Source organism: Aythya marila (assembly GCF_965140915.1).
Source record: "Aythya marila genome assembly, chromosome: 10".
Lineage (NCBI taxonomy): Eukaryota > Metazoa > Chordata > Aves > Anseriformes > Anatidae > Aythya > Aythya marila.
Window position 1 is genome coordinate 5,790,581 of NC_139051.1, and position 288,358 is coordinate 6,078,938.

Genomic DNA, 288,358 nt, shown 5'->3' on the forward strand with positions numbered 1-288,358 from the left:
ACATTCAAAACCATCACTTTCTCTGCGTATCTATCAGTGTTAATTTGTCAGTTTGTACCCCATGTCATTTTCATAAAGACTTTAGGGACATAGATTTGTTAAATAGATTGAAGAGTTAAACGTAATCCAGGAGTAAACAGAAGGAGGAGGAATGGTTATCTCAATATTACAACTATATTTTTGTTCATATCCAATATAAAATCCAAAGAGAAATGAATGATATCTCCAGTCAGTTCCTACTCTACTGACAGGCTGATACAAAATTGCTGCATATAACTCAGCTATTTCCTACAAGCACACAGAATTTAAAAGCCCAACAAGCAAGCTGCTGTGCTAAGGGAAGTTCATTACTGCTCAGTCACAAACAGCTCAGTCCTACTCAAACATGGACTTAGATTGTATTTTTCAGAATGAGAAACTTGACTGCCTGCAAGGCATCTAACACATCCAAGACATCTTTGGAGTGTGAGAGCAATTCAATTTTCAACTTTTTTTCTTAATTTTCCAAACCATGTAGCCTCTTAAACAATCCTCTGAAATTGGAGGACTGACATTAAATGATTATGTCTTAATGTATAAAATCCAGTTTTACACTTCGGTCAAAACTCCAGGAGAACTTGATTTCTAATAAAATTTTCCTCCATCTCCTCAGCTGTTGATAGTATTTAGCACAGAGCAGAAAAGGCTACATACTGTATAATGCATCACAAATGACTTTATTGGCTGTCATACACTTTAAAAGGCTTTGCTCCGCACTTGATTAATTTGCGAGGCAGTTTATTTCAGATATCAAAGCTGCTTGTTCTGAATGATTATTAAAACTAAACAGAAGCAAGTATCCATTATTGCCTAAAAATAATGAATGCAGAAGAGGCAGGCACTTGGGACCCAAGGAGGTGACATTAATGTTCAACATCTCGAAAACAGCAGCATATCAAATTATTGATGCAAAGCATTTGACGACTGTCTTTAAGAGGCAGGGGCATAGGCTGTCTAGACATGATCAGATATCAAGGTCTACGAGTTTTGCAATCTGATCATTTTGTTTCCCTTTTGCCAAGGTAAAGAGGCGCCTGTCAGTATTTGACAGGCTGCAGACACAATGATTACAACAACAGTAAGAATTACTGCTCTCTGTAGTACTATCATCCTTTGAATAACTTTGTTGGAGGAACTCGGTTGCAGTTTGTTTATTTGTTTGTTCAGTGGTTTGTTTATTTATTTATATTTTTTTTTTGGTCTCTGATGGAGGGTGATGTCTGTATATTCTGTGACCCTTTGTTACAGCTCCCATTAGACAGGGTTTTAGACACAGATCCCAAATTGATCTCGAACCACAGTGGAGACACTAAGTGGCAACATCTGTAGAAGCTGAATAGAAATATATTCCAGATCAGGCAAGTTGTCCTTTTTTTGATTTGGACATAGCGGATAAAATGAATTAACTCTTCACATGCCCCAGAAAATTTCTCCCAGCTTCCCATCTCATGATTGTTTAACAGGCTGCAGGCCCAATGATTATAACAATAACTGCCATTTTTAGCTGCAGCCTCTGATAATAGATTTCCAAGTGGTACACTATATATTTAACATATGCCAACAGCAATTTTAGGAAGTGCTGTGTGCTTGTTTTATAATTATAATTCAACATATCTGTCAATGTTGCTTTTTTTCCCAGACTCCATGGTTGTGTTTTTGTCAACAGAAAATGGCAATATTTTCCTCTAACAGAAAATTCAAGGTCAAATCAAAGTTGAAATATACAGAGAGCACAGGGTGCCAGAAACTAGGATTAGAGCATTTGGATTAGGTTGTGTGGACAGCCCCTGCTAAAGTATACGTAAGAACAAATTCCCAACTTGGTATTAGTGTTTGATTTGATTTAGACAATGATGCTGATGTCATTTGGGTGAATGCCTATGAGAAAAATAGGATAAGACAGCTACTTAATAGGAGATTAAGTGATTTTATGTGAAATGTCACAATTGTAGTTTAAAGAAATAGAACGTGTTCTGATTCCTGAAACTGAAACTGTCAACTCTGTACTGTGTCCATGATTTTGTTTCATATTGTCATCTCCAAGCTTTCAAAGGTCTCTTGAGTAACAACATCATATGATGCTGCGTTATGACAGTTAAGCCTCTGGGTTAGAACACCATGTCTGCATCAAGTCATCCTGTTTCATACCCTGATGTTAGATCACATGTAGAATTTTCAAAGGCATTAAAACCACACTGCACACAACTGCTATTAATCATCTCTCGGAACTGGATTTCTAACTCCTGTCTCTGTGAAGACTGATCTTCCTACTGGTGAATCAATTTCCATATTGCAGAAATGATGCTGTTGCCTGTCGTGAAAAGGCCTTTAGACAACTGGTCGGTTGCCATTGTTCATAGCAGCCAGTGCAAGCTTCCAGCAGAAACTCAGAAAATTAATATGAATGGGCTTTGCATAGCTCACTATTAAAATGTGTTCCCCATTCTCAAGGAGACTTTAGGGGTTACCAAAGGAGTTTGTGCTTTGCTTTGCAAAACCAGTACCCTGCTGTATTGAGAATTAGATACACATACAGTAAGAAAATGTTCTTGCTATTACAAAGTTACCTATATAGATAGATCAGAAAATATCTTATTGTCTCATTTCAGAGCAAGGAAATCAAGGCCATTGTCTGAAAACTGCAGCAGAAGCAGGAAGTAAATCTACTACTCCTAAACGTGCACAAGCCATTTTTCTTGTGCATCAAGTCAATGAAGAAAAGATAAGGAATAGCTGTGAAGACTGCAAATATTTAGGCACCCAGGGTAGCACCGAGGATAACCAGAGCGTGTTCTGTGAGTAACCTTCACATTTAGGTGAAAGACAGCAGCTCCAGGGGCTATATCCCCTAAAACCCACGCACTGCTCCTGAGCCCTGTTGCACAAGGGATATAGGATGAATCGAAATAGGAAGTGGCCACCCATCCTGTACCATCTGTGAACTCAAGTCCTAAACCTCTACAGCTGTCATTTCTCTCAAGGACACATCCCTTCAGACATTTAGGTGCTTAAAGGGATGTATCTGATCTGGAGCAGTGGTGAATCCACAACTCACCCTCAGTTACTGCATGATGGCCTGGTTCACACAGAGGCGTAGATGTCAGCTGTGCCCCAGACCTCGCTGGGAGTTAAGAGGTCAAAGCAACAAACCACCTGAATGAAAGGAAGGTTCAGGGACCCGAACTGGATCCAGTCCCAAGTAATGCCCTGGACACGTGGACTGAAGATGAAGGGGCTGCAGCAGGTAAGGCCCTGACGCACTGCTCTTCTCCCACTTTGCCAAATAACCCTTATAATGTTGACATGGCTATGGGCACCCACGGGGTCCATAACAGTGCCTAAACTTCTGAGAGACGAACGACAAACTTGTGAATCTTGATGCGTTTGTATGTTTTATAAAATTTTTGTCTGCACATCTGAAGTCTCAAATGATTTTGAATTCTGCCACTCAAAATGAAGTGCTTTTTAACTAGCCTTTATGTAGCTGGGATTCCTACCTAGCCAAAGGTCAACCATGTCAGTGTCTGCTCTACATCTCTCCTTCTAACTCCATAACCTTGATTCACTATGGACTTCTGATACCTCCTGAACTCTTGATCTGTATTATGAATAATGACAGATAAGCAGATAACATTGTCAGGCTGCCCTACATCCATCGCCAGAATGGGGTGAACTTTTGCTTATGTCAGTTGAAACACTTAATGGAAAAAGAGCCTTTTGTTCCTGCAGAAGACTTCATCTATTAACCCCTTTTTACTGAAAAAAAAAAGGCATGTCTAACCCCAAATGGGAGGGCTTATCATACGAAGTTTACAAGACAGAGATAAAGGAGTCATTATTTTAAAAGTTAGTTAATAGCATTGCACACAATTGACCAGAAATGTCAATTGCTAGGGAGAAAGGGCACAGGATACTTTATGAAATCGCAACCGTTGCTCAGGGGCACTTATGTTTGAGTCTTTCTGACAACATCTACAACACTCTAATTGAACTGCCTGGGCATAGAGGAATTGCTTCTTGCTACTGCAAAATAGCTAGCAGAATTACAAAAATGGCGTATCAGAAAAATGTAGTGTATTTTCAAGCTTTTGAAATGTCACACTCCTGGGCACCAATTTATCTGAGTTACATTGCAACATTACAAATAGCCAGCAAGTCCTACAGGGCCATTTTTCACAATAAAAATACTTTCCTAACTGCTATTTTAGTTCAGTAATGATTGTATAGATCTGTTTATTATGCATTTATATTTTTCCCTAAATAATACCTTACTGTTGGCAACGTACTGAAGCAGAGGAAAGTGTGTAATATAAATGGGGCCAACCACTTGCTTCAGTGTAAAAATATTTCTGAGTTTGTGCAAAAAAAAAAAAAAGAAAAAAATAAAGAAAAAAAAAATCGTAAGAAATCCATAAAGAAAACAAATAAATCCTTCAGCAATTTTTCTAATTTAATATTACTTCCACTTCTATCTGTTGTCTTCAGGATAATGGCCATTATGATCATAGTGAAAAGATTACATTGATTGCAGAGTGCCAGGGAAGCTAATATTAAAGGTCAATAAGGAAAAGTAGTACATCTCTCTGCTGGAGCTATGATTCAGCCTCTTGAGACCACTTCTTAAGATATTTCCACTGTTTTCTGTTGTATGTAGGAGCACAGATAAACTGCCACTTTTATAGAAGCACAGCCAAAATTACAGGGAATCCAGCTTCTGAATGCTTGACTGCACCTGTGTTGTACAAGTTACACAGCGTCAACGAAACCATTAGGCATGGAAGTCCTGGTTCTTGGAGCCTTCCTTCATTAGCCCTAAGATAGCTGTTCTCGCTGATGGATGTCCTGCACCTGGCTAGGTTAGCTAGCTTTAAGGGCTGGAGTTGGGATTCCTAGCTCCAAGTGCATATGCTGTACGGCTAGAGCAAAAATGCTGTGCTGTGTATCTGACTAATCCTCATCCCTCTGTGGTTTATGCATCTCCTGGAGGGCAGCAGCATGCCTCACCAAATGTACAGATCTGAATTTGACCACTGAATACATGTCCCCTCTGGCACCAGCCAAGAGTAATATTGAAACACTTACACCTATGGATCTAGTGCGTCATTTCCTCTTGCACCTCTCCTGGTGTTATTAGCAATAATTACATGTATTAATAGCAAATTAACATGAAACTGGCCACAGCTAACTAATAAGTACTCTTAACAAACGTTTGTGTGCCCCTCTTACTACTGAGAAAACTAACTCTGGAGGGCAAGGACTTGGTTTCAATGGAGCCTCCATGGTCCCAAGTGCATCCTCCAATATAACTGCACACCTCACCCAGGTACCTTCCTAATCCTGTGACTTACAAGTGGAGTTGACTGAATCTAATACATTATAGCTATCTAGAAATTGATTTAAAGTTTTATTTTCCTTGGTACTCATGGAAATTAGTTCCTAGTTCTCACTTAGAAAGTTCGAACTCAATCAAGAAATCGGATGAATTTAGCCTGTTATTTTCCTCTGAAACCCAGTGGAGCCTGTTTTCATCCCAGCTCAGCTCAGTGTAACCATCTACCTGAGGTGCCTGTGTTATAAGTAGAGTAATCCTCCAACCCAAGAAAAAATGCTCTAACTCCAGATGGTGGCTTAGTCTGTCTTGGATCTGAATCGTATCCAAAGAAGTTAGCATCTCTCCATTGTCTACAAAAGTAGCCTAAAGGGAAGAAACTTCTTAAATTCCACTTAAAATTAGAGGGTATGAATACCCACTATGTCCATGAGCCAAATATCTCTGACAAAAGGAGGTTTGGGAAATGTCCCCGTTATGGCTCTAAGTGCCAGTAACTTCCTAACAGAAGGAGTTGTTAAAGGAACAGCTCTGCCACTTGAAAAAATGGTTGTTTTTTAAAGAATTAATTGCCACCAGGTTGCTTGGCAGTGAGAGCAATTGGAAATAGTTGGTGTGTTTCATGTAACAGCAAATGGAAGTGTTTTAGGACTCCTCGGCGTCACCCTCTGATGTCACGCAGAGGTGAGCAGAGACTAAAGATAAGTATTTTTTACACTGTAATAAAAAAAGTTTAAGTACTAATAACTATTGTTCATTCCGTTGGCAGAATTTGAATACGGCACCCTTTGTCTTTGATTTTTAGAAGCATGATACGACAACCTGGAGAAAACATTTATTCTTTATATGGATATAAAGCAATTCCATGCAAATATTCTAAGCAGATGCTGCAGCACAGACTACTCTGCTGGCTGGCTGTGTCTATAAACTGGACTCTTTAAAATAAAATCTGGGAAGCTGCTAGATTAATTAGCAAATAAAAAACATAGAAAGTAGTTCAGCCCACAGTTTCGTATGTGAGTAACATCCCCATTATAGTTTACTTTTATTTGTGCTTTTAAACTGTATTTTAGGAATGGTTTGAGGAATTGCAGCTGTTGCTGTATGTTGCTGTATGGAAACAATGGGCTCAAGAGGATGCTTGGGATAATCAAAAGCAGAGTAGAAGCCACAAAGGCAGAATATGACTATTTTGAAGTGAAATATGCATGCGACTTCCACCACCTATAGAGGGGCTATCAGAGGTCATTAGTTTTCTAACATCTTTCTAAACTAACTTCTCTGTATTTGCTTTTTCTCAATGAGTTATTGTCGTGGTTTAACCCGGCTGGCAGCTAAACACCACGCAGCCGTTCGCTCACCCTCCCCCCTCCCTCTCTGGGACGGGGGAGAGAAATGGAAAGTGAAGCCCGTGAGTTGAGATAAAGACAGTTTAATAAGACAGGAAAATAATAATAATAATAATAATAATACAATGATGATAATAGTACTACTACTAATAATATGTACAAACAAGTGATGCACAATGCAATTGCTCACCACCCGCTGACCGATGCCCAGCTTAACCCCGAGCAGTCCGGCCCCCTCCCCCCGGCTAGCCACCCCTATATATCGTTTAGCATGACGTCAGATGGTATGGAATACCCCTTTGGCTAGTTCGGGTCACCTGTCCTGGGTCTGTCCCCTCCCAGCTCTTACTGCACCCCCAGCCTGCCTGTTGGCAGGACAGAGCAAAAGTCTGAGGTGTCCTTGGCTTGGTATAAGCACTGCTCTGCAACAATGAAAACATCGGGGTGTTATCAGCACTCTTCTCATCCTAAGCCAAAACACAGCATTCCACCAGCTACTAGGAAGAAAATTAATTCTGTTCTAACTGAAACCAGGACAGTTATTCTCCCCTGTTTTGCACAAAGCAGGTAAAAGTTAGGATTCAGTGAGGACATGCAGAGATGAAGAGATGCTGACCCACAGGATTGTCTCATGGCTTTGAGCTTCAGAGCAGAACACTCAGATTACTCAGAGGGATGCTGAGGCTGATAGTCAGCAGATGCCAGCTGACTCTCCCTTGGGAAGCTGACTCTTGGGACAGTTAACATGCCTTGTTTTTGGTGTCTGCTCATCTCTAGAGACAATGTCTCAACCCTCAGAGGCAGTACCATGACTTTGTTCGAGTGATCACTTGACAAACAGGAAAAACTTTGTACGACTATGTGCTACTGAAGAAGCCCCAAATGAATTGCTTACAGTTTCTTGCCAGTTTACCTACTCAAATTGAGTCTTAGTATATGTCTACCAATACCAACAAGCTAATCCACCCAGGAGAACTGATGATTAATTCCCTGTGATTTTTATCTCTTTGACTGTAGAAGACTTCTATAGAAAACCATATGCTATACCAAAACCTCAGCCTACAAAGGTAGATTCCCAAAGAAGGACATGCAACATAATGTCACCTTCATAAAAAATCTGTCTTTGAAATAAAAAGAGCAAGTTTAGACTGCTCAATGGTTTGTTTTAGTTAAATCAGTGTCAGCTAAACATCTAGCCCATCTTTTGGGAAGTAGGGGTCAAGTAGGACTATTACCGGGGATTAGAGGCTGACTGTTTCTTTTTTTCATTTTTAATATAAATTTGAATATTTGCATTTTCATGCAATTCACAAATTACAAAGGATGAGCTAAGAAAATAAGGCAAGATACAGACTGCATACTTCACCTATCATTTGATGGGAAAGACATCATAGTTTGTTTTATTAAACATAAACTTAATTAAAAACCAATATGCAAGAACTTAATAAAATCTGTGTAACCAGTCAATATTTTTGTCAATAGTAATTGTAATTTGCAGGATATCAGTAATAAAATGTTTCTTTTCAACATTGTCTGTAAAATGATTTGCATGTTATGAAAATAAATCCATATGGCTGTGGGTCAGCAGATAAACATCCATAGGCGAAGTTCATGGGAAGGTGATCCAGCTTAGGCACTGAGCTGAGAAGTGTTATTCAGGGAAGATAAATTATAGTTTACTTCTTCAGGTCTCCAGCACATTGTGCTGAAATGAGTTTAGTTCCTTTGAGAATAGCTGTCATATCCAAGCAAGGAAGAATACCTTAATAGGATGTGCCCATTTCATAATGCATACAAGCGAGATGTCTCCAGAGGAGGGCGAAGAATTGTCTTATATTTAAAAGTTTCTGAGCACAAGGTTTACTAGGAAAGTTGGCAATCAATTACTGAAACTAACCCACTCAGTGAATTACTAGTATTTGTTAGTAAAGCACCGCTGGTGTGACATAATTTCATTAGCTATTACAATATGCATGCTACACCGTGCCCTAATCTTCATTTTCTCTAGCAAGTATAGCAGACAGTTTTTTTAATGCCTGACATGAGTCAATGAGTGGCAACTAACCAAATCAAAGGAAACAAAAACACTAATCCTAAGGATTTTACTTCCAAAGGAATTTAAAGCAAAACAGTACCTATTAGTCGTAGTGCTTGACAGGAGCATGTAAGAGAATAGCAAAAGGAGCCTATAGATTGAAATGGGAGACTTTCAAGCAATTCTCCAAAATGCCTGAAAACATTTCCAAAAGGACAAGATTTGTTTATGGTAAGAAAAGCAGTGGTTGTTTTTTTTCGTTTGTTTGTTTTTGTTTTTCCAAATGTTGCTCAAGGTGGCAGGCAGGCATGGTACCAGTTCACAGGGATGGGGCACAAAGCCAGATCCAAGCAGCTCCTGTACAGACTGGAAATGAGCTAAAAAGCCCACCCTGGTTTACAGAGCTCAGGCTGAGATTGTGATCTGAACCTTCCCACTGCCTGGGTCAGCCTGAAAACAGAGTCCTTTCTCCAGACCTCTCCTGAGCTCACTTTGGCTGAATGATTTTTTTGTTATTGTTGTTCTGAGCAAGAACGAGGGGGTGATTTGACATGCAAACAGCACAGCTCTGCAGCAGCAAGCACATGAAAGACAAGAGACACAGTGCTGTAAAGTAAGCACCAGAATTTGTTTCGCATTTCGAGCAAAGACATACCACTGAGTGTGCAGCGTTACAGCACTGGTCCAATGGACCAGATCTCCTGGGAAGGTCTCCAGAGATGGAAGAAACCACAGGGATTTAATAGGCAGGTTCCCCTCTTTGATTCTTTCCCCATTCCTGTTTACCAGGCTGTGGGACTGATGGGCTGATAGAGCAGTGTTAACCTGCCATAACCACACTTAGTGCCAGAAGCACTTCCCAGACCTGCTGGGGTTGGGTTGTCCCTAGGCGACACATGAAATGCGAGTGTGCTGTGCATTCAGGACGGGCAGCGTTTAAATTCTGTGTCACAAACACCCCAAACCTACCCTAGAAAAGCAGCTTCTCTCTGTGACCGCAGGTGGGCAGAACCCACTGTGGGGACATGTTGAAACTACAGATACTGGAACTTTGAAAATCTGCTGCCTGAGACTGGGCCATAAGCAGAGTGTGTCTGACAGAGAGGGAGGTGAGGATGGAGACAAACACTCTGTGATGCCTTCTCTAATCATACAGCACCAAAAGACCAAAAGAGATGTCTGATTGCCTATGCGTAGAGCAGTGGCAAAGCACTGACCTCAACATACCTCTCGCTTTTTTAGCCTCCTGTATACCCTCTAGAAGTTTATGCCAAACTGCAGTAAATTGCTCAGATCCTCTCCCTGTAGTGCCCCCCAACACACATACACACACTCCCTGGCTGCAGTTACACCACCCGTTGCAAAGACTTTGTAATGCCTCCAGCCATACTACGAGAGGAAGCAAATTATTACTTCCCCAGCACATCAGCAGAGGAAGTACCGCTGGTTTCTCTGCGGGCGCTGCATATCTGTGCTCTCATTAAAGTTACTGTAGAAATCTCACCCCGCTGAAGTCATCAGGAGGTTGGCACTGGATTTCATCCTTTGCAAATGACTGCTACGCCCTTTGAAAACACTTGCTAATATCTCAGCATCCCCAAACTAGGAGAACCAAAATTTTCTAGTTAGATTATCTCACGGATCACAGAGGTCTTGGTTTAAAAATAAAAATAAAAAAGGCTCCCCTCAAGACTGAATTTCTGCCTGGAATGTCCCCAGTTCTGCAAGCTGACCAGTTCTTAACCCATGTGCTTTGGAGACACCAGACATTTTAAAACACTGTGAAACGGTGAATTCTTGTGGACCTGGCTTCTTATCTGCAAGCACTGAACTATTTGAAAGAGAAAATACTTTTAAAATGTGTGCAGCAGTGATTTGGCATCTTTATGTTAAAATTAACTAATTTTATGGTGCTACCTTCTGGCTGCTGCTCATGACAATTTAGAGTTTGCAGTTACAGCCCATTATAAAAGGGAAGGGCTGTAAGAGGTTGTTAACAGCCTATTTAGGATATAAAGCATCATGCAGTACACAGATTTAAATTCAGGTGCAGTATAAGGTCAGCCTTGAATTGTATGTATAATATGTTTGTCAGGCACCCCATGTGTAAAACTGACAGCTCTAACCTAGTTGCCACAGGCTGTTTTATACAGTTGGGAATATTATGTCTTTTTGACTTCGGTGATGTACACTTGAAAAGAAAATTGTTTCATTTTGAGGAAACTTGGAAAGCAAGAGCCTATTGCAGTAATGAAGTACAACACAGTTTCTAGCTAAAAAGGCTATTTGGAATTAATTAACATCAGCTCATGCCACAATTACATGCAATGTATACACATTAACAATAATAATAAAAGAAAAATGAAGCTTACATAATCCGGTTCTCTTTTTGTACAAATTTGACACATGTGAAGTCTGTCTCTGCTCTGCTACATTGTGAACGTGAGCTGAATGCTTTGAGCACTCCAGACTCCAGTCAGTGCTCCCAGAGAGCAGAGCAGGGAGCCAGCAGTGCTCACAGCTCACTGCCTCCTGCTGTATTTGAACCTCAAGTTTTCTGCAGGATCCTGAAATGCTCGCTATGCCATGATTCAGGGACTAATTTCCCACTGCTAACTTTAAGACACCAATTGTTTTTCCCACTGCTCCACCATCTTGTGGAGGTGGTAAGCTGTGGTCCTATCTATTCCCAGTTCATCTTTTAGTAAATGTTATTGTCCCAGTCAGCTATAACATGGATGGAGTAATCCTGTTGTGGAGGGAAACATGAGCAGTCCAAGGCAGGGGCAATGCTCCAGTCAAAATCATTTGAATTTAAACACCAAATCACTTCTCACCTGCAGCATTCCTGCTTCTCAAAAACAAAGTGTAGCTCAGAAGAAGTACGTTGATGAAGAAATTGAGGCACACAGTAGCACTGAAGCTTGCCAAAGTCATACCATGAATCTGGGTTAAAATTGTTTCCTAATCTATGACCTCAGCTGAAAGCCCGCTCCCTTCCATCACATGCAACCACCAGACTGAAACAGAGGAGAGAACATTGTACAACAACTGCAGAAATGACAAAAACATGGGCTCTGAAGAGATACAGATTGGCCAGTGAGTCAGTGCTATGATACCATCTCTCCATTATGCCCTACAGCTTTCTTCCAGAGAACAACAATGCTGTTCCCCATCATTTCTCCCTCACTTTCTGAGAAGAAATGGATGGCGATTTATCAGGCCATTGCACACTGATATAAAAAGTCCAGCTCTTCATAGAGAGGTTTGAAGATACTGGAGCTTTTTATTAGCACTCTTGGGAGTCAGATTCTCAACTGGTGTAAAACAACACTCAGTAAAGCCAAATGGAAACATGCTCATTTACATCACCTGTGGATTTTGCAGCTTTGTTTCTTATATAAGTGTTCTCAGTCTCTTTCAGTCACCTCCTTAAAAGGTGTGATTCAGACTGAATATTTATCATTCTTCTATATTTCTTATCTTCACTTTAAATTGGAATGGAACATAACAAGCTGCCTGCAGAGTAATCAATTGCTATAGTAAACATTACTTCAGCATACAATACAGTACTTATCTCTGCTCTCTTTAATTAAATCTGTGGTGTATGTTGTCATTTGTCTTTGCAGAATAAGTGTTCTCACCAACCAGAAAGTTAACTCCAGTAATTAACTCTTTGGTTTTAGAACAAATTAGGTAGCACAGTAAGTCAGCTTGATATGCCTTGAGTGGTTTTTCTTGCTTCCCACCTGACTGCAGAACAGTCATTTTTGCCCATCAGCACCTCAGATGTGCACTGTCTGCACTACTGATCTGAACAAGCAAAATTTAGCACTCACTTGTAATGACAGAAAAAAAAAATATTTATAATAAATAAGAAAAACCACTTTTGCAGGCCTTATTTACCTTCTAATGATGATGAACATTCCTAATCTAACATTTAACTGAATATATGAATTTTTAGGTTGGGAGGATCACATGCTACTTTGTACCATTAGTCAAGGGCAAAAGTACGAACAAGACACTCATGCAATAGAGGTGAGGCTGATAATTTCAAATATTTGGACGAACCAGCATTTGGATTTGCATTACGAACATGCACAAATATATAAAACAAATTTAAGCATTAAATTTAAGGGTCATTTGTTTAGCTGGTCCAGATCATTAAAGGTTCTGCTACATCAGAGAAAATGGTCAGATTTGTCAACAAAGTGTCTTGACCTATGATCTGAAGAGAGGGAGGCAGTACACTGTCTGGGGAACAGTTCTAAGAAAAGCGTAGCAAAAATCAGGTTTTTCCTACCATTGAGAAAGCACCTGCAAATGAATTTTAACTACAGAGTCTGGCCATTAAACCCAGGGAGTGCTTAGAAGTGAGGTGTCCAGACAGCACTACATAACGTACATAACAACTCTTCAGTTGAGTCACCCTGCTCCAGTTCAGAGAAGCAGCCCGGAGGATGCAAAGCCGCCCAGAAGCTGCACTGAAATCAATGCAAACGATGCCTTTAGCTATTATTCATACAGGTTTCGGACCTTATTATGCTCCCAAATAGATAGGCCTTGGCTCAATGTTATACTTGAAGCACAGTTTGTTTCTAAGCTCATGGCTTCAAATGCTGTGCTGGACCCTGAATGCTCCAACCTTGTTGCTGACTAGATCAGCAACAACACAGCACAGATTGTAAAACATCGCCTGAATTTTTGTCAATGCACTTTGCAGATATGATGTTTTCCTCTCGCGTAACATTTATAACAGTCCAGTCACTCTACAAAGTTAGTGCATATACTTGGTACACAGATGTGGAAAACATTCTGTTGTGTTCTGTGGTAGGGCCCACGGGCACCTATCTAATTTCCCCACATCACAACACGGCATCTGTAATATTGCAGCACAACCTACAACTGAGCTGGAGTTAGCGCAGCCACCATGCTGCTGGTACAACCCTGTCATTTCAATTCTTCACGCTTTTTTCCCCAGGAAAGTCTCATCTCCCCAGTCTAATGCTGTCAGCAAATAACCAGGAACGGTCTCAACAATGGAAAATCTAATGAAAGAAAAAGGAATTAACTGGAATGATGAAACCAAAATTCACAGTCCTGATCCAACCCCAAGTTGAGGGAGTGGGGCAAGAAAGGCATAACAGGGTCTTCTGATTTGTAGTCTAAATTCCTTTAGTCAGGAAGCCAAGCTGTTCAATCTTTACAGTGAAGTTGCTTAAAAATAATTGCAGTGTGACCCAAAATTTCAGGGTAATGAAACCAAAATGAACAAAAGAGTGAAAATGTCATAGGTTCACATAGTCACAGTTCTAATGAATTAACACTTGGTTGTGCATTTTTTGGTTTGCATTAAAATAATATTTCCTATAGAGGGCTGCCATTTTAATTAATTAAATAAATATATAAATAATAACAATAAATAAATAAATAAATAAATAAATAAAATCTATCAGAAGTTTTGATGGGAAATTTTCAATTTTTTTTTGGCATACATGGATTATGGCATGCTTGAGAATTGGCCCTAATGAATTTGCTGGAATATTACAAAAATGAATAGCAAAGTCACACAGCACATCAGGAGTCTCTGCACATCTATTTTCCATATCAAATTCTACTGGAACTTTTATTTGTGCAAACCCATTATCTGTTCCTGGAATAGTGCCCATAAGAAAGAGATACTATAATTGACTGGCACAAGGTACAATGTGGTGGAACCTCCTTGGAAAAGCTTCATATATTGTAAGATCTCTTTCATTAAGCATCCCTCTGACATGCCTTCTCTTTTTTGCTCCCCTTACTAAGAAATTTTAAAGGAGAAATAACAAGATCAACCCCATCAAAAGCACACGAATGAAGGAGCTTGCCACCTGTGCATACCAAATTGCATTTCCAAGCAATCTGGTCGGCCAGTAATGGAATGGAGAAGGGAATACAACCCCATACTATCTTCTCTTCAAGGACCTCAATGTGTTATAAAAGCATAAATTAATTAAACCTCATAACACCTGTAAGAGGAAGGTAAAAGATCTGGGACTACTTTACCTGTCTTTGATCAGGAGCCACAGCAGCTGTTCAGCAGTAGATTGCAGCATTATACATCCAAGAAGGAAAAGAAGGGAAAGAATTAATATGCCCAACAGAACATTGGTGGGAATTTAATTCAGACTGGTCCTGTGTTCTTACAAAAACTGATTCTAAAATCAATTAGGCCTTTGCGTGGAAGTGTGTGTACTGCACCTGACTATTTTTTCAGTTATCTCTGTAAGTTGCAAACCAGATTCTCATCTCAGCTACAGCAACACTTTGCAGTGCAAGACCACTAGCTTTGCACAATAGAAATGCTGATTGGTATCTGCATGTTCAGGCGATCCCCTAGATTATTGTGTAAATAACCTTCAAACAGATTTACTTCAGTTCTTAAGGTTTTACAATAGCCCAGAAAAAATTGTAAACAAAATTAGACGTGTGTATGAATATTTTGACTAACCTCAAACTATTAATGCATAAGATCAAAAATATGATCTTTCATTAAAAAAAAAAAAACATATTTAATTGTAAACTGTAATGCACACATAAAAATATCTTTTACAGCTGCCAAGAATATTCTCCAATGATGTTAAATAATATTCATTGTCATTTTCACTTAGACAGTATATTAAACTAATAAATTTGAGGATGAAATATTGCATAATGCAAAAGGAAATATGTTTATTTTTCTAATAACTTCCATGTTTTTTAATCAGTTCAATGTGAATTCAATACAGCCAGTCTTCTCTTGGTACTGCTTTCCGTATTGAAATCAATTCTTCAAAAGGGAAGGCAATAATAAAAAAAAAAAAAGAATGTAAATGTCTGGGTTGCAATCAATGGAAATAATTCTACCATCCACTCCCATTTCTGTGAAACAAAATGGCTGTGGGCTCTGCCTTCAGACTTGTGCAAAGGTAAAAGTTCTCTCTCATACAAAGCACTCAGAAGTGATGTGGTATTCCCATGAAGAATGTAATACTCTGGATCTCTCTTAAACAGGATTTTTCTGTGATTTATTTTTTGACTGGAGCAGAGTTAGCGTTTGCTGTTCTACAGAAATTGGCTTTCCATCCTTGGTGCCTATACTCAAGCAGCATTTGACAGTTGATCCTATGATGTTTCTACCAGGGAAAGGACATTAGTTCTTCCTTGCAAGAAAGAAAATGTGTCTGTTCTTTACAACACATAACAGAAATGAAAGTACCAAAAGCACTATGTGATCATCAAAGGAGTGACAGGAGTAGTAGGATCTGCATGGCTCTGAAGGTGTAAGATACTAAGTGTTAGCCAGTGTGCTGTCTGCTTATTCTGCTAACTGAGGACAGGACATCGCAGAAGAGTATTGATTCTCCTTTGATTTGTCCTGTCTCTCCTACTGTCTCAGCATGTTCCCATTCACCCAGAAAATGTAGCTCCAGCAACAGAAACCTCACAAATGTCAGATCCAAAGCAAGAGGTAACAGAATTAGCTCCATCAGCTTTACACGAATGAAGATTCCCTCTAGCACAAGGTGTATTCTCCAGGTGTCAGTCTGGCCAGTTAAATTCATTTCATACTGACTGAACTTAATGGACTGGAAAATCTGTATTCAATATAAGCAATTCTTATTCAAATTTAGAAGGCAAAAATAATTTCTTCTCCCTTTTTGAAGCCAACAACAAAATTCCCATGAGTATTCTTGCAAACTGGCAACAGCCCTGAAAGCTTCTTTCCCAGTGTGATGCCACTTTTTCCACTTGAGAGACTGTAAACAATTTCTGAAAAATAGTATAAAAGTATTATAAACAAAACCACTCTTGCTTCATCTCCAGTACGCCATTACAGCCAAAAAAGGATGTTTAGGTACTTTTTCCACCTTCCTTCATGGAGTCCTGAATTTGTTCTCTTCTTGTTCTCTTCAAATCCATTAGCAAGTCAAGAGTTAGCCATGCCAGATGTTCATCTATGATTCGCTACCTGGAAGCATCTGAAGCCCAGAGTGAAAGCCCTGGATCAAGCATTCTTGGCTGAAGTAACCTGCCTGGGGAACGAGCCATCCACTTTGGGAAAGCTTTCTTACCAATAATGGAAAAGATCGAGTGACTAAAAACCTGATCACCTAGCAGTAATTGCTACCAAAAAAAAGTGCAAAAACCACCATGATGATGGGAAGAAGCTTCCAAGCACTGAATGCACTGGCTAAGAAACATTCAGCTACTGCAAGGTTTAGGTGCTATTTTCAATACCCTTAGTCAGGGAGGATGTATGAAGCCTCACAAAACAGAAACGGTTGTAAGGCAGAGGGAAAAACACACACACACACCACAAAACAGGCAGAAACACGAGAGCTTGTGCTGTGTCAGGTTCAAGTGATTAGTACTACTTGCCTGAAATGCTGAAATATCACCTTTAATAAAGGCAGCATCCCTGAGAGAGTTTGTCTTTAGAGTCTCTGTTTACTGATTAGCGTTCAATTTCTTCCATGCATTGCAGGCATTTTTGACATTTGCAGTATCTGAAAGTTAGTTTCACTCATAGTTTTCACTTGAAGGCATCCTCACCGCTGAGAGTTTTTCAGAGAAAGAGCAACCTCTCCCCTCATCCAGAAGTGTGATTTTTGAATGGAGTGCAGTTAGATGATTTCAGCTGAACGGGTGTCTTTTAGAGGTAGACTCTTACATCTTTTACACTGAGTTCTTAATTTCTTTTTGTGATAGCAGAGGCCTGAGTCTATTTATTCAATTACCATGTGTCTGAGCCTACAGGCTTTGCATACTTCTGCCTAGCTAAAATAACTCGCTCCACTGCTGAAATCTAATTGAAAGAGTTCTGTGCAGTCCCATTATGAATTATTCTGTGTTATGCTCGGAAGGCTAGAGGTTGTGAAAGTAGTTATATCAGCAAAGCTGGCATCTGATTTCATTAGCTTACACTGTAATTGCTTTACATACGATGGGCCTGATACTACAACTCCTCTTCAGAGAAAATACCCGCTGTCTCAGAGCTGTCAGTTCTACTTTGGGAGCTTATGACTCTGTGATCCTACACTTCATTCTTCTCACTAGACACAGAGGTACTACAATGAGTATCTGGCTGCCAAGAATATCCCAAGCAGTCGCTATGGGACAAAGAACATGGAAATGCCATATATATGTCTTATGGGAAAAATGCTTCTACCAGTCAGCTCTAGACTAGTCTAGAATTGGCCAAGTCCATTTTGGACTGTTCTTAATCATTAAAGTCCTTTCATTTCTTCAGACTCCCATAAAGGGAATCTAGGTATGACACACAGGCAACGTTAGAATGAGCGGAGACCATTTTGCCCAGGAGAAACAATGTCATCCTAAAAGCTATTCACATTGAACAGCAGTGCTCCGGGTAAAGCAAGGCCACTCCATCTTCATAACACTACATGGTGTCAGATAACAATAACAGCTCTAAAAGCAGGGCATGTGGGTCAGTGCTGGTACATGAGCACTGACACGGTAAATGTGTTTCCAACACCAGGAAATGATGAGGGCAGTGTTAGTGGCTCTTTTCCCCTCCTTTCTTTGAGTTGGTATAAATCGTTTTAGTACCCAAATAGCTGATCAACAAGTTTTGTCTCTCCTGCAGTGAGAAAGCTGAGTGGAAATGGGATCTTCTGTCTCTGCCATTCACAGAACGAAGGATGTCATATACCAGTCATTAAGTTTTACCTAGATTTATGGCATGTGTTTGCCATGCAAAATAAAGACATTATCCACAAAGATTCTGTGATTTATTACCTGAAGAGCTGATGCATCACTAAAGAAAAGGAAACTATGAAGGAATAATAAAGGAGAGAGATAAGAATGGGCAGCAGCAAGGTAGCAAATGTTTCCTAGCTTTGCCTGCAGTAATCATGTTTCATAATCCATGCGCCTCTTTTAGCTCAAGGATTTCTGCAGGCAATCTCAAATTATAGCTGGAAGGCACATTATTCTACCATTTTCTTAACAACGCTTTCCATTTCAGTGTAATATTTGCAACTGTCTTTTCCTGCTTTTAAATTCAACAAGCTCCTGTAGCCAGCATATCATGAAAAAGAGTACACTGACCATTTCTGGAAAAGTTATGAACTTTAATCCTCTCTTTGTTTCCACAGTTCAGGATATCACTGTGTTACTTCTTTTGCATCTTCGAAAGATGGGCACCAGGCTATTCATATGCTGAGCTAAAGCTGGCATAGCTTCTGGGGATCTAGACCACTAGACCATAACGCCAATACTACGAATCACAGTGAGAATAACTATCAATCACCTCCCAACAAATCAAACCAAGTTCTCTCAAACTCATGGGATACAAGTAGCCTGATTTTCCAAAATATGCTGCATACAGAACGAAGCATCCAACTCCTTTTAAGAAAGTATATATGCAAGTATAAAGTTACTGACACCTTTAGTAGGTTGTCACTCAGTTTCCTCTGTCTTCTATTGAATGAGTAAATCGTGAATGTTTTTCAGAGAACAGCTATAAAACAGTTTGTGATAAAACAGCTACCTTGCTGCAGAACACAGGGTACTTACAGCACATAGTCCACAAAAAGGCTCTATTGCTGTAGCATTAGCATACCCGATTACAATATTTAACATTGCTTCTGTTGTGGGGGAGAAAGACACCAATACAGTTAGAGTACATTTTATTTGATGTTATGTACTGGTGGAATAGTTTTTAATTTATACAAAGATGCCAGCTTTCCTACAACTATTCAGCTTTTTTATCATGCTTTACTATGCAGTTTTATGATAGCAAATTCTTCTGAAACACATAAAATAATTAAGCTAGTCAAGCTCCCATCAAAAACACATTCTAATGGTGTATAAATTACTGACTGATCTTCGGGAAGAAGGCATAATTACATACACAATGCAATATTTCCAATGAAATCTTAGACTAGAATTGAGACGAGTAAATTTTCAAGGCATTTGACCATCAAATCCAGAATGTGTAAGCATGAACCTAAAAAATAACTGAGATGTAGCTCAACAGCAAAATAAACAGACAAACAAAAAATAGCATTTACATTTGCACAGATAGAATGTGTAATTTCATTACAAGAGGAAGGTTTACAAAAGTGCTTCTTTATAACAATGTGCTACATCTTTGCCACAAAGTTCCTTGCAGGGAAAATGGATCACAAAAATGTTCCCCACATTGTGTGGACAATGGAGTGAGAAATGATGTTGAGCAATCTATTATAATCAGCTCGGCGATGGAGCTCCAAATCACATCTTAAGGTGGAAGGAAACTGAAACAGCCTGTGACAAACCTAGGTAACTGGAAGCATTTGTTAGATAACTAGAAGCAAGTGACAACAGACAACAAACCAGGCTGCCTGGACAAAGACCATGTAGCACTGAACTTTCAGATGATAGGGGAAAAAAAAAAAAAAAAAAAAAAAAAAAACCCACACTGATATTGTTTAATGCTTTTTTCTTTTTTTTTTTTCAAGAACCATTGACATGTTACTAGGGAATGTCAGAAAATAATGAAATGATAAAATTATTATTGCAAAAAGATGTTATGCAAAAGAGGATTGCTATGAATATTCTCTGAAGCATTTGCAACTGACCTTTTCTATGCTGTTTTAGTTGCAGAATGCATTTCGGACACAGATCTGTGGCAAGCAGATTTTACTAAGAATATTATGAGTGCCAGAAAGACTGTTGGTCTGAGAGAATTGCATATGACTTTGCTTGACTGGTGACACTGGGATAACATGTCTAAGTTGTAGAGTATTACTCACAAATTCTTTGAATCTGAAAATGACAAAAAGCTAGTCCTTCAAAAATAGTTGCAGAAGGAAATTATGGCAGTTCACAGACATCTCCTGAGCAGAAAATAGCAATTCACTACATTGTTAATTTAGTGTTCACCAAAAGTTACTTAGCTCAGTGAAATCACATACAACCCCTGTATTAGTTGTAAGCCACGTGTAACTAAAAAGGTTCAACAAATGTAGAAAGAGTGTACTTTTCTTCGTGTTTTTGTGGACTTCATAAGTATTACACATGTCTTTTTACTTTAGCTAGGGTAGCCTGTTGCTTCTGCCATTAGACTACACTAAACCTTTCCTTCCTAAAATAGAATAAATAGATAAAAATATCTGGGAAATTCAAATTTTGATCCTAGCTCAAAACAAAACAAAACAAAACAAAACAAAAAAACAGGCCCCGTGGGGTATGTACCAGCAATATCCTATCAATTGATGGCAATAACTGGAAGCATAGCGTTCCCTGAGTAAGGACAACATGCCTTATTCCAGAAAGATACCTTGTTGTATAGCAAATCATTGATGGCAATACCATCAACTACAGTAATATCAGAATTTAGCAGAATATTGATCTGCAGGATCTGAAAGCACTCTTAAGATAGTTGGCCATCTAGATATAAAGTAATAATAAAGGACAAAATATGTTCATTGCATCTTAGTACACATTGCTATTGAATTTTTCCATATCCCAGAAGTTGGTTTTGTTGTTGTTGTTGTTTTTTGTTTGTTTTTAACAGAGCTCATGTATTTTATTGTGGAACTAATACAACCAGTGAAAAAAAGAAAAATATCTTCCGTGTCACTCAAATGCAATCAGATTTTCTCTAAGAAAGAGTACTGTTCCAGCCTCTATCCCCAGTGTTAAGATTCAGGACTGCCTCTCAGGTTTGCTTATCTGATAAAAAGCCTCTTCATCTGGAGGCCGATATTAATGCATAAATCCTAGAAATGTGTCCAGAAAAGTTCACAGTATTCAACTAAAAACATTAAACAGAACACAAAGGGAGGATAATCCTTTCAGGATAAAATATGACTTCTATGTTTCCTTTGGAAAGAGTAACAACAGACCACAATCTCAAGGGAAAGTGGGGAAATTGTAAATTCTCCAAGGAACAAATAAGAAAACTGAAAACTTTAAAGAGTAATGGTATTTGAATAAAAAGGTTTTAGCAAATTAAATATTCACAACAATTCTGCTTTTTATTTAGGCCTCAAGATTGTATGTTAGACTCTAGTACAGAGATAAACAAGCAATGAACTGGAGACCTCTGGACCTAAATATATCAGCTATTTCTGCTTGAGTTTAATGACCAACCCTGAAGCTAAAAGCGGTAACAGCATATCATCTGTGGATTGGGACCTGAGAGGATAAGGAAAAGGTACTGACTACTAGCCAATAAACACTTAATCATGTCTATCCATCTCTCTTAGGGTTTTATACTGCCGTCCATCACTGTACTATCTGAGTGCCTTCATGTAAAATCAATAGCAATAGTGAAATCCCTGGAGGATGTCACAGAAACTCTAGCACATCTTCTCTTTCTGGGTCAAACTTTGTGTTTGCATAGCCCTATAGTCATGCTCTTTGATTTTAATGAGACTATTCATGAATGCTATGTTAAGGAAACTTCCTATAATGATACAAACATTAAACTATTCCTCCAAATATTGTTGCTAACAAGAAGGAACAGGTTCAGATACTACGATTTTTTTTTCTTAAAATTTGCAAAAGCTAGCCCAAAATATAACTCATAAACTCATGAAAAACAAATAAACACTATTTCTGAATTCACCGAGAACTATTAATTCTTTCCTAAGAGCTCTGTTTGATTTTCAAATGAAGCTGAAATGGAATTCATCACTGATTTGCACCAAATGCTTAGCAATGTTTCTACAAAATGTCAATATTTAAAGTAGTTCTGTTGCACCTATGCAGAAATATATGCCGTATCTTTGGATACATTTTTAACTTGGTTTAAACATTTGATGAACAAATGATTTCATAGTTTGCCTATCAGCTGCACCCTCTTCATCATTTATTATCAAAAAAGGGAAGAGACAGATCTAAAAATACTCCCTAGAAGGGCTGCCTCATTTCATAGAGGAAGCAATTTACTGTCTCTCCCATTTACATCCTTTGTCAGTGCTAATCCTGTATCATTGTACCTAAATGATGCTACTATCATCTACTGTCATACTGATGTCTGCACTCCATTTCTCAGCACACTCAACACATCACGTCAGCTATGAACAGATGTACTTATGTATACATATAGACTCAGCCTCATTTAATACCCTATGTCAATCTGAGGTTCCGTTATGGGTAACTCATAACAGTATTATATTTAAATACAGTTCTGATTTTCTTTACCATGCAACAAGTATAATGGTATTTCATTTCTCTAAGTCTACAAATATTTCTCAAAGTCCACAAAAGGGAGGGCAAATAAATATGCCAATAATTTTGTGCATACTTCTCCCACTCTTTTCAGTTCACTGAGAGATGGCAGCAAAGAGCTCCTTTCTTAAGTTTCAGAGCTGCCACAGTTTCATACCTGCATTTTGAGAACACCAGCTAGGTATCTTTTCAGACGGATGACTGAAAGATCCATTAACAACTAGAAGTTTTCTTCATGAGACAGGGTTTTGTCTCTGGCTACTGCCACATTCAAGGATCAGATTAATATGACCACTGATATATTAAAAATCAAAACAAAACCACCCTTATGAGCTGCCTGAGCCTATATGGCCTGTTGAACTGGCATGCTGAGGGGCAGGCTAGTGTCAGTGGTAATGGTGCCCAAGGAAAAGCTGTGGTAGCATCACATGGAGTTGCCTTTGATGCCTCTAAAACAAGGGATAATGTACAGGTGTGCTGTCCAATGAGTCATCCCAGACCTTAGATGAACAGCCACAAATCCAACCTTACTCTTAATATTCTCTACGCTACCATATGCTGCATACAGGGGAACCACAGTTTCAGTGACAACAAACAGAGAGGCTTGAGACAAGAAATGGGCTAGAGTATAGGGTATCCCAGCTTCTTACTGCCCAGTTTTAAAACATATGCCAGCTCGGAAGGTTGAACAAAATTCTTTTCTCCAATGCCACCTGATTGTACAATTCAAAATTGAAATAACAGTTGCTTGAGTTCAGAAGTATTCTCTTAGTGAGCTCCTTTTTTCCCTCCCAAAGACTTGTTTTCTTGCAATTAAATGTCCAGACTAAAAATAAACTGGGCTTAATTTCCAATTACATCGGGAAGAAAAAAAGTAACTGAATTTCAGTTTATTGCCATGAACTTAGATTTTCATTAACATTAAAGTTAAAATGTAATGTGTAGATCACTGAGGCAGCAGAAAGCTCATAGCCAAAAGAAATTGAAGTGTATACTGTAAATAACTACAGTTATGTAAATTATTTTAAGAATAATTCAATAAAGTCTAAGTGGATGAATAGTATTTAATATTCAATATTATTCAAAGACTCCTCCTTTTATGCAATGGTTTCTAGCCCTCCTCCCCATTAGCTCCCAAAACAGAGCTATGTCTGCCTCTTTTTTTTTTTTTCTGCTAACAGCCAAACTTCTTCCTAGAAAATTATTGATAAACTTTTCCTTACAAAATGTTTCAAAAGTGCAGAAAGAATGTCAGAAAACAGTAAAAACATGACAGCATATCCTCTTCTCCCCCAGCCCTCACCTTATAATCTCTGTAATTAGAAAGCAATTGTATTGCTTTTTGTTTTTCTCAGACTTTCCAGAATAATTTAACTTTCAGCAAAGAACATATCTGGAAATACTTCTGTGTTCTAAACATAGAAATAAAAATGTTCTAATGAAAGTTAAGTTGCACTCTTACCTACAGCATTCCCTACTGTGAAGGTTACTGTTTAAAAAGCCTGTTTATACTGCACCATCTGTTTGGCTTCTTTAAACTCACTTTATTCTTTATTGTGTGCTGTAATTAATGAGGCTTTCTGTATTATTACCATAATAGCTGATGTTTTTCTTTATAAATGAGAAGCAATAGCTCCCTGATGAAAATTTCAGCTTACTTCAACAAATGATGGGAATTGCCTTAAGACATGACCTTTTTTGTTTAGGTGTCATGGTATCTGAGCAGAAATCTTAGCAATACTGCAGACCACTTGCCTAGAGACACCATGAGAATTAAGTTATAGATGGGCTGGATAAAGTTAGGATGGCAACCTTGTCTGTAAAGGAAGGTTGTCATATATGACTACTGCACTGTTTGGCAGATAACAAATGGAATGAGACAAAATAAGTCATCACCAAACCTCTCTGTGAGTTTTTGCTTCACCTTTGTTAAGTGGCTTTGAAATACATCACAAAGATAAGGCCATGATTCTAATGCCTTTTTGACTAGGATGACAGTTGCTGCATGCTCTTGCCCCCTCCTTTTTTATTATTTTTCTAAAGTTGCAGACCATATTATCTTCCCAGGGTACGACTGCGTGTTTTAGATATACAAAACCAGCATTCTTTGTAAGAAGGGCATGGATTGAATAGCAAACATGAGCAGTGGTTCAGTTTCACATAGGCAAGGGAGGAAAAGTGCCACACAACATAAAACAATCGCTGGCTTTCAGTTCATCAATAAGCGTGCTGCCTTAAAAGGGAGGTCTCTCCTTTTCATTGGCTTTGACTTCGTCTCTTTTCTTTAACTTTCATCTGTGATAAGCACCCTTCACTCAGCAGATCACAGCTGTACATACAAGACTTTTGAACTTGCCATTTAGTCTTGGCTAAAGCCTAAGACATAATCAGCCGAGGCTTAAATGACCTCTGATAGTTGCCTCTCAAAAACTGAACAGCCTACCTTCAAAAACACATTTTTCCATCTGCCCATCAAGAAAAATGACTTCTGATGGTCTACACTCACTGTTCATCAAGAGCTGATTTTCTCATTTGGGTGGAGTTTTATGGAGCTGATTCTCAGTCTCTCAGCCCTTAGGTTTACTACATATTACTTATCGACAGACATGTTCAGTCTGACAGCACAGATGCAAGGGCAGGGATGGGCTACATTAACAATTCTATGCAGCTTGATCGGTGTTATGTGCAATTAATCTGTACGTTTGCTAGTGATCTGTGGAAAATTAGGTGTACTGAAACTTACAGTTCTGAATAGGAGTTTCCGACTCGGGTTATTCTATGATTCTACAAATAAGCAGGAAGAAAATGGAGGAATTAGAGAGCAAAATATGGCAGACCTCCTTACGTTACAAAAAACAATAGAAGAAATATCTTTTATGCCATTTTAGCATATATTTTAATACAAATATTCTGTCAATAGAGGTCTGCATTATATGTATATGTGTACACACACACACACACACACACACATATATATCTTTGTGCTTTATATGATGCCAGAGGGCTTTGGTTTACTGCTCTCACTGGCCTGAAAAGAATGAGAGACTTCTGCAGGACACAGGGGAAAAAGGTCTATATAGCGTGCAGTGCTACTGCCTAAGTCTGTGCTTCTAATGTAAGACAGCATGAGCCCAGCTGCTTTTTATACTGAGAGATGACAGTTAACATAAAGACTCACTGCTATTCTCCAGAAAATCTGAACATGGGACAAATCCCTTCCCAAGCCTGTTCTTTGTGTATTGACTAAAGCTCATACTCATATGCTGTATCACAAAATTACACTTAGCATTAAAGCTAACTGATTAATTCATAACAATTATTGCCTGACAAATTCTTCTCTTCTTCACAGAACACTGATGTATTTTGCAAATTCCTCCGTTATTTGTTCTTCTGAAGGAATGAATTGACTGTAATCACTGTAATCATTTTCAGGTTTACCGGTTGGGAATAGCTGTGTTTAAAGCTGAAATGTGGCAGTCAGTTGCATGTGCCTTACAAGTCATATGGCTATTGTTTTTTCTTTTTTTTTTTTTTTTTTTTTTTCTCCTGACTGGCAATACGATATGGGATTATTGAAGGAAATACAAACTCTTGAATATACACAAATTCCACTAGAATTTGGGAGAGTATTCATTGGCAACTTTTTTTTTTTTTTTTTTTAGTTAAAAATAACACCTAATCATTTGGGTATTCCTACTGATAAAACTACATTATGCACTTGCACTGATTTCTGCTGGTTAACTAGTATTAGTTAGTTCAGTATTTTTTATAGAACTGAACCATAAGCCACAGAAACTGTAATAACTACTTTCCCAAAAACAATACGATCTTGGCATTTCTCTCTTCAACTTTATCATTTGTTGGGAATCCTACTCTGAATTTCGTTGCATAAACCACATGTAGCCTTGAGAAACAAACAGATTCATTTCAGTACGTAGCTTAATACTAAAAAAAGTCTAAAGAAGCTAACTCTAAAGCGAATAAAAGAGTAATTATCTCAGAACACTACACTTTAGATGCACATTACCTTAATTCTAAACATAAAATCATCACAGCCTTTAAATGAGCTGTCCATATAGATTTTCTATTGTTTCTCTAAATTTTTAGTACTGTATGCATTTTGAGCCTAAATGATCCTCAAAACAAATCACATACCTTCTATGGCAGTTGTTTTTAATGAATTGGTCTTCACTGGTTTTCTACTTAAGACAAAATTCAGCTTTTTGTGAAGTAGAGACTGAGAGTACAAAAATACCCATTGGGGTAGAATTTTGATTGTACACTCATTTTTATGCACTGAAACATTCCCAAATTTCCTAGAGAAACAAAACCATCAAAACATGCTTATTAAGGACAAACAAAACACGTTTATTAAGGATAAACAATCAACATCGCAGAAGCTATACCTGCTTTGTGTTCAGGCAGTTCAGTTTTCTCTGGAGGCATATTTAGGTTTTAAGATGTTTTTTTTTTACACAGTGCTGCACTTCTTTGTTAGGCTGCTCAGAAAGTTTATGGTTTTCATGAACTTCCGTGATCACTGAACCACTTGCTGATGTCCAACCAGCTGTAATGAAAGTGAAACCTGCATCCATGCCAAAAGATTTTATTGAAATAGGAAACCATAGCAAGCAATGAACAAAATCCAGTGAAATAGTACCCCATGACCCTAAACTAGCTAGCATAGAAAGCTACATTTAAATCAATACTTAATTCGGCAGAAAAATCAATTTCCCTCCCTGTGCAATCCATAAAATTCATCAGGAAAAAATTACCCCTCACATATTATGAGCCCCTTCAGCCAACAGGTTTAGAATTTAATCACAATAGACAATTTCAGACCTGTGACAGGTTGGGGTGACATGCTATAAGGTATTTTCCAATCTCTTAATTAAAACATGGGTTAGATGTGATGAGAACACCTGTAGCTTTCCTGATTTCCCTAGCCTCCTTTTACCAAAAGGCAAACATTGCTTATAGGAAAACTTTTAGTTACAGCTGTCTGTAGTCTCAGACAGAACCCAGGTTCCATTCCTGGAAAATGCTCAGCTTTCTACTGAGACTGTGCTGGACACAAACAATCCTACATAACAATGCTTGCTCTGTTAGAATCCAAATAATTTCTCTTTAGGCAGTGCCATCTTGCCTTTATTCTTCCACATGGGTATTCCAGCCCTACTGTGAAACAGCTAAAGAGATTAACTGCATGGCACACATGGAGCCCAAATTTCTACCAGTAAGCGTGTGCCCTTGGGTATTGCTGTTCCACACTTAACTGTCAGGACAAGCTCCACATCTGTGAACTTTCCTTTATACGCTGGATAGCTTGCTGTTAAATATGTTTATAAATATAATGGCTTGCTGATAAATATGTTTTTAATGTAATTTACAGAATAGTATCGATCTAGCCACGACTGTCCTTCATATTTGATAAATCAGTGTGGGCTTTTTTAGAATGTTTGCCTCTGTAATAAACTGAATTGCTTAGCACATACGTGACAGTGCCTGCCTTTTCATTACATCACTGTTTTGCTGCTATTCCAACCTCTGTTCCTTTTTCCTCTAGTAACTCTTTCCCTTTTTTTTTTTTTTAATTTTTTTAGTTTTTTTGACTGTTAGACATTTCTTTCCTGAATTTAGATTGTCTATACTTTTTAAAGGCTTCAAAGACTTTCTGGGGATATAGTCACATCTTATCAAAGAGGTCCAGCCTTTGAGAGGTTGTTTTCTTCCCCTGCATCCCACAGCTCAGTTCTTTACACTTTTTCTATTCACAGTCCTATATTGTCTCTGACAGAAGTTCAATAAAATTGTCTTTCTATCCACAATATCAGGGTTCTCAACATTGTTGGAACTGAGTGTTATAGACCTATAGTGTATCTCTGCTGAGAAACCCAAACTCCCCTGCCTGCCTTATTATACGGTAGGCCGCTGGCAAAAGGAAGACATCTCTTATAAACTGATGCATCACTTCTACTGTTTTCAGCCAATTAATTTGTGTCATAATTCCTGAATGTTTCTTTTTCACAGAGTCGAACGTTTAGATATCAAAAAGGGGGAACATTACTGTTACTACTGCTCCCCCTGGTATTGCCTCTCTTGCTATAAATCTTTTTTAAATGGGTTGCTTCACTACTGTTTCTCTTTATTCCTACACTTTATTATTTAAAGCCGTCCATGTTTTAAGGCGCTGCTTTCCTGTTTCTAGTTTTAACTACGCCAAAGCTATCACAGTGTTACAAGGTGGCACAGTGTTTTCCCACCCCAACAAACAGGAGGTGCAAAGAACATGTTTTGAAGCTCAGCTTTATTCTTTTGCTCCTAGCCACATACAAATTCCAGTAGGTACAGCAAAGGTGTGCATAATTTGAAGATGAACAAGGCAAACTGGTATTTACATAGATAGACCAATGATGCCGCAGTAGATAGAGCTCACATATTTGCTGAAGACACGCAAGCAGAAAATTCAATCCTACCTAGCCAAAAAAACACTCCATCTTGCTTACTTCCTGGATCCCTCACATTATATCCAAGTATTTTTTTTAACAAATGGGAATTCTGTGGCTGTATGCAATAACTGAACTCATTGACCTAGGAGGGCATTTAAAATTCTAATTTGCCATTTTTCAATCTTTAATTTCATCCTCCTTTTGTGTTGTAGAATTGCACATTGTTATTTCAAACTTCTTTTATCCTTCCTCCACTCATTGGTACATTTACCACTTACTATCGCCTTTTTGTCTTTTTTTTTTTTTTTAAATTTCATATTTGGAGGTGAACGGACATGAATTGAAAATAGGGATGAGGAACAGTGAAAGACTGAAACAACAACATAGACTGAGAGGCACTTGTGCATTGGGACTCACACTCTATAGTGACATGGAGTCTATGATCATGTTTTCTGTCCTTCAGTCACCTTCAGTGGTACTATTCTAGGGAATTTCACGCAGTTTTACTACAGTCATGCATTATTCCTAGGAATGCTGTGTGTGGCATGTATTTCACATTGCAATTAACTTACTTTTTAGGAAATGTATGTGGATATGAAGGCTGTGTTCTGCAGTTGACACAAGTATAATCAGAAGTTAATATGTGCATGATGAAATGTCTTTCAGTCTACTGTTTACAGTGTTCCAAAAAGGAGGTTGCAATCCATCAAAAACAGATTAGAACAATCATATTACCAGTGATCAAAAGTGAAACGATGAAGGTTCACCTGAGTCACAGGTACTCTACTGAAGTCGTAAGACTAATCATCTTAACAAGGAAAGATGTATTTGTCCCAATTATATTTCAGTCTAAATTAGAAGACTATGCTATCCATTAAAACGTAAATGCTCCCTGCTTCATTGCTGTAACAATGGTTTTATTCATGACAAGTATCAGCATAAGCTCAGATATGTTACATAGGAAAAAATATTGAGAAATAAAACCTCCATTCAGCTCTGCTAGTTATAATGAGTTTGTATTTGTCAAATGGTTTTATGGTTAAATGAAAAGTTAATGATAAACAACCTTTCTGAACTGCTGTTTACACCATCCATGTGCTGGGTGTGACATCCATCTTTAGCAAGTAATGTTTTGGGAGGTAATCTGTATGGATGAGAAAATGAACGTATTATTTCATCCTTAACAAGAACCACTGCAATGAAGAGGAAATGCAAAAAACACTCAAAATTATCCTTTTCTTTACTTGCAAAAAGGTTACTTTTTTTTTTTTTTTTAATGTTTTCACTTAAACACTATCATTTACTTAGGCTTATGGATATGTTTATAAGAATTATGCATTATGGCATGTTTTTTTTTTGTTTGTTTGTTTGTTTTTTAAACTCTACTTAATTGCAAAAACATTACTGATTGTTCTGCATTAAGAAGACCAAAGCATAGCTATGATTTAGCTTTTTATGCATCCTGGGGAAGCTATGAGAAAGGCAGCACCCGCAAGTGCTGCACACCCATGACAGATACAGAGAGGAATCTTTGGAAGCCTAGAAGGAATGTAATTTTGCAATTCACTCCTCTCCTTACTTGTAAGGACAATACATTGGGACCAATCCTTAGCTGATCCCAAATTCCTGCATCCCAAGTGGGTTTCCTAACAATAATCACTATTGGATTTCTCTGAAACATCCACATATATATCTTTGTATCCCATATTCAAAGAAAGCTAGCTCTTGCTTGCCTTGCTGATTGCTTGGGACCTATTCAATCTACATTGTCTTTGGTTTATATTTACAAACAGGGTGACTAAATGTGGAGACAGTGAATCTCAATACTTTTTATACTTCAAAGATCAGATATCTTCCGCCATAGAGGTACACAAAAATCATCCCTTGGTGACTAACATAGACTGAGCATTTGCATGGTGTTTTTGCATTTACCAAATCTAAACAATAAAAAATATAGTAAAGAAGCTTCTCCACAATCTATGTTATGCATTGAAAGTGCTCCTCATAGCATTAAATGATAGTGTTGCATGCAATCCACACACATTATCTGAAAGCTTATATACCTGTTATATATATAAACCTAATGCAGACAGCTATAATAGTTTGTATGAATAGGGAACACTGTGCTTATTGAGCCACAGTCATGAAACTAAAAATGAAATTATATTTCCTCCATCATAATACTGAAGTCAGTATATAACATTTTGAAAGAACAAGCACACAGTAATACCTAGGTTAATATTGGGTACCATACATTATTGCTCAATGCTATCAAAAAGCTGCATCTTCAGATTCTTTATTGAAACATATTGCATTACTTAAATTGTCATGACAAAGACAAAACTGTTCAATTTCAGATTTTCCTAGCACCTCTGTTTTTATGAAATTGCGATTTTTTTTTTCTAATAGAAGTATAATTTATTTACTGATTAAATTCCAATAAAGGAGATGTTTGGTCCTGATTTAAAAAAAAAAAAAACACATTTAGGAATATAAGTCCTAAGCACTGACAGGAGCATTCTCCTTTGTTCCCACTGATGTCCTGGACTAGGAATAATTCTTGTTTATCCTACTATTTCATTACAAAACACTGAATAAATAATGAACAGCATAATGCCTTCATATAATGTTAAACTTTGCATTCTTCCACATAGGTGAATTTAATTTGATCTGCTATAAAATTACAAGGGTATCTCATCTGCCGCTCATTTTTCACATTTTTTTTTTTCAAACTACCATTGTTAATTGCCAATGTGTGTGAATTATTTAAAGTCAACTCTGCATTATTTTGGATGGATTATCCAGAGTGTGGATTAACTAGAAGCAGACACAGACAAGGCCATTTAACTCATGAGTTTGTTTGACATGCCACACCTGTGTCCGCACCAGCCCCCATGTCTTTCCACATCAGTGGAAATGAGGCATTTTTCCAAACTTGTCTGCCGGGACTCACTTTCATGAAACCACGGCCCAGCCTGGGAGCTGTTCTGTGTTAGATTTTATAGCCAGATGATGAGATGCGAGCTACCAGGGCTCCGATTTTATGGACTGTCCTTCAGGAGGGCCAGAATTCAGCTTTGGCGTTAACGAACAGGTTTTACCCGTGGGTGAAGAAGGAACTGAGGCACCTCTTGGAGTTCTGACTAAAGTACCTACTAAGAGTCAGCTGCATCGCAGCAGGGTTTATCAGGGCTTATTAGCATAAGTTCATTTACTATTCCCCATTAATCTTTTTAAAGTGCTTTTAATCATGAAAGAAGGGGAGCAACAGTGCAGTACCTCAGCAGGTGACCACTTGCATCTGAGCAACATCAGCCCACGCTAGCTGCCCATCGCTCTCAACCACTGCATCCTCTACTTCGACTTCTTCTCCATCCTCCTCTTTCTCCTTTTTCTCTTTCTTCTTCCTTCTCCTCCGATCCCCCGCCCCAGCCCCGCACCGTTACTCCCTAGCTGCCAAGCACCAAGATGTCTCCCTCCCTCCCTTCCCTCGTCTCCTCACGGCTCCCCCCACCCCTGTCTCCCCTTGGCCCCGTGCCCCGCAAGGACCCATCCCCGCATCCAGCGCCCTGCCCGGCCCCTCTCCGCCCCTCCGGGGCCCTGAGGCACCCATGGGGCCGAGCAAGCTTCCGCCCGGGGAGCGGGACAGGGCGGAGACAGCGGCGGGCAGGCTGCGCGGCTTAAGATGGCGGCTCCCCTGGCCAAGCAGGCGGGGGCCGTGCTGCGGGACCTGGCGCTGCGATCCGCCCGCCTGCGGGGCGGCTGCCCGGTGAGTGAGGCACGGCCCCGGGGCGCCGAGGGAGGGCGACGGGCACCGCACCCGGCGTGCTGGGAGCCTCTAGGGAAAGCGCCGTGCTTCCTCCGTCCCTCCAGTCGTTGCTCGCTGGCTACAGAAGCTGCTGCTGCTTTCTCCTCGGTGCCCGGCTGGGGTTGCGCCTCGCAGCCGCCCCGTCGGAGCGGGGCTCTGCCAAGCGAGCGCCCGTTGGTGGCCGGAGGGAGGAGGAGACCTTTGCGTGCCTCCTTCGTGCTCCCCAGGCTGCTGCTAGTCAGGTTTCGGCTGCCAGATGTTCTGAGCCTGAATCCACGCAGTGTATGCAGGGCTGGAAATAAACAAATAAGCCCCCATCTCGGGAATATGCCCTACGGGGTTGGGGCAAAGCGTTGGTAGCGGCGCTACGGCCATGGCAATCCGTGGTTGGGGTGAAGTGGCACCGTGCCACCCCGCTTCTTGAGCACATGATGGTATCAGGACATGTCTGTTTTCTTCAGATGGTCTTTGGAAGGCTCTAGCATGGCGTGTTGGTCCTGGGAATTTAGGAGGTACTTTCACTTTCCATAGTGCAAGTGTAGAGTGTATCAATGCTGCTTAACGTAATCCTTTTAACCATTGTTCAGCATGGCTGCAGAATATCCCCTTCCTCAAAATTAAAAATAATTTAAGTATATTAACAGCAGGAGTAGGTGATGCCATGCCTGGAATACATCGTGTATCAAAACACGTGGTGGTGCCCCTCAGGTGGCAGCATTGCCGCGGGGTGTGCCGCTGGGCTGGCGAGGGCTTTGCCTGGGTGGCCACAGGTGGGTGCTCGGCCTCCCTTGGGGTCAGGGGTGAGCGGGCGCGAAGGAGGGAGCTCCTCTGAGCGGTGGCAGGAGTTCTTTTTTCACCTTGACTGCCAAACAGCAGAAATGCCAAAGATAAAGTGAGATACGTACATTTGAGATAGCTCCGGTGCCTTCGGCAACCAGCCTCTTTATTTGGTCTCTTTATCAGATCAGCAGCTGCACAGGAGTTTACTTGGGTCCACGCTCCTGAGTGTAAACGTTTTGCTGAAAGCAAAAGCCTCCTGAGCGAGCAGAGCTCATTCCTAGCCAGCTCTGCTCCACCGGTGCCGCTGGGGTGCTCGAGTCTTCTGGCATGGGACAGCTGTCTGATAAAGCACTGTGCAGGGCTGAGCATAACTCGTGATGCGCATCTTCTTTTGTGCGGATTGTCTTTTAACTCAAGGGAAGTTAGCCAGCTTGGTTTTAAGTCTGAAATCTTTCATGTCCAGCTCTCCTTTTCCAGCCGTGGGTGGAGTGCTTGGCAATTCATTGCAATTGACTAGCTGATGTAGTGCGGGTCCATTTTGTTTATATGTTTATAAATACAGAATGTGTGTTTGTATTCATGCACTTAAGTATGTATACAAACACATGAATGCTTGTATATATACATTTAAATCTGTTTGCACTGATTAGCAATCCTGTCAGTCCCAACAAGGTGTTTGGTGCTCCTGCTTGCTCCTGCTTTACGTGGTTGAAGATAGGTTTCTGCCATGACTACTTCAGTACCTCTGACTTAAGTCAGAACCCAATAAGGAGCCCAGAGCTAACCTGTCTGGTTTTGTATGCGTCCTTACTCTTTCTGTAGGGCTGTGATCGGAGCATCTTCGTAGGGCATGTCAGCTCAGATTCTCAAGATCAGTAGGATATGAAGGTGGCCAACCTTTTAAACTTTTTTGTGCGTTACTTTTGAAATAGAACTATTGTTCTCATATAATAAATGACACTTTATTGTTTCTGAATTTTGTCAGATAATAAGAGATAATAATAAGTTAGTAGATCTACCAAGATCTATTATAAGATCTATCTATGCTTTCCAATCGAACTGTTTTCAAAGAACCCAATTAATACTGTATGACAACAAAGTGTTTTCTTAATTTCAAAGTGAAACATTTTTCCTGTAGAAAGCTCTTCGTTTTTGCAGTACTGCGTTATAGAGTTCCCATCTAAAGTCATCTGCTAACCTCCTCCATCTCGGACTTCAAAGTACAAACCTTACTCAGTGTACAATTTGAGTCCAGATCCTATGGTGCTACAAAGTAGGATGAAGAACCTGAGAGTGAGAGAGGCCTGCCATTGAAATAACTGTTCTAATTTGGATCATTCACTAACTTTTTTCAGACCAGAAATTATACCAATACTTTTTTTTTGCTCTTTTATGGTAAATAGGCTTTGAGGATGAAAAAATTAATCTATCACAGTGTTCTTTTCATAGGTGAGGGTCCTCCATACAGCAAGGATATCAGCAAGAAAAAACAGGGTTAAAAAGTTTAACTTAAAAGTTAAGTGTTTCTTCTGTGAGCGTGTACTTTATTTCACATTTGCCAAGCTCCAATTGTGTGACAAGTTGTGCGTTTGCTTAGTCAATTGTTGGTGAGCTGGTGCCAGGAGATGGTCATGTTCTTTTTGCATACTGAGGCAAGACAGTGTTGCCTTGATTTGCAGTATTGATTTGTGGATCAGTTTTGTTTCTAATCCAGTGCCCTCTGTTTTCCTAACCCTGTGTGAGCAGATGCCTGGTGAGATTTAAAATCTTTCCTCATAAGCCTTATGACTTATTATTGGCGTGGTGTTTGTACACTTTGTTGCAAAATTACTTATTTCAAAACTGATTATGCTGTACATAGTTATAATGAAACTATAGTTTTGTAGTTTTGAGAAGTTTGGTTGTATGCTGTTGTAGTAACTGACATGAACAAACATTTTTCTGTGTAACTTTATATTAAGAGTAGAATAAATAGTACTTGATCTTATCCAATGAAATATTTTATCATCTTTCAGCTTTGCCTTTGGCATTTTACCATTTTATAACTGTTAACTTTTTTTTTTTTTTTTTTTTTACCCCTTTTTACTTTTTATATTCTTGATAGGTTCAATTCTTTGTGTTCGTGGAGTTTAAATCTGACCAAGTGTTTCAAGAAGATAAAAGATAGATTTCAGTTGTCTGCAGTGCATGTGGACAAGCGTATTTAGACCTGCTCTTACTGGAGCAATATTTGTAAAGAGCTGTGACAAACGCTCCAGGGACCACTCTGCAGCAGAATTCAATCTTGTTGGCTAGCAACAAATAGGTTCCATTGAAGGCTGTTTATTTGAATGGGAGTTGGATTGGGCCCTTTGGGAGAATGCTGTGTTTTCAAAATAGCTTCAGATGCAGTGGATTTCAGCGATGAATATAAATAAGAAACAATTAAATCAGAATCATAACAAAATGCTTAAGGTAACTCCAGTTTTCTAATATAGTGAGCAGATACAGCCAGCATTATGCAACCCTATTCTAGTCTTCAAAACCGTCCTCTGTCCTACCGTAACATTTCCAAATTTCACGGATGTTGAAAATATGAGAATAAACTAAAAAGATGGGATGGAACAATATTCCTGTTTTAAAATCTGCTGAATTCTCAATAGCTTAAAAATAGAGAAGTTAGTTCACTGCAGATGCTTTCAGTTCTTAAACTTGAAAACCCGTGAAGCCTCGTTAATGCTGAACAGAGGAAGTTCTGTCTTTGTTATGAAGGTATCAGCAGTAAGTGAAGCTAATGATCTTCCATGCAATAGAGAATATTATTGAAGTAACTTGCAATTCATGACTTTAGAAGCTACTCCAATGCCAGTATTTTTGTTCTTTTCTTGTATTTATGTTAAGTTGTTAGAAGTTGATGAAGGTTCAAGTTCAGCCTGTTTCTCAATTTGCCTTTCTTTGGTTGACAGCTTTGCTATAATTTTTAAAGTTTTACATTCAGAGGCAGCAGTACATGACCCTCAGACTTTCACAAATGGTTAGGTGTTTGGTTCAAGTATGCATAAGAAAAACATCTGCAAAGTCCTCTTCAAACTAGGCAAAACTGTAGTGCCAAAGCAGAAACAGAAGTCTGGCACACTTCTTCCTGGCTCTTCTGTTAAACATGTGGTTATCGAATACTTCTTGGGGATGGAAATAAAAAAATGTAAACATAATGTTAAGACTGGTTTAATTTATTTAAGTAGCTTTATACTGTTGGATCTTTTGTCTTAGAAACAGTATGGCTCTAGCACAATATTCACAGCATTATCTAGAAGTAGAAAACGATTGCACTTTGCAGCTTTCATTGGCCAGTCTTTGTACTTCATCTAAATATATTCAGGGGATAGGGTTAATTAGGTTGAAAAAAAAAAAAAAAGACAGGCTTCATGAATATGACATTTGTCTGAGAATTAGCTGGGACCCCCATGTTCTTAAACCTGTCTGTGGATAAGTAAATCCTTCCTCCCTACATTCCATCTGAATGCCCAATCTGTTCACCTAAAGATACTCCTTACTGTGCTTGGGTATATGTAGGATTAATTAAAGTTTTTGCCATAAAAGTGCTTTTTCATTGATTGGCCTCCTCAGGTGCTAGTTAAGTGTCAATAGACAAACTCCGTTTCCTTTGTAGGTCTGGTGTCTTCATCTGGTTTTCTTCTGTTCTTCTCTTTCCCTGGAATATTGTCTGTTTGCGTGGTGTTTTTTGTTTTTTGTTTTTTTATATGTATTTTGTCTTAAACAACAAGGCTAGTATGAGGAATGCAGGAGGGTGAAGAAGTTCTTTGGGAATATGGAAGAGTGCGAAGAGTGTTAACAAACCAAACATTCAGTGTTCCTAAAAGTAGATCACTTTTCCAATATATTTCCCTCGCTCTTGTTTTGAATGTTCGTTTTCAGCAAAAGTTGGAAATTTAGTGCCTAGAGATATGATTCCTGCACTGGTCTTGGAGACTCACTTACAGGTAGAGTTCTGGGATTACTTAACCCCTACTGATTTATTCTTTTGGTTGCAGTGGACCACAGTGAGTAATGACTAGCTTAGCTCATTATTGCCTCAGACAGTCCAATATTTTGGTGCATGTTTGAGACTATAATCTGCAGCTTTGAGGGTATACCCTAAGGATTTTCTTCAGAAAATTCCCTTCTTTAATTTCCTCTCCTGAGGAAGCCAGTTTCTAGCCATCTGTGTATCAGAACTGTATGCTCATCTTCCACCTCAGCATTTTAATAAAATACAGGGCACAGACAGAAATCATGTTATCGCTGCAACTGCTTATAACAGTAACTTGGAGAATGATAATTAAACATTGATCCATAATTAATGGTGAGCTATTGATCTTAATTTAACTAGATTACACAGTAGCTATAGGCATCAAACTATGAGGAGAAGCTGAGATGGAGTATAGTAAAGAAGTCTGTAGTAGCGGTAGTATGCTGTGCTGGTGGATAGATGCTCTTCAAGTCTCTGTTGTTTGGATGTTACTTAAAACAGATTCTAAATTGTAAGCCAAAGCCCTATGCTGATATGGTAATGGAAATAAGAAAATAAGAGCCCAATGCTTGTGTTTTTTCGTGTGTCTTTGTTTGTGACACTGAGCTGATAGTGATGTTCTTCTATGATTAATGACTAAATGTTGATTTTGAGGGAATTGGAAAATAGGAATTATTGACTGACTTGTCACTACGCTTGTTTAATCCTCAGTTAAAATATACTGATAGCACACAATACACTTAGTAAATGAGAATTTTTCAGTATCGCTTTTATCTAAAAGGAGCTGGTTTGTTGAGCAGATTTACCCATGATTTTTTTCTTTCTGGTCTCTTTCTGCCTGCTCACAGGTTTCCTAGACTACGAGAGTCTGTATTCCAAAATTGAATTACCTTTTGTTTTAGTTCTGTAATGATCTGATTAGCATAAAAGCTTAGGAGCCAAACTCATAAAGCTCAAGGCACTGTCCCTACTGGGGACAAATGTGGGTTGGGCTGTTTCACTTGAAAAGTTTCATTTAAGAAAAGTACCTTCTTAACATTTTGTAAGTGCTTCATTATTATTCATTGTAGTTTATTTACCTTGCACATTAGTGCTCGGTGACAGATCAATTTCAGTCCATCCAGTTTGTCTCTGATTTGTGCAGTGGTGCTTTATTGATTGGCCCTGGGGAGCAAAAGTAGTTTAAACTTGCCTCTATAATTTGTATCTTTGTATAATTAATGATTTAGATTTTTGTTTTCTGCTTTTTGTAATAGAAAGGTGTAGATTTGTGGTATTTACAAGGGAGACACCAAGGGTTATATGCATATCTTTATCTGTTAAATGAGTTTGTACAAGAGGCATTATGAATGTACAACTTTGCAGGGCTCTTTACGGCTTTGTAGAGTGAACATCTGACTCATTTTATAAAGCTTCTGGCCATTTTAAGTTAATAATCTGTTTGTCTTAAGGCAGAAAAGACACAATACTGACCTTCAGGATTCAGTGGGCATTAACTCAGTTTGGAGCAAGAGTTTTGTTTGTTTGATTACACTGTAAATGGAAGGGTTTTATTTGTCTGAAAATGGATAGATACTTTGAGAGCATCAGTAGCAGCAACTTTAAACACCCATTCGTACGGTGAGCATTTAGAATACTTCTGGAGCAATAAGCAAACTCATGGGAGCAATAACTGGGAAAGATGAAAAATGGCAAGGTATTATAGGAGTAGATAGACTCTGAGGACTATAAGCAATGAGCAATAGTCTCAATTTGTGTCAGGAGGAGAGAGAATCACTCTTACTGTAGTTACTTTGCTTTGGAGCTGAACTCTCATCCACCTAAATTCTTTCTGAGATGCAGAAGTTTTGTAGGAATTGCAAGGAATGAAGAGTTAAGGGAGACTTTCTGGTCGTGTTTGGTAGGATCGTCTGCTTTTTCAAGGCTTTTGACTAAAAATTCTGGAGCTGCAAATTAAAAACCAAGCAGAAATTACTAGTTGAACCCTTCACGTCTCATTTTTCTGAGATCATCCTCTGAGGGATCCATGGGCAAAAGAACAGTTTAATTTGACAGCTCCTTATTTAGTGGCAGCCAAGAAAGCAGTTACTGCCTTGCAACAACAACAAAAAGTTGCTCCTGTATAATATTGGTATGAAAGTGTCTGGGAAATTACAGTTATGGGAAAGATTACATATGCAAATTATAGATAAGTGATAGGTAAGATAAGATACAGATTTCTGTCTATGAAAATTATAGACGAAAGTGCTATTAAAAGCAACAGAATACTTACTATCAGCAGCTTACTTGCTTAGCTTTTTAAGGTCTGAAGATGGCATGAGAAATTTATTTTCACTTAAATTATTTAGCTTCTTCAACCCTGCCATTCCAAACACATTGGAAATAGTGAATGTATTTAATTGAGCTCTTTCATGCAGAGTTTCGGTCTGGATTTGTTTTTCAGTTAGATGGCTCAGACTGAAATAGTCTACAGCGATGCCATAAATTTAGAGGAACTGGTGTTTAGAGCTTGCTTTGAACATGGTGTGGAAGATGAGGTAAGAACAAATGAGATGTGTGGGAACCAGCTGAGAGCCTGTGGGTCGAGATCAGTGGGCAGACTGCTGTTAGTGGATGGGGCATTGCGAGACCATTGGTTAGCAGTGGGAGGCTTGAGGTGGATCTGGGATGTCTTGCTTAGTGTTGTGTCATGGAGGAGCCTGGGGCTGGGAGGAGCGGGTTTGAGTTGCTAATCCCACGGAATTGGTGCTTCTCTCCTTTTCCCCTCATGCAGAAGGCTCTCTGGGGGTCTCCTGGCCAGCTACAGACTGGATTTTTGAATACTATGGTTATTACTTTGCATTCTCTTATGAGCAGACACGTTGGGTCGACGTTAGCTTTGCTGGTGACCTCCGTCACTTAGTGCCTGATTAATGCTATCAGCTCGCAGGTAGGCTGTGTTTTTAAAGAGCTACTCGACGATCATGCTTCTGATGAAGGATTGCTCTCCCCTACTCCCTTGGCTCGCTGATTAGCTTTTATTGTACGCTGCGCTTCCCCATGTCTGAAAGTCTCAATCATTCCAAATGGCCAAGCGCAGGCGGTGAACGCGCCTGCATTTCCAGAAGGCAAGAAATCAGAGATGGCTTTGTTTTAAAGATGACTTAAAATAGACTTTCACTTGCCTGGATTGTTTGATCAGCGCTGTTAGAAATGTAGAAATACACTTTAAGGTCAGAGTCTTTGATGATGAAGAGATAATGCTGTTCATGGTGTCCCAAACTTGCTTTGAGGTTTGAGGATGACAGCAAGGTGAAATTCCAGTGTGAATTATGAAAAAAATATTATTAAAAAAAAATTACTTGGAAAGTAAGGAAAAATGCTCATAACCTTTGGTTTTCTATTAAAAAGCATACTTTCATTCATAATTCTGTGACAGGTTCTGGTTTCTCTGTGGCTGTGCCCCAGCAGCCAGAAAGCTGTCTTCCTCTTGCATGTTTGTTCCTTTACATTTGCTTCGTATCAATCTAAGTCAAGTAGTCTAATTAAAATCAAGTTGTTTTTAACAATAAAAGGTGAAGCATTCCGATTTAAACAAAAAATGTGTACCAGTCAGTTTTTGGGTGCTTCCAGGTTAGAAATTTTTACTGATAGTTCTGCACTAGTTTGCTAAACAAGGTATGACTTAGGCATGCAGTGAATCTGTTTGTGTAGACACTTTTATATTTCTTTTTCTACCGTTGTGGACATTTGCATGTTTATTGCTTGGGAGTGTTACGCTGCTTAGCGCTCAAAGTCATAATCTTATATGATGACATAATTAGGTAGCATGGAAATTATGATGATTTGGCTGCAAGTATTGAAGAGCTGGAACAAAAACTGTGATTATGTTTCATATTTGCTTCTCTACGAGGAGAAGTAGAGCTCAGACTGTCTAAACCTACACGTTACTGGTGTTTTCCTTAAAATATCAGCGATTCCTAACACGTGAGAAGGTATTCTTCCAGGGCACAGCAGGTGTGAAAAGCTTTTTTGATGGTTATGATTACTTGAGTCAGGAGTTCAGGAAAGTTTCTGATCAACCTATTCACCATGCTTTGAGTTTCCTAATTATTCAGGAAGCTTAATTAGGATGAGACATATAAAAAATGCATATATCCTTATAGCTCGTGGTTGATGGTAAAATATTTTGAGCTATTTTTTCTTAGTTATATTTAATATGTAAAGCAGTTCTTCATAGTTGCATTAAAATATAATTTAAAACTTGTAAAAAAAAAAAATAAATTAGGAAGTTAAACACTTCATAGGGCGAGAGCAGAAATATGAAATTTCCCCTTAAGATATTCAAAATAAATGAATATTTCTGACTTACGTAGAAAAGGTAGCACGCTTCCCTATCTGGGTAAGTAATGCGTATCACCAACAGTCTTACTTCATTTGCAAAGGTAAGTAGTATTTTCCAGTATTTTTTTGCAACTAATCACCCAGTTGTATATGGCAATAAGTTTATTTTCATCAGATACTTCAAAGCCGTTATTTTTCAGGTCCAGAAAGTATGCTTCTCTGAAAGCTTTGAAGTTTTAAATAAGCAAAATTGGAATAATTTGACTAAAATTAATTACTAACGCAAAACAATGCTGCTGATAGCTAGTACGTTGGCAAAAGGAGAAACTGAGTCTGTGAATTCATATTCTTGGTTCTTTTACCCAAGCAAAGGCTCTGCAAATTGAGCGTCTGCTTGCATCTTGGGCATACGTGGATGTACAAAGTTTGGTTAAAGAATGCAAGAGGCTTTTTTCAAATGTTTTCTGAAGTCAGCAGGGGGCATGTTCCCTACCTAGTGCGCAGCTGTTTGCCCCTTTGACTGGTCTATGGGCTTTGTGTTGTTGACATCCTACTTCTTCTGTGGCTTTAAATGTGTAATTCAAACCAGAAAGTGTTTGTGTAATCTCGTAGAATAAGGAGCCTGCCATATTTGGGCTCTGTTTTCAGAAGTTGTTAATGATTGACCACTCAGCTGAACTTTGGTGGGGTTTGAGCATACTCAGCTCTGCTCAGTCAGCCTTTATATGCTAAGCAGGATGCATTGGAGAACTTGTGTCTAAAATATGCTGTTACTTAATTTGCTGCAATTTCTGTTTTTGTGTTTGTATGTAAATTGAGGCCTTGATGCTCCTCTATGTTGTGCTGCGGGATTGTGAAGGATTTAGCAATGTCCTCCTTAATTCGGAGGTGAACCTGTGGCTGCCTCACTGGAACAACTGATGAACAGGCTGGCAAAGTATGGGAAATAGAGCACTGAGGTCAGGGTCTGACTGCTGAAGAAGACATCCTTTCTACCATCTCCTTTGGTATTTGAGGACTGCAGTCCTCAAAAAACCACGTCCCCAGACATGCAGAATGATTGTCCAGGTGGTAGCTGCTAAAATCTGCCTTGTAGTGCACAAGGATGTGGGCTCAGATTCTGGTTTTATGAGATAAGGAGAACAACTGTGACAGAAGGAGCTCAAGTCTGACCCTGTGCATGTTCCTGGTAGTTTACAATGGAGCTTAGTAGGTGGGAGAGTGTATTTACAGAATAGCTGTCAAAATCCCTGTGTGTAAGCAAGCTGCAAATAAGTCTATAAAGTATAATCATTACTGGAGGCTTTAAATCTGCAATGAGTGAAGGACTTGCTTCAAGTTCGTTCTTGTCTCTGCTTCCTTGCATGAGAAATAAACAGAGGGATAAATCAGAAAGCTGAGTTTATAAATGTGATTTAAAGGCACATTGGAGCATAATTGTGTAGTTTCTTTCTTTCTTGAGCTAATGGCCCAAATGAGCTGTGCATTGTAGGAACACCACACTGTGCCGCGGTATTTCTAAGGGAACGCGGAAGTTAAGCTTGGGATCATTCAGTTTGCAGCGGGTGATTATAAAAGGACAAAAAGGCATGCAAGGTAAAAATCAAAAGAACATAAGACAGAAGGGTAAAGAGAAAAATGTTTGGGAACCTTTGGACTGAAAAGGTTTCTTTTAGTAGAGAGCTATCAGGAACATTCAGGACAACTATTGAGGGAGACATTATGGTCTTTTTAAAACAACAACAAAAAAATTTCCAGCCCAGAATGCATTTACTTAAAGGCTGGCAGAGCTGAAATATAACTTGCCATTTTGTCTGCAATACTGTGAGATATTCGGGACATAACTGAGATGCCTCTAAAACAAGAGGACTTCCTTTTTTATGTATGTATTGTTATGACTTAGATTAAATGGAATAGTATTTACCCAGGAGCTTTTCAAAGCCAATCTATTTGGCTTTGTAAAGCCAAGTTTCAAAATGGTGAGTAATAGGTGAACTAGTTTGGTGCTGTCTTCTGGAGCTCTTCCGCTATTTGTGGCAAATTTTAGAGCACAGCAAAACAATTCAGTTCTGGGTTGGGGCTGCTGTGGAAAGATTCAGAAGGTGGGTTTTAAGGAGGGAGCTGGATGTAGCAAAGAAAGCCTTGACAGCAGGCAGCCACTTTGAAACTGATGGACATGCTCCTGATGTTCCTCCTGTGTGTGATTAAATGATTACAAATTGACAGATACTGGTTTTTCACTCAAGAAAATAGTCACTACAAGCAAATAGTATTTTGTTAATTTAGGAACTATTTACCTCATATTCTTAAGAGGTAAAAGGAGAAATTACACATGACACTCCCTCTGCCCCCCCAGGAGGAATTGATTTGAAAGCTGAATAGCTCCTTTTGTTTGCAGGGCCATGCTGCACTGCACTAAATCTGCACATGGACAATCTTCCACTACGCTGTTCCTGGAGGTAGGTTAGAAATTTATTAGTAGCAGGAAAAAAAAATGTGGCATAGGTGATTGTGTGGAAAACACAAGGCATCGTATTCTTTGGAGTGCCTAATCTGAGTCCTTCAAACTGTGCCCTGCAGAGCTCAGTAGTGCTGAGCTCAGGATATATAGTGGAGGGTTTCCCAAACAGAAAGTAGTCTGCTAGGGCAGACTTGGGTTAGAAAATGCCTCTGCAAGAGGTTGTGAAGCACGGCGGTTTGTGCTCTCTCCTGGGATCATGAGGTTCAGGATCTCAGGGCATGAGTTCCCGTGTGTATGGAGCTTTGTGCTGCAGCAGGAGATCTTTAGGTCCATGCAGTCCTGGAATTGTACCCATTTCTGAGCTGATCATGACCATTCACTCTACCAGGCTTTCATTGTTCCTTTACATAGCGTGCAGTACGTTCTGTTTTAATTTGTTTTGAAGTAAGTCAGCCATGCTTTATAATGCTTTATGGAACTTGTCAATACTGCCTGTGTACCTGTCTAATAAAACTTCAATAAATTAGCATAATTATTAAACAAACAAATTCTCATTCTATTAGTAATTGGTGACTGCCTGTTCCTCAACAGGCAGGTGAAGTCAGCTGGCATTTATTAGTTTCTAGCCTGTTTTGTTATTTACAGGCTGGTAACCTGTACTTTATATCCTTGCCTTGTTACATCGCATTAGAATAATCACTGTTGCCCGGCGATGCAAGAAAAGGTAGATTTCCTTAACTAAAACAGATAGGATGACTAAATATATCCTCTGTAGCTTTTCTGTTAAAATAGCTTCAGTTTCTCAATTTGATGTTACTCGTTCAGGAAAGCTCTTCCCTTTATTTCTTTGGTATTTGTCACCATCTTGATGTTTCATGCTGGGATGTGCTGTGATTCCTGCCTCCCTATCTCTGGTTTGCAGCGGCTCCTATTAAAAGAACCTTGCAACTTGACAAGAGAAATTGGCTTTTCCGTGAACTATGTGGAAATCTTCAGGGGAAGATTTAACTAAGTGCTTTGTTTTGATTGCATGAGCTAGGATTAAAATGATGACACGAACGCCTAATGTAAAAATAAAAAATCCTGTTTAAAACCGTCGACTTCTGAACTATAGGTTTTCTGAAGTGTTACTCTTCTCTACAATGAACTGTGCAGTGAATTTGAGTAACTGCTTCAGGAGACATGCAGCTGAGTGCCATGCATGTAGTTTCATGTTGTTCTTCCCAGATTTGGCTTGCAGGAGGTGGTGCAGGTGATGTCCCTGCTCCCTGGGGACAAGGGCAGGCTGCTGTCAGTGTCCTTCTGTCCCCAGTGCCATGCTCCTGGTGCATCCCTTCTATGGCTCTGCTTCACCTGGTGCATTGGTTCACGGAGTAAAGTGAGCAGCAAAGGAAGCCTCCTGCTGGATTTTCTCCTCTTCAGGCTCAGGTGGGAGGGCACAGGAGCTGTTGGTCCCAGGGCTGCTGAGCAGAATTGGGAAAGTGCAGCCTTGTAGCAGCAAGCACCTTGGCTTCTCTGTTTCAAGAAATACACGGCTGTTACAGGCTGCTCTAGGGGTTGTACGGCTGTGTCAGCAGTATAGGGGAGAGCAGTGGTGAAGTCTACATTGATGTCATCTTGGGTTGGAGAACTGCATGAGGCAGAAAGGTGTAAAAGGTGTAACACAGCACTGGTTTTCTTGGCTTTCAGGAGCACGCAGGGAGCAATTGTTTGATTGCTGAAGTGTGCTGTTATTTAAATGTCACTAAACTGCCTATGGATTGAGCTGATACACTTCTCCTTCAGTGTAAGCATGACTTAAGGGCGGATTAGTGATTTCAGAGACTACAGAATGCTCAGTTTTGAATAAGCTCTTTTGGGTAATTGAAAAACGATATTAAGGCAATGTTGGGCAAAGATTTTCTGAAATAGGATTTAACTTCAGGCTTTGCTATCAAGATTTATTCACTCAAGGTAGCAACTTGATTTTCACTAATACGGACATTTAAGTTGCCTGTTTCACTATTTGGAAACTTTAAATTTGCTTACTTAAATAGAACTTAAAATTTTGAAACTCTTGGCCATGCTCTCAACTGTTTGTCTCATTTTTGTAAACAATTTCCAGTTGAAGTTCTAGTAATATTAACTGCTTTAGTACAGGTTTTATAAACAAGCCACCAATTTTTCTACTTTTTTCTTGTGCATACAAAGAGAATTACCTAATTATTTAACATGAACACCTTGCTTCAATGAGTCAGAGCTGTTAGGAATAGCCAGAATTACCCAGAACAGGCTGCCTAGCTTTATTAAACAATGATGTGGTGGCGTATTTCGTGACTAAAGGTTGGACAAGATGGTCTTAAAGGTGTTTTCCTACCTGTATGATTCTGTGATTTTTTTTATTATTTTTTTTGATTGTAATTTGCATCACATAAACCTTAATTGCAGTGACAGATCTCTTTCTGAAAAGTGAGTGCACGGTTCAGTGGTAGAAAACAGTAAATTACCCTTGCAGTTTATTGATCAAAATGGCTACAGCATTTTGATTAAAGAACTTGGAAATGTGGTCTCTTTTTTTCCTCTCTTATGAGACTGAGGCCTGCTGCATTTTACTGAGCCAGGTGCCTTGTGTGGTCTATTCTGAGAGGTAAATCAGGGACCCAAAGGTCTCTAACTGTTCTTTGGAGTTAGTGTGGTGCCTTTGTTCTAACTCAGTTCAAGTGAGTTCCCATTCATATGGAAAAACAGGTTGGAGGGGAGCTTAACTCTTGAAAGGTCTTCTGCTCTACCTGTGGGAGATTTTCAACAACAGCACTTAAGATTGTTTACAGTGTTCTGATACACATTTTAACAAGAAATAAGCAATTCCTAATTGCTACGGAGAAAAGTGTGGGAAGTGTTTTTGTCAGGAAAATATTCAAGGCTTTGTCCTCAAGGATAAAATTAATTGCATGACCTAGCCTATAAATAAATTTCAGAAGCCTACATAGATGTTTTGATCAAAATGCCCAGTGTTGGATGAAGTTGCTGGTCTCTGCTCAGACCAATCTAAAGTCAGCAATCTGGGATGCAGGTGGAAGATAGGTTCCTCTCCAGCTTTTAAATAAGGTGGTCTAGGTGCCAGCTCCTGGTTTAGAAGTTTGAAATACTTGATTTATAGGAGCCAAGATGATATTCCCTAGGAAGGACATTTTTCATCTTTTCTTTTTTTTTTTTTTTGGTAATATATATTTAACTCTATGGCATTAGTTGCCTTTGGACAGAAGAGGGTATGTGGTTTGACTTGACATGGCAGACCTTAACGACAATCACTCTTACCACGAGTCTTTCCATTTTCTTTCATACTTGAAATATTCGATCTTGCACAGAACAAAGAGGAGTAATTTCTGTATGTTTGCATTTTGTGACTCAAGTTTGTGGTAAACTCTGTTCAATGTACTGCACTTTTTCTAATTTTTTTTTGTCAGACCAACTCCACTAATACTTACATTTGCTGGCAGCGCTGATGTAAAAAATAAATAAGTTCCTTTTTTATAGGAACTTCTGCTACAACTTTGTCAATTACAGCAGTTGTATGTCAATAAATACAATAAGTTTATTTCTTATATTGATGACTGGTATGGTGTTTCATTATTGTCATCTGTATATCTGTTTTCTTTCCTATAAGCTTGGAATTGTACTTTAGGTCAGAGCATAAAAATCAAATAAATTAGAATGCTGCAGAATATGTTGGGTTAGCGAATAGATTTTTGGTTAGCTGCTTTTAATTTAGGTAACGTATGTTAAACGCACTTATTTTTGTTTTTGTTACAGGATTCATCTAAAAGACTTGTCCATAAACACTCCAGTTTTGCTCCCTACTTGACCTGTCCAGTATAACAGTTACAAAATAATCCATAGTTACAGAACTTGTAAATTATATGTCAAATGTATATAGTATAACTTATCCAGAGATAATTTGCATTGATAGAGCTGTTTAATACTGGCCCAGGATCTATTAATTAGCACAGCTACATTACTTCAGTGGAGCAGCAGAGGGAGAAGAAGGTAATATGCATTTATCTGACCAGTTTCAGTGTCAGGTGCTTTTAAGAGCTCCATTTCTGTTTCATGTTGTTAATACTGGCTTTCACCATGAATGAAAATGGGGTGTTGGATGTCACTGAAGTGTGCCTTGCTTTTAATATTGGTGCAATAAAATGCATTAAGCTAGGTTAATGTAAACAGTAGAGCTGCTCAAATTATATAGTTGTGTCGAGGGATATTCAATTATACCAGAAATCTGCTGAGTGGTGATTTTGTTATTTTTTAATAGTGCTGATTGTATTCGGCATTTTCCAAAAGTACATGATTTGGCCTGAAAAGATTTGCTAAGTACTATGTCTTTGAGGTTAGTTTTTTGTTAGATAAATTGTCTAAACTTGATCACTGAACTTGATGTGGGAAGGTACTTAATCAATGTAAATGTTTAGCCAATATAATTCCACTTGGGATTAAGTATGAAACAGCAATTTTTTTAAATAAATTTAGTGGTCTCACCAGGGAGGCAAGGGAGTAAAAAAAAAAAAAAAAAAAAAAAAAAAAGCCACAACAAATAAACCCTACAAAAAAAACCATACACATTCAGATAAGGAAGAAATATCATAGTCTAGTTTGAACCTTGCATTGCTGATGATATTCTTGTTCTGTGGATATATGGGACATGTATTTCTGAGCAGAGTTTGCTTAAGTAGTTAACGTCAACTTGTACGCTTTTTGGTGAATACGAAGACAACTTCTTTTTTTTTTTTTTGTTTTGTTTTATTTTTCTTTTAAAGAAGAGAGACATCCTGTTGTCTTTTGAGTGCCATCTCCAGGGTCACCTGAAAGATGTTGCACATAGGAGTACCTACCATTGCATATGGACGAAGATACCTCTGTTGTAGTTCATCTCCAATTTAACTGTCTTATGTTATTTAGCCCATATTATTCAAATAATGCAAATTGTTTTTTCTTGCCAGCTCCAGAAATGGCAAACTGAGTAGTAGAAGAATCTAATCTGACTGCTTTCCAAATACAGTATTCATGTAGGGTCCTTAGCATTTTATATAAAACAAACCCAAACAAACAAAGTGGTGTAAAATAAGAGATTATGCAGGTTATGGGAGCGATCAATTTTTTTCTCTAGCACTAGTCAATAAACCATTACAATGTAAAACATCTTGTGTTATTAAGGTGGTCAAGAAAAGACATTTAACTTCTTTATATGCCTATGACACTGATTTTGGTAGCACTGTACATATGTGATTGGACCAAACTCACGTTATCTGTGTGTGTAAAGAAGTTAACTGAACAGAAGACTTGTTGAGAACAATACTCAATTACTAGGAACAGTGCTTTCAAAATCCTCATCTGTTTCTACACCTTTGGTCTACGCTAGTGTGATTCTGACTAGTAACCAAAATCTGGAAAGGTGGAAAGGTAAAGGGAGATTGGAGGGGAACACCAAACATGAATCCCTTGTGCTTGTAGAAAATGCCTAATAAATCTATCCATAAGGAGAGAACCCAGTGTGAAACTTGTACTTGATCAAATAATTCTGTCTTCATCTTATTTCATTTTATTGTTCAGTTGAGGCCTTTGATCCCACTTATTCTAGTTCTTGGGTTTTTGATGCTGTTGTCAGGCTCTAAGGGAAAGTTATCAGTTGTAAAAGAGCCCTATTTAAGTGTATTAGTCTCTTTGATAAACACTTATATTAGAAATTTAATCTTTAAGAATTATCCTACTAGGAAGAGTTTAATTCATCTTTAAAACTTTCTAAAATTATTTAAAATCATAAATTATATAAAAATGTGTGTATCAGTACTGACTTTTTCTTATTTTCATAAGCTCATTTATTTTTAATGCTTATTTGCCTCTGCCTGTGATTAAAACAAAAGAAGAAACACCCTTTCAACTTACCTCGCATATATGATTCTCAAACTAGTGTTTATCTCCATCTATACTGTGTATACAAACAGACAACATACAAAGAAAGGTCATATAAAAGCTATTTTTTTTCATTGTAGTAATATAAGATCTCTTGGAAGTTTTCAGTAGAGCTGTGGTTGTTACTTATTTTGTCCTTTTAATAAGAACTAACTTTTAAACAACTGAAACTCTTAGTTTGAATTTTTCTTTGTTTCAGTCTGAAAACATATTGTCTGGATTTTATTTTTTTTTCAGTTATTTAGGCTCACTGGAGTGACTTAGATTTATTTTTTTTTTTAATAGGAATTGTAGTTAACATGCAGAGAAGTAAAAATGTCAGTTAAAAAATGGCTGGGGGAAAGGGTTGGTAACAGCTGCCCATAGAAAAGTAGGTCTGGGAAACAGCTTTCTTCCTTTGTAGACTTTTGCCTAGGCTGTCTTTAAGGCTGTACCTTTGTGCAGTAGCTGTGTTACTGTCAGCTGGGTGTACACTGGGTATATATTTCTATGTTGGATGCATGGAAATTTATGATGCCCAAGAAGCTTAAAGTATTTCAAGGCCATCTCAAATTCTTGTGACTGCTTGGTGTAAATGTATTTGAGAGGGGCAAGAACTTCATTTGGCAAGGATTTTTCAAGATTCTTGTACTGATTCTTTTTATTGCTGCCCCTCTTAAATCTTTCAGACATTTATTGCAATGAAAACATCTTTGAACTCAGAATTAGTTCAGGGAATCATCTGCTTACTCACATTTCTAACATCTTACAGTCTTTTTTTTTTTGTGCGTGCCTTAAGCTTTAAACGTGTGTGTTTACAGCTGTTTTGTGTTTTCAAGATAGTCTTGAAAGAGTAGTCATCTTCAGATTCAAGGCTTTTGCTTTTTTCATCTCTTATAACTGCTTTATTTTGCTCACTCTTCGCAAGACGTATGGTTGTATGCTGCAAGGGCTTTAAAGCATTTTTTTTTTTTATATTCCTTGCTCTTCAGAGCTTCTAATACAAACTTTGTTGGTTTCTTCAATGCATTGAGCTCTGTTATGCAGTGGTAGGCTGTACTAACTCATTTTATCAAGTGCCTCTTTCACAACCAGGAGTTTGTCTTTTGTCAGAAGCCTTGATTGAAAGTCTTCAGTTGGCCTTCAGGAAGATGGTCTCTCTAAGAACCATAAACTATAGGAAGATAGGAAAAAATGTACTTGCTTACTAACCTTATGTTTGCTGGCTTCTCTGTACCAAATTTTATGGCCAGATTTTTTTTGTTACCCTTAGGACAGCTTTGCTAATTCTTTCAAATGAATTTTGCTCTTACTTCTGACAGTGTTCCTCAAACCTGTCTGGTTCGTTATTTCCAGAATAAATACATGTATTCCCATGGTTTCTTAACTTTGCCTAATTCTTGTACTTGAACAGACCTCTGTATGCATGTGTGTTTACGTGTGTATACGTAACATAATTTTTAATGTCTCAGCAGTGATTCGGAGAGAATCATTGTGGAGCACTGAGTTATACCCATTTTACACCTGGAGAATGTGTACCTGCACCATGAGCTCCTGTAACACGCCAGGAGGGTAGCAGAGACCAGAGCTGGTTGCAGGCTTCATAAAGCAAACAGAGTTTTGGCTGCTTTTCTGCTCTGTTACCTGTCACATGTTGTGAGTTATCAGCAGTGGCCTTCATTAAGCGGTGACCCTTTGCAGTCTGTAGTATAGAACGAAGTCCTTCAGAGATTTTTATCACTTAAACCTTGCTGGTTTGAGCTAACACCACAGGTGTCAGTTGATGCACAGTGCAGTATTGCAAGCTCCTAACTATTTAATCCTTATCCAAGCAGGAAATTTGAAAACAAATTGTTTCAAAATACTTTTGTCAAGTAACAGGAACACAAGTCTACCCCAAAATAAGATTAATTTCTTTTGGTTTATCTGATTTATGTCAGCTGAATAACATAACCTGTGTGAAACTAAGATTTATTTTTCTACATGGTGAATAATACCTTACTTTTGAAGACTTGTTCTTAAATTATAAACAGAGTAATCAAAATTTTTGTGGCCCCGTGGGAAATGAGATTGCATAACACAAAAATAAAGAACTGAATTTATAAGGTTTACAAATAAAACTAAAAAGTGCTATCAAGTTCCGTGTAGACTTACTCTGTTTCAAATCTTCCAGCATCCAAGTAAGGACTTCTGGTTGGAATCCCTTATCCCGTTTCTAGGTGAGGTTAGAATTGACCTTCAGGGCTGCTCTCGGCTCCTCATGTTACTCCCTTGTGGAAGTGATCATCAAGTGATACCTCTTGGAGCCTAACACAGGCAATAGGGAAATACAAACTGAAAGTGCATTTTAGCTTGTGTTTTGTACAATGTGTTTTGTATTTCCTTTATGTCTCAATCTTGTGTTATGTTTCAAACTAAGCAGAGCAGACAGAAGTTTGCTTTTGTTACAGTGCAGCATTTAAAATTCTAGCACTGTGATAAAGGGCATGCATTATTGAAAGACTTCAGCGGGGAGGTTTTTGTTTTCAGTATAAAGTTTCATTAGGATACTATTTTTTATCGTGCTGTTAGAGATGAAAGTATTAGTATAGTAAATAATCCCCTTTGTCTGACGTTTCTGAATATGCAGTGCTAACTTGCATACTGTGCTCCTTAACTTCAGGAGGAACCGAGGGCTGATTCTGGGCTCTCTGCCAGTAGGCCAACAGTTTGCCTCTCCATGTGGGATGAGCATCTTTTGCTGGCATAAGTAGTGATTTTGCCATTGCCAGGAGTCAGTGACACCTTTCAGACTGGTTTCTTTGAATTGATAGCAGAGGGGCTCACCGACCCAGAGAGATACCTAAAATGCAGATGTACTTGGATCTGTTAGGTCTATGCAAACATGGACTGTTTGTTGTGGAATTCATATTATTATCAAGAATTAGTACTTGCAGAATTGTGTTTTTAACATCTTCAGGGGGAAAAAAAAGTTTATTTTTTGGTCTCAATAAGAAACAAAGAACCTTAAAACCACATTACTTCAAATGTTATTTCAGAGCTGGGCCTAAAGTGTCTGTTGTGCTTGCTGCTGAATTTAAACCAACAATTACAGAACTGTATGTGATGTTAACAGGGTGTTAACAGCTCCTTAACAGCTCCTTAATTCTTGCTTTTATCTGTAACAAGTCATCCCCTGTGGAGAAAGTGTAGTTTCTTTAAATCGTTTAGCAATGAACCAGTGATGCCCAGAGTGTCAATGGTTTAACCTCTGAAACTAGCAAATATGATGTCTGTGTGTGTGTGTGTATAACTCTGCCGTATCTTTGTATCCATGATTAATACATATATATGCAGAAACTTCTAAGCTGGTGTGTTGAGACTCCCACCATTGAGAACGGTGTAAATTCTTTTCTAGTTGTTGGTCTTGCATGGCTTGCATGATTGTGCTGGCTTCTTCAACAAAATGTACTTGTGACCAGCCAAGCGTGGGTTACACACCACTGAAAATACATACATGTTGTTTAGTACAGGATGATGGTAATTCCATGTTGTTTTTCTTCCCAGAGATGCTGGAAAATACGCATGGAATAAGTAGAATAAAATACTGTTCAAATGAAGTTTGCCAATCTTTGTTGATATTAAACGCGAGGCGTTTTATTTCTAGCAGAGATCACCAGTGAACCTTGCGTGGTTTAAAATCTTCTGTAGCTTTCCGAATACTTCGAATGCACAAATGTTAAGAAAATGCTCTTAAGGGAATCAATGTGTATATTACCTTTTCTCTGAAACAGTGTTGTTCAACTGCTGACTTGAGATAACAGTGGGACTGAAGAGCTCAGTTGACTGTCTGATGAACTGTTGTTAATGAGCATTATGTTATTTTCCCTTCTCATTTTTCTAGGCTGTTCAATTAACCTCTAGACGATGGCTGAATCTGCAGGAGTACCAAAGCAAAAAACTAATGGCAGACCATGGGGTTACAGTTCAGAGATTCTTTGTGGCTGATTCTGCAAATGATGCCCTGGAGGCTGCTCAGAGACTAAGTAAGTTGACTGATAATGGGAGAAATCTGCTTCACCAGATAACAATCTGGAAAATAAATTGTTTTCTAATAAGTTGTACACAATCTTCAATTTGAGGTTTATTGAAAAGGTTTAATATATTATCCTGACTATAAATATTTATTTTGTATGTGAACAACAGTGTTTAACAGCAGTATTTTTTCTGAACTTTTTTTCTTAAAGGTAGGCAACGTATAGCATGCAGTTTTTAATTGATACTATTTATGTCATTTTGGCAATTCAGAATTGAGAATAACATCATGAATGGCTGATATATACTTGATAAAGCTTAAATAAAGTAAATGAACTTGCAGAAAGTTGTTTTCAAACAAAATTTTGCTCTATTAAAAAGCTAAGGAAGAAAAAGGTCATGAACTCTTGAAGATACTCAGAATCCAGTTGGACTGGAGGTAACTTGCTGTAGCAGACCCTGCACCTGATCAGGTGCATTGGACTAGATGATCACCAGAGGTCCTTTCCAACCTCAACTGTTCTTTCTATGAAGAAATAAAATATGTAATAGGGAATTATATACATGTGTTTGGCAACATGTATATTTTTCCATATGAGGGAATGAGAAAAGGTGAATTCAATTACCTACTATCACTAAAAAATTTGGTAGTGGCTGGGAGATAAAACCATGCTTCTGGAACGTCATTTATGTTCTGTGATATCCTTGTTTTAGTGCAGTAAACATAGGATGAGAATATGAGTGAGAAAGAAGATAATGTAGTATCTGTTATCTCAAAACAATGTATTCAAGTACATCTTGTCACCCGATTCATAAATGTTCTAAATGTTAAAAAGTTCTCTATTTTTCTAAAGTTAATATTAGTATTTAGCATAGTTTTCCACTTAAATTTAGCTTCTGTTAAAATTAATACACCGTACATCAAAATGCCGGAAGAAAGACATTACAGTAGTCTAATTGTCTAACAACAGGAAGATTTTGAATGTTTTACATAATGCACAGGCAGGCTACTTAGTTAACTGCTTTTCAGTTACTGGTATGAAAGATCTCATCAGACTTCAAGTAGCTGAATAGGATTAGCATAATGGCTTGCTAAATCTCTATAACATCATTAAGATGATACATTTTTCAGTAATCAAAACCTTCTTATGTCAACCAGAATATTTGAAAATGTATTTGAAACAAAGCATTAAATGCTACTGCTATGGTCATTTGGTAGGGCAAACTGTAAAAAGCTGACACAAAACAAAGCTCATAAAACTGGAGGGTTTCTTTGCATCTGGACATCTGAGAAAATCAAGAAATACTAAGTGAGACTCTGGCAGGTTTTTCACAAATCTTTCTGTGCTTAAACTCTCCTCTTCATGATTGAGCTCATAAAAGGATTAGTCTATCCAATAACTATAACTATTCTAGATCCCTATAACTATTTGCAGAAATAAATTGCTCCATTAAAGGCAGTGAACCTTTTCTGTTTTATGATGCTAGATTTATTTTAAATAACCTCTTGGTTGTTTTGCAAATCACAGGAATGCTTAGTCTATATGTTTTTAAAGTACATATAAATAAAAGAAATAAAAACTAACTTTTGGAGTTAATGAAACTATCATGTAAATTTTGTGTGCTTTAACTAGGTTGGGTTGCTAACACCTCAAAAATTACCAGTGATACATTTCTTCATCTTATAAAATTGTATTCAAACATGGTACGTTACTGGGCATTAAAGAACTGTGGTTTACAGTATGAAAGCTATTTCATGTTGACATGACTGACACACCCTATCAATCCACTAAATAATTAACAACATCCTTGTAATCATTCTGATAGTATGCTGTCTTCCTTCTAACATGCACTTTGAAAATGAAGCACTCAGAACACAAGTTTTGCTACTGTAATATTTGTTGTTTCAAGATTTTATCAGATTTAGCTCCTTTTTGATCCTCCAGACTTAGGTTTATCTGCACGATGTGATGCAGGCTGTTGTCTTTTGAATATACAACTGCCCAGTAAAAAGTTAGGAGCAAAACGAAAACCTTTAGCCTACAAGAGGCACAAAATACTCCAAAATAAAATAACAAATGGAGGCAGCTTTGGGATGTTCTCAATAGACAGGCATTCTGCAATTAAAGATGGTGAAAGGAAAGGCCAATCACCCTTGCCAAGTACTGCTCAAAAATCTGGGGGTTTGATATTATATGCCACATTGCAGCTGTCCTTATCTTTCAGTTCTGAAAACAAGGATACTTGCCAGCATACTCAACTTTATTCTATTTTTGTCTTTTATCAAAACTTGCAATACAAAATTTCCGTACTTTTCTTGTGAAAGGAGCTTCTTTCTATAGGCATGTTATCTTGCATATAGGACAAGCAGTATTTTCCCTCAATGGTCTCATAGCATTGTCGTTCACATGGATATCTGTGTTAGAGGGGTACAAATAATGGGACAGAAATTGCTGATACTGAAGTCTTTACAAAGTGTTAATTTTTATTAAAAAAAAAAAAAAATCACAATTCCGCCAAATACAGAAGACTGAGCATGTATTACTGTGCCTGTAGTCACCAGTTTTGCTATTAAAGTTCCCGTTGATGCAGTAGAAAAAGATGGGATCAGATCATTTTTACTGCTGTCTTCACTTGTCAGAAAAGTGTTAATGCATGTTTTCTTGAAAGGCTTTACCTTTATCCAGTATCAGCAGTTTTATTATAGTTTGCTCATTTCCTCTATTGCTCTGTTTTATTAATGTGTATACCGAATACACTGAATATTAATTTTCTCGGAAATATTTTCAAAACTTACCAACAGTACAAAAGGCAGTCTATAAGGAATTTTTAATGAAATTAAAGGTTTTTTCTTCTAAGATAAGAATGGCAGATGTGAAGAAAATTAAAATGACATCACTAATACTGACTTCAAAAGAAGTTTAGTACTGTAAGGAATACAGAATTAGGCTCTAAGGAATTCAGTGCCTATTACATGCTAAGCAATTTTCAGGTGTAAGTCTTGTAGAGAAGGCAATATTTATAGAATGCCAAGAAACACAGTTACAAATGACTTTGTGTTTCATGCTAAAATTCCTAAGTTTTCAAGAGTGAAATAAAAAGGTGTTGTGTTGTTTTGCTACATCAATATGGTATTGCTTGATCTGCCACCTGAAGAAACACAATCTGTAAACAAGTTCTTACATTTCAGACAAATGCTCAGCTCCCAAATATTTCACTTTGCTCTCTGTTAAATGGAGGTACTAGAACTGTAAGATAATCTGTCTGTTCCTGTATTAACTCAAGTCTTTTGATCTGATTTTTCTCTTGATGCTTTGGTACATCCAGGATTTATTTATCTGGAGAAGGCATTTCCTTTTTTTGCTGCACCTTTTTCGCATGCTGTTGTACTGATATAAGGAAAAAAAATTCTTATTTATGTATACACACACCCATGCCATTAGGATGGGAGCATTTTCATTGCTTGGATTGGGCAGATGCACTGTGCATCATTTCAGGATCCATTTTTGTCTAGCCTTCCCCACCAGAGGCAGTTAAGTCTACTTCAACTTGGGCACTCTGTTTTACGTTCTGTCTGATGGCGAAGTTATTAAGGGAACCTTCATTTTAAACTAGTAGATGGACAAAGCTGAAAGGGATTATAATTATGCTGGAGGGTGTTACTCTGTACTGTCAATTGGCTCTTAGAATCAGTAGAGAACTTATGGAGGTGGTTGAAAATGCTGAGTATCCTAAATGGATGCTAGAAGCTTGGCATGCATTTCTTTTCCTGATTTTTAACAAAAGCAATAGAGTGCTGCCCATTGCCACTTAGAGTGTTTCATTACATTTAGGAATCAGTCAGGTGCAGTGTTCACACTCTTATCGCAGAGAAGTGCAATTGAATTGAGTGCAAGGCCTTTATTCATTTTTTTTTTTATTTTTTTTTTTAGTAGAATATAAGAAAATGTAGTCTCTGCACATCCTATTTCTATTGCCTTATGCATGACAGAACTCAAAATTCAGCTTTGGACTAAAGGCAGGCTTTTTATATCAGGCCAGGGAGGTAAAACATGTTTTATAAACAACAGCAGGGATTTATTGAAGCCTCTTTCTATGTGGTCATTTACCTGTCACCTATTATTCACCATTTTCTTAGAATATTGAAAGTTTTCAGTCATGTGATCATGGCTCCTTCCTATCTCAGCACCTGGGGATTTTTTTTTTCCTTTAGATGAAACACTTGATTTTTTTTTTTTCTTTTTTAGAAGCTGTTTTAGATCCCTTGTCTCAAAGTTAATCTTCAACGCAAGTCGGGAAAACCACCTGAAAATCAGTGTGTTTAGAAGGGATCAAAAATGGGTCCTTAGCTTGGTAACTTGCTTTTTTTATATAGATTATGAAGAAATTGGTGGTGATAGTGCTATCTACAATTAATCTAAGATTTTATGTTAGGAAAAATGACCCTTGAACTTGACCTTTCTGAGGGGATTAGAAATGTGAATTTAGGTTCTCTTTTGTTATACCAAGAGGAGCTTTTCTGCGAGCATCCTGTACAGAGCAGCATTTGTACTTCAAGTTAAGTTTAAGTGATTTGCTCAATTTAGTCCTTAGTCTGTGAATTCTTTGGCTATTTAGCTGTTCTTTTTTGCTGTTATCATAGGCTTTGCATACGTGCTTTAACTTCCTTTTTTCCTTTTTCTCTGACAGGGTAGGTATGAGAGGAATTGTCTCCTGCATTTCTGTGATTTCCACATTCCTTTCCATTGTGTGGTTGGTTTACTGTGTAGCAATAATTTATCACCCGTGCATAATGTTATTTCTCTGAAAAAAGCCAATGTACTTTTTAGTTTTAACTAGTTATTTTTTAGAGTCCCTTGGGTTCTGCTTTCTGCATGTGGTGAAAAATCACGTGTTGCTGAAATACGCTGTTCTGTGGAGCTGTGTGCTACAAGCTTGCTCGCTGTGAAGAAACTGCTCTCCCATAACTCCTCTTACATTCTCTGACAGCTTTTATTTAAGTTCTTTATACTTAAATTACGGCTTTCTAAAACTGTCCTTTCAGGCAAAATGATGCTATAAGTTATTGACTAATATGATTCTATTCTCCAATGGGTAAGTATTTAGAAAACAACCTTTTAAATTTAATAGAAAGCTAGTGGTGGATGAGTTCCTTCTGGACCCTGTTCAACATTATTGAGCATGAATATTTCTCTGTTGCATTTATCAGGTTTTCAGTTAATGGATTTGGCCTATTCGAAGTGGTGAAATCCAAGACTAGATGATACCTGCATTTTGCTGCAAATTCACGATAGGAAATACCTGTTATTATTTTGTTACTTCCAATCTTGGTTTCATTGGCACCTTCTGAATGCACTTTATGTATTTCATCATCCATTGCAAAGCTCCACAAAACTTGCTGTGGTCTGTGGTTTTAATCTTCTTGCTGTTTGTCCTTTTTCCAATTTCTTATTCTTTCTTAAAGCCTTTTCCTTATAGTATCCATTTTGTCTCTTGTCTCTCCCTAATGCCATCTTCCATCTCCTGACTTCTGGTTGAGAGAAGGCTTTTACTTTTCTGTGTGGAAATCTGTTATATCTCATCCTGCAACAATTACACCAAATTAATGCAACAGCTTTATTCTGCCTAAAAGGCACTATGTATTTGTACACACTCACTTTTTTCTTGAAGCGATTTGCTTGAACTTCCACTTGACAAGTTGTGGAAATTAAGCTTTCTTTGTATAGAAAACAAATAGTGACTAGTAAACGGTTCTTAATGTTTTTCTCTATATTTGTCCACTTTTAAGTGGTTTGATTTTTTTGGACTTTCTTTCTAAATTTAGTTGTGTCAACAATATTAAAAATATCACTTGTATGAAAATGATGTAAATGATAAACTAGATTAACAGTTATGAAGGTGACATCTTGTATGTTGTTTAAATATTTATTTTTGGGGGGGGGGTTGTGGGGGAGAGGCTTAATGATTACTGTGTCAGTTATCCAGTTTATTTACCCCATCTTCTGGATGAAAAATCGGGGAGGATCAGAAGAGGTAGGTAAGGTATTAAAAGGCTGTATTCATGGAAGCCTGCATTACTAAGGATTTTGTTGGAAAGTCGTGGTGAATTTACTGTGATACAGCTATAGTGCAATGCTGGAGTATAGTAATTATTCTTTACTGGGCTCTTTTTGTGGACATTCTTCATTTACTCTAAGATTGCTTTTAGGTGCTTTAACTTAATCTGTCTTGGGAGCTAAACCACACAAAGGCACTCTCAAGGTGGAATTAGAGTTTCCATTTGAGGATTTAAAACGCAGCGGCTGTTCTGCACCACTGCGTAGCAGGACCTTTCTCCCTGGACATGAGCCCTAAAATACTACTGCTATCTCCTCTTGTTGTGTGTGTGGTTTGTTGGTTTATGAATCTTATAATTCCTGCTTATTCTCTGCCATTCTTCCGGATTTTGTGCAAAGAAACTTTCAGAGGTGGATGAGAAGGAGCAAAATATTAAGCAGAGCAGTACTTTAGCAATGTATTATGTTCGGTAAACCCTGCGGGGGGTCTCTAACTTAGCTGTACTGCATGCCTGGTTCTTCCTCTTCAGCTTAGCAGTGTTTTTCCACGGTAGCCCTTAGCACCTGTGTGGAAAAGGGAGAGCTGACAAGTAGCACGTGTGTTTGTTGATCATGTCCACGTGTTGTGTCCTGCATGCCAGAAAAACTGACAAAGAAATAAAACTTGTAGCTTGCCTGTGATTCTGAGTTTTAATTCTTTTTGAAACAAAATTAGTAAAAGATTTTGTGAAAGCTTACCACTGGGCATTGTGCTGTTGGATCTCTTGGTTTCAAGTTAAATTACAGATTTTAGCATTTTTAATATTCTAGGTATGGAAATTCTTCAAGGGACCCTATGTCTAGTGAGGACTTACCGAAATAGTTAATTTCAAATGCATGGTTATGAAAAGCAAATCTGTTTTGTGTTTCTTATCTACTCCCTTTGTTAGAAAATTACATGCTGAGAGTGAGTCAGTAAATGCAAGCTTGAGACTGCTTACAGTAGTTAGGTATTTTATAACCATTCTTTGTCACCAAATGTCTTCATATTCAATAGATTTATAGTAATATGAGTAATGGCTAGGGGGCTAACAAATCAAAATCTCATTTCAGATGTTTGACACTAATGTTGTGCTGACTTATTGTTTTCTGTGTTGGATTTTTGATCAAATTACCAAAATAGCTACTTGGAAGGAAAGGAAAAAAATACTCCATAAATGGGGCACTGAATTTCATATTTAAAGTTTGTCATAGAATGTGGTCACTTACAGATTTCGGTTGTGTTAAATACATTAGTGAAATTTTGTTTATAAAAGAAGGTGACAGAAGCCATAGTTCTTGATACAGGAACTTTAAAAGGTGGTAAAAATTCAACACATCACAAGGAAGGTACAATATGATTCCTGGTATGTATTCCAGACTTGTCACACCATATTTTATAGTTCTTCAAGGTAGCTTTGCAGCTGCAAAACAATAACCAGATGTGTAATTGAGAAGCAGCTGCATGAAATTTTCATTTTTTCACACACAAAATCAGAACCATTAGACACGTTTTATGTATAAGATATGAAAAACTAAACAACATTGTTTTCTCTGCAGCTCTAGCAGCTGTGTAAAGGAGAGAAATCACACCTTCTACACTCTCTAGATGCCCATCTGCTTTAAAATGTTTGGGGCTGATTACCGAAACTGAAGTTATTTTTTTTCCTTGTTTTTCTGGCTTGCTTTGGAAAGGGTGTGATAAAGCATTTGTTTTGTTTTTAATTTGTAAAGCAGTGTTGTAAAAATCCATCTGTGACACCAAATAGCCATTTTTTTTTAAATCACCTGTATTTATAGTGTCTGCTTTTATCCGAATACCACAGTGTATCCCCTTCTGGGAATGTCTGCTTCTGATGGAAGATAAATGAGTTGTGGTGGTTTCTGCTGTTGTTTGTTTGTTTTAGGATTCTGCCATCACTGACTGCATCACTGAATGTGTTTCAAGGTAGAACTGAATACAAATCATTTGATATAAATTGTTCTGCTGCTGAATGAAATGCCAGCTTGGCTTACCACCCATTTAGTTGTCTCTTGTATTTTAACAAAGTATAGGGGACAAAATAATGGTTATTGCCTAGAACCATACAAAACTTGCACTTCCTTGAGAATTCTTTCATTTCTGATGAAGCCTGATTTATTTTTAAAATAAATGTGTTGATATTAACTAGAGCTCAGTATATTTTTTAAAATGAATACTGCCCATACTATTGGTTAAACTTGCAATGGAAAAGTTCTAATTCTCAGCAGGCAGTTTGCAGTTTTTCCTCTCTGATCCTCATTACTATGGCCATGTTGTTGGTTTTGTGACCTTTGGGCTGACCTTGACCAGCAGAATCACACTTCTTTTGTTTACATGGTATAAACTCTCAGCAGAAGATGTGTTTTAAGTATTAATTTTGCAATAGCATTTATTGGTTAGAAACTTGAGGTGACAAATCTCAGATTGATAGGTCTTCACTGCTTAGTGCTGTATCATGTAGGTGATCAGCGTGTTGCCATATAATCCCTTGTATAAGGATGTCAAAAGTGTAGACCCTTACGTCTGTAATATGTGTTATTTTAAGCTTTTCTAATGGGAGTACTAGTAGTAAAAATTATGTTGAATTAATATGAACTCTAAGAGCAAAATGATGACCATCTAGAGACAAGAATAATTTGTAATTAATCTTTTTTTATAGTATCTGTACTGTATCCTTTTTTATAGTACTGGCAAAGCTCTTTCATAAAGTCAGCAGTTTGGTAGTAGTTGCTTGGAAGAAGTATCTTATTTATTCCCACCTCCATACTGTGGTCCTTTTAAAACTTGAAACTTTGTCCACAGTTTCATCTGCAAAGGGGACAAATATGATATTAATTCTGGTTATCATCTCATTACCTATTTTTCTAGGTATTTGGAGAGACTTTTTTTGTAATTGGGGTTCAGAAGGCTGGCACAATAAAGGGGAGGAGGAACACTACTAAATTTAGTGAGAATTAAACTGGGAAACTTCGCAAACAGAGTTTAGAGTAGTGTTAAGTTCCTTCAAATTAATAGTTAAAATAGTGCTGAAAGAACAAATCTTAACTCGGATGCTTTTCTTTATCTGAATTCTCAATTATTGTTCAATCTCTTACTATTTCTTTTGCTGAGATTTTAGTGTGGCAGTTCTGGTTATTGCCCTAGTTTGATGCCATCGTAATTTCCCGGATCTCCACCATCCCGCAGGTGACACAGTGTAGCAGGAGCAAACAATTGTTAGATAACCACTTTCAGTATATAATTCAATCAAAGAAATTGCATTTTTTTCTAGATCTGTCAATTGTTTCTGTTAAATCTGTTTTGTCTTTGGTCTTTATGGAATAGGTGGTGTTTTAGGATGAGCTCTGATTGATGTGTAAGGATATTTGCTTGTACATTTTCTATAAAAACACATGGTTTTGAACCAAGCTATAGAAATCTCTTTGAGCTTGTACAACACTCAGAGCTCACAACACGCAGCCTCCACACCATGATTTCCTTTCCCTCTTTTCTTCATCCAGTCTATGGAGTAATCTTAACTGGTATTTTGCAAAGGTTAGCATGACTTGCAAGAGCTTTGTTTTATCTTCAAAGATGGGAGCAAGTTACAAGTTGATAGTCTGAAAACATCCAGCAGCTGAGAACTATGATCATAAGAGGCTGTGATTTTTTTTTTTTTGTAGATAATCTTTACCTAAAACGATAGAACAGTTTTTGAAGCTGAGGATGATCTGACATTTTGTTAATCTGCTACTTCATATTTGAGAAAGTGCTGTGAATTTAAAATATGTTTATCTACATATCTTCAAATATTTGCAGTTTTAAAAGAGTAAAACATTTTAACACGCTCATGAATATGAAATGTGCCTTTGTAACCCTGCTGGATTCAGTGGGGAGATACTATCTAACTTTGTGCATCACTGTATATTTTAAATGAGGTGTTAACCCTCAAGAATGTCATCATGAAAAGCACTTAGTGAAAATCATGTTCAGCTCTAGTTCCAGACTTTAGATGTGCTCTTCTTTAAGTGATTTTTGGTTTCTTATGAAAAGTCCAAAGTTGACCGTGTGACCTATATGTGGTATACTCTACTCTGTCCCGCTGTGAAGGCAGCTATTGTTTCCTGTGTCACTGTGAAGGAGAACATTTTTCTTGCTCCTCCCTTGGGCTTGGTTGGACCACTCACCTGAGTAAGATAAATAGAGCCAAACGTTAGGCTATAAATCTTAAAGATATTTATTGTTCTAAATGCCTAAGAACATCCCAGGATTTTTGCAGAGAGAGGGAAGTAAGGCAGCCATGAGATATTTACAGTGTAAATAGTAAACAATAAAAAATGGAAAGGAAAGGGAAAAAAAGAGGAGGAGGTCATAGATAGTGAGGAGGAAATGCTACAGCAGTGTAACTGTGATGTATGTGCAGAATTGTTTTTCTTCAGGGAGAAGGTCTTAATTTTTGGTTTTAAAAAAAAATAAAATCCAACAATCTTGCTTCAAGTTATTGCCATGGTGCTGCTGGTGTTTTGTGTGACCGTGGCTGTCCTCATCTTCTGGCCAGACTGACTTCCAGCCCCGAGTACATCTCCAGAGTCACATCGGCCATCCTGGGGCGCAGCAGAGGGCACGTTGGGCACCGGGTGCTGCTGGAGGCAGGGCGCAGGGCAAGGACACCTGGGAGGATCACATTGCTGCAGGGACAAAACAAGTTCAAAGTAATTTGATTCTGCAGGAGGAAAAAAGAAGTTGAATGCTTGAACAGCTGAAACTTTCTGTGTAAAGTTAGTTCTTTTGTATCAGAAATGTAGTGTCATGGCTTAGTGGTTTTGACCAGTCTGTCTAGTTTCTTATTGTATAAATGATCTTATAATATTTTATTTTATGCTCTTAATGTGTTTTGGGAAGAGAAAAATATGTTGCTTTGCTTAGTCCCATTCTAAATTCATTAAAGTCACTGGGAAGATTCATCATTACTTCACTGCGCTTCCCTCTGCTCCCAGCCAAATTTTATCCCTTCATCCCTCCAGCCATTCATCTGTGTGTCTGAGCAGTAGCTGTCTTGATCTCATTGCATGTTAGGTGTATGAGTATTGTGCTCCACTGAAGAGTATCATAATAGTAATCCTGATACCGTCTGCAGGTCCAGCATCCCCTTTTGTTCTTTTTACCATGGATGATTTGTTTTATAAGATCTGCAAGTTTAACTATCTCAAAAAAATATTTTCTTATACAAATTTTCTACTATAAATACAAACTTACATCACATACCATAAAGTAATGTGCCATTTAAATATGGTAATTAACGTGCACTATAAATAGCTTGCTTATTTTTATCTTTTGAGTGACATTCCTATTTGAAGTCCATATGCAGATACAGTATTTATTTAAATAGTTGTTTCTTTGAGTCATGAGAAGTTGCTACATGCTTTAAGATACCTTCTTACTGAAAAAAGTTATTTTACAGTTTTGGGATTAAAACAATTTGATGTATTTTCATATTTCATGTTGTCCATTTTCCCAGTGAGTCTCCTGATTCTCTAATGTTCATACAGCTTTTTCTGTTTTATGAATTTGAATGTTATGGATTCTGATATATGGCTATTTTTTTACACTTTTTGACATCAACTATCCTATAAATAGTGATACATACAAACTTCCATCAAGTGCACAAAGCGTTCCTTCAGCAAACTCTAGGCTAATGAAGAAAGGAAGTAAACCACTCAGGTTAAATACTAGGGAGAGATTTTTAATGGCTGGATTCAGACGTAATTTAACAGGAGCACATCACCGAAATAGTCAGAGAAACAGAATGGTTTGGGTTGGAAGGAACCTTGAAGGTCATCTAGTTCCAGCCCCCTGCCCTGGGCAGGAACACCTCCCACTAGACCAGGTTGCTCAAAGCCCTTGCCTATATGATAGGATACATTACATTCCTTCCCACACAACTAACAAGTAATTATTGCAGTTAACAGCAGGCAAGGCAGCATTAATTGTGTGTTCTCTTGTCTCTCTATGAATTGTTTTAGCTGCTTAAAATCCCTTCTCTTGTATTATATTAGATAAATTATATCACAGGAGACATCCTGGGAGTAAGCTGTGGCCACTGTTTTATGAATATATAGTTTATACTTTCTTAAGTAGAAGGTCTAAACATGTGAGAAAGCTGCAGTGGAAGAGACGGCAGAAGCATGAACAAAGCATAATGCAAAAATTCTGACTCTTAGAGAAAAATTGCCCTATTCTATACCTGACACTTCAATAAAATCCAAAACTATTTTCTGCAGTGTAGAAGAAAGTAATAATATACTGTAAAGTTCTTTTTCAGTAGTTACCTCTTAAAATTTGTAAACCAGGCAGACATGACTGAGTGACTGCACAAGAGTTGCAGTTTTTTTGTTTTTTTCTTCTTTTCAAAGCAACTTGCTGCCCTTAAGCTAATAAAATATTAACCAGTTTTTAATAGTTGTTAGGATGTCAGGGAATTAATCTGTTTTACAGGATTCATAGTAGGGTCTGTGGGATTGGTGCTTAGGTCTCTCAGCTGGACCATGGTTGCAAGGATTGTGTATAGATACAATCCTCTGCTGCTGCTAAATTCAACACAGATTTGGTTCACAATCTTGCTCATCTAAAGCTGAGCAGTAGCTGAATGGCATCATGCATAAATGCGAACATCTGAGATGTACTTGCTCACCTGTTATGTCAGTCCCTCTGCAGGTTCAGCACAGGTTCAAAACTCATAAATCACCTGCACGTTCCTTTGTCTTTGCACACACAGTTGTTGCTTATTGCAATTTTAATTTTTTAGCCAGAAAAACTATCTTGATTTGTGAGTAATTGAGAAAGCTGCAAATTTTGGAATTTCATAGGGCTGCTCACTCTCAGAGATGCTTGGACCATGCAGTTTCATTAAAATACATAGAATTCAAGTTCCAAGCATAATACCTACTTGCAGAGTCCCTGCAGAGCTCATCTTGCACTAAGCCTAAGTGAAACTGAGCATTGCTGATTTCAACGTCATGTCGAGATGCATCTTTCCCTGTAAATGCTGACTGCCAAATGAGAAGCTAATGCCTCCCTGTTGCCCTTGCATCCCATTTTTGTAGGCTAACTTCAGGTTTTCCAGATTGCATAACGTTAAGTGTGAGTGTAACATATATAGTTATGTCTTTGCTAAGAGGTAGTGACTGGAGGTTGAGATGCGAATGCTCAGCTGCTAGAACTGGTGAGCAGGATGTGTGCCTATCCTCAAAGGGCTGGGGAAGGTCTACACAGGACAGGATAGTGCATGAGGAAGGCAAGTAAGATTCTAAATAACCAGGTCAGCACCAATAGTAATTGAGACTTCCACGTGTGCCTGGTGGACGTAAAAATTGCTTTTTTTGTGTGTATGTGTGTAACTAAATCTGGTTGTCCTATGCATTCTCCTTGTTGCAGGGTTTAAAGAGGAGGATCACATAGCTTAAGGAGACTCACAGTTTGTATTCTTTGGGTTTAAACTTCTCAGTGGTTGGCCTCACTACAGAGTTGTTTGGTCACAATTACACAGCGTTTGGTATGCTCTCCACCGGACTGTTCTGAAAAGAGTTCTGTGTGACAAATCAAACGCTGAATTGATTCGAACAAAATGCTTGGGCAAAGCTGTGTAAGCCTTCCCAAATTCACAGCAAAAGAGAGATTAAAAGGACTGGAGCAGTCAAGGGGAACAGCTGGATGGCTGCATGCTGCAGCCAGCCATGGACAGGAGCTTCTCGTGCTTCCGAGTGGGCAGTTGTGAGAGCACGTGTCCTCAGCTTTCCTGGAGCTTCAGCATCAGCTCAGTAGTCTGTGAGCTCAGCTTTCTTTAACTTTCTTTAAGCATCTAAAAGAATGCATGCAGACAACACAGCAAGTTTGCAGTCCACTAGAACTGATAATACCTATAGGTGTTAGGGGGCCTTTTAATGTTTTTTTGCCAATATCAGCACTTTATTCTGAAATGCAAGTTGTAAATGCAATTCAAAGGATTAATAATACAGTAATTTTTGTGACAGTGGGTTAAAATATATATTTAATAGCTACTCCATTAGTGTACACAGTATTTCTCATTTAATGATCAACTACTGTTGGAATACGATGATGGATGGTATTACTACCTGCTGCAAGATATCTAGGGGTCTTGCTGAATGCATGGTGAGTGTGGAGGAACTTCAGAACCTTTAATGAAGTTACAACGTTTATCTTTGAGAATTATGTGAAAGTATGAAATGGACTGTAACATTTTGTTTGCTAGAAGTCATTGCTTCCTTTGGTGACTGAAGATTGTTCTTAAAAGCAACCATAACTATATCCCGTCTTCAGTGAGACATGGACGAAGCTCACAGCATTTGAGATTAGCACAGATGTTCTGTTGGCTTTACTTATATTTTACTAGAATTGTAAACCAATGAGTAAAACCAGGAGCTTTAGTACAGTCTAATGCTGGAGATCCATGGCATTGAATAACTCAGAAAAGCTTGGTTAAAGAAATGCAAACCTAGAACTGGACAAAACTACAGTAGGATTAAGAAAGAGAGCAAAGAACTGATATCTAATGTCTGTAAAAGGCACTACATATAGCAAACTCAGATCAAGATGGACCTGTGGACCACTTTTTAAAATATGAAAAGGTAGATTTTGTGTGTATGGATATTAAAGTGAGAAAGACAAAACCATCAATGTGAACGTCATATATTTTTCCAGCAAAGGACTCCACAAGCTGAAGAATCACTTTAACACCATAGACCAGAATGAAACTGCAAGCCATAGGACCCAGGAGAGCTCTAGAGGGACAAGTTTAACACCAGGAAAAGGGGGGTAGAAATTAAGAAATACACACACACAAAAAAAAGTGTCTAACATTTTCATAGACTTTCATTTTTCTGTAATAATTCTGGAATAATCATGATGTTTTGATTAGACTAATAAGATGATGATTATACTGTCAATATGGTCTTGGCTTTATATCTGTTTATCTAAACTGTGCTTTTCTCTTTGCCCACAAACAAGCTTTTGATCATAATATTGCTAGTAACCTAGGCTGATGCAAGCACCTAACAAGCACGACTGCTGCTTTCCTGAAGCTCAGCTTCTGTAGCTCCAGACGGTTTCTGAGGTGTATGCTCTTCTGCAGGAGACCAATATTGGGAATTTAAGACCCTCCTTTTTTAAGAAACCACAGTCAGTAAACTGAGAGCATTCCCTAGTTGAAAATATTTTTTAAGAGAACAAAAAGATAGTTTCTTTTGTATATAAATAAAGAAATAGGCTTATGTGGGGGAGTGAAGGATCTTAAATAAAATATTGTCCTTTTTCTACTTCAGTTCAACAGGGAAAATCAATTTTTGTTTTTTCAACTGCAAAGAAAGATCAAAAGGAAAAACTGACAATCTAAACAAAGGGCAAGGTGATATGGGCTGCTTGCACTCCTGTTCCCTGGTGTGCTTCATGCAGGCACTTTTCCAAGCAGAATACATTTATGGAAAAATCAAGTTGTTGATTTTTTTTTTTTTTTTTCGTGGGTGGTGTGTTTTTCTTCTGTATCAACCAACTTAGGAGTAAAACTGACCTGTATATAGAAGTCAAAAAATGCTACTTCATTATTAATTTTGTGGACTTATTTTGGCTCTAATATAGGCAATAGTTCTCAGATGTGTCAGGTACTCATTAGAGAATATTGCCATCATAAAGAGTTACCATTGATTTTACTTCTCAGGATCTGGCTGAAGCTGTGCGGTTTTTGCATTTTAAATGCATTACATAATCCATTAATATTCAGTCCCATGTACAACTAGGATATTCTTATTCTTGCTTAAATGCCTTTCTGGTTGCATACTTGAATTGTCATATAAAAGCTGTGCTGGGAAACTTTATAGAGATTGGCTTTTCTGCTTTGTATTGAATCATATTTTTATCTTTAATAATAAAACACAATTTATTCTTAGAGGCACATATTTACAAGAGGAGGAGACTAAATTGTCAGCAGGAAAAACAGGTGTGTGAAAGTTATCTTTTTTTTTTTTTTTTGAAGAAAAAACAGGAAAACAACTTTGACGACCTTTTACAAAGTGTATTAATTTTCTGCATAAATTACAAATAAAGAGATGTAAAATTTTTGCTCAACCTATGAGTTTGGAAAGTGTTTTTTTTTTATATATATACTGTGAAATGCTGCAGCTAGAAGTCATTTTTCATGTATATTTTGTACAGAAATGGCTCTGGCAACATAAGAGGGCCATATGATTGTAGGACCGTAGAGACTGTAAGGTGCATGTTCAACTGTGTATGGCTGAATTGCTTTGTTGGGTAGTGAATACCAGATAGAAGTAATGGGAAGATACCAATTGATCTTACTACTTGTGTTGTTTTTTTATAATAATTTATAATAAAGCATGTTTGAGAGTGTAAGAAACACCAACTATGTTAAAAATAATAAAAACTTTTTTTTAAAAGTGACTGTTTTTTGGCTTTTTAAAATGTTTTTCCACCTTTTAGAGTGGGTTGGTGTATAGACAATGCTTTTGTAGCCAACTAATGTGCTAGTTCAATGGATGCTACAAGCATAAAAATTAAACAGGCTGATTCTGACTTCAAGTGCATCTTTGCAGGAAAATACTTTTTTTAGTGTATTTTTTTATATTTATATGTTTGTGTCTATACCCGTGCAGGCAGAACGTGTTTACATTTGAGACTCCCTCCTTTGGCATGTCTTGGCATGGTAAAGGTGCAAATATCTATCTACAGAATGCTCATTTCAAATACAGATGGTCTAAAGTTTCAAAACCAGCAATTTTAGCTGGCAGCTCTTGGGTATTTTGGGGAGTGTTTTCAGAGAAGGATACTCTGCACTGTAGCACTTGAAAAACAGAACCTTTAAAAGATGCTTCCGAATTATTGTCACAGATTACGAGTGTTTTATAAAGTTTAGTCTTTTTTTTTTTTTTGATCCAGACTTCCTCAAGCACTGAGAAGCTCCATGACAAGTCAGGTGTGTACAAGGAAAGCTTTGAAAGCAAATCCATAGACCTTAAATTTGAATGCCTGTGTAATAGCTTTGCAAGGCTGAGGTCAATATTATAAGCAATAGAAGTCTGGCTGTGTTTGATTTATGTAGATTTTGAACCACTTTTAAACTACTCATAGTTTGTTTAATGCAGAATTAAATCTTAATTTTTGATGACTGTTCTGACTTAGGTGAATGATAAGAAGCCATGTAGAAAAATGGTAATAGTAATGAAATGTGCGTGATCTTCCAACTACTCATTTGCAAGATTTTTCTTTCTTTATCTTTTTGCTTAATTGATTGTGTAACAGGATAGTTCCTTGGAGATGTCGACGGAAGGCTGCCAACTCTAACCACGAGTCTGCAGTGTCACATGAATGGTATTGCAGTGCTTCATCACTTCGCTCCTTGGACAGGAGAGCAGAAGGCTGCAGTAGCACTCTGGTGAAAGTAATCCACTCTTACTATTTAGTTTTATTTGTTGCCCTCTTTCTTTCATTAGGCTAGGAAAGTTGAGAGCTTCATGAAAAGTTTATTGCATAGAGCACACATCACTAATGTGGATGGCCAAGGTCAGAGCCTTAGATGTCTCGTTCTCTCCATCAACACCTTTTCTGCAGTTCTGGCTGAAGCGTTTCTCCAGAGCTGCACTACACAGAGCCATGAAGCATTCCACTCCTAGGGGAAATTACTTCATTTCACAAAATGGTTCAGGTTCTTCACTCTGATACTCTTCTTTTGCTTCTGTATTTCTTGTCCCTCTGCTGTTTTCCTAGGTTACAGGCATATGGACAGTGCTTTGTGCTGGGGATGGTGGACTTTTTATGCTTTGTTCTGTCATCTTCTAATTGGCTTTATAATTTTATATTTTTATCTATATATTTTTTATTTTTGTCCTAGCCTTTTGGGATACAGTACAGGCTGCCTTGAATGGTGGATCATTTCATTTTACATAAGCCATTATTCTGTGACCAACTAGGGCTTTATTTAAAATTATTTCATTTCTAAAAAATGTTTTCTATACTGAAATCAGGCAATTATTGATATTTCAACTTTGCTGCAGCCTACCAGCAAGCAGGGCCTAACCTCACTTTAGTTGCTGCTGCTTAAAAAGTTATTTTAGCAGATGTAGACGTGGTTCTGCAAGAGTCAACTGAGGTAATATCATAAAGGCAGTTTGTGTGAGTTGAAAGAGAGGATGTGATTGTAGTTGTTCAGTTTCAGAGCAATGGTGTAAGAGAAAATTATTGTGTGTTATCTGATTTCATTTCTCATGTATTCAGTATGTTCATCTTTCAAATTGTAGTCTAGAGGCTGTGTATCCGATTTGCTTTGAAGAAAAATATGTTGATATCAGAATGGCTACATTTGTGACAAATTTGAAAAAGTCTTCCCTTGAGAAACAATAGAAATTTTTGTATAAAAGGGAGGAAAAAAAAAGATTGTGTTAGAAAAGGAAGATTCAAGAAAGAAAATAATGATTTAGATTCTTATGAGTTTGTTTAGGACACATACTAGAGATAATACTTCTTGTGGGGGAAATGAGAAAATGATGAGTTTGGTTGATAATTAATTGCTTTAAATGAAATCAATTATTTATCTTTAAAATGTCACTTTGGGGTAAATGACTGTACACCAAGTATATTTTTAGTAGCAGTTTTGTCAGTAATTTAGCAAGTAAAATGCTGCTTTTCAGTATTTCTTAGTAGCTAAAACACTAATGATGTTTGTAATACATCACTGATATACAAAGAATAACTTACATACTCCATTTAATGTTTGTGGGTTTTTTTGTAATGTATCACCATTTTTTACTTTTACTATACAATTTTTAAAAGTCAACTGTTGGTGTTGTATTACTTTTCTATACTTGGGACCTTTATATGGAACTTTTAAAGGCAATTCTGAAGAGCAAAAGGGATGAATTGTTAGGATTGTAGCTAAGGTAGTATATCCTGCTAAAAAGCTGTATTTCTCCACAGATAGTTCCTTGCAAGTAGAATGCTGTTTTGCAGTAAGGTGGTAGCCAGATTTTTCATAGTATTATGTGTTGTGTGCTAACTTTGATCGAATCATGTAGACCATGTTGCAAGTTGTTGAAAATCTAAAGCAAATACTAGTATGAAATGCCCAGTAGAATACCAAGGAAAGAAAACAGAAGCAGGGGGCCATGTGAGTTGACTTGCCTCCTGGTACGGATGTTTGCTTCAAGTATATCAACTCCTAAATATATCTTTCCAGGAAAAAAGATCCCATTCCCAGGGATGGCTTTCCTGTGTCTCTAACAGTGTGCCTATAAGATCATTAAATCATTATAAGAAACCAAATTGACTAATACAGAATTTGAGATTTTCACAATACAAAGATTCACAAATTGCTCAATAACAAGCTTTGTACAAAAGAGCACCCCATTTCTTACGCTGTAACATATTATCTAGGTGTATATATGGACTTGCCACAGCGCTTTCAAACTGAGAAGAAAATATAGTATGTCTGGTGTGATGCAGGTTGGTGAGATATGGTAGACCTACTCAGGTATAATGCGTTCTGGAAGTGCAGATTTTGGGAAAGGATCATTATACTTGCAGATGATACTGTTGAGCATTCTCTTCTCTAGTAGCTAAACTTACAGGGTTTTTGTATACAAACTACTATCTGTAAGTGCGTGTATATCTATCTTCTCAAGGTAGACATTCCAAAATACTGTAGTATTTTCAGTTAGACCTGTAAATTTCTTAGGTATGTGTATTTCTTGTTGAGTACTTTTGGGTTATTTTACTATTAACTGAAGTTACAGGCTAGATGTTAATTGAATATTATTGCATTATGCAAACAGTAGTTAAATTTAGATCATTTCTAATAAAATACACAAAGGAGAATAATTTTTTTCTTCTCTTTTGTCTCTGCACTTACCATAATTTTTATATTCTGTACTTTAGAACATGAATATTCTGTTTTAAGTTTTTAGATTAATGAAATCTTTATGCTGGTAGATCTACATATATGTGTGTATATATTATATATAAAAGCAGTGCATAGACTGTTAGGGGAAAAAAAATCCTGTGAGTATGAATTTGAAAGGATGTTAAATTTCCTTCTCTTTGGCTTATCTTCAGTATAGCCTCAAAATATCTTTCCACAAAAGATGAATTTGACAAAATTGCTCTCTTGAGAATCGACAAAGATCACAGTGTACAGTACTTTTGAATGCAAGAATTCAGCAGATTTAAAAATAGGTATATTTAGAAAGGCATACAATCCTCTTGACTTTAAAATAATACGTTGATGTCTAAGTTTTTGATATATTTTCTTCCTATTGCTCTTTGTTTAGCAAAATCTCTTGTTAATATTGTCCCCAGGAGATGTGCAGATGATAAGAATCATTTATATGATGAGTGAATGTGTTTGGATCTGCCTGTGTTGGTGGTGAATGCTGCTTTCCAGCTACCCAGGGCTAGCTTGTGCTCTGCAGTCTCGCTGCTCATGAGAAAAACAACAAAATCTCTCTGCCCATCAGTTTGACTTCCAGTAGTAGAGGTAATAAAAGCAGTTATCCAAGGTGCTTCTAAGGAAACTTTCCCTTCCCATATGCAGGTCTTAGTCCAGAAGTGTCCAGTGAGTAAGGTAGCCAGCTCTGCTATCTCCATTTTACAGTAAGACACGTTAAGAGTTTATCAAACTTTGGGTACACAAGTGGGAGTCCCATATCCAGTTGCTCTACAATTAGCACATACAGAAGGTGTTACAAGGGTCAGAGAGGAGGAAGGGGGCTGCCAGGGGATCATCTGGAGCAACAGCTTAAGTTTCATTTACGTGGGAGTAGAGTAGTTCCTCAATTACAGTCACATGCCTGTGTTGGATAGTGTGAATTGCTGGAAAAATAGTGGGGTCCTGCAGTAAGCCTACAGGCTCCCAGATGCCAGCACGGATGGGACTCCTCTGACTGTCAGAGCTCTGCAAATGCTTGCGCTTGGGCAGGGACAAAGCTGTTAACAAATCCATGCAAGGGGTATAGTGGAGTATCAGAATCAGAACATGCATTGTGGTACACAGATCTTTGTACAAGCTGTTGTTATGAAGTTGCAGTTTCAAAAGAGAGCCTTAATTATGAGCTTTGAGGCATACATTGTGATTAATTGTAATATTCCGTGTTAGCACAGACTGGAAATGTGTGAATGGGGAAGAAGCTGAGGAAGTGTTTGGATCCTTCTGGACAGCTGCAGACATTCCAGAGTTTCATTTCCTTCGTGCCCTTGTGCCCATATGTATTTTTATGGTGGTGTGGGTTGGTGGTTTGGGTTTTTTTGTGCATAAAGATTAGAAAATAACTTTTAATTGTTACTTATGAAGCACCATATGGCTTTGTAATTTCGCCTTTCCATGGAATGTGGAAAAAAAAAATAATTGGAAATCACACTCAAAAATCTATTATTAAGCTAATCAAGCTAACAGCTTGTCCAGTGTCCTCATACAGTGTATGTTGTGACTGTGTATAGTAAGAAGCAGCTCTTTATAAATCCATAAAGAAAACTAAGGGGACAAACAGAAGCTAAGAAAAGAAGAGAGACTGCGTACATTGGTACAGTGCATGGTCACCAATATTGTTAGCTCAGCTAGGAATCTGCTGGGTAAAATTAAGGACATTTAGTGTTTAAACAGCTGCTTTATAGTGTGATATAAATCATTAATATTATTCTTCCATGATCAGAAACTAAAGGGTTATCCCAGGGGATAAAAGGTTTTTATACCATCTTTTACTTTTCCTCTTCCTTTGTAAAGCTAATCGAATGGAAACTTAAGTAATGGTGGTAATGTTGCAGTTGTTTTTATATTGTTTTGTTTGTTTGTTTGTTTTCCATGTGAATTCCCTTGTTTCTTGCTTAGGTTTCCTATTTTATGCTCCATATTTAAAAGTATATTCTATTGCCACTCTTTTATGCTTAAAAGTAAATTATGGAAGATTTAATATATATTCCCCAGTTTTTATGTTTTCTACATTAAGTACAAATTTTTCAATGTCTGCAGTTTAGTAATGGATAAAAGAATCAGAATCAGTCAGAATCAGAAAAGACTTTTTTTTTTCTGGCCTGTCTGCCTTATGCCTTATACATAATCACAAAGAATAAAGTTTTGAAATCCTTCCAGGAAAACAGGTGTGAGTATTGTTGCAGTTAGGGGCGAGAGCAGTGTTGGTTCTTAATGACTGCTTGACTTCAGCACTACAGATTGCATGAAACCTGTTCTCTGAATTGCATTAAAACAAATGGAGTTATGGAATTCAATCAAGAATTTAGGACTGCCTGAATCTGCTAACTTTGAAATATGTTTGTGTGTGTATATATATATATATATATATATATATATACACAATACATATATATATATAGTGTGTTTAAAAAACTAAATGTCTTCAGAATACTTTGGAAAGGGAAACTTGAAATCCCTGAAAACTTTGAAAGGTAAAGAAACTAAGAAAACTATAAGTAAACTTGTTTTGCTGTAACTCTTTTCTGTACTTAAGGCAAAAGTGAAATGTGGAGAGAAATAACTTGCTAAAAGTCAGGTAAAATGATGAGTTTTTAATTTTGAGTGTTTTAAGAAAGATGCATCGCAAGATTTATAAGTATTTTATATTTATAAGGAAAACAGATAAATTCCGTATCTGGTTATTGAACCACACAGTTTTGCATGCCCAAATTTCTAATAAATCTCAGTACATACTAATAGATTAGACTGAGATGCTTTTGTGATGATGTCAGGTAATAGGGAATCACACCTGATACACAGCAGAAATATTCGTTGCTTGCTTTTGCAGATTCTTAGTCTGAAATTGTCCAAAGAGGAGAAAATTATTTTAATGTCCATATTACAAAGAATACTATGAAGTCATAAAGAACAAAAATGGTGGATATAATGACAGAAGAAATATGCTTGCATGGATTTTTATTTTGTTCAGTATGTGCTATACAGTATGCTGCAGGAGGGCAGGCTGTTGTTGCAGGTTACAGAATGTGTCCTTCTCTGTTTTACCTGTAGGATGGATGTTGTCTGAGAGCTGGCATAAAAAGCTTTTGCTAGTTCTGTCGATAGACTTCAGTGCTCTTCCACCATGTGAAGAATTTGTTCCCCCTCTGGATTTTTCAAACCACGTCTCCTCCTGTGTTTGTAAGAGAAGATGACAGGTAGTAGTTTGTCTAAACCCTGGGTCTATTCCAGAGCAAAATTACATTAAAAATAATGAGAATTTAGGTTGAAAAGAGAAACTCGTAAAGGTTGGCAAATTATCAGAAACAAGATTTCTGATAAAATTTTAAACATGTATGTACAATGAAAGAATTTTAATGTGAAAACTTTTCTTTGGATCCCTGCCTCGAGGTGCATATTTTTGCCTGCTGCTGGATGTCGTGAGGTTCTGTTTGCTATATAAGTAATTTATCAACTTTAACTTAAATATAAGAAGTGTGATTACTTTTACTTTGAGGTTTAAGAGTGCACTATTAAGAGTGAGCTTTAGCTTAGTTGATTTTATCTAGCTTTAAAATTTTTATCACCGGTGAAGTGTGTAGTAATGGTTATGAAAGCAATTAATAACAGCACTGACAGAATCAAGAGACTGACTAATTTATCATTATAGATTTTAATGAGGCTTATAATCTAGCAATAAATATACAATATATTCAAAAGCGTGGAGTCATGAAAAGGATGATTTATTTAACTTTAAACCAGTCTGAAAACCAAAGGTTGTAGAAACTAGATGTGTAAGAACATAATTCTTTTCAGCGTTACAGAGCAGAAGGATGGAAATAACAGAGGAAGGGAGTTAAGCTTAAAATAAGGGCAGGGGGGAACACAAATCAGTTGCACAATTCATTCTGAAGATGTTGAAGCACACCAGTAGTTTTGTAGATGTGGGATGAATCTTGTTTTGGACAGCTTCCATTTCCTGTCTCGATCTGCTTCCTTGGCAGGGCGTAGGAGCACCTCAGACGTCCCTGCAGTGCTCAGGAGTTGGGGGGCAGCAGGAGCAGTAGCAAGACTTGCTCTGTGGGAAAAGCTGTCTCAGATTTCAGAGGAAGTTCATGTAAAGTGGCACAAATACGAACAGTTCTTACAGCAACTTTGGGATTCAGAGTTCAGTTTGGGAATTATGCTCAATTACTGTTTTTAAATATTATTGTTCATCCTTACAGCTTTTATTGTTCTCTCTTCATTCTTGTGCTGGTGTAAGTACACCAGAGTGTGTCTGGACAAGAGTGTTGTTAAAGAATAGTAAGCACCTGCAGGATCCTGCCTAAGCAGTGTAATGGGATGGCTGAAACTTTGGAAAATAGATTAGAGATGGTCTTTCCTGAAGAGAAGTTAGAGAAAGACAAAAGTAGCAACAACAAAAGAGGACAGATGAGATCCAGAAAAGTAGGCTTCCTTACTGAGAGGGAAAGATTTTACTGTTGAATCAGCTAGAGGTAGGAAAAAAAATAATCCAACCCACAAATTTAACCTTTGTAAGGGGAACTCTGTTGCAGAAGACAAGCTTTAAACTGCAGAGATGCAGCCTGGGGGAGGTTATCCAGAATCCTTAGCAGGCACTCCTGCACTTGAGCTTTTTCCATCACCACTGATGGGGAAACTGAAGTAGGAGCAGCATGTAGGCATTCTGGGTTTTGGTTCTTGTGCTGTCTGAAGTGAGGTGTAACTGCTGTCAGAAAAACTTCTGTAATGTCTCACTTATTTTCATCAAATGAGGGGCAGAGGAGGGAGAGACAGAAGGGAGAAGTGTATTGGGAAGAGAAGCTCTGTTCTAGAAAATCAGTAAATCAGTGAAATCAGTAAATTATTGTCATGGCTTGCTGGGAATTGGTCATCCTTTGGGCATCCCAGCCAGTCCTTATTGGAGTAATATTATAGACTGTCATGAAAAAGATGGTGATTAAAGCTTGACCAGACAAAGGGAAGCTAGAAGTTGAACGTGTCCAAAGGTAACAACGCAATTTGTGTTCCTCGGAGGGCTTCTACTGGGTATTAGGTTGGCCTCTGCCTCCTTCTGAAGGTAGAGAGTTTGGAGCTGCTGGCAAATGGAAGTACCCCATCTAGCTCTCACAGGACTTTGGGGAGGGGGAGTGCTTGAAGAGCTCTGCCCTACATACAGCACAACCCAATGATACTGGGTGAAGAAGGGTGGCTAGCAGAGTGCTTAAAACTAATACCTGCCCAACCCCACTGTGGCTGGGGTCATCTGTGGCGTATTGAAGGATGGAGGAGTCTTACTGACCCCTGCTGCCTTTGTGGATGGGCTCTCATGGGTTTGTGGGCTCTGTGTTTGTGCTTCTGTTTGGGTCAGTGAGGAGTTGCTGCATCTGTGAGATGTTAATTTGGCATGTCCTCAATTTGTCTTCATTGCGGTGTTCCCATGGCACTGGGCTGCTTCCATCTATTTCGCAACATGTCCTAACCTCATAACAAGAGGGATGTCTGGGTTTGGCCCTTCTCTTGTCATCAGCTGCCTTACACTGGGGTAAAAATACATGAATGTAATACTGAATTGGGTTCTGCATTTTTAAGAGGTGCAAACACTAATTAATTTTCCCAGAACCCCTGCAGATAGAGAAGCCAAGCTGCAGAAAGTTGCGTGGTGAGACTGAGATGTGATTAGGATTTTGTATGAGACTGCCTCCCATTCAGTCCCATGCTCTAATTCTGAAGTGTGTGAAGCCTTGCCAGTGTATTCCCTAGTGCACTGCTATAATTTTTTTGTTCCTAAACAGGCAAGAGTGAGGCCTAATACTTTGTTGTCTTGCATTGTCTATTCTATGCAGTAGTTTAATTTTGGTAAGCTACAGCACGTGTTAATGTAATTTTTAACACGCCTAATTTGCAATCACACAGTCATATCAATAATAATGGTAAGTTGTTCACAGGTAATAAATTAGTGTACCCTATAACGGGCAGAACTATGGTTCTCAGGGTATTGTTTCATGATGAAGAATTCAGTAGTTAAATATACACAGCAGTGGGCTGAGAACAAGCTGTTCATTTTTGCTGCAAGCAGTACCAGTGGACCAGAGTAATCATAGCTCCCCAAAGCAGGACAGATTTTATTGATTCTAAATAGGCTTTCATTATAGAATCAAGCTTGTTGTAATCGCAAGGACGATCTCTGCCATTGGTATTCACAATGCTGACTGAAGGGAAGGAGATATATTGTTCAGTGCAATGTAAAGGATGCTTGTGCCTTGGAGTTCTGTATTTTGTTCTGTCGAAACGACTGAATTTATTTAAAATAGAAGTACTTAAGTCTTTTTCCTATGTTGTTAGGTTAAATTTGTTAGAAACGTAGTTGGACCCAACTACAGTTGTGAAATCTTAAACTCTGAGGCCATTTCTGAGAACTGCTGGTCCCGCTTATTTAATGGCATCTGGCTTAGGAACAAGTTGTATTTTTGCTCAATTTTTTAAAGGACTCTTCTATCATTTTTTTTCTGTAAAATTAGCATGTGTGTGTATATATGATTCAGTTAATAAACTGTTAAGTCTGAGATATTAATGTGTCCAAGTTAAAATTAGTTAAGAACACATGCTGTTACCAGAAATGCGTCATTAATCTGCAAGGAGCAGTTTGCAACTATTTGCTGCTAAATTAGTGACACTTAGCAAACAGTCTTTTTTTGTATTATTTTTAATGTGAAAGAAATTTTTATATCAACAAATCTATATGCGCTCAAGAAACAAGCTGTGTGTTTTGTTTGTTTGTTTTTTAATTTTATACAAAGGTTTATCAGTCAATGGACATAAACAGAAGTTCATTGGAGCCTTAATTACCAAATGCATTGCTGTTGAAAATGTTGCACTGTACTTTATGGGGGTGTAAAGATATGTTGCTTGTGCTAGGTTCTCTTCAAATGCAGTATTTATAACCACACAATCCTTCCTTAACATTTTTCCAACCTTACTGCAGCAGTTTGGAAGGGTGCTAATTGAAATTAATTACAGCTTTTTGTTTTTAATGAGTACAATATTGACTTTATATACAGCTTTTTATTTATTTTTGTTAGAGCCTACAAATGAAGGTGAAGGTGAATTGCTTCATACATTCCAACTTAAAACATGTTTTTCTTTGGGGGTTGACTTCCATAACATAATTTGGGAATTCAGGCAGGAGATGGCATAAAAACAGCTCTGTGTGAGCGTTTCAAGAGATCGGCTCTTTAAGTAAAATGGTGATGTTAAGTAGTGAATCAGCTTGGTAAGTACTGAATGATCAAGCCTAGTTACTATAAAATAAGATCTGGCTGGTTTACTTCATTTTACAGAGCTTGGGCAAATAACTATTGAATTAAATTGCTTCCTGTTGCTTTCCCCAGGGCAAGAAGAACCTGCTGTACCGTGCTCTGCTGAGCTACTATATTGATTAGTTCTTCACGTCTAATCCTTACATGGTTATGCTTACTTTCTAGTGTGTTTATTTATGGTTTTGATAGTTGTTTTTCTGAAGTTATTGTATTGCCTTGATAGTCCTCTAGTGGATTATAAAAACGTAGACATTATTTCCTTTCTTTACCTTCATTTGTTGTAGCCAAATGAAGATAATCAGCGCTCTGCAGCGTGCCATTTATGACTAAAAAGGAGTTGCTGGCCTAGTGATGGGTGGCACAGAGGGCAATGATCATTGGCTCAGCTGACATCACATACCACTGACAACCAAAACTCATCCCAAAGCACTGTTGGGATGGTTGGCACCTAAACAGATCTAATTAAATGCTTGCAGCATCTATTAATGATACTATATTAGATTCTTTATCACAGCAGCTATTGGGATGTTAGGGTTTGCTTCTGTAGCTTGGGAAGTGATTTATACTTTTAATTCATCTTAATAATTTGTGTGCTTATAAAATACTTGATATAAAACTTTTTGTTGCATTTAAATTTCCTTGTTATCTGCCTTGGAGTGGCATGAATAATAGGGAGCTCAGAACATGAATATATTGGAATGCATGAAATATTTTCAAGGTGAATGCTTTTAAGTTTCAGAGTGATGTATGTCAGGTGTTACTGAATGGATTAACATCTGGAGGGATTTTGTCTTGAGAAGCTTGGGAATCGGGCATCTCCTGGTGCAGTACCTCCGATAGCTATGTTAAAAATACATTTCTGTCTTAATGTGGAAATTAGAATATATGTATTTTATAGTATTTTTTTTTCTGTCCTAATATACAGCTTGCTTTTTTGTTGCTGAAATGTATTATCCTCAAACTTTGAAATGATGCTGTGTTAGAAACTGAGCTTCACCAAAAATGATCTCATATCCAAAAGTGTATTCAGTCATCTGTAAAATATTTATATGTAACACAAAACTAGAAAGCCTTTGTCTGCTTGACTGTAAGTATCTATATATCCTCTATGCCACTTAAGCACTAAGTCTGTCAATTTAATAACAAATTGTTGTGTTTTCTTGGATACTTGCATCGACTGTTTTGATTCAAGGGGTGACCTCATCCAAACATCAGTAAAGTCAGAGAACCCCACAGAATTCAGAGGATATTGACTCAGTCACAAAACAACAATTTTATTCTTTAGGCCATGACTAATTTAGGACAGGATATGTTAATTTTAGGATCTCAGACTTTGCAAAATACCTAGTAATTTCATGGTAATTGTAATTGTAAGAATTGACAGTATTTGTTGTTGATGAACATCTTATAGCCACCTGGAAGATCTTTGTGGTTCAAGAAGCATCCATGGAGCTGCAGAGATGATGAAGGATGGTTTTGTTTGTTTTGTTTTTTTTTTCTTTTCCCCATTTTACTCGATAAGGATATGAAGATCTCTTCTGTTTGGAACCTGTGTTTCACTGCAATTACTTTTTTCACTTTGTCTTGCTGCACTTGTTACTGTTACGTTCACATTGCCAAAGCTTTAAATGATGCCTTCTCTCATCTGAAGGGCATGGGATAACATGTTTTCTGTTGCTGGATTTACTTGGTAATGCCAGCATCAGTTGTGAAGGTCGATGAAAATTTCTTTTATAACCACTTCCACAGCCTTACTTTCATGTATTCAGAGCAAGGACTGGAGTGTATTTTCCTTGATGAGAATTTTTGTTCTGCATTCAAGAGAAATTATGGTTTGATTCATGATTTAAAAAAAAACATGCCAGAGTGTAAGCCAACAAACCATATCAGCATACAGTTTGATATGCAGGTTGTGTAGTATTAATAGCATGATTTTTATCTAAATAATGTCGTATTTATCTAGCTGATAGTTACTATATATTTATCCTTTAATCTCCTTTTTCTTTTTTCAATGTTGCTTTATAAAATGGTGAATTGACTATGATTTTATTGCTCACCAGTTTCGAACTTCCCATTTTTTTTAAACAATCTAACCAGCAAATACGTTTTAAACTTAAGCTAACAAGCTCAATAAATGACACATGATAGAATAGCATTGTGTTTCTTTCACAGAGGCAAAGGAAATTGTTCTGAAGGCACAGATTCTGGCTGGAGGGAGAGGAAAAGGTATTTTCAACAGTGGATTGAAAGGAGGAGTCCATCTAACTAAAGAGTAAGTCTTTAAAATTGGAAAAAGTGTGAATTAATTGATTTTGTTTTCATATTTAAGCTGTTTACAATTGCTATTTGACTTTCTTTTAATATCTTTCAATAGGCTAACCTTTTTCCTTTGTTTGTAGCCCTAAGACTGTTGAACAGCTTGCTAAACAGATGATTGGGTACAATCTGTCAACAAAGCAAACTCCAAAGGATGGTGTGACAGTGAAAAAGGTAAGATATATGCCTCTTAAAAGTTGAGAACTCTGTTTAGCTACAGCATGTATTAACATGCTGTGCTATATGCCATAGATTTTTTTCCATTCCTTTTCCAACATCAGATTTCTTTCATCTGGTTGTTGAAAGAAAAAAAAATACATTACACTTCTTATCTTTGTATGCATATGCTTTGTCTATAAAATTCAGCATACCTAATTTCTCATAGCTTCATCCTTTATCAAATATATACTAAATGCTAGCAGAACTCTATATAGCATAGCTGTACATGCATATAGACTGTCTGCTAAGAGAAGTAATATATACATGATGACTTGCAGTATTATTATCTTTAATTCATTTACGAATAACTTTGGGCAACCCTCATTAAAGATAGAGACAGATGATTTTGTATGAGAATGATCTCAATTTAAAAAATAAAAAATGGTCGCGATTGAAAGTATTTTGTTTTTAACATGTTGTGGATGCATGGTAAAATGTGGGCATGGTCATGGTTGAGTTGAGCTAGTATGCTGTAATTAATTTTCACTTCTAGCTTAGTACAATTCTCAAAGTCAGGAAATCCTAGCAATTACTTACCTACTATGTATGTTTTTATCTCTTGCTTTGTTTGTCTGAACAAAGATCCTCAGACAGGTGCGTAGTCAAGACCCACACTGTATGTGATGCCAAGAGATAATTTGGCATGAGCTGAAAGGAATTGCAGTTCACTTTTTAATATATTGTGAACAGCTTGGTATTAACATAGAAGGGGAACACTTGTCTGGAAAGCATCTATCTAATGAGGGCTGGAGAAGGGTGCTCAGGTGGTTCTTCTCTTGGGGAGCAAGAACAGCAAATTACCATCACTCCTGATAGGTGTTGTTAAAAAGAAATACTAGATATTAAAAAGAAGGAACAGTATTACTATTAAGGCATGTCTGTCAGAGATTGTGATAACAGTAAGGTTATAAAAAAGGATATACATTTCCAATATTAAGGCACTCTGCTTTGAGAATTGTGTATTGTAAAAGCAGCTTGCCTTTATAAATTCTTTGGTTTTATTCTTTTCCTGTAGTTGAGCTACTTAAAATGCATCAATACAGGAAATTTTACTCTTTTGTCTGAGTGCAAGTCTATTCATTTATATGTTCGGTTCTGAAAAGGAAACTTTTAAGTTTTCTTTGAAATTGATAGAAATGAAAGAAAGGTATGACTCTTGGGAATTTTTGAGTAAGATTATTTAAAGGATTTATATTAAGATGACTTCTGTGTCACGTATAGAATAGCTACAGAAGATTTAACTTATAGTTTTCCTTCCCATCCCCATCTTTCTTGTATAAGTAACAGTCAAGAGTAAGCAGCAAGGGCATATATGAAGCATAAGGTAAAGTTTGTGCTACTGAACTTAAGAGATTTATTTTGATGAGACAGAAAAGTAGCCTTGATAGTATATTTTTTCCTTTAAGTTGCATGAAAACTTTGCAGGAAATACTTTGTAAAAATACTTTGTAAGCATTTTAACATGGATTCATGATAAATCTGTATGATACTTTTCACTGAGAGAAGCTGATCGTCTATTGTCAGACATTACATTCTGATTTTACAGTTCATTCTTAAAAGTCATAGGCTAATTCATATGTTTATCACACAGATACATAACAAGGTAACAGTATGTTCTAAATAATTTTGGTGTCAAGGTCTTGAGTCTTGGTAATTTATGGTAAGATCATATATCCTGTTTTAAAGTAATTAAATATATAACAGATTGGTTAATGATATCCTCATTGTTTGTTAGAGAGTTGAAGAAAACCTGCTTAAAGTGATGCATCTGTGTCATCAAAAAGACCATTCCCCAGGAAAAAAAAAAAAAGTGTCTTTTAAAAACACCTATATTTCTCAAGTTTAGCCCATTCTAGGATCTTGAAGATAGTTAAAGGATTTGAGGCATTCAGGTTTGCAGTATCAAGACTGCAGTGCCAAACACTGAAACTTTAATCAAGGCACAAACTACATAAATGTGAATAAAAATGGGTTTAGCTGTGTCTAGGCTCTCATTTAGTGAAGAGGGCAGATAGTAGTGCACAGAAAATGCCAGACAGACTCTTCATATTTGCTTAGAGGAGTAGGGAAGTTGAGAATAGAAGGCAATTTTGTTCAGTTTCAAGGCATTTGCTCACTCTGTGTGTATATGTAAGAATGCACGTTTATGTGTACTTAAAGAAGATTGCAGTTCACCCTGAAAAGAAGAGGCATATTTTTACATTTTTTGAACTTTTCGCTGTTTTTGTAATTTGAGGGAATTCTTATGTTTAAAAATAAGTAAATAAATAGTAAAACTTGTTTTTTCTTTTTTATTTATTTTCAGAAGGAAAATAGTTATTAAATCACTTTCTTCAAGGCAAACAATGAGTTATTGTCAAGTCAGGGAATGGAAGTCACCTTTTACATGTTTTTGTAAGGAAAGAGAAAAGATGGAATTTTCGTACAATTAGAGTAATTATGGAACAGAAAATTGAGTTTTTAGATTGCTTTCTCAGCTTGTGCAGAATTTAAAGTGTGTTTGTGCTTTTTTAGACAGTTTCTTAAATAAATAGCAGGCTCCTCAGTTACTTCATAACTTGTAAGCTATTTTGTGAGTTTACATAAAATCCTCTTATGGCAGCTTGGAATTTGGAGAGCCTGGTTATCTGAGAAGACAGTCTTCTCTAATCATGACAACCTGATAAATTGCTACCTGTGTTGTCTCTCCAAGAAATAATGATTAACATTTTGAATATTTGATTCAGTATAAAGAGCCGTTATAGTTATCCTCATGAAATTAGATGTGACTTAATTTTTTAAGTAATGATTCGTTTTTAAGAAGGAAAGCTTGAAGTTATCGTGAAATTCTGAAGAAATTTTTTTTTTTTCCCCAGGGCACTTTAAATATAAGCCTGATGTGGTAAGCTAGATAGTTTAAATATAAACCAAGTGTGCAAAACTGGATACTTCTTTGTCATAAGCAAATAGACAAAATATCAGAAAAGTTTGTAGATTTATTTGCACCCTTTTCATTTTTCAACCTTAGTTCATTATGGGTTCGCTTTAGTTACTTTAGTTTTGTCAAGTGAATGATGGGTAGCATTTAACAAATAATATTTAACGCCACTCTCCCTGTTTTTGCTCTGCAGCAGAAAGGGAGGATGGTGAAGGGAGGATGGTAACTGTTTTCACTGGGAGTAGAGAGATGTTGCACCATCTGACAACAATTTGTACGCTACAATAAGCTTGCCTATTACAGGATAGACAGACTAGTGGTAGTTTCGTGAGGTAAGACAGAACTATTTGGTGATGTTGGCATGGTTAATTAGCAATGGTAAGAAGAAACTTGGCTCTGAAGCAGCAATGGAAAAGATACCCGATTTAATAATACATGTTCCACCTGCTGTGTTTGCAAACATAGTCCTAAAGATTCACTGTGCTGATCCCCGTCATAAGCCTGGCCTGGATCCTGAGCACTCTGGAAAATGAACAACTCTGACAAGTTCCAGTAGGACCAGGTGGTTTTGTTTGACCTGAGTCTAAAGCAAATAACTCACATTTTTCAGATGCATTGATGCAGGATATGTACGAAGGTGAAACCATTCACTCAGGTAAAAGGTCTAATTGTAGCAACTCAAGGATGCTTTCCATATCTTTGCTTTTAATTTGATGAATTCTGGCAGGTAGCTGAGCTATGTTTCTGAAGTGGGCTTTTAGCATCCCTTTTATAGTAGTCTAAAATAGGCAGATGCTTTTAAGAGATATGGTAGTTTTTCTGTTTTCTTAGTTGTCTCCTTTCCCCTAGTTTCCCTTAGTTTGCTTTGTACAGTTGCTTGTTTGAACTATTTCTTTACGTTACCCCATGTTCCATGAATGAGGAAAGGTAAAAGTAGAAAGAGGCAAAATTACTATAAAGAGTATCTTTTCCAAGTCAAAACACAATAAAGAAATAGCATCTTTCCTTGCATTGAGAACAAGAGAGTTTCATTTAATTCCTTGTCTCTTACTTTTTTTTTTCTGTTCTGTTGAGATGTACAACCTGGCAGAAGGTAAGTACATTATTTCTTATGTACTCAGGAGTAGAATGTCAAAATAGTGACTTGGGTGAAAGTATAGTGCATCTTTCTTGTTTATAGTCCTTGAACTATGAAAACCCCAGAAATATTTACTTGATGGAACACATCTTGCTGGGTAGGCAGAGTTTTAAGACTGCAGGTGTGTGCATGCCTCTTGCATCTCCGGAGTTTGAACTGCTGACTGATAGAATGAATTTCACCTTATCTTTCATTCAGAGTGATGATCTTTGCCTACCATCATTTTTCAGAGCTGTCACCTGATAAACAGACCACATTAAAAAGACACTGCCGTTTACTCCTTTTTAATTATATTAATCTTAAGGAAATATTTTTTTCCTTATTTCTGCTGCTTCCATTGAAAGATATGAAACGATGCTTAAGAGATTGGTTGTCAGAGGGAGAAGCTGTAGTGCAAATTAAAGTGCAGATGTGACTGCTCAGCTTCCAGGTTGAAAAGCATAACTGTTGTCTTAGAACAGAGCTCTAGCAGTGCATAGTAGAGCTACGGTCTTTGCACCTGAGATTATGGCACCTGTTACGAGTGTAAAGAACAATTAGTAGCGATCATATGCAGACGTTTTTTAAAATGAAGAACATTTGGGAAAATTTGGTATTCTTCCATCAAACCTACAATTTTTTGAGTCCTTTTCCAACAATAAAACTACGTAGTTTCTGAAATTGCTTTCACAGTTATTGTTAAACTACTGCAAAAATCACAGTTCAGATAAAGAGGAGAGCATAGTTACTGTAATACTTAAATGGAAAGGCCTTTGACTTTTGGCATATTTTTGGGAGGAGAGAAAAAACTGTAATGAAGAATTTACATGGGCCATTCCCCCTCATGCTTAATGTGAGTACTTGTAGATTCAAAACATGTAGGACTTGAATATTTTTTTTGTTACATGCAGAAGTATCTGTCAGATATTGATACAAAATGGCTCTGTAGTTTATAGTGATACAGAAAAATGAGTAGCTTTTTGGAAAAACAAATTCCTGTGTTTTTAGATTGTGCCAATATCTGAGGGTGCACATCTGCTTGTCTCTAAAGTGAAAGTACAAAGCTGGATGGCAGAATTAGCTGTATCCTCATTTCTTTAAGAAATATTTAGGCAGGGCAGGAATACAGTGCTAAGATTGTAAGTGTAGGAGGTGGCCTTCTGTGAGAAGGAGGTAGAGAGTTTAAGAGACACTTTGCTGGTGAGGAGTGCCACTACCTATGGGATGCATCAGAAAGCCAACATAACACCCTTACATGAATGTGATTTGCAAGACCAGTCCCTTGCGACTCAGATTTTTCAGGGGGCCACATGTTAAAGTGCTTGTTGGGAATGAAAAGGTGTTGTGGAGGTTGTCTTTGCAGCAGCTATGATTCTCTTCTTGGAAAAATCAGCACTAGGTTCCTGGTTTACAGTGTTTATTGAATATGAGAATAGCAGCATCAGGGGAGTCTCTCATTTAGGGAGACAAGATTTATTGAAAAAAAAAATCACTGGGTTATATTATCTTGTAAAAGCAATGGAACGAATGTTTCTTTTCAGGAGAGTAAGTATCAAACTGGTGCTTTTTAAGGCGTAGAAGAAAACATGAGCCACAATGTTCTGTGCTTGATCACAGCAGATGGAAATACTGTCTCTTACTGGTTCTGTTAATTTGTACTTGCTATTACATTGCAAAAGATTTTAGCGCATTGACACATCAAGGAATTAAAGCTGTGTTCAGATTAGGTGTAACCAACTAGATAGATCAGTCAGAAATGTTGCTGTTTTCTTTTCCCCTGTATTGATTTTTAGGTGATGGTTGCAGAAGCACTGAATATTTCAAGGGAAACATACTTTGCAATTTTGATGGACAGAGCCTGCAATGGACCTGTTATGGTTGGCAGTCCACAGGGTGGTGTTGACATAGAAGAAGTTGCAGTTACTAGCCCAGAACTTATCTTTAAGGTATTTCAATAATGTTTAAGATTCAACATTTTCCTTATCAGTTATCGAAAATATTATATGCAATTTTTCCTTCTTTTTCCATTTACCTTAATTCTGTGTGCAGAAAGAAGATAGCAAGAACCACAGGAAATGTGTTAATCTAAATAAGAGTCCAGACCTGTCATCTAGTAAATGATAAAACTGTGTATAACACCTGATTTTGTCAGTATGTGTGTCTGCAGCTTGGTTAGAAAGAGCTTATATTTGGCTGTTAATGTGTTACGTTGAATTTAACATATGACATGTTTTTATGAGTGGTCTGGTGTGTTACTTTGCAGAAGGTACACAGTTCTTTGACAAGTGGGTCACTGCCAATGTGATTATTGTTTCTGTTTTTTTTTCTCATTGATGTAGTTATTAATTATTTTTTAGTACCTGGTTGACTTTTGCATCTGAAATACAGATGTTATAATTGCTTTCTTAATAATGACTACATTTAAGTTTTTGCTTTTTTATCTTATTGTGGCATGGTAATGAGTACTCACGCTATTCATCTGGGAAAATAATTGATACAAACAAGTGTAATTATTCAAAAAATATAAAAATATTTAATGTGCATTTTAAAATTATATAAACTTCACAGTGTTATTGGGCAGTGACACCATTGCTTTGAAAATATTCCAGGAGATGTCATAAAAATTAACAGACTAAATATTCGTCAACGCCATCTGTACAGTAATTAAAAGTGAAAACTGGTGTCACATTGTCTTGTCAGCATGCCACCCTGAAGAATTATATATTTTTTGGAAGGACTGTTTCATAGATAGTGTGGTAATTATAACATACCCTATAGGCAGCTGCTATAGCCTCAGTCTCAGAGAAACTTTGGCAAACAGCCATATTTTAATTACTAATTTGCAAATATATACTAAGTGTTTTCCTTTTGAAGTTAAAAATCTCCATTCAGATTGCATAAATATAACTAAATATTCATATTATTGTTACAGGAGGAAATAGATATTTTCGAAGGCATTCAAGATCGTCAGGCACTGCAGATGGCAAAAAATTTGGGTTTCAAAGGACCTTTACAACAGCAGGTGACTTGACTCTACTCCCTCAGTTTTTAGTGAAGACATTTTAGCTCAACTGTATGGTAATGCTTCCCAAACATACATGAGAGGCTAATTTTTTATTAGACCAAGACCATTTTGACATTTTAAATACTAAATTGCCCCAATATAAATGTCATTGGGGTTTACCAATTTGATCAAGGACCTTATTGTTCCAAACTAAACGTCCTTTGGATTTGAAGCAATTGATACCACATAGAAGTGTCCTATTTCATTGGAATTCCAGTAGAACACAGTGAATTACACAGGTACATCTCTTTTTTTTTTTTTTTTTTTTTTTTGGAAGATCTGGCCCTTAACGTGGGGAAGTGTATCTTTTTGTGTAACTGAAGCCTTTTTTATTACTTCAGCTCAAAATAAAACCAAAAGGCTACCAGCTTATCTTTTCAGTATCTCTTATATGTATTGGAATTCCACATAGAACATAAGTATGCAAGGTATTTTGCCTTTATGAATAATTCTGCTGAGAAAAAAGGGTTGTTTAATTTAACTCAGATGACTGGAAAACAGATACAATATTTAGCTACTTTTGCCTTTTTTTTCCATAGTATCAAACTGTCATTTTTGTAGAATTCCTTTATTTTTAATTCAGCAGTTTTAATTATTTTCTATCCCAACTGCGCAATTAACAAATGCATAATCATTAAGTTGATTAACACACATTTGAAGAGTTAGCTGTATATTTAATGAGGAGAAATGATTTTGTAGAACCTTTCAACCCTTGAAGAGTTCTGGTACTTAATTATTAACAACTATACATGGACTTTTCAACAATACATTTAAATAATACTGCAGTGCATGCATTTCTTTCCTTATGCTATCAGCTCCTCAAAGGAATTCACTGAATCATAGGGATGTAGTTTTTATTCAGATGAATTCTAGTATTTGCTTATGTATTCAGTACTCCATGGCTGGGATTTTATGCTTTGCCTTGAAGAGGCTTGAGAAAGGGAAATGGTGACATTAAGCTGCCTGATTCAGAGAGGTGCTGAAAGATAGAGCAGCCTGTAATAAAACTTAAGCAATTTTGGTGATCTGCTGAAATTACAACAGCATGCTGGGGCAGCAACAGTTTTTCAGGTTGCCCAGATTCTCTGTGGGATGCATGGTGGGACTTTGTCCCTAGCATAACTGTGATAGCCTTACCAATGTGGTATTAGGATAGTTTGTCAACTGGACTGTCCGTGCCAAGGAAACTGCTGCCTTGGTGGGTACAGGTTTATAAGTCTGATAAATTTTTAAAGTCAAAACCACTGAGAATGCTTGAGCTGATAATAACTTTTCAGCAGGGAAGACTTCATAAGCAATTTGTATGCTACTTCCAAAGTATAACTCTTTAAAGAGTCTTAGGCGTGTTGGTCAGAAGGGACCTCTGGAGGTCAGCTGGTGCAGTCTCCAGCTCAAACTGAGGCCATTGCAAACATAAGATCTCATCAGCTGTGACTTTGTCTAGCCAAGCCCTGAAAGCCTCCAAGACAGATGTTCCCTGACCACACTGGTCAACCTTCTCCAATGTTGCAGAACCTGCCTAGTGAAAAAGGTGTTGTTTTTTCTAATGTTCAGTTTGAACCTCCCCAACCCACAGCTTGTGGGTGTTATGTCTTTTTTGTACTGTCTGCCTCCAGTGAGAAGAGTTCAGTTCCTCATCTTTGTAACTGCTCTTCACCATAGTTATGGGCTGCTGTTGCATCTTCTTCACCAGAATATGCAAGCCCAGCTCCCTCAGCCTCTCATTATGGGTCCTGTGTTGTAGTCCCAGAGCCATTTGGGGAGCCCTCTGTATGTAGCCCTGTCCACTTTGTCCACTTCTCTTTGCCTGGGAGTGTGGGACCCAAAATTGGATGTAGGACTCCAGGTGCAGCCTTGTCATCGCTGAGTTGAAGGGAGAAGGAACATTCCTCAACCTGCCAGTCATGTCCTTCCTGATGTAGTGCTGCATTGGGGTTGAGTCTTTTCAATCATAATGTTTTCTCTTAGGCATGAAGTTGTGGGAGAAAACTGACTTGCGGTTTTTATTCTCATTCACTTTGCTAGTACGAAAAGTCACAAATACTTTTGGTTTGTATACTTCAGTTAAATGATCGGTAATGAAGGAACAAATTTGAAGGGTTCTTTATTAGGATACTTCTTCATCTGCAAACTCATTTCAGCAAATAGCTTGTCACTGTGTAATGAACCAAAGAGATTTTTTTTTAATGCAAGTTCATGTTGCTGTTGTTGAAGGCTAAACTGTTCTTTTAATGGAAGAATGTCATATGAACAAATGATTTGGATGTTTATAGTCAGTCACAATACTTTGGCCCCAAACCAGTCACTGGGAGAGAGATGGTGAGGAGCAATAAGGAACAAGCAAGAGTATACTTCAGAGAATAAACGAGCACACTTCTGACACAATTTCTTTAAGAAAACATTGGAGTGATGTAGGAAGGAGAAATGTGTATATTTTTTCTATAGTCAGTTGTGTGTACATAGAGCTTTGTAGTTTCTGGAGTTTAGACTGATTAATGTATATGCAACTTAGATCTCAGCATATTGGAGAACGTGTCATTATGAACTGTTAGGCGCTTTTAAAATTAAAGTTGTCTGTAGTAATTGTGCTGTTTATTTTGTAGAAAATCTCCAGTTCATGTAATCTTTAAATGAGTGCTTACTAAATGTTATGCAGTATCATATTGCCCTATTATAGCTATTTTAGATAGTATGTAAATATGATTAAGAAAACAGAAATAAAAGCTGTAATTATGTAGAGCTAGTGCAATTTAATACATTAAAAATAATCAATAATGGTTTACCTTTGCCTTGAAAACAAACTTTTATTTTTCTGTGTGGTAACTGTAAATCTCTTGATCAAATTTAGGCAGCAGATCAAATTAAGAAGCTGTATAATCTTTTCTTGAAAATTGATGCCACTCAGGTTGAAGTGAATCCCTTTGGTGAAACTCCAGAAGGGCAAGGTAAGAAATTAAAGAGTTATAATGCATTCATTTGTTTCCTTTATTTATGCAAACTATAAATTAAATTGCATGAAAGGCTGTAGCAGCAGCTTTGCATTAATTTCATTTTGTAATGTAATTTAAGCAATATTCATAAATATTCCCACGGCAGATTTTACATTTCAATACCTTTTATTATTTCATCCAAATACTGGAAGTATCAGCTTCTACATGTTATGCGTGGTGAGAAACAGCAACATTCTCTGCTCTATTTGTATGAAGTTGTTTTTTCTTATTATTTTTATTTTATTTTATTGTTAATGCTGCTAGAATTATTGAGATTGTGGAGAAATAAATTTGTTATTTTAGATTCGTAAACATATGCACTCATGATTTAAAGTTACCTACGACTCTACAACATACCAGAGCACAGGAGAAATTGCAACTGGAACTGACACTTGGCTACACGCTTTGGAAAGAAAATGGTTGATTGATCTGTTTCTACCATGAATACAGGTCCAAGAGTGTATAGGGTAAATAAAAGGAATTTTATTTAGCACTTACATTGTTCTGCTAGTTAGTTTTCCAAAAACTAGGCAGCACTCACTGCTCATTTGAGGCACCATATTAATGTGCACATTGAATCAATAGTTTCTGAATTGTAAACCTCACTCAGCTTAATAAATGAGAGTCAAATTCTCACCAGCTAATTCTAACTTCAGTGGTTCTTATCCAATTTGTGAAACATGTACTGGGGGACAAACAAAAAGCCCTGCTGTTGACCAGTACAGTTCTATTATAGAGGCTGCATTTTAAACAGAAATGGAAAAATTTGCCTTCAGAGCCCAATAGGTTTTTTGTTTTTTTTTTTTTTCCCTGCTGTCTATGTAGATCCATTAGCCTTGGTAGAACCAGTTGGGAATGAGATCAGAAGGACATTTCCATGTGTTGTGCAGTAAAGTTAAAGCACAACAATGACGTAATGCCGTGTAAAATTAATAGTCTGAATTTTCAAGTGCAACACGTGATACTTATGTTTGCGGATGAATGAGACCTTTAAAATAGGTTCTCCAAAATTTCTGGAATATTCCTGCAGGTGATGATGATCACTTCAAAACAAATCATTGAGGACGGGTCTGGCCAACACAGAAGGGAAATTGGTAGACTAGTAGGTAGGGCAAAAGAAGGAAGGAATGGTTAGCAATGAGAGGAAAAAAAAACTTTCGGTCCTAAAAGATGATGTACAGGACCACAGTGACAGTAAATTTGAACCCTTGCTTGAGGCAGCACTGTAGAAAAAGTAAACTGATTTGGTTAAGTTGCCAAATTAGCTTTTCTTGAATGGCTATTGATATTAAGCAGGGCATAATTTGAAGGATGATGGTGAGAGTTTTTATGCTCCTTTCATCCTTTTCTACAAGGATTCTTCCCATGTATTTTGCATCCAGGAAGCTGAGGAGCAGAAACAGAGAAGGTTTCAAGCTGTGAAAGCCATTTTACTGGCAGACATACACAGATAGCATCCTGCATGCTTTTTTTTTTTTTTTTTTGCTAGCAGTTTCTCCATTTGAAGTGTCCTAAAGCAGCATAAAGATAAAACAAATGGGAGAACATTTCAGTAGCTTAATGCAGTTATTTCTAATGATAAAATAAGACTATACAAAGACCATTATTCCTGTCAAAGTAATGGTTAAGATGGATTTATTTCTTGCTGTGCTTTCTGTTTTTCACTTGTGTGAATTTCCATTACAAAATGCATTGTCTTATGTATTTCCTTTTGTTTAATTCTGTCTCAGATTCCTTTTGTTAACACTCTCGGGTCAAAAGCCTGTAACTGCCAGTTTCTTTGTTGTTGGTTTTTTTTTTTTTTTTGGTTTGTTTGTTCTCAGTGTAAGCTATTGAATTGGCAGATGACATAAATCCTACACTGCTAACAAAACCAACAGAAATACTCCATGAATATTTGTTGGAGCTTTCTTTGATATTTGTTCAGAAGAAAAATTCATTTGTAAAATCTATCATGCATGTAACAATGTGCTTTTGATGGTGAAAATGGTTTGATAAGTATTACTAGGTGTTTTTTCTGCTGCTTTATACAGCATGGTCTTTGTTAAAGATGAATGTTCTGTAGAAATGAGATTCTATTACTGTGTCATTGAGGATGTTCATGTCTAAGGTAAACTTAGGGTTCTGAAAATGCATTTTTTCCCTAGTTTTGAGTTGTTTTCGCAATGTAAGGAACTGAAAGCTTGAAGAGAAAAAGTGGTACAGGTCTCAGTTTGTTAACAAAAACTGGATGCAAGGTATTTCTCGTTTTGGCAGTTTTCCACACAGTGAGTTGCAAGGCAAGAACTAGACTCTTTCAATAGAGATTTATTATATGTAAAAACTCATGAATAGTTTTCTAAAACTGAAGTCATGAAACTGAATTTGATTCTGTTTTAATTTAATCTGGTATTGGCTACAAGTCAAAGGTATTTAAAAAGAAAGGAAAGCAAAACAAACAACAATGATTGAGACTGTATCTGTCTTTTGCATGCTTAAAGATTGTGTGTTCAGTTATTTTAATTGATGGGTATCTGTATCAAATTTTCTTCTTTTTGTCATTGGCTTCTAATTGCAGAGGTATGTACAGTGCCTATGAGTAGGTGCACACATAACGTGTATGTATTTCAAAGCAATACGAATCAAAGTACAACAGAAAGGAAAGCTGGACTAGATTCTGGATGCAGCATTGAAAGGCATTTAGATCTGACTGGTTTGCTTTGAGAAATCAATTATGCTGCAGTAAGTAATTATCTGAATCTAGTACAACCCAAATTACTTAAATAGTAAAATGATAAGTATATAGTCTTATATTTACTTAAAACATTTTAATCTAATGAGATGTTTGCTTATGCAAGCCCATAAAAATAATGAGTTGGTAAATAGGCAAATAACCAGTTTACTCTACATGCATTTCTATTACTGTTTGGTTTTATATGATTATTATGCCTACTAGCTAGTCTTTGATATTTATTATTTAATATAGCCATATTTATTATTTAATATAGCCAGGTGTAGCTATTTTTAAACTTATTTTTGAAACCATTTTGAACATCCATTATGGATGTTGACATAAAAATCATGTTTTGATATTTTTTAATGTATATTGTTTTAAAGTTGTTTTAATTTAGATCTTTAGGGAAATAATGTGTGAATAGCGTAAAATATTAAAATTTTAAAATCTGCCTAAGGAGAAAAATTTTATACTACTCACCTATAAATATGAGTGCATGTTACCAAATATTATTAGTCTGTTATCTTTTATACTTGCTGACTTTCCAAAATATTGAGAGTAGATTGTCTTATGAAATTCCTGCAGACCACCCATCCAACTCATAAAACCTGTGTTCATAACTTAGGGGCACTTTGTTTAAAGCAAATGTAGAAGATTGTCCCATGACAAAGGCATATGGCTGTGTAGTGTGAAGACACTTGCTCTACCTTTTTTTTTTTTTTTTAGAATAGGATTTAAGAAAAGCTTGTCCTTTTTGTGCTGGAATCAGTGCAGGAGCTTCATCATCAAACCCTGAGGACCTCTTTCCCCCTCCATCCTGTAGTAGTCAGCAATAACAGTAATATTTCAGAAGCTCTGTCTAACTGTAATTTCTAAATGCCTATATGTTTTTATATTTTTTTTCCTTAGTGGTTTGCTTTGATGCCAAGATAAACTTTGATGACAATGCAGAATTTAGGCAAAAAGAAATATTTGCCATGGATGACAAGTCTGAAAATGAGCCTATAGAGAATGAAGCTGCCAAATATGACTTAAAATATATAGGACTGGATGGAAATATTGCTTGCTTTGGTAAGAACAAATAAATCCAAAAAAACATTTGAAGACAATTCATACTTGTTCAATGTATAGACTTTGTTTAAATTCTGACATTCAATCCACCTGTGATACCAGTTTATTTTTCTGAGGCTGTCTGCCCTTCCACAAGTTCTTGCAGGACTGAAACTGAAATTGTGTTGAAGACGTGGTAAAGGCTACAGCAGGCAGACAGGGCATGTGGGTTGTCAAAGAGAAGGCAGGCTGAATGGAGGGCCTTTGGGGTTTCTATGTTTTGAACTTTTAAGCTGATTCAATTGATCTTTCCAGTAAATAAAACACAAAAAGACATTAAAATTTGATTAGTTTTCAGAAATGTGTCTGTGTTACTTAGAAGGCACTTTGAAAGCTTGTGTGTAAAAACAAGATATTCCCTCTTACAAATAAATATCAAACTTCATTTCTGTTTAAGAGAAGTTTCTGAAAAAGCTGCTTGGTTATTAAAAGGAAAATAACATTTACTGTTTTATTTTTCTGTAAGATAGGAATTAATCTTCTGTTTAGAAGAGACAACAAAAACATGACTTGTTTTAGAAAATGTCCGGAGTTCACACTGCTTAAATATGTACTCCAACCACAAATCTAGAAGATCCTTTTAGACCGGAGCAAACACAAAACAGAAGGCAGGTTTAGGAGTGCCTGATACTTGTCCCTAGAATTTAGTTGTCTGTTTTACAGTAATACAAAGCTTGATCTATTGTTATCACAACAGAGGGGAACTCATGATGGGATCACTGTTTCCAGAAGTTTCTCCTTTTTTTTTTTTTTTTTTTTTTTTTTTTTTTTTTTTTTTTGAAACAGAAGTTTTTGTATTTCTCCAGCTTCCATTGCAGTGCTCAAATGTGCCTAGTGGAAGGTGCATTTATAAGTCCTAAAACTGATACAACTATAACAAATTCTGAATGCTTGGTGTGTATGCAACTGATTTTAAACTATGTATTGTGATGGATATCCTTGAATAGGCACTGAACTATTGAGAAATATTTGCATAACATTTTGGGCCTTATTATTTTGGTTGCTCTGTTATGTTTTTAATCCTTTTCACAAATCAGATGTTTCCAATTGCAGTGAATGGAGCTGGTCTTGCAATGGCAACTTGTGATATAATATCCTTGAACGGTGGAAAGCCAGCCAACTTCTTGGATCTTGGTGGTGGTGTGAAAGAAGCACAGGTGTATCAAGCGTTCAAACTGCTGACTGCTGATCCAAAGGTAAAATAATAATAATAATAAAATAAATTGGTTTAGGACAGGGAGCTTCCCTGCGCAATACAGTTGTGTTATAGATCTATGTATACAGTATGCTGAAAATACAGCTAACAGTGTAAAGGTAGAGGATGAGTTATTAAAGGAACTGTTGGAAAAGAAAATGATTTAACTGAGCCAATGGATTGACTTTTCAGTTCCTAATCCACATGTGGATTTGCTAGTCAGCCTTGAGCGGGCACTTTTTCAAGGTAGTTCAACAAAGAAATGCAAGTGTGGTATAGTTGGGCATTGCAGTGCTGAACTTTGTGCATCTGACTCCTTAAGGGGAATTTGTGAGGATACATAGATGCTTAAAATGTAATTCCTAACAGTGTAGTGCCACAGTAAGTGAGAAGGAAAATTTGAGTTAAGCAAAACATTAATTCCTTGAGGTTTCTACAATATCTGATTCTATACTACAGGATATGCAGTGTTTAATTAACATTCACAGGCTGCTATCCTATCCTGGTGCACTGTTTCTTTTGCAGATGGAGGTGCAGTTTCTCTTTTCCTGAACAGGAGAAGGCTTGAGCCTGTGTGTGATGTGCATAGTTGTTTCTAGAGATCCATGTTAGTGTGCTGAGGTCATTGGCCCATGTTTGCAGACAGAAACAGAATAGCTACTAAGAGAATATTGATCAGGCGTAGGCACTGGAGTGGTGCCAGCTGACCAGCCTTGCTGACGTGGAGTTACGCTTTTGTGTAGCTGGGACCGAAGTTGCCATAGATTTTTCTTTTACTAATAAAAATCTGTCAAAGCGCTTTGGTCATCTTATCTATCTCTTGTACCTAAGCATCTCTAGTGAAGTCCTAATTTCAACATTTTATATTTTTGTGGATCTCTGTCTTTTTTTTTTTCTTGTGCTTCTATCCCCTCTCCTTACTTTTAATGTATGTATAATATAAGTTTATCTAAGTACCACCTTTGTATGAAAACTGCATCAGTGGACTTGAGATACATTCTGGAATATATGATAGTTACATGGAATATAGGAAGGATTTATTTCTTGGAAGGAATATATAATACAATAGACACCTTCATTGTCTAATGCTAGTAGACACTTATACTTGCGTTCATTTGTGTGAGTTCTGCACTGCATGCTTGGTGTGATAATCAAGGTTTGGCTGAGATGTAATTTAGTTCTAAAACCTGTATTAGTGGTGGAGAAGCAGGTGTGGTAAAGTCTTAGATACACAACTTAGCTCATGATTATCACTATGCTAAACAAGTTTTTTGTCTGCTACAGCACAAACAGCAGGTATTAATTTTGCTGAAGAAAAACGAGTTTAAACAATCTTAAAAAGAAAAAAGGACATTTCAGTAGCTCTCAGCTATATGATGTCTACATATCCAACATTTGACTTGTGAATGCATCCTCCTTCTATTCTATATTCTCCTATTTAACACTAGCAGCTTTAACTAAAAATAGTGAAGCTGTGCTAGTTGGGACAGTGGGGGCAAAGCAAAAGGTAGAATGGAAAAGACCTGAAATAGTCACTTATGCTTGTGTCTGTGTAGCCAGCTATAGTTATGCCATTCCTGGCTTTATGACTGGCCCAAAATGTAGAAGGCTTAGCCTAAATGCATCATAACTCATTCCTCATTCATTTGTTGCCTCCTCTCTCTTCCTTTTGAATGCCTTTTCTGATTGTGGTGTGTGGTTTGTTTTTTTTTCACACCTTTTCTACACAGGAAAAAATCACAGAACAGCCCTGTTGCATTTCTTTTCTGTTTGTTCTCTCTATTGCGCTCCAGGATGAAGGGTGAGGATGATTGCTGAGAGTCCCACTGGACTCTGCTATTTGGAGTGGTACAGGGGAAGGAGGGTGCTTCTGAAAGCTTTCTGCTCTAGGAATGTAGCTCACAGAAAACTGGGATGTACGTACACAAGTGACAGCATTGTCAGCTGCAGACACTGCATTTCTGTGGAGATTTATTGCCATTGTCCATTTTTAAGTTATTAACTAGTTATTCTGAGTCTAGCTCTGGACATGTCCAGTCATACCACAGCTCTTATTGCTGAGAGGCTTGCCAGGTTTAAAAAAGTCATTTCTGAAGTGGTTGTCATCAGCCCTTTCAATTCAAGCACCTTTTCCCTTATTTTATGTCACTGTGATCATCAGCTATACTGTTTCAGTTGCACTTGACTTCAGGTGAAAAATGTCTCTTAATGGTAGTTGAAGAGTATGTACAAAATGAAATTAGGATTCGTGAAGGTATGCTGATATCCCAGTATGTAATAGGAGACTAATAACGCTGGCAGTTGTACCCGGCTAACATTAAAGCATTCATAGCTTTTCTTACTGCTCTGCAGTTGAATGTTAATGTATGTTTACAAACTATTAAAAAATAAGCATTCTATGTTTTGTTTTGTTCTGCTCAGAAAACATGATAAACATCCGTTATTTCCTCTTTCCATGTACTGTGTCCATTAGTTACATAAGATAATTGAATGAATCCTCTCTTTTCTTAACTAATGCTAGGTTTTCAGTCCCGTAAGTCAGTCTAATTGCTATGTTGTCTAATGTCGCATTCAAAATTTGTATCTGGTCAGTAATTTCCCTGTGACCTGTAACCTGATTCCCACTTTATTTGAGAATACAAAAACTTACTCTGGAGAACTCTGAAGCCAATTAATTGTTGTCAATGTCTCCAAAAACATGGAGCCTCTGAGGGGTGAGTAAACAAGCGACCAGTCTGCAGCACTGATTCTAGTTCCACTGAAATATGGCACTGGCAGAATTAAGGATGTTGCAAGAGAAGACATCTTCCAGAAGGAAATGTTCAACTGCTGCACTTTGAAATAGATTTCTCTCTCTCTCTCTCGTTCTCCTTAATACAAAATAGACTTCATAAAGTAAAATAATAATAATAAAATACAGATATGCCATGATTTCATTTAGTAAAGCTAGGAGATACCATTTGTGAGAAAACTGAAAGTGTTTGATAGTTTGCTGTTGGTTCAATCTGGCCGATGTCAGTGTCTATAATTCTTTAAAAAAAGAAAAAAAGTTTGTTGCAAAAGGTTACCCACTGGCTTTTGGATGGAAATGCTGTCTTTGGAGTCAGTGACCCTTTTATATTCTGCTGGTCTTGTTTGCAGCCTGCTATATCCAATCCTTCCTAGGTCAGACAGGCCATTGGCAATGGCTCTGAATTCCTTTCTTTTCACAGTCTAAATTCCAGGGTCTTTTTTTTTTTTCCTGTCTGTCTTCTTTCTCTGAGTTTGTGCAGTGTGTCTGCTCTGGCAAATGATGGGATGTTTTCCCTCTTTTCTGTTAGTCTTAGGAACAGGGAAGATGGCTGGATTCGGGGTGTTGGAGCTGCTGAAAGTTACCATACAACTGTTTGTAGGATTCAATGGTTTCCAAAAGGCTAAAGCTGAAAAAAGTCTTGTCAATTAATCTGCTGTCTGGTACATTGAAGCGTAGTCACCATCCAGCCCTCTGCTTTGGCCTGGAGCTTCTCCAACAAACACTGACACTCCTAAATTACCCACAAGTTGTTCTCTCAACTTTTTAATACGTGTTGTAGCAAGAGAAGTCTTCATGGGAAGTTTCAGATCTCAGCCTGGCTGAATCATGATTTTGAAGACCTTAGTGAGTATGGGAGCCCATAATGAGTAGGCTCTTGGTGGGATGTTTTTGGTGATGACAGGCAAAACCCAGAAGCATCTCAGCAACAACTTGAAGCAAGTCGCATCCTCTGCCTTTCTCCCCCATACTACTACAGTAGAATAAATGTAATACAGTATGGGTTACTGGTGTAAGAGAGTTGCCCATTAATGCTCTCAGAAATGTTATGTATACTTCAGATGTGTGGCCCAGGCATGGCTATAGACTTTTTTCAGATTTTAGACTGCACAGTATTCCTGTCCCTTGTTCCTTCTCCCTACTGAAATACAGGAGCTTAAAGGCCAAAACTGTTTGTTGTTTTTGTTCTTCTCCCTAAAGCTCCTTTGATGTTCTTTTGACACCTGTCCTTGATGATGCTACTAAATTGATTTATCAAATCAATTGCTGTTAACAAGAGTTTGTTTGTCATATAGGAAAAAAAATATTGACAGAATGAAAAACATTTCTCTGGAAAATATACTCTGTAGTGACATCTGTTAACTCATATCCAGGGAATAATTAATATCAAACACACACAACTTTTTTTCCCTGTAGCCATTCCCTAGTCCAAATTCAGATTATTGTTTACTAAATGTGGATTATGCTTTCTTATTCCTGTCACTTCACTTTGCCTATTTGCTTATGTCAGATGCATCTTTCTGTCCACTTTGGTGATGGGAAAAGTAATGGCACTGACGTGTCTTGCCATTAAGTGGCGTGTGAAGCAGAGGTCTCAGGGCTTTTATTTTCCAGACATCCGAGAGTGAAGAGAATTCTGAAAGAGGGTATCATTAAATCATAATTTTGCAATTCAGTTATTTTCCAGCTGTGCTTGGTGTGAAAGTAATACAGCTTATCCATCCTTATTATATAAGACATTTTTATGACTAGCTTATCCTTTTGGCTTGAGGGATTTTTAGTATTAGTTTTCTTAACGTTGCAGTCTGTTATGTGGCAACAGAAGGCATAACTCTCTACTAAGAGAAAAGCTTTGTGATACTCTTTTCTCAGGCTTCAGAAGCTGAAGGAGGGAAAAAAAAGGCTGCCTTTTATAACCTATTTGGTCTTAATTTTGAGTGAATGAATTCCAAACTAATTGGGTGAACTAGTTCAGTTTAGACAATTCCAAAAGTCTGCGAGCATTCAGGCAGCTTGGAGCATAGAGACTGTCCTGGGGTGTTACTGCCCTCTTTGCTCTCACTCTACAAACTTGAAACAAAGACTGGCTTGTAGTTTTAGGGGAGAAGGATCTTTTGAGTATGGTTTCCAACTATGCTTGACTATAAAGCAGGGGATTTTATTCTGGAAATGATGCAAAAATCTGTCTTATTTCATGAATCTCTGCCTAGCATTTGACTGTTGTGTTATAATCCTAGGCCAAAAAGGGGTTTTGGCAGTGAACCTTTTCTTAGGAGTTGCCAGGTGCCTGTTCTGTTCCCAACCAAGTGCTCCATGCAGCGTGCCCACTGAGGCGTCCCTTCAGACAGTCTTTGGGCAGTGCAGAGAGACTGGAAGAAGAAGAGGGGAATGTTGTCATGGGGTGTTCCTGGTATAGGATTGGGCATTGAGACACCACAATTGCATGAAGTGAAAATCAACAGTAATATCAGCAGCCAAGTTGTGAGTTCAGGCAGTCTGCACAGCTGTTTAATGCGGTCTGCAGAGTGTCTGTTGCAGTATTTGTCATGCCAGTCAGTCAGAATTGTCGAGTCTGACTCATCTGTGAAGAGTTGCAGCTTGAACATCAAAAGCAGCATCCAGAAACAAAGGATCAGCTGATTTGATTTTCTTCTAGGGTTTTCTTGGCCCGTTGCTGAGAGTGGTTAGTGGTGGTGTTACTCGTGGTACTTCTGTGTGTATGAGAGGAGTGTGCTTTGGGGACTGGGAAGGGGGGGCTATTAAGCTTTAAAAGTCACAAGTAGGAAATAGTTCATAGACTTTTAAACAATATAAAAATTAAAACGGCTACACTTGGAGCGATAGGAAGCCTTGCCGTAGAGCACAGGCTGTCTGTGAATAGTTTATCATGCACTTCCTGCATTTCACTCCTAATTGCCAGTAGTAGATTTCTCAGTGCTGTGTGAATACAAAGCCAAAAATCAGTAGGATCAGGCAACCTTCTCTCCATCACACATGCACCCTAGGTCAGTGTGTATATAGTGGTAAAGAAAAAAAATGAAATGTAAATAGCATTCAGTTATAGATGTATAATAGTGTTAGCATTGGATTTGTTTGAATTGTCAGATTGCATGTCATTTCAGATAATGCAGAGGAACCCCATTCTTACATAGTCATTAGGAATCTTCTTGCTTTCTCATTCAAATATCATACACCCTTTACACACTTCATTACCCAGCTCTTCTTTACACAGCATGAAAAGTCTTTATGCCTTGTGTGTTTTTCTGATTCACACAAGAGGGTGAAGCATTGTATGCTGTTTTGAGTACTCTAAAAACTGTAGCTGAAGAGTTATTGTAGTGAAAAATGTCTCTGTGTTATAGGCTACGTGCCAACAGTGCTAGACCTCTGTGGTAGTGGAAGCAATTCCGAAAATTGGAACTGTGACCAGAATTCTGTTGCTTTTATCCAAGCTAGAGCACCAGCTGGCGTGCCGACTTCAATTGAAACCATCACTCTCCTTCCTCTCCTCCTCTCTCCCACATTCCCGAAGAGCACTCTGTAGGTTTTCCTTTCAGTGCTCTATCTACGAGGCCCAAGTTCAGAACTCAAAGGACCCAGTAGTTCTGCAGGTGCTTACCACAAGTGCAGTGTTCAAACCTCTGAAGAGCACTCATAGCTCCAGACAGGTGTCCAGAAATGGTGGAGTTGAGTTTACTGGGTACTTCTGAGGAAAAAAAAAAAAAAAGTGCTGTGGAAATGATAAAAGTTATAACTGTTCCTTTACTGCTTATTGCATAGCCATATACTAGTGGCAGCTTCGTATTCTGCATTACTCTCATATAAATGAAATATTAAATTTTAAAAAAGAAAGTTGTAGTCAATAAACCTGTAGTCAATAAAATGTTGGTTTTGTGTCAAGATTTTGACATTTCTGTAAGGTGATGCCTAATAAATTATTGATATATCACAGTTTTCAGAAGCTGGATTTTACTGTCGTCTTAATGTTACTGCCTAATAGAATGTAGGGAGCCCTTTTAACCATTAGTTAATTCGGGTAGTCAGCCCAGTGTTGGAGGTTAATGTCAGTTGTGGTAAGGCAAGATGCAGTAAGGTTTCAAAGGAGCAAAGTTAAGTTAGTTGCTCTGAAAATTGCCCAGCAGAAAAGGTGATTGAGTCCTTCAGCAGTTTGCATAAGGAGCTTACAGGTTATACAAGAGTTTAAGAACTGCCTCAAACAAAAACTTAGCCTGAGTCTCTCAAGAAGCGTAGATTCTGCCTTGGGTCCAATGGATGGACTTGAGGTTTCTTTTCCTCTTTCAGATAGCAGCTCTAAATCTAAAGCTCTGATTAGTAGCTTTACATGGGCAATAATGCTTTGGTTTTTTAAGCCTTTGAAAGTTTAAGATCACAGGGTGACAGTTTGTAGGCCTGGAAAAGACCTATCAGAGCTCAAACATCTGGTAAAGCTGGGAAAAGTTGAAAAAGGCATATTGTATTTTCTGCATCAGTGATTTGTAGAAATACTGTGCCTTTAATGGAGAACATTGAGCACATCCATCTGCAAAGTACTAACAATCATAGTTCTTTTACAGATACTATAGGGTTTGGGCTTATTGGGGTAATTTAGGACTTTTCCCGTATTTCTATTAGTGCTATGTTGGAGAGAAAATACAGGCTAATAGAATTTGAGCAAGAATTTCTTCTAATGTGTCTTTGCAATTTCACAGGTATTAAATTAAAGTGGCTAGCCATCTTTTAGAGCACTTAAAGTATTGAAAAAGCATTCTTGCATTTCTAAAGACTTATAGCATGTTGCCAATATTTATTAAAATGTGAGGACAAATATGCATTTTTTAAATGCTTAGAGTTTTCTTGATTTATTATCAAGAGTAATATATTTTTCAGGAGCATGTGTATTATTGAGTCCTAAGTAATTGGTATGTAAATATACTTTAACATGACTTTGCCATTATTTGCTGACACTGACAAGTTGAGTGCCTTTTGGCATTTTAAAGTCGGCTATAATGAATCTTAAAAGCTGGATATGAAAATAAACTTACTAAGCAAGATAGAAACTTGCAGAGATTTTGTAACCTCTTGTACAGCAGAATAGGCAACATCTACAAGCATTTCCTTTAAAGGGAAATAATGAGAAATTTGTGAAGGGATCACAATAGAAATGTAGCTGTTAGGTTTGGGTGGATCTGTGGTGAAGGAGGTGGGAGAGCTCTATCTGAACAATTTTCACACTGCCAAGTGAGACCTGTTTCCTTCAACTGGTGGATGGCTTTATATTTGGTCACTTAAATTTTTTCAAATTTTGTGTGCCAATTTATCTTCTCCTGTAATGGTGTCTCTTCTGAAATAAGTACAGAGGACTACAAACTTTCAGCTCCTCAAATAACAGTCTTACCGTTTCTAAGATTGCTGCTATGTGATCAAGATTTGTTGTATTTTTGTGCTTGTTCTGAGCTATGTTTCATGAGTGATCAGGGTGATAAAGTGTTTTTAAGGGCTTCTTCCTCCATGGAGGATTGGGACTTTTCTGAGCAATCCTTTGATGAGCCAGTAGGTCTGTGGTGGGAAGTGTTTGAGTTAAGACAATTACATGGTAATAAATTGATCATACCTATATATTACGTCAGTGTCATAGCAGCGTATTACCTGTCTCACCTCAAAACCAGGCCTAAGGCCAAGAAAGGGCAGTAGATTCAGGTAGTAAGATGGCAGGAACCACTTGCACTGGAAAATGTCCACTGCTGGGGCTGGTGGAGCAGCAGTGGTGGAAGTGGATATCCATATACTATTAATCTAGGTCTGTTATTTTAACTGCCAGTATTGGAAATATTGGATTAGTATGATGACTGAGGTTTATAACACTGGGGAAAGTCTTCTATTACTTAAACAAGAGAAATCTTCATCTTGAAAACTTGGCAGTGTCATCTGTAATTGCCAAATGCCTGATATCACATCCAGCGTGTGGAATATAACGTGCAGTTATGTTTGTGGGTGTTCGTATTGCCTACTTGAAGGAAATGCCGTGCATAATACATCAGAAAAGTGTTTAATCCTTTACTGTACTTTACAAATTGATTTTGAAATTTTGAAAATTTACGTGACTCATTTTACAGTTAGGATAAAAAGGGAAGATATTTTGGGAATCTCGATTTGGTAATTCATCTTGTTGAGATGAGTAGTTTATTATGAATCTATTTAGAGATCGTCTAGCATACAGAGTAATGAAAGAATAATCATTTCATAATACAAGTTCCAAATAATGTATTAATAAAGATTTTAGTTTCCCTACTTAAGCTTTTTTGTAGAGAAAATTGCATTTTATTACTCATTATTTTTAAGTGGTTTGAGGTGTTATGGCTGTCTACGAAAGTGTTTGTTCTTTCCCATCAAAAACAAGAAATCTAATCACCTCACCTCCATCTGTTCCTGCTAGAAACAGGCCTAGATGATGAACTGTATATTTCAAGTAGGTGCTTTTAGCCGTTTTTATTGGGTAGAACATGCTCTTCTTCTGACGGTGAAATGGATATCAACTGTTTTTACTTATAATTTCTGAAGCACCCTTGATGGATTGAGTACAGATAGAGCACAGGTCAGTTGAAGAATAAGACTAATTTTAGCACATATCACCTTTTTTAATCTCCAAAATGTAAAGATAATTTTCCCCATCATAAAAGTACCTTCTAAAGACTAAAGATCGTACTAAGATTTTCAGTGTAAAGGTAAGCCTAAGCTAAAGGGGGAAAAAAAGAAAGGTGGGGAATGTGAAGCAGTGTCTTTTTTTTTTTTTTTTTTTTTTTTTTTTTTTTTTTTTAAATGAGCTTTTTGTCTTCTGTCTCTAAGCTGAAAAAGTGACCTAATACTGCTGTGCCGAGTTCAGTGGTTATTGGGAAAGAAGGGAAAACTATGTGAATAAATACAGCTGTATTACTTTTCTCTGTTGTGACAATTGTGCTCTGGTTTGCATCCTAATACAGGAAACAGATTATGATAGGTGATGCTGGTCTATATTACTATTAATCCCATATGCCATCTGAAATGTCTGGCATAGTGATGTGACTGAGAATAATGTGCAGGTCTGGAAGGTATGTAGCTTTTGAAATCATTGGCTTTTTTTTAGGAAAAAGATCTGTTAGAACATCCACCCATTTCTATGTAAATGGGTTGCTGAGATACAGTGCATCTTATATTTTCTGTATTCCAGTGTGTATGCTTTTTTAATACAGGAAATGTATTTTTCAGAAGTATGTAAACTTTGGTTTTGGAGCAGTATGCACTCTGTGTTTCCAATCAGAAGGATGTATTTAATTATATTCGAATAAGAAAAGTATTCCTTGGCCTGTGTTCATCCATCCATTTGCATAGCTGAGCACAGAATGATGAAAAAGCATTGGAAGAGACAAAAATTATTTGAAATATGGCTTAATGAAGGAGGGAAAAGCTATTTCTTTCCTTTGAATCTGTTTTTTTCAGGTGAGACTGAATTATTTCACAACTTCATTATTCATGCTCCAATTCAAGAAGATATTTAAACCTGTTTCAGATTTTAATATTTTATTATCTATTATTCTGAGTGGATGGATGAAGCTGAAATAAATTAGTCTATTCACTTTTAAAGCTTGTCATGTGCTTAAGTGCTTGGCAAATCAAGTCCACATCTACCACAAATGGGTACTTACTCTTGTTGCTAGAAGTTTAGCTTCATCTTCTGATAGAAAAACTATACGGTATAGGAAGATAAATATCTGGCCTCAAAATATGTGGTCTGTGTTTTACCCTTCAATATTTAACTGTACTAGACAGTACCTATAATAGGGTGTTTTCTTTATAGTAATATTTTCTCTTAATTTTACATTTCACTGTAGCAAATCACGTGTATAAATGGCAACGCGTGTGTGTCTGTGTAGATGTGTATTGTTGCTGGTTACACAAGTTGTGTGCAAATGCGTGCAACCTTTTTCATTTTTGCTGTTGAGTGTTGCTGTACTTCAGATGCCATTCCCAGATATTTAAGGGTAAGCCTGAGCAGCTGTAAGAGCTGCTGAGCACCAGATGTGCATTCCCCAGAAGCGTGGAAGAGAAGGAGCGCTCTGCTACTGCCAGCAAGTTGTCCAAGGCAAAGGATGGCAGAGCATTGGCCAAGAGTCTCCGAGTGCCTCAGTGCAAGCAACACAGCAGTCCTGCCGCCAGTGCCATCAGATGGCATTTCTCTGTGGATGACATTTGGGCTGACCACGTAAGCCAACATTCACTTTACCAGAAAAGGAAATGAAATCTGTTGTGCCAACTCATGCCAGATTGAGCTGTATTTACAAACAGGCTCCAGCTGAAAATGCCATTAAGCAAAAGTTAACATAGAGCTCTGTTGTTTCACAGAGTAGTGCCAGCTTTGTGATTAAAGCAGGAGCCTTTGCGTAAACTATTGATGCATGGTAGATTTGGAATTAATAACGATAATAGGGGAAAAGAGTAAAAGCATCTCATTAAGAAAATAGATGGCATACATGCTTATATGGTGTAGACAAGATTAAAACCTGAAAATGCTGAGAATTTCTTAACTAAATCTTGATGAAGTCACCCTCCCAGAACACTGTTATGTTCCTGTAACTGGCAAAAAAGAAAAAAAGAAAAAAATCAATTATTGGGTAGAAATGAATGAATGTGCAGAGTCAATATTTTATAGTAGGCGGTGAAAGTTGAATGCCTGATGCCCGGCAAATCATTTGATTTAAAGGTTTGGGACCGCAATGCTTGACTTCTCAAGAAGAAATATAAAAGAGCAAATTACTATTTGCTGGAAAGTCACAGAAACCTTATCAGAATTGTTTAGTTCCTGCTACTCCCTGGAGGTTTTCCTCTTCAACCACTGATTGAGTATATGTTCTCTGAATTGTGAAGGATTTGTCTTTAATCAAAAATTTATGGGGCCCTATACAGTTGTCTTGTTTTTGCGTGTGTGTGTGCGTGTTAGTTAGAGGAGCATCTCCAATAAGCTTTTGTTTTCACTTAGTCTTACAAACTATGTAAGTAATTGAACTGAAAAGGTAAAATAAAAGTGATTTAAACTAAGACAGCGCCTACATTTCAGCAATGTTAGCTTATCTCCCTTAATAATGTTAAAAATCTGTTTCACTTCAGTAAGAAAACAGATGAGTTCAGCCTTTCCCCTTGCAGAGGAACAGATTTTTCCTTAACTGACCACTGCAGTTTTAGGCTTTTTATCAAAGAACTTCCTTCCTCTGGTGTAGTACAAGTGGTCAGCACAGTCATTCCCTTGTGAGAAGGGAAATGAAGTCTATGGCAGTTTGAGTTTATCTAAATTAGTATTTTTGTTTGCACACTCCTTCCCTGGATGTGCACTGGTGATCATCCAGCCGGTGACAGTGAACAGCCAGGGAGCTACACTTGAAAGACCAAACGTGTAAAAACAAAAATAGATTGGGTGCCAAAACTGGCTCATTGCTAGGACCGATGAGCAGCTCCTGGAGGCCAGTGCTGGGTTAGGTAAGATTCAGTCCTTCAGGAAAACTACTTTCAGTAGTATGTTGTTTGACATAACCTTATTCAGAAGGAATTTGGTTCATTAAGGAAAACTAATGATGCCATATTGTTGCTGGAGATGATAATTTATATGTAGAAATCATCTAGTGTTAGGCTGTCCAGCAAGAAAACCAATTATGCAGCCATTGCTAGGCTATGACTAGACTTGAGTGCTGATTAAAAAGGGCTTCCTTTCTTCACTTTCATAAATCACAGGTAGTCTGTGTGCTGGGAGTTTTGATTCAGGTCCAAGAAAAAAAATGAATTTTGTGTGTGTGAATGTATTAACATATTTAATGTCTTCAGAAAAACAACAGAATTAAGCATTAATTCTAGAGAGAAATCTCCTGCAGTTCACTCTGCTTTGTGATCAAATGTGTTGTACTCTTCCACTCTGACACCTGACTTGATAATTCATTTATTTGTGAGCCTTGCTGATTTCAAGCAGCGTGTTTTACTATAGAGGACTCCGTTATGATCATGATGAAGAGCTAGTCACCAAACCTGCATTATTCATAGTTTACATTTAAAACCATAGGAACAGCTTTAACACCAATTTGTTCGCAGCAGCCAGTAGTATTAGTGGCATGCTAGTATTAGTGCTGCCATCCCACACTGAGAGGTCTGCTTTTCATGTCTGTGATTACGTGGATTGCTAGCAATACGGGATCATCCCATTGAGCCAAGAAGAGCTTGTCCAGCATTAAATCCTCAGGCGCAGCATCTTGGTATGTAAATCAAAGCTGCTCTACTGTTGCACCAACTTGATGATCAAAATGTTGAATTTAAGTGTTGAATTTAACTGTGTGGTGGATAAAAGAGCACAAAGTACTTTTGTGCTATTTAGGCAACAATGGTCATGACTACTAAATTGCTTTTGTTATTCCCTGAACTTGGTTTAGGCCCAATTGTTTCTCTCTTGAAGTCTCTCATTTTCCCACTGCTTACAGTCAGTTGTACCATAATACTGCAAGAGAAGTCTCAATACAACTCTCAACAGAGGAAGATGGTATTCTGAGTTCCCATTATTGCTGATGAATCCAATGCTGTGTTTGTGGTGTATTTTTTCTCTCGTAGGAGAAGAGATGAAAACTTCTTAGAGAGAATAATTGCATTATCTCAATTCCTTTTCTGTTTCTGATATACTTTTATCAACTGATTTTTTTTTTCCCCAAATAAATGCCTGAAATTAATTACTATAATGTAAAAGGAAACACTGGTTTCATCTGTTTTCCTCTCCCCAGCTGCATTATATGTACTCGGGCAATTTTTTGGGTTACTTTGGGGAACTGTATTCGCAGAAAGCAAGGAGTGGTTTTGGAAGTCAGATTTTTACATTCCCTCTGAACACTGGGGAGGAGGGGTTGGTTGGGCTTTTTTAAAAAGCATTTGTCAGGCCGGAACAGCTCTAGAGGCTTTAAGTAAAGCGCTGATTGCCCTGTCAGTCAGGGCACGGAGGAACGTGGAACTTCACGGATTGATGCTTGACAGAATAATTAGAAAACTGTCACTTGAAGTAACCACTCTGGTGTTCCCTAAAGAAACGTGCCCATGCCAAATGTGTGCTGTCCAAATCTAGAGGTTAAATGTTCAGTAAGACAAAACATAGCATGTCACCAGAGAAAATTACTTCCAACATGCTGTGGAAGTGATGCTCCTCAAGCCCCTAAACAGTGACTGCACAGTTTATTGAACTTACCTGCTTTGATCTTGCTCGTGTATTCAAGAGCTTTCCTGTCCTGAACTATGGGTTTAACGTAGCAAGGCACTGAGGCATTATCTAATACTTCAGGTAACACAGGGTCTTGAAGGGTTTGAGGCAAAAGCACTTAAAGCTCTAACAATGTTTTCCAATTCTGTAAAGGTTTTGCAGCAATTCTCCAAGTATTTCCAAGTACCTTTCAGTAGCACGAGCAGAGGCAGCTACTGGCACAGCTTCCTTCTTAATTGCTGGACTGTAAGGAAGCTTGGGTGGGTTTTTCTCTTTTGGGCTGCTTCGGAGGAGTGCAGGAGAGGGGTTGTGACATTTCAGTGTGGTTTGGTTTTAATTTGTGTTAGTGCTACATCACCTGTGTGGAGGCACATCGGAAATGGCTGATTCACAGCATGGAGTTTAAGGGATAATGGACATTTCATTTAGTATTTTACTGAGCTGCTTATGGATCCTTTATATAGTAAATATAAAGGATAATTTGAGATCTGAGTTGCAGGTATACATTTCCCTATTGATTTGGAATATTATAAAAACCTGTGCTTTATTTTTATCACTCCGAAGCTTAAGATCAGTTCATACATGATCGTGGTTCCCTGATTACTTGTTAACTGTAGGGCTGAGTCTTGGATCTTGCAATTCTCCTGGTAGAGGAAAACCCGCTTGAGTAAGTTTGAGTGAGTGAGTTATGGACGCTTGGGTTGCATTTCTCAACCTTGGTTCTGGGGCTGCTGAGACTGTATTTGCAATGGATCTGTCAATCAGAAGCAGAGGTGTCTTTTCCTTGAATGCTGGAGGTATTGAAGGTCACTGCTTCTATGGATTTAACTAAGCATAATTTTCAAATTTCTTTTTTCAGCATTATAGATGAAATTTCAAAGCTGTCACAGGAAGAGATTTATTTCCATGAGCAGTCAAGGTCTGATTCTCCTCACAATGAAATATTTCTGTTAGTTACCCAACTCCTGGTACTCGAGTGTTAGTAGTGCTGTTTTGCATTCCTCCAACTACAATCAGACTAGGTTTTTAATACCTGCTCAATTATTTCTTGTGCAGAGTGAACTAAACATTTTTTTTCACAGGTACTGCATGTGTGCAGTTTTGTACATGCATATATACCCAGTCTTTGGAAGTGTTCACATAGTTGTGAATTTTAAAGGCGTATATCACATGCTGGTATTGTGACAGTTTGTGAACGTGGGGTTTGTTTTCACAAACTGTAGATTCCTCTCTGGTTTTATTTTCCAAATAGTATTTATGACTGTAATACTTGTGGTGTTTTTACAGCTTCAGTTTTCCAGAAGAAAACTGGCAGGGACCATAAAGTAGGGCCACCAAGAAACTATTAAAAATGCCTTGTTGGCAGTCTGGGGTTCCAGATACCTTGCTAACATGGTAGGATTCCTGTAGTCACAGCAGCAAATCTTGGAAAATTTGAGCAGGAGGACAAGAGGAGGGGTCTCATACCTTCCTGGAACAATTGGAGTAATTTCAATCAGAACAGAAAAGCCAGCAGGAAGAGATAAGACAAGGGGAATCTGGTTCTTGGGATTTAGGACTGAAGGCAGAGAGCCTGTTGGATACAGGACTTGCCTCATGCCTAAGGTGATATTCTAGAACATAATCCTTTGTTTTGGGGTGTGTATGAGAGGTCCAACTTCTACTAACCTGATGTCATGTCGCAGAGATGGAAATTTTTGAGCTGGCTGCCAGCAGGGGGAAACAATAAGGTTTCTCCTTAGTCTGGTTTGTAGTACAATGCAGCACTGGCTGTCCACTAGATAAAGGTAGTTGGTATAGCCACAGATGTATCTGACATTTCAGTACAGGTTTGTTTTTTTTTTCCCCTCAAACCACACTTCAGGTTTCAAAATAATAATACTTAAACTAAGTTTTCACTGACTCAACCCCTCACGTGCTGCATCAGTGACAGAATTGTTTCTATAGAAACTGAGTTCCTCAGAAAATCAAAAACATTAAGCTTAAACCAAATTAATTGTATGAAATAAAATGTGATGGTGCATACGCTATATCTTTATGATTATTGTTGCTCCTGGAGGGAAATCCACGCAGCACACGTATGTCTCTGGCACCCCTAAGAGTTGTCATTCCAAGCTCACAGCAGTGAAACCTTTATAGGTTCCCATATCATTACTTATTAATTTTTATTCTTTTTTTCCATCACTTATACCAGTTTTTTGCATATGTTCCGTACACATTTTTATCGTGACAATCTCAAGTAAACTCCCCTTATCTTGCTCCTATTTTCCAGCCCAGAGTTTTTTCAAGTTCTACCATACCCTTCCTACCCTGTTAAAAATTTTTAAAGGAGGTGATGAATTTTGATTGCAGTTGGTAAATATGTGAATAGGGAGAACTTTTATTTCCTATCCTTTTAAGCCATTCCCATGTAGGTTTTGATAAATTGGACCTGGCATAAATCCATTCATTTTCTCACTTTGTAAAACTTCTGTGTCTGAATAAAACAAAGAGAACATTAAAAATAGTAAGGGAGGGGTTGAAAAGGTCATGGGTAAGTGTTTTGGGGAAAAAAAAAAAAAAAAGACCTCAATTACTGAGGCAAAACCATTTCATAGTCTTGCCCACACTTATTTCCTTTGACTCATTTTGGATATGACTTTTTTAGAGTTAATATTTTATGGTTAATCTCTTTGTAGCTTTTATTGCAGAAAGCAAGAGATAAATTTCTTTCTGTGCTTATTAATTTTCTATCATTTTTTCCTCAGTCAACACGCTATGTTTCTGTCTTATCTTAAAAGCAAGCTTTCTCAGTGCTGGAGTAAATTTTCTAATTGAATACATCCAGTTGGCATTCTAATAGCTTGTCAATTTGCACATGTTGTCTGACAGCTAGCCCTGTTGCCTTCACAACTAATGCTAGTTGAGTGCCAGTATAAATGAATATTATAATAGTCCGATATTATGTCTAGTCTTCTCCTAAATGTAATGTCAACATTTTTCTGAATTGTGCTGTTTTCCTCAAAGAAAAATGATTGAGAAATAATGAAATCTTGCTTTGTTTGTCATATGTAGACAACCCTACAAAGATTTTTTCTTTTTCTTTTGAATGTCAGAGAATTCAAGTTGTGAGTGCAAGTCTTATTAGCCAGAGTACGACAGTAGGAAAAGAATGTAAACTTCAATGTCCATTCAAAATACTAAGAGAATGAAAAAGAAAAAGGCAAAGAAAGGCTGCCCTTTAAATGATTGATAGGCTGTTCTGGAACAGGTACAGTCTAAATTAGACACTTTGGGATAATTGACTTTCTGAATGAATGTAGATTAAATTTGATGATGTCACCATTTGAATAAAGACATCTGGTTTGGCTTTATTTATTCTGGTTTGTTCAGTTGGAATCCAGAGATGATAAAGCAAGTACTTTGCTATGTATCATGACTTTCCAAAAAACTGATACGTGGTTTGGAGGAAAAACAAGTTCTTACAGGCTGTACCACTTTGGTGTACAAAGTATTTCCATGTGAGCATTGAGTTTATTGGGCCATTGGAAAAGATTCATAATTGTTTACATCACAGTACTGAATAGAAGCCCTGGCCGAAATCAAGGTCTCTTACTCAGAATCCTGCAGTAAAGAGATTTTCCTTTTCCTTAGCATTCTGGTCTAAACAGATGAAGCAGGAAAAGCGAATGGTCTCTGGAAGCATCATGACTTTCCCAAGGTTACACAAATCTCAGTGGCAGAGCCTGCATTAGAAGCTGGATCATGTGGCTTTGAGCTGTGTGGTGCCACCTCTGCTGGACCATGTGGTCTTCTAATGCAGGGTGTCACTGGGGCTGAGTTTTGGAGAAGAAAGTTTAAAAAGTATGTGTATTTATTTTGGTATCAAAAATCACTGCCATCTTCAGCAGCTGTGTGGAGTAATAGTACTTCCTCTATGCTGTTGTTTTTTCTGTGGCAGAAAGAAACTAATAAAAACTGTTCTCGTTATTTTATTTATTTTTTTTTTCTGACGTGCTGGCTGAAGAAGGTTTGATATCAGTATTTTGTCAAGAACTTTAGTGAACTGACAGGAAAGGAGATGTTATTTATTAGTATCTAAAACAAATAAATGCAAATAAACACAAATAAATACTACTGTTTTGCAAAGCTGAGGAGAATCCCTATAAAGCAAAGTCACTTTCATTTCGTTTCATCTGTCTGGTTTGTTGAAATAGTGGCCTATGAAGAGAAAAAGGTTACTTTTTGAGATTTAATGCTCTGAAAATTTACAGGCATGATGCTTAAGCAGTAATAAGTGGAGCATTAAGGCATTTCTGGGGATTAATGACTGGCTGGGAGGAGTTGATGGCTCAAAGAATAGCTAAGGACCATTAACCTCCACTGGTCATTAATCTTGGAAGACTGCCTTGAATGCTGAGGTCATTATTGCTATTAGAAAATAAATATTTGAGGAGGGGAAGAGAGGAAGGATCATACATACTTCTAAAATACATGGTTTGAATGGCTTAGTAGCTACCTCGTGACTATTGCGTGTCATGCTAGGCGAACGGTCACTAGCAGTGTTAATCTACAAGCTTAATAATAGTTTTGATTTCCACTGCTTAGGTTGCCTTTATTATATTCACTAATTCAGGCTATAACATTGGGATAAATACAGCCTCAGAAACGTGAATGTAATGTGTGCAGCTGCATGGTTAGAGAACAGGCCACAAAACAGTGCTTCTGACTTTGCTTTCATGCTTAAATGGGATGTCGTGGCTGCCACGAAATACCCTTTCTTCCGCAGATTCCCTGTTTAGGCACATGGTGCATGCTTGTGTCTCGTTTCCCTGACCCTGTCAAGGGATGTATCTTTCCTTGTCTTCAGCAGTGGTGTTCTCTACAGTTCTTTTGCAGAATAGTATGGTATAGCATTTTATTGCCAGCTATTCGGGCTGCCTCTGTATATGAAAAGACCTTAAAAGTGGCCTTCTGTCTCTCAAATACAAGTGAAAATCAAGCTGGTAATGCTGCTGCTCTTTGCAATTTGTGACCTTCAGCTGCAAGCCACAGAACAGCGTCACCTGTAATAGTGGATGCACAGAGTTAACTGGAAACAGATGTTTCTAGCGACCTCCAAAATGCAGTGCTTTTGTACACTGTTTGTACAGCATTTACAACATGAGTATTTTGCATCCTTACTGCACTTTGCCCTAATAAAGGGGTAACACCAGCTGAAAGTCAGTTTATCTTTGTTAGGGTTGTAATGCATAGGGTTACAAAACTGAGCAAATAAAACATTTGCTATTTTTTTCATCTGTTTTGATCCATTCAGCATAGCTTTTTGTAGATGCTTAATTTATTTTCTAGGTTAAACTTCCCTTCTCTCAAGTTCTCCCATTGCAATGAGCTGTCAAGGGAGCAGCTCATGGATATACTGATGATCAGTCATCTGTTCTTTGCATATATAGGTTACTGCTGCTTTAGTGTTCCTCAGGATGATGCTATGTCACTCTCTTATTCTCAGCACCGTAAATTACTTGTGACTTCATAAATGCTACATTTTGCCAAGATTTTCAGTTCACTTGAAAATGTGTGTTACTCTGTATTAGGTACCACTTTCAGGACAATGTGTCCAACCTTTTAGGACTACTGAAGGTCAGCGGAAGAACTTGGAGGGTTATCTTTTGATATTAGGCATAGTTATTCCTGCTAAAAACTGGAAAACCCTTTGCTCACATTCAGCACTTGCTTAAATAAATGGAAGATTCTCTTTGGATTCTGGGAAGCTGCAGAGGAGGTTTTGGAGTGGCAGATAGAGGATAACGTGTCTCATTTTATCTTTGTCTCAGTTGAGGAAGCACCTGCTATATGCTCCTGTCATTAGGTATTCACTCACCAGGAATGCTTAGAGAAATTAAGAGACAGGATGCTCAAGGCATGTATGAAGACGGGTCACCTAAGGTATAACCTTTATGGTGTTACCTTTATTTTTTGTGTAGAAGCCTGTATTTAAATAACTTAGTGTCTGTATTTCTAGAGGATGCAGACACAAATAACTTGGGAATATATTTTATTTTCTCTAACTTTACATTATTCATAATAGTCACTTAAGAGCTTGAAATTAAAGCCTCTTTTCCTACTGATTTTGCCCTTTTTCTTTTGGCAAACACTGATTTCTTCCCCACCCTCTGTGTTTCTAATGAACCCTGAAATTACCATAGCCTCTTTTGTTTCCTTCTTGATGCACTGTCAGCATCGGTATTACAGAAGATGCCCTAGTTGTTTCTGTTTCTATGACTTTGAGTCTATACCCAGGGAAACGCTAGCTCTGGTTTCCTTTGCTTGCTTGAGAATCTTTCAGTTATTGTTGTTGTTATCAAGGTTTCTGCATTATGTCAGGGATCTGCGATTCAGTTCAGTGTTTCTGAATTCAGTTTCCTTGATACCTTCAGCACTTCAATTAAATAATTAAAAATAAATAAATAAATTGTTGGTCAACAGTTCAAGTGGTACAGCCTTTCAGAATGAATGTAGGTGAGCAGCCTTGTATCTGCTGGTTCTATACCCATAGCTGCTTATGTGGGGAAAACCAAATGCCATCTACCCTTTTTACTCAAGGGTAAAGGCAAAATTAATACTTGTAATATACTCAATATGTTAACATACTTGGGTGTTACACAAAACCAAATCTGTATGTGCTCCTTGAAATACGGATTTGAAGATTAGGAAAGACCTTTAAGATCATCTAGTCTGACTTCCTGCAAACTCTAGAGTAAAAATCCCTGCTTTGAGTTTCAAGTCCTGTGGTTGAATTAGTATGTACCTTTTATAAAAGAAATTCTCAATATTCATGTATGAACTTAAGAAAATACCCACACATACAGCTGTAAGCTTGACAAATCCATAACTTGTCTAATTTTGTTTGAGACTCCATTTTTTCACACTTGAATTTTCAGAGGTTGTGCTTCCAATTGTAGTATGTTGCTCTCTAAAGTATTATCTATTTTTTGTCTGCTCTGTAATCATACTGTAAAACTTACTCTGTAATCTTCCATTCAAAAATATAATAGAATGATTTTTTTTATTATATCTGCTTTCTCCAACTCAATTGTCTTGTAAAAAAAAGTGAGAATTTCAGTCAACTCTCCAGTCATCAGGAAGCTTCAAGAAAAGAAATGATCGAAATAGCCATTGCTTTGTAGTAGTCTTGCACAGGAAGGAATTTCTGAAACCAGAGAGCATGGAGGTAGCAACAGCAAAATTAAGTTAAAAACTTCGTTAACAGCAGTGTGTAATATTACATTTGAAAGTATGAAAAACAGGCTGAAAGTTGTCTTTCTGGTTCATTTTTTAAAATCTGCCTCTTCCTACTAAAACATTTTAAATGGAAAACTTTACCACAAGTGAAAGATGAATTAATCAATTTAAGCCTAAGGCAAGACAAGGTATATGTCAAGCTACAAGTTTTTGGTGAAAAGCTGTCTGCTGCTGTGGTTGATGTGTGCAAGTTGCATAGCAAGCTATGCAATGAAATTGAAAGCTTAGGAATAAATACATGTCTGGTGTTGAAAAGTGAATGGAACAGACTAGTACTGCCACTGAGTGCTCCCAGAAAAGACTTTTGCTTGTAGAAATGAAAAATTAATGAGAAGCAGGCGACAACTACAGCATCTTGTTATACTGAAGGAAACTACTACCTGTAGCTTTTTCATAATTGGAAAACCAAAAGAGCTATCCAGAAATCAATAGAAAGGTTCTTGTTTCTTTGAGGTTTTGTATCCGAGTCCCAACGCTCCCAGGTGTGTGCAGTGTTTAACTGATTCCATGCTTATTTTTGACGTATGGATGAGCCAACATTAGGCTGGCACCAAGTAGGTTCGTAGTCATTCAGCTGCAAAATGCTTGAAAGAATTTAGGTGCCTTCATGTGAACCATTATTCACTGGGAGCATTCACAGCTCTCCCATTAGATGTGTTTGTGAATTTCATTTGTCAAATAATAGATGCGAGGCATAAAGGAGGGTTGCATTTCCACAGTATTGGAATATGGGATATCATTGGTTTAAAAAAAAAAAAAAAAAAAAGTGATTTCAAAGGTGGCTTTGTAACTTCTGCATGAATTTTATATCAAGGGGAAAGCAGTGAGCTCTCAGTGTAGAACTGCTTCAGCATTTTCTATCAGTTCCACTGTTTTCTAGAAGTCGTCATCACAGCTGTAGCCATAAGTGGAAATCAGTGATATTGAATTTGCTGAGGTGCTAGTAATCAAAACCTAGCAGGTAATAATAGAGGCAGGCTATAATGGTGATTAACTGGACCACAGTTGTTTTGCAGGAAAGGAAATTTTATGGGAAGTTGAGGTCTGGGCCAGAAAATAACTGAGACGATGACATTGAATGAGTGCTCCTTCTAAATAGGTGCAAAAAACAATGGCCATTTGGAGTCATAACTGCTTAGACTAAGAATGCAAGCATCCTGGTGACAGTGATATGTCACATCCTTGGTTTTACCTTGGCAATTTGCTTGAATAAGCCTCCTTTGATACACCAAGACGGTGAGCTGTTGTATCCAAACTAGCTTGTCCTTCAAGGAAAAGATAAAGAAGCAGTAAACACCAGAGATGAGTGTTACCACTTTGGGTCAGAATTGTCGTCTCTGCTAGTCATTATAGCTCTGATAGTAACCTTTAACAGATAACTTTTCTCCTGTTAGGAGCTAAAGGAAACCCTACGTGAGGCAATTACAAACCTAAAAATGTTAGGCAGACTTTTGAAGTATTTTTTTTTTAATTTACCAAAACTTCTTTTGGCTTTTCTAAAATAAAATTCACATGCTTGATGTGGTTAAATGTATTTGTAAAGGTCAGTCTGAAATTATAATTTCAATAGCAAAAGACTTATTTTAAATTGCTTTGTATATTCTCTGCATATTCTTCTGATATGGTGACTAAAAAAAATGTTCTCTATGTGAACAAGTAAATGAATTCATCGCATAGGGATTAATGAAAGACAAATATAGCTATGTCGATTGCTCTGTGACGTAGCACACCTGTTTACATTTGAAACTGTTGCAAAATGGTTCTGCATCTGATTGTTCCTAATCTCTGCTTCATTAAGTATTTAAAACTTACATGAAAAATTAAGAATTTTGCACAAATATTTAGATGCTTTGTTACACAAACTCAGTTATTCGGACTTTGAGCAAGTGTTCTTTTTTGACAGGATAAATAAAACGCTGCCAAGTAGAACAATTTTGCTGCTCTACTTGAGCAGAAAAATATATTCACAGATAAGAGGGCAGGAACTGGTAAATTGAATCATTTTGTTGTTGCTTTATTATTGTTCCCTCTATTTTTTTGTTGACTGTCCCCAATTCATTTTCTCCCTTTAAACCATTGGCTATATGACTCCTCACCTTTCTAAAGAATTTATACATATCTTGAAACCTCAAACCATTCACTGCTAGTGTTCTGTTAAATATACACTGACCCTTTTATTCTGAAACTTTTTTTTTCTGAATCCTACGTGACTTCATTTAGATCCTCAATACTGCTGCTTCTTTCACATCAAGTTACTACTTTTATAATCTCTTGCAAAGCAAGCTTTATAAATGCTTGTTTATTTTAATAATAATGCATGAGTAGCTGTAACTTGCTGACACATTTTGTTCATTCTTTAATTCTGAGGCTTAAAGCCTCTCAGTACATTGTTAATCAAATGTTTGGATTTGTCATCTGAATAGTTGAAAAATCGAGACATGATGACAGATGCAAATGGAAATTATTTGAGTATTTATGAGAGACATGTACTGATTGTCTCAGCAAGGACCTTTCATACTGTTTCAGTGCTTCTTATTTCTGATTTGCATCAATTTTGATTGCAGCAATGTGTTACCTAGAGTTGCCATTGGTAATCCTCCCATTTCTGAGATAGCTTTGATCATGTGCTCATGGAGGATTTTTTGAACAATCTCCTTCTTTATGACCAGACCAAAGGAAAAAAGTGATACAGTAATCACTGTACTATTTACCTTGTCTTTAATTAATTTGTGGATTTATTTCTGTAAATTATATATTTTTCTTTATTCAGTTTCAACTGTGATACACTTTTTGGCTTTGGAACGAAGAAGAGAGTTTGTATGTAACTTTAGAAAGGAGAACAGTTTTCTTCATGGTTATGAACAGTATGGTATTTAAATGAAATGGAAGAATAGCCAGTGAACCAGGTCTAATAACAATTTTTGTTTTGTTTCAATTTATTGAAAGATCTAAGAAATTTAGATAAGCTTCTAATTTGGATCAAAATTAGAACTGCTCAAGAGTCTGTAAGGCAAAGAATTTTTCTTCATGTCTTCCTTTCGATACTTCTAAAAATATTCATCCAGATTTTCTGTAATTCTGAAAAGAATCATCATTCCAGCAATATATGGAATAGCATGTTTTTTGTTTTTCTGCTCAGTCAGATGCAGGGCTTTTTGGGTGTCTTGAAGCAAAATTTTGAAATGTTGCCCAGTCATTTGTGGAAAGAATTGAATTCATAGGCTTGAGTTGAGGGACTAATTCTAAAGAGTTTCGCAGTCTGACTGGCAAAGGATTATAAATGAGTGTATCTGTCAGCTGCAGTCAGTGAAGACAAACGACAAAGTGAAACTTTGATAATGAATGTATTATCATCTGTTGTTGTTCAAGAATCATTCAGTTGGCTTCATGGATTATGAAGTTAAATTGTTTCTCTTCCTTTCTTACTCGTCTTTCCATCACACCACTGAAAACTCGTTTACAGGTGAGTTACTAGTTTAGAGGTGAGTTACAGGTATCTAAACAAAGTAGTTGGCTTCTAAGTTAGACTTCCAAAGAAAGCTTGTGTTAAGTCTTTAAAAAAAAAAAACAAAAAACAAACAAAAAAAATAAATAAATGGCATTTTGTTAGTTCAAGGGTTAAACATAATGAAAAAGTGTTGGAAAGAAGTGGCACCATGTTATTCTAGTCTAAGTCTTTGCATGTGGTGAGTTCTTTTGTGTCTTTAGTTGTGTTGTGGTTTTTGTTTGTATTTTTATCAGCAGCAGAAGTTTTTGACTGCCAAAGATGTCACTTGCACAGTATGCCTGCATGTTAGCTTTATTCTATTTCAATGCAGTGAGCTTCTAAAGATCTTGTAAATCTATTTTTTCTATGTAAGTGGAGAAAAAAAAAAACACATGCAAATTCTGCCATTATATTCAAAATCATATTCAAGTAGCATATCACATTTCTGGTCTATTTGGGATTGATATAACATTCCTTCAAATAATTTAATCTTTTTATATAAGCAACATAGTTCTGTCTTCATATTGACTCCTAATTGTTGCATTTCAGAAGATGAAAATACCATTTTACAGGAAGTATAGTCATACAGTCTTTCAGATCTAAACATCTGTTGGTATGAAAAGCAAATTATTCTTGCAAATTATGTAAGCCTGTGAAATTAAATGAACTCTAATGAATATTTTTTTTCCTTGAAACTCAGCCTTTGTGCTGTCAAAATAAGACAGGATTTCAAGTAGTTAATTCCAATGACAACTTCTCACAGCTTAAATGTTACTGTATTTTTACAGAATTAGTCTTAACCCTTGGCCTTTGACTTTTTACCCACTCAAGCAGGCATTTTTCAATTAATAAGACTGCTGGCATCTTAGCAATGAATATAGATAGGGAAGCCTGCAATTAATAGATAACCTGAAACAATAGTTTAAATAGTCCGTGATTGAGTTTATTTAATATGTAAGGAGTTTTTCCTCACTTAAAACAAAGAATAAGTGAATGTGTGAGGGATTACCAGCATGCATCAGGGGTGTGCCATTGTCTGGGCTGAAAAGAGCTGTGCATCTGTAGATAGTTGATAATTCAGATAATTATTCATTTGCGTGTAACTGACTATTACATAGTAAGAGAGGGGTACAAGTTTGGGGCTTTATTTTGTCTGAATTAGATAGGGAAATGATTAATTACAGAGCTGTATTTCGTGTCAAGTTGAGAATAAATATGTTTAGCATTAGTATGGTTGTTTACAAACAAGAAACCCACACCGCTTGCCAACAGTTTGATTAAAAAAAAATATTCAATTCATCACTAATTCTCTGTAGGAAAGATCCTTACATTTGTGTGTTTTGGCATATTGTAATTAGATTCTTTTAAAACGTTTTAATTAGGCTGAAGTAAACCAGAATCCTCTTGTCTGCTGTTTGCAAACACTCTAAGGTGTCACTGAGGTAAGAGCTGCTGAGGGTCCTGCAGGGTTTCTTGGCTTTTGGGAAGTGCTCAGCTTGGGTTTTTTAGAGTGCGGCCCCACTTAATTGATAAATGGCCTTATCAAATAATGAATCAAAGAAGCAGTTCTTCTCATTTTCAACTATGTGTTGGTGCCCTAAAGACCAAACATAGCACGATACTTCAGAGTAGCGTCTCATAGAACTGATAATTTGCAAAATTTTCCACCCAGAAGACCAGCTCCTTTTAGAAAAAGGATTTGTTGGAAAGGTTTGCAGTTCATCCAGCTTTTGTGCCAAAATCACTGAGAACCAGTGAGTTCTTGTCCCTTTCAAAGGACATGGATAAGATCTTCTGAGCATGCCTCATCGTCTTGCTTCCCAGAGCTGCAATCTGTCTGTATTTAGGGCCAGTACTGGTGAGAGTACATCCGCACACTGCTGTGATGCTGGCTGCAGGTAACCACGTTTATTCAGCGTTACTTTTGTGGAGGTGAATTGTATCACTAAAATGGCAACTAGAGTGAATTAGAAGACAATTGCTTGAAATGCATGTGGATTGGCTTTCAGGGCCAGTACGTCAGTTCTCTGTTGAACTACCTCCATGTCACAGCTGCTGGATTAGGTTCGTTGCTGTTGCAGTACAGTGCCATTGCTGTCGTCGTTACTTCTGGTATTTCTTCTTCTACACTGGCTCTTGATGGACCGGGACCCCATTGTGCCAGACAGTGTATCAACACAGAATAAAATCCAAGTCTCTAACTCAAGAAGCTCACAGTTTTAGGAGATGATTTTGCATTACAGCTAAGCCCTATGAGGTGGAAAGGCGAGGTCTTGCTCCTGTCCTTCCATTCCTGCTTTAATTGGATTATAGCCATTACAGGAGCCTATACCCTAAGGTTCCAGCATGGTCCAAGATGGAAAACGGAGATGGAGAGCTGCAATCACAGAGATTTCAGCTTGCCAGTAGTAAGTAGCCTTACCTTTGTCAAGCATTGAGGTTTTTTTCAAGGTTGAGGATGTCATGACTAAAAGGAGTCAGTGGAATGGCATTGGGGAATCTTAATGGAAAGCTTCCCTTAGACATGAAAGTCAGCATGAGAAAACGCATTAGATTGACTGACTGAGCTTAGCCAGAGGCTGCCATCAGCTGGCAGTACAGAATGAGGCAGGAAGCCACCTTTTTGATGCCTGAAAGGAGAGGGTGGGGATGGGATTGTGGTGGACCATTAAGGACTTTGAAAGTGAAGGCAAGGCTTCCGTGATTAATCAGCGCTGCCAAGGCAGACTGCGGCTCAGCGTGAAACACCCACTTGGAAACATTTTTATGTAATCTCTCTTTTGAATTCTCTTTAGCCACTACTGTGCTTAAGTACTTAAAAAGTGATTAACAAAAACTACAACCAATGCATGCATTAAATTGTTTCTGCCTGCATTAATTTCCTTGCTTGTAACCATTTATACTGTTATCTTTGAAACAGAGACTTTGAATTTGCATTTCTTGTACAGCTTTGCCCAAATAGTGATAGGTTCTAGGCTATATGTATGTCTGCAAACAAGGTGTTAGGTGACGAAAATGATTCCCTGATAAGGGGAAACTTCTCCTTTCCATGTACTGTTCAGCAAAGAAATACAAAAAGTGGCCACAAGAGGGTCATAAACCTGTAATTTCACTTTTATGCTACCAGTTTGTAGAATAAGAAATCTGCTTTGCATATGCTTGTTTATCTGATTTTGAAACCAAACACTACGAGAGAGTTCTGGACTTAACTGTTCACTTAGTATTTAAAATTATGATTGATTGTTTTTTGCAGCAGACTAAGATTCTAAAACAGTTTGGGAGTTGTTTGGTTTTGTTTTGTTGTTTTTTTTTTTTCCCTCTTTGGATTCCTGCACCAAGGAACCACTGTTATGTTGCCAATATCTTACAGTATTGATCGCTGCAGAAAATCTGAATTTAGAAGTTTGTTACAGAAGCCAAATGACAGCTGTTGGCTGTGTAATAGATGGGCAGTTTTTATTTGCTGAGCATTTGTTTGTTTTGATCATGCTTTCAGGTGTTAGGGCTGCATGCATTTGAGGCTCATTCAGACTTTTTTTTTTTTTTTTTTTTTTTGGCTATTAAATGTGAGAATTTAAGTCCTCAAAAGATTTTCTATTTTCAATTGAAGTTAACAGGTATCTGGATATTTTTGATAGTTTAGAAAACTGAGACAGGCTCTCCTAGATAGGTTTTCCTTGACCATACTGCAAAACCTCTTGTCAAGGAGAGCAATATTGTTAAATGAGACACCTACAATTTCATGTGTTGAACCTCACTGAAATATAAGTAGGTTGATTTACATGGGTCTCCTGTTAATTTTAATGTGTATGACTCCCCATGACTGCCTTGAACGTCTCAACCTTGATTACTCTAAAGTTAAATTCTTTTATGCTGGCTTATCTGTGATTATTTTATGCTCACTCCATCTGTTTCTTAATGTAGCTCTATAACTTCTTTCACAGTTCAGATTCGCTGATTATATCACTTCGGGGTTGTGGTTAAGACATTTGACTGTTTTTATTATAAGATGCTTTGATAAATTTGTGAAAAGTGTCTGGTAGATCATTATCGATTAATTATTTCTCTGAAGCTGATTCCTTGTCTGAATACAGAAAACGTGGAAAAGTTTACCAAAAATAAACATGAGAGGTTAGATTATTATGGGGAATAAAGTAGCATCACTGATTTGTACTTATCAAAGAGTCAGGCCATTTTTCCCCCCGTTGTTATAAGGAAAAAAAGAAGTTGCATTTTATGATTTTGCAAGTAGCAAGACAATCCAAAAAGGATGTAGAACCACTTTGTCAGCTCCTGAGTCATCCCATTTCATAATAATACAGATCTTAGCTTAGCATCCTATTTGCAAGGATGTTATTACTGGCCATTAATTTTTAAACTGTCACTTTTTTTTTTTTTAGTTTAAATTACTTTATCTGAACCTTGCAAACAGTAAGGTTCATCATCCATCTTTCAGCAGCACTGTTCTCAGCCTCTCTGCCAGAGAGGCCAGTTTTCCAAAGAGACTTTTCTGGGACAAATTTTCTCAGTAACCTTTAGGTGGTAGCAAGTCCTGATAGTTGGCTACTGTTGGTGCCAACTGGGGAGGTTGGAGGTTATAAGAAGTAGTCTGCCAAACTTTTCCTGTTGGTTGGGAGGCTGTTCAACAAGGTAGGAGGAAATTGTCCCTAATTCTGCTTACGCTGTCTTCTATCTGGGGCTTGGTATGTCCCAGGGAACTTGCTCTTTTCCCTCTGAGTGCCAGTTGCATAATGAGAAAGTTTGATGAAGCAAGAGAGGGGCGTACGTAAGCTATTCTGAAATTTGTTCTCCATGTGGACAAAATGATACACCTGAATTTCAGTTCCCATTTTCTGATTGGAGCCCTATCCACATAAGGATAGGAAAGAACAAGGAATTCAATAGTATTAAAATTAAAAAAAAAAATGTAATCAAAATCACCTATTCTGATCGCCTGTCCAATGCCACATACTTGAACAATATTACATGGTAACTGCGGAGATGAGTCAGTACTGTAATCAGGGAAGCTGATGAAGGAGAAGTGACTCAAGTATTAACTGTTTCGTGATTTAATTCAGACAGGGGTTGCATAGGTATAATAAAGAAATGATGGGTATCTGTTTCTTCTTAATGAAAGAGTGTAACTGCATTGACCAAGACTTGGATCTGTCTTGATCCAGCCTTCTGTCTCCAATGGCAGCCAAAAACAGGTTCCCAGAGAAGAGTGTAAGAAAAGGACAAGCCTGTGAGGGTACTTCTGATATGTTCCCCCTGCTTTCTAGTAATCTTTGATATCCTTGTATTTACCAGCCTCTGGCTTTTCTTCCACAAATCTATAACTATATTCTGGACTCATGTAAGCTTTTGATATACACGATAACCCGTGGCAGTCAGTTTCACACAATAACTATATGCTGTATTTAAAAATGACAGTAATAAGTGCCCCTTTATTTTTCCCCCATCTCTGGCGTTACAGGAACTGAGGGCTGGGCAAAGAAATTACCTGGAGGCAGGCACTAAGTGATTGCACCCTATTCCTTTTCCTCTTGCTACTCACAATCTCTCCTATATAACCTCCTTCAGCTTTCCTTCTTCTAAGATGGAAAGCCCTAGTTTGTTTGTTCTGTATACAAAGCTTGTTCAGTATCTGCTACCCTTCTTTGTACCCTTCTTAGTTTTATTATTTCAGTTTTGATTTTACTTATGTGTTAATAGTTAGCTGATTTTTATGTGGTAGTAATTCAGAACCTAATGAGCACAGTAATTCAGGTTTTTGATGACTACCATGTTACCATAAAAGAACGGTTTCTAATTATTTGGAGATTTCAGATGTGTATATGCAGTTCAGTACCCATGACAAGGCATTTTTATACTTTAATTAAGCTTCTGGAATTACAGAATTCCTTTCTAAAAGTTCGTATTGTCTCACTAAGAAAAACAGTGTGACCTAGATAGCAGTTTCTGTAGCATTTAATTTTCTTCTGCATGGGGAATAGATGTCAGAGATGTTTCTCAGGTGACAAACTAGGAAGATCCCAAGTCTTCCTAGAGCAGAAGAGATGTTGTTCTTCATCTGTTTTCTCCCTTGAGATGGATACGATTGCTTAGTGTTTTGATACTCCAGGTAAATATAGTATTTCTGTCTTGAAGGGTATTTTTAAATAGGGGGAATAAAGATGGTTTCGATGGGTATTGGTTTCAGGAAATAAATCCCTTGCTGTAGTGGTTTGAAAAGTAGCATTTAGGACTGTCCCTTACCTAAAAAGAAGATGTAGAGCTGAACGCCCAGTGATGGAAAAAGTAAATAGCAGGGGTGGTGAGAAGTCTTATGGTGTGAGTGTTTTGACATGTGGAGTCCCTCTTAAAATCCAGCTCCTGAATTTCTGTTTCTTCTTCAAACAGAAGATGAGATCTTCACGTAAAGTGAGTTCCCAAGTTCCATAAACAAAGAAACCCTAGGACTACTTTAAAGATTATAATTTTTCTTGTATTAAAACAGTTTTAGAAAAAGTTTTAAAATGACTTGTTGAAGTGTTGTACTTTGTTTAGAAATTATACTGGTATTCCTCAAACTTCATTCACATATTAATGAAAGTCAAATCAATTGCCAACCAGATAGAGAGAAGGTACACTTAAGGTCTTCCCAAATATATCATGTGCATTTTTAACTGGCCTTTGAATTAAAAATAAATACTTGAACTAACCATCAAATCAACAGGTCTATTTAGTCAAGTGGGTTTTTTTTAGGGATATTCGTGATTGTATCATTTAACTGTATTAGCTTGGGTAACTTGCTAAGTTTCTGTACCACTAAAATGCACTGAACAGTGTAATTTGCACTTAAAATAATTCATCTGACAGTACCCATCCTAGGGTTTGAGTATTGTATGAGTTCCGTTTTTATCCATCCATGTTCTCCAGGTACGCTCTTTCCAGGAATATTCCTTTTTTTTTTTTTTTTTTTTTTTTTTTCAGAAGGTTGATTATTGTTTATCAGAAATGTAATTTGAACTTAAGACATTAAGGACTTTAAAGGTAGCACATAGTATAGTTTCTCTGAGAATCTAAATTTTAAGTGCAGAGGCAAAATTCAGTAAATAATGGATCAATTTGAATAAACCTTTTACAGTCATGCTATTGTATAAACCCATTTTAGGTAAGTGGATTTGGAGGGTATTTATAACCTATTATATGGTGCAGTCAAATAACATAAATTCCCAAAGTATTTAACAACCAGTGCTTACCAAATACACCTGTGAGATGGGTGGCATGTGCACATCTCGTTTTTGCTTCCATGAAATCCCCCAAATCATACCTAAACATGCAACTGTGCTGGATTCTGGGTGCACAAACAGAAATTTAAATGAAATCTGAAATACTGCACCCTCATCCTATACAGAAAAACTGATCGTGTGTGTTGTTTTGCTCTTGCAATATGCAGTTGTGTAAGTAGTCCTCATTCCTCCATCTTATTTTGATCTGCATTCTGATCGGCTTATCCAGGGGCTTGATCTCCTTGAAGCTCGCATATTTAAATGATAGTCAGAACAAATTTAATTTATGCTCTTTTATTCCTTGTACCCATGATCTCATAGAAAACTTATCCCCTTATATTGGCACCAAAAATTCAATTGTTTTAGGAACTGAGAGGTGCATTCCATCCCCAAAACAGTGCTAAAAGCTGTTGTTTTGATTCTCAAATACAGTTTAGAATAGTACTTCGTGGCCTCAACATTTTTCTTTCCCTCTTTTCCTTACTCCTGTAAGGACTGAGGTGTCCCTGGTGGTCCATCCTGAGCTGTTTTTGGTGTCAGAGCCCTCCCCTGCTTACCTGAATGTTTTTCTCACCCCATCAAGGGGCCACAAACACGATCTGGTTTATTGGCAGAGTATCATTGCTGAATGATTTTCAAACCAGCAAAAGCCAATGCAATTGTGTCCTGTTCTAGATCCTGAATTTGCAATAAACAGCAAAATCTCAAGACTGTAGGCTATTTTAGTGCCTCAGAAGCTGAGGTTGAAAAATTCTGATTTTTCAGAAATGTGGTGTTTGGGATTTTTACTGTGTCACCAAAGGAGTTGCATTACTAAAAGGGCTTCCTCCAGTGCTGTACTGGTGTGCAGGCCAGAGGCTGCCATCTCACCAGCTGTGCAAGAAAAGGGCATAACATACAACAACTGGGTGTAGCAGAAACCAGGCATTCACTCTCAGAGAGACTTAGGTTCCTCAGGAACCTCTCAAATAGAAGCCAAAAAATAGCATTGGAGAAAATACTTAATGTGCTTTTCCTACCTGTCAACCAGCCTTCCGTCCCTACTTGAAAGAATGTCTGAATTTTGTTTCGGGGATTCATCAGAGTTCCTGTCCTGCTGTGATACTATGGCACATTACTAATAAATTTTAAACCCTGGCCCATTTTAAAATAGTCAAAAACATTCAAAATTGCATGGTATTAATATTTTTTGACTGCAAGCATTCTTGCATTGCTTCTAGATGACTCATCCTTCTTAATTTTATCACCTCCAGACTTTGAAAGTTCCATCCCAAAGATGCAAAATATTATTTTGCTTCTCGTTTTATAAAGTAAAATAAGATGGTTTGACTTTAAGCAGAAAAAAAAAATAACCCTGCTCTTCTCTCAAGGGGGATTTTTATATTCCCTTTCCACATTGAGTTGCACTGTCCTCTAGTGGAGATTTTAAGCAATTGTTTCTGTATTTGTGGCTCTTTCTCCTGCTCCAATACAATAGATTTAATCTTTATTTGCAAATGAACCATAAATGTTGCCTTATATAAAAAGCTAGTGGATTACAGTAAGATTTAAAAACTGGATAAGAAAAAGTTATATTTGACCTGCAGTCCAATTTATAGTAATACAGGGACATTTAAAAATGTTTGTCTGACTTATCAGTTGGAGCAGGAGGGTGGAGTAAGGATGCGAATTTACGGCATCTGGTTTTTGTTGCGTGGTATTGAAAGTTGCAGGTAATCTGCTTCTCTCACATTGACACAAATGCAGTAAGGTGTGAATAAATGAATAATAAACGCCAGTGGAAAAATAAGAAGGATTAAGTGCACCTTATTAGATTGAAAATGAAGAAGTACATGTCCCACTTTATCCATGGCTTTGTTTTATTTCTCTCACTATTGCCTGATAGTATGCTGCAGGCTTGCTTTTCTTTTTTGTTTTCTGGCAACTTCACGGATTAGTTTGGTTAAAAAATAAATAAATTTATTTTTTGAGGACATAAAATTAGACCCTGCTGACTAGAAGGACTGGGAGATATGATGCATGTTTTAACCTCAGAGAGCACTAGGAGCCTCTAGGCAAGAGCACGTTAGCCAACTGTAGCATGCGAAGCAACTGCTTCAACGTAGATGTGACCCGTGCCATCCAGGAGAAGAGATCTTGACAAATGTAGGCTGTTTCATATGTCCGGGTACGTTTTTAGCTGATGAAAGAGTTGGGAGTGGTCAAAACCTGAATTTAGTTAGCTTGAGATGTAAAGGTGTTTTTTTCAGATTTCAGTCAAAGCAAACTGTAAGCAAGTGATTTCCTGGTGTAGCTTTTAATTTGCTGCAGATGTGATTTTACTGACAGTTACTGAATAGCTTCTTTTCAACTAAAATAAATGGATTGAGCTTCAGAGCAACAATTTACAGCAGGGTCAGATTATATTGGTGATTTTATAATAATATTTATAGTTCCTGGTATTCATGTATCTCTGTGTGCATATAAAGGAAAAAGATGCATACCAAGTCACTAAGACTTGTGTCTGACACTGCTAATAAGTGGAAAACTGTTGCAAACCTTTCATGCTGTCATCAGTTTAGATGATGATTTGTGTTTTTTTGAGAGACATTCTCATAAAAAGTACACTAACAGAAATTTGGTTTTAGGGGATTTGAATATTGGAATAATTACGCTTTTGAGCTATTTCTGCTGGACATCATGAAATATTTTGTTTTATGGTAAAATACATTTTAAAAACCAACAACTTACGTTCCAATATACATTTTCAGTAATATTCAGAAGAGACCTGAGCTGTACAATCATGGTCTTGGTGATTTGGGGGTAGGACAGCTGATGTTTTGCCCACACGTTTTTTGCATGCCTATTCTGATCCTGAAAAGTAACAGCTGAGGAAAAGATTTCACAACTGGCATAAGCTGACATGAGCCTGTGTTAACAGGGAAGGTTATTCCCACTCCATCCCAGGCCCTAACAGCAGTCAAGGGCTCTGTCTCGCCTCATGGCTGGTGTTGTCTGGCTGTGGGCTTGGTGGGCATCCATCACGGATGCTACTCCGAGCACAGGGGAGGTGCGAGGATGCCCTCTTTGGTGGCTGCTCATGCTTAGACTGTCTTAAAGCAATTATCAGATCTCGGGTTAGTTTGCAGTTGTGTTGGGATTGGTGTTTTATGTGAGATTCAGAGTTTGACCAGGTATGAAACTTCTGCCATCACTCAGCGCTGCAGTGTGTTGCTCTCCGACGTCTGTTCTTGTTGTTTTGTGGCGGTAACAGAGGTGGAAAATGAAAGAGCAAGAACAATTTGTAAGTGTCGAGGTTTTGGCCTCTCTATGTTTGCATATAGATGTGTGGTGTTAGTGCAGAAGGATGTTCAGCAGACGAGTGCAGAGCTGCAGACAGCGAGACGGCCTGCGTATAGATTTCTAAATGGGCTTTAGGAAAGGTAGAGTGCTTTATAGGTGCTGCCGGGAGTCATCCTGAAGTGTACAGTGACCTGATGTCATTGTGCATTTTGTTAAGGCCTAGGAACATTTTAAAATAATAATAATAAACTACAGTAAATGCATTTTTTTGAGTGCAGGCAGGTATGTGAAGCTGTTCTGCTGCACCTGCAATACCCTTAATTGCTTGCAACTGGCAGCCTCATGGATTATGTCAGTGATGCACAACAAGTCTAACAGCAATCTCTTAGCACAATTACTTCAATTAATACAGAAATACGTTTATTTGGGGTACTTTTTTATTCTTTTTGGTGCCAGGTAGAATTGCAAGCTTTGTCAAACCTTGCTAATGCTTACTTTAACAAAAAATAAGTTGCTGCAAATTAAAATTGTTATTAATAAGGCAATAATGATTTTATATAGAAACAGATCTGCGTAAAGTTTCCATCACTCTCATTTTCCAGCCCTGGTGCTTGGACTGGGCAGACTGCGGGTTGTTACCACCACTGATAGTGATGTCTTAATGCTATTGTGGGTTCCCTTATTTCTCCAGAGGAGTCCATAATCAATTGCAAGTACTTTTGAGGGTGATTTCACATCTGTCAGTTGCTTTGGTGGATGGAAAGAGCCCAACCTGTGGATATACTTGAATTTCCTTAATAATGTTGCTGAAATAAAGTAATTTTATAAGGTACATAGTACTGGGTAGAAATAGTAATTAGAGAAATACTACCAAGTAACCTGTCCTGTACTCAGCTGTTTGTCCTCTTAATGTAAATTCATGTTCCATATGCATTAGATACCGAGAATGCCAATGCGTAAGAGTTCTGATACACAATGGGAGGTTTATTTTTCTTACAGACTTGAATGACACAGAAATCATGCATTCTCTGTGCACATGAAATACTGAAAACCTTTTCATCCATCTGCTGGGTCTGAATGTTAAAGTTCTTTGAACTAGAAATGCAAGATCCAGTGAGGCTGCAGAAGCATATATAAACAATGTTCATGAATTTCCGAGGAGTTTAAGGTGAATCTCAGCATCATTTGGGCTGATCTGTTGGCTTATTTGGAAGATTACAATAAAACCCAAGATTGAATTCTGTACCTGATTCAGTTTCTTATTGATTGAATCCTTTTAGACTCCTCTCTAATTTAACAGTGTATTTTTATTAAAGCCAAGCATACAAACATCAATTATCCAAGCTGCATCTAATTTCCTTCGACATTTTTTTCCTTTTGCTGCCAATGGATTAGAGGACCTGATTAGAATTCAGCTTGAAAGCTGAAAAGCAGATCCTTAAATGAGAATGTCTGCATTAGGAATTAAAATATCTGTACTGAGCATAAAATCCTCCTCCTTATCTCTAATAATGTAAACACCCTTGGTTAAGTTGATCTGTCACGTGCCTGGTGCAATGTCCCTGAATTAGGAGCGTGTATTAGAAAGGGCAAAGCAGTGTCTGGGCTTCTCCTGCTGCTGGAGTGCATCACTAGCCCATTTTAACATCAAAGCACTTTGCATGGGTATCTCCCTACCGTAAGGGTTAATGGCATGAGGGTTTGAACCGCTCTATTTTCCCTTTTTGTGTTTTTACCTCCTAACTCTGAGAATGTTTGCATGTGCCCAGGTAGTTGAAGCAAGGCAGAGAAGGGGCCTTGTAAGGTTTCACCACTGGTAGCTTCTTCCTAGGTAAGGATTCAATAACAACACAAAGGTGTTTACCTGCTGTTATTGCTAGATTTTACTGTCACTGTATTTGATTTCACAGAAATCAAGAGATCCTTTCGAGCTGAGGACCCAGTCTTGTATCCTGTGAGATATAATTTAGTTGTGAATTGGATGCAGGAATTCGAGTTTCGATAAACTGATGAATAACAGTTTTTCGAGGTTGTTATCAATTAATCTGTATTAATGAATGCTCTTCATTACATGCCTCTCCTTATTAATTAGAGTTAATTAATTTTACTCCTCTTTATCGAGTCAAGGCAACTATATTACTGTTTCCTTTGCAGTGCTTATGATAAAGCAAGCATCCAAATTGTTTTGTGAAGTGTACATGAACACTTCATTGCGTGTGCACACACATCCAGACAGTGTTTTCTGAGCTCCAGCCTCTGAAGATTCAATACATGAAAAGAAAAAAAAAATCTAAAATGTGGATTGTTTAATCTGTTTTTATTTTTACTAAAAAGTAGAAATTCTGCTTTTCTGTGTAATTTTTTTATGACATAAATTGCCATTCTAGTTTCGACCAAGGCAGTTAATCACTGCTGCGTGTTACAGAAGCAGTGCAGTCAGAATCAAGTTCTCCAAGCCCTAGATGTGAAGCTTCGAGCAGTCTGTAAATGACGCCTTGTCTAACAGAGGGAAGTTTTTACTCTGCTTTGCATATCTTACCTATGTTAGGTAAAAATATATTAAAAAATTCTCACTCTGTTTCTTCCCTACAGGTTGAAGCAATACTTGTAAACATTTTTGGTGGTATCGTGAACTGTGCCATTATTGCCAATGGTATTACCAAAGCCTGCCGAGAGCTTGAGCTGAAAGTGCCTCTGGTGGTCAGACTGGAAGGTGAGTGCTGGTGGTTCCTGACGAAATCTTCCCTCAGGTGCACAGTAATCCCTTTTGGCTTTTGGTGGTCTCTAAGCTCAAAATAGGCTAGTACAGCACAATACAAATGTGCTCAATTCCTTATCCGTAATGACTTGAAGACAATAAACTCTTTCTTTGCATATTTCTGCATCCCTGGTCCCAGGTGGTATTTGAAGTGATGTAATTTTGCAGTGAAAGCATTACAGTTTTGCTTGTAACATTTGCAATGCAAATAGAAATGATTTTGATGCAAGTTTCTATTCACTGGAAGGTATTTCTTTTTCATGTGATTTTTAGTGAATGCAATTCTATTATTGCTAAACCTGTAGCAACAAAGAGTTTTCTTAAATTTACTTCAATATAATTAAAAGAAAAAGTTTCGAAATGGTATTTCTGAGAGAACTTACTGTAATGCATTCTTCTGCCCAAGTATCTAAGTATCTAAGTATCCAGCTAAAATCCATTAAAAACAGAGGATTTGTTAATGGTGTGGAATAATTTTAGAGGACATCCAGCATTGTTAAATTGGAAACAAAAGAGAAATACAGAGGAGAGGAAGATTGCTCCTTGGTGGTTACTGGCTCCTCTTCCATTCCTTACTACAACGGCAGTGTGCAGAGCGTTCTGTCTGTCATTTCTGAAACGTGTCCTGAAGGAGGAAGGCAGATTCTTCTGCCACCAAATGGGTAAAAGGTGTAAAATACCCTGTCACCCTGCACTGGTGGTGAATGGAGGAACTGCATCGTTTTAAGGACTAGAGATACTAAACAATAGTGTTTTTTCAGACTAAAAGAGGTTTGGGGAAAAAAAAAAACAAAAACAAAAACGGGTTCTGAATACCCCAGACTCTCTTACTCAAAAAATAAGGTTTCAAGGCAGGCTCACCATGAGGCCCTTTGTTTAGGGGTTGCTTCTGTGGCCTTTCCTGATGAAGACAGACACGTAGCACAGCCTGACGTGCAGTTCAGTGCTGTCAAAGATCCACGGTGCATTTCCCTGCAAGGCTCAAATAATTTTAAGAGGGCATAAAAATATTCTTGGTTTATCATGGGTAGCCTTTTGCTGTAGTAAGCACAGGAAAATTTAAATAAAATGGATTTTAAAAACCAATGGCGAAGATTTTCTTTGGGTGATGAAGCACCGCTGAACACCGTAAGAGACTAACTGCACAGTTCGGTACGGGTGAAGGAGAGACTGATGGATGCTGGCTACCAGCAGGGAAGTTTTACAATATAAAATCTCATTGTTTATCAGCTCTAGGCAATGTTGCTTAGCTTTTTGTCACAGCAAAAAGAAAAAAAACTTTTCCTGTCTCTTTTAGCTGGTAAAAGTTTATCAAAAGTGCAGAGTAACTGTCTATTATAGCTGTCATTTTATAAGTGAAGATATTGGAAAAGTCATTAGTTCTCCTTCTAAACCTGATAGCTCAAAGTTTTTTCTAATGCAATTGTTGAAAACAATATAAGAGAAACAGGAGACTCAACTGGCTTTTTTTAAACTGCAATCCTCTGCGTCTGCCTTTGGTCTTTCTCTGGTGCATCTTCCACGATCGTATACAAGCAAGGGTGATTTTTTTTATTTACTTTTTGGTGACTTCTGGGATTGCAAGAGGCAAAGCAGTCTCCAGGCTGATTTAGCAAAGTCCCAGTTGTGTTAGCTACTGCACCTTGGGTTTGCCTGAAAGAGGCATGGAGCGGGAGAGCTTCTGGCTCAGGGCTGCATGAAGCCTCATGGAGGCGACTGCCTAGTGCCCATTCCCCTTCTGCCGGTGACCTTTATGAGAGCCACGTGCTGCTTCTGCACAGAGGTCAGAGCTAAATCTTCAGAAAGTCAAACACAAAGTCTTACCACAAGCATCTTCTGATGCTTGACCATCTTTGACCACTTCCCAAGATATCATGCTCCTTGTTAGGTTTGTGATGATGCTTTTCCTAGACTTGCTGGTGATTCAGCAGATAACGGAGATAATTTTAATTCCTTCTGTTAGTCCTGGTGTTACCTGTTAATTCATTCTAAACGATGACCTCTGATGTTTACAGCCTTCAGATGTTGTACTTAGAAACTGTTAGCTTGTAGCTCCTGCCTTCTCTGCCTCTTTAATCACCCGACCAAGCAATATATCTATTTGGTTCTTTTAATCTTTCCTCGGAAATCAATCCCTCTGGATCCTTAATCATCTTCCTTGTTCTTCTTTGAACTTCTACTAGGTTATCCAAATATGTAATGATTTTGAATTAATAATGAGTACTGTGGAAGAAATAAAGACTACCTAAGACTTTTTTAAAACATTGCTGATAACATTTTACACTTCAAAAGAAGAAAAAGGGACAGGCACTTATTTGGATTTCCGTTCTTCTAATGGAAGGTTCATGATTGTTCCCATAAATCTAAAAGATTGGTGACCTGCACTTTGCATTCAGGCAAAGAGTCTGTACTGTATTACACGTCTCAATGACTAGAGTTTTAATCAGTCAAATCTGCCTTGATTTAGCAGGATTCTGTGGACAAATCTTTGTTCTCAGTTGTATAATAATTACAAGCTGTTTTACCAGTGGATAAAGAAAGGATTACTCTCCTCTTTGAAAATGGTAACTTTATAATTACATGTATTTACTTGCCTTATCAGTAAAGAACTCAGCAGCTGAGACACAGGATTATTGTTGTTTGAAAGGCTTATGGACAAATGGAGAAACTACATATTCCAAATTTTATCTTCTACAGATGTCGAAAATTCACTTCTGCTGTTTTTATGCAGGATTTTTTTTTTCCTTTAAAATGTAATGTATTTCAATTAAGTTTTGCGAGAGCTAACTAGCAGTGCTGAATGGAAGCCAAAGCTTGTTTTGAATTAACATTGCTCAGCGTTAGATGAAAATAGGAAAGAATAAAAAAGAATTGTGAATTAGATGTCCTCCTCCTATGTTGGAAATTTTCTTCTCTCTCTCTCTCTGCAAATGAATTCTTTGTTTCTCTGGTTCACAGGACAAGAAGAATTGGGAGGATTTAGAACTACTTAATATGTTGAAACACAGTTAGAAGCAAACTGTTTTCTATTCAAATGTCTGAATACAGAATGTTGCCTTATATTTAGAAATGTTGTCTTATATTTAGCCATGTGATTCATGACCTTCTGGGTTCTTCAGCATCTAATGATTTCATTTTTTTCAGAACTCTTCCATACACAAGTGAAATTTTGCTTCTGTTTTTGTATCTTGCTCTCATTGGCTTGTCAGCACAAATATAGTTTAGTATGAATGTCTGATTTTATTATCCCAAATTGCTTATCAAGAGTGAAGAATGGGGTATTGCAAGGTCAGACTTTTTTACCCATCCCTTCCAGCATTCTGAATTTAAACATTCAGCACACGTGTAAATGAGCTATGGAGTCTCTCCCACTCTAGGATGTAAACATGAAGCAAAGGAAAATATTTAAATAAACTTTGCGAAAAGTTAAGATATGATGGTGAACAGGTGATGCAGCCTGTTCCTTATGGCTGTGACAATGCAGGTGAATAATGAACATCACCAAAATCCTGTCCGAGTATTATTGGGAATGGATTTTTTGTTGGTTTTCATTTGACCTATGCAGTCTGCTTGACTCATTTGTTACAGTGTGTGCTGGTAGAATTTACAATTTATAGAAACATGCTTGCATATAAAATTTATTACAAGGATTTCAAGGATTTTTAGGTAATGAGTTGAATAGATTTGCTTTGCTAGTTACAGCAGAGATTTCAAGGCAAAAGAGGTGTAAATGTGACACATCCAATGTACACAAACAGAGAGGCTTGTTTCAGAACCCAGATTTCCAAAGGAGAACATTTAAAATATAAAGCCTGACAGCATATGCTGATAAAATTACAGCTTTCCTGTTTTTCTTTGGAGTGTCATTGATAGTAATACTTGTCAGAAGGAAAAAAACAAACAAACAAACAAAAATAAAACAAAAACTTTTCTCTTATCAAAATGGCATTCTCCTAATAGGAGACAAGTTAAAAAACAAAAAACAAAAACAAATAACACGAAGCAAACAAACAAACAATGACAACAGAATCCCCATAGCCTTCAGTTTTATGAATTTTCACCATTTCTCCATTTCTGTGCAGGGCAGGTTATTTCCATAGCCTGTGTTTGGATTCTGTTTACAGTTCTCTGACACCATCCAGTGGCAAGAGGTTAATGTCAGAATAGTGGGATTATTTATTTGTTTATTTTAACATCTACTGCAATAAGATAATGCCTTTTGTGGATTCTTTAAATGTTTTCGGTATTTTCTGAACATATAATTTAAAAACTCTTACCTCTGCTTTTAGCAGGATCTCATTACAATTTCTATGTGCTCCATATATCTAAAATACTTATCACAATGGGATAAAAAGCTTTTTTTAAAAAATAATAAGATTGCTGCAAATGAAATGTTCAAAAAATGTTTAGTTGTATGCCTGGTCTATAAAACAGTATTTTATTTATTAAATACAGTACATAACCTCAGTCTTTTTGACAGCAGTAAGATTTTCTCAGCTTCCATGTTTTCATTCATCTGCATAAACTCCTTCCTTTTTTAGAGGACTGTTTTCTACTGATTTTGTAATGCACAGTAGACGACTGATGTGCAGAGCAATCAATGTGGTGCAGAATAGAACCAGTGTATTGTTCCCATTAGGACCTGATAGTAAATTAATATTTGCCACTTGGTGAAGAGCAGAAGTTAATTTTAAATATGTGGCTATCACAAACAGCACAATATTTTTCTGTATGGGAAAAATTCCAAGCAAAAATGTTCCCTGTCTCCATTTATTGTCCCCATTACTACTGGGACCTACTGCTACAGAAATTTCAGTGCTGATAGTGGAAATCCTGACTTGAGCACACTGTTGATACAGACTTCTGAATTTCTCTATTTCTGCTGTATAATTTCAGACATTATAAAATGTCTGACAAAAAATAAAATAAAATAAAATTCACCCTTTAAAAATTCGCCCTTTAAATTGAGCATTCTGGAAGTTGCACAATACAGGGTATGCTTCTTGCTTTGTTAATAATTAAAGGTATAATTAGTGTGTAGTTCCAAATATAATTAAAATTCATTTTGCTAGGTCTAGGAATTATTAAGTAATTAAGCATTTTGACATGGCAAATGAACAAGAAACTTGATGTGGAGGAGTGAGTAGAAGTGATCCTATAGAGGATCAGCTCAGGGTCTTGTGCATGGGAGAGGTGATGTGATCCCAAAGTGTGGATTCCCCTTACTCAGTGAGATACCTGATTCAAAGTTCTGTCATGCAAGACATATTGGTGAGCATTGGCTTTGCTGGAGAAAGTTCTGGAGAATTCAGGTTCAACAACTAGAGTAAATGTGAAGTCTGACTGAATCCTCTTCGACCATTCTTTATTCTTCTGCTGTGGATGCATGTGAGTTTTGGACCTCCTATTCCTCTAGGAGTGTTGTTTTCTCTGTCTCTCATCAGCAGCTTTCACTGCTAGGTTTTTGTTGATATGCAGTCCTTTAAACTTGAATAAATGTTAAAATGGAGTCTGCTGTGAAATTCTGAGTGTCTTAAAGGGCTTATACTTAATCCATTATCCTCTGCTCTTGCTGGATGTTCCTACCGATGTTGGATTGACCCTCTAACCTTCACCAAGCCCCTCCTGTAGATGCAAGTACTGTTATCACATTGCATTGTCTGTCAAAATTGTCACTGAAATTCAGGGTTCTTTCCTCTCAGCTCAGTCTAAACCAGTCATTGAATCTGTTGTTGAAATGATGTGCAACTTGAAGCATCAACTCCGCTAAATCTAGTGATTTAGTAGAAAACGCTCATTTATTCATTAACGTTACTAATTGTAGTCAATGTTTTTTATTAGGAACAAATGTTCATGAAGCCCAGCGCATTCTGAATGAGAGTGGACTCCCCATCACGTCTGCAAATGACCTTGAAGATGCAGCGAAGAAGGCGGTGGCCAGTGTGGCCAAAAAATAACTCCTTGAAGATATTCTCATAGAAAGTGTACATATTTTACGAGATGTCATTCCTGCCATTTCAGAGAGGATTAGTGGACTTTTCCTAAGCAATCATCAGCGTTTGGGGGACTTTGACACATGGCAAACTCAGGCTATAGGCTGGCAAATTAGGCTTCGGAAATTTTGCAGCTACTTTCTTGAAAAGTATGTCTTTTTCTTGTTTGGGTAATTTTGTTATCAAGAGTTTTATTAAGTAATACTTAGTTTCATAGAGCTGTTTTTCTGCTTTTCTTCTAAAATTGCCACTGATAAACTCATGTTAAGATACGATAATTAATAACTGACTTCTATCAACAGGATTATTCTTTAATCAAACACGTAGTTCACCTGTTTCACAATACTATCATTAATTTTTTATATTGTAGAGTCAGCAAACTAATAATGGGTTTATATTTTTATGAATTTTTACAATAATATAAAAATTGTGCTTACAATATCTATTTTTATTCAAATGAAAGGTTTTTTTTAGAAAGCACACACTTTGCCTTAACATGATTTTCTTTTGTAGATGTAAAAGTATACCTCATAACGGGAAAAGAGATCGAATAGTTGTTAGGGAAAGGACCTTCCATTCTTATCCTGTACCTATAAACAGGTGAAATGTGATTTATTTTCTATTTTTCAGTAATGAAGTGCAGTATTTCTAGGTGTAACCAGGTCATACAGAAAGCTCTAGAAGAATGTGCCTGTCAGGCAGGAAATGGCTGCTAACTTTTCAGAATAACCTCTTTTCATAAGTATGCCACTGCAGTGAGGTTTTAAAGGTAAGAACCTTATCCAGCCTTCTATGGGATCGTGGACTACTCTTCAGCTGATATAACGTCAAAAAAAAAAAAACAAAAAAAACACATTGCTTTATTTATTGAGAATAAAATCCAAATTAACTTTTCAAATTTAAAGTATTTTATTTCTAAGACATCAGCAAAAATATGTACAAGAAAAAAGTTTCAGTACTAAGATACTGACTAAGATTTATCTTGGTTATATATGCCTTTGTAATAGTCAAAATTCAAGCTGTTAGTTACATGAATCATTCATTCAGGGAACAGAAGACAATACCAAATGGCTCATGTAACTACAGAAATCGGTACAAATCTCACTCAGCACAGGAACCGCATGAAATTCATCAATAAATTGAGCAGAGTACAAAGGAGTGAATATAGTGATCTGGTCTCAAAGACTTTGTAAATGGGCAGAGAGGTAAAAATTTGTCTAATAAATTCTTAATTGTGATTTTTTGAGCAGCTCCGATCAATACCGTGTTCTACTTAGAAAAATGTTAATAAATTTTTCTTGGCATTCCCATTAAAACTATTACACTCAAAATAAATTATCTGCACTGATCTCTGCCACTTCACACAAGTAATGTAGATAGGTTGCTATCATCAGTTACTATAGGGTGTTTATTTTCTTCTCCATTCCTTTCTCTACATATTGCTCAAGGCAGAAATGTCTGACCATTAGAATAGCAATAAATATGCCAGTAGGTGTGTACTTAATGACTGAATGAAGGAGAAGGGTATCGGTAGCAGTTCTAGCAAAGGTGCGTGAAGTGCAGTGCTTTGCAGGAAGAAATGTTTACTTCACCACAATAAATTAAAAAAAAAAGTCACTCTTTTCTGTATTTTAATACTGGAAATAGAGGCATTCTGTGGAAGAACTGTTGATGCAATATTGTCATACACTGTGGATCTGCTTCTGGCCTCGAAGCCATTCGTTGTGTGCGTGTGTCATTATTAGTCTGCAGAGATCAACATTATCTACACCAACTGCTTAGTCCAATAAATGTACAAATGAACCCATTTAATGACTTCATCCTCTCAAGAAAATATAAAATAATTTAATTTGTCCATTGCATTCTGTGTGCTTCCATTCGGCATTTTGTTACAGATGGGTGAAATTAAATGCATAGGAATTTATTTGCAAGTGGGTAGTATACTCATACACATGCTGTTTATCTTAAAAACAAAAACCTTTCTCCTCCATTTCTTATACACGGGATCATGACAGTACATACAAGATTTATTCCTTTTAAGCCGTATGTGGAATAGAACCGTAACGTTTTACTTTTCAGCTGTTAGGTGGGATGCTTCCTTAGCTCTGGGTGTGGATTTTTGAACCGGCACACTTCATTTACTTCATTGACGCCAAGGCCCTGTATGGATTCTGTAGGCAGCGGCTCCCTTGGCTCCCTTTGTATGCTCAGTGTACCTTGTGTGGTGCTGTGGACCCGTCTGTTGTTACTTCCATGGGATGCTTCTCTGTGTATGGAATTGTCTAAAGTCAGTTTGGGTCTCCCTCAGAAAGGAGATTTGGTTACAATTCCTGTAGTTTTAGCTGTTATGAAGCACAAGTAAATGTGCAGTACCTCCATGGGATGCTTTAGCCTTTGATCAGGCGCGTTGCAGCCTGGCACGAGCGAGGTTTGCTGCCCTCAGCAGCTGTCCTCGGCTCGCTGCCCCCTCCAGGGGCCAAGCGCCGGACTCCAGCCATGGCGAAAGGGACGTGCGGGAGCAGCGCCCTGCCTGCGGAAAGCCAGCAGCCGTGGAAGCGGTGGGTGAGTCCCAGCTAATCCCCTTTGTGAAAGTGGGATTTAGTCGGCCTTTCCATCTTGAGATTTCAGCCTGTATTCATACAGCTCTGTAGGATTGGGCCCTTAGAAGGAAAAGCAAGACGAAGCTGTTAGTGCTGACATCGCATTATGTCTTTAACGAGAGACCTTTAAATGCTCGCAGTGAGCCTGTAACAGCTGGGAGCTCTGGAGTAACGTCATTAACGTTCATTCACTACCCTGTTTGTCAGGGCTTGCCTTCCCTGCATCCCGTAAAGCAGCTGGAATCACACAGGACAACTGGGACCAGATCAGTGTGCCAACGCAAAGCAGTCAGGACAGGAGAGACCAAGTAGGGCCTTCCCTGCACACCAGAGATCTGCTTCCCCCATCGAGGGCACTGCTCTGCCCCTTGCCTTGCCCCCTGAAGTGTGTCAGGCCTGGGGCCTGTGGGGTTTTCAGACAACCTCTGCTTACTGCGGGAGCGTGGCCTGCATGGTTCCCCTGTGCTCAGACACCAGCTACATGCAGCAGGCTAGGTGCTGGCACCACCACGTCCTGTAAAAGGAGTCGACTTAGCTACAGAAGACCAAAAACCTCCCAGGTTTAGTGCTTCATTACATGAAAAAAATACCAATACTAGCTGCTGCTGTGAGGCTCTGAATTGATGCTGAGGTTTCATGTCTTATTTCTCGCTGGCTTTCAGATAAATGGAGTTTTTCTGAAGTCTAGGAAGGGGCTGGGGGCAGGAAGATCACCGCACGTCCGACTGGCTTGGTTCAGAGCACTGCAAAAGGCTGCTTCAAAGAGAAGAAATCCTCTTCTGTAAGGGGTAGGAGTCTTGTATCTGTTATGGGCAGGACAAGCAGTGAGGAACTTTGACTGTGGCATAGGACATTTAGGTCAACCTGGTGGGCACAAGGTGAGCCAAGGAACAGGCTGTGAAATCATCAATGGGTGTTTTTTCGAGTCAGATGAGCATCTGTCAGGGCTGTTTTTAGAGGAGCTGATTTTTTTGCCTCAGGGCAGAGGGATGGATGAGGTGACCTTCCAGCCTGATTTGATAGGATTTAATGCTCATTGGTGAGGTTTTGTTTTTGTTGTCTTCTTTTAAACTTGTAGGTGCTGGGAGGAAAAAGAAGCACAGATCTGGTGGATTCTTGAAAGAAACTTTTTAATTTTGTCACCAAGAATGATCTGCAACTGCCAGGGAAATGAAAAGCAGCTTATGCAAACTCAAGACTTTCTGTAACAATGGGAGCAGTGTTACTGCAATGCATAAAAGGCTGAGCAGAGAATTAGGGGTATCTATCAACTTTAATATGTTTAATTTAAAAGGGAACAGGTTGCACCAACAATTTTTTTTTTCATTTAATGAGGCCCATTCATAAGGAGAATAACAGGATTTGCCTGTCACCCAGAGGAAATCACGGTATTCGTATTTGTACTTTGGTGCAAAACTCGTCTTGATCACAGTGATTTAAAACTTTTTCCAGCCCAGCTGCAGTCGGTTTGATGTCAGGATCCTTTTATCCGGAGACAGATGCAGCCTTGGTAGAATCCTGAACACGTCTGTGTCTTTGTTTGGCCTCACAAAGTACCAGCTAAAGATTAAAAATAAACGTGTGCATGGATTATTGCACGTTGTTCTTCAGAGAGGACCACTATGAGCTAAAACCTAATGTAGCCAAGAGCTGGGAGCCCAGCAGAAGAAGCTTTAGTGAATTTGGGGCCCCTATTTCTTGGGGCCATTCCTTTTCCATAGAACATGGAGAACTGAAGAGGGAAAAGAGTTTCTGTGTGTCGTGGCTGTGATGCCACCTTGCTTGCATGGAAGAAGCTCCATGTTGGAGCTGTGATGGTTTCACACCTCAGCCCTCCATGTGTCCTTGGAGTGTTCCCACAATATTGAGGAGGAAGAAAAAGCAATGCCAATATTCCTTTCTCTCTTAGAGGCCAATATTCCCTTCTCCCACCTCCTTGGGACAGGTGATGTCTCATTCTGGTGTCCCTTAGTCTGGAAAGCCTGTCCCTCAGCTCCCAGTAACATTCAGGCTAATCTGAAATGAACCCTAACAGAAATGGCCAAGCCTGGGGAGAAAGAAGCAACTGGCAGAAGTAGGTTACTTCATTTATTAAGTGCTGTTGGGATGTGCAGCACAATGGGGTTTGGAAACTGGGTCCTTTCTATTTACCAGAGCAGCTCCTCGGGACACGCGCATGAACACATGCAGGCCACCGTCAAAAAGGTGACAGTGACAAAGTATCGGTAAGTGGCGATAGGAAAGGAAGGCTCGGGGAGATCAAACCTAGGAGTTTTTGCATTTCTCTAGATAGAGAGATAGGAAAATGAGAAATTTGATCTTTCTATTATAATCGACATAAAGAATTACAGGGCAGCAAAAGGTCACGCAGCTAAACAAAGCCGTTCCCGTTAAGTTTATTTCAGATGTCTCTCTGCCTTGGCACTGTGTCCTTCAAGACTTTCTCTGTAATTGCATGTGGCAGCCTCTCTGCAGCTCGATGCCGATTGCTGCTCTCCAGCTGCTCCAAAAACAGAAGTAAAAAAATACCAGGCAAGAAAGGGCAGTGCAGCAAGTCCTTATAGTCCCATTCCTCCTTGGTTTCACGGATGGGTCAGTGGAGGAGTTTAGAAAATGCCCTTTTGTGCTTGAGAGCTGCTCTGTTTGGCCCTGTGACCCAACACTGGCCACGCAGGGCAGCACAGATCAAAAATAAATGGTGTTTGGTGCCCTGCCTTAACCGGGCTGCTTGCTTAGCAGAATTGGCCTGTTCCCCCAGCTGGACCAGAGGCTGCGTGCAAAGGATACCAGCGGCAGCATGGTGTTTGTCTCCTATACCCAAATATCCTGGGCTGGGGGGAGCCAGGTCTGCGAAAACAGGCGGCCTGCAGCTCTGGGGGAGTCCTGCTGCCTTTCAGTAGGAAAGCTCAGCCTCCATCCCGAGTTGTGAAGAGCTGGGAAGCTATTAGTGCCAGTGCCCTTTTCTAGTGCTTTCCCAAGTGCTTCTCCCATATTGCACAGCAGGAGGACTGCCACTTCAGATGTGAAGATGTTAATCCCCCTCGAGCTGTGCTCTGAAGAAGCATGTGCAAAACACGGGGAAAATGAAGCATAAATTATCTTGCATTTAGTCTTCCATAACTATTGTCGTGTAGCCCCGGTGCAATGTTTGACGTACCACACCTCCACAGCTCGTCTGTGAACATCTGGTCATCGGTCCGTGGGTTTGCTTCAGATAATTCTTGGAGCAGAAAGTGAATTTTCTCAGACATGCGGAATGTCACTTGAAAGAGAATGAATCTTTTTTTTTTTTTTTTTTTCCATTATTTCTGTGGCGGGTGCAGAACAGTGCTGCTCTCATGCCGATGTCCAGAATTGAGTTCCTCCACATCAAGACAACCTTTGAGGACAACAGCAGGCTTGTGTCAGTTCTCCATGTGTACAGCTCAACCTTAGATTTTCAATCCTATTGATTTCCTTAACGTTATCCATCCATTGATTTTTTATTTTTTTTTTTCAATATGCTCTGGATTATACCCATTGTCGAAATAGCTGCTCACAAGCCTAAGGAATTGTCGCTGTCATGCTCCATCTGCTGAAGCCAGCCTGCTCTTGCATGACAGCTGCATTGGCTTTTCTAGCTGGGAAATTCCCAGCTACACCCTCATGGGGCTGCCCTTTGAAAGTGGCTTGTTTTCAAAAGACACGGAGGGGTCTGCCAGAGCTGTGCATGCTTCTTACGATTGATTTCCAGGTTTCATCATTAAGCTTGAGCTTTTTCACATCACAGCATGAGCCCTGCCCCAGTCATTTCCAGATCTTGCAAAGATCTGAAAATGCAGCCACAGCAGCAGAAGCAAAGGCTGTGTTTGCAGCCGGTACAGCAGGGCTTTCATGTGTGGTCCCTTTTGTTCAGCTGTCTGTTGCTGCTCTAACAGAGCCACCCATGTGCTGTGTTCGAGCCTCTTCTAGACGGGTACTAAAAGCAGCTGCACAACGGGGCTGTGTCGCTCCCAGCCTTCAGGACCAGCTGTGCCATCCCTCTGCTGTTGTCCCAGGCCCCCAGCCCTAGCTCAGTACCTGTGGGTCACAATTCACACATTAATTCAGAAACTCAAGAGTAGGTGCTCCGTCAAGGCTTTGCAGTAATGCCTTTTCCCCTCCTAGCAAGCAGTACCACGCCTCCTCCAACACCAGGGAGCGGTTAACAGTTAGGTTTGCTCATGACTGAACTGAACTGTCAAAACTTTTGGATCCAAAAGATCCCCCAAAGATTCCTGCTTTTCCTTGCAGCATGTGTAAATGTTATACAGTGATGAAAGCCTTCATGGCTGGCATTTTGCCACCGTGAGTCCCCTTCAATTTTCAATCAGTTCTCTACCTTTCCCCAGAAAAGACAAAAGAAAACAGATTGGTAAAATAAAAAAACAAAAACCTTTCTGATAAAAAGTCAACTTATTAATTGGTCACAGCATCCATAACTGCAGTATTTCATTTTTCAGGTGTAATATTTCATTTCTCAGGCCCGAGCTGTGAGTGGGACTGTGCTGGCTGCTCTGCCACCCGTGGGGACTCTCTGTGATGGGAGCAGCTACCATGGCCCCTGGTCTTCATCCCCTGCCTCTCCAGACAAAGTGGGTGCCAGCAAATAGAAATAAATCGAGGAGCTTTAAAAATACATCTCTTCCCCGTTCCTTCTGCTCTGTTTAATCCTCTAACAATCCCCAGCAGAGTTGTTCACCAGGGATTTTTGTGCCGCTTTGCTGTTTGCTTGGAGTTGAAGCAGGTGCCTCAGCAGACTGGGGCCGTCTGGGGCCCCAGGAGGGACTCGCTTCCCTTGCTGCCTTCTGTCCTGCTCCCTCTGCTCCTGGTTTTTGCAGAAGCTGGGAGCTCTGCTGGTTGCACGAGCTCGTCCTGCTCCTAGAGCTGGTGCAGTTACTGAAGCGATGCCTGCGGTGATTTTGGTGGTTCGGAGGTCACTTAGGCCTTGTTTGGAGCGTGCCTTGCATGCACACAACAAGCACAGCCACCCTTTGTGTTACGTTGGGTTTTGTCCCTATTTGTTCCCGTTCCCCAGCCCATTTGCCGCAGGAGGACCTGCTCACACGGGCTCACCCTCACCTCTGATAAAGCTCATCAAGAGATTTATGGAAATAATGTATTGAGATCATGGTCTGTCAAATGTCAATAAGCAGAGTAAAGAGCTCAGCACTGTGGTTATGGAGATCTAGCAATTAAAGTATTTGATGGAAGTATTTTATTGGAGTATATATTACCATTTAGTCCAATTATTCTGCCATTAAACATTAAGAATAATTGAACCAAATGGTGCCCAATAGAAGGAATACATCTGCTCTGATGAATTCCTGCCAAAAGGCACTGGGAATCTTAGTACAAGCGTTTTGTCAACCAAGATAACAGCATTTTTCTCTCCAGCTGATAAAGCCGGGCTTTTGAATCTTATTTATGATGTATAAATTGGCTAATTTGTTACCAGTATCAAACAGCCCATAAGAATCAGGCAGTGTAACAGCTAACAAAATACCGACAGCTTCATCACTTGCTGACTGCATGGAGTACAATATATGCTCAATTAATATCGAGTGCAATTATCACTGAAATTGCAAGCAGGAACTAATTATACAGAAGCCAATCAAAAACAGCCCAAAGCAAGGCGGGATGTGTTTCAAGAAACTTAAAGAGTTTCGTTCTTTTTCTTCCATTTTTTTTTTCTTTTTTCTTCTTTTTTTTTCTTTTTTTTCCCCTTTTTTTATTCTTTTTTTCCTCTTTTTTCCTCTTTTTTTCTCTTTTTTTTTTTTTTCTGGCTGTCAGCATTTGCCTTACCTCCATGAGAGGGAAAGGGATGTGGCCTCAACAGGCTGGACAATTCAGCTGAGAGCCTGGCCACAATCCTATACGTGAGCTCTAACACCGGTTCCAATTTCTGTACGAAACAGAAAATCACCGTGTTTTTCTGTTTAAACATATTGCAATTATGGTGAGACTAAGGATAACCAAACCACAGCTAAAGTAATTTTTTCCCTAAGGTATGAGAGATTCACAGACAGTGACAGATGGGAATATTTTTGAAGGAAATTTTTGGAGGAATTAACATCTCGGGTTTGTTTGTTTTAAATGATGCAGTCAAGGAAGAATCTTTAAACCCCTAAGAAGGACAGCTTTTAGTTTTGAGATAAAGACAGCATCGGTTTGTTAATCGTTTGACGGTCACTTAAATATTCAGTAGCTGGTAAGTAAGAGGTAGTTCTTTTTTTGCTCTAGTTGAGACAGAAAAAGGAACAACATGAAGAACACTGATTTCAGCTTGTTTTCCTTGGCTTTGCTTTCCCGTAGCTCTCACTTCTTGGGTAATGTTGGTCAGGCTTGGAAATAAGTGAAAAAACAAAGAAATCTAAGTGTAGAAGTAAAGAAATAAAGAAAAATTTAAAAAAGCAAATCATGCAAAAGTCTAAGAGATTTGTAGTGTTTCAAGTACTGAAAATATTTTGAACAATCCTGGTTATCTTCAGTAAATAAACAAGCATTCCAGACTCTGGAATTGTTTAAATTTCTATTAATGGGGTTTTTAATTAGAAATGTTACTATCTTTTGCATACCACCAGAGTTAAATGTCACAACATGGTTTAGTGGGTGACATTGGTAGTAGGGTGATGGTTGGACTAGATGATCTTGAAGGTCTCTTCCAACCTTAATGATTCTATTTTATTTTTATTTTTTTTACTTAGAATCTTAAATAAAATAAAATAAAATAAAATAAAATAAAATAAAATAAAATAAAATAAAATAAAATAAAATAAAATAAAATAAAATAAAATAAAATAACCCTAAAGCACCTCAAATTTACAGCCTGGCAGACAAGGGACACTTCTGCTCAGGGAGTCCTGCCTAGAATGAGGAAGCAAGAGTTTTATTCGCAGCTGATTGGAAAGGGGATTTTATTTTCTTGGAGAGTAATCTTCATTTGAAATGCTGTGGCCTGAAGATTTGTTTTTGCACTTGGAGGCAAATGGCCAGTTGGAATGGATGTTTTTCACTGAAAGTTAGGAAATGATAGCTCATGCTGAAACTGAAGTGATGTTTGGCTGGTATATGATTGATTCACATGACAAAACTGTGGCAGAGTCAACATCTTTTTTTTTTTTTTTCCTGGATGTTTTCTAGTTGATGAGAAAACTTCCGATGCACAAGTTGCTCTCTACCTGTGATGTTACGTTTTGGAAGCTGCTCTCTGTGCTTTATTGGAGAAGGAGCTGTTGATCTCCAAGGGCTATCGGAGGGAGGGAAGTCCCAACTTTCCTTTCATCTCCTTTTAATTTTAGACCAGAGAATCTGGACTTGCTACAAAACCTTTTAGTCCACAGTCTGGATTTTTGCATCCTTGTGTTCTCTGCTTGGTGAAAAACAAGGTTGTTTACTAGTGGAAATGATCAATGGCTCCTGCAGGCCTCGGTTCAGCAAAGACATCCCGCTGCAGGAAACCACTTAAACATGTGCTTTGCTATAAGCAAAGATGAAAGACAGAGGCTGTGTTCCCTGACAAGCGATGGATGGATGCTGATGGCTTTGTTAGTTCGTGTTGTCCTCTGAGGGGTTCATTAGACTTTTGTCTACTTCCAGCTGGATTGCAACCGAGACCTGCAGAGGGGTTTATTGCTTGTACCCCTTCGGAAGAGAGTCCCGTGTCCACCTGCGGGTACCTTTCAGTGCTGTCACCCAACACTGCTGCTTTAAACTTAAGCCCTGAGGCTATTTTTGCTGCAGAACCTAAACCCGTGGATTAATAGTTGGTGACCTGACCTGGCGGGTGATCCCACCAGGGACACAGGGTCAGCCACCGTGCTGCGCTCGGCGTACTCCAGCAGCCCTCAAAGCACAACTGCAGGGCTCAGCGATTCTCCTGCTGAGCTGAAAAAATCTGGTACAGATCTGAAGACGACTGGGATTTGGAAAATAGAATTAGCGCTGCCCTGGGGGTGGGAGTTGTCAGCACTTGGATGGCTCAGCCTGCCTGCCCTCTCCACGGAGAGGAGGGCCAGCTGGAGGGAAACCAGGACTTGTCCCGCTGCAGTGGCAATGGGGGAGCTCAGCACCTTGCAGGACTGAGCTCTGCAGCACCAGCATCAGGGCAGGGTAGCTTAGTAAGAAAAGCTCTGAAACGCAGCACAGGGGACGTGCCTTTTGTTCATGACTTCCAGCTGGCCTCTTGGGGGACCAAGAGAAAGAAGCGTTTTCATTTCTGTACTTCAGTTCCTCATCTGCCAAAGAGTACTGGTTTCCTTTGTAAAATCTAGGGCTGAAGAGTGACGCTCCTGTTTACTGCTTTATAAAATTCACCATTGTTAGTTTATTCAATGCCATTTGTCCATGATTTAAAAAATACTCCGAGAGATTGTATTTATTTTCTCCAAGCCTTTGGAGTTGTGAAGCCTTTTCAGTTTTTCTGACAGCTGCTCAAATCCTGCATCTTGTTTTTTTGTTTGTTTCTGGTATAGACTTCCAAAGCAGGGAAATCCTGGCATGCTAGGTTAGTCATTTGGTGCTCCATATCTTTGCATTTGCAAGTTCTCCAAGAGCAACCAGTAGCATTAACTCAAAACCCCAACACGAGTTTTCCCCTGTCCATTTATGACTAATCACATTCATCTCCTTCTCTTGTCTGGTACTGATAACACAGCCTACCCATGCTCTGTGAGAAAACACTCTCAGAGCAGATTATCAGAGCAACAAGGAGCGTAATATGTACTAACGCCCCAAAACATTTAGCCCCGTGCTTTGCTTTTCTTCTACCAACAGAATGCAGCTGCTGCTGCACTTTACATGGACTCCGAGGCTTGTAGAGGTGGCAGGACACGGAAACCATAGTTAAACCTTCAGCAAAATGAAAAAGAGCTTTTTGTAAGTATTCCTTAGTGTGCCTGGTGCCTGGACACAGCTGTCCACATTGCAGTCAGCATATGGAAGTCTACAGGCATGGCTCAAGGAGAGAAGCATACGGAGCAGAGCTGTGGTCAGGGAGGAGAAGGCACTGGGTGCTGGTGGGCATGCTGCAGTTGTTCTTTTATTCCCAGCGCAGCTCAGATCTGGTCCCCACACAGTCCTTCCCAGCTCAGAGTTTGCAAAGCAGGGACTCCAGGTTCTGACTTGAAAATAAGGTTTCACTGATACGTTTATTGGGTGCTGATCCTGCAAGCTGAGAAGAGCCAGCCAGGGCATTTCTCTCCTGAAACGGCCGTTCATTTATCTACCTGCACGTGAGCGCTGCCATCGCAGCTAGCGAGCCTCTGCGCCTTCGCTATAAGCAGGTGTTAATGCCTTCCTGGGTCAGAGCTAATGTAAATCTGCAAGTGCTTTCAATCAAAAAAGGGAACATAATCACTTAGTCCAGACGCTCATTAGCACTGCCACCATTTGTCAAGAACATCTTGCAGTTCTATTTCGCAACGTGCTCTGTGCATATTTGATGCTCACGTTTCCAGGTATCTGTCATTTGTTCCGTGGACAAACCTCTCCCAAGGTTCAGGGCCTTGGCTGGGGGCAGCTAATTCTTTGGGTTGTCTTCACCTAATGGGATATGAAGATGTATGCTTGATCTATTCAAGTACTAATCAAGGCTTGAATGACTCCCAGTATCACTCCTGTTCATTTTGAATTGGAAATGTATCAACAGCAGAGCAAAACGGTGTTTCTCAGCAATGTGTCATAATGATTAGTTATACCGGTGTCACAATTCTGCAAGAAATACAGTAAGTTCAGTTCTGTTGTCAGGAGCGCTGCCTCACGGGGAGGCATTTGTAACTAAAACTGTTGTTCATTTGCAGAATCTGTAAGAAGAATGAAGCCTTGACTGGAAATATGCTGAAAAGCTGCCGTAATAAATTTGACATAATATGCATGACGTGGATGGATAGATCATTGTTTGCAAGGCCTGGCAAATAAAACTGGTGTTGTGAAGCCAGAATTACAGAGAGAGAGAAACATTGTTCTACAAGGCATGCTTCAGATAGGAACCAAATTTGAAGCAGCTATATATTTTAGTTGTGCTTAAATTGAATAATAAAGAAGGCTTGCTCAGAAATCTTATTGTGCCTTGGAAAACACATTGATATTTTTGTTCTTGTGAACTTCTAAGAAAGTTACTTACTTGTAAACAAAAGCACCTACATATTTCTTCTTCCTTTTTAATGTTATTAAAAGATATTTAAGAAGTATGTATGAGAAACCCAACAAAGAAAGCTGAGAAACAGATGCATAGCGTTGTACCAGGGAGAGCTTTATGACTAGCATTTCAAATGCCACTGGAGAGACTTTGCTCCTGTTCTTGGTGCTCTCATGCATTCCCTGTATGTCTTTGGCAAATTGCACATTCTCTTTGGCCTGTGCTTTCAAAAGTGGTTTCCAGATCTGATGTTTGGATTTCCAGCTGGGTAGCTACCGTAGGACTTACACAAAAGATATAAATGGTACGCAACAGTTCCACTTTGGAGTTTTGTACTCTAGCATTTACCTGTCCACATCTTTGAAATTACGATTATGTTTTATTATGTGCACATATGATTCCTAGCCTAAAGGGAATGTGATCGGTTAGATGATATATAGTATTTAGAAGTACACAGGCTCTCACTAAAATAACGTAGCAATGGGTAAAAGGCGTGAATTTGAATAGATGGGAATTGCAGCTTGCAAAAAGAGGCTAGAAAAAAGGTATAAAATAGCAATTTTCTGTTTGAGAGATTTTAGTAAGGTATCTCTGGGAGTGCAGTACCACTTCTTTTCTGAAGCGTGTTGTGGTATGTTACATTCTGGCCACGCATACTTTATCATGTGACATTACAAGTTGTTGATAAATCAGATATACTTAAGAAGGTGCCAACTAAAGCAAAGTATCTCTCTTTAGCACCTCTATCTTGCGCGCTTTTTTTTTTTTTAATGTCTTGATTTTGTTAGGAATCTACTTTGCCATGATGCCAACCAATCCAGTTTGAACACAAAACATCCCCTCCCTCAGCAGACATGGAAGTGGTGGTATAAAGGCCGTAGTATCCTAGTAACTCAAGTAGTAAGTAACTCAAGCAGATCTATCAGATCCAGGAAGTCTTGCTAGTGGAAGTGGAGAAGTCCTAAAGTCCTAGGAGCTGAGGTACAGCCAATTCAAAGTCACCACACGTATCTGCAGCAGAGCCTGGAGCTCCCTGTTCCTGCAGTCCCAACCCTATTTGAGGACACCCATGGATTTGCAGGTTCGGAAACGCATCCCAGTGCTCCCTCTCCCTGCTGCAGCTGTGGGAAGACGCAGCCATGAATTTGAAGTTGTTAAAGATGACAGCTCTGTTAAACTGCCAGAGCTGCTGCTGAGGTATGGCTGCTCTGAATGCCCTCGAAGGACGTGGTTTATGGGAAGGAAAGTTCTGGTTCTGTCTGTTAGTCTTGGACTTCAGTGCAGCTGTGCCATCTCTGTGCTTGCTTCTGAGGACAGTGTGGGAGGCAGGAGCACTGAAAACTCTTCATCTTTATCCAGGTTTGGTGTCGCATAACCAGGCCTGGCAGTCAAGCATCGTGCTAACAGCAGAAAAATACCGGGCCTGGTGGACGTTTGCCCTGCAGGAACAGGCAGTTTGAGGGGCAGTCTGTGAAGGTTGGTTACAAGCCTCTTTAAAGTTCCCTTCAATAATCATCTAGGGAGCAAGTCCTGTCTTTCCTAGAGGCATCGGTCTGTGAGGTAGCCAAGAGCAAAGTAGCTGGCTGGCAATGAGATTTAACCATGGGGTTTTCAAAGTTTTTAAGTGAAATAGGCTTTGAAGACAATTCTGAACAGCCTGTGTTGTCATTGGGAACAACTGCCTCTTACATGGGTAAGGTGTTTAAGCAGACAGCTCCATCTGAGCTAGTGCAGCTCGACGACAGAAGACATTTCCCAAAAGACGGATGGATTAATGTTGGCCTTGATATTAGGAGATGTAAAATCTATGTGACCTTATGTGGAAGCCAGTCTCATTAAAAACCAAATTAATTTGACAACTCTCTGAAACCGAAGACATCCAAAGAGATGTAAGTTGGACATTTGGAAGAAGGAATCCACACACAGAAATGCTCCATGAGCAAGGAAAAGCACAAATATTTCCTTTCCCCTCCTGGTGCTCAATGCACGTGTTGATAATGGGCTGCACAGCACTGCCCAGCCAGGCTGGGCATTATTAATATTCCCAGCTTGTGGCTTTGTGCTGCCTTGACACCAAGGAAAATGAATCAGTAAAAGAAAAGCTTGTTTTTCCTGTTTATTTCTCCATTTGGGAGTGTGGTGTGAAAAGCAGTTTTACCTTGGAGCAAATTTTCATGGAAATGTCCAGACAACAGAATTCTGTGTGATTTCCTCTGTATATTAGAGCTATTCATTTACCTGAGTCTAAGCAGCCAGCTTGTCCAACCCTGGGGAGCCCCTCAGCCACCCCTCACCCTCATTGCTAGAAGTAATCTCATTTATTCTGCCATGGGTTTCTCTGCTGAAATTGCCACAGAAAAGCCTGTGGAGGGTGTTGGACATTGGCCTCACTAAGTCTGTCCCAGGCACAGACAGGCCAGGAGTGACTGTGCAGAGGAGGCCACAGAAAAGGCTTTGAGGTAAAAATCAAGCAGCTATGCGAAGGGGGCAGTGAAATAACAAATATCACGTTTGTTGGGGGCCACACACATCCCCCAGGCTTCTCTCCCTGCTGCAGAGCTCTGCACACCGAGGCAGGGAGCTCTCATCTGCCTCAGGCTCCCTGCAGGCCACACCTCAAGGCAGGGCCCTGGGCTAAAATGGCGGCGGGCCCTGGGCTAAAATGGCGGCCGGCCCTGCGGTTGCCATGGTGACAACTGCGCCCAGGCCTGCGGGTTGCCCAGGGGGCGGGAGCCAGGCCGGGCCCTGTGGTGGGCTGAGCAGTGCTGTTGTGGGGCAGAAGGGAAGGGTGGTCCCTCAGGCATTACACCTCCAGCAAAATAACTCCATAAAAGCAGGAGGAGCCTGCTTCCGCCTCAGTGCCCTCAGCCTTGTGGTGGTCCCCAGGGAGGCTGAATGGAGTGGAGCCTTTTGTGTCATTGCCTGGCTTTGTGTGATTGCCAGGGGGAAGAGTGGGCTTCCAGTTGGCTGCCTAGCATGCAGGCACTGAGTGTTTCCATATTATTATTGTCCTGCCCTACCTCTAATTAATGTCCTCCCCTGCCTCAGTTCATGGCCCAGTCCAGGGCTCTGGCGACCACACTTTTGAAGTGGTATGCAGAGAAGAGCTGGGTTCTCCAGAGGGTGAAGGGTAGGGCAATGCTGTACGTAATTATACCCCTGAAAAGCTTATTTACTGCTGTTTGAGGAAAAAGGAGCAGAGTTGGCCCTTAGCACCTCTTTCTCTGTGTGTATGTTCCCAGATGTGGGCCAGGAAGCAGGAGGAGGCTGAAGGGAGCTGGGCATATGTCTTCAGAAGTTTTCCTTTTGTGGAAGCATTTCTGGTTACAAACCATGTTTTTTGGTCTTACCAAGGGGCCTACAATGCATTGTGGACAATAAAGATGTGGGAAGTCTTACAGTGGGTACCCTTGTGCTCATATAAAGGCTACTACCTAACCTACCTGCACAGCAGACACAGGGTCATAAATGTTTTCTGAGCAGCATTGTTTGCCCTCAGAAAATGGGGAGAGAAATGGTTTTTTTTGCACTCTCACTGATAAGCTGTCTGTGTGTGGATGAAGGTCACCTTGCAACAACTCAGAGCAATTATCTGAAGGAGGTTAGATCTCTGTCCTCTTTCTTTATATTATTCTCATAAGCTGCATTTTTGGCATCACTTAGAAGCCAGGAATGTATCAAACCTGCATATGTCAAATGCTATTGACATCAAATACCTTTCATCGAGCCCCAAGCCTCTTGGCGTCTTTTGAGCTCTGCACCCAGGAAAGTGGCTTGTCAGAGATGATTTTTCCAAGTGAGGAAGCAAGTAGCATAATGAGATGGTGTTAGCTTCAGCGTACACCTTCCAACGAGTTTCCCAACTGCTCAAAAACCAAACATGAGCCTGCATAGTAATTAGCCCATAAAGCAAGCTGGGGATTCAATGAATGTACAATCTGTATTAGCAAATCCTTTATGGCCCCTCATAGCCATTCTCCAAATTCTTTGCATTTCCCATTTTAAGCAGTCAAAATTGTCTAGGAAAATATTCAACTGTGTCAAGCAGCCTGGGCATTGTTGCAGGAAATACATCACCCAGATGTGCTAGATGTTCTCAAAGACACACAGATGTGCAAGATGTTCTCAAAGCTCAAGAAAGCTCTTGAGCTACTTCTAGATCCATTGGGTCTGGACTTCACAGAAATCAGGAAGTTCCTCCAAGGATGTCACCCTTCATAGGCTGGTGCATATAAGCAGTGTCTAACATAGTGCGGTTTGGGGTATCTGCCTGTTCCTTTATTTATTACTGGATAAGGAGGAACAAGTTGGCAATAACCAGCCCTGACGACTTCCCAGGGGCACATAACACCCTGAACATCAGTAACTAGGATGCCTCCCAGGCCTCTGACAATTGGTTATACAAAAGATAGCTTTTGTATAAAACCAGCAACTTACCGTGAAAAATCTGATTCAAGCTAAGAGCTAATAACAACATATAGTTGTTTAATGGTCTAACACATTAGAAATAATTACTGTCTCTAATTCATGCTGTTACTAATGATTCATCAAGATGGAAATGCAGGTCTTTTTCAAGTGGGCTCAGAGCACCCTTTCCACAGAGATGCAAGGTTTGTGCCAAAATCTTCACTACAGTTGCCATACATTTCCCATATCAACCATTAAATGAGCAATGTTATTTAAAAAGTAGTTGTTTTCTGAAACCCTCCTTCAAGGACTTATTGGATCAGTTATTATTAAGATTGTAGAACAATAGTTCTCTGTAATAGGCTTGTGCTGGGAGAGTAAGTTGCCCTATTTAATGTATTCATAGAAAGCTACAGTTGTAGGTTTCTCTTTTATACAGGTCAAGCAGGGGGAATCACTGCTGAATCAATGTATCTAACTCCTTGAATGCCCAAATTTACAAAGAATACATTCCTGCTAAGATTTCTATCTGCTTTTTTTGATTGTGTCTCATCAAAGCAAATTCACATAAGGTGAGCCTTTAAAAGGAGCGATTTTCTGCTCCTCTTGACTACATGAGACATTCAAAAATTAATGAAAAAAGCGACACCCATCTAGCTTCCAGGGCATCACATTTATTTCTGCATAAATTCTCCCAGGTCAACTCAAAAACAGTTCAGGGTCAAAATCTCATCTAGTCACCTAGATTAAAAACTAATTTCTCTAAAGTATATCCTATATTGAAGCCTTTTCATGCAAATAAATAGCCAAGGGCCTCATTCTCTCCTTCTCTATTAGTTGTGCATGTCATGAATTTGAACAGAACATTTTGTCCTGTACTCTAATTACATGCATTATAAAGAAAAATCTATTCCTTGCATACATATTATTAGGAGCAGTTCGGAAGCGCCATTCCATCAGGGCAGCCGTCATGGTGGCTCATCCTAATATTGACAGTTTAATCTTTTTGTTTCATATGAGATTAAAAGTCATATGATGGCTGTTCCTCTGTGGAGCAGACGGCGAAGCCAATTGGAGTCAATCCGTGTCTAAGTGCCATTTCTGCTCTGAAAATGGACTTGCAGTTTACAAAATATATTAGGTAATTATCAGTGGCTATGGAAGAATAATAAAAAAAAATACTGGGTTGATGATGGAGTAAATAGGGCTACTGTTTTAAAAAAAAGTACTCATTTTACTCACAGCTGTGCTGCAGTATATATACATGATAACTTTCTTACTTGCTATTTAATGTATTCATATGCATGACTATTAGCAGTCTTAATTCCCTTTGCTTTATCTCACTGGAAGAGGGAAGTGCAACTGATACAGCAGGTGGCCACCTACACCTATTGCAATTAAAGTTGCCTTTTATCAAAGGAAAGTGTAACCTCCTTGAGTAGAAGCTGAGAGTTTTATAAACCTAGAAAAATATTAGCCAATACCCTTGTTTAAAACATCCTGAATTCACTTTCAGACATGGTATCTGATTTAGTGTCTGCCTTTCAAAATGTAGACGAGCAATACGCAATGGTTCAGCTGCATCCATTCTTGGCTGCTCAGTGTGAGACATGATACAAAGGTGTGATTTTTTATTTTTATTTTTTCCAGAAAACTTGATAATGTTATCTAAAGATCAGTCCCTTCCAAACCATCATACATAGGGCACACAAGATTGCCTGTCACCTGGAAAAATGTGGACAAAAGTAAATTCCCAACAGATCCTTCACCTCGTTGGGGCCAGGCTTGTATTATATCTAGCATCCTAAGAAGTCAACAGCTGATTTCAGTGTGGGTCTTGGGTGAATATAGCTCTAGTGGGAATGTCAGTAAGTCTGTTATCCATGTAATATGGGAGTGCTGTCAGTAGGCATGCATATATCTGTCTAGATGAGTGCTGGTTCACCTTATTTTTAGTCTGGGAAAGCACAAGAACTTGGGTACTGCATTTTGCTGTAGATCACTCAAGATAGCCTTTATCTAATATGTTTGAGATGTGATAAATAATTCCAAAGTTTATCAAGATCAGTGACTGTTGATCAAGAAATTTGGAATATGACTCACTTGAGTGTTTTCCCTTGGATGCAAAATCTTAAAATCCTGAAGAGTGTTAGCTAGTATGCAGTAACAGCTTTGTTATTGGAAGATTGCTGTATTTGAGGTCACAGAAAAAAAAAAAAAAAAGCAAAAAAAAAAAAAGCAATAATTGTTCAAGTGTCTTGTCCTGGCTGAAATTCCTCTTTGGGTGGATAAAGCATAATTATTTTTTTCTCTTAAATCCCTTTTGTGGGAGTGCCAGAGAGGTACAGTTCAGCACAAAAAGGAGATTCAGAACCGTTGAGTATTTACCCTGCAAGTTCATAGGCTTTTGTGTTGGGCAATGTCAAAGAGCTGTGCTTCAGCACTTGCTTTCTCTTTGAAGCCATGTTTAGCAAGATCTGGCACAACAACTTAGAGGTAGCCAGGGAGGTTTTATTGCACTCTGAACATCTTCCTGCTGGAAGAAATATTCTGGCTGCAGTTACCCAGCATTAACCTTTCACTTGGCTAAATCAGCCAGAATTGGCCGTGTGCTGTCAATGTTTGCACATAGGAGTAGCAATTATGAAAGCAGGATCATTCCTACTTTCTAGCAGAGTCCAGTCCTTGAGTAAATGAATTGTGATTGGGAAACAATTGGACGGTGGAGATGCTTCTAAGGAGAGCACCTTATTGACATTATTTTCAAACTAACAGGACACATCCTTGCAATGCGAATATTGCTTTCTTTTGCAAATGCAAAAGAGTTATTACTAACCACTCTGTAACAGGACAGACCTGCCATTGAGATAATAGCAACTTAGTATTATATTGTGAATCTTTCCACACAGTTTCTGTGATGTTTATCGTAGCAATTGCATAGACAACCCATTCTTCATTTCCAGTCTAACTAGATTACAAGTGACAGGAATATAAAGCATGATATTTAATTGCTGTGATGAGCATTGACTTCCTTGAGCACATACTATAAACCGCCTGGCTGATGCTTTCCAGAGGCATGCATCATTCTGATGATCTGCATTTTTGGGTTCCCAGTTTGAGTGACCTGAAAGGCTCCTCTCAATAAAATGCTTTTATTGAAAGACTTTGTAAATGGCTTCAAAAAGAAGCTTTTTGCAGGTTCCCTGCTGAGGTCCTGGCACAAGGTGAGAAGTTTTTGAATGCTACTGTTGATTCACATCTCCAAAGCTATATACAATCAGAGTAACCTTGACATAGCGGAAGGGAAGAGAAAACATCTTTCAAATAAATGAGCTGAATTACTTCTGTGAGAGTTCTCTCTCTCAGTGATGCACATCCAGATATACATGTGTATGCATGTGAAGACATTTCAGAGTAGCCTGCAGATATAGAGTAGGAGTTTGAGCAAAAACAAAAACAAAAACAAAAAAAGATAATTGACACTAGGAAACGCCTTGTTCCTATGGACGCAGAGTGAACATCAGACACTCAATTGCTGAGTGTAGACTTAGGAAGCTCTGCTGTTGGAAGCTTTTTAAGAGCAAATTATGTGAACATCTGCCAGGAGGTCCTTGTGCTGAGCCTGTGACAGGAAGGTTCCCTTCCCAGAGCCCTTGATTTGGGTGGTATGGAAGGCAAGGCCCCTTCAAAGATTCCCTCTGACAGCAATTCCAAGTAGCCAAAAGCATGCAAAAATGGTAAGAAAAACATCCAGAAATTGGCTCAAATCCTTTTAACCAGAGGATCTGGGGACATTTCTGAGAATAATGTACTTGCTTCAGTCTGGGGGTGGATTTAGGCAGTATCACTCTCTTTTTCTTACTCTATCTCCCAAACTGTCCAATCATACCTTAAGATTCATGGAATGGTTGCCAAATGCCAACTCCCTCTTACAAATGCCCCTGTAAGTCAATAAATCAAACATACCTTTTATTCATCCCAATTCCTTTAAGTCTTTCTGCTAGAAGAAATTCTATGTACTTGAGAGCCTAAAGCATAATAAACCTTTCAAATATATATATTTTATTTTTTATGAATTTGAAATTACTGGAGCTATAACTTTAAAAAGAGCACTGAAATTTAAACTGGTGTCCTAAATGATTTAAAGTCATATAAAGTATAGTACCGATAATTATTTTGAAATTAAAAATGACACTCTTAAAGAATGTTTTGATGGTGTCTTATGTTTGGGCAGCACCTGTGACACACCAATGACATATATGCAATAATGTGCAGCTATAAAATTGTTAAGGGGATCATATAATACATTCCAATGTGTATGTGTCTATATATATATCAGATATCTATATCAGATATAAACACAAAAATATTTTGATTGGAAACTATTCCTATTGCAGATTGTCTACTTAGACCTCATTACATCTACGGTAGCCCTTTTTAGGATGTGGGTATACAACTTAATTTTGTTTCAAGAGCAGAGTTCTACATTTGTCCTGTAAGATTTATCTTTCCTAGGTACTGAATTAGTTTTTGATTGTTTTCTAGAATTCCTGAATTAAAGTTGCTTTAAGCTGATAAATCCAGTTTGCACAAACAGTTGGAGGTTATGAGATCTTATTAGACACAGAAGTAAAACACAAATAAATATAAACTGAGGTTTTTGTTGCTGTTTTTATTTACAGATTTCTGAAAAAAAAAGATTTGCCCTTGTCTGCTGCATATGTGCTTGTTTCAGAGAGAGCAGTGCATTTCTGAAAAATTGCTATAACGCCTTTTGTTATATTACTCGCATGAATTCCAATCTGAGAACAGGTTAAGTGTCCAGCGCTCATGATAGTTATGCAATTTATCAGTGGATTATAATAATATTGGCTGATGTTAGAAGCCTACTACTTCTTCTTTTTATAAAAAATACTTATTTTTTTACCCCCATGAAAATGAGGCATCAAAGATCTCATGTCACATACGATGTTCTGTTCTTAATGATGCGTTGAAGTTTTGTGGCTTATGTCACTAATTTGTAATTCAATTGGCAGGCTACTGCATTCTTTTCTTGGCTTGAAACAGAAAAGGTTAGAAAGTGGGTGGCAATGGCAAGCAGCCTATGGGTAGAAAAATTCTGAACTTCATTCTGAGTTGGATGTAGATCTATTGATTTGTTGGATTCCTTTGGTTTAATCAGGGTTAGACATATTTTCTGAGGATATGATGCTCGAATGTAACCCAAGTTCCCACTACAGGGATTAGTAATGTAAGCAGACGTAGGCTGCAAGTGTGGATGTGGCAAATGTCAGGGGAGGAAAAACAGAAGAAATTTCACTGTGCCTGAATTCCACGAGTCTTTAACCAAATTTTTGACCTTTATACTGTTTTCTTCTCTTCTTTTTCCTTGAGAGAACATGTTTCTTCAAGAAGAAATAATGCTGGAAGAGATGGATAGGTCCAATACTCCACCGAGTTAGTCATCGTCGGGTACTGCAGAGCAAGGGTGATGCCCAGCTGCTGTCAGAGAAGGGCTGCTCCCAATGTGTAAGAGCCAAGTGGCTCAATCTGGCTGATGCACTGTGGCAGAGCTTCATTTGCAGCATTTCCCCAGTGCTTAGATTGGGGCTGCCTCAGTCTTTTTGTGGAATTAGCTGTTTTATTTTTTTGTCGTTTGGTTGTTTTTGCGAGCTGTGTGCTTCATGCTTCACTTGGCTCAGATTACCTTAACCCTGGTTAACTGACTGACTGCTGGCTTCTGAGTGTCCTTAGGCCAGTACGGAGCAGCAGTGTTTGCTCAAAGGCCCTGATTATGTGTACTGAGGGCCTTGATTCCAGGGAGGCTCGATGCCAGCAGTTCCCAGCAACCCTGAATCTGAGAAGCCTCTGCCAGTTTCGTTCAAGAGACCAGTAACTTTAAGCAGAATGATGTACTCAGGGAGAAAAAAGCTGCTCCTGGAAGGGTCCTTCACTATATATGACTTACTGAGGAGACAGGCCTATACCTTGGTACTGGCTAAAGCTGCTGTGAATGGACAGCAAAGCCATGTCCTGGCATTGGGGGCATTTTGTTGGTGCAGAACCACATTTGTAGGCTTGTTGTGTGCTGCTGGAAAGATAGATATTGCATCTTTACTTTCCCTAAGCAGTGTACTACCTCCCAGTGTAATACGAGGTGCCCACAGAGATAGGCCCCACTGCTGATCTCAGCGATGCTTTCCCAGTGACTGACTTGCAGCGTGGCCAGGCCATGGCTCATGTCATTCACAGTTTTATAAAGCCTTTGCTCTAGACAGACACCTACCACTGGCTGCAGCCAGAACGGCTGCTGTCATTTGGCATTTATTTCTCAACGTCTTAGACTGGTTGAAGACTCAAAACAATAAAATGATTTGCTCATTGGCTGCATGAAGCAATAACAGACTCAATCATGAAGTCACTGCCCACATAAATTCTTTCTGCATGTCATTGTAGGTATAGTCCCTTCTGTAAAGGTGCATCTTGGGAATGTGTTAGTTCATAGTCAGTTCATATTCCTTTTTTCTTTTTTTTTTTTTTTTTTTTTTTGGGGGCGGGGGCAGGTGGGTAGGGGAGGTTTGGTGTGAGGGGTGTTGATAGACAAATAAAGAGGAGGGCCCAGGTCCAAGGAGGCCACGAGTCTTAATGAAATGCAAAGAACAGGGCAGAAGATCCCTCTCTTCTAATCCACCGTACTACCTGTTGGGTCAAACAACATCTCATGACTGTACTGCCAAACCCAGCCTTTATTTCCCTGTTATTTCCTCCAAACAGCAACATAGAAATCTCTTTTGATACAGCATCCATGAGAAGACTTCTGCTTACCCACCGTGCTTTTCTGTTTACTTCTCAGAGAAAATTCACATCAAACTGTTTTTCCTTTTGTTCTAATTTTCCTACAGAAAGTCTACAACTTTCACTGCAGTTCTGGTACCATATCCCTGGGATAGAGGTCTTGGTTCTTCATGTTCATCTCTCCTAAAGATTAGAGACAGCTCCGGGTATTGAAGCTGGAGGTGTGCAAGTTCCAGTGCAAAGACTGTAAAGAGAAGAGGAAGTTTGTAATAAGAAGGGAGCTGGCATGACATGAAACCACAGGGATTAGGAACAATGGCAGCATGCTTGCTTCATTGTACACGATGCTGGAAATGAAAAGACTAAAATTCTTACTTTTAGTTTTTCTGTATGTTTGTTTTTCTGGAAGGAACTTAGTTAAGCCAGTGGGAATTGTTCTGAGCAGCAACTGGCAGCCCTGCTCTTGCTGTTGTCTCCTTCATGCTGCTTCACTGTCTTTGCTCTGGGGGCTCATGGTAGAAACAGACCTTGCTAGCCACTCGGTCATTTTGATGTTACACCTCAGCTGGGATCTCAGTTTCAACTCACAGGAGTTTAAGGGATTTTTTTAAAGGTGGTGTGTGTGAGCATGTATGAAAATAATTCAATTTAACAAAATCAGTCACAGTTTAAACAACTGAGGGGATAAACGCAATAAATGCTGTGGTTTCTCTACAAGTATATGCAGTCTCTACTGAGATCTACAACTCCATCATGAAGACATTTTAGATTTAAAAATAAAAGGAAGAAGAAAAGAACAATAGTTATTACTTTTGTGATCTTCAACAAGAATATGCTCTGCTCCATCTGCTAGTTGTGCAGCTGTGGTTAACTAATAAACAGTATTCCCAGTCCTGTGCTAGCTGCAGTTGATGTGACTGGTACACAAACAAAGATGTCTTGGCAGAATAAGGTGCTATAAGTGTTGTTAAAGAAGAACAGCCTTGTCGATTTTAGATCCAATGGAACCAAAGGAGAAAGCTTTGCCTTTGCCATATGGAAAAACAAGCATGCCAAAAACACTTTACCCACAGTTTTCTGAGACTCTAAAACAGATAGTATAGAGTAATAACATAAGTGTGCTGGAGACTCTGGAGGACTAATGTCTACTTTGGAAGTACTCTGAAGCGATGGTTTTCTTTTTGTTCTTTCTTTTCAGTGGCTCTATCGGGTGCAACAAGAGAAAAGATCCTCCTGAAATGTTTCAGCAAGTTTCTCAACCTATTCCAAAACCTTAATCTTGGATCTCCCGCTGCTTGAGACAGAAGGTGGTTTGCATGGGGGTCATCTGTGATCTGAATGGGAGCAGGGCTGCCTCTTCCTTGCTAGCTCCCTGCTCTGGGTCTCAGTGGAGCTACCAGTATGGTGAAGCTGGTGTCCAAGAGCCATCCAAGAGATAGGCTAGGCACACATAAAGTCCTCTGAATGCAAGAATTCAAAGGGTTGGTCCTCAGTTACGGTGCTTCTACCAATGTCAAGGTTTTTATGCAATTATTTTTCAGAGCTCTTGCCTCCCACGGGCTTCAACAGGAACTGCAAATAACAGCTACTACTGAAAAGCAGAAATCCTTTTCCATTTTCTCCTCTGTGGATCCTGTAGTTTAATTCACAAAGTTTAAAACAAATTGGCCTGGACGTCTTGGTTCAGGGACATAGCAGAGCTGCAGGTGGAAGATTTATGTTACTCGTGTTGTGTAGTGATTGAAACGGTCATCTTTAGAAGTTAATTACTCCATATCATGGTCGTGGAGATCTGCCTGAAGCATCACTGAGATGTTCTCTCCTAGTCACTGGCAAATACTGGTGTGCCAAAAGAGCTATGAGCCGTGCTGGCAGCCTCAGTGTTGGTTCAGACCTGGCACAAAGCTTTGATATGCAATTTTTGCAAATGAAGGGGAAAATGCTTCTCATAAAAAACTGGCCTGTATAAAATGATGGTGAATTGTTTTGTAGTCTTGGAAATAGGCAAACATGATCTAGGACTGTTTTCCTATGAATTTATCTTGGAGCCATGCAAAAACAGAGGAGAAAACCTGTCACTGAGGGAAACAAGATATGAAAGGCCTTGTCTAAGCAGGGATTTTCGTGTTTATTTTAGGAAAGAACAATCATTACCATTATTAGAAAGCAAAGTAGTTACACTGGCATAGCTGCAGAGACTTCAATAAGATTTCTTAGTACCTGATATAACTAGAGGTCTGTATTGTTTTACTGCATTGCTGTAAGCATATTTAGAAGACGTATAAATGAAAACAGGGTGCAGGGAGTGAACCAGGTGCAGGAGGACACGTCTGCAGCCAGGTTCCTGCACTAGCTGCCATTGCCACCACTGGCAATGAGGGCACTTGTCCCGCTCCCCAGCCCTGCTTCAGTTCCACAGGGCAAGACTGCCGCTGAAATACTCCGCTGCTTTCCCTCCTGAATGCTTCATTAATCCCCTAGCCCTCAGCCGGTTGCACCTGATTTTCTTTGCCTTTATGAACAGCTTCATTCGGCTCAGTGAGCCAAGAGACACTTAGGGACCAGAGCTGGGCTTTGGGGCTCCTGGAGGCGCTGCGAGTACAGAGCTTCCCCTGAGCAGCCCCCTCAGAGCCTGCAGGGCAGGAGGGGCGCGGAGCCTCCAAAATACAGATGACATCTAAACCCTGAAATCCGGATACATACAGCATATAGAAAATATAGATGCACTGAGATGCGTGTATATATACAGTCTATGCCCACATGTACAGCCGGGTCAGGCCTCAGCTAGTGTCTAAATTGCAACAGGCATTCAGGAGGGCCCATGCCCTCAGTGATACAGGCCTCAAAAATTTACTCCGGCTAAGCACACAGCCCAGGGCCTTTCCTGGGACACAGAGTGGAAAACCAGTGAGAAAGAGATTGGTCTTTCTTCCCTTACAAGTTTCTCTCATTGGATCTTTCACATATAAAATTAAGGCTCTTCCAATGTGCTTCATGAAACCTACCACAGAGAAGAGGCAACATTTCTCGTCCCAGCTCCTCTCCAGCTATCGGCTGCCACGCACGGATTTACACCATGCCAGATCCAGCCTTGTGTTTGTAAACACTACGGTGATAAAGCTGATGTAGAGGAATGCACAAATAAGCTGCATTCCGTATGGCCAGTAGCTCGCTAATAACTTTCTAAAATTGTTCTCCCGCATTAATTGAAATCATAAATCCCCATCACATTCAAAGCATAACTACTGTATGCCATTGGCTCACTTCAGCTCTTAATCGTAGTCTTCTGGGGAATTTTCTTGCTTCTTCTTCCTTCCCTCAGGAGCAGCCATATTTATTATTGCAGTTCAAATACCTGGAGATATTTCAGTTGAAAAGCCATATAACATCTCTCTAAGCATGTCAATACGTGTTCAGCTTAATATGAATGCCTGTGCCATTCCCACTGGAGAAAAGTAAAAAATGTCAAGGAAATATATTTAACTTTTTTCTGCACAGATGCCTGAAGATATCTTGCATCTAAAGAATATTTAAATTCTGTTTTGTTAAGACAGGATACTTACATTATACAGTGGAGCAGCCAGGAGGTTATAGTCTCCACTAGACAATTTGCCAGACAAGAAAGATGGCTTAGTAGCAATGTTGACAGCTTTATTCTTGTGGCTTTGGCAGAAAAATAGGCAAAAAGATTGCAGAGGCAGCAGGATAGAATACAGCATGAAAGTTCAGAAAAATATTAACTGGTTGTAAAATGAGTGGGTGGATGCACTAAAGGAGATGGCATTTCAGTTATATAACAACACTTATTGCAACATTTTTATGGCCAAATTATGCTCTTTTTCTGTGCTGTATTTTTGCATCTGCTGCCCAGCTCCAACAGTGGGGGACAAAATGTTTATTTGGCAGGAGGAAAGGGCAGCAGCCATTCATCATTTTCAGCTGAATCATCCCATTGGTCCCAGTGAAGAATCCCCTGAGAATTCTATTCCCTTTCTAATATATCATACATTGTAATTTTACAGATCTGCTCTTATTTCCTAGCCCGGCTACTTGCGTAAGGCCCCCACAGACGTCCCTGAGCTGAATGTGAAGAAGCTGCACCATGCGTGCTGAGCGTAGGGCATCCCAATGTGGTCTTCCTCAGGAAAAAGCTCCCCATTTACTGTTGCCATCATCCTGCCTGAGGAAAACCTGGCGTCCTGGTGCATCTCTGCAGTCATGCCCTTGGGCCATCCAGCAAGATGTGCTCCCAAACATGACAGAGCCATTTCCTCTTGGGTTTCTAGAGCCACCCATTCATTCTCCTGGGCCTCCCTTGCTGCCTTTGAACTTAGTCTTCAGCTTCCCGGTGTTACAAAGTACATCCATTCTCATATTTTTTCAAGATCCGCCTTGCTTTCTTGTGTTAAGTTCAAAGGGAAAGGTTTTCAAAGCAAGAAAATGTATTTACATGGGTTGGAGGGGGATAACGAAAAACCTACCCAAACTCAGTGAGATCAGCCAGAGTTTTGTAACTTAATGTTAAGGATTCCTTTCAAATTGGGGCATAGGAGTAAAGAGCAGGGAATTTAATCACTTGTTTACAGACATACCTAAATCTAAAAGGTGACAGCCTAGAGAATCTGCTCAAAGATGCTGTGTTTCTGGCTCAGGCTTCAAAGGTTGCATGGGAATTTACTACAGGAGACAGGAAAGGTAGAAGATAAGAAATAACGAAAGAGCCAAGGATCAGTGACCAATGCAGGGAAAAACGAGATAACAACCACCATAGGAAAAAGTGTACAAAATAGAAACTAAAAGATCAGGGACAGTAGGTACCTGAAAGAACTGGAGACTGATGAAGAAAGGAACTCAAATAGCTGTTAGAAAATGGGCAGCAGAGTGAGACAAGGGACCAGTTCCTGTGAGCAGAGAGAAGGATCTGTTTGCTTTGGTGACTGCCCCATAGCCGAGGTCTCAGGGGGGTGGGGGGCCTGGAGAGGAGACAAATGATAGGGAGAACCAGCTAGAAAATAGGTTTATTGGAAAAAGTGTTGTGTTATTTTTTTTTTTTCTCCAAAGTCAAAGCATTTTTACATTTCAAAATAGACAATCAAAATATTTTTCAGGTTACTTTCAGTGCTGGAGTTTTAATGAATTTCGTAATAAAAGTAATATGAAAATGTTGTTCCAAAAGCATCAGCACAGCCCCTCTGGATGCTGAGGCACTGACAGTAAACTCATGAAAGAAGAGAAAGAGGAGCACAGCTTTCAAAGGGTAAATGCACCAAAAGGCCTTTTCCTGGTGCCAATGTCTCTGATATCATTCCAGCCAACATCTGATCCACGCATTTCTCGATTACCGCTAGCTTTTTATAGTCTGGATCAAACTTATTTACTGAGCTCTCCTCTATGTTTTCTGCAATATTGTTTACTGGTTCAGACATATTTTCATTGCATGAACATTTTATTTCACATTTTTACAGGTACACTGAGTGCAGTTTGGCTTAGAGAAACTTGGTTTTTCAATAGAACATCTATAGAAAGTTATTACCAGATGTTTAAAGGAACATTTTTACAGTGATGGAGTTTTGTCAGAAAAGCAGCAATTGATAGTGGCTATGTGTAAAACTGACGTGTTTGAATACTTCTGCCCTGGCACAAAATAAAAAGAGCATTTGAAGTTCTGTAAGAGGTAAACTAACCTCAGCACTAGATGTTTTAAGAGATACTGCTTAAATGCCTTCATAAAAAAAAACTCAGAAAAATAAATTTTCTAGGGAATTTTAGGCTTCCCACCCTGGCATTCATCTTCATGGAGCTTGAGCATTCACTGTGCAGTTGGTATAATATCTTAGCAGTGCAGAACTCTCTAGACCATTTTTCCCAATTATCCTGTAGATTCTCAAAACAAAAACAATTTTATTTTATTTTATTTTAAGCTCCTGTGCCTTCCAGAAACTTAGTCCTCCACTCATACCCTGAGACTTCAGGTTGTCCATGGGACCAGTGAACATTATACCTCAGACAACTATTGCAATAGGACAAGAAGGTCAAACATTTGGAAATGAAGCAATAAGATTTGTTTCTGGAAGCCATTTAGCTACCTGTGCTTTAATTTTGCTTCTATAAACAAAGCGAACTGGATCCTTCATGACTTTGAAACTTTTCTGAATTTGTAACTTTTGAAAGGTTTGGAGATGCTGAGATGCTTGAGAAACAGAGTAAATCAAATTGAAAATCTCTAGAAAATTCAGAAGCTTAGGCTAGCTTCCCATTCATGAAATAATTTTATATTTAATTTCCATATTGCAAAAGTACATGAAATAATCAAATGAATTGCAGCCTTTGCAGAGTATTTCTGTACATACACTGATACCGTATATCAATGGAAATGTGCCTTCAAGGCTTCTTCTGCAGAATGTTCACTTTCTTTCCTATGACACCACAGTGGCTTTAAAGCCAAGACTAGGTTTCAGAAAATCCATTCAATCTTTTGTAGAGAATCCCATATGTTATGTGCATCCCATCTACTGAAAGTACGGTGCTCAAAACATCTCTGGGTTTAACTACCTTCCTCATGCTTTCATCTGCCCTTCCATCATGTTGCCAACCATTCCTGACATGGGTAAAACCGAGGTTATCGTGAACAGAGTAAAAAAATTGTGAGCAAAATGGAAAGCAATGCAGGAGATCAAAAAAGGGACAAGTGTATTTTCTGTGCAATGCTTTCAAGGATTGTTCACGTGTAATCCCAGGATACTGTATCAATGTTTGCTGGATTTTTAGAGACAAAAGGGATATTTTCTCTGTGAGAGCTCGGTTACTCGTCTGTTTGTGATCTCAGCTCACGACTCAGGGGAGATGTTTTTGCTCCAATGACCTCTAAGCTGCCTTTAGATTATTGATTGGCTAATAGGGGAAATTGATTTTTAACTAACTCACCAGTTTTGAGACCTGAACACAGTTGTCACTTCCAGTAAGTGTACATCTGCTCAATCATATAAGTTGTCTCAGTCACCAATTCATTCTGGATGCTGCAAAATGTAAGGATGTGCCAAAAGTTTTGGCAAGGAGCCCAGACACAGAAGAGAGAGCCCAGGACAATCCGTGGATAAAATGCGTTTCATATTACGCTATGCCTATCATACATGCACTTGTATGGCAGGCAACAGCTGGCTGTGCCTAAGGGACAATGGGCTGAGGATAAGAAAATGCAAATTTGGGGAATACCAAGGATGGATATCAGGGGAAAAATACCAGGGAGAAACTTCTGAAGTGAGGTGTCTTGTGTAGGCTGGCTTTCTTGGCCTGGCACATTTAAGGCCAAAGTAAAGAAGTAGTTGAAAATGCAATGTATAGCAACACTGTGCTGAACTGGCCCAGTAAGGAATGGGGTCTATCCACTGAGCTTTTCTAACTCTAATATCCAAAGTCTGAATGGAAATATTGCACGGGTAGAACTGGTACACTGTACTTTGTAACTGTCCTGTTGCAAGTTCTGAGTCCAAGGCTTCCAAGTCTTATGCCTTTCCTTGTTCTCAGCTCACCTCCGTGCTTGCAAAGCACCCATCAAGCTGATAGGATGGGATGGTGGCTGTGTAATCTGGGGGGCCTGAGCTAGAAAAGGTTGTTTCTTGTTGAATGGTGTTTTGTGGAAATCAGAAAAAAAAAAAAAAAAAAAAAAAAGGAAATCTAAAAGAAATGCCATTTGGGGTTCATATGGAAAATTCTGTTTGCCCAAGGCAGTGTATTTTTGTTTTCAAGCTGTTTAATCAAAACCAATTACATTAAATTTTACAGGAATAAAATGTTCTTTCAAAGTGGAAAACAAAGACGTACCAGTTAAAAATGGCAAATGAAACACGAGAAGAACAGAGTAAAATGCATTCCAGTGTTAAGAAGAAAAATGCTGGAAAAAAAAATATTTCAAAATTTTCAAAAGCATCTGTTTTTGTAAGATTAAAAATATTTGTTTCCATAAAATCAAATGGGTGATTAGCTCTATCGTCTCCTTCCAAACTCTGCTTTCTGAGTGAATTTAACATATGTCATTCTTCTTTATCTGATTCTGGCTTCGGTGTTGTAAACATTAATGTACACTAATTAATTTAATCACACGAATAGCTTAACTGGCTTGATTGAAGTTGCTTAGGATTGTGGCAGGTTATTCCAGGAAGGCTGTTACTAGTCTGGTAAACTCAGTTCGGGTACCGGGGGAATTCGTGCACACAGCAGCTGTGCAAACAAGCCATTTGGCATCGTAATTGTCTTAGCTTGCAGGATCCCATCTCATATACATGGATTATAATTTTACAATCTATAGGTGATCCATAACATACAACCCTACCAGCAGATGCAGGCTGGAAGTATAGGCTAAACTCTTCAGACAATTCCCTGAATGAACATTACGGTATTTGTAGATGCACCAAGACCAAGAACTAAAAAATCTAGTACTTTGGGGCACCCAAAAAGTTTGAAATCATGAAAGTTTACCTGTTGTAGCTCCCCCCAAAACCTAGGCCTTCTATCTTGATTCAGATATTTCTGTTTCAAGCACAGATGTTTCCTGGCAAATATCGCTGATCAAATTGTTTCCTCAGTACATCTGAGCTGCATTTCCTCACATGATGAACAAGACTGCAGACTGATAAAAGCCAATCTGATGCAGTGCAACCCGGTGCCACAGATGAAAAACAGCAGATGAAACATCTGAATTTGATGAAAACCCTTCAGCAGGATAAATAGGTGTGTTGCAAATATGGTAAAGATGGAATATTTCAGTCTCTGTTCACAGTGGCAAAGCCAAAGGGTTGCAAATATCATGGTCTAGAGAAAGGGTCGTGGCACCTTTCCATTTACATATTGGCACATACTGAAATTTTCATTCTTATATTTTTGTTGGTGTTGTTGTTTCTTTTTTTTTTTTTTTTTTTTTTTTTTTTTTCCTCTTTCTTGGTCTGTCAGCTACACACAATTCAAATTTAAACATATTTTTGTGCTCATGGCTAGACTGTGTATTGTACTGCTCTCCAAGAGATGGAAAGTAAAGAAAGTAGCAAAGCTTTGGACCATATCTTACCCTATAATTTATGAACAAGGGGATTTGCAACTGCTGCAAAATTATATAGAAAATGTCTACAGGTAGGACATGGTTCTGTATTTACTAATAGCTATTCTAAAATGTACACGCTGGTCTCCATCATGTAAAGTATGTAGCTAAGTGTAGCTGGCAGCATGTCAAATTTTAAAGGATCCTTTTAATTGAATGCTGCAGATTTTGATTATATATCATAAGTTTTACTATTGTTATGTACTCTGCAGTATTCTCTGGAGGTGAGTGGGACTGCAAATATGTTACAAGCACATTAAAAAGTAATGTCTTAAAGTTGTGTCAGTTTACACAAAGGAAAACTTCAATACATTTGTTTATTATTTTGAGGAAATTTTACCTCTCAAAATGGACATAAATGCACATGCAACCTGCACGCATTAAGTGCTTCCTTACTCTGCTGTAATCCCACTAAATTCTCAGAGGCTATTGGAGAAGGAAAATACTGCTTTTTACTGTTATAGACAAATCTTGACCTTGTCACTCCAAAAAACATGCTGTAGATTGGTCCTCGTTTACTAGGAAAGCAGAAGCAAACATCCAGCCCAACTTGTTCCTTTTAATCTCTTATCTGCATTTCTTTTTTGCATTTCACTGATGTTTATGAGCATTTTAGGCTCTTTATGTCTGTGCTGAAGTGTTGCCCTCTGTCAGAAGCAATCAGACATGTAATAGACTGTGGGCAACTTAGCTTAGGCTGGAGAAGCTCATTTTTCAAGCCTCCAAAACACATCAGAAGCTTTCTTTTAAAAGACATGCTGTTTACATGCTGTTTTAGTTTGATCTCAATAATTTATTACCTACTAATGTCTTTTTTCAGTCTTGCTTATTCTCAGCGGAGGCAGTTGGATTTTATCTGAAGGCATGGTTATTGTGAGGATGTGGAGAAAGGAACCTTTAATGGCTCATCCATTAAACCCTAGAGTTTCACAGACCTGGGGTTTCACTGAATATTTTCTTCTCTTCAGTGAAGGACATATGTATTAAATCTCTTTCAATAGGTAAATAGCAGGTTTTTTGCAAACATTATCTTTAGATAAATATGCCTGGCCTATGATGTTTATTACATTTTTAGGCTGAGCTTCAGTTTGCAACTTCATTTAGAAGGACAAAATGCAAGGCCTGTGAGGGACACTGTCTATGCTGTTGGGTGATCACCACTATTTATTATACAATGCTGCAAAAAAAAACAGGTAAAAATCCCATTTTACAAAAGTCCACTGAGAAGTTTTAAGCAGGATCCCTGACTGATCGGATTGTCTGCTCTTCTCAGCTCTTGCGAGCACTAACTTGGAGTTTTACTTCACTGAATCAGTATGCAAAAGTCAGGCAGATTTATAACTCGCTCACCAGATCATATTTACATTGCACTAGCCTACAGAAGTCCCAACCAAGATTATATTCCCAGCGAGAGCCCTGCCCTTCTCTGCAGGCCAGCCTGGGCCACAGTGTGTCAGGGATGCAGTATTGCAGTCATTTATGTTATTTTGATCTCACCCATTCAAAAAAATGCATATTGCAATGTCTAGCACGAAGCATAGCTGAATTCATGGCAACAGCTGTGCTTGTATTCGTATTACACGTGTGTATAAACATGTATATATGTGTAGATTTCTATGTTCTGCTTAAACATTCTGGTTCTTACGTTTTGTCTCTCTCATTATATGGCTGCCTGTTACATTACAGTGATTACAGTGGTCATTGACTGAATTTGTATTTTGACATCTTTTACAAGAACACATTTTCTTATTGTGCAGTTGTTTGTCCAAAGGTTAGAACTCCCAAATGATATTTTTGGGGTCTGGTGTTCTGATCTCAGATGTACAGAGAAATACATTTCTGTTGGAGAAACCTTTTGGCTGTGGTTTTCCATTTCTACCTTTCTACTCTTTGTGTGTTTTTGATGGCACTCAGAAACAAGGCAGGCATAGCTGGCATATCCGAACCAGCAGTGCCCCTTAAGTCTTTCTCTTTGTTGTCTCCTTCTACCCTCAGCATTTTGATCAAGCCAGTTTATGCATCTTGAAGCCAGAAATCCCTTATGGAAACATTTCAATTCAGCTCATTCATAATACGTATTGATAAAACCACTCTTTCCCTCTCTCAGGATTCAAAAAGCCCCTGCCATTACCCTGGAAGCATCTGTGTTAGTTCCCCTCTCCACCCACATCTGGCGAGAGCGATGAGGGCCATGCATAATGCAGCAGCTGGAGCTGCACTCGGGACCTGACTTCACGGCGGTGTTTGTGCAGAGATCTCACAGGTGCACACGCTGGCCTGGAGTGAGCAGCCCTGGGAATCCATCAGGCAGCTGGTCGGGTTATCACTTTAGCATGCTTTAATATCCTGAAATTAAACCTGCGCTGCTGGTCGCTGCATGCTGGTTCCCCAGGAAACTTGGCCACGGTGGAAAACCCAAAATAAGGTGGCAGGGATCTCCTTCCCCTGCAGCACAGGCTCCTGGGTGCCCCTGGAGGGCTCTGTGGGCTGAACTTTCCCTGTGCTACATCAGCAGTCCACCCCCTCTGAGCTTCAGCTGTTGCAGTCTGATATTCAAGTACTTCCTCCAGCAGATTAATTACACAGGAAATGTCAGCGAGATCCCTCTAAATCCAGAGGATATTCTTTAAACTGAAGTGCATATATAATAGCCTTGCTGTGTTACTTTCTGCACACGTGTGCTTCGTACTCAGCAAGACTTTAATAGATATGCTTGGTATTTGACAAGGCAGCGCAAAGTTTGGATTTTGCAAAATACACTTAGACCCTTGGGTCTGAGTTCTTCATTGGGATAAGCAGAGGATGCATTAACATCAAAGCAGCTTAAGCCAGAGAAGAACTTTATTGGGCTTCTCCCTGGAGGATAACAGGTGTCAGGAAGAGGTTTCAGGGTTTCAGTCTGATTTAGTGAAAGGCGATGCTTTCTCTTTTCTGAGAAGCAGAGATGTGAACCCAGGAGACAGCAAATTAACTGCATTAGTAGCATTAAAAAAAAAAAAAAAAAAGAGTTTCAGATTAGAGATATATTGGAAGTTGAATAAAAAAACAGGCCACCACAGACTACAGTTCCAAATGGAAACATCTGCTGGAATTGAAGAATTGTGCCCCTGCAGAAATCCTCTTTGTGCCTGCAATATCCTCTTCCCTCTGTTCTCTCCTTTATTTCTCATACATGCCATACATGTACAGCCCTATGTGTACATCCAAACTGTGTCCCACGAGTCCATCCAAAGTGAGGGTGCCTCTGTTTGAAGGCTGGCATGTTTTATCTGTCATGTAAAACCAGTGGGAGTGCACTCACAGAGCCTCCTTTCTCTGCTGTGCTCCTGCAGGCTCCAGCCCCTGTGCGAAGCACTATTGATTTTGGTTTGATTAGACACAGACTTAAGGGAAAGCCAGAACAGATCAGACAATACCGTCAGGACTGTAATAGCTTCATAATTAAGTAAATCCCAGCTGTGTGCCAGTTTTGCCTAAATCTGCTTATCCCCTTATTGAGTCTCTATTATCAACTGGAGTGTGTCTGGGACTCACAACAGCACATTCCTCATGCCAAATGCTTTCTGCCTCATATACCAGCTTCTGTAATACTTTCTTCTTGCAGCATATGAGTGCAGCTTCTCATTAAAAGAACTGTATTGGTGGGGAAGGGAGTGATTTCTCTTTCACTGACATCATCTCCAAGCTGCTGAAGTTCCAGTGATCGAGAGGTCTTTCTGATTTACCATGCTGTGCATGAGAACAAAGCCTGGAGGAACTAGGGGCTTGTTTCTGGCATGCACAAGACGTATTCTTACAATAATAAAAATGAGTCTTGCCAAACAACCTCTAGATGGCTCTTGAGGCTCGCTTTGTCAATTAGCAGGCACCTGAAATAAGTCTGCATGGTGCTGTATCAAGAAGCTTTTCCTTTAGCTTTATTACTTCTTGATAGGAGAGATGAAACATACTGGAGTGTTTTGCATGCAGTGGGAAGACATCCTTTGGTTTTGTGAAAATCACTTCCCCTCAGCAGAAGAGAGGAAAAATGTTTGTCCTGTTTCTACCCGGAAAGTCTTGATTGCAGATTCCACCTGCGCATATTATGCTGTAGCTAGTACATATTTATTTACTCAGGTGTGGAAATTACCACTCTTGATTGTAGCTTAGCATGAAAAAAGCGCAGCCATCCATTCCCCTAAAATGCAGAACTGCTTACAAGCATATGATTTACTCGGTGAAATCCCAAGGCTTGGTGCCGTCAGTAATTCTGCTTACAGAAACACATCCACTTTTCATTGCACAAAGGGCTTTTGGGGTTTACTCCTGCTTCACAAAGAAGCAGGGAAGTAGGGGGAGGAGGAAAGGAAGAAGAACCTATTCATACATCTAAGGAGAGTCACATCGTATTAACCCACCCTTAATTCTCAGCAGATCCCATGAATTACTTTCTGATCAAACTATTACTGAGCAGATCATATTGGAGATGTCTCTTGTAACCCAAAAGGACACAACTGAAACTTGCCAATAAGGGGGTAAAATCTGTTAGGAACATTAATCTCTATCAAAGTATCTATACAGATAAACGCAACACATTGCCCTGTTCCCAGTTAAGAGCTCACATGCCTCCCATAGAGTTTCCCCCAGCTCAGTAACTTGATTTCTCAATGACTAAGCCAGGCATTACATGAGCTGGTACTTAATTAACTTCATTGCTAACAGGGAAGGATTTGCTTGATTTTGTACTTTTATTTTTTTCTGGATGAAAATTTCATCATTACAATTGTAGGGTGGAGGAAATATTCCTTCCTCCTTTAACGAGATAAATGGTCAAAATATTTTTAAAAGTCTTGCACAAACTGGTAACAGTTAATTGGAAAAGCTAGCAAGGTTGCCAAGACCAAAAAAAAAAATGTTTAAAGCCACTGCCTGCAACCAAGATATATATGTACTTCCTCCTTGTGTAGTAAGAATTTATGCTCAGTTTAATAACACACTGAGGTCCACCACAATTAAAAAACAATGAGCTGGTTTAACATTCATCAAGTACCACGCAGCAAAGAAGAATTCAATGCATTCTTTGTTGCAAAGGTTAATATCTCTGTAGGCTGTACATTAAGAAAACCCATAAAATATTCATGCAATTAAATGCAGTATAGAACTGGTCATCAGCAGCAAGTGCCATAACTTCCTATACTTCCAGCACCCAAAGAATCTTGTTATTTATGTCAGAATATGCAGAAGGTAAGGAAACATCTTATCACATACTGGTAAGAGAAATCAAACTCATGATCTGAATGCATTTTTTGAGATAAAACTGTTCTGGTATGTGTCCATCAGGGAATACTCTGCAAACTGATCTGGGACCAGCTATCAGTACTTAAAATTGAAGTTCACATTGGCAACAGTATGAATTCTTTCTTAAATAAATGCTCTGGTCCCATGAGTTTAATATAAAGTAATCAACTCGCATCAGCTTTGGCTGTACAAAAAAAATAAAAAATAAAAATCATTGTGCCTTTCTAAGACTTTAGTAGGTGGTGTTTCATTCTTAAAACAGCTTACAGATTGACCCAGCAGACACTCGCTGAGAGCAGAATCTCATTTTTTCCGACACTGAAAGAACTGTGTGCATGGGGCCAATTTAGAAAAATCCATTCCAATGTCACTTTCTGTTATAGGCTATATAAATAGGAATGAAAAAAAAATAATCACGTAACCACAAAGTAATAACACAACCTGCAGATTACAAGGTAATTAAACTTGAAGCAACCAAGTACAATGCTCCAGGAATAATTTACCTCTTGGTGTGGGGAGCTGAGATGTTCTGAAGTTTCTTGCTAATGCAAAATGAATAAGCATTGGGAGCTCCAACCTGCCAGATCTAAGAAATTAACAGGTTCCCTACCTGTATCTTTCACTTCTTAACACTTGTGATGACAATCTAATTTGGAAAGCAGCAATAACCATGTGGTAACTGTCTTTAAAAAGCACTTACCATGTAATTTTATGGTCAGTGTATGGAAAGATAGTGTAGCTGGCTGAGAACACTGATTTGAAATACTCTGCCTTCATTAGCTGATGGTCACCTCAGCAGAGACATGGGCATATTTTGCTGACAGATTGATGCACTTGGTTCCTGGCCTGAGCCAGCTACAAAGGAAATGTGAAGAGCTGTTTGATAAAGGTTTTAGACAAGCTTTAGGATTCTAGCTAAGTAATCTGTTCTCCCTCTCTTCTTGCCCCACACTGCTTGCCCTACATAAAAAGGGTGCTAACAGTGAGGGAGCTTCTATGACACAGGTACACAACTCAGTTTGGTAAAATATACTTCTAATTTCTCACTTCTGACCTGCATCTGGCCAGGGGCAGAATTCAGAGCTGAGTCCAGTTACATTTAAATGAAAATGAAGGTGATGACACTGATTTGCTATGATGTGCTGCGAGCTCAAAAAGATTTCATTGATTAACTGACAATTGAAATAAACATCAGGGCAGGTATACAGCATTTAAATAGGAAGTGTTGTTTAAATTTTAGTATTTTTTTGATTGTAAATTGCTGATGCAATGAGTTTGGCCAGGCTTCAGTACTGCTGTTGAACCCATCGCCTCATGTCCACAACAGACGAGCACAAATGTTGCTTTGTTCTCTTATGCTTTGATTCAGGAGCAGCCAGTGGATGTGGTTTTAACTCTCACCAAACTCAGTGAGACTTAAATGAGTTTTAAGTGCTCTGTGGGCTGCAGGTGTTTTCTCTAAGTGGGGCACAGGATATTTTTAGCTCTTCCATTGTTTATGTCTTTGTCAGTGTGTCCCTGAGAACAGATGATAGCGCTCAGTCCTGCGCTTCCCTGTATGCAATTTTAAGGATACTGCTAAGGTAGGGCTCACAGACTCCTCCCCAGAGATGTGGTGGGACCTCCATACATTACCATTATTAATCTTCCACAGCTGGATGATTTCTGCTCTTTCAGCCCTGCCCCAGCTTTGAACTATCACTCAGCGTGCTGGCAGAGCTGGGGCACCTTTTCTTAAACCTTTCTGCTGTAAATGTTGGAAATGTATAAAAACAGACTGTGGTCTGCAGGGACCAGACAACTCTTACATTAAAACATAATATATTTTTGACACAGGCATATCATAAGGTCCTAACCTGCATGAGACTACACATAATGGTAAAATCAGGCAGTCTTCTTTTTAAAACAAGTTAATTTACTCTGTTTTAATGTTGGCTCCTCCACCCCTATCAACTCAAGTTCAGTGGTGGCTGGACACAAGTGTGAGCAAGTTCCTGTTTACATGGAAAACAATAAAGAGAATTCAGCGAGATAAAGCTAAGTCTCATAATCATGTGTAAAATACACAAAAGCACTGAAAACTTCAAAATACTCAAGGTGCATTGTTGCCATGATGGGTCTCATCCAGTTTCCCTAAATCAAGAGCAAGCTGAACTTAACTAGAAGAAAGAAAATCTATTTCAAGAGCCACAACGCTTTTCCTCAGTGCCCAAGGATGTAAATTTGACACATACTTCAATAAGTCGTATATTTTTATACAGTTGTTTGTATGAGCTGGGGAAGCTGGTACCAGGAGAGGGAGCAGCCCTGCCAGGGGGGCAGATTCTGCACTAGCCTGAGGTGTTTGCTTTCTTTCATTAGACCTGTGGGTAAGTACAAGTGAATTTGGCTCACTGGACAAGGAAAGACAATGCTATGGAATGGGAAAAAAATGCCACTTTAATGTCCTCTCCATTAATACAACATCAAGTCAGGAACATACTGGCAAGGTTCAGCAAGAAGAGCAGAGGACTGCAATGGGCCATAGCAGGAGACAAAATTAATGGGAAATATCCCCTGGGCATAGTGAATCGTAGCATTTCTCTTTGCTGCAGGTCTGTCCCATGGGCTGAAATTTCCACTTCTACTTTATTCTCCTACCAGCAACCTCGAATCCAGCTGGCAGGCATGGGCAGTGTGCCAGAGGGCTGGTTCTTCCCTCCCAGAGGCCAACAGAAAACAATTCCTCACCACCAGCCAGGTCAGCCCTGCCCTCCAAAAGAGCCCTGCTCCCTGCAGCTGGCCTTGCAAACAGCTCCCCGTGGTGCTCATCACCTCTCAGAGCCCTGTGTGACACGCAAAGGCAGTACAACCATACCCATCTCCCTTCCCCCTTCTCTCTCTTTTTTTCTTTCTTTCTTTTTTTTTTTTTTTTTGAAAAATGACAATGAATGCACACGAAGCTTCAATTACAAAAGATTATGGGCTTCAATTTAGTGTGTGCCGTAAAGTTGTATTAAACGATCAAATGCTAATGAGGAGAGAGGCTCTTCTGGAGAAATAAGGAATTAGCATAAATTAATAGAGTTCCATATGTGCAACTTTTACACAGTAACAAAGTATCTCATCACAAAAGTATAAATATTTAATTTAATTCTTGCTGGGGCCAGTACACAGCATTACAGTCAGCACAGAAATATGAATTAAAGCGTGGGAGGGAGCAAAGTGCTGCCCAATCAGGTTCACAGGAAGGTCACTGCAATGGCTCTGCTGCTCTTTTCCTCTGTTTTCCAGCTCAGGCAGTTTGAAGCCAGGCCCAAATGGCAAACAATATATGCATGGCCTCTTCTGCAGCTTGGGGAGCCATCCCGTTGGCTTCACTCTGTGCGTTATCAAGCCCCGTAGCTCTGCCCAAGAATATATTTGCTTGGTAGCATTGGATCTTCCTGCTCCTTTGGCAGGCAGAAGAGGCTTCTGAGTCATTTCGGTGGTGCTTTTACAGCACTTTCCCTAACCATGTGGAAACGAGCTGCCGCAGGTATAAATTGCCTTGAATTTTTAATTTACCTTCCGCCTTACAGTGCATTTCGCATTAAAGTCGTGAATGAGCTGCTATAATTGAGATTAATTTTACTGAAATGAAAAGCAAGCTCAGTCCTACATGTTATTTCCTGAGCAGCTGTGGCAGTGATTAGCGTGGTCTGCTCCAAACACTGCTCTGCATACCCGGGAAGAGCCTCGGTGCTGCGGTGAGAGACGTGTGGGACTCCTGGGCTTGCTCTTTCCTGCTTTGCCCTGCTTGTGGGAGTCAGGAGGAAAGTGTCTAGCCATACTGTTGTACTTCTGCTGTACTGTACTTCAGCAGAGCCCAGAAGTTTCTATTAAAATAGAACTAACAGTGTCAGGCAATGGTTGCTGTCACGTTTCTGAGAGGAGCACACGCGGCGATACTGCAAAGCAGGAACCCCCCGGGTGAGGGGGAGCTGGGGAGGGGTCCAGCAGGAAGAAAAGGAAATTGCTTGTAGAGCAGAGAGAGAACTGGCAGGTGTGCATCTGAAAAGCATGCTCAAAGCTCTGTACTCTGGTGCATATTACATCAAGGACGGTTGCTTTTCATTGCAGGCTTTCATAGAGAGCAGGCCTGGTATTTCTGGTAACACAGAGCACACCTTCTGTCTGCTGATGTTTGAATCGAGTCACCTTCCTTGGCCTCAGAATAGGGACCAGTTTTGACTTAGCAGAAGAAAAACCAGGTCTGATATTAATGGCAATTAGGTAACGTGCACCTGGTGGCTGTCCAGTGGTCTTCTGCTTTGACTTCAGCTTTTCCAACTAACCATGACCAGGATGTCAGTGCTGTATCAGTGACATCGGGTGAGCTCGTCATGGCCCAAACACACACAAGTGCTGGAAAGCACAATTCCCTTTTACAATTTAAGCTGAACCTTGCTGCCGACAGGCTCTGCATGCTTTGCATCCTTGCTTTGCAGCAGCTGAAACTCCTTCAAATGAGTTGCTTTTGAGAATCGTCATGTCAAGAGATGTGTCCTGATCGCAGGGATAATGTCAGTCCTGTGCGGAGCACGCTGCTGCCACTCGGTGACTTGCTGCCAGGTTACATGTCTGACAGCTGTTCTGGGGTGTGTGCTCCCAGCCACGGGCTGGACGACCATCATGAAGCCAATTACAGTCACAGGCAATTAATGTTCCCCTCCTCAGGTTCTCATGGAAATGATAGCATAATGCAGAGGATCAGCGTGAAATCTGTGACCTTTGGAAATATAAGCTTGAGACAGGAGCTGGGCTTGTGTCTACATCAACTGTGTCCAATTAAGCTCTTAAGGCATGGCAAGGGAGAGGGAAAATTACATGTTTCATAAAAGCAATGTGAACAATTTTTTCCTCTTACTTCCAAACACAATAGCTTGTAGTTGACCTGAAAATACCAGCTGTTCCCCCACACTCTCCTCCATCCGCTTTTCAAATCTCATGGTTAGTATCCTTTAGCAACAACTGTAATTTTACACAGATTTTCTGTATTACTATTGTACGCAGGCCTGAATCCATCATGTTTCTTCTGTTCTGAGCCACGTGCAGACAAGCCTACAGAGCCAGGTCCTCCAGTAATGCAAACAATATAATGACACTGAAATGAAAAGGAATATGTTTATCTGCGTCCTTTGAGCTCCTTCCCCAACAGATTTCCATCGAACAAGGGAAGAGAGGATCCTTTCCAGGGTGATAAGGCCAATTAACAGCTATACAACTATCCCAGGAGTGCTTTGTGCACTCAAGAGAGAGACTGCAAGCAAGCAATGAGAAATTTCAGTTCAATTACTGGGTGGCATCGCTTTGATTTTTATTTTCCTATCCTTCCTGTCTGCTCCAAAGTCAGGGAGGTTGTTCTAGCTGGAGCTGAAGTACCAGCATCTCTTCCTGTAGTGGTCACAGCACTTGAGTTTTCCTGGTTTGTTGTTGTATGTTGTATGGGAATGGCCCATTTCTGAGTTCTGCCTCCTGCCTGGGGGAGGAAGCAATGTCTGTGTCCAGATGTACTTTTAACAATGGAAAAAGATACCTGAATTGATTCAACCACCAAAGAGAGGCTTGAGCAAATGCCTTGGAATTTAGGGAATTCATAGGTGGAAAATTGTGTGAGAGCAACATCTAGAGTCCAGATGTTTCATCTGCTCTATTCCAGAATCAAAGAATTGGCTCATCTGCTTTTAGAAAACTGGGAATTTTCCATGAAGCAGATTGAGGTTTTAGGCCAGCATATTTTAAAGATCATTGGTCTAAAATCATGTTGTCTGGGCAAAGCAGCCCAGAGCCTAGCCTGTCTAGCTGTTTAGTTTTGTTGTTTTTATTTTGTCACACTACATCTCACAATAAAACATGCAAACTGAGAAAGCAGAAATATTGACATATTTTTTAAATCTCACAGCTTTCGGTTTGGCTCCATAATTCTTGAGAATGATGGGTTTGGCTTAGTTGTTTGTTTAGTGTTTGCCATTGGAAATATTGCCTCATGATTGACTCTGTTCCTAAATGAACCTTTGAATTATTAGAATATCAAGTCCCAGGGCAGGGTCTGCAGAGTAGGGAGTCCTGAATAATTGTCTTTTATCACACTGTCTTCATGGCAGTTTGGTGTGCTCTATGGGAAGAATCCCACTCTAGAATGATCTAACTCTCATTTGAGAGAACATCATTCCCCAGACTGGGAACATAGAAATTTGAAAATTCTGTTTATATTCTGCCATGTCCAGTGCACAAACCAAGAATATATTCACACTGGAAAACAGGATGGAAAACATCAGACACTGACACCACAGCTGCATTTCTTTCACAGATGTGTGTGAGTGCCAAAGAGGGAGAGAGGACGAGAAAGACAGTGGCTGTGATAGGAGAAAGACTGGAGAGGAAAGCATCCAGTCTGCTCTGCACAAAGGCCAGGAGAAATCAGCACCGTGCATTCATCCAAATTCTGAGTGCAGTCAAACATTTACACTGCAAACCAAACTCATCCAGATTTGGCAAGACAAGTTGGTATTGACGTAAACCAAGAAGAGGAAGGAGTGTGTGTAGGGAAGGGAAGGTTATTTTTGTGTGACCATGATGTTTTTGTCAGTGAGGCTGTGGAGATTTGGAGCATGGATGTTCCCACTGGCCTGACACTGGTGGCTGCTTGGTGTCCTTGGGCCACAGATGTTTGGTTCTGGTGTTGATGTCCAATATGTCCAGCTATTGAGGCAGATGGTGAGCAGCTAAATATTTCCGAACTTTTGGAAATATACCACCCCGGAGCCCAAAAGGGAGATAGCTGAAATTGGAAAATAATGTAATAGAATATTTTATTTTCCACAGAAGACTTTAAGGCTGGGAAGACTGCCATTTCTGAAAGGGCAGTTTGGCTGACTTCCCCCTATTCCGCACAGCGTTACAGTGACCCTCTGATTGTACCCCTTTCCTCTTTTGGACAGAAGCAGAGGTTTGCACTTATTTTACATACATATACACACAGACTCACAACAGCAAATGATATCAAGGGTAAAAGAGTAGACTTATTTTTTAAAAAAGTAAATAAATTAAAAACAAACAAACATAATTTAGCTCAGTGTTTCTGCAGGAAAAGACAGGAATAACTTTTTTATTTATTATTATTTTTTAATTCTGTGCGACTTACTGAAATATATGGCCTCTTTGAACATCTGTCCACTCATTCATGGGCCTGCCTGTCTTCTCTCCAACAGGAGAGAAAAGACAAAGGAAGAACAGTAAGAACCTTGGTTTGACAGAAGACTTGAGCATTTGTTTAAGTTCAAGCAAACGTGGCAATCAACAGAAAAGTTCACTTCACATGAGGAGAGTACCCTTGATATCTGTGGGCTACTAGTGGGCTTAATATTAAACTTATGGCTGACAATTTTTTTCAAGGCAAAAGTAATTTCAGTTCATTTTTTTTCCCTTTTTTTTTTTTCTCCTTTTTTTTTTTTTTCCTTTGTTTTTTCTCTCTTTTTTTTTTTTTTCTTTCACTTTTTTCTCCCCTCAAGGATGTAATTATAATGCTACTGGGAGAAATTGAATTTCTTGTGGGCTTTTTCCATAATAACAATTTTTCCATTAGTAGTGTTATAAATTCTCTTTGAGGCAAATTCTGTCTTGAAAGAAGAGGCCAGGTCTTTGTCTTCTGAGGAGTGAATAGTGGGAAACAAATCATGGTTTGTATAATTTCTGCTTATTTCAGATTCATGAAATTCTGTAGGCAGGCAGGATGGAAAGGGAGCTCCAAACAAAACAATTGTGATAAACAGACTCAATGGTCTTGATACACTTGGCAGGGGCATTTGCTGAGCTCCATCCAGGGATGCTGCTAAGGGGAGGTTGAGGATAAATAACACTGAAAAAGTGACTAACAGTGACATCATGTGCAAAATCTATTTACTGGTTCAGTTTTCAAGACAAGGCATGGATAAAAGCATTCTAAATCGTTTCTTGGGTTTATATTTTCTGAGTTCATTTTGAGAATATTTTTAATACTGAATATTGGGAGAATTGTACAGGACAGTTTAAATCATACCAAAAGTTGCAATTATATGCTATTTGGAAAAAAAAAAAAAAAAAAAAAAAAAGTTTACAATGAGGAAATGAGGAAAATAAGTAATTTTGTTAGAGTAGTTTAAGATGCATGAAGACTCTGCTCTGAACAGATGTTCAAATATTTTCTTTTCAGAGTGTCAGTTTGTTTATATTCTCTGCAGACTACACTGACTTCTCTGAGATGGAAAGCCCTTGCTTGAGGGTGTAATGTGGGTCACACAACTGTTTTCAGATAGTGGCTGCTGAAGCCACAGACAACTGCAAAAGGAAGCACAGTCAATTTGCAGATCCATTTGTGGACCAAATGGCTGAGTGAATTGAGTATTGGCGTGGTAACCAGAGACTGGTGTCAAGCTTAGTTCTCCTATCAGTATAGCTACTATGGCTGTAGTGATGTCTTATACATATTACCGAATTTCTCCCAAGAGCTTATTGCAGTAGGGAAATAACATAATCTCTTTTTAATAAAAATAATGAACTAAGCTGAACTATCCCTAACTATTTCACACCATGCAAGGTCATTGTGAGACACCCAGATAGCTCCAGGAGAGAGACACAAGCACCTTCAAGAAACTTTGGGTTTCTTGGGAACTGTGGGTCCTAGAAACTACCATGGGTCTCAGAGGCTATTTGGCTAAATTAAGATCACTCTAATAGTAATTGACCTTGTCTCCCAGGAGTGCCACTGGCTCTGAGCATTTTCAGTGACATTTTGGCATTGGACTAAGATTTTTTTTTATTTTTCTTTTAATTAAAGACAATTGCTTGCTTACTTTTTTTCATCCAGAACTATGATTTCTTAAGTTTTACAGAGCTCTTTAAAACAAATCCACTATAGTAAATATAAGCATACACATGCTAGAGATACTAGTATATATATGAACTATGTTTAACCAGACTGATGCTTTCTCACTATGTTCTGAACATTCAGATTTTGTGTGGTGCTTACTGATGGATAACTGAACATTAAAGGTGCCGTTTAAATAAACAATATCATTTATAAAATTCCTGCTTTATATTCAAGGTGCCAGCAGGCCAAATTGATTTTCAGTTTAATTGCAATGACTATTAGTTATTCATGTTGCTTATTGTAATGGACATAATGCTTTGCATTAAAGGACATTCTCTTTCCAGTACAGAGGGATTTACATGTGTATGGAAACTTCCATAACAGTTAATATGCAATTGTAGAAATCCCTCTGCATAGGGATGAGACTATACACTGATCTTTCACCATCTGTTCTGTCCTCTAATGATGAATCCAGCATCATAATATTCACAATTCACTTCTTTAAAAAGTGAGGTAGAAGTCATTTAAATGTGGGTATACCAGCTCTTTATTTCATAGAGAAACTTGGCTCTGCATTGTTTGTGGAGAGAAAGATACCCTGAACAACACTGTTATTTTTCCTTGGTGCTCTGATCCAGAAGGCTCAAGTACTGATGGCACCGAATTTCCAAATTCTAGCTTTGTGTCCCTCAAAAATAGAGTATGAATATTCACAGAGCTGTGTGTTTAAGACTGTTATGAGCAGGGCTTTGTTAATGATGTGTGTTTTGTTCTGATTCTGTCAGCCTCATTTCCTCGTGGAATTATAGAAGCTGCTCTGTTTGGTTGTGATTCTGATCATAATATGAGTTTAATGGCCAATATGAAATGGGAAGAAAGAGGAGATTTGTTCAGCTTCTGAAAACTCATACCCTAATATTACTACCTGACACCATGCAAAAGGCAAGGAACTAAGCAGCATCGTTAAAGTGCCTGCGACTCTAACATACAGTGACAGAAATGCTTAAATATATATGCACGCGTCAGAAGGAACTCATTTCATTTTTCCTCTCACTCAGGTTTTCATCAAGGGTGGCAAAACTGTCAGGAAGGAACAATAGTGAAAAATAGAGCTGAAGCAGGCACAGATGTTTGTACAGCTCTCCCAGAGGTACGGACTTCGTTGCTTCTCCACAGTGAAGGAGCACTGCACCGACGTGTGATTGCTTGGAGACAGAAGTATATTTTTAATGTGTTCATAGCTGTCTGGAGGCAGTTATCTGTCATGCTGACAGAGATGGAGTGATCTACCAAAGCTGCAGTGAGCACCTTTCGAAGCACATCAGTTCTGTCCTACATAGTAATGTGGCGTTTACAATAAGCCTGGCGCTGTTCCTCCCCCTCACGCTAGGTTTAAGTAATTTGGAGATGAGAAATGGAGAGAAGGTGGTTCTGCGTTTCTTCAAACTTCCCATTTTCTGGATGCACTGCGCGTCCCCACTGGCCCTTGATAAAACCAAGAGCAACACTGCAGGATGTGTCTCAGGAGCACAGTTTCAGGCTGGAGCAGTGCTTATGGTAGAAGTGGTAGAAGGCATATTGCATCTAAGGAAGGTGTTATTTCTCCTTTTTAATCTCCCTTTCTTTGTCCCTTCTGTTTGTCTTCAGAACCCAGAGGAAGCAACAGTCACCTTGCCCTAACCCCTGTAGGCACACAGGGACCAAATTCCAGGAATTTCACACAGCAGTGTGGTGGAGCAAAAGCAGTGCAAGCCCCAGTAAAGTCTTCAGTGTGGAACACTTCTGTACCCGAGTATGTCCATCATCCCCTTTAATTCCTACCCTACTGCCTGCTGGATGTGGAGAGCACCCCGCTAGTTGCCACAGCTGGATACAAAATATTCAAGCTAAGGGTTTTCTGAAAGCACTGAGGGATTTAGACGCACCCTGCACATTAATTTTAATGGACAATACATCTGAATTACCTGCTGTGCTTGGGAAAGTCTCAGCCTGAGGTTTTATTTATTATTTATTGAATATTCCCTGAGTAAACAGAACTTATTAGCACAAAGATGATCTGGCAGAAAGAACAGTCTTAAAAGATGCCCTATTATTCATGCAATTATACTGCATCACTCATTCTTTTTTATTATTGTTTGTATTACTGTAGCACCTTGAGCCCCACACCGGAGATGAAGGTCTCTCCATTTCAGCTTCTGTTTGAACACACTAGGAGGCAAACCCCATCCTAAGAGCTTCCAATTTAAATGGATAAGGCAAAACAAACTAAGGGAAGAAATAACTGTGGAGAGAAAAAGTGTGTTTGCTCAAGGTCATACCGCAGATTCTCAGTGGAAGCAGATCTAAAATCCAAGTGCCTTGAACTCCTCTCTCAGGTAGACCCTACTGCCCCTCATCTTCCTCAACAGCAAAGCACACTGTGCTAATTCCTGCTCTCTGATCTTTACCCAATGGGTTTTACCAGTTCTAGTAGAATTATTCTCCATTTTGGCTCTTCAGCAGACTTGTTTCCTACCTATCAGTTTCATTTTGACAGGCCTAACATTACAGGGGAATGAAATATATATATGTTCACAACACAAAACTCCCGTGTTATTGGATTTCCTTAACTGGACCCGAGGAAACACAGTGCAGTCTGATGCTTTATAAATCATAAATCTTTAGCAACACACACACACAAAGAACAAAGAATAAAAGCCCAAAATTCAGCATAGCAAGCATGAAAATTACACACAGTTTGGATTCAGTTAGCAATTTAACTGCTTCAGTGTCACTTGTGACACTGATGAGAAGAGTCTGGGTGTCATCTTTTCCTTCTATATGAAACTGTGGCCATTCTTTTTGTGTCCCTGTACAAGCAATATTGTCCTCAATCAGCACCAAAACTCTTGGGGGAAAGACCATTAACTGAGGCAGTAGGAATCGTTCCCCGTGTTCTCTTATGGGGCAGTCAGGAAAGAAAAATAGTCATTCCTGAGGCTCTTGCCTCCTGGTTTCTACCAAGAGAGCCTTAACCTCTTTATGGCTGTGTGGATATATGCTGTACGTCAAGGTTTACTGCCCCTCAGGTGCTCTGTGCACAACACGTGCCCTGCCATGTTGTTGGCCTCTTTTTGCAAACGGAGCCCTGCGGAGGACGGGGAGGCTCCTCTCGCCTTGCCTCGCCTCTTGCAGTGCTGCTGGACACAGGCTCTGCTCCCGACCCACACAGCTGAGTGACACGGCAATTCGTCACATCCCCTCGGCACAAAGAGGGTCATGGACTGGGTAGATCCACAAGCACGACTTGGGTAAAGGGCAGAGCCAAAAAACAGGCTCTGTGCATTTAAGCATGCAGGAACTTATTCTCCTTTACTTATATTTATTCCTCCTTCTGCATTCAGCAGTGTTAATTTGTCTGTGTTCGCACAATGACCTGCTTTGGTAGGATGGTTATTTACCTGCTACAGTGTCAATTAAGTGGTATTACCACAGGGGTCACAAACATCATGGACCTCTCACGTAAAGATGCACAATACCCCTGTACAAATAGGGGTTGCACATGAACAAGGAGTAGGCTTTTGTCTACTCGCTGGATAAAGTAGCCTCAGAAATTCAGAAATAAGGTCTGATCTCTCTCTTTAGTTTCTGATGACACAAGTCTTCCCAAGTGCCAAAGAGTCATTTTTCTGTGAGCTCTGCCTAAGCCTTTCTCATGGTCATAAAGGAATTCTATAGTCAGGATGAGCTGTGTATTACTTTCCAGGTGCAGAAGACAACACATGCTTGTTTTCTTTTAATTTTAAGGGAAGGACATGATTTGAGAAAGCCTGTTTATACATCAGTAGAGAGTCACATGGACTAAGTCAGGTAGAAAAGCTGAAAAACAAGGTAGATTGCTGGAGGAAAATGTAGCTTCAAGAGGCAAAGGCCCAGACTCTTTTATCCCTTTGCAATGCAGAGTGCAACCCTGCTAAGACTCTTCTGAAACCCCATGTTCTTAGCAGAGGGCTGGGTGCACTTGTGGCTGACCTGAAATGTCTCCACCCTGCAAGAGACACAAGTGCATAGGATGCTGTTCCTTTTCCTGAGGACATTGGGAAATCTCCGTGCCGCACTGCAGAAACTTAATAATATATTTCCAAATATCAGTCACTGAGATCTCATTAAAATCATTTTATCCTAGGTCTCCACACCATTTTCTATCATGTAGTTATTCCTCGAATTGAACAATTAATAAATAATGGTCAGGTCTGTACTGATCTCATAATACTCTGTAAACTTTTAAGGATTATTTCAATATATATTTCAACAAGCCCATTTGGGAGAAGGTGTAGTTCTGCACAGACAGCCTTTTGATTTGAGCATGGTCTCATGCTCAATGAAACGGAGTCTGATACTGGGCTTTCCCCCTTATAGACCCCAGAAATTTGGCTGTAGGTGATTAACAAAACTTCAGTAGCTGCCCCATGTCCAAGTCAGAGAAGAAACACACAGAAATTGTTTAGAAAAAATACTTTCTGAAAGAGAGAAGTCCATGAGCTACTGAAATACTCACAAATATTTTTCTGCCTTGTCCAACAATGGCCCAGCAGTAGCTGGAGAAGAGAGAACGCACCAAAGATGCAACCCCCCTGCTTGGTGACTCTGAGGATACTCAAGGAGACCTAATCCTCAGCTCCTGCATTTAATTATATTGCTTATCCCAGCTATCCAGGCTTACACAGGGAGGCATGCAAAATAATTATGTTAATAGGGTTCCTCAACTTTTTCCCCTGCAAATATCATCTTGGTAAATGGGGAACCATCAGTGAGGGGAACAGACGGTTCTTTCCCACCGTCAGTTTTTCAGCTGTCCCCATGGGAAGCACCCATGTCACAGGGATAAATTCTCTCCCTTGGTAAGAGAATAATGTTTGATGTCATTTCTCTCATATGCCCTGCAGGAAGCAAGAGCAGGATTTAACTCAGATAAAAGACTCAAATGACCCTTGTAAAAGTTGGAAACCCTGCTAGCTTTCAGAGTAACAGAAGGATGGATAAAGTGCACATCAGTACACCAGGTCCATGTATTTCACTATTTCTGTCTGTCTTATAAATCACTTTTCAGGTAGCCTCAGCACTCTAGTATAGGGCAGAAATCACAGTAGGGTCATACAAGCCTCCAATTACAAAACCTGTCTGAACTCTAGGAAGGAAAAACCTCCTTTTAAAATGTGCATGCTCAGAGTGTCGTGGATGGAAGTCCTGCTTCACTTCACTGCTCTGCAGTAGACAGGAGACAAAATATTGTTTTCTGTGAAATGTTTATTTTGGGGACTGTGTGTAGAGGGGGATGACAATCCCAACGTACTCTTTTTGAAAATTAACCTGTCCTGGTGTTTGTGCACGTTTGCTGTTTCTGCCTTTTAAGTGGAACTGAGAGGTGTCTGTGCTTAATTCAAATGTCACATCGAGCCTGACAGCGGGATGCACATTTCAGTTGTAAAGGAGACAGAATAAATGGAGTTCTAGGTAGAAATGCATGGGACTTGGGTGGGAGAGGGAAGAGGCTCACTGCTGGGACAACTGGCCCACAGCATAACTAATGAAAGCACTGCTCTTCCTCCAGCCTATGCCACATCCTTCATCCCGTCTATTGTGTCTGTTGGTGTTCTCTTTATATCTTGTCTTGCCCTATTTTATCTTATTTTTAAAAATGCCCTGATTAAAATATATATATATATATATATATAAATATCAGTCACACTTTAATAAGAAAACATAAGACAGTTCCAGTCCAACCATGATTTCCCAAAATAAAATAGAAAAAAACCTTCTGTTCTGTCAGAGAGCAACTTCCAAACCGTTACTAACAGAAGACAAAGTCCATAAATCATTCCTAAATTACCTATCAGGCCACAGTTGGGTTTTTATCTACAAAATAAAGTAGGGCAAATATATAAGGTCTATAAAGTTTAAGGACATAGCATTTACTAGTGGTAATTAAAACCCAAGTACTCTAGAACAGGCACACTGTTACAGGGTGGACTCCAGGCTGATGTAAATGGGCACAACTCCATTAGTTACAACGAGGCAAATCCCATTAACTTTAGCTGAAGATTTGTTCCTTACACGTCTTATTTTGCTACCGAAAGACCAGGTTGTGCTTTCCTTACTTGCATTATATAATCCCAAATTGATTTCAGTGGGACTATTTGAGGAGCAAGGTACTACTCAGCTTGGGTAGGGATGGTTGTATTTGGCCTTTGGTGTGCAATAAATTTATTTTACACCTATAAAAACAGACATTTTCTTTACGTACATTTTTTGAGAACTATAATGTAAGTAGTTATAACACTTTGGATCATCTGTCTTTCTCTTATTTTAATGGCAATAACAACAGATGGAAATAGTCCTAATTGAGGAATTAGCAGGTGCCATTGGCTTTCTCAGGCACCCACGCGAACAAAGGGGTTAAGACAATGGAGTGATCCCTGTCCCTTGCCGGGACTCGTACCGTGCCAATGTCAGATTTCTGAAGTCACACCACTCTGCCAGCTTTCCTCCTGTCAGGCATGTGGTGAGTGAAAAGTTATTCAAGGATGGTGTTATGTACCCTTCATGAATTATGCATCTTAAACAAACTTACATGATCTGAAGCACTCGAGTGGAAGCCTTTTAGCTAGAAGCAGGCCGCTGGAGAGCTTAGCTACAGATCTCCAATGATGATTTAAAATAGCTCGCTGTACTACGCCTGCTCTTGCTCCCTCTTTGACTCAGTGGCCCATGCTTCGCTTCATTTACTTGCTGCGGCTGCAATGGAGCTTCTGAAATCCCTATAGGAAAGGCCCATCTCAAAGCATCTTCAATGGTTAAAAAGGCTGTGTTTCTTTCTGCTAGGGGCTTTGTCTTTTGATGGGCCTGGGGGGAGGTGCTTCTTGGGTTGGTTTTGTTTTGAAAGAGGGAGAAGCAGAAACAGAAATTCTGCCAAGGTCACTGTTTTTTTTCCCTTTCATGAAAAGATAATGAATGTTGTTTTAATATTTGCTTTCAGTGAAAGGGAATCTTGCTGCATCTTCATTGCAGCTATGAGTTAGTGGAAGAAATTCATAAGTCACTGTGTCACCTTATCAGCCTCTTACAACATTACCTGACAGTAATTAATTGTTTCCTATCCAGAAGGCACTAGTAAGGTGCAAAATAAGGCATTTCTTTTCTGATCCTCTGATGATGTTGATCTGATGGGAAGATGGGTAGACTGACTACTTGCACACCCACCACAGGTCATGTTTTTTCAGCACCTGAAGTTATGAAGTTAGTAGCTCCTGCTAACTGAGGACTCTGTCTACTCTGTCTACTCTATCTTATCACGATCCTACACAACCTTAGGCAGCAGGAACTTTATTACCAATTTCTTAGAGGTCAAAGCAAGCCCATAGCCATTAAACCCAAAGCAGCAACATGATAAGCCTGAGACGGGCCATGCATCCTTCTCACAGGTGTTGGTGTTAGATGGTGGAGATCTGGAGAACAACTTGCAACCTGACCAATCCCACCTGGCCAACTCACCCTGCTCCTGACCACTCAGTGCCTGATCCCTCTGCTACTTAAAGGCTGAAAAGGCAGGTGCCCTCTTTTCTCTGCTGTCAGGTGTCTTCTTTGGCCTAGTGTCTCTGCCTCCTGCTTGTGTCTTCTGACCCTAAGGAGGATATCTACATCTTCACCTACGACAGAGCAAGACACAAGCTTGGGAAATGGAAATTCTAATGCAAGTAATCAAATTTTATTATTATTTTTTTAATGCTGCTTTGATTCAAGTTGCTTGTTCTCTCTGTGGGTTCCACTTATGGGCAATCAATAATCATGCAGATGTTTTACTTGTGGGAGCAACCTTGTGGGGGCCATGAGTGAGTGCGTACTGCAGGCTGGAGGTGTGAACCTTTATGGAAATAACATTGCATGTATGGCAATGGTTACATTTTTCAGAGTAATTCTACTCTTGCACCAATACATTTGGGGAAAGCGGAACACAGCTCATTCCCTTTTGTAGCTTTAGGGTTTGTTTATCATTAAAAAAAAAATATTTTTACTTCAGGTAAAGATTTCTTTGATCACGTTTCCTGTAGATGCCACGCTATGATGTGAACTGCTGTATTTATGGCATAATGAGCTTCCTTTGGCATTGCTGCTTTGACTGAAGGACATAGCAAACTTTTGGAAATGGTTATAAGAAGTGTGCTGAGTAACTGAGGAAGTGCATCTTTTCACCAGCTTAATGGTATATCCAGCCTTTTCTGCAAGTGCATTTCTGCAATTATAGCTTAGTATAAATCTTCAACAGTTTGTGCAGAAATGAGTGCCATGGAGAGAGTTCAGGATACCAGAATCTGGATGCACCACTTTCCTCCATATTTTAAAAACAAATCTGAGATACAATCCAGCTATCTAAGCAAGCATTTAATTGCCAGTGTGTCCTCAAGAGAAGAGCTAGCTTTATTGAGTGCAAATGTTTAAAAAATAATAATAATCAGGAGAACAAAGGAGCTCAGTTTGACCCTGCAAGATCCCCCTTTAATCACTACTTTGATCAAGCTTTTCCCTAAGGGGCTCCCTTAGCAGAAGAAAACATCCTCCCTGGCACGCAAGCAGGCTCCTTGTGGGCTGGATTGCGGCATCTGCCAGACACTCAGCACAGCCGTGTGCTCTCAGGGGCTCATGCTGCACCAGCTCTGCCCTTCGCTCATCCTTATTGCCACTTCTGGACTTGCTCATCCTCAGACAAAGACGTTAAATCTACAGAAACCCATATAGACCAAAACTTTGGTTAATGTGCCTGTAATTAATCTCTAGGGGCCTTCTAAAAATGGATTTTAAAAATCTGATTTTTCTTAAATGTAGGTGCAGTAAAAATCCAAATTAAGAATTTGAAAAGAAATAACCACATTTTTTAAGAAAACAAGAACTTGCCAGTTTGCTGTCATTCTTTAAGGCTAATCTGCTACCCAAATTAGTGATAGCATGCTTATTAAGGAAGGGTGAAAGGAAGAAATGGCAATGTTGATCTCTCCAAGTGTGAATTGGCCCTACTTTTCCTGTCTCCCTGCTGCTTATAGTTGTTCTTTGACATTTTGCCTTGGAAGTCATTCATATCTGCTTAGTGCTGAATGCTTATTAAAAGGTTAAAGTAATTTCTCCAGCTGTAGCTTGACCAAATTCTGCTTGGGGACTCCATGAGCCAGAGTGCAGTCAGGGCCCTTGGTGGGAATTTTGCTGCCAGGTGGGAACCTCTGAAGCTGGTGGCTTTGAGACCAGAACTTGACCTTTTAGCTGAGCATGTTGCATTCATTCTTATTGCATCCTGCTCTTTTTCTAGAGCCAGTTAAGGTGACATTAGAAAGCCAACCTACAGCTAACTCATCACTGTAAATAAGGGGAAATTATAATTATATAATGAAATTAAGTCCCAGTCCCTAGTTGCCTGGCTAATTTCGTGGAATAGAGTGGGTCTGTTCCTCCCATCTCCCTTGGAAAAACATTGCAGACTTTGTGATGTCCAAGTGTTTATTTGGGGATTTTCTTTCAGATATGCTCTTGCAGTTTTGCATAGTAAGATTAAAGGGGAAAATTTTTTTTTTTTTGAAAGACCAAAATATTATCATTAACTGTCACAAAAGAATTCAAGAATCTTTTGCAGAATATGTAATGTTTCTGATCTAACTTGGAAGCATTTGGCCCAAAACATCTTTTATAACCAACTTGTTGAACTACATTAAATCTCTGAAAAGACAATCTTAGAAAGAATTAGACTGGATTTAATTGGGCTTCCCTTAGTGCTCTTTGGAAATAAAAATCCAATTATTGCTTTCTTAATAATGAACGTGTTTAAAATAACCTAAAAATTCTACAAGTTCATTTTACACTGGTGTCTACTTTTAATTTGGATACATTGCTCTGATTTGCTATGTAGGCAAGGTAAATTTGGCATAAATCAAATGTTGTTCTAAGTTTTCAGGATTCAGCAAGACAAAAGAAGCTGACCTGATTAAGTATTGGCTTCTGCATGGAGCAGGAGGTTACTCTATAGATAACGTCTAAAAATTCTTCTCTATCAACATTTCTGATGTGCACCCACATAACTGAGAGCACTGCTAATTCTCCTAACTGGCCAACTTATTTTTAGAGCTTAATTTCTACAATGGAGGCTCTTAAATATTTAAATGGAAGCACTACTACAGTTTTTCAAGCTTCCAGATAATTTTTGTAAAAATATGATATGGAAAACAGATGTTTATGTGGGCAAAGTGGCATTCTATTATACAATGATGATCTCAGCTAAGTTTTTGAAGCTCTGAAATTTGTTTGAAGTTTAAGCAAACTTAAGCTGTCAGAATAAATTTACTTTATCTGTAGGGATAAGAGTAAGGCCTTTGCTTTGCTCAGCATATACAAACAAAACTGGAAAATATATTGATATGAAGTTTAAAATGCTCTGGGGATGATCCAGAGTCCATTTAAATCAATAGGGAAAACTCACAATCTGTTTTTTAGAGGGTTTGGATTTACAAGAACCCTTAGGGACAAATTTTCAGCAGCACTTGTGTTGCTGAATTACATGGGCACTTCATAGATCTCACCCTTTATCTCCAGTAAAGCTTATGAATGTGCCCTGCTGGGCTTGATTTGCTTGGACTGGCAGAGTTTTATGTGGCTCTTTCTGAGAAGCATTCACCAGGAGAGGGGCTGAACATTTCCTTGTAATTCACATGGTCTCCTGAAAGGTGATGTCTTTTAGTTTCTGCTCAGCCAGACTGCCTTCATATTCTCCATCTCAAACTTCTGTTTCTTCAGACCAAAATCAGTCAGTAAAATGATTCAAATTATTTGTGTTAGAAACCTGGTTATTATTCACATGAACATGGATATTCATTGGTGGCAGCCCACCACAACTTCCATCTGTACAGGCACTCTATGCTGCCCTCCTAAATCTCCCCTCAAACTCACCTGTGCCACAGGACTCACTAGTTAAATGTGAAATTAGTTTGTATCACAAAGATGAACAGAGTCATTAGTCTTCTGCTGAAATGTTTCATCTGATCTTGAGGAAGATCCTTTGTGTAAAATGCTTTGAGGTCAAGTGTCAGATATTGGTTAGGATCAAAAAGAATATGGAAATATTTTTAAATGATAGATGACATTATTCATTGTTGGGCTCCTGTACCTTTGCAGCCAGCTTCAATAACTAATTTGGGACCACACAAAATCTGTACTTTTAATAGTCTTCCCAACAGGCTTCATTTATTCCTGCCAGGGTATGCGAGCACCCATTTTTAGATGCATTGAGCCAATTGTCTTTTTTTTAATTGCATCAGTAATATTTTATGTGCTGAAGTGGTATTAAAATTTAAATTATTTCAGCAAGCTAATCATTTATTTTTTACCTGGCAGACAGAGAGTCTCCCACACGTAAGACTTAGACCAAGAAGAGTGAGAAATGGAGTATTGGATGTACTTTAAGACTAAAGCACCTTCTGCAGTCCTGAAGGGTGAAGAACAGACACTTTGATACAGTCATTGTGGTTTATTGATCCTATTAACATTATCTTGTGGTAAATCAATGCTAGAGTTTCAGTCTTGCAGGAGACATGTAAATGAGAAGATGAAAAAACATGCCAAGGGAAATGGTTTCCTGATGGGAAGTGAGATGAGCAGAAACAACAGGATCAAGGCAAGCAAAGAGATGACTGAGTGTGGGACCTTGCCAAAAGTCATCCTCGTTGTTCGATGTGGTCCTCTGAAAGTCTCACTGGCTGGGACGTGGCCTTCAGAGGCACTATGTGTTGCCAGCTCCTGTTGCTTGAACAAACCCTGGACCAGGCGGTCCCTTCTTGTCTCAGATCCTACACAAATATCTGTGGTTTTTCCTATTTTGGTTCCTCTGCACACTTATCTGGTGGATCAGGCTGTGCTGGCACCTGTGGCCCTGGATTTAGGGTAGTCTTAGCTTGGATTCGATAGCAAGAGAAGGGAGACTGCACAGCCTGCTCTCCTGAGTTGGAAGTGTGCTCTACAACTGGAATGTGCTACTCGCATCCCTGTGCTGTGTTTCTGGTGAGTGCCACAGACCATAGGGAAAACCCAAAGGCGTTGAACAGGAAAAACAGTAAAAGGAAAGGAAAATCTTAGGAAAACCTTACAGTCCTTTTGAAGTGCTTTAAGGAATTTTTAGAATCATATTTTCAAGTAACTGAAACCAGCTGTAAGGCATCCGCTCACATTGCAGCATTAGTCTAGAATTAAATAGTTTGCACTCTTCCCTATTGCAATTACTTTTTTTTAACCTGACCAAATCTTTGAAATGAGCGTGAATTTGTGCAGTCATTTGGCTGAAGCAAATTGCATTTTCAAATGATGTGCTCAAGCAGTGAAATCCCGCTCAATGCATAAGCTTCTCTGGGTGTTGAAATCTGTGGGTAGTTCTGATACCCTTCACCCTTGTTGTTGCTGCAGCAGGGCAGCATCTCTCACAGATATGGATGAAGGCTCAGGTCTACAGGCAGTGCTGCACCCAAGCTGATGGAGCCAAAATAACTGTTCTTCTATAGCTGGGTCTGAGCACAGTAAAATATCAGCGTCCTCTAGATTCCTTTGGAGAGAGAGAGGTTGTTTCTTTTAGACTTTCAGGCTTTCTGTTCTTCTCACACTAGGATGTCCACCTCTGTAACAATGTGTTCTTAATGATCAATTAGCAAGTTTCCAAGCTACAATCCAAATTACAGAATGACAAATTAGAAGTTTCTCATGAGATCATCTTTCCTCTCTAGGGCATTTAAATTAGTGTGGCTTCATTTGCTGGGCAGCTTGATCAGAGGAACTGTCTGTGCATGAATGAATGTATAGCTACAGCGTTGTTTTTAAAGTTCATTTGATCTGTAAAATCTAAATTTACCTAGTCCCCTGCTCTATTCATTCTGCCAGGTTATTAATGACAGGCAAAATAAAATTTGGGGGAAATATTTCAGTCAGGGTGTGTAAGTTATGCATTAAGTCATGATCTCCCCAAAAGCCCTCTTGTCAATATTTAAAAACTGGGGCCACATTAGACCTTTCTGGGATATTGCAGCACTTGGTTTACTGGATTTAATGCTGATAATGAGCTTGTTTTTTAATTACCTTTTGTCATCCCCTTTGACCTGGGCTAGGGAACCCCAGGACCTTGCAGGGTGCTTGTTTCTATCCTGATGGCTCTGGAGCAAACCTTGCTCACTTTGTTCTCTGAAATGGTATTGAGAGAGGACAAGTCCATAGATGTATCTGTATGTTACAGCATCTTTCCACTAACAAAAACTGTAGTTCAAAAATATCCACAATGACTAAACAAATAGATCAGTACTCATTAATAACTGCAGACTCCAATGCCAGTTTAACACGAGGAGCAATTTAATTGGTATCTAGACTGCTTTGTGTAGCTTCGTTAATGTAATTGAGTAATGCATATTGATTTTTCATGGGGCTCAAATCTTTTTTCTTCATCTCGTATAAGAAAGCCTGTTAAGGAATTATTAATCACACTATAATTGCTTTAAGATCTATGCTCTAATTAAAACCATAAATTCTTTATTACATCTTTATTTTAATTAGACATCCAGAAAGACAATAATTTTTACAAGAAAACTCGTACAATAAAATTATCCCACTTAGCAATGCTTCAAAGAGCCTGTGCTTAGGACACACAGACTCCAATAGGACTTCCTGAATTAAGACATGCGTGATTCTAGTCATAATCAAAATTAAAGATGTCCTCTGAATGTAATTAAATAACTTTACAACAGAAAGATTTTCTCTGTGCAGCAACACTGCGTTCATCCACAGGAGTAAGACTTTATTTTCTCTTCTTGTTTTTCTTTTGTCTTTTAAAAATCTGGGATTGAAGAAGCATGTTCTGAAATTTTAAGAGTCTAATCAAAGGTTTAAAATATAATCCTACTGTAATGAAAATAAGCTTATTATCATAACCACCTTCTGATATTTTCTTTTGGGTGTCTTTCTTCCTGCTGTGATAGGTACTTTCCACCTGCTAGGAGGAATTAAAAATAAGCATATTTCTTCATCTATGTCAAAGGACCTGATATTTCTCTCATTTAGCCTATTGGGAAATTAGGTCCTGGAGAACAGAGTCTAGCCTTTAATTTGTGGGGGTTATTTTTATTTTTGCAAACTGTGAGCCCCATGGGTCTCTTGCTAGAATACATCTGAAGATGCTTTAAAAGCATACAGTAAACTTCATTTCTTGAAGACAAATTCTTTCTGTAATGTGAAATGGCATCATGGTTTGAAAAGTAAACTAACCAAAGGTTTGCTTGGGTTTAAGTCCAGAAGTTTGTCAGAAGGTCAATGATTAGCTGACTCAGAGTGAAACTTTGCTTAGTATCTAAGCATAACTGAGAGTTCACCATATTCCTGTTCAGGATAAAATGTCTCAGATTGCTCAAAATATTCATGGAGGAATCCTCATATGTTCCCTGCTGAGGTCAGTATGTGCCAGAAATGCTTATCATGGTCCTGCAATCTGTTTTGTGAGTAGCACTTTGTGTATGGTGATAACCTCACTACAGCCAGGGATAGCCCCATCACCCCAGGCTAAATCAAACATGTTTTTCCCCATGTTTATTTTGTGAGACAAATGTACTGGTTCATTCCTACTTGCAAAGCAGATTTTAAGTTGTGGCTGTGTGCAAAGCACAAGCTACAAACTGCATAGATATGCTTGTAACAGAAATGAATCCCCATATCCCATTCTCCACAAAGAATCTGCCACACGACTCCTTTCAAGTCCCAGGATCATTTCAGAGTTTACTGTTTGGGCTGACAAGGTCTGATTGAAAGCCAACTAGCCAAGCAATGGGTAAAAGGTAAAAAAAAATCTAGGTCTATCGGCCACTAACTCCTCCGCTTATCACCGAAGGAAGCCAGTGCACAGCCAGCGTGTTGCTTAGACACGGCACTTGTCAGATAATGTCTTAATTGCCACTTGATATTCATTCAAAATAGGTGAAATAAGATGTTTCTGGAGGGCTCATTAAAATGGCAATTAGATTTGCATCCCTGGCTCAGCTGCACCCCTTACCTGTGCTGAGCAGTGACCGTTCAGCTGAGTGGTGCCACAGAGGTAGCCAGGAGCTGCAGCCCCAAGCTGCTCTGATGCAGGCTGGGGCACAGAGAGGGACTTACAAACACCCTGGCACTTCTTTATCTTCTGCTTTTTTTTTTTTATTATTTTTCTATTATCTTTTAAGGTTCTGTTCTTCCATGGGTCTTGTCCCTGTTTAACCTCTATTGAAGGACTTGATTGATGGTTTAACATTACCAAAGCACACCAGCTGCTGACACAGCACTCAAGCTCACACTTCACATGCCCCATGCTCAAACCATTGCCTCCACCTGGGACCTGAAACCAAACCCACCAGCCTGGTCCAGTTCATGGTGGAGAACCTTTCCATTGGTTTCGGTGGGCTTTGAATCCAGATAATTTGACACAGAGGAAGAAATGAGTGTATTAGCTAAGTGTGAATGGAAATGTTTGAAAAATGTGGACATTCCCCAGAACAGGCTGCCTTGGCAGTGAGTGGTGGTCAATCAGGAGGATGATAGCACCAGCTTTCATCTACAGGATAATGAAGTTATGGGGGTGAGGGGCATACTGGAAAAGCGGTGCTTGAGATGCAGAGGGCTGCCTGCCACAGATAGATTAGCAAACAGATCAAACAACGTTGCCGGCCGTGCACTCCTCTGCCTCAAACGTTTCATTTATTCGGCAGTCTTTGTGAAGTTTTCAAGATGTATCTGCCCTGGCTCCCACTTTAGAGAGTGGGAACAAGATGTGTTTTTTCTTCAGACTCGAGTTCTGAGGCTTTGCTTTCCTGATCTGTCTTTGCTTAGTCTGAAAACAACTCAGCAGGTCTTCTGTGGGAATTAAGCAAACAGACTACAAGGCTGGGAGCATGTTTCGAATACGTGAGCTGAGCAGCTGAAGCAGGGAGTGAAGGGATGTGCATCAGCAAGAGCTCAGTTTAAGCTATCTGCCCTGTGAGGGAGGGCTCTGAGTTTCTGGTTCTGCTATTGCTACAGAGATGAATTGAAATACAGCAGAATATGGCATTACTCATAGCTTGGCTGATCCTCTCAGATGTGATCTAGCTTCAGTGATACTGCTTGGAATATCGTAATTTATGAACCTGGGTTTGCTGTAACCCCCCCCCCCCCCCCCCCCCCCCAAAAAAAAAAAAAAGTGCATGAAAAAGGCTAGGATTTACTTTAGAAATTGCTAACAAGCTCAGCCAGAAGCAAACCAAAACTCTGCCTGATGTCAGCAGGTTTTTGGAAAGTTGGTCTGCAGAGCCCAAAAGCATGACTGCAAGACGTGTTGTCTACTCATCTCAGATGGCAGCAGAGGGTCCTCCCTCTGGGATGGTGTGGAGGGGGCTTTGCTCACAGAATAGCTGCCATTATTACATTACTTCCTAAAATTTATTTTGGTATTTCATATGTAGGCATGGAGAGTCAGGCTGGATGTCAAGAAACCTGGATTTTTCTACAGCATGGGGCTTCAAGTAATGTAAGTGACTTCAGCCTCCCTTCTGAGGTATTTTGAAAGCTGTTTTGATGGAAAATACTAGCTACATGTATCAACAGTTATAGGTATATTAAAGGTTATTCAATAAAGAATAGTTAATTTGTAGGGGGTAGAGTACAGTGAATTGCTCAGATGAATTAATGTCATCAGTCCCCCTGAAAAGTATCTTCAAACACAGAAATCTTTTAGACACCTCTGTCAAGAGACCAGATGTCTTTTTGTTTTTCTTGCTACTCAAATAGAAACAAAAACAATAAATAGGCTTCTTATTTAGGACGCTACATTATTTAGCCTGTCAATACATTTCAGCAATAAATCAAAAGGGATTTTTCACATCTCTGGCTTTTGAGCTTCACTTAAGATGTACTATTCATTTCGTGGGAGTCCCTGGGTGGATATCATACTCAAAGATTCAATACCCATTTCTTTAAGAATCAAACAATGTACATTAAGCAATTATTTACTCAGATGATTTGTATGTATTTTGTATCCCTAAGTCACTGATCTTATGATTAAATGGAGAAATAATCTATTTTTTCCCTTTGAGAGGTAAATAACCCGTTCTTTACTATTAGAAATGCCAGGAAACAGTTCTGATCCTCACAAATGTGATGGGAAGGGAGATATCTCAAAAAAAAAAAAAAAAAACAAAAAACTATTGAGCAGAAATGTAAAAATAAATAACGTAATGCATAATGAAATTGTGGAACTCATAGCCGCAGGATGTTGCAGAACCAAGGGAATAAAAAGCAATGAGAAATTAATTGAAGAAAGGTCCAGTGGAGGCCATTAAATGAACCTCTAGCTTGCAGATTTCTAGCATCTGGGGACATAGCCTAATTCAAGGCCAAGCAGTCAGTGTAAGAAATATCACATCTGTTACTGGTCACTGGAGATAGCATGCTAGTCTACAATGGGTCTTGCTCTGACTTATGTTGCCCGATTTTAAATGGTAGGGGATATGAATGAGAAACAATAAATGATGATTTGTATGCAACTATTTACCCTGTAGACTATTCCTTTACTTAGAGCAAAGTGCTCACTTAGAAACCTTCCCCCAGCACGTGTTGCTGAAAGCAAGCACCAGTGCAAAGGCTTTTGTTTCCAGAAAGCTTTCTCCTTGCTTTGTTTCTTGGCTTCCAAACTCCTGACCCAGCACATTTACCAAAACTCTTCCTTCCTCCTGTTTTCTTCAAGCAGGAGCTGACTTCTTTTCTCATTATAGCTGAGTAAGCCTATGTGGACATGAAGAGCAGACTTGCCTGTATTTCTTGGGCACAGTATGACAGAGCTGTAGGAAGAATAGTCCGAATGCATTTTTCCTCTGTTATTACAGTTGCTGTCTGCACTGTGGATCTTTATTGCACAATCCCCACTTGTTCTGCATTCAAAACATCTCTGAGGACATTGATGCAAATTCCACACATTAGTACACTGACAGGTATTTAATATGAGCAGAGAAAGCCAAGTGAAGATTGAAACCTTCAGTCCTTCGGACATGCACGTGAGCAGTAAAACTGCTAACTGTTATAAATGCCTGTTGACAGTGCAGCTGAACTCCAGGTTCACAGCAGTAAAAAGGCAGGAATTTTATGGCTTCTGTGGTCTGAGACCAGCCTGAAGGCAGCTTGTGATGGCACAGCGAGGCTAGCATGTATAAGAAAAAGCTGGGGAGGAGCACCCGGCTGCTCTTGGCAGCTCCGGCTCAGTCCTGCCTGCTGGTCATGGTGCCAACTGCTCACTGGGGTGACTGGGATAATTTCCCCTGCACACTGACCTGCTGTGCTGAGCCCTGGTGATAGAAACATGACTGTGATGACCAGCAATTGTGGGGGACGTGATACCCAGCAGTAACGCCTGGGTCCAGCACTGCTCTGCAAACCTGTGCCACAGCCAGATGAGGAAAGCCTGGAAAAGCCTGTGAGAGAGAGGCAGCTACAGTGTCCATCAATTACCCCCAATTCTTCATCCAGAAAGATTAAAGGCTGTTTGTTTGCCGTTATGTGTAATGTCATGCTCTGTTTGTCATCTTAATAGCTCTCCCGGGATCATAAGACATGCCTAAATGCTACAGTGCCACCTTTCAGAAAACAGCCTACTAAAACTAATTAATAGTGCACCCTAGTTAACACATGCAAACTTGGCATTATTAGTCTAATTAAAAGGATTTTAACAATCTAAGTTCCTGTCTCTCTCTCCCTCACAGATTCCAACATATGCAAGTCAAGTAAATTAAACCCATTAATCACCATTGGTGCAAATGATATAGGTTCCTGTAACGTGGGATCATCTCTGAAGAGAGACACTAACAGGCCTCATTATGTTTAATTTCGCTCCTTAGCAAAGGATAATAAATACAAATTGTAACATCACAATAAAATATTTAATTATTCACGAGTTTAGTAAGAAACATAATTAGCTTACTGGTATGTGTCTTCATTTGGGTGATAATGGATCCAATTTAGAAGCTTAACCATTTCAGGGTAAAGGTTGAAAATGAGAGCTTTTCCAGAACTTTATTGCTTAAGCGTAAAGAGAAAAAGCCCATTTGCACATTCCCCATTAGCCTCCCGTGGAGGAAGCCGCGCGGATGCCCAAGCCTATGTCCTAGCAATGTTCCCAAGTAGCTGGAGTGATCCTGCTCATGAGCAGGCTTGGGCTGAGCTCTTCGGTCCTGAAAATGTGTGGGAAACAGGGGGCTGATGGTATTTCTAGTGGTAATATGGAAGCAGCCCCAAAGAACAACGTGTTGCTGTTTTAAGCGTAGTACTGGTGGATTTTTAATTCACTGCATGCAGATGTTCTGTTTGCTATTGCAACTGATCTGAAATGCAGGGTTTCCCTTTCAGCTGCATGAGTGATGAGCCACAGCTGCAGAGGACATGCTGGAGCATCACGGGCAGCTTAGCCCATGTGGCATTTGTTTGCGACAGGGGATGGACTGCACAGAGAGCAGTTTTACTCAGTCCAGCTTGCCCCAGTCTATCTATGTCCCTGGCCATAATAAAAATGTCCCAGGAGCTGCTGGTGGGTGGCCCTGGGGCTTGCAGTTGCAGTGCTGCTGCAGCTCAGGGGTGCAGGAGTTAACCTGGAGCAGTGCCTGGTGCAGGAGCTGCTGTGCCTGCAGCTCAGCCACTGCTGTTCACTTTCACAGGATCCTAATTTTATTTATTTTATGTTCTCCTTATTGCACGTATTTAGGTGACAGATGTGTACATTCCTTAATCTCTTCCTCGTTACCCTATGAAACTGTAGCTGCATTTTGACAGCTTTCAGACAAAGATAAAAGAGGAGAGGAAAACTTCAAACATATGGAAATTTGCAGAGACCCCAGACTGACTCCTAGCAAGGAGATCATTGAATGCATAGTTAGAGGAATTAGTTAAGACTCATGGCCTTTGAGTTCATGGTGTCTGAATGCAGATGTAAGAGAAAGCATTGCTCGAGCAGCCATGATCCCAGCTTTCGATTATGTATCATACTGGAGCGAAAGGAGCTTAGGAGTGGATTAATGTTCAGAACAGATGAATTTGAAAATGTATTTCCAATGCACTTGTCATGCACCTCTGCACTGTAACCTTTGCTTAAGGAGAAAGAAAAGAAAAAAAAAAAAAAAGAAAGAAACCACCGGGAAAAATTAAGATGTCTCAGCCCTTGCATGAAGATGTGAATAGTTCAAGTCAAACTTTCTTGGTAAGATAATTAACAGTGGAGGAAGTTGATTGGTTTGGCACACTGTAGTGTCTCACCACAAACGGAACAGGACCTTTATGCCAGGATTAAGAAAAGCAAAGCCCTGTATTTTTGCTCAGTTTGAATGATTTGGGCATTACCATACCCATTTTACTTACCCTATCATGATGTCTGCATCACCATTTCCCATTTCTAAATAGATTTCCAAAGAATCCCCCAAACTATGAATTATACTGTCTTTCTGGAGAAGGCATTTGCATTAGTGCAAGAGTGTGTGAATATAAATTCGCAGTCAACATTATAAATGCGGCATGAGTGTTATTTTTTCCTCCACTAATTCTTCTGAGCAAGATTTACTGTCTTGGTGAGCTTTTTTAAAATAAATTAAATATAACATGAACTAGATAGTTGTTCACATGGAGCTGGAGCTAGAAAGGCTCATTAATCACTAGTTTAAATCCCAGAGTATCCAGTCATCCTAATTAATGATTCAGTGCTGAACTTTACTCGTGCAGTGGCAGCGGAAGGGAGCTATTGCCATCTTGACTGATAGGGAGCGAGTCCCAGGAAGGGAGGCAGTGCTTGGGCTGGTACTGAGGGCATTCATGTCCCTTCCAGCACTAGGGCATCCGTGCTGCTCTCTGCCCCAGCCCATGCTGATGGAGACCCCAATGGAGACCCTCTGCTGTCCCGTGCTTAGGCTTCCACTTATCAAAGTCCATGAAGGGTGCTCGTACAAAGGTGCTCACTGCTTATCCTGCCTGCAGTGCCCACCCCAGTGAGTCGAATCACAGAGGGGTGTGGGGAAGAGTGCTGTGGGATGGCATCGAATGTATCTGGGATGAACTGTGTCCGGTTGCTCCTCCTCAAATAACAAAAATAAGGTGGAGTGAGAGATTTACAGGGATCCCACAGTCTGAAGATAGGGCACCTGCAAAGGGGAAAGCTAAAACCTGTCTCTAGTGGGTGCTTCTGCTGAAATTCAGGTAAAATGGAGCATATTTACGGGAGAGGTGGGTTTCCAGCCTCCTGGATTCCTGATAAGCTGCTGGCTAAGGAGATCCTTCTGGTGGACATGCAGGACCCAGGAAAGGGAATATTTCATGCCAGGGCTGTGCACGGAGCCTGGGTTCTCCTCTCAGTCCTCTCTGGGGTCGTGGCCCTTCACACACAGGGATGGAGCGGCTTCTGCACAAACCAGGGCGTAACCAAGGGTTGCAGAGCTGAAACTCGCTCTCACAATAGGAGACTCATAAATCATAATCCTATTATTTAAATGAATTTACCTGCTCTTTAGGGCTACATTAGTTCTGAATTTCATTTATCTGTGTTTCTAAGGCAAATAATTCACACTATTTCAGTGTTGTGTTTTTTTTTTTTTTTTTTTTTTGCCGTAATGTTTTAGCATGTAAATGCTTTGCATTCCTCACAAATGCCAGGAGAAGGACATTGTGTTTTGGTTTTGCTATGGGTGCTTTGTTTATTACGTGCTGGCAGGAAACTCCACTAGGGAAGTGTTTCATCATGCCTTGGAGAATAAGAGACACTCAAGCCCTAGGTCAGCAAAGCAACAAATCACAGACTTTTTGCTATAGTCCTACTGCCTGGAAATCAATTAATTAGGTGGTCTTGATGGGCTGAACTTTGTTGACATCAGGGACAGTAAGTTTTTTTGTTTTGTTTTGTTTTGTTTTTACAGGGAAGTGCTTACAGGAGGAAGTTATCTTGAGCGTAGTCATAGTGCATGGAAATTCTGCAGAGAATGGCTTTTGCTGTTGCATCGTCAAATTGGACTTAAAGCTTTTGTCAGCTGTTGGTGTAATTAACTTAGGGCTGTGCTCACACAATTCCAAATGCAGAATCTGGGCCTTTGCAGCAGCAACTAATTTTCATTCTTGTTGATTTTTAGCCTGGCTGGTGGGAGCTGGGAAATTTTAGCATATGTAATTTGAATTATTTCATGAAACATTTAACAAGGGCCTATTTCATTCTTCACTAAAGCAAGTTGATATAAGAAGGATGATGTTATGGTTAATGTAAATCATAATTATTACCAGGTGCATCACTGAACTGGGAAATTGTGCTAAAAATGTAAGTTTTGCTCCATTTCATATTGAAAAATTACTTTGCAGCCTGACAGCCATTAATCTCTGTTACAGGAATGTTATTCTTTATTTTGGTAAATTACAGAGCTAAGACATAACAAGGCATAAATTATCTGGCTGCAGGAGGCCACTTCACTGAGCTGAGTGGGGCTCGAGCAGTCCCTGCTGGGGACAAGCACCAAGCCCCCTACACCTCCTACACCCCAGGGACACTTCAGCTGCCCATGCAGCCAAGCCTGCAGCAAATCCTCCCCTAAACCTTGTCTTCTGGACATATCTCAAATTGTGGTGGCTGTAACAGCACTCAGCATCTTCGCAGCTCCCACAAGGCTGTACCCTGGAGAGAGTTGTGAGCTAGGTGCTCCTCATCTAGTGGCATTGCCAAATACTCTCTAAAAATAGCTTTTTTGTTTTGTTTTGTTTTGTTTTCTCATAAAACAGGGCTTCAGGGAGATTTCCCTTTTTATCCTACAGCTTCATTCCTAAAGCAGGGTGGGATATCTGGGTTCAGTGCCCAGCTCTGCAAGAGGGGATGCACAGCTCTGTGGCTTTATTCAGCCCCGGGGTGAGTGGCTAACCCAAGACCCTCTGACTTGTACCAGTGATGCTTTCCCAGACATGATCAGCTCCCTGTTGGGTCTGGCAGATGGGGAAATGGCATGGCGAGTAGGACTCTGATAGTACTGCGTGCAGTAAGGTCTCTTCTTCTGACAGGTTGGGCAATTGTTGGAAGAAATATTTATTCTAAAACACCTAAACTTCCTCAGAGCAAGGTGCTAAGTTTATGCCATAACATCAGAGGTATAGAGCCACAGTATTTTTTTGTTTTACAAGCAGAAGAGGCAATTAAACCTGAGTTCCCCACTGTTGAATTATTCAACACAAAGGTACAGCACCTTTTCAGTTCTTTGAGCTGATTCTCCACTAGACTTTTCATGTGTTTCCAGCAAAATAGTTTTGGTCTGTCCAACTGGATTTGCTGTGACTCCAGCTTCCAGGGCACTGACTCCATGAGTAGGTGGTAGCATGAAATTTAGAATGCTCTTTACTTTTGATAGACGATGTCGTTCTGCATACAGATGATACCTCCTCTCCTCCTCTCAGCCACTTTGGGCAGTTACTCCAAATCAGTGTAATCCTTCTCACTCTCCACAATTTTGTTTTAAAAGACATCACACACCAAGCTTAAGGCTAAGCAGGTGAAGCACACATGCTCTCTGGGCATGCCTGTATCTCCAATTTTGCTGAAGCTCAGCTCCTTGTACTCAAATCCCAGTCCAAAAGCCCTAAGGGCCTCTCCAAACCTTTTTATTGATTGTGTGAGCAATATTTCTCAGAATACTCTTTATTAAATCCACCCTCACATTAGTTCTGCACAGTTCATCTTTGACAACTTCCCAGGGCAGGACGAATGGTTTTGACAATGTAATGGACAGCCAGACCAGAGAGAAGTCTGCCTGCCTTTAGTGGCCATTTCAGTTTTTGTTATGCCACCCTTAGGCTGCTGCGGGCAGCAGACAGGGGCTGGAGCAGGCGCATCTGTGTCTTGGCACTTCTGATCTCTTCGCTTGCAAAAAGCAATATTGAATGCATTAGAAGTGAGCAGCGAAGCTGAAGTGGAGCCTGCGAAAATGATGATAACAGCAAATGGGAAAACATTTAATTCTGGATGCGTTGGTTGGCTTGACAGGACTGTGAGAATTTTGCCCAACCCAAAACACGTGCCCTGGTAGCACAGAGTCAGTGAAAGAGACCCGAGGCAGCTGCATCGCCGTGCTTGTGTTCAAAGAAATTGCAGCAACAGATGCAGGTCATGTTGCACTGTGGGCTTTGCTAGAAGCATGTGAGAGCGATCTTGAGCTGCCTTTTACCTAAGCAAGCAAGAAGTGAAATTAAATACATTTCCCTAAAGCTGGTGACTCAGCCCAAATGATGCTCACAGCCTCATTAGTAACTTACCTGATCAAATCTGATTTGCATAGGGATGCAATTACATGCAGCTATCTTCAAATGATTACTAAAAGAAATTATTGGCGTATTCCTTAATTTAGCATCTGGTATATTACTTTATAGAAGGCTTATTTCTCCTGGAAATGCACTGAAGTGAAAGGGGTTTTAGTAGGACCGTTACCATTTGATAGCAGGGAATGCTGCTCCACAAACATTTCTCTACGTGCCATTTTCTGGGCTCCTAAAAGAAATGTCGTGTCTCAGCCAGAAAGAACAGATGTGAGAAAATTACAAAATGGTTGCCAAGCATTATGAATTAACTCTGCTGGTCAGATGTTCAGCACCCCTGGCTGATTGTGTGCTAATCTAGGAGTGGAGTAAATCAATCATTATCCACGCTCAGGATATCTAGGTGGACCATAGGAAGCCACTTGATTAATACGCACATCCTCACCTAGATGATGGCTAGCTCTGCAATTCATGGTTGAACTGAAGGCGGAAAGAATTGCTTTTTAATAACCTTGATAATAACCGTTCTGATAGCTCCATTTAGGCATCATTATTGAATAATAGCCTGTGCATGTCATCGAGTCACTCTGACATTAGAACAGAAAATACACAAATACCCTGGTCATGCCACTGAACAAAACAAGAGACAAATCCTCCACTGGGGTAAATTATCAAAGCTGCCTTGGTATTAACAGAGCAGCATTGAATTTCTAAACAGACACCAAACTAAAGTGATGCTTAGCTGTTTAATGCAGTGCGTATAACAATGATACTAAAAATAAAAAAAATATATTTGTTTTAAAGCCTTAACTGTCTCCATGCTGGCATTCTGGCATTGCACATCACCTCAGCTCATGTGCCCCGTGGACCTGTGGTGGACGTGAAGCTGCTGCAGGGTGACGGGGATGGATGGACACTGCAGCCGGCAGGGACCTGCGCCTTGCAGACCGCAGAGGTGTGGGGAGGTGTCAGTGCTGCTGCAGAGTGGAGCTCCAAAATCTTACCTTGCAGCGATTTGTCACAGCTGCTGTTGTGTCAAAGGACAGCAAGTCCAGAAAGAACATTGCTGCACACAACAACAGCAACAGAGAAGAATATTCCTGCAGGACACCTTACAGAGGGAGCTGTGCTCCTTATCAGAACACATTGCTGCACACTCAGCAGTGCCAGCATCGGTAAAACCACAGCGAATTACATCAGCTTCCTTTTGTCTGATGGCATCCTTCATCTGAGCTTGCTCCCAGCACTGGAATATCTCTGCTGGTTCGGGGGGAACAGGAGTGTGTCCAGCATGAAGCTGCAGATACAACTTGTGTGGTTAGCATAACCCCAGCCATGCATGGCATGTGAAATATCCATTTCATGGAGGCTTTTGTTTATTTTTTCCTCCATTAAACCAATTACGAGCTAATCATTTTGTATAAAATACCACAATATGACATTATTAGATCTGATCCATGCAAACCCTTTATGTATAACAGCCTCGGTTTAATTTCATCTGTAGGATTAACAAACAAATCTAACAGCAAAACTTGCGTTAATGGGAGCAAAAGGAATGCAAATAAATGTCACCCATATTCAATACAGTGTTAAATGATGCAAGTTTTATTTAAATATGCAGTTCTGGTGACGTGAACCTAGGAGGAATCTTCATGCTGTATGGTCAGCAAGGAGAAGTAAAATTATACAATCACATTATTGGCTTTTTTTTTTTTTTGTCAAGTTAACACCCTGTGGTCCCAGCCAATGTCCTTTCCTTCTTTTTTTTTTTTTTTTCTGTTGCAGCTGTATTATGTGTGGTATCTGCTTTACGTGTGCACCTGTTTCACTCTAGGCACCAGCACTAAGCACTCACTGGCTGGGCACGGAGGTGAGACCTGGGTGTGCAGCACTGGATCCGTGACAAAAGGAGAGAACAAAGAGAGGAAAATCCCTGCTGATTCAGGAGCCATCGTCTGCACTGCCAGAGCCTCCTGCTTGGTTATGGCAGCTCACGGCTCTCAGGTTCCCCTATGCCGATGGATGCTCCTGCAGAGGCTGGGCAACAGATGGCAAACAAAGTCAAGGAGGTGGTGATGGAAAAGGACGATATTCAAATCATTTTACCTCTTCCAGGTGCGTCTAACCAGGACAATCTATAACCTTCCCGATTTAGAAAATGGAAGGTATATTTGCTGCAAGTTTTGTCCCCTGACTTGTTCCCTATAGGTATGCCATAAAGTGGAGGTGACAAAGCAATGCTGCAGAAGGAGCAGACTTCTTGAAGGAGGATTTGAAAGAGCATTTGCAGGGTAAACATTTCTTATTGTCCTCATTCAGAGAGCTCTGGCTCAGTTAGGGATGTACAGTAACAATTTTTCTTTTGCCTCTAAGTCCTTCACAACTTGCTATAGTCTGGTGCTTTGCAAATGCCAGTGAAAAACTCCCCACAGAATCAAATCCCGGCCTTGCTAAATCAGAGATATAAAATGAAAGGTGCACTATAAATCACAGCTTGCTTTCATAGCTCCATTCAGATGTGAAGAATATGTTGGAGCCCCTATATTAAGCAATAGAGCTATGCTGAACAGCTCCAATTCTGCATCAGCTGCCACAAAAAAAAAAAAAAAAAAAAAAAAAGATTTATCTTAAATCTTTGCATATCGAAAAACTGATACTGATTCCCAGCTGGCTTTTTCTCCTACATTTACTACTTACAGCAGAAAGGAATATTTTGAGCTGACAAGCCAGTTATCCATCAATTAGCTGATGGATGTGCTCAGTGCCATTCATCGTGCAGTCAAAGAAATGGTCACAGCCCTGGAAATGTGAGTTCACACTGTCCTGCCCTCGTTATTCTAAGTGGGTGTGAGGAGTCACCCAAGGGTAGATACAAATTTTGGTGAATAATGTCCCCCCAGGCTTCTCTCATTTATTACTGTGTTGGTTTTGAGGTGTTGGTAGAAGACGTGCAACCTTGAAAGACAAGAGTATGACAGGAGAGGGAGAAGTCTTGGGTTTCACCCCAAATCTCCATCATGGCCAGGGGCGTGCCCCTGGGTCTGTGCCTCTGCTTCCTTTCCCTTTCTGCAGCCGTGGCAGTGCATCCTGACAGGGCACACGGGAGCTCAGGGGAATCTGCTGAGTTTCTCCCTCTGATGGATGCTTGGAAGCACTTCTTGAATCTAACCACAAGGTAGCAGAGAAACAACTGCCTGGTGGCTTAGTGGGGAGTGTTAATGAGGGCTCTGCACACAAGTGGAGGAGTCTTTGACAAAGTTCAAGTGGGATGTTGTTTTCTGCTGGAGTGGAGAGTAATTTTTATCTGAAGAGCAATGCAGGTAGGAGAGGATTTGAAGTATGAGCGTGCCTGATTTCGTGGGCTGAGCACAGCCCACTGTGGGCATTCGCTGCCCAGAAAGCATTTGTGCACAGAATTCATTGTCACCTCAGTGTGACAGCTGTGAAATGAGTCTGCTTGGGAGGGTGGAGGGCCCCCGAATCTGCTAGGGCTGGCTTCATAGAGTTCCAAGAAAGCAAAGGAGGTAGGAAATGTGCAGCACCTGGAGGATGAAAGCAGGGACAAAAGGAGCTCTGGTACCTGCAGGATCTGCTCCTCCTTTTCCCACTGTGGCATGATGTAAAGAAAACGCAACATAGGGTGCTGAGGATGAATAATTTAGGGGGAAACAAGGAGCATAAAATCAGTGAGCTGTGAATATGTAGCCAAGACAGCGACTTGAAGCTGTATCTGTGCATCATTTTCAAGGCAATATTGCCTTGTAAACTCTTATCTCCAGATGTTAATGCTTTATGGGAGCAAAGCTGGAGCTTGGCTTCCTCAACAGTTTGTACAATAGCAGCCTCATGTTCCCATCACCCTTCCATTGTTTTTAGCACATAAAATGCAAAATTGCAATTTCCCCGCTTTATTCTTCTCCTGTGCCCTCTTCTCATTTAAAAGAGTTATCACCCCCCAAAAAAACATTAAGCAATGCTTTTTTTGTTGTTCTTATTATGGGAATCTGCAGTTTTACTGCAATGGGCAACAGTTCTCAGAGACCTGAGCTAGCCTCTGACTCTACGCCAGTTCTTTATGGGTCCAAATTATTGATCCACTTTGACTTCCAGAGGCCAGATCCATACCTGGCAGAAGCTCTGCAACTGCTCAGCACATGCTGAGGCTGCTCTGGTGCTCGCTGGCCATGCTCAGGTCCATTGCTGCTGCTCTGTTGCTGCAGGAGCAACAGAAAACTGTCCTGCAAGAAGACTGCTGTTGTTACAGCTAATTTTGCATACAGCCAGATACACAAAAGGAAACCCCCTTTTTATTTCCGTGTTTCTATTTTCAATGAGAATTTTCAAGTGGTGTGTAGAAATGCCTCTAATCCAGCCCTACCAGGAGGAGTGCTTAAAGTTCCCTCCCTCACTACTTTGTGTGCACCTGGGAGAAAATTGCCTCTCCCTGCTGGTGGCAGCTGCTGAATTGGAGGGGAGGAGGATTAATAAAAAGAAGTACACAAGAAATTAGGAGAGGATGGACAAAGCTGTGTAGCATTCAGCGGAAATGATTCAGAATCGATCCACATCCCCCAGGTTTGGGAAGAGCAGAAGCAGGTAGTCAGTAAATGCTCCTTCCCTCTGCAGGGCTGGCAGTGGTGGTGGCAGGAGAGTGGTGGCATGACGGGAGCTGGGTGGCTGGTGGCAGCACAGTGTGCTGCTTGCTGCCTGCCAGGAGGGACATCTGCTGTGCCCTGAGTAGGGCAGGGAGCTCCAGCTCCCTTCCTTTCCATTCGGGTTTCCCTTAGGTGAGATCTGCCTTCCCCCAACTCCCCCAGCACTGATGATGCTGCCGAAGGAACAGAGCGAGGCACATCTGGAGCAGTGCTGCAGGGGATGGTGGTTTCATGCCACATGGCTCTGACCTTTTCAATATTCCATATTTTCATGGACTGGCCATTTCTCCTTTTTTTTCTAGGCTGCAAACAAGGAAGCAGTGAAATAAGTGGCCAAAATACACAGTGAGTTATGTAGGTGAAGGCAAATTTATATTGAATTTATGAGAGATAGAAGTTTGCTACCTTGTTCCACCCATAAAAAATATAAAGAGAACAGAAAGTGACATAAAATCAATCCATTTCCATGACAAAGCTCATTATGAGCAGAGAAAATATAGTCCCATATTAACTTGTTCTCATTACTGTTCTAAGATTTATCATGTCAAGTGCAATGTGCAAGGGAGGAAAGGAAAACATTCCCTGCCCTTACCTTAAAAAGGCAAACAGATGAATAAGCCAAATTATCCTCATGATGTTCAGCAAGCATGTATTTCCTGAGCCTCAGAAGGGGCAGAATTAGCTCAGAAGGTGTGATTTGGAGGAGATCATCCAGGCTGGGTGCTCTGGGGCCAGAGCAGGTCGCTGTGCCCATGCTGCCGCCAGCCTGGCTCTGCCCCAGGTGCCCAGGAGAAGCAGCATGCCAGGGGGAGATGCTACTCAAAGACTTGACAAGGCGAAGGAAACCACTCTGAGTCTATAACATCATATCTCATCTAAAGGAAGTGTGTCACAGCTATTAAAATGCATGTGTTGTTTTTTTTTTAATACTTTTGAACAGGTAACATTAAAGCAGATCATGTGTTTCGGTTTTTGCTCTATGGCATTTATCCTAAAATGCTCATTGAACACGGCTTCTACCTGTTTCCTGGCAATTCACTGTAAATGTAGAAATTCAAAGGCACATCTTGGAGTGGGGAGCTTGGATGATGGAAGAAAAGCAGACCTGAGGGGCTCGGAGCCAGGGAAGGGAATTGCCGTGCTCAGGCCAGCCCAGTTCAGCAGTTTTGGCTGACTGTGGTATTTTGCCTGCAGGTTTCGTTCTCAGCTCAGCCTCACCAGAGCAACAAGTCCCAGGAGAGAGGACTTTGCAGACAGACCCATGGCTGCATTTGCAGGGCAAGCCCCCAGCCCCGGCTGTGCGGGGCCACTCGGGACTCTGCTCTTATCCTCGCATACGTTGCTCCCCCCCGCACCGCTGAGCAGATGTGGCTCATTTTGGAGCTGACATCTGGTGCTGTCAGAGTACATAACTGGTACTGATTTGCAATGCAAGCTGAGTATTCTGACCTTTTTGGTGCATTCATAAGAGATGATAGTCTGTGTGCGTTATATAGATAAACTAGTCAGCGTGTGGTGTGCGCGTTTGTTTGCAAGGGTGACAAGGAAAGAGTAAATACACAGAGAAAAACCTGCCAGATTTGGCCAATTCTGGCCAATGTAAAACCTCAGCTGAGCAAGGGATGAGATGATGAATAGATGGAGGGCATAATGCCCTGATCAACACAAGCATTTCCTCAAATCGGGATTACAAACACTGCTTCTCAGTTCCCTCAGCCCCTCCTGCCCATGCCAGCATCGTTCCCAGCCCTCTTCCCCAGCCAGCAAAGCAGTACTGTGATGCTTTAATAGGGTGGCTGCCTTCATCCAAAATCTGGGAGGGCATGGTGAGGTATCACTGTGGCTGGGAGAGTGGGAACCATGCCAGGGTGTCTGTATTTCACAGCACAATTCAATGCCAGAAATCCTAGCTTAGCACCAACTTGAACGTGAACTTAGAGCACTGCATCACCCTACAGAAAGGGTAAATCCAGTCCGAAAGGAGTCTCCCAGGACAGGTTAGGATTTCCCATATGTAGCTCTGGGATTTATGCTGTCATACAGCTGGAATTGCCTGGGGACTTTGCTCAAGAACCCAGCTCAAAATCTTCCAGAGATCTTTAGGACAGAGGGCTCCAATCTTGCACTTTTTCTGAAGGCACCATGGGGACAGGCACGAAGTGACATCCTGGGTTCCCAAACTAATGGTAGCGCTGGGTCTGCAGCTGCCCTGTGAGCCCAATGGGTAAAACACCTCCCATGCCTCAGGAATTAAAGCAAAGGTTTCCCCACTGCGACCTGCCCAGCCATGTCCTCTGAAGATCTGGCTTTCAGTGATGAGCAGCATAACAAATCAGTACAATGGCCTTAAGATCAATGACAAATAGAAGCTGATTTCTTACAGTTCTGTACTCTGCAGCTTGAATTTCTGGTAGCCAGGAAGGAGCAGACCCTTGGGGACATGGTTCTGGGGCTGGGGTACTGGTAACACCTCTCCCCATGTGGATTTTTCCACAGCTGATGGGAGGTGAGGTCCAAATGCATCCCACCCACAGGGATGGCAGCCTGCTTTGTGACAGTCCCAGGAGTTCAGTCCCCTCCAAAACTGCTGTTCCCGTTTGAAATCAGCAGAGACAGCCGAATGGATTCAAAAATCACTGGGGGAGAACACAGAGACACACAATGGTACACGGAGTATGAGTGTGTGAACCCCCTTGCTTGAGAAACGGGCTAAAAATAATAAAATGCAGAAGCCTTGTTATTATCACAGCTGAACAGTCCTCTCTGACATATTCTATTAAGCCGACTCTGTTTCACTCAGTTTTTGCATTACCGGCTCTCCTTTTTGGGAATGACCTTTTCCACGCCAGGCTTTGTAAAACTATTGCCATTCTTCATTTAGAAATTTGCTAAAGTGTGTTTGCAGAAACCATAGATTTTATTATTTTTTTTTTCTGATGAATCTTCCCTTTTTTGGGAGAAATGAACAAAGAATTATGCTGCTGACCTTTCTTTGTATTTAACAGGATCTTTTTCCAAGTTGAAAATCATGCTATTGACTCTCAGTAGGAGTAGTTCTCCCTATCCTGTGTCACTGTATTTATTCAAGGGTTTCTTAAGTACATCTGTAATGTTATTTATATTAAAACATCGTTTGTGGGGAGACCTCACTTTCTCATTCCACTTAACAAATAATTGAGAAACTAAAATAATATTATTAAAAAATAATAAAGAGAAAGGGACAGGGTAATAGAGGGAGGTGCTGGGGGATTTGGTATCCTTTATTTTGATGAGACAAAACATCTCATTTGTTAAGCTGTATTTCAGTTGTTTTGCAGCTTTCAGGGTATAACTCAGGCTGCCCATCTCTCATGCAGCTCTGCTGTCTCCCCAGGGAGCAGGCAGGGAGCAGGGCTCTGGTGTCCCGTGGCGGTGGCTTAATTCAGCAACTTGCTGCTGTGCTACACTTGTGCTCCGATGGGTGCTCACACCAGCACGGCTCTGCAAGAGACCAGGCTGTAAATAAGATTTAGTCTGACCTCCCCGCTGTATGAAAGGTTTGTTTGATGGCTGCATGTACACAAAATACTCGTTTCATGCAGTCTTACTGCCTGCTCTGGTGGTGTTACTTATTACTTAGGTCATGGGGGTTTGTTGGCATAGGATTTTATTTGCTGCATAAAAAAGCTACTAAACTGTAACCTTTACCACTAAACAAGTTATTCCAGACACTCTGTCACTTGTCTGAGACATGTTACCCTTGCAATGCAGTACCTAAGCCTTGGTAATACATAACCTGCACCTGCTGTGCTGAGCAGTGCCATTCATTAGTGCTTTGTGATCCCATCCAGCAGCTCCTGTCCACCTCAAGCACGTCCCTTTCCCCGACCTGCCAAGGCTCTACAAGAGCAAAGCTGTGGGCTGGTGACTTCGGTTCCATCTGAGATGTAATGTTGTGGGTCTAGTGAGGAGCTCGTGCCCAATTGCAATTTGCTTTCTCCTTTACAACCTGGCTCCTGGGAGTCTCTCCAGTTACATCCTGCATCATGTGAGCTATCGCAGGGATTCACTGCTCCTGATGGCTGCATGCAGGGTGGGGGAAGATCACCGTAAATCACCGCTTCCCATCTCGCCTGGCTACGTCTGTGATGGGTTTTCATTCGCTCAGCATCTGGCTCACATCTCACAGCACCGAGCAGACCGAGGCATCAGGTTCAGCTCTTCAACCCAGTATTCTGCATTGCCTTGTGCTGCAGCCCTTTGCCATGTAATGATGCCTCCTGATTGCCATGGCTTACTTGCAGAGCAGCTGTTGTGGTGCTAGAACTAACTGAGGGCTGTTTCACAGCAGAGCAGTGGCACAGATAAGTCCCCAAAACTTCAGCAGCATGCAGGTGCACAGGAGGACCAGCTCAGCCTGAGCATCCCGGCTGGCTTGAGACAAATCTCTTTTGTTCGCCCCCCCTTTGTTTCATCTAGCAAATACAAATGAATCCCCCAAGGACCGGAGCATTTAGACTTGGCATATTTTTGTTTGTTCAGAGCACATCAGTCTGTTGTTCTTCCTGGCTAATCAGATATAGCGGAAGCTAAAACAATCTCAGTTTGTTGTTCCATTTTATTCTATACATAATCACTGCTTCTCGTTTGCCTCTAAATAGCTGCATAAATACACATTAAATGTAGTGACATCCCTTTTGGGACTCACTCCAGGGTTTCTTGGTTATTTTCTCTCTTTGAAAGAGATTAGGTTCTCAGATACTGCCATGTTTCCTGCAAAATCCTCCATGGATCTGTGCATGCAGCAATGGATATTATAATGCTGGGGCCATCCTTGTACCCTGCAGCCACGAGGGTTTTGGGGACACTAAGTGAATGCATAATAATACCATGTGCCCACATGCCATGTGTGAAGGCAGAAAACAGCTCTCAGTCTGGGCAGCGATGAAAGCTATTTTGGACCGATGCTTCTTGCACTGTTCCCTATTCTCTCAGTTTTCTTTCCTCCCAGAGGATGAGAGATGTGCAGGAGGAGGAAAATTTTTAGCACCTGAAGAGAGAGGCTTTCAGACTCACCTGTGTGGATACTTGAACAGCATCATTTCCAGAGCAGGGCCATCCCACAGTGACCCCCAGCACTTTGGGGGCTGCCAGGTCTGGTAGCTGAGAGCAGGAGGATGATGAGCCCACATCTGTCCTCAGAGTCCCACACAGTCACCCCTGTTTATTGATTCGGGCTGGAAGGCCACACTAGCAGCCCCACCACTCTAAGCCAACACATAGGTAGGTCTTTGCAGGGTGGCAAAGTGAGAACTGCTATATATTTTTTCCAGGAGAGATGGTAGTTAACTATAAATATTTATTGCAGATTAACTGTTTCACTTAAGGCACGCATCCAAAACATAGGCGTATCGTGTCAGATGCACTTGCTTATGTAAATATATGAACAGTAAAGCATGCAAATTAAAGCTGGAGCTCTTCATTTCAGAAGACAATCCCAGTCATAAATAAAGCACTGGGACAAATCCTGGCAGTGAACACAGTTCTGCCTGGGACAGATTTATATCTGAGGTCCTGTGACACAGATGAAGTTGGAGCTCAGTTCCTGGTGCATCTCTCCCCTTTGTATTCTGTGTGCTTCCCACATCTCCACAATAATTTGTCATGGCTGGTTATGTCAGCTCATCATGTCCAATATACTTCCGAGGTGCAAAATGAGAGGCGATTAGTGAAGTTCTGAAATATCTGAAACATGGAAACTACGAGCTAAACTGCAGCATTAAAACCTCAGCAAGAAACTAAGCAGGAGCTGAAATTGCTCTGCTCCAGGGGAAGCAGCTGCTGTGCTGCTGCTTTTGGAGGGCCACCATGTGCCACTTTGGCAATGCAGCAGCACGGCATCACCATCCCCTGGTGCCCCCAGTTAGCACACCAGTAACTGTGGTGGTGTGGGCACGGATGGTGGATGGATGCCCACCAGCCCTACCCCAAGCGTATGGGACAGCACTGGGCTTGGCACTGCTGCTCCCATCTCTGAGAGCACACCGGGGTTTGGGATGGGATTACCCTTGTAGAAAAGGTGAACATCCTTTCCCTTTGTCTGTTTTTTTCTCCCCCCTCCCAGATTTGCACATAGCTAAGGAAAAGTTGCTACTTAAGGACATGGTGCGAGCACAGCGCTAGTGGGCACATCCAGGTCGTAGCAGTGATATGACAGCGGGTAGGAGTGTGGGGGAAAAAATGAAGTCTAAAAGATTATACTACAGTATTACAAATAGAATATAGTATAAGAATTAGCTAAACTAAAGCAAATAGTCTGTAGAGATGGCGGGAGTTTTGCACTTCTGCAGCAGCAAAACTCCCCAAATTTCTCTACAAGGAAATATATCCCCCACGCTGCCGGCTAATTAATGGCAAAGAAGTTGAAAACGATGAGAGAAAGCGCAGGGGAATGTGAAAATGCCCTGCAATGAGCACGCACGTTCCAAAGAAAAATAACTTGACAGAAAAACCAGCTGTGAAAAGCCGGAGGTCGGGCGGCGAGGGAGCCGAGAACGGCGTCGGCGCCGGGCGCAGCTCTGAAGAGCGGGGCAAGGCTGATCCCTAGCGGCTGCCGCCAGCGCTGCTCCTCCGGCCGGCTCAGAGCAGCACATCCCTTGTCCCTGGGAGAAAGAAAAAAAAAAAAAAAAAAAAAAAAAAAAAGAGAGAGAGTTAAAATGCTCCTTCTGCTCTGGGGAGCGAGGGGTATCCTGCAGGGGTGCCACTCCCAGCACCGCAGCTCACAGCAGGGGCGAAATTTGCCCTGATTTTTTTTTTTTTTCTTTTACCTGTGTATAACACATTGAAATGTACTGCCTCTTGCTAAGAAGTTATTTGTGAGCTAACACTGCCACTAATATGTGTTTCATGGAGCAGACTTCTTTCCTGAGTACTGGACTTCTTAACAAAAAATTGTACTATAAAAATGAAAGCACTGATTTCATCTTTCTAGATTTTTAAAGATTTCTTTGCAAGGGAAAAAAAAAAAAAAGCAGTTAACTGTTTCTGTTTTTCTGTTTTAGTCTCTTCGGTATCAGTACTTGGTTTCTCTTTATTTTCGCTGAGGTGTCCAATCTTTTTCCTCCTATAACTATTGAAAGGAGAACACGTGGAAAAAAAGAGAGGTCAAGCCAGATGTGAAGCATTTCCCATTTGTTCAAAGTAGATCTCTTTCAAGTTCTAACAAAAGAAAGAAAAAGAAGTGGCCTTTTGTGAATAATGTTTACCAGGCTGTTAACACACAGAGATACACACACCATTATTTCTTTGGCAGATAAAGAGTGGTTCTTCTCCAACAGGAAAATTAAACTCATTGCTAAGCAAAGCAAGAGCTCCTCCACCTCCAGAGAGCAAAGCCCTTCTTGCTTGGATGTGCCCCAGTCTGTGAGCACCTGCCTTACATTTTCTGGGCTCTCAGCTGGGGTTGCTTAAGGGGCAGTAGAGAAAATCAGCCTTCTTCTAGACACTGCTGCAAGGAAAGAAAGAGTCCAAAACATATTTCAAAAAGTAGATTATTTTGCCCTTTTGTTCAGGAAGCTGTATATACAGACATACAAACATGCATTTTATATGTATATTCAAAGAAGCATGAATGGTTGAGTGACATCCAGAAAATTATACATAAACATTATTTATTTACGTACAAAAATATATATAATATTCCATATCTGAAAATATAATAATCATTCTAATTTCTCACTCATCACCTATTTTTGTCTACAATACCTTCACATTATGAAATTATAATTTATAATTTATATGATTTTATAATTATAATTGAAACCAACGGAAAAAAATAGTTATCTCACAAGGCTGGCATAACTCAGGAGATGTTAGGAAATCTTATAACCAAAATAGATTTAAAATGACCAATACTTTATGTACTTTGAAGGAATGTGTAATGGTGGAATTTACAGGAGAAGTCCTTTTGCTCAGGGTTGTGATGTACCACCTAAAGCCACTAATTTTTTCTCAAGCTGCCAGACAAACTGTGAATATACAACTGTGTTTCTCAGTCACTGTACGTATTTGTGTTTTGCACAATGCTGACAAGTGACTGAACCAGAAACCACATGTTCAGAGAATCACTTGTGATTATGTATGTTCACATATTTAATCTAAGGGCTTCCTTTTATTAGCTGATAATACACGTAGTACTGCTGTATATTTTGTGTGTTTCATTAGCAATTGTTGCTTAACAACATCTGCTGATGAACACTGCTTGTGTCTAGAGAGAAAAGCCTACAAACTTCAGAAAATTATTTCATCCGTCGCTGTCCTTTGAAACAGTCAATGTTTTTATTTATTTATTTTTCCAGATAAAATATTACCTTTCCTTAATTAAAGAAGATATGATTAAGATTACTTCAGATTGATCTAGCACAGTTCATTCAGGAGAGCGTCGTGTATCACATCCTTCCCAACCTGAGCATTTTTCATTCTGCCATACAGCAGCTAACATCCCACAATCTATTGCCCTGCTGGGTGTCATCACAACAACAATAATTAAGAATATTATCACCAAATCCACAACCACTTAAGAAAAGGTAGAAACACCTCACCAGCACACAGCTATGGTGTAATGAGAAGAAGCCAAGCTGAGGGGGGTAAGAATTTGGAGAAACATGGTCTTATTTTTTCTTTTTTGAGTCCAGCACTGGTCTAATTGACTGGCTCCTGCTAAATGAGCCCCAACACACTTCTCCAAACAGTGCTTAGCTGCTTACATGCTTAGAAGTACACTGTGTTTGGGTGTCTTTAACATATTTCCATCCCTACTTTTATGTGTTAGGATCAATTTCATGAACTTTGCTAGGTAAGATGATTGCCATCAGCAGGAAGAATGTAGAAAATTAATTATAGATGTATGTTAAATTACTTTCATTACCACCCTCAGTTCTGGAAGGGAATCATGAGAGCAGGATGACTGATGAAATAGTGTTTTTACATATTCCCCTGATAATGGGTATTTTTACTTGACTGCCAGTGTTGTTTCTCTGTTCAGAGAAGCTGGAAATACACATATAAGAAAATAGAGGTTCAGTCTAAAATTAACCTCTAAATATTGCCAGACAACTGTGGCTAAGGCAGACTCCCTGGAAAACAAGCTGTCTATTCAGGTTCTTCTATGGACATCCCTCAGTGATGTACAGAGGAGAGCTGAGGGAGGATTCATCTTCTCTACTGTAAGGCACACCCAAATACAAGGGAGAAAGAGCCACTTGCATTTGGGATGTTATTCCTACACGCCCAAGACATAACAGCCAAAACAAAAGTCAATATGTGTGGAAAGTTATTTTCCATATTCACCTTATAACAACCTTGGTGCAGGGTATTTTCCAGGGATTAATGACCAGACCAGTTTAATGGCTCTCTGCTGAACTTCAGGCTATCAACTTTTCACAGCCTATCATTAATCCCTGGAAAATATCTAGGTTCATGATAGATACGGGTGAAAAATAATACACTGTGTGAAGGTAAGTATATTGCTAGTGTTTCATCATGTGCTGGCTCTAACTACTAACTTTAGCTACACTTCAGAATATAAGTAAATTAACTACAACTTAGTTACACTGTAATTACTAAGCTGCTTCTCTGCAAGTCTATTTATACAGTGTGTAATTGCTATCTCCTCTAGCTGAAAGCTGAGATGGTATAATTATCCTTGGGCTTTTATACTGTAGTGTACACAATACTGTATTTTAAAGTATATCTTTAACAGGTAAGTCAGAGGACAAACATCTACTGTGTAAATTTGTTCAATATATTTCTAGGCATCGCACACATAATCTTTTTCGTTAGAAATAAATAAATAAATAATAAAAAATAAAGCCCAAACAGTAGGGCTGTTTTCCAAAATGCTGAGGTCCGTGAGAGAAGGACACCAGCCTTCTGGATGTCTGTGATTTTCCAAGCCCTGCCATTGGCAGAAGTCTCCAAATGAAGGCTTTTCTCCAGAGAAGTGGTGTTTCCTCCTCATGGACCTCTGTGTAAGTATCATAACACAGATGATGTTTGCACTCCTTGTAGGAGAAGCCCCATATGGCTGTAGCCCACCCTCCGAGCAGCAGGGAGGTTTTGCATCTGGTCTTAGTTAATCAGAACAGTCTTCTTTATTAAATTACTGGATGAGGTATGAGGACTCATTCATCTTTCCCACATCAACCCACTAGTGCTTTTGTCAGACAGACTCCTGACAGACTTTCTGGAGGACAACACCTCATGCAGGAATATTTGTGCTCAGAATACTTTCAAGGCCTCATCTTGTGGATTTTTCCTCCGGTCTGTTTGAGAGAGGCTGGGATGTGGGTGCACACCATCTACATGCAAGATAGGGACTCTCTTGGAAGTCTGAAGCACATCAGAGATTCCCTTCCTCACGCTGCCTCTGCAGGAGCAGGCCAGGCCTGCTGTGGTTTCCATTAGATTTGTACAAATGCCAAAAAAAAAAAAAAAAAAAAAAAAAAAAGGACAAAACAAAAACAACAGTAGTCAGCTGGGAAGATAATTAGGCTTGGCAAGTTTGCTCAACAAGCACTTACTATATGTAGTAGTAATGGGCGATACAGTCTGTGGTTGTTTCACTTAATAATGCATGGATCCTCCTGGATATCCTCAGGATCTCTGTCTGGAGCTGTGTTTGTGATCAGATGGCATAACTAATGGCCAGGGCTGATTACATGCTGATTAAAAATTACTTAAGGATCTCATCTGTCCATGAAGGGAATGTCAAGGTCTGTGGTATGAGGGAAGTGCTTGTCCCTATTTATTTAATTGCAGCTGTATTAGTGCCTCTGCTGCTAGCAGCAGACACTGATAGACTCTGCTCTGCACATCAAAGGGAATTCGGGATGCATAAGGAAGCCGATGTGTCTGAGTTCACTCAGAATTAGGCCTGAAAGCTGACAGCTTTGGTGAATGAATATCTTCCCCTCCTCAGAAACGGATGGGTTTGACCAGGAAGCAGAAACACATTCCCTGTTGGTGCCTATCCAAAACAGCAGTGTTCCCACAGAAGGTGTGAATTTCTTCATGCAACACATTTTGTTGGGACACCTTTAAAATGAGCAGGCAAAAGTCTAAAACATTCTGGAGAGCCTACAGAGAGCTTGTGTTTCTCTGCATTTCTCTTCCCATAGATTTAGCCTGGTGTTAAAAATGACAAATTCGTGGGCTGGAGAAGTTGCTGGTAAAAAATGGCCCATCCGGTGATGACCATGGTGTGAAGGGGGGCAATACCAGCCAAGGTGCTCATACCAGCAGGTCCAGCAGCTGGTTAGTTTGAAAGTGATACAGACTTTGGCCTCTGCAGCATCTATGGGCAATTTGCACAACCGTCATGCATTGAGGGACACCCTCATCCTTTCTAGAGATGCTTCTTAGCTGCTCTTGTAGCAGTAGCCCTATTTCTACCCTCCTTAAATCTGCTTGGCATGTGTTCCTTATTAAGTAAGAAGTAAAACAGAGCCACATTCACCAAGAGGCTTTAAATTATATCCTGGCCTGCTGGGACCTCCCCTAACCTTTCCCACAGCATTGGCTGGGACACACTAATTCGGCTAAATGTGAGCTTCTGGTGTGATTTTAATAAGCCTTAAAGGACCCTTTGCTTCCAAAAGACAGCAGAGCCGAGGCAGCTGGGACAGCCAGCTGCTGCAGCCACTTATGGCCAAATATCTGTCACTGGTTTTAAGACAAGTCAAAATGTAAATGCATCTTTTGAACATGGGAGGGGACACAGTTATATTTAGAGGGCATAGCCACAAGTGTCTGTGCTGGAGTCTCCATGAGTCCCCCCTCCCTGAAGCAGGAGGTACGGTGCTGCCCCTCCAAAGCCTTCCCTGTTTGGCTTGTGCTGTTACAAGTGTTTCTAATGCTATCCAGCAAAATTTTATCTTGATTTTTGACAAAATGATGATCTACAACTTTCAATTGACTTTGTAGAGTTTCAGAAATGTTGAAATAGGGGAAAACAAGCTTCTAAAAAGTATAGAAACAGTGCACCGTGACAGCCAAATTCAGCGTGAAGTTAGTGTGCCTGAACAAGGTAGTTTGTAACAGATAAAGGAGAGCACTTAGAGGAAGCATTTTCAGTCCAAATTCATTAGTAATGCTGAAGAGATGTAGAGTATGTTTCAGAAAGCAGTAACATATAAATAAGTAAACAAAAAATAAATAAATTTGATTTTTTATGTGTCTATTTTGACTTCATTTTTGGAAAGAGGAGGTACATAATTTTCCCTTGTATAAATGTCCTCTTGAACAGCTTGATGGGCAGGCTAAAATCCATGTGTATGGGTGTAACATTACAGATATGTGGGTATCTGAAGCTATGCAGGATTGTGCTTGTCTAAGCATATACATGTTTTGCAGACAAACCAAGGTTGTGGACACAGATCTCATAGCAGGGTCAAATTTTGGTGGGTGCCTGGTGCTGCAGGACGATGGATTGTACATTTTTTCAAAAAGAAATTACATCATGCCATTACCTGTGATAGCAGGTCCTTGACCTTGGTGACAAAGAAGATCCCACTTTCCTATAGACATTCATTTTTCTGGTGTCAGAATTTAAATGATCCTCTCCCCAAACACAAACAAAAGCACGGCGATACTTCAGTAAGTGCCAAAGCAGACAGCAGATTGACTCTTTGTTTCTGGGCTGTATTGCTGCTATGGGAAGCTCGGCTGACAGTTATGAATGTCAGTCATCAAAACACTCTCACACGGTTCTGATAAGTCTAAATAATACTGTTTTATAGTCAATGTCACTGTCACTGTGGAGGGCATGAAAGTTGTCTTTTAAATTCATTTCTCAATGTAATCTGAATGCACCTGTATTGTCTACCAGGCATTTTCTGAACAGAGCCAAATAAATTTGGTGTCAGCTGCCACGGGAACTGTCCTGAATAATCTCATGCTGTCTAACATGATTACACATTTCAAACACATATATATGGTAGCTGGTTTAGGGATCTGGGGGAGGGAAGGGGGGTGCTAAACTGACACTTCATTTTTTATCTTTCTTTGCTTGTTTGCTTGTTATTAACATCAATACTATCAAGCTACCTCAACTCTGCTGTGTTTCCAGATCTCTCTGGCCTCCACATGTGTTTTGTACTTTCTGGGCATGGTTCACTATTTTCATTCAGTGGAGGCCACTTTTATTTTGCTTTCTCATTGCACGTGTTGACAATGAACATCCTTCCCCTTCGTGCCTGTGAGCTCTGCTTGTGATGAACGTGAAGAACTGCCCAGAGTGGCATAAACACACACTGGTGGTGGTTACAAGACTGAAAACTGCACCTTCCTGAGCTCACTTAACAAGAAAGCCTGGTTTTACGCTCCATTATTTAAGTGCTGGATATGAGTATCCTCTTGGATATCACTTATATAAGTATCCTCTTGGATATCACCCCACTGAAGATTTTCATTAGCGATATAAAATAAAACTCTCAGTCACTCTGCATTGCTCCTTTCCCAGAACACAACAACACTGTGTGTGGCAGAGTCTGGCACAATGTGTAATGAAATGTCACCTTCTAGTGGCGTGGAACTGTTCCATCATGAAGCACAGTCACTGCTTTATCGTCCTTTTAAAAAGGGAGGTAGGAAGGACAACATCTTCTGCCTCTGTAAACGTTGACATATTGATTTCCTCCTCCATGGCTTTAGATTTGGAATGCCAAGTTCGGGGAAGGGAAAAAGTGAGGGGAGCTATAAATGAGAAATGAGTATGTCATGTAAATCTACACTCAAATTGTGGCACTTGTCACATACCCCCATTAACACCACACGTGCTTCACCAGCAGGATGAGGCTGTGGTGGGCGCCGTGTTTCTGCTTGGTCTGTTGGCTTCTTTTGTGGTTGTTGGGAGCGATGGTTCAGCATCAAAACCAGGCTCTTGTAGAGTTCAGGCAACCCTGGGAACAATTTCTAATCACTTCTAATAAGGTCACAAGTTAATGAAATGTAAAAGATGTCTAACAATTGCACTCCAATGAAAGTGTTAGCAACCAGCCTTGCACGGCTGATATCTCCACTGTGCCCCAAGTGCCCAGTACATATGTTCATGGTACAACACTCACACCTCTTGACTTGCCTACACAGATGCTTTCCAGTCTTAACCATGCATGTAGGTACACAATGTTGTGTCCAATTTACAACTCAAATCACTAAATTAGATGCAAAGGCAGCGTCTACTCCTTCACAAGATCTTTCTCTAATGGATACTTTATATTACAACAGTCATTTTTAATAACTGAAAATGTTCTTAGCAAAGTTTGAGATTTTTCCAAGCCTGGATTATAGCTTGAGCCTGCAAGGTATTGAATTCATGGGATTTGATTCAGCAAAGCATTTCTGGAGCTACTCATATGCTTAAAAGTACACAGTTATTTGGCATCGTTGCACCAATCAGGGAGATGTGATCTGAAGTTTGACCCCACAGTGGGGACAGAAGGCAGGGTGACAGGGAAAAGGCAGGCCACCCACCCTGAAAAACAGCCTTAATGTCCAAAATTGTATTAAAATAGTCTGGCTTCCTATGTGATAGAAATAGTACTGTAGTCTTAAAGGTAGTACCTGTTTCTATGGCAAAAGGCTTGAGTGGGTTCCTGGTGGTAGCCCTGGAATAAGGGGCTATGATCAAGAGTCCTATTACCATGTATGTGGAGCCAGAAACCCTATAAGGTTAAGTTCCTTACCAAATCAAAAGGCAGCATTACCCTACAGATCACAGTGCACAAATGTCAATTCACTTCATTTTTTAGAAGAGTTTTATTAAGTGTACTAAAGATTCCAGAAAGTGCATTAGAAAATGTTCAGGACCTCTTATCAACGCCTTTCTTACTTAGCAATTATAGATATATTTGACAGAAATAAGGAATATTAAAAACACAGCAACATAATGCTAAATATATTGTGAAGATTTCGGTTGTTGTTTTTTTTTTTTTTAGAAAAATACAAGATACAACATAAGGTTACTGATGTCAATAGCTAGAGACCATTATCCTCTAGGGGAAAAAAAAAAAAAGACTTCACTAGAAAAGTTTTGTACAAAAAGACATAAGTGATTTACCTTTTAGAGTATAGTGTATGCGTGGAAGGATTTTTACAAGTCATTGTTCATAGCATGTATGTAAATTTTAATTAAATACAGTTCTTAGGTGACAAAGACATGAAAAAAAAAAAAAAAAGACACTATCATCTAATCACATATGGGTGCCACTGAAGAAAAGAAAGGGGATAAGTGGCCTATGGACAGTTTTGACAGATTTGGGTCAGTTGCCTCAAAAATCCTTGTTTTTACCTTGTCATTTGGAGCTAAATCCACAAAAGGCGGATTATTCGTCTACATGATGCCATGCTCAGCACCCATGGCTCTCGGGCAATGGCTGCTTATTATAAAATACATTGGTGCGTGCTGGCTGAGCCCAGATCTTCCCTGATCAACATCTAGCACAACTGCTCCAGCTCTGTGTTGTTGACCCGAGGAAACTTCATTTCACGCAGCAGGATGGCACGAGGCCGCCAGGCACAGCAGCACCAGCACTGGGTGGTGACTTGCTGGGCCCAAACGAGGAGGAGACAGCTGTGTTTGGATTCCACCCAGGATGGATGCAACAAAACTAGGAAAAAGAGTCGCACAAGGTTGCGGCACTAAGACTGTTTTAAATCACTAAGCCTGAGTAGTACAACACACCAAGTAGGCAGGCTGCACTGCAGAGAGGGCTGTGGTTTAATGCACACCTCTCCGTGGTGCGTGCTATTTTCTAGCAGTGGGATGCCTGTGCTCAGCTGGCAGGCTTTCAGCTCTCCTCCTCAGCTGACAATATCTTTCCTCTCATAGGTGGCTGAGGCTCCCAGCTCAGGGCAGTGGATCCCATTGCAGCTGTAGAGTGTCTAAGCTTTATTCACGGATGCAGTGATGACCGTAGTTTCTCCACGCCTCTCGTTTCTTCATTCTTCTTCATTTGTACAATTAATTGGCAGCAACAACACTTACTGCCTCACCAGGGTGTTGTGAAGAAAAAGCATGCTAAAAAATGTAAGGCACTCAGATATTGGTTAATAAGGACTGTGTAACCTCCTAGAGAAAAAAAATAAAAATAAAAATAAAAAATAAAGAATTTGCACAGTATGAATGCTGCTCAAAGTTTAAGCAGTTTAAGTTTCTGCCCTGTACATTGAAACAACCTGGAAGAAAGACTCCTGCAGCATGTTGGCCTTATGTTGCCCTCCTGCATAATGCCACCTCTCTCAAGGCATTTTGCTAAGTGCAGAGGTCCCTGAGAAAGTCCATAGTCAAGCCATGAGGAGCCACCCCAAGTCAGCTCCTTCTTAGCACACTCCAGCCACAAGGACAGGCTGTCTTGCTGCCAGCACAGACAGGTACTGCCCTCGTTCTGCTCAGGTGGCTCTAGCATGAGCATAAGGTCTATTCTACTTTTTTCTGCTTTTTCATGAGACAGAGGTGCCAATCACAGCACAGCTGGCCATGGAAGGCAGCACCAAATCCCTGGGATAATTTTGATACTGCAGTCAAAGACAGTCTAAGCATTTGGATTGCGTGGTGAAAAGACCCAGCCACCACAATGCTCAGTGTAAAGCCCGTTCACACTGGTGGAAGGGCTCTGCGCTGACCCTGATGGCTATTGGTCTTTCCACTGCATAGAAGTGTAGTACTTGGAGTAGGACTGATGATTACATTTCTATACAACCCCTCTGGGAAATGGGAAACATCTGAAGAAAAATGGTTCAGATCCTTTGGTATGTGAATGGATACTGCACTGTGTATCCCAGCTTCATTTCTAGTCTTCTCTTAAGACAAAGAAGAGGATTCACATGACAGAGCATAGGGCAAAAATTAAAAACCTAGTGTGATTTCACAGCTAGTGCCAACTTAAGCAACACAGAAGTAATTTCCTGTTCAGCCCATGAGAACAGATTTAAACTTCATTTGTGCCATTCACTTCCTTCTTTAGTCTTTCTTGTTCCTCTCTCAGAGGTTCCAGCTCAGGTCCATCCTGTACAGTATCTTTGTTCAAGTTATTTCTGCCTTCACTTTCTGTCCTTACAGATTTAGGGTCCTCTTCTTTTGCTTTTCTCTTCTCCTTGGCAAGCATGCGGTAATTATAGTAATTCATGATGAACAGGAATGTTCCTGCCAGGACCATCACAGCTCCACATTTAATGAACATATATTTATAGTCCCCAAAGGTATCGATAAGTGTTCCTGTAAAAGATACATTAAAAAAAAAAAAAAAAGAGAGAGAGAGACGATGAAGGCAAGGATACTGTGTTTTGAGTTCCTAACTATAAAGGGACACCCTCGTGGCTGTAGGATAAAATAAAACATTCTCTGTACTTCTGATCTCTTCCACAAGTGCTCAGATCCTGCAAATACTTCACACATGCTCCACTTTACAGCCTGTGGTTAGTTAACATCGATGTAGGTAACACTACCTAAAATTTGTACAGTAAAATGGAAAGGACAGAGAATCTACATTGTAAAGTGCAGGCTTTTCAGGCACATCTATTTTTTACATGCAGACTAAGTCCTCTGATCACAGAGTCCACAGACTGTCTTTCAGTTGTCTTCAGTGATCCAAGTACAAAAGGACATCCGTTCAACTCGCTAGTCCCAAGGCTGCCAACAAAAGGGGCAGCTTTCGGGAAGAGCTTTGTGAGATGGCACATGGCCACTGGGTCTTGTCTCAGACTCCTGACAGAGACCCACCAATTTATTCCACCACGGGTCATTCACTAGCATCAGAAGGGACCCAGCTTTTGGTCGTGGCTGCCCTTTCTGCATTTATACCTGTGGTCTGAATATGAAAGGGTGCTGTGTGGAACTGGAAAACATTAGTTCCCAGGAAAGCAAAGATGATGCTGTCAGTGTCAGATAATTTCAATGCCAAGACAAATGTGACAGGTTCCTCTCAAAGGTTAATGCCTCTGCTACGGAGTAACAGAGTAATTGAAGAGAGACGGCTTAATTGAAATGTCACTGTTCTCCATTATGTCAAAATGTAATGCAAATCTTGTTGGGATTATGATCCTGAGCATTAATTCCCATTTACTGGAGCACCACGGACCATTCTTAACATCCCAGATCCTAATTAAAGTAAGACACACTCCTAACCTGGCCTTCATTGTACAGACAGTCCTCCTCGAAACTGGCCCATCATCCATTACCTCTCTGACTTTTTGGAATACGTTTTCCTTCTTAAAATGAGGGACCTTTAATTACTTCCTGACTGACCCTTAACGCTGAAAAGCTGATGATTAATTATTCCACTATTACACTAACAAGGGACTTTATAGCCACCAAATAGATTTCTTGATCACAGAAAAAAAAATAACTTTTAACTGGTTTTGGTCACTGTTTCTTCCTGAATCATTCCTACATGTCTTTGTACATCATTTTCGATGTACTGTTTTTCATGTTACTGGTGAAACATCAGCCAAATGCTAATTGCAATGTTTTTTTCCCCTTCTGCTAATCAGGATGACCTAGAGGTCTCCTGAATAGGTTTCAATGAGAGTTTTAATGAGTAGAGTGTTGGAAAATTCAACAGTAGGATAGTCTCGCCTCTTTTCCTTTGAGAATAAGATAAAGTCATAAAACACACTGGGAACAATTTACTTAGTTCATTAAAGCAGAACCCTGCAGTAGGTTATTAAAATGCCAAAGAACCAATAAATTTGCTGCTTATTAAAATAGTGGGGAAAACCCTACAAAATTAATATTACTGATTATTACATAGCACTCTTTTGGCCTCATTAGCAGTCTCTGGTCATTAAGTTAATCTTCCACACAGAAAATTATATAACTCAGAAAGCGGTCATTTTTAAATTGTATCCTCTTTTGTTTGTCATTAATTAAATAATGAATCTCTTAGAAGCAAGAGGATACAGCTGCTTCTGTCACACTGCATGAGCTACACGGTAATATGAAGAACTGAATGGCTCTGCAAGATGTGTCATACAGAGTACCAGCTAGCTCTCACTCTCAAATCCAGGAAATGGGATTAAACTACCTTCTTTCTGTACCTTCTTCAAATTTATTATGATATTGTCATACTCAAAAGAATTGGTAGAACTTAACTTTATATATCCAAATGCATACAGAACACAGAACCTAATTAAATGTTTTAGTTGTGCTGCACTCTTAAGGGTGACCAGTTTCCAAGCTGGTTATTCTAGCTTGCATACAGGTGAAACACACACTGCAGGAGAGGGAACTTTACATGGACAGGACAGTACCTGTGACTGTGAGGATGTCACCTGTGAAGTTATTTAATTCACAGCCAAGTCAGATTTTATAAAGACAAATATGGCATTTTCCAGATGTGGTGTGCCCTTTGTAGAAAAAGAATTGAGCACGTAGGAAGCAGAGGAAGGAAAGACACTCACCCCCTATAGGTGGTCCCAGCAATATTGTGCAACACTCTGCAATGGTGACCAAGCCAACGGCACTGGTGAACCGGGTAGCTCCCACAAGGTCCATGAGAGTTTCAAAAAGCATGGCACAAACCATGCCAAAAGCCAAGCCAAAAAAGACAGAGTAAATGACGAGCCCCTTGTAGCCAGAAGCCAGGGGGCACAGAAGGTGACAGGCACCGTTGAAAGCAATGGAGAAGCTGAAGAAGTATTGGATCCGTGGCCTGACCCACTTGCTGTTTGCAATGATGCCAGTGGCCGGCCTGGCAACCATATCCACGATAGCAAGGACTGAAAGGAGGAAAGCAGCTGAATATTCATCAATGCCGATGTGCTTTGCATAGGGTGCCAGAAAAACAATGGGGGCAAAAAAGCCTAGAAACATGAGCACATTTCCAATCAGGTAAATTAAGAAACCCCTGTGCTTAAAGAGGGAAAAATCAAGGTACTTATTGATTTTTTCACAACAGTCCTTTGCTTCTTCTTCTTCTGGTTTTGTCTCCACAGGGATATTCGTGGAACTGTTCATTTCCATGGCATCCTTAGTGACCTCTTCTTTCAGAACCTCCTTCACTTCCTCATTTGACTGGATTTTGGGTGCCCCAATGGGCCTGAAGAGAGCTCCAGCCACACAGCAGTTTAATAAAATTGCCCCGAGAATTAAAAAGCTGCCCCTCCAGCCAAAATTGTCAAAAAGGAACTGGTTGAGAGGAGCCAGGGTGCAAAGCATCACAGGGCTCCCTGCCATAGCGAGGCCGTTTGCGATGGGTCTTCTCTTTAAAAAGTATTTCCCTATGATTATCACTGATGGCTGGAGGTTGAGAGCAAGGCCAAATCCTGGAACAGAGAAAAATAGTTGAGATACACAAAGAAAGATTTGACACCAATTTTATCTCCCGCTCATTGTTTTAGGCAAATTAATGGTGCATTGGTTCACTGGTGGCTCTTCTGGTTCACTGGTGGCTCTTCAATATGATACTCTGGGCTCAAAGTACCACTAAATTTCCGTCTGAAGAATGTGGGGAACCAGGCCCCAGAAAGATACCTTTGGTCACAGAACTATCTGCTCCGTAAACCTCCATTTTGTGCTGTAAACCTCTTGAGGGGCAAACATTATTGCAAAGAGTTTGCTTTGGAACAAATTGAAACTATACTCTCAATGAATGCTGGCTGGTTTTGGTCAGACAGAGCAGCCTTGTCTCAGAGGAGAGGATGGATTTTAAAAAATGACAGCTCCTAGTCTGAGGAAGGTTGTTCTGCCTCAAATCCTTCCCATGCCCAACTGCAGCTGGCACACCCTCCCATGGGTGGTGGGCACCCAGCACTACTGCCAGGCAGACAGACCTGCGCCAAAAGGTGACATCAACCTTCCCAGTCTGTTTTTTAAGCAATTCAGGTCTGATGCAAAAGACTAAGAGGTCTGTAAGTATGCAGCAAAACAGCTACTAGGATGCTAATTAAACAGGACCCTAGAGTGTTTCTTTTAATTAAAATGTACTTTTATTACATTTAGATATATAAATGGTATTATAAATCCGCACTGCTAATTCAGCTAATCAGCTTCTTTTGCACAGGTAAAATCTGAAAGAAGAGATACCAAATGCTGTGATGCCATCAGCTTTCTATGGTTCTGTGTAAGAGCACTAGCATATAATAATCTTTTCAAATATTTCTCTGATTTGTAGTATTTCCTTAAAAAGTTAAATTTGCAGAACTCCACCAAAATGACATTTAAAAATCATGCCACATATTTTTCACCCTATCATCTAGGAAAGAATGAGCCACATTAGAACAAAGCAGAAATGTAATCCTTGAAGTGATTATACCAGAGAACACGGATCCTGAAAATAGGGTCACGCAGATTTTTTCTTGTTCATTAGTCTATATAATTAGTTTGTTTAACTGTGCAGTACATAATTAGGCATATTGCTTTACAGAAGAGAATTTAGAAAGGTCAGGGTTCTCAAAATTAATTAAGGAACACTATCATTAGTTGCTGATAGAGTAGAATCGAACTGATGCAGCAGAATTCGACTGATGTTGGATAGCTTAAGTTTGAATGGTTTTGCACAATTATGATTTTTGCCAAGTCTCAGCTTCCTTTTCTTCTTTTTTAATTACTTGGAAGTTTAAAACAGTAAAAAGAAATCAAAATGGCAGCACTAAAACTAGTTGTAATAGGAAATATTTTCAGCACGAGTTATTGGTTCTGAAGAGTCCATACATTTGGTAGGGCCTGCCTTTGGGAAGTACAGCCTGTTCATGCCTGTAAGGAGGGCCAGCCTGAGAACTACATAGGCAAAGCACAGTGTTGTTAGAGAATAACCCTGACAGCACTTAGAAATGGGAACTATTTTCACCCAAGAAGATGCAGCACAGTGAATTAGTTTAAATAAGGAGTCTGCTTTAGCTCCTCATTTCCCAGGCTGGTAGCTGTGTGCAGGAATTGAACCATTAGTTTCATAGAATCCTTTTTTGGATCTACCCCGTGTCGTGAGAAGGAAAATCAGACTGGATGCCAGCTACCTACTTAACCAATAATCAACTCAAATCTTTATTATGTGAACATTAATTTGCCAGTCAGACAAATTTAATTTAATATTACCTCATGCTCTTCCCATTAATTAAATTTGGAGAGTTTCAAATTGACTGACTGGAATTTCAATTTACTTCAAGCTTTTGGATGGCTTTAGTTGGAAATATTTATATCAATTTTATTCCTGTTTTCTGAACCTATTAGTAGCTTTTCTGTGACTGAAATTGTTACACAAATAACTATATTTTCTTACCAAGGATACAACAGAGAGGTCTATTGGTGGTGTTGCATGAACAGAAGCAAGCTTGTGCTAAACAGGGCATCCTTCCCTATATTAAATTCATCTCCCTCATATTAGAAGGAAATAAGTCATGCTACAAGAGTGAGAAGAAGTGAGAAGAGTAGCTACTGATCTTGTTTTCCCTTTGTTAGCAAGGGAATACCCTACCAGGTGTTTCAATGCTCAACTCTAAGAGCTGAGGCAAAGACTCCAGTCTCATTAGTCAATGTCCTTCACCCTAGATCCCATGTTATTTAATTGTGGCCTAATTGGTGGAGATTGAACTAAACTCTGACCAGTCATTATTGGCTTGCAACTAGCTTTGAAATCTGCTGCTGCTACCTCAAACATGAAGAAGATATTCTGTGCCTGAATATCTACCCTTTAAGGTATCCAGGCTGGCATCCATCCAGGGCAACAGCTTGCACACCCCATTTCTTTTTTCTAGGAGCTACAGGGAAACAAATGACGAGCAAGGAAGAGAACCTGGGTTTTACAGCACATGCAGGGAAGTGCCTCATGCAGCCCACAGCTCGGTGACATCAAGGACAGAGCTGCTTCAGAGCTGCCTCTGACAGCAGAGCTCAGCCCCTGCTCTGCATACAAATGGGAAGAGACATAATCAAGAAAGCAAGCAAGATTGCCGTGTCTAATCCCTCTGCTGTAAACAGATACTTCTTGCTCTGCTCCTCTGAAGAGGTTTCTATTAATATGCCCCAGGCACAGGACCATGGCGGGGACCTCCTCGTACCAATTCTCTTGTTTTCACCTCCATCCCAAGGCGTTACATGAACACGGTCTTTGACATCAGTCTAGGAAGGAGGCTGGAAAACTTGTGATGTTTACAGGCTGCTTTTTAGCAGCAAAAAGCCCCTGCAGAAGGCTTTCTCCTCTCTCAGCACTCCTGTCTCTGCCACATGACAAGCAGGCAGCTTCATAATTGCCCTTGAATGCTTCCATGTGAGGCCTGACCAGCAGCAGCACTTCAAGCATAATTAAAGGCATCAAGCATGTTAGCAGGATTACAAGCATCTCCCTCTCTCTGTCAAATTAATGTTCCTTCCCCAGCACACACACCATGCCTGGAAATGATGGGTTATTAGCTCAGACCTCATCCATACAGCCACTCTCGTGCAGCATGCAGGAGGGGAAGGCTTCTCCAACAAGAAATGTGCCTTGCTCTGAGAAAACGTTGCAGCATTAAAGATGAGGGGACACGAGGACAACTTTGTCCCTGTACTGTTGCTGCCATGAGGGTTATGTGTGCACCATACACAATGCGTATTAGTGACTCTCTGGAGTTGGCAGATGGGCCAGGTTTGCAAAAAGAGTCAGAGGCCAAAAAGAGCAGGATCTTCACAAATCCTATCGGGTTTGGGTGCAAAATTCCCTCCAGGAACTTTTTTAGACAACAGTACTTTAGAAAACAGAAGCCAGTGCCTTCCCTCAGCATTGTTCCTTGCCTGAGCCCTTCTGCTCACAAAAAAAGAAAAAAAAGAAAAAAAAAAAAGTATGTTTATAGCAAAGGATTTATGGTTTCTGTGTACTAATCCAGCATGAGCCAACCTGCTAGATGTTTATTTAGCAGAGAATGATGCAAGCCCATGCATCGATAAATTTTGAATTGGTTACCATTGGTTATTTTTATTTCTCATCGCTTCGTGTCTGGAATCTCTTTCAAGGAATCTGCAAAATTTATGCATTCGGATGCAACACAGTTTTATCTAGCTACAGTGGCTCTCCTTTGAAAGAGCAAGGTTTAAGAGAGGGAATCCTACTTGGGGATTTATTCACTACTGTGCAGATTTGATAAAGCAATATTGGTGTAGGAGAGCAAGGAGACAAACTTTCTGTCCCAATTTACCTTGATAGTGGCTGGTATTATTGATTTTAAATGTTAGGTTCACACTTTTCTTCCTCAGAAAGTAGCAATACCTAATGTAGCTGCACTGAGACAGGGAACATTCATTAAAACATACACCTTGCAACCTCAGAAGCCAATTTTGAACTCATTGTGTCATGCTTTCAGGCAGATGTCCGAGCTGCAGTGGAAGAAACATTGTCTGTACCTTAGCCAAAATAATCAAAGAAAAATGCTTGCAATTAAGCATTTATACTCACACAGATGGAGAACTCCAATCTATCTACCTCTAAAAGCAATAACCCAGCACCTGCAGACTTTAAAGATGCTGGACTGAGCCCATGCCTTCTCCTGATAGAGTTTCCAATATGGAGTTTCATTTTTCACTACAGAAAATTCAAATGATAATTTCAATAAGGAAATATATATATTTTTTTCTCTATAGGGAGAATATTGCATATTTTCAACTGACTCTAAGTGGTTATTATTTTCAATTAAAGGACCTCCTTACCTCACAAGCAGGCAAATGGCAAGTAAACCAAAGCAACCCCCTGAAATTTCATTTCATACATCTCACAGAGGGAAGGTAACACGTTACATAGGAACACAGGTGTCTTCTTCACAGTCACACTGGCACCTCAGAGGGCTTGCCCTGCCCACAGCAGAGCGGTCAGCCTGCATTTGCTTCAGCAGGAGCCGAGGGCAGGGCTGGCCATCCTCACCATCGCCTCTGGCTGACAGCACTCATCTGCAAGGAGCACGTCCCCTGTTCAGCCCCTGCACGCGATGTTCAGCCAGGGACACGGAGCCTAGCAGGGAACAGGCTCTTTGCTAAAGCTCAGCTGGAGCAGTTAACCAGTTAGAGCCCCTGTCCTGACAGCTTTTGATCCCACCAGGTTCCCACTGCCTTTGGCTGAGGATGCCCAAGCCATCAGAAGTGAATTTCAGGTGCGAGTCCAAAGGAGATGCTTTCCTCTTACCTGTAATGAAGCCCACGCAGATGTAGAGCTGCAGGATGCTGGTGCAGAAGGCAGCTGAGACCATCCCAATGCCACACAGCAGGCCTCCAAATATCACCACAGGTCGGCTGCCATAGCGGTTTACTAAAATACTGCTGATGGGACCTGGGAAAAGCGTTAGAAAGGGTCCTTGAGGTGGGTATCATCTCGCAGAAGGGCATGAGTGACAGAAGGTAGGGAAAACACAGCAATATTAGTACCCTTGAGGTACTGCTGACAGCTTCTAGAGAGACTTCAGGAAGAAAATGGAAAAAAAAGACAGAAAGATGATCTGTGCTGTGTGGGGATGGCAGCACGTCCTGTGCCACACGGTGGCTGTGTAACTGGTGACAGTCCCTGCCCCCCGGACTTTAATGTTTCATCAGAGAAGGCAAACAGCAACAGCAGATCAGGTGAACCTGTGATCCCAATGCAGGAGCTTCATGGTTTATTAGGATGCTAAACCATATACATACAAAGCACTGGTTCATATTCTGAGGCTGATATCGTGAATACTGTTGCATTTTTAATGCCTCTACTTAATGCAATTCCGATACTGCTGACCAAGACTGAAACTTGAGCAGAACAACTGTTAATTAATTCTTAATAGCAGCCTATGTGGGTAGAAACAGTTTGGGATGATGGATGAACTGGTTCAAAAGAACCGGTTTGGTCTTGCATTTATGTAAAGAGGTGGTTCAGGAAAGCACAAAATTATGAAAGAGGGAAATGGGGAAATAGCTTAACAATGGCTATGGATACAGAAAGGAAGCATTTAAATCTAAGGAAGTGAAACAAGACAGCAGCTTTGGTCAGGAGAGGAAAGAAAGTAGTTTTTGTGTATATTGGTCCCAGTTAGCTGGAGGACCAGTAAAAATCAGAATCACGGAGTAACGGATGCTGGAAGCACCTTGGTAGTTCCAGATCCCACCTCCTGCTCAGAGCAGAGACAATTTTACAGTTAGATCAGGTTGAGAAGTTAGATGTTAGCAGAGGAAGCAAACTGAGCAGGAAAGACTGGTCTGGAAGTCAAGCTATGAGATATAAGAAAAGGTTCTGTATTAACCCAAAACCCCTGAACCAAAAATGAGATGGGGATACAGGCAGCATTTAGTGTCTTTCCGTACCAGACTATTTCTGCTGCTATTCCCTATTCAGCAGTGGAGTTTCGGAGCCTAGTGTGCCTGTTTGCCCTCATTCCTGCCATTATGAATAGCCCACACTCTCCACACACAGGTTACTGGACACTGTTACTTGAGGCTTAACAGATCCTCTGAGTAGTCTGGCTGTGGGATCTGCCTCACCACAGAGCCAGTCGGAAGGATATTTAGCATTGATTAAAGAAACTCAGCCTGAAATAATGCCAGAGCAGGACCCAAAAAACAACATTCCGTCAGTGTGGCTGGCAGCATCCAAACAAGATTTCAGCTGTTAGGTTGTGCAAGAACACAATACAGCAGATATGACTGTTTTAATCTGGGGAACAAAGCCCAGCACTACTTCTGTAACACACAAAATACTTTCCACTAGGTGTCTAAGGTCAAAACACTCAGAAATGAAAAGCCCACAAGCACAGTCTTAACAGCATCCCTGAAACTGGGATATGTGAGCTGGTCCCACCGAACACACTATTCGATTAAAATTTCTGTGAGTATGCAACTATGCCGAGAGCTTTTCTCCTAATCCTGTAACTGGATTCCCACTCATGCGTCCTTCCACTGCATGGAGTGCTACAGAATTCAATGAGTTCTGGGGAGATTTAGATGTCAGATCAGCACAGCAGGAGAGGGACTTCCTTCTCCCTGAGCTTCCCCTGGACAGGACCTGGACTTGGAGCATGCTGGGGATGGTCTCAGCGTGCCCTGTTATCCAAGAGAGGCAGCCGGCGTTCCTCAGGAAAGGCACCACCACATTTGTCTGCAGCCTGAGGGCACACAACTCGTTTTTCAATTTTCCACATGCCCGCATTGCTCCAGAATCAATCTAATTACTCAGCTATGAAAAAGTGGTTTCAATTATCTTCTCCTGCTGGAAGGGGGCTTTCAGGATAGCCCTAAAACTATGGGATGGTGTGCCATGGAGCAGAGCACTCAAAGCCTGTAAGACTCCTGATAAAGCCTGTCTCCTGCTCGGACTGGGGGCAGCTCCTGGAGAAAGAAGTGCCAGCTGTGACAACCAAAGCAGAATGCTCCCACATATCCTACTCATGCAGCATCCACCTCAAGAAAAGACATACAGATCCACGTCCCTCTCACTCCACAAGCTGTCATATTGGCTACACCCATCCGTAATGATGGGTTTGGAGCATGACAGCAGATGATGAACAGGAAGGTGCTAGAGTTGGGACACACTGTGCTCTGCTTCCTGGCTATGGGGCCAGAGGAGGGGCTGGAGGTGAAAGCAAACACCCGTATCTCAACCAATGCCTTTGCAAATGAGAGCACGAGGCTGTACCCCTGTGGCAGCCTCAATGGATATGCAGTGTCCTCAACGACATCTCGGCTTTCCAGAGATCACTCATTAAGCCATGAGTCTGCAATTGCTCCCTGGACTTGTCTTTCCCAGCCACAGCAGGAAAGCAATGGAAAAGCAGGAAAGCAGCAAACAGTCAATGGGATCTCTCAGCAACGCTTTGCAGCAGGTCTGCGTGACCTTCCACAAGCAGCCTTCACCCGCTGTCGGGTGTGTTATCAGTTTTACAGGGGGTTAATCAGTCCCGTCTGTTTGTCTGTCTGGGTGGGGAGCTGTGGTCTCAGAAGTGCCAGCAGCTTGGACTGGGCCGTGCCCACAGGGAATGGAGAATCACTTCAGAAGCAACATAAACCTTTCTCCTTCACACCCCAAAACCTTCTAACTTCAAGGCACCACGACCTTGGTTTGCTAAAGCAGCACAGCATTTGGGATCACAGCACACGTCTGTGACAGCATTTGTGTTCCCTGACCACCCTCACCTCCACAGGGCTGAGGGTTGGAGACCTTGAAGATACCGAGTGCAGCCAGTTAGAGGAGGAGGCCGGGAGCACAGCATCTGCACCGACCTTTCCATACAGTGGAGCACCCACAGTGAAGGCCACAACGAGCACTCAACCTGCAGGGAAAGCACCAGATGGGAACCCAAACCTCCCCGTGCTGCAGCTCCCAGGGCAAAGCTTTTGTAACAGTCCTGAGAAGACCTCTGAAAGGCACCGAAGCAAATCACATCCCCCCAGTTACTTCCACTTAAGTCATTTGGACCGACAGAAACGTAGAGGTGATTGTCCATGGGCTTTAAGAGCAGCCTTTCAGAAGCTGTCCCATCTCTCAGCAGAAAGTGGAGCACGCGACATGTCACATAGCTGTGCACACTGCGGCACGCAAACCCTGCCAATTTGGGCACTAATCACAAAAACGTACGCCTCCCCCCTGCCCTGATGTCTTCAATGATCAGTGTCACCCCCGACAGATCCCAGGCACCTCTCCTGCCCTGCCGTGCCACATGCCACCCACAGCACTTGTCCCGCGGGGAGCCCATCAGCCGTCCAACACCAGATTAAACAGCAGTGTTCTGGGAAGCTGTAGAGAACATGAAATAGCTCGAGTCAAGGAGAGGAATTAAGAACAACAAAGCCAGCACCACAGTCGTGGGAAATAGGAAACATGATTACTGCTTTGCTTGCAGCTATTGCAAAAATTAAAAGTGTGACAGCCCCTGGAAACACAGAGGAATTGAAAAAGCAGGACCTGTCATTTACTGGTTATGCAGCATGCATGAGAAGAATAAAGATGCAGTGCATTACCACACCGAAAACAATTACAGCAACAGCGCGTGCAGCTTAGATCCCAAGGCACCTTGATTTGTTCGCACCTGCCTGGTCCAACACGCAGGAACCACAGGCTCCCTGGCCTCAAATCCAGACGAAATCACCCCGCCTGCCTGCAAGCTGACGGCAGCAGGAGCAGGAGGCAGGGTGAATTTTGTCTCTTAATTAACAGAGCCAGGCAAGGACAGGGCAGGAGATGTAGCTGGCCAAGTGTACAGGAAGCTGCCATTCACCTGGCCTGACCTTGCAGAGGTTTTGGTGAACGCTTTCAGAGTTCCTCAAAAGTCACGGTGAGGAGCAAAAGCCAAATCAGCTGTGCAGCGTGTCCCTGGTGCGTGGCCTCTTGGGGACCAGCAGTGTCACTGAGCCAGCATCATCCCCACAACATTCCCACGCAGCAGAAATCCCACAGCCACTTCTAATAGGGAAACTAGAACTAAAATTCAATCGTTCCCTTGCACCTTGCTGCATTACAGGGACAAGGCTGCTGATGTGGGGTTGCCAGCTGTGGGAAGGGACAGCATTTCCCACCCAGCCAGCCTTAGGAAACAAGGCAGCCCCTTCTGCATCCCAGCAAGTGGCTCGCTGATGACCTTCCAGCCTCAGAGATCACTTAACAGCCATGGCAAGGGGATGGCACCAGACAGGGACAGGCACAGGAGGAAGCTGAGCCTGCTCCTGCTGCTGGCTTTGCTCAGAGCTGAGCCTGCAGCTCTGCTCCTTGCACTGCTGGGGGACACACATGCTATTCAGGGGAGCTACCATCATCCGCTGGGGAAGAAGAAGGAAAGCCAGGTCAGAAACACCTTATTTTGCACCCCAGACACTTGTGGAGCAGAAAACGGGTGTGCTGCCTGTCATAAAACTGTGCAGCCTGCAGAGCAACAGTTCGCACCAAATATTCCCTAAAGATGCTGCTGGGCTCACGGCACTCCTGGAAGACTGCTGTAATTGAAAGCCCTATCCTCAGCCCACATAAATCATACTGGTTTAGTGCCTGTCCTGTATAAAGCCTCTCTTTTCTCACACCTGTGGCAGCTTTCCATTAGTTGTTAGCTGCTACACGGAAGGCCATGTCAAAGCAGCTGATCCTGGTGGCAAGCAGAACACAGCAACTTGCCGGTGGGAAAGCAAGCAAGCCCCGGCTCATTTGTTAGCTTGTCCAATTACTTTTCACCTTGAGTTTCATGTCTGCAGAAGTGAAAAGGACCCTGAAGAGGAGATTGTAAGACCATAAAGAAAATGCAAAACACCCTGGGCTCTCCCGTCCACTCCCCCCCGAAGCCAGACCATCTTGTCATTTATTCTTTTTGAGCCACTGAACTATGATCCGGGCAGGATGGAAACACAGACATGGCATTTAACAAGAAATATCAATCCAGACTGGCTTAAACTCCTGCAAGTATGACAGTGCTCAAAAGATAGACACCTGAATTGCTTTTCTGTTTTTCTCAGGAAGCCTTATGAATTTTTTATGAGCTGCAAAACTTCCAGTGTTGGTGCAAAACACCAATGTATTTTTAACAAGGGCTCTATTTAAAGCGTTCTTCTCTCCCATACCTCTGACCACATCTATATCCCTTATTTGTCTGGCTTGTGATTTTTTTTTTTAACTTAACCTAATACTAACAGAAATGAATTTCCCCCTGTTGGGCAGAACCTGGCCTGGCTGAATTTCTGGTGAAATATTTTTGGGCAGGGCTCAGGCAGCCCCGCACCCCAGAGGCCTCTGTGCAACGTGGGCTTATTGCAGATTTCACAAGGCTGACCTTCTGACCGTGTAAAGTGGCACAGAGCCACTGCAAACACCGTGCTTCTGCTTCTCAGAGCAGTCGATGGCCGTGCAGATGACAAAACAGCAAAGCTTTAAAGCAGCCAATGGTGTTGAGCCCCAGCGGTGGTGGGTTTGGGATCGCCAGCGTCCCCAGTGCTGGGCTGCAGGCACAGCTCAGCTTCTCCCAGGTTCCTGTGGGGACAAGAGCTGTCGATGTGCAGACACCAGAAAAACTGCCCTGATAGTTCTTAGTCTCCAAACTGCTGTGAAAACACAGATAAAGCTCCAGAACTTGGCCAGACAGGACTGGAGCTGACTATGTGGAGTTGCTGGGGACGTGAGGAGGAGCTGGGAGGAAAAGGGGAAAATCATTTATCCTAATAAAGCAAAGTCTGTTATTAGGCTGGTAGTAAAGCAACAAGAGGAGCAGGCCTGTGATTTCCTCAGTAATAATCTCATTCCCTCGGAGGAATAACAACAGTGCCGTTGGCCTCATAATTCACCCAGCAGGGCACCACCCCTCGTGGCGGAGCAGCCTCCTCGTTACGCAGGCAATGAAAGAAGTGCCTGGCGTTATTAACGTGCTGCCAGCACACACCAGCGTCCAGGCCTGGGGGTCAGCATTAGCAATCAGCACCCGTTAATGATGCACGGCCCGAAAAAAGCACAGGGCACTGTCGCAAAGCAGGGGGGAAGGGATGGGAAAGGTAAAAACTTGCAGGTTTTCGGGTCTTGTGCCTTGCTAGAGAAGTCTGAGGTCCAGGACACCTGGAGGGCTTGTGTCTGTTACCAGGGTCTGCTCCAGACTTCTGGAGAAGACTTGCTGGCACCTGGTAATAACATAGGCCATTATTAGTCTCAGTTTTTGGGTTAAGATGGTTTGTTTTGGACTGGCAGTGGTGGAGGAGCACCCCCTCACTTCCCCAGGCAGTGCAGCTGCAGGCAGGACAACCACACGCACTGGGGCTGGAGGGCAAGCAGCAGCAAGCAAGCACCCCAGGTGACAGTCCTGGTGTCACATAGCCCTCAGCCAGTCTCCAAAGGGCAGCTTCCAAACACCCATCTGCCCCTAAAATGTCCTGCTGCCTTGTGTTACTATTGCTTTGCATCGAAAGTTGGCAGTTTTGAGTGAAGTCCAACATACGCCATAGCAGCTCCCATAGCTAACAAGTCACTAGAAGCCGCCTCTTGCCCCCTTGTGGGTGAGGAAAAGGCTCTTTACATTAAAGGGGGTGATGGCATTGCTTGTAGAGCTGGGGCACATGCTGCGGAGCAGGGCTGTTGTAGCATAACCCCTGTGAGATGCAAGAGCCAGGCATGGGGACGCCTGCCTGGACACGTGCCCCTCGGTCATCAGGCTGGCCCGTCCCTGCTCCACGGTGCTGGGTCTCCCAGGCATGGGCAACACAGCCAGCTGAAAAACCTGTGGAGATAACAACCCGGGGCACAAACTAAGCTGCAGCAGCCTCCCCTTCCAGACATGGCCTTGGAAAGTCAGGGAGCATGACCTCCCATCACACGTACGTGCATTTGCTACAGAAGCATCCTGATGTTAAGAAAAAAATAATAGGAAAACAAAGCAGGCAAGACCCAGGCCTCAGAGAGACAAAGCATCCTCGTCCTTATCCAGCAATCTTATCTGATCAGTGCCTCAGCATTTCAATTTCCAGACTGCACAACTGGAGCGTACAGAGGTGCCACAGGCCAAAAGCTCCAAAACCAGGGCAGGAGCCAAGGTCCCTCGTGTCACTTCTTATTTAGGCAATTAAATAACTCTCCTGCAAGGGGACAGCGTGGCAGGTGCCGAGCACACGGCTGCTTGCGCTCAGCGCCTTCCCCAGGCTGCTGGCTGGGATCTCAGCAGCCCACAGCTGCTCACCTGCAGCAGGTCCCAACTTCACGCTTTTTAATATTTTTTTTTTCCATAACTTTTTTAGCTTTTGCTTTGGCAGGACCACAGTCTTTCACCCCTTCCATCTTGAAGCCCAGCTACAGATCTGTTCCCTCCACAGCCGAAACACTTATTCCTTGAGATCAGCAGCCCTTGGGTAACATCCTCTACACCCTGCTGTACAGGCAAACAGCCCCTATCTGGACATGTCCTCCAAGGGCTTTGTCCACCTCCTAGAAACCCCACACGATTTGACCAAGAGAGGATTTATGCTGGAGAGCCACCCAGGGGCAGAATAACTGCAGTGCTGCAGGACAGCTTGGCATGAACGTCCTCGCACCCCTTCCTGCAGCAGCACACACACACACACTGTCCTTCCTGGGGCAAGAATCCTTTGCGTGTGTATATTTTACTTTTTGGAGGGGATTTCAACTTGCTCCTGGGCTTTATACCTGCATGTGAAGCATTAACAACTCCCCATCCAAAATCCTTTGCTTTCTTCTTCCTCGTTCTTATTAATCTCTGTTTTTATTAAGTCCATCACAGCTCTATTACTCCTGCCTGGTGACCTTGCTAGCTCCAATGAAGGGCAAAATGATAAAGCTTTGTGACCAAGTCCACGAACACAGAAATATTTCACCCGAACCTATAGCTATTATCGTTCTTAACTAGAACAGGGCTATTTAAAAAAATAAAAAATATAAGCACATATGTGGTGACCTTGCAGGGCTTGAGTGCTCTCTGAGAGCCAGGAGAAGTATATGAACCCGCAGTGCCATCCATTACAGAAATCAAATCATTCTTCACCCGGTTTCCCTAACAAAACCCATGCCGATAATGGTGCTGCTACACCAGGGAGTGCCTCGGTGTGGGAAGATGCCTTGTTTCAATGACATGGGGAGGCACTGACTTGGTGGGACTCCAAGAGGTGGCCACAATAAGCAAAGGAGGCATCCAGCACCACGCTGCTGAGCTGTGCTTCTGCCAGAAGCACCTGGGCTTGGTCCCCAAGCCTGTCCACCGCATGTAATGCTGCAGCAGGATGCCAGGTAGCCATCGTGGAGTCCTTCTTCCAGCCTACACAGAAACCCAGGCAGACATGTGCGTGTCTAGGCAAATCCTAGTGAAAGCCCTATTTGAATTTTTTTGTGGAATCAATGTTGTAAGCACATAACTAGGGAGTGCCGATGCATGATACTTTGCTGTCAGTGCTGTCAATGGCACCGAGCTTTGCGCAGGACACACAGAAAACCACCTGGCTCCACCAGTCAGGGCACCTCCTGCCCATCAGGACCCTGTCTGCACCAAAACCGGCTCACAGAGAGCTTGCACATCCCACAGCTGGCCCCAGCTCTGTCATCATTTGCTGCTTGTCCTTGGAAAAACTCCTCCTTTCCTTGCCTCAGTTTCCCCTGTTGGTGCTGTGGTTAGCTTCAGGGCTATTTGTAAGCACTTGGGATGGGTGGAGAGCACTGGGTGAGGTCTTCTGGAGGCAGAGCGGGTTTCAGTGGGGTTCGGTCCAGACCAGAAGAGAGCATACACAGTTTTGATTAAGTTAAGAACTGCAGAATCAAACTCATTATTAATATAGCTTTACGCCACTGCATGTTGTAAGGTCCTTTCTAAACCTGTCACTGCAATTTATCATGCCAGCAACGTAATAAAATACGGCTATAAAATTTTGGATTAAATGTTCAAGGTCAGCAGTCGACTTTCAACTTCCCAATCTTTTCCTTGCTGCTTTAGCTGATGCTCTATTAAGCAGTTACAAGCTCTGGGAGAAAGTTTCTTTGGAGAAAAGACCCAGTTATTGGGCATCTCCAGAATTAAAACTTCAGACATTTCATCCAGTTTCAAAACAATAAATAATAAATAACAAAAGTAATAAACACCAGCTGGCTTTGGGATAAGGTTTTTACTTAAGAAATGCTCTTGTTTTTGTTGTATTTGCTAAAGGTGGCTCTCTGTCTCTTTGTAAAATAGGCAGAAGGCAATTCCCTAATTTCAGTAGAAATTTGGATACATAAGAACAGCAACATGGAGACCAGGAGGGCATCACAGCAGCATATGGCACGACCAAGACAAAGACTCCACAGCACTCCATGCAGAACAAAACCAAGGTACAGTCCTCATGCGCGTTTTTGGTTTTGTTTTTGTATATTAAGGGACAAAACAAGTAGCTCAGGTTTACATCTACAAACTCTGTACAAATACAGACACAAGGCTCAGTTGCACAGCAATAGCAAAAACAAATAAATAAATAAGATTCTTCAAAATGAGAATAAAATGTCAGATGTCTCCCATGCTAGCCCCAGCTACTCAGGCTAACCAGCTGAAATGACTGTGTCAGGATCTGGTCTCCACATTTCACTCAGCTGACTTCTGTTCTTCCATTACAATGGCAAAAAGATCATTTTGGCCACAGAGTTATCATTAAAAAATAAGTAAATAAATAATTGAAAATGCAAATATTGTCCCAGATATTAAATTATTCTCTCTGTTCTGGCCCATGTGCCAGAAAGCAGCCTCCGTGCTCTACCAGCTGGCTATAACAAAAGGCATTTCTCCTGCCCCCTATCCTTACCTCCTCAGCACATTCAAGGAGCCCGTAAGAGCTACAAGAACATCGCTGCTGTTACATTAGTAGCGTCGAGTTCCTTATTTTTAACATATTTGGCTGCTTCCCCCAGTGCTGGACAGGGTGACCAAACCACCACCAAATTAGTTTTATCTTTCCTTTCCTGGGGGCTCCTCTGCCCGCTGTTTTCCAGAGCAGTGGTTATCTCCAGGGACCCACCGGTGGCCTGGGCTGAAATGTGTCACCCCAAAGATAGAAGGGGGCAGCTCTGCCTGGCCCGGTGAGCCTCCCCTCTGTACCAGGCACTGGCTCCGCTCCACCATCCTTCCACATGGGGCGAGCCTTCACCCCGTGCAAGAAAAGAGTGGAGACATTGCAAAACAGAAATCCTTTATCAGACTGACCGAGTTTCACCCTGGGGGACATGGGCAAAGAACAGCAATGTTCCCTTGTGCACCTCACCCAGAGGTTTGCTCTCTGCAGCCAGAAATGTGCCGCGGCTGAGCGTGAGCGCTGGGGAGAGGCACAAGTGCCCTGCCATAAAGTCCAGGCTGTCCGCTTTACTGCACACTAATCTGTTTTACTGCCTGTGTTAGAGGGCCAGGATTGCTTTCTGCAACCTCATTCGGATTAAGAAACTGGGGGATAAGACACATTAAAACTTCTGCAATATATATTGCCGGAGCTGCAGCTGGGGTAAAACAGCTTCCTAGGGGAACAGAACCACAAGTGGAGGGCAGAAATGGTCTCGGCTCCCAGTTTTCAGTCTTAGTCTGAAAAATTCGTGTTGCTCTGGTGCTGCAAGCCGCAGCCCCAGGTGGTCACTGCGAATCTGTGTCTGTGCTGTCACAGTCAGCCGAGCTGCTCCTCTGTGGATCTGGGTGAGTTCACACGAGCGTTTTCCAAAAACGAGCTCCGTTTGCACTATTTATTAAATGCCAGCATAAGCTCTGTTTACAGTAAGCAGCACAGCCTAAAAACAAGTCCCCACACCAAAAAGCATGCCAAGGAAGTGAGGGACTGCTTCCTGAGGATGTTTGCAAACAAAGCTGTTATCAGCCAGGGCATCAGACCCTCCAAAGGCACGCTGCCAAGGCACCGGTGGCATGGGGCAGAGGAGCCGAGCGAGCTGGCGGTGCCAGCAGAGCTGGCAGACTGCTCTGGCACATGGTGGTCTGCAGAGAGGATATTATTTGGGGGATGCTCGATCAGGAGCTCCCCCCGCCCTGCAGCAGAGCAGGGCTTCCCATGGCATCACTCTGGGTGATGGTGACCACACCAAGAGGCGGCCACTGCAAGCAGGTTGAAATCCCGAGGTCGTCACCATGGTGCCTTGAGCCCCAGGTAACACCTACCCCAGACTTTGTGCAATTTCAGTACCAGCCACAAAATTTACAGCAGCCTCCACACATTCACATCCTTTTTGTACCAGAAATTAGTCATCTCTCTTTGACTTCTAAACCATGCAGCTTCCCAGGCCCTCCGCTGTAGGCCACTGAACACACCACAGGCATGGGCTGGCTGCTGCTCCTTTTTCCCCTCCCTGACTGCCTCCGAAGCGTTCCACATCACAGCAAACCCAAACTGAAACCAGCTAATCGGGCTGAAATGTACCCCAGCTCTATAAAGCAGGGCTTAAGTAATACCTAAATGAGTGGCACTCTTTTTGCCTGCCTCCCACAGCAGTGTTCCTCTCTGTCCCCCATTCCCCAGTAATCCACTTGCCATCAGCTCCCGCTCAGCCCATACGGAGCCTGACTGCTTGCTTTTCACTGCTGGCTGCTTATTTATATTGTCAGGGCTGAAGCAAAAACGGTTTTCTCTGCATTTAATAACAAGCTCCAATGGCAATGTATGCCAGAGCCTCAGCTTGGGCTCAGCATCCTGTTGAGGTGTCCTGGGAGAGCAGCACTGACTCTGGCAGGGGATTTGCCTTTCTGAACTGCTGCTGCAGTTGTGGGTTCTTGGATGGGAACTCAGCCCAGCTACTGTCATTGGGACCATGTCTTCGCACTGAGTGGATCACAATAGGGTCTGATTCAAGAATCTCTTCCACTTTGCAAACCTTTACAGTACAAAGCATCATTACTTTCATTACCGACTCTCTCTAGAGAAAACTACAGTGCATTACTAAGGAAATCAAAAATCTCTTTTTAGAAACAAAGAATATTTTCAGAATTTATTTAAGAGCCAGGACAAATATTGATGAAGTTTCCTGCAATTACAGAGCACGGTTCCTGTCTACCTGCACTTGCAGATTTAATCAAAGGCAGACTGTGCTTTTCATTGAGTCATTACTGTGCTATCAAAATGATTTTAAAAAAGAACAAAGTTATATGCACTGCTTTACAAGTGATAAGAATGATTGACCCTGGTGATTTCATTGCTGTAATTACAGCCTGCCACAACAAACCAGCAGCTGCTTCAGCTAATGCTCTACTCCATGCTCACCCTTGGCTGCGCCCCAGACCCAGCTGTTTGACACCAGCCTGCTCTCCAGGCTGTTTCACTGATGCCCATGGAAATTTTAAGAGGTTATCTGACTTCTGGACAGCAGGCAGCCCACAACCATGCTCTGCTGGCAGTTCTGAAGGCAGGAGAGCAGCCAGGAGGCTGCTGAGATGATGCCCAAGAAGCAGAAGCCCCAGAAGCAGCCCAGGGCTGGGGACAAGGCGCAGTGCTTGTGCACGCTGCACAGCTCAGCCTCTGCTGCTGAGGATGCTGTGTGCCTTTATAGAGGCTTGCACGTGGTTCCATGCCCATTGCACTGAAGTGGATCCTATTTTGAAAGACAACAAAGGTGCTGCAAACCCAGCTGGAAATTTCGGGGGTGTCAGCAGCGAGCTGGTCACAGATCACATATCTGAAGGCATTGGGAGTCCCCCACATGCCCAAAAGGCACGGAAAATGAAACTTTTGGTAAGCACCAGGCTGGTTTGAAAATCCCAGCTGGCACCAGTTTACTTCCAAAAAACACCCCTTAGTTCATCTGCGCTCTGCATCTGGACATGTTTCCCTGAACGAATTTGGAAACAGGATCAGAAGACAAACCTGCTGATAAAGCAGCTCAGAAGGACACCGTCGCCTTCCCTGTACGCTGCCCCGGAAAGGAGATTTCTGACTTATTTCTGCTGTGCAGCAAACCCACCCTGGCAGCCGGGGCAGGCTTACTCACCTGCGCCATACGTGGTGGCCAGCATGATGGAGGAGACCCACGCGATCTCGCTATAGGACGTGTCAAAGAAACCCTGGATCTCTTTGAAGAAGATGGCTATGCCTTTGGGGAAGGCGTAGGCAAAGCCGATAGAAATGAAAGCACCAAAAACCACCACCCAGCCCCAGCCACCATCCGGGGGGCCGGGGGCTGGCCCTGCGTTAGCAGGGGACGGCATGGCCGGGGGACGCGAGCCCAGCGCTCCTCGGGAAGCCCTGCAAAATAAAAGTGCAAACGGGCAGCGTCAGTGCCGGCAGCGCTGCCCCAGGCTGCGACCACAGCATCGCCCCCACGCTTTGTGCTGTTGATTAATTTTTAGTGTCCCCCTCTGCAGCGTCGCCGTTATCGCGAAGAACATCGGCAGTGCCACTGGGGCGGACAGCGCTGGAAACACCCCATGAACGTGGCTGTGATTAAAAACGCCGGCTCCAACCTGGTGCAGCCCCCACCCACCACCCCAGGACATCCCCCCAGGACAGCCCCGGCCACGTGTGGGTCCCCGCAGCCCCACGCAGCAGCACCCACCTGTGGGATCGTGGCACTGAGCCCCTCGGGGAGGGCGATTCTGCACCGCCCCACGCAGGACAGCCCCACATGGGACCCGCCCCACACAGCCAGCAGACCAAGCCCCCTCTGGGTTTACCTGCTTTTCCCTTTTTCCACTTTTTTTTTTTTTTTCCCTCACCACCCTACAACACCAAGCACTGGCACCCAACCAGCCCGCTGGGGTTAATTAAATATCCGCAGTCATTTAAACGGAAATTAGGATTTTTTCCTGTTTCTACCAGCTCTCTTCCCTCCTGCTGTCCTGTACTCATACAACTACATCACAGCAGATTTGGTCAGATGTGCAGTCACTGTCTGCTCTCCCTTATTCACTGTATTTTCCACTTTTTCCGCTGAAGTCTTTTTGGGGAAACACTAGAACTGTTTGTTCTTGCTAGAAAGTTGCAGCTTTGCTGCCAGCCTCGTGTCTTGCTCCACCTTGTCTCCTCCTGCCTCAAGTAACAGCGGGTCTAAAAGGAATCCATCCACAAGTCTTCTCAGTCCCAATTCTGTGCAAATTCAGATGGATATGGCAGGCGAGCATCACACCCTGCCACCACGAGGGCTGGGCTATGATTTGGGCAGATTTGTGTGCCTGCCTGGGCTTCCCCAAGGACATGGAGAGACGGAGCTCGCTGATCCCATGTGGTGCTCCGTCTCACTTCAGCACCATAAACTGCTATATCCGAAATAACAAGATTTTAATAGTTACCCCTTTGGGTTCAGGTGCAAACACACCAATCTGTAATGAAGCAAGAAAGGTCTCCTTTCCTCCCTATTTCCATCCACCCTCCAATGCTCCCCAAACAGCCCGTGTTACCAGAATTCCCATTTTTATCCATAAGCAATTAGGCAATAACAGAGAGGGGGAAGGAATCAGTGCCTTGCTCAGTAATTTGCCCGGTGCAGTTAATCTACAGCTTTAAAGACCTCTTTACAGCACATCCATAAGATGTTTTATTACTACTATTTCTTCCTTCCTATAAAACTGAGTAAACTTAAAAAGAGCAGGAGACCTTGACTCATGGGTGCAGGGCCACAGCACGATGAGCTGGCGAATTTTGTCCTGGTGCAGCCCAGAGTCACTTTATGAGCTGCAGACACCCTTACAGCAAGCTTTTACAATGCAGCCCTGAAAATACAAATTCTGCCATTGCAGGGCACGATGGAAGTCTCCCCAGCATGAAAATCCCTGTCCGCAGCTGAATAAGGCAACAGCGAATGGGACAGGATGGTTTTCTCCCGTTTTCCTACAGAGGGTTTGGGATTCCCAGAGTTTTTCTAATCAAGTTTTAGTGGCTGGTTTCTGTCTTCTGCCAAAAATGAAAACATGTGAGCACACATAAACCACCACACCCAAGACAGAAGAAAGGCACATCCTTAGCACTGCGCTATGTGCTGATGGGAAACCCCTGGAGCAGAGGGACGCAGGATCAGGTACAACACTGCAAATGGGAGAGTTTCCTTCTGCAGAAACATTAAATTTGGTGTAATTTAAGGCATTTCCTCTGCAGCAAGCACTGGCACGTCACCCTCTGGGTAAACATTAACACAAATTGGTTGCAAACACAAAACGGGAGGAGGAAACCAGTTGCAGCAGGAGTTATTGGGGGGACAAATGATTTCTAAAGACACCTGAAAACCATCTGCACAGGTGTTGCTGCTCTGACGAGATGCTCACAAGCAGAACATGACCATCTGAGGGCAGAGGGAGAGTTTCTTCCAAGAAAAAGCCTGACAGCAGAAATCCTGGGCTCGCTAGGTCAAAAAGGACTTGCTAGTAATGTGGGGAGACGTGGGGCAGCTGCTTATGTGTGTGCCCCTCCTGTGGGAAAGAGCACAGCCCCCAGGGCCGGGCTCCACTCACCCATCCATGGCAATCAGATGCTTCCTGGAGGGCAGGATTTTTAATTTGTTGGCAAGCAGCAAGAAAATTCATTAAAATTGCAAAATACCTTTTCAACAAACTCATTTCCCTATCACAACCCCCCATGTAAATAAGTGGCTGCTATTGTTTCCCCAGCACTAAGCTCCTGGGGCAAGAAGAGGAGCAAAGGGGGAAAGGGGCTGGGGATGTGTCAGAGGCTGAACCTGCTCTCAAAAGGGTCCATCTTCCACTCCTTGCAAAGCTTTCCATGGCAGTCCCCATAGATACTTTACATCTGGATTTTTATAAGCAAATATCCTTCATTTATTGAAGCCTAAGGCTTGATAAATAAGATTCTTTAAAATGTAAGGACACAAAAATAAAAAGACAAAAATAGAAGTGACGAGTCTTGACAGTCTCAGTGATTTCCTTTTACCAACAATAAATAATAATAAAAAAGGGGAAAAAAAAAACCTGGACTCCCCTGAGAATGGAAAGCATTTATTTTTATTCTCGGTGGGCCACTTTGGTATTAGGAAAGAATTTTATCTGAATCCTTCTACACACAGCATTTTATTGCAGCTGAAGGTAGGAGCTACAGCTCTGTAACCCCAACAGTGTTTTTCCTTCACTGAGCCTTTGAAAGTCAATTAAAGGCTTTACAAATTGTTTCCACATTAAGAAAAAGAAAAAAAAAATTCTGTCCCTAGCTCTGCTGCATCACAACAGCATTGGGTAAAGTGAGCAGCTAAAGATGTAATGGCACTTCTTCCAAATGTCTGCGGTACCCATTGCCACAGTGTGGCTGTTTCTCAAAATATTTTCTCATTTTCTATTTTCTCATAAAATGTATCAGCAGCAAAGTCCAATCCATGACTGAGGCTGAAATTACCTCTCAATTTATGAATGAGATTATATGCAGTTTTGTCCACAAAACCTAAGGGCCCTGCTCAGTGACCCAGGATGCAATACTGGTACTTTTGCAATTTGTCTTCAGAAAGAAATAGCCCAGCCCTTTAAAAATAGCCACATGCATTTATTTTCATAATAATATTATTTTTTCTAAGGGATCAGTCCATACTAATATAGATTAATATTTAGGAAAAGGTTTGAATTCAGCAAAATTCTCTGCTCTCAGCCCCACCCAGATGCAGTGACAAAATTCAAGCCTGAGGACAGACGAGTGCTTTCCTCCCAGGTAAGCACAGACTGACTGGCCTCTGCTCACCACTGGGCTGACACAACACATTCCTCAAAGTTTAGCCACCAGACCTCCAGCATTCAGGGATTTACTGCTAATATTGTCATGCTCAAGGTATTAATTAAAGGGAACCTCGCTCTGCCCAGTGGTTCCCAGGTAGGGATGCAGAAGCACCGTGGCCTGTCCCTGTCCCTTGGCTATGGCTATTTTGAGGACACCTTTGAATCCCAGGCAGCCTCTCTGGGATGGCATGAGATGTTTGTCTGTCTGTGGGCACAGTCCCCAGCCCCAGGCGTCCCTGCACCCAGCAGTGGGGTGACACCATGTGGGGATGAGGGATTTCTGTGCTGCTGGAAGCTGCCGAGGCAGCTGGCAGAGCCTCGTGCCTCCATTTTGCACCTGGTGATGTTTTACAAGGGGGCCAAGGGAGGTCAAAACAGAAAGTTATGAAACGTCAAACTTGTTTTTTGGCTAAGCTGTGGTATTAATAGCACTGCAGAGGCCAGGCAGGCAGAGGAATTCAAACAGCAGTGAAACCCTTGAATGGCTCCAGCTCTGCATCGCGCCATCTAGCCAGCCAGGTACATGAAGCACCGCTGCTGGAAGTGCTGGTTTCCCTGAGACCAAAACACAAAGCCAGCAGCAGCACCACTTCTTCTCCTTTTCCCCTGTTGCAGGGGTTTAATCAGTAGCCCAAACAGGAACAGTTGTGTTGGTAAGAAGATGGCTACAATTAATTTAAATCTAATAATTGGAATGTTTTCACTTGGGAATTAAAGCAAATTATTCCTTTGCTATTGCATCTTCATCTCATTTACATCTTAATCCCAGTAGGGCCTTGCTCTGTTATATTTGGAAAATGACTGCATAGGAAGGGAAAAACAACAGAGCTGAAGGACCCGAAGACACACAGAGAGTTCAGCTATTAACTTGAATGGCAGATGTCTGGCTACGCCAAGCCCTGAATGGCCAAAAATTAGCAGAGATACCATGTTTTTCTCAAACATCACTAAAAGCCAAGCGGGTGGCATTTCAAATTGTGCACACAAACACAGGCAAACAAACAGCTGGGGTGGAAGGTCATGTTGGAGGTGCAATTACACTTTACCCAGAGCAGCACGTCACTCTCATTTGTACCGAAAGCAATGGGGAATTCACTGAAGGACATGGTGTGCAGCAGGATCCTCTGCGCTCCCACCTGCAACTCTCCCTAAGTATCTGTGGCATAGCTGGGGCCAGAAGACCACCGCTACTCCCAGCCCACCTCCAAGGCTGTCTTGCCACAAATAAACGCTTGGGTCTTTAGCAATAGGACAGAAGGGCAAGTAACACTTCAACAAGGTGGAGAGCTTCAGATCTCATTAAACTCTCCTGATGTCTGGGAGATGAGAGATTTTACAGGGGCACCAAGAAGAGCAGCTCCCTCTTTGAAAGAGCAGAAAGCTGGCACTGTGCAGTGATGCCCAAGTGTGAATTGAGGGCCAGGAGCTCCTCAGCTTGGGCACAGGGGGACATCACACTGATCTCCAGGTAGTCTCCGAACACCATTGTTTGCAGGTCATAGAACTCTGAGCCATTACATAACAAAGGTATTTTCCCCCCAGAGTTAACCCGCCCTCACCCAAGTAGGCCTTGGAGTCAGTTAAACCTGCAGAAAAACTGTCCCAAAGAGGAAGATGGAAGTTTGTGTTGTGTTTTGTTGTTGTTCCAGCATAGAAAATTGTGACGAGTGTCTGCAACTGCTTGATGGTTCCTGCTTTTCCATGGATTCCCCCAATAAACCTCCCTCTGGGACTGCAGTGCCCTGAGAGCTGCAACCCCTTGGCTTCACAGAAGTAGGGCACTTTTGGCTTGCTTCAAGGACAAGGATGCAGCCAGCAGAAGCCAGGTTCACTGTGACCACACAGCTCTCATCACCCCTGAGGCTGACAGACACTGCAAGGGAGCAGGGGGAAGCAGGACTACAGGGTAAATCCTGCAGCCATTGTGCACATAAACAGCTCCTCTGCGTGGGGCGGAGGACACCCAGCCTGATCCTGCTACATTTCAGTTGAATACTTTGGTATGGAAACAAGAAACAGAATCAATGGAAAGGATTATTCATGCACCAGGTAGTGTGGGCAGCTGTGTACAACATCCCTGCAATGCATCAGCCCTCTGTGCCCTTAGCACAGGGTGATGCAACACGCAGTATTTCTGTAGGTAAACTCAGCAGCACTCCTGAGCCTGCATTTCCCCTGTTTCTTTGCCCTTCTGGCTGACCGTTGTCCAGCAGATCGAGCACGATGCTTTAGTATTAACTTTCAAGGTCTTACACAGATTGTTCTCTAGGAGCTTGTTGAACTTTTGACACTGTATGTCCATTCTGCCCTATGAGATCAAAGAGAGGAGACTTTTGGTCCAAGCACAGTGTTTACTCAAGGTTGCTGTAATCCTGGCTTTGCAGACCAACCTTCCCAAGAGCCCCCCAGTTGCCACAGGCATGACCCCTTGTAAGGCAGGCTTCACAGATGCACTCATTATTTGGGTCATATTTATAGGACACTCCATCACTTAACAATCCCAGAGACCTTTGGGAAACCAAGTGTTTACAGACACGCAATTCATTTCTAAAATTTCATTCACTTCTCAGCCTCCTTTCCTAAATATCATGCTTGGGGCTGAAATTTTCCAGGCTTCTAGCACTATGGATTAGCAAATCAAAATTTTCAGCTGACAAGTGAAATCCTGGCTCCACTAAAGGTGATGGCAAAGTGCCTATGGACTTCAGTGCAGACAAAATTTCACCCAGAAGGAATATCCAACATTTTTTGAAGCTTTCTTTTTTTTTTTTTTTTTAATTGCTCTAGTGCTAAGAAACTTACACTCCCCTACACTACTACTTGGTATATAGTTAGCTGTAGCATTTCTGAACATTGTAAAACTAAAGTTGTGGTTTGAAGGCATAATTCCCCCTGAAGGCATCCCCTGGGTACCCTCAACCTCCCTGGCAAGTCTTGCTGGTGTTTTCCTCCTCCCTCAAACAAGGCGTACAGCTTCACTGGATGCTGCAGGATCACTCTAGATTTATGCTGGTGTGTGAAAGGAAGATCAAATTGAGTATTCAATTACTTATGCATTCAAAGATATTTATTTTCTGAGATGAAACTACTAAATCTGTTATTATTACCATTCCCTCCTCTACGATAATTAAGCATGATGCTGCTGTCAGATCTATGGAGATGTCAACACCATTTACAGGAAACAACTTCTGAAAGATGAGAACATGATGAGAAAATGTTTAGAATTATTAATCATTTGCAAGAACAGAGTAGATAATTGATCTTCCTTAATTCTAGAAAAGTCTATAATCTTTATACAGACATTTTTCGTGAGACTTTCTTTTTTTTCCCAATATATATTATTTTGGTAGTTCATTTTTAAAACCCAGATGCTACAGTGATTTTAAAACTAAGAGAGGCTCAAAGCAACAACTACTGCACCATAAGACAGAGCCCTATCAAGGAAAATTGCCCTTATGGCAGTCAGCACAGGCCTAGTGCCTATGAAAATGCCAGGAGAGGTACCGTAAGACCCCCCATCAGCAGTGAGTTCTTAACCTGAAGGCTGCGTGATGGCAAATGTAATGCTGAAAAGGAGAAGTCATCTTGATTCTGCCAGTCAGGACAACGTCTTGTATTTCCTTGCTAATGCTGACATCTCCCTGCTGTTACCTCTGACATCTGGAAACATCAGGAACTTGTGCATGTGGCTGCAGCTTCTAGTGATAGCTCTGCAGCAATAGGGTGTCAAAAGCATCAGTATTTGAAGATCAAGATGAAAACCTCAAGTTTTATGCTGTAGCGGCTGCTTCCCCCATCAGGATCACTCACTCCAGTCCCTATGCTTTATTCTCCCCTGCATCTTCATCAGGTTGTTGAAGATAGCTCAGAGAATGGGGAGGGGGAGACAAAAATGTCATTTGGTCTGAGACATCCCTAAAGGTGTTCAGTTTCAGACATCCAGATCTCAGAAGGCACTGAGCAGCCATCCCGAGGAAATCAGGCCTGTAGCAGCCATGCACAGCCTGAATCCCTAACATGAACCTTTCCAGCCTTTTGTTCGGCGTTTCATTTTACTCTGCTGACATGAAACCACAACAGACACAGTGGTTACAGAATATGCACTCATTGTTTCAAAGGAAAATACATGCTCATTAGACCTGCTGATTTAATAGCCCTGGAAGCGAGCTTCCATCCTTCTGAGACTGTAGTCCCAAGGCCCTGGTGAAGCCTTCTCACTGCCTCTGAGGCCATTTCACACAGCAGCTTTTTTTATCACTATGCAGAGCTCCTTCCTGAGTTACTGAGGTGCTGGGTGTGCGCTGGTGTGGCTATCTTATGTTCTTGGTGTTAATCCTTTTACATTAAACCCTTGCAACACAAGCTAAGAATGAAGGCTCTGCTAAGGGCCAGGCAGTAACTCCTGACAGCTGCACCTCACAAAGCACCAGCAACCTAAAAACAAGACGGTAATCTACTAACCATTAATAGCAAGATACACACCGGCTGCTGAGATCAAAGTGGCAGGATGATACCTGGCATCAGTATCTAAGGCAAGCATCTCTCTGAGAACATCCACTCAGTGATTTCATTACGAGGACAAGCAACACCTTCCTTGGAGCTTTGCATAACAGCGATGTTTGCCGCCAAGGGACAAGCACTCAGTGAACAATTTAACCTGAAGTGACCAGGGAACACATTTGTCCTTTCAGAGAGATTCTCCAGACAGAAATCTAAAACTTTGTCCCTTAAAAATTCACAGCAAAAATTTGGCAACAGAATTAGGTAATATTTAAAGACACATTTACATACTAACTCAACATCTACGTGCATGTATGCTATGCCTGTTCACCAGCTGAGTTTTAGGTTTCAAGCTTCCAATATCATCCGTACAACAATGAGTGCCAGAAACATGTTTTTTTTATTTCAAAAAGAAAGCCAAGAAGAGGAGCAGGACAAAAGCTGTAATGCTGAATATGCTGAAATAACTGTCTAGGTTTAAAATAATTCCCCTGTGGCCAAGCTCCAAGGCAAACACATCAAGATTTCTGATGAAATAACAAAAACTGATGACATCGTATATGTTATCGATAAAATATCCAGCAGTGCTGGTTTTCTCTGTTTTGCCAATGCACAACATCAGAAAACAGAAAGCCAATTTTCAGGTTAGATCTTTCCAAGAACTTTCTCAAAGAAATATGTTCTCTCCTCCCCTTTTGGTGTGGAGCTCTGACCTCCTCTGATACAAAGAAAGATGAGGTCTTGCTTCACTTACCTCCTCCGTAGGTGGTAGCACACATGATGGAAGTTATCCAGGCAATCTGGCTGTAGGAGATGCTGTAAACAGCCTGAAGCTCTTTAAAGTAGATTGTGAAAGCTTTAGGAAAGGTGTATGCAAACCCAACCGAGATGGAGGCCCCGAACACCACTGCCCAGCCCCATCCTCCATCGGGGGGGATGTAGCCCAGGTCCGAGGGGAGTGGAGGAGACATGGTCAATCCAGACCTCAGAGCAAAAACCACTTCCCAGTGTCCTGCAGAGCAAAACACATGCGTGTTTTACAGAATGTGCACATCATACAGCCAGGCATCATCTTATTTAATAGTACAATTATTCAGTAGTACAGAGAAACACTCACTCTTCAAACCTTTATATTTTGCTGGTTATTACAAGTTTTACTGTGCAATTCTAACACAGTCAAAATCACCCTTCCCTCTTCAACAGCCTTGCCCAGCCCTTCCACCTGTATTTTAAATACATGCCCTCAGAAGACTCCGACACCTTCTGTGCTGAGGGACAGGCCCCATTTTATCGAAGCGAATGCCTGCCCCCCACCCAGCCAGCAGCTTGGTGTCTCACCTCAGGGTTGGCTCCTGGAGGTTGATCCTTGCTCAGACACTCAGCCCGTCCCTCAGAGAGAAGGAGATGCCACACTCATGCCGTTTTCAGGGTAAAGGCTCCATTGCTCATTTTTCAGATGTGGGTGGAAAAGCTCAATTTCAGGTTACCCCTGCTTAAAAGAAGTCTCATAATGTGAGCAGCAGGTGATCAGCCCCACAGTGCAGCCAGCTCCCCTGTCCTGTACTGGGATGGGGCTTTCTCAGCCACTTGTTTTCCCCAAGCCAACAAGCAAACTGAGAGCAACTGCTTGCAAAGCGGCTGAAGTTCCTTCCTACATTGGGGCAGCAATTCCACTCATGCCTGGCTCCTGCCAGGTTAGCAGATTATGCTCAGGAGCAACACGGATCAAAGACAGCATTCACTCATTTGCATTCTTCCCATATTCCCTAGCCACTAAAATAAAATTAAAAAAAAAAAAGTTAAAAGAAAAAAAAAAAAACAAAAAAAAAAACATTATATGCACCTCTGGAGTTAATCTACAAATCTATTCATCTATTCTCAAGGCCCAAAACATCAAACCAGAGGGGAGAGGAGCAGCTCCCATTGCAAACGGTGCTGGGGAATGCATCTGCATCTTTGTGGACAGAAAGGTGGATTTTTGTCCTCAAAGGAAAGGCCTTTATCTACTGCAAACTTGGAAGCAGGAGAAGCTGGTAGGAAAGGGCATGAACAGAGCTAATGGGAAGGAGCAGACACAGGTATCAGCTGGACACATTCTGCTGAACCTCAGAGGTAGCAGTCAGCTCACTGGGAAGACAGGCACATTTGTTTATCTTGGAAAAAAAATACTCAGGAAAAATCCCGTGTAATTTGCATCTATCTGAGAGTCCTTCACTTCTTGACAACATTGGATTCAAACTGTTAGTAGGAGTACCCGATTGGAACAGTAAGGGAAAAAAAATATTTTAAGCTGATGATATGTCTACAGACAAATTCCTGAATTCATGCCTTCTATCCTTTACTTTTACAGCTGTCAGGCCATAACACTAATATGGGGGCTTCACGCTGCAGGCTTCGTGCTCCCCCTATGCCTGGACAACCAGTGCGCACTCAATAGGCAGACACGTTTCTCCTTGTCTGCCTCAGTGGCATGCTGAGGAACCCCCAGATCATGACTTGAAAATATAGAATTAGGAGAAGCAGCTGAAAGCCAGTCCAACCATGATGTATAAATACAATGAAATCTGGTTCGTAAATTCTCAGCTTGCCCTACGTGTTTATTTGCTGCTCCTCTCATCGAAACATTGTCCCAGAGCCTCCTGCTTGTCGTTGTCACTAACTCACTAACCCAAGTTTATCCACCCTACACTGTTGGTCATTCCTGTTGCGACCAAAGGTCATGAAAGAAAAAACTGCCCTGAACAAGCAGAATGCCTCATTGCTTTTGGATGAGATTTCCAGGTATTACAGGAAATACACGGATATGTTTAGGAAACCCTTTGCAAAACACTCTTCAATGAAGAGTATTTCATCCACTGAAAATTTTCATTCCCCCCAAAGATAATTGTTGATTTTTTTTCCATCATAACCTTTCTTCACTGTTCTTTTGATCAGGCTGAGACCGTTCAGCACCACTTACATTTGATCTAAGAGCATTTATTAAGGTCAGACTAGATGATCTTAGAGATCTTTTCCAATCTGAATGATGCTATGATTATTATTTATTTAAGCCCACACTCAGCATTGCAAAAGCATCACTGCTGAGAGGTTATGCTGGAGAGGGATGACCACACGTCAGTCCTGTCCTCACCCTCACTACCAGCTGCTGTGGGCAAGAAGGACGCGTGGTCAGATCCAGTCTAACAGCACAGAGGGATTGCACTGCGCTTCACTGAGACCCACGGGAGGACTATCATTTACAGCCCAGAATCCTCACTGGCAGATGAAAGGCAGGTGTGGTAGAAATCCTCTTGCCTAATTCCCCTTCAAGTTAAAGCCAGTTTATTCCCTTGCATGCCTGGGATTATCATGGGTGCCCAGACCAACACTACTCCTGCTTGTGCTTTGAGGTGCCAAACACCTGTGAGTCTGGGGCAGGAGCTGGGCAGCCACAGGAGAGCTGTGCTGTGCCCCAGCTCCACAGATCTTGAAAATATGCAACAAGTTATTCTGATGCAGAACCTATTGTTTCCTGTCATCTTTTTTTTTTTTTTTTTTTTTTTTCTACATGAAAAATATTTTGCATTGTCTTTTCATTTTTTTTTTTTAACATCATACATGGGTGGGATTTTAGAAGGAAACTCATGTTAAGGAGTAATAGCGGTGCTGTTGGAATGACTGTCCATTGACAAGACATTTAAGAGATTTTATTACTTAAGAAATATGCATTTCATCATGCCATTTCTTTCACTTATGGTTATTCTACCCAATTTAAGCCATTCAAATATTGTTGAGGATATCAAGCTCCCAAAAATATTGACATATCCTAGAGGCTCTGAAATTAGACAAAATAGAATTGATTAAAGGGCGAGCACAGCAAGGACATGTTCCTAATTTAATATCATATTTGTTATTCACAGTCTACCAAAGTTCAGGATATGCAAAAATTCTCAGGCCCCTCAAATTCAAATCTTTTTTGGCAGTCATTTAAAAAGGTTGAGCCTGGGCTTTAAATATATTCTCAGGGATTAACAAGAAAGGTTATTTTTTATTACAACCAATTCATTCTGCTTGTAAAACTCTGACTAATTGTACACCACCTTTAGAAGTCTAACATTATGAATATATTTGTTCATTTAATTTCATTTTCTGTGTAATGGCAGATTTATTGAGAGGACATTTGCATAAAAACAGATTATGGTATCAAATTCATTGTCCAGCTTTCCTACATCAAGGTTAGCTCTTACAGAAAGCCAAAGGGAGGAACTGAAATTAAATCCAGCTATTATTATTAACTCATTCTTTCTTTAGGAATTGTTTCTGCAGGCTCTGCTCCTGCTCTCCTCCTGAGCGCTTCGCATACAGTGCAACATCTCACTGCCAGTCATGGCAATTTTAACCTTCTGGCTGAAGTTCTCTTGCATGACCCCAGGGTCACCTAAAATCCTGCGTCAGACTTATTTTGGTCAGTAAGGAACAAAGGAAGGGATTCATAGGCCACACTGACACTTGACAAAGGGTAAATTTCACCCTGGAGTGAGAGGAGGGGGTACGGAAAATTCCTGAATTTGTTACCAGTAAATCAAGCAGTGGAACTGGGCTGCTGAAAGAGCAATGTCCACAATGTGGCCACGCACTTTGCAGAGGTTTATGTAACCCAGTTTCAGTAGGAATGTTTCCATAAGACTTGCATTCCAAATCCCCATTTGGGGGATTTAAAACATTCCCCTGCCACGTTTATAATCCAAACAGAGCAGCGCACTACTTAGGTACAAGAAAAAACAGGAAAAAGCTGACCATAGGCAGGCCTGTGCAATGTTCTCATCCAATCTGAGGAGAAAACCCAGCAGAAAGGTAAACAAAGACAACAAGAAAAATGATTCATCCAAGCTGACTTTGCAAGTCAGCATCTGCTGGAGCCTGTATTTCCTGCCTCGTAGCCACATGCAGTCATGCATATTATTTTGCATTGGCCCAACAAAAATACCTTCCCTACAAGGGCACAACGAAGGCCTAAAACCATGCACTAGCTCCTGGTTTACATTTATAAGAAAGGCTTCTACCAGCGCAGCCACAGCCAGCTGAGCTGTTCCTCTTACAAACACCTCCCATTTAGAAGGATTTTCTACCATCCAACAGTAAAAGCATGCGGAAAAGTCACCGAGGGTCAAAAGGCAGCAAGACATTCCTGGGAGAAGTTCACTGAGGGCTATTAAACAACGATAACACCTCTGGCGTTGCTGGTTGCAAATTACTGGAGACTGGGAACATCAAGAGCTTGCTCTGTTCTTGTTTCCCTCAGTAGCCACCAGTAACTCCCTGCCAGGGACAGAATTCCAGAATTCCAGTTGGACAGGGGTTGGTATGGTCTAGTTCCTCCTGCCTCACTGGTCACGTCTTATAACAGATATTAATTCATTTAGACTATTAGAACTAAGTAACTTCTGTGCTGCTAGACTTTTTCTTCCCAAAACGTGCTTTTTTCTTGCAGGTACCAGCTTGATAGCTCCCTTGGTTCTTACCCATTCTAGAATGGTGAACTCCTATGGGGAACTTATCATCCTAAATGTCTATGATAAACAGAACTAAGTAATTTCTAACAACTCATTCAACAAACACCACCTGCTCTTGTTCGCAGGATACCTATGTAAACAGGCTCTCAGGGTGGTCATTCTTTTTTTAAAAACAGCAATGCCCAAATTGGAAATATTTTCTGCTGGTAGTTATTGGGCTGTGACTCTTTTCATGCGTTTCAAACACAACAGCAACTGTTCAAGTTATTTTTCAAAATCATTTTGGAAAACCTTGGTCAGTTCCATCAGCAGATGAGATGGACAAGAGAAGCAGAAACTCTACTGTTTTGTTAGCCTACAAAAAGTTGCAATTTCAATAACTAATCAGATGGTTCCTTTGCCTTAGTACTTGCTCTCCACACATTAGTTTTTGATGGAAAACGTGACCCATCTTTTATTTGTGTAGTTTAAATAAAAAACAAAAAGCAAATTTGCAGAGCAAACACAATTTAAGCATGTCACTTCATTTATTGGTTGTTAGAGGAAGTTAATTTGATGTTCATCAAATGCTCCTGCCCATTAACTTATTTCTCAGAATGTTTGAAGAAATCTGTTACAGAAGGAATATGGCCAGAGTGAAATCAGAAGAATATGAAATAATACAAAACTTACTTGCAAATATTTTTCTGCACCCACCATCTTGATTTCAAATTAATCAAATTTAGAATAGAACACCGATAATCACATACAACGTAACACATACACAAAATCAGAAGTTGGCACAAACCAAGCATACAATTTGTACTTTCTTACATTAGAACTGCCCGTTGCCACCTTTCCACGACAGTAACCGATCCGCAGACAGATCATGTGCAGGTCTAAGGAGACAGAGGGACACAAAGCGTTCCTTTAAATGGATATATTTGGTACTATTTTGGTTGATGTTTTACAGATATGTTTTCATTGCTGGTACTCAGTGACACTTCACGATCTAAATAAGCACATACTGTCTTTTAACAGGTCAGACTCCACACTTTAGGGCCAGTAAGTGACGCTGGCAGGGCACACAGCCTCCTCTCCATGACCTGTTGTGGGGCTGTGTTGTGTGGGAAGGGGCAGCCTGCGGCCCATCTGTATAGACTTGCTTGCAGCATTGCTCTTTCTTCTCCAGGAATGCCTCACTTTTGCTCAGGTGATCTAAAGAGCAGATCATGCATGATCTAATCCACCCCCTTCGCTCCTCTTCGGGGAGATCACTACCTTCGATACCTTCTCTGCTCAAAGCTCGTGGCACGCGGGAAGCTGCGTAGTCCTGCAAAACAAAATAAAAATAAAATAATAATAATAAAAAACATCAAAACTAGTCTGGACAAGTGTTCTCCAACTGTAAACTTTTAGCATTATTTCATGAGGGAATGTACACGGGGTTTTGTACCTGTGCCTGATCAGGCCCAGGCTCTACTACTACACACAACTCATCTTCTGAGGTAGAACCTGTTTTAGGTTGTATTTGGAGGGCCAAACCTTTTAAAAATGTTATGGGTCTGCACAGCTTGTGCATGACATTAGGTTCTTAAAGAGGAATAAGATCCTACTGCAACCATTGGAAAGGGAAAGCTTTCAACAACAGAACCCTATGCTTAAGAAAGTCTGCTGTGGAGAGATATGTTGTAAAAGGTTTGTTAGCTTTCCTTCTCCTGAAGTAACTTGTTAAACTGTAGCTTGATCACCCCAAGTTAGCTAAAGTTAATAGATAGCTGCCTCTTACAGTGGATATTTGCATTATCATTTGTACAGAAACACATAGATCAGCAGCAAGGCACACGGGACCTTACCCACATGTTAAAAGGGGAGGGATTCAAGCTCTGCTGGCCTCACTCTGCCCCCTTGTAGAGGCAGCGAGCAGACTACATGCTGCCAGCAGATAAGGAGAAGGCAACGCCTGGGTGTTTATTCCTTCATCTACTGCCTGCACAAGTGTCCTCCTGCAGGATACACCCCAAAGAAATGTGCATAAGTGTGCTTCTAGGGGCTGAACAGAAGGCTTTGGGGCTATGAAGAACCAGTGTGGATTCACAGAAGCGGATTGCCATGGAGCAAACCTGATGGATTATTTACGTAATGTCATTTTGTTCTGGGGCGTGAACATGTTTCATTCCTCCAGCAGATACTTCCAAAATAACTTGCTTTGGTTCCCTAAGAATGCCTGAAAGGAAAACCAGCACAGCTAAAAACGATCTGCCCCCTCCCACCCACTATAACACGTACATGTGCTTTACAACACATGCCAAGTGATAAGAGGCTTTTGCACACTAGGATATCTGGGGCACTTGAGGCAAATTCATTTATCCTTAAGCACGATAGCAGAAGAAAAGTTTGGGAATCAAAGACTATGGCTGAACTACTCCTACCCCAGTTTTGGCTCTGGTCCCTCTCCCTGGAGATTATAAACCAAGAGTGTCTTCCAGATATGACTTTTATGACTTGGCTGAAAATTTGCAGACATCTTCATGAACATGTTTTATAAGCCAGATAGCAGCTACTACTTAACTCACAAATACCCTGATGTCTTTTCAAAGGAGCCACGAACAGTGCTGCTAAGCAGCAGAACTATTCAGATATGTCTGAAGAGCAAGGCATTCTCTGAGGCTTCTGCTACAAGTGCTCAGTTCAGTTTATTTTCCCCCCTGCTTGAAAACAAAGTTATAAGGAGATAATTCTAATTAGCTTCTGCAGCTTTAGGTTTGTCCAAACTGTGGACCCCAAGTTAATTCAATTTGTCCTCAGGCAGCCGATGCAATTTGGCTATCTTTTTCTTGCAGTCGTGTTATTTTACTTTGACACAACTTTTTCCCTTGGGGATTACAGATGGAGGTCTTTTTTGTCCCCTCTTGCCAGCTTCAGCTCTTTCTTAACTTCTTTAAGTCCCAAGAGTTGATTACTTACTGGGGTGTTATTAAGCCCTAACACAGCACTAGGGAATATTTCTTTACAAGTCCTTCAAGCTTTGGACAGAACAAAGGTGCTCCAACCCAAGGGGACAGCAAACAGGAGAACTGAGTTTAGGATGCTTTTATCACCTAAAAGGTGATGTCTCTTCCAACCTTAATGATTCTATGACTAGATTTGATTGGATTTGGTTGTACTTTCATGCTGTGTCTGGAGTTTGCTAATAAAATAGTAACTGAGAGTCCAAATTGTCCCCAGGTTGGAGTTCATAGTTGTAGTTACCTAATACTCGAATGGTAAAAGCATCCTAAAAAATAACAAAGTGCTATCACAGGGTTAATTTTCAGAAACTTACCAAAAAATTATGCAATGGATTTATCACAATTGAGTGCAACCGGTTTTGTATTTCAACAATAGGTTTATTTTAAGAAACATAACATGACATTAAGTAAAAATGCAAAATTGTGCAATTATGGCAAAATGTTTAAAAATCCACACATTTGCCCTCATAGGACTACAGTACTTCTTACTAACATACCTGAGCACTGAATGTTGGATGCCATTTCTAAACAGCCTTACGAACAGGGAGCTCTTCAGTTTCTTGTAGAACATACAAACACTGCATGTTTGGTGCACCAAAATTGCTTTTAGTTAGCCTAAGTTTTACTGATAGAATCAAGTGGAAATTACAAAATGCTTCCTTCTAAAGTAATTAATAATTCTGAAAGAGATTCACGCTTATGTAAATCCTTACAATGCTAGAAATTAATTTAATAAAAGGGCAGTAAATGAACGCAGAAAAATACTAAGGGGGGAAAACGTACAGGTTACTGTTTAAATATTATCAGTACCTTTGGTGCAATTATTTCTTTTTCTGTGCTGTGCAAGTTTACTTAAGCTTGACTCTAAAGCGAAAACTTTACCAGGAATCTGACTTTCAGCAAAATGTAGAAGCATTTTAAGAATTGGCAAAATCTCACAGCTACGTTACTGTCTCAACAAACTCCTCATGCAAAAGATTCAGTATATTCTACTCCCACAGCAAGTTCCAGGATTTAGCTTTTTTTTAAAAAAAAACAAAAACAAAACACATTACAGACTTGGATCACACCCTCAGTTTGAATGGTTAAACAGAATGGAGATCTTCGTACTTTAGTGCAGATAAACAAAATTAACAAACCTACTGCAGAATTAACCACAGCATATTGTACTTCTACACATCACATGACCAGTCAATTGCTAACTCAATTCTATTTCATAGTTTCAAGTAATATATTGAAATTTGTTCTACTAAATAAATATAGAAGATTGTCAAAAAGCAGCAAGAAGTCTTGTAAATATTCAACCAAGCTTAAACAAAAAAAAAAAGAAAGAAAAAGTTACATAACACTTTGCAAAAGAATGGTTTTACACACAAATGCAACACTGTTAGGGAGGGTGCTTCAGAAAGCTTGCAGCTAGAGGCCTACAACAGCGCAAAGAGCTAGCCAAGGACTAAGGATAACTTGAAAAATGAAATTAGTTGAACTTAAAAAAAAAAAAAAAAAAAAAGCTCTTATTCTTGGCTATGAATATATATAAAACAGTATCCAGAAGAAAACTAAACAAAGAAACACACCTCAACACTGGTGTACAATGCAGCCTTAGCAAGTATTGTCGACTTCAACTTTACTTCAGAAAAAAAATAAATCAGGCGCTCGCATTTGAAAGAAGCAGTTTGGTAAATCTCTGGAAGATGAGGTATGTAATGCAAAGAGGCTTTTTTTTTTTCCTTTTCATTTCACAGTTTTGTTGTTGTTTTGTTTTTGCCTTTCTAACATTTTGTGCAAGAATTAAGAAACAGAACCAGGCAAGTATTTCTGTAAATCAAAGGTTCCATTTGGGAACAGACAAACCACATGGCAAATGAACGTTGTCCAAATCCTCAGCCATGCCAGGGGGATAAACATTAATGAGCTAAATATTTGGCTTACTCAAATATCAGCTGCTAAGCCAGATAATGGTAAGAACTTACAGCCAGCAGTGGCCACTGCCATTTCAAGTTAACTGGTTTACCGCGGTCAATTTGAGAAAACAGGAAAGAGTAAGATAACGCACACCTCTAGCTCTGGAAAAATTAGACCTGTAGCAAATCAAACCTGGCAAACTATAGCCAATAAGTTTTAGGATTTCTCTTTTCCCTTTTACATCCAGTTTTCAACTACTGAAGTAGAGGCCGAACTCTGTAATTATTTACTTCTGCAAAAGTAAGGTAAATGTTTAATACATAGAGAAAAGTGTTGCAATATATTGAATCCCTATTCTAAATTAGCATCTAAGATTAAGCCATGGACACTTACTGTCAATTTCTCTTTAATACACTGGGTAACGAAGACAGCTCAGTAGTGCAAGTTTTCACATTATAGATCAGAATGAATTAGAAGGTATCTGAGGGCTTGATCACAGGAAGAAAAAGATGATGTGTAAAGTTAAGCCACACACTTTAAAGTTACTGGAGCACATGCTAACACTGCACATAGCACTGCACTTTAGTGGAGACAAAAGGAACACTCCACAAAAAAACTTCAATATTATTAAGGCCTTATCCTGTCACCATTCTGTGCAAGAATACCACTACAGTAAAAATGTTATGTTAAAAAAGACAATAAGATGACAGAACAGGGCCTGAAAACAGACACACACTCCATGAAAAATAACAGGCTGTCTTAAACAAGTAGCATAAGGTTAGCCCATTTCAGACAAACAAGTATTAAAAATGTACTAGCACCATCAACTTTTGGGTTAAAGCCCTTTATGGGATGAAAATAGATTTTAAGCAGTGTTAAAAATGTTTTTGTTTTTCTTGCAGCACTACACCTAAGTGGCAGAAAAAGAGGTGTTGGGATTTGTTTTCAATATCTTTAAGATCAATTTTGACAAAAATCCACAGACGGAAGTGGTACAGCAAACTGAACAGGCCTCCTTCCAGGGCAAAGGTATTCCATGTTCCAACTCTGGCTTGAGTTCTTCTCCCAAACTGTAGTGCACAAACATTACAAACATCTTAGAAGACTTCAAAAGCAGTACAAAAAAAAAAAGATCATTATGAATCAGGATCTACCATTCCTCTATGTAATTTCAATCTAAAATTAAAAAAAAAAAAAAAAAAACACAACTTAGTGATATTGCCTCAAATTTTACCCGTATTTAAAAAAAGAGAAAAAAGAAAAGTCACTTCAAAACAGCTTGGACATCCTTAGCTACTAATGCTAGATTTTCTTCCACTGTAGTGCATAGTTATCCTGGCTCTTCCACTTAATTTGCTCTTACCACAAAAACACCCCTCAAGTATGACATGATTAAGTGTTTACCAGAAAAAAAATGCTGATAATTGCACTTTGTAACCTCCTTCTCATTTCCCAGGAAAATAATCAGTAAATATGAAACTGAACCAGTAATTCCCTCCCCAGACTGCAACCTTTAAAGAGCACCCATCCCCACATACAAAAAAAAAAAAAAAAAACAACCTATCTGTTTCAGCTTACAATAAATACTGAATTTCTTTGTTTTCTTTTAAGACATGTTTTCTCTAGCATCAGATTACCACTGAAAGCACTAAGGCCTGTTACTGAAAAAAAAAAAATTAAATAACTTTCTGAAGACACTGCGGATACAATTTAGCAACAACACATTCAAAATGCCGGCCTAAATCCCAGAGCCTATCTGGAGTCTCGTATACTTTTTGCCATTGGTCGGTAACCTCATCGTACTGATAGAGCGAATTCTTCCTGCTGGTTCTGAAAACGTGTTCTTCAACAGTGACTTGAGTAGCTCTGACAAACAGGTGGAGTTTGTTTTTGAGGAGTACGAGTTTTATGTATGGATTAATGGATTGATCACACGGGAAGTCTTTTTTTCGAGTCCACTTATTCTGTTCAATGTCATAGGCCTCTACGGTAAACATACGTTGATGGTTTCCACAGGTTCCAGCTATGTAGTAGATGGAGTCATTGTACACAGTTGCCAAGCCTTGGATTCTAGGCACAGTCATTGGGGTCAAAAACCCCCAGTAATCCTTCTGAGGATCATAGCAGAGAAAAAATTCTCCTGCAAAGAGAGAGGAAAAATAAAACATAAAACTGATGCTTCATTTCCGTAACAGCAATTCCACCGCTACTAAGCTTTCAGTTATGGTCTTCCACACACAGAAACAGCCTACCAATTTCTAAAAGCCCTGATCTCATGACAAAAATCTATCACCATCTGCTTTCTTCAAAGTGCAAAAAATAAGTAAAAGCTACTTAGAGTTTCTAACCCAGCTGAGAGGAGTTTGAAGCACACCACGAATACTGTTTTACATGTTTCCCAGCTCTCCTTTACTACCTCTACACCACGCTTAAAAGTTTGACTCAAAACCTTTCAAGATTCCAGTCTTCAAACATCCGATGTATTTGTTTTGTTCTTTAGTATCTTCACAAAATAAGCAGCATCTACAGACTGTAGAAAATCTTGGAATTCTGTGCTTGAAAGTTGTCAAATCTGAGCAAATAGCATATCTTCTACTACTCAGACTCTGAAGCCATTTGTATCACATCCCTGGTTACACACTTGAGGTTGATTTGTTTAAAGGGATTTTAAACAAAAGGTTGATTTGAAATTAAAAGGTTGATTTGTTTACAAGGATGCCAGGTGAAGACTCGCTTGAAGCTACTGATTCATCACTACTTTCATGATCAGATAAGGCACCTCTTCAGTTGGGCGCACAGAGTAGTGCATGCAGACTGTAGACATCAAAGTGCAGATGCAAACTTGATAAAAAGAACATTGATAGAGCCCACCTTGTCTTTTATGAATCCCAGGCTTTTATGAATCCCAGGGGGAAGAAAGAGTTAACGTTTGCCAAATATTACCCTAATTCAACTTTTATATAAATTTCACATTGATATTTTTAAGAATTTAAACTATGCTGCAGTATAAGCAAGCACCTCAATTTTGACAAAAAATACAAAAATTATAAGAGAGTTAAAGGGTGGAATATAACTTAAGAAATTAAGTCTTAATGCATTTTTTGATTATTCATTTTGGTTCCCAGTATAATCTCCTATGACTGATGCTTGCACTCGTTTGTATTTTACAACTCCCATCAATTCTTGTGAGCTTTCTCTGTGAGAATTACTGAAAATTAACTTTTTTATACACTACTCGAGTGCAACCCAATCAAGGTTTTTATCTTCCACACTCAAATGGAGAATTTGATTATTTTCTGTGGCAAATTATTTAATTCGCTGTTTAACTCAATGTTTACTTAAATAAGCTACTTCATTGGGCTGTCATTAAAACCACTGAAACACTGAATAGCGCAGCTATGAGCTGTGAAAAACAAAATGCATTCTTATTCTATAAGTTGTAATACCTCTATAAATGTTATCCACTTTTTAGCAGTTCTAAAAAACACTTGAAGAATGAACAAATATTCTGTTAAAGACTCCTCAGTGCTCCTCTTTAAACTATCTAAAGCAGACAGTTGATCCAACAGGAAAGTAAGATTGAGAAAACTTATTTTAACGCAATTTAATTTAGAGCCACAACCAGAGTCAGATGTAATATGAAAGAACACCTGCAGGTCTTGTGGAAGCCCTCCGACCTTCCTGAATGGCAGGGACTCAACAAGAAGTCAGGTTGACTTCTGATAAATAACAAGGAGTTTACAGTATTCCTCCTCATGTTTCTTTCCTGTGGTCCAGCTTTGCATGGAGATGGACCCAAAAGGAGGGGGGTTGGTAGAGATCCAAGACCCCAAATTCTGCAAGTGTTTGCACAGAAGTGAGCCTAAAACAAAACTAAGATACTCCCTGTCCCAATCTTTCTTTCTGCTTCTTGGGACTCTTACCACAGCCAGTCTTGGCACTCTTAAGCAAGGACTCCTATGGAACTTGGGCACACAGAAACATGTTGTATACAATCTCCACAAATCATATAATTTGTTCTTCCCTTTTTTATTTTATCCATTCCCATAACAATCCTTTTTAGAGTCCTAGAATATATAATTCCCAGTCTAAAATAACCACAAGCATCTTTTTTATCACACCGCTTTCATGTGCATGTACATCTTGGTAATAAGTCATTGTCAACATACTTACTTTAATCTTTACAGGTTATTCTGATATAAATCTTAAATATGGAACTATCACTGCTGGTGCTAGAGCTGTGCTAAGTCATTAATTTAAGAATCAAGATGCAATAAACCAGTAAGTCTGATTATTTATTGGAAGATAGGATGGAAAGACAGTGTGAGCTAATTAGAAAAAGAGAAATCGTCTTCCTTAGTTGCCCAACTCTGCTTTTTGAAGTCAGCTAGGTAGAGAAGGAAGACCTACCGTGGCTAATCAATTTTTACAAGTCACCAAAAAAAGACAAGACACCAGGAGTTTTCACAGGTTCAGCTAAGTAAAATGCTAATTGCTTTTTCATGACAACAGCTGTTCTTCAACATTAGTGCATTTCACTCAGATAAAGAATACAGCATTTTCATTGTAAGATTTAGTGCTAAGTTGTTGACTTAGAACACCACCAAAACTGCCATTTGTGCAAGAACTCAGTACAACAACTTGATGACACATTCCCAAGACGTGAGAACTGAAGCAGCACCCTCACTGCCCTCCCTGGCTTTTCTCCCGCTCCGTTGTCCCAGGGCTCTCTTTAGATTTTCAGAAAGATTTGGGTTTTCTACGGTGCTTCTAAGAAGAGACAGCTGGCTTAAACCACCCCCACTTCCAATCAAACACCGCACAGTCAGTCAAGGCACCTTACCCTGTAAAACATAGATGTTATCCTTATATTCCACAGCACTATGAAACTCCATTGCTACCGGCATTGGACAGACAGCTGTCCAACAGTTCTCCCGGCTGTCATAACACTCCACAGACTTGAGAGAGTTTCGCCCGTCTCCTTCATAAACACGACCACCTATTGCATACAGTTTACCACAGCAATGAACCAATTTGCAGCCTATTCTGGCTCGCAACAAAGGAGCTTTCGGGATCCACCTATTGCCAGAGTGATCATACATCCAGAAATCACTCTCTGCTCTGTGGTCAATGGAGACCTCGCTGCTGCTTGGTCTGTAACCACCCGCAATATAAATATCGTTATCAGGAGATACAAGAATTCCAACCTCCCTCAAGTCATTTGGTGGCTTGCATAGTTTAAACACTCTCCCTGTGACCGAATCTAAACAAGGCACTGTTTGCTTCTTTCCTGAGTGTTTGTGGGCAGCATCAAAGCATATGATCATTTCAGAAGCAGTCATTCCAAGCCGTTGTGTATAGCCATTGGCACTATGTTGTCCCTTTTGTACACAGCTTTTGGCCATAGCCTGTGCAAACATGGGAGGGATTTTCTCTAAAAATGTCTCTTCCAACAGAGGCATACGGATGCATTTGGCAAATATTTCTGGAAGGTGCACTTCTCTCTTATTTTGTTCATGCTCAAACCACCTTATAATGCTGTCATAAACATGTTCTTCTTTGTCTACATTTAAATCATCACTGTCGAGTATACTTATGAGTTGGTCTTTTCTCAACTGAAGAAACTCTTGCTCTTTGGTGACACTCAGAAACTTTTTACGAATGTAGTCTTGTGATCTGTCTTTGAGTTCCTGATGACCATAGTGATCAGCAAAGATAAACACCCCAATGGAGTTCTGTGGGTCCAAATGACTGATCATGTATTTAGCACACTGGTCTTGTATGGAAGGGATCTGGAAGATACTAGCTGCAGTGAACAAAGCTTGAACGTTGGCCTCTGTCAGCATTACTCTGGAGGTATATGCATAGTTCAATACTAAATGCATTGACTCTGCTTCAACACCAACTATACGAACTTCTTTCTGGGTACTCTCTGTAAGGCCGCTAGTGAACATAGATCTACAAAAGAAAAATATTTAGCAGTTTATTTGTAATTACCATCTAGCTACAGGTCTCAGAAATCATATTGCACAGCTAATCCCAACGCGCCTGCCCTTATATCCGCACAAACGCATTTATCACTGATGTTACACTGCTCTGCTCGGGAGCCTAAATTTTAAATCTGTTTTGGACTTACTGAAACAAATACAGCAAGCTGGAATTTCTTGCTTAATTATCTCACTAATCCCATTTAAAAATTCATTCATTTTACAGGCAAAGCTCTTGATATATCCAAGACTTTGCATTCAACTTTCAAAGTGTTATTTCATATGCATATTCCAGCATGACGGAATATACAATTTTTAAAGGGAAACAAGTAGTTTAACTATGCTGTTATTATATAAAGATACTTTTAATACTTGAGGGCTTTGTTTTTAAATTTGTATGAAATTTTGTCCAATAAAACTCTCCTTTGATAAATGGACACTGATAATTCCTTGACATTAAGAGAATAAAAACATTTGTTTACTCGATGTGCTATATCATCAATAGTTACATGGAATATTAGCACAGTTGTGTTATTTTTTATTGTCAGTTAATGAAAATAACTTATGATTCCACTTTTGGTCACCCCGAGAATAATGGACTCTTGTACCTGAAATAAGGACTGATTGCAGCAAGAACATTCCTATGACAGGAGAATGTTTTCCCGTGATCCACTTCCACCACGATATCTGTCAGTTGTCCTTCATCATACATGGTTTTAAGCTGTTGAAGAATACTGCAGGCATGGAAGGGGTCCATTCCACCGCTGACTGTGTTTGAAGAAGGAATTCCATTCAGTGTTTGTGAAAACTTACTTGGTTCTACAAAACAAAATTGAAACCGATTAAAGAAAAAAAGAGAGAAAGCACGCCTGAACAAATGAGAGTTAGCACAAATTAATGTTCCGTACCTCCTCAGTACTGACATCCATCAACAGCGAATCTAACATTCCCATGAGCAAATAAAGATATAAGGGCATCTAAGGTTGTTCCCCTCCCGCCCTCCCTTCCCCAGTCTACCACATAGGTTAACCTGTAAAATGTTATCCACTAGTTTTAAGAAAAATACCAAGTGCGTGTGAATGTTTTATTAGGTATCACTTGGGGAGAAGGTATCACGATGCTTGCTGAGTTGTGGAATGGGAAGAACAAAGAATGTAGAAGGGCAAACCAAGCCCACAAGCTAAGTCACCATTTCACAAGTCTGTACGCATGTGTTTAACTTTACACCGAAAAAGGAACTGGCTCCCTACTTCCACAAACGATGACTAATGGAGTAGACTCATGAAGAAACAGAAAATATGTCGAGCAACAAAGCTATTAGATAAATTCACATAAATAAATGTATGGCTACATGTCCTTCTTTACGACTAAAATGCAATTATCATTTAGAATTACTCAGGTGTGAAGGTACTTGCATATAATTGTGAAAACACACAAAGTGGAGCATAAGCTTCTATGGAACATGTGATACGCTGAATGAAATAAATCCCAAAGTGAAAATTGAGCAATATCTCAAGCACAAAAATCTGTTTCGTAATAGCAACAAGATTTTTACGCAACAGCAACAAAGGAGAACTCAAAAGAAAAACATTAGGTGGTAAGAGCTGCAAGTCAGGTAATGTTGCTGACTGCAACGCTGAATGCCTTAATTTCGGGCGACAGAAAGCGCAAAAAACAAGCAATGAGCAACAGCGACTAGGAACGGGAGATTTAAGCTCTAACACACGGTGGCATAGAGCAGTTAGAGCTTCTCCTGCTCTGAACTCAGACGCAGCTTTCAGCACAGTCACAATTAGGTCAGTAGGGATCTGCTGTGGGGCACATTTTTCACGGCAGGCTTGGGGCCAAATATTGTCAGAGTCTCTTCAAATAACTGTTAGAAAAAGGCCTTCAAAAAAAAAAAAAAAAAAAAAGAAAAACCAACCTTTCTTTCACATAAAATAGCAAGGCAGGGTAAAATTTACAACAGGGGGATGATCAAAGTAACTCAGCTCCAGCATTCAAAACTCACTGATTGTGAGGGAAGAGGAGAATTTGTACTCATACTTTTTTTCAGAAACACATGTTAGTTGCTAGTGAGGAAGTTCCAAGGAAATAAAATACTTTGATACTTGGATGCCAAGCTTTCCTACCTAGCCAAGCCTTGACATACACTGAAAGTGTGATGCAGCTACCATTGCAGAAGAGTTTTGTTTACTTCCTAACATTGAAAAGGTCCAAAATATGTCTCCTCCGGCCCTGCCTGCTGCACATGCAGCCAAGCCACCTTCCAGCACCAACAGCACCCCCAGGCCCCGACGCTCACCCCCAAACCCCAGCCCTTCCACTCACCAGGCTCCCCCCTGGGGAACCCAGCTGCTCCCTCTCCCCACCTCCCTTCCCAATGTCTTATCACCCCTCAGGACCTTACCTCAGCCCTCCCCACCCCCCCACAACTCCCCACGTCCATTTACTTCCATGACACCCTCAAAACCCAAACCCCCAAACCCAAACCCCCTCGGGGGGGGGGGGGGGGGGTGTCTACAGAACCTCCCCCTTCCCCCCAACCTTCTACGTTCCCCCACCTCCCCCCCTGCCCTCCCTCAACCCCCCCATCCCCCCCCACACCCCCATTTCCCCCATTTTCCCCCCCTCACCCCATTTCCCCCCCCTTTCCCCCCCCACCTCCCCCCTTACCCCCCCCCATGCCCCTCCCCGCCCCTCATCCCGCCCCGTGCCCCCCCCCAGCCCCCTCCCCACGCAGCCCCCACCTCCTAGCGCTGCCATCCTCGGGGCCCCAGCTCCGGCAGCGGGAGGGGGGCGGCCCGCGAGGAAATGTCACCTGCGCCGCTTCCTCCGCGCCGCTTCCTCCCCGCCGCCCTGCCCGCCGCGGAAGCCAACCCCGCGCCGCCGCACCCCCCAACCTGGGCCGCGCCGATTGGCCGGCGCCCCCGCGGCACGCTGGGAAATGTAGTCCGTGGGGACCCGAAGGGAGGCTCTCCGCTCCTCGGGGCGCGGGGCGCGCTGGGAGATGTAGTTCCGCCCCGGCGCGCTTGCGCAGTAGATGTCGTTTTCGGGATGGGGAGGGGAGGGGGGGGTGTGGGCTCGGCTCGTCGCCTAGCAACGGGGAGGCGGGAAGCGCGGGGCGGGGCCGCCATTTTGGGGCCCTGAGGCGCCGTGCTGAGGGAGGGCGTTGGGGTTCTGTGACGGGAGACCCGCAGAAATGGCCCCTCCGTGTACATAAATCCCTCACAAACGCTGTTTTGTGCTGCTTCTGTCCTTCCTGCCGTTCTTGGAACAGCTCCCTGAGTCCCCAAGGGAGAGGAAAGCTGGCCCCCAGCAGGCCGGGGTCGTTGGCCGCCATGGGCACCGCTGGAAAAGCGGCAAGGAAAAGAGAAACCCGACCTAGCGCCTTACTGGTGCCACACGGCAGGGCAGTATCATGGCCCAGAGCTTTTTAGGGCTTTAATCAGGAACGTAATCAGTCTGCAAGCTCATCGTGACAGCAGCCTTTTTTATTATTATCTATTTTCCCTGTATTTGTGCCGCCAGTGTGCTAAACCCAGGCAGATCAGCTGTGCTAATCCCGTGGAAAGAGCAGCTGGATGGCTCCAGCCGTCAAGCGACCATTTTGTTGGCAACAACCTTTAACGCCACAAAGCACGTTCCTCTCTCTGTCCCGGTGGCAAGGTGGTCACTAGTCACCAGCTGGTTTCAGCTTTCTATCATGACTAGCCACCAGTTTCAGTTCTGGTAACTGAATCGTTATCAGAAGTTGGCTGTGGAAGAAATACTTGTTTTTTGTTTTTTTCCTTTATGAAATGCGGTTAACAAAAGAATTACCATGTGCTGGAAGAATTCAGAAGGAGAGCGTATTTTTTATGTTTTAAATCAAAATAGATTCAATACAACTTTGCTGTTCAGCTGCGAAGCTTGTTTACTGAAGAAAAAAAAAATGCAAACGCACCAAAAACAATTTAGATAAGAGTGTTTGAAATACATTTCCCTTTACCTCTCAGCACCAACATACAATGGGTATGTTACCAGTGCTCTGAAGCAGATGAATTTAAAGGCAAGAGTTGTACTTCTCAGTGTCATCTGACTGCTTCGTACCTGGATTTGCTTTCACTTGCAAGGAATAGCTTTTCCCTAGTTTAGCAATTATCAGTGGTGTCCAGGTGCTGTCGATAATAACGCTGCACAACACAGGAATGATAGAGGCTCTGATGAAGGAGGTGTAAAAGAAAATAGAGCCGCGCATCTGCGAATCGATTCTGCAGTTTTCCAATTTCCCCATTCAGCAATGGCATGGCCTGTGAAATTGTCCCGAGAAATATAAAACGAAGGGAAGGGCGAACACCACCACTCTTACCTTTTAGCAAATGATATTGCCTGATGCAGTTCATTTCCTTTGGTGTGGACACTTAGGCTGGCCTGGATTAGCGTTCAAAATGCAGAAGTGAAAGGGAGAATGTTTTTTAATATAGGTACTGCATCGAACGGGTACTTTGGCGTAAAAGTGTTCCTTGAAATGGCTTACCTTTGTAAGGTTTCTGCTGAAGGAAATAAATTGCCATATAAACATGCTTAAATATTCTTTAAGAGGCATTGATATCAGCGTTTTCTTAGTCTGAAGTCTTTCTCAAGTGTAACAATACACCATCGTCCACTTCCTGACACTCAGACTTAGCACAAGGTGGCACACCCATGGGAATGCAGGGGCCAAGCATTTTCACCCAGGTGTGAATCTTATTTGCCGTCTCTCTGAAGTGCAAAAAGCAGCCGATTGCCATGCAAATTGCTCAGAAATCTAGATTTTATAAACAGCGTTTACATTGCACGCAAATGTTAGAACCAGTTCTTTCAGAAGTTACAAGATGCTGAGTTCCAGCTCCCTTTATTTCTGCTGCAGCTATTTCTTTCTTCTGTGTTTTGCCTGGGAAGCAAGGCAGGCCTGGGATTCGAAAGTAGAACTATAAGTCTGAAAATTGGAGATTTGCCTTAGTGCTGACACAAATTCACTGCACGCTGTTGATCAAATCATTTGATTGAATAGATTTTGGCTCCCCAGGAGACAACGGGGAGTTGTAAAGCCCTTTAAGACATATTGATATAAATTCCTTTATCGCTATTGTAATATTTTTTGCAGGGTGTTTTTGTTTCATTGGTTTCAGTTCTTCTGTCCAGCAATCAATTAAAACTGATGATAGCATTTAAGATTTTTCAAGAATACAAAGTGACATTGAGGGGCTAGACTTTTATTTCTACTTCAGTTTCACACCTCATTTATCATTCCTGCAGATACCTCTTGAAAACATACAGCTGAAAGCTCGTAGTGGAGAAAATGTTGCTTCCCAATTGATATTCCAAAGA

General features: G+C 40.2%; 3 protein-coding genes across 5 annotated transcripts; 1 reads left to right on the forward strand and 2 right to left on the reverse strand.

Annotated features, from left to right (window-relative positions):
• The first annotated feature begins 33,034 nt into the window (after positions 1-33,034).
• Positions 33,035-145,720, forward strand: SUCLG2 (succinate-CoA ligase GDP-forming subunit beta). Of its 2 annotated transcripts, XM_082768036.1 has the most exons (11): positions 33,035-33,175; positions 54,599-54,740; positions 84,280-84,379; positions 84,507-84,597; positions 90,470-90,622; positions 91,609-91,698; positions 94,589-94,685; positions 98,353-98,514; positions 99,607-99,749; positions 137,707-137,827; positions 143,714-145,720. In XM_082768036.1, exons 1-11 carry the CDS (start codon positions 33,092-33,094, stop codon positions 143,827-143,829), a joined length of 1,299 nt encoding a protein of 432 aa, XP_082624162.1. In that variant the 5' UTR covers positions 33,035-33,091; the 3' UTR covers positions 143,830-145,720. The 2 variants fall into 2 exon arrangements, with proteins under 2 accessions (XP_082624162.1, XP_082624161.1); XM_082768035.1 differs by lacking the exon at positions 90,470-90,622.
• An 89,293-nt stretch (positions 145,721-235,013) lies between these two features.
• LOC309881660 (monocarboxylate transporter 2-like) lies at positions 235,014-268,106 on the reverse strand. Of its 2 annotated transcripts, none has more exons than XM_082767852.1 (5): positions 267,971-268,106; positions 267,387-267,644; positions 245,182-245,325; positions 239,498-240,361; positions 235,014-237,314 (listed from the first exon to the last, which is right to left on the reverse strand). In XM_082767852.1, exons 2-5 carry the CDS (start codon positions 267,601-267,603, stop codon positions 237,028-237,030), a joined length of 1,512 nt encoding a protein of 503 aa, XP_082623978.1. In that variant the 5' UTR covers positions 267,604-267,644; positions 267,971-268,106; the 3' UTR covers positions 235,014-237,027. The 2 variants fall into 2 exon arrangements, with proteins under 2 accessions (XP_082623978.1, XP_082623977.1); XM_082767851.1 differs by lacking the exons at positions 267,387-267,644; positions 267,971-268,106 and adding exons at positions 258,418-258,671; positions 258,982-259,135.
• A 10,438-nt stretch (positions 268,107-278,544) lies between these two features.
• On the reverse strand, positions 278,545-285,863 carry KBTBD8 (kelch repeat and BTB domain containing 8). The gene is made up of 4 exons (XM_082767850.1): positions 285,757-285,863; positions 283,615-283,825; positions 281,863-282,977; positions 278,545-279,159 (listed from the first exon to the last, which is right to left on the reverse strand). Exons 1-4 carry the CDS (start codon positions 285,770-285,772, stop codon positions 278,696-278,698), a joined length of 1,806 nt encoding a protein of 601 aa, XP_082623976.1. The 5' UTR covers positions 285,773-285,863; the 3' UTR covers positions 278,545-278,695.
• Positions 285,864-288,358: the final 2,495 nt, after the last annotated feature.

What these genes read in the sequence shown, in the direction of transcription:
- SUCLG2 (XM_082768036.1), top strand. Translation starts at nt 33,092, where the DNA reads ATGGCGGCTCCCCTGGCCAAGCAGGCGGGGGCCGTGCTGCGGGACCTG. An exon ending in AAGGACCTTTACAACAGCAG is followed by an intron (nt 91,699 to 94,588) that starts GTGACTTGACTC and finishes GATCAAATTTAG; the next exon opens with GCAGCAGATCAAATTAAGAA. An exon ending in TGAAACTCCAGAAGGGCAAG is followed by an intron (nt 94,686 to 98,352) that starts GTAAGAAATTAA and finishes TTTTTTCCTTAG; the next exon opens with TGGTTTGCTTTGATGCCAAG.
- LOC309881660 (XM_082767851.1), bottom strand. Translation starts at nt 259,052, where the DNA reads ATGTGGGGCTGTCCTGCGTGGGGCGGTGCAGAATCGCCCTCCCCGAGG. An exon ending in GGCCACCACGTATGGCGCAG is followed by an intron (nt 245,326 to 258,417) that starts GTGAGTAAGCCT and finishes CGCTTTTCCCAG; the next exon opens with GTCCCATCAGCAGTATTTTA. An exon ending in GCTGGGACCACCTATAGGGG is followed by an intron (nt 237,315 to 239,497) that starts GTGAGTGTCTTT and finishes TATCTTTTACAG; the next exon opens with GAACACTTATCGATACCTTT.
- KBTBD8 (XM_082767850.1), bottom strand. An exon ending in GCAATCAGTCCTTATTTCAG is followed by an intron (nt 282,978 to 283,614) that starts GTACAAGAGTCC and finishes TTTCTTTTGTAG; the next exon opens with ATCTATGTTCACTAGCGGCC. An exon ending in TAACATCTATGTTTTACAGG is followed by an intron (nt 279,160 to 281,862) that starts GTAAGGTGCCTT and finishes CTCTCTTTGCAG; the next exon opens with GAGAATTTTTTCTCTGCTAT.